The sequence below is a fragment of the Schistocerca piceifrons genome, chromosome 5 (assembly GCF_021461385.2).
Source record: "Schistocerca piceifrons isolate TAMUIC-IGC-003096 chromosome 5, iqSchPice1.1, whole genome shotgun sequence".
NCBI classification, from domain to species: domain Eukaryota; kingdom Metazoa; phylum Arthropoda; class Insecta; order Orthoptera; family Acrididae; genus Schistocerca; species Schistocerca piceifrons.
In genome coordinates this window covers 521,790,832-522,079,189 of record NC_060142.1, presented here as the reverse complement: position 1 = coordinate 522,079,189, position 288,358 = coordinate 521,790,832, and the positions used below count along the sequence as shown (strand labels likewise).

Sequence of the window (288,358 nt, the reverse complement as noted above, 5' to 3'; positions counted from 1 at the left end):
TGAAGACACGAAGAATAAAGATGTAGAATTTGTTGTTTTATACGTATGAGTGGTGTCTGTTCTGCCGAACACGTCCGCCAGACCAGACAGCACTCGCGATGATGCAGTTGGGGCACGCCTGTGCGACTGGAAGTCCTTCCTGTCTCTTCGCATCCTGTCCCCTTCCATTCCTTTCACCCTAGTCGTTCATGAACGTTTGTTTTATTTAAAAAACTTAAAGTTTTGTCATAAAAAAATTCGGGGGCAATAGTTTTCTGCACACCCTCATATATGGTTCAAATGGCTCTAAGCACTATGGGACTTAACATCTGAGGTCATCAGTCCCCTATACTTAGAGCTACTTAAACCTAGCTAACCGAAGGACATCACACACATCCATGCCCGAGGCAGGAATCGAACCTGCGACGGTAGCAGCAGCGTCGTTCCAAACTGAAGCGTCTTGAACCGCTCGGACCCTCATATATCGGTCACAGGTTGTTCATATTAATTCAAGAATCGATAAAATTAACTGACGAATAATTGATATTCAATCATTTTCCAAAATAATCTCAGGCCACCGATGACTTACCTAAACAATCGTCTCGTGGTGGCGGAGAAATTTTCCAGACTAGAGATTAATTATTGCTAATAATTTTCAAGATGTTGAAATTCTGCAGAGGCTTCAGAACCGTTACTGCGAATTTCAAGCCTTGGTTACTTCGAGGCGGAAGGTTAACAGACATGGGATCCTTCACACTAATGGGGCCATGGTGCCACTTCTGCCCTCCCCCCCCCCCCCTCCTCCAACCCACCACCAAATCCAGAACTGGGTGACCAGGCTAAGGTTAGTCATTACAAATTGTAACCGCCACATTTGTTAGGTTGGCTGTGGGGTTCACTTTCTGCCAGCGGACGATTGGTGTGGTTCGCGTCTGAATTGAAGAAACTGTCAAGAGATTCTTTTGCCACCCAAGGCGGTTGCAGTTCTCAATGGGAGCCACTTCGAGATAGCACAGCGTTTGTGTCGCCGCCATTTTCATGTCGTGTTTCCCGCACTTGGTAGCAGCCATGGGCCGAGAGTGAGCGATAGTTCTACGTTTACTCAGTAGAACGTTCATGGTAATTCCAGTTGTGATTTCCTAGTGATGCTTCCGCTAGCATCTCTATTGATAAGCATGACAGAGCTATACATGTTTGAATAAATTAGTTCGTGCTGCCCCAGCCTGGGCTTAATTCAGACGCAGATCTCTTGGTTATTAACGATTTCCAGCCTCTTTCGTGTTCCTGAGGGCCCGCTAAGCGACGCGACTCGCAGAGAAACAATAAGTAGACAAATACAAATAGCTGCTATTTTAAAAATATTTAGTGTTTCATTGTTTGGTTTGCGATAAGCCTATTTCAGCTGTCATTTTCTAGCTGCCTGCCAGTAAAACATAATTTCGTTAACATCTGCTTCTATTCTTATGTACAACTACTGACAATATTGGGTGATTACAGAACAGAACTTATGTCTAGCTGATTTTGAGGTCCATAAAACATTGTCTGGTGCTGTCACTGTGTACTGATTTGATTGTTATGTCTTATACGTGGCGTAGTTATATGATTGTGGCATACTTCATATATCGACAGTTAATGTTGTTGTAGACGAAAGTTTTTGGTGGCTATTGCCTCTTTGTTCCGTTTCTGTTGATATTAATTTTGCTTCAAAATGTTTCGGCTGTGTATGTTTATCCGTTATCTGTTTTTAAGGATGTCAATATAATTTTTAATATTGTGTATCTGCTTAAGATCAGTTTGTTCCTTTAACATGCTCTGAGGATATTTAAACGCGTGCATATAAATCTCTATTTCTTCCAAGACATTCATGGTCAGTCCCTTCGAAATTGTGAACAAGATTCGCATTGCTCGTTCTTTCTGGTCTAGTTTGTGGTTTTCTATTTTCATGTGACTGAAGAAAGGGGATGGATTTGTATCCTATTTCTGGTGTGTTCTCGGTATCTAATTCTGTTTGTCCTACACAAAATTTATCGCAATCTTGACATTTATATGTCCGAATTTGCGTGGACTTTAATTTTGTTTTCCCCGAGTGGATCTGTGTTTTTAGATACGTTGGTTCGGAAGGCTGATTTTACTCCTGTATTTTTCAGTAATGCATTTAATTTGTCGGATATGTTTTCTATGAATGTTCTACGAATGCATAAGATTTTCTGTTTCACTGGTGATCATTTTAGTAGCTCTATGTCCTTATGAATGTTACTGTGTGTTGGTTTGGTGTACTTTTTATAGATGAGTGATTATATTTGGGTTAAAAAGATGTTGCTATAGCGTCTGCAATGCTGCAATCTTAGGCCCCCATCCTATTGGGTATTAAAATAAATTAATTCGAATTCAGTAACGAAACAGATTAGGAAATTGCACACTAACGTTAGTAGATGAGAGTTTCTATTTGGTCAGCAAAAGAGATGACAACTGTCAAAGAAGAGAGTATATAAAAATCTGACTACCAATAGCAGGAAAATATCTTCGCCTAAACGAAATTAGTTAACATCAAAATTGAAGCGTTCGGAAGTCCTTTCTGAAGCCACCTGTGTGGAGTGTAGCCCCGTGCGGAAGTGAAACTTAGATTAAAAGCAGATGAGATAAGAAGAGGATAGATATTTTCGAAATGTGGTGCTACAGATAATATTCAAGATGATGTGGGTAGAACGCATAACTACTGAAGTAGTGAAGCGAACTGAGGAAAAAAAAAACTTTTGTGTTAGAACCTGACTAAAAGACACTTGCAGAGACATCAAGGAACTGTCATTCTGATAATGGAAGAAAGTGAGGAGAGCCGCGGTACAAATTGTGCGGGGAGGCCTGTTTCGAGTAGGGTAAGCACGTATAAATGGATGTACGACGCAGTGGTTATACACTGTTGAAGAGGCTTGCACACTATAGACTAGCGCGGTGAGCTCCATCAAACCAGTTTTCGAAATGAAGGCCACATCACCAACAACATTCGTTAGTTTTCTGTACCCTCATGTACTCCAGCTATAGTGTTCTCTACTAGCCTCAGTTATTTGTATAAATACTTGACGCATCCAGACCATCCCCAACACTTACTATGAACCTAGATGTATGAATTTTGACTCTGATACCTACATCAGACTCCAATAAGAATACAATAATTCCAATCCCAAAGAAAGTACGTGCTGTCAGATGTGAGAATTACCGAGCTATTAATTTAATAAGTCACAGTAGCAAAATACTAACACGAATTCGATACAGACGAATGGAAAAACAGATAGTGACCTCCGGGAGGATCAGTTTGGATTCGGCAGAAATGTTGGAACACTCGAGACAATACTGACCGCACGACTTACATTAGAAGAGAGATTAAGGAAAGACAGTAGTACGTTTATAGCATTTGTAGATTTAGAGGAAGCTTTTGACAAGTTGACCGAAATACTCTCATTCAAATTATGAAGGTGGCAGGGGTCAACTACAGGGAGTGAAAGGCTATTTGCAATTTGTACAGAAACCAGATGGCAGTTATAAGAGTCAAAGGGCACGAACGGGAGCAATGGTTGAGAAGGGAGTGAGACATGGTTGTAGTCTATCCCCGATGTTATTCAATCTGTATACTGAGCAAGCAGTAAAGGAAACAAGAGAAAATTTGGACTGGGAATTAAAATCCATGGAGAAGAAATAAAAACCTTGAGGTTTGCCGATGACATTGTAATTCTGTCATAGACAGCAAAGGACTTGGAAGAGCAGTTGAACGGAATGGACAGTGTCTTGAAAGGAAGATATAGATTTAACATCAACAAAAGCAAAGAAATGATAATGCTGATGCGATTAGACTAGGAAATGAGTTTTGCTATTTGGGCAGCAAAATAAGTGATGATGGTCGAAACAGAGAGGATATAAATTGTAGACTGGCAATGGGAAGGAAAGCGTTTCTGAAGAAGAGAAATTTGTTAACGTCGACTATAGACGTAAGAGTGAGATAGTCTTTTCTGAAAGTATTTGGATGGAGTGTAGAAGCGCATGGAAGTGAAACATGGACGATAAACAGTTAAGACAAGAAGAGTAGAGAAGCTCTGAAATGTGGTGCTACAGAAGAATGCTGAAGATTAGATGGGTAAATCACGTAACTAATGAGGAGGTACTGAATGGAATTGGGGAGAAGAGAAATTTGTGGCACCATTTGACTAGAAGAAGGGATCGATTGGTAGGACATGTTCTGAGGCATTAAGGGATCACCAATTTAATAATGGAAGGATGCGTGGAGGGTAAAAATCGTAGAGAGGTACCAAGAGATGAATACACTAAGCAGGTTCAGAAGGTTTGTAGGTTGCAGTAGTTACTCGGAGATGAAAGAGGCTTGCACAGGACGGTGTAGCATAGAAAGCTGCATCAAATATCAAAGCAGTCTTTGGACTGAAGAGCACAACAACAACCCACATCAGAATATTTTTTGTGGTTTGTATAGCTGTTAATGATGCAAATATTTACGGCATGTGATCAAAAGTATCCGGTCACCCCCAAAAACATACGGTTTTCATATTAGGTGCACTGTACTTCCACCTACTGCCACGTACTCAATATCAGCGACCTCGGTAGTCATTAGGCATCGTGAGAGAGCAGCATGGGGCGCTCCGCAGAACTCACGGACTTCTAAAGTGGTCAGATGACTTGGTGTAAATTGTGTCATACGTCTGTAAGCGAGATTTCCACACTCCTAGACATGCCTATTTCCGATGTGATACTTTAAGTGGTAACGTGACGGGACACGTACAGCACAAAAGCACACATGCCGACCCCGTCTGTTGACTGACAGAGATCGCCGACAGTTGAAGAGGGTCTTAATCTGTAATAGGCAGACTTCTATCCAGACTATCACACAGGAATTCCAAACTGCATCAGGATCCACTGCAAATACTATGACAGTTAGGCGGGAGTTGAGAAAACTAGGATTTCATGGTCGAGCGGCTGCTCATAAGCCACACTCACGCCAAACGACGCTTCGCTTATGCAAGGTGCGTAAACATTGGGCGATTGAACAGTGTAAAAACGTTGTGTGGAGTGACGAATCACGGTACACAAAGTGGCGATCCAGTGGCAGGTTGTGGGTATGGCGAATGCCCGGTGAACGTCATCTGCCAGCGCGTGTAGTGCCAACAGTAAAATTCGGAGGCGGTGGTGTTGTGGTGTGGTCGTTCTTTTCATGTAGGGGGGTTGCACTCCTTGTTTTGCGTGGCACTATTACAGCACAGGTCTACATTGATATTTTAAGCACTTTCTTGCTTTCTACTGTTGAAGAGAAATTCGGTGATGGCGATTGCATCTTTGAATAGAATCGAGCACCTGTTGATAATGCACGGCCTGTGGCAGAGTGGTTACATGACAATAACATCCCTGTAATGGACTGGCCTGCACAGAGTCCTGACCTGAATCCTACAGAACACCTTTGGGATGTTCTGGAACTCCGTCTTCGTGCCAAGCCTCACCGACCGACATCGACACCTCACCTCAGCGCAGCACTCAGTGAATAATGGGCTGCCATTCCCCAAGAAACCTTCCAGCACCTGACTGAACGTATGCCTGTGAGAGTGGAAGCTGTCATCAAGGCTAACGTGAGCCAACACTATATTGAATTCCAGCATTACCGATGGAGGGCACCATGAACTTGTAAGTCATTTTCAGCTAGGTGTCCGGTTACTTTTGATCACATAGTGTATTTATTTTTCTTATGTGTCACTAGACCCATTATATATTTTGTTTCAGCTAACTGAACTTAGTTGGTTACACTACTGCTTTACTATTTTTAACAGATCTGAAGATGGCAATTGTAATTGTGACTCGTCCAATTTGTGATCGAGACGGATCTTTACAAATAAAGTTACGAATAAAATTGTATGTGCATTTAATTGCTTCTCCGTATTGCTGCAAGTCATGTGCAGTACGGAGTTTACTTTCGATGTATTAATATTGCAACGCAACTGTGCAAGATTATATACCGGGTTTACTGACGAATTACCTATGACAGTATCATAGATCGTCAGCTCTTCGAGCAAAGTGCACAGGGGACGACCTTGGGAATAACTGGAGTGTACCGAGATTCTCTGAGTCCGGCTGGTTTTCGTCTAGTCACCCAGCAAGCTTTGTTGTCGCGGAGGAATGTGAAACAGGTACCGCCTACAAAAACATTAGCTGGGTCTGGCGGCCAATGCCGTCGCGGTAAAAAGCGATGGAGTGCGGACTGACTGTTGTCTTGCGTGTGGTCGGCACCTTGCCTTCTGAGTAGCTGTAGCTACAAGTACTCAGCTACAAATATTCTACAACACTGGCAGCTCGCTAGTTCTGAAAGCCAAAGAGTTCATAATCATATCATTATATTTTTTCCAGGTAACAATCATGTACCAGTGCCGAGGTTATGACGTACCGAATGTCCAAATGTGTGCATTTTTTAATTTAAAAAAGACAACGTGTTTCTGGAAGATATGTTCCACTGTTAAGTTCTTCAACTTACCATGCCATTAGGTTCAGTCAAAAGTAAGTTCGGGGGCTTAATACTTTTAGGAACATGATAATAAGATCTCGTCCTCCCGACACGAATTGCGTTTTTAAATTAAATAAATCACATATTTTGACAACTGGTGCATCATTATCACCGCATTGATATCGTGGTACAGCTCTACTATGGGTTTACAATAGATCGTCATATGTCCGTTTCTGTGCCCGTCGCTTACTGGTCCTGACTGCAGTATTTTCCTCTATAAGATCACAGTTTATAATTTTCGAAGACAATTTGCCGCTACACATCCTTACTGTAAGTTGTAAGAAATCTCATTTCCAATGTTCGAATGTGGAGCTCTCGCCATTTGTTTTTAAGTCGCTAAACTGCATTCATGTAACTGCGTGGAATCAGTAATGAATTTGGTATTTCAGTATAGTTCGTTTTTTTCCACAGTGCAGAATATGAAGTAGTTCATTACATTGGCTCTTTTTGAAGTACGTTTTTCCAACGAAAACCTTTTTTTCAGACATGCTTAACTCATATTATTATCAATACTTCCAGAAAGTTATATTCCATTTTCGGATAGCTTCGATTTTTAGTCGGTAGTATACCATCATCTGCGTGTAAGACAGATTACATCAACGCATGCCTTCTTTTCATGGTCTTTTTTATAATTCGTTTCCCTACTCAACCCAAGGTATAAAAAACTAAACTCCACCCGAACAGGCCATGAAGGCCCAACGGTACCGACCGGCCGCTCGGCAAACCGGATGGTCACCCATCCTAGTGCTAGCCCAGCCCGAAAGCGCTTAACTTCGGTGATCTGACGGGAGCCGGTGCTACCACTGCGGAGTATTAGGCTGTACCTATGTTCGCAGCACTTTTATTTTTTTTTATTTTTTTATTTTATTTATTTATTTATTTATTTATTAGCTATCCCATTTGCTATGGATTTATCTGTCGAAAGTCATTTTATATCATTTTATATTTGTAGTTCACTATTCCTGTTTGAGTTTACACATTGCCATATTCTCATTTGGAGGTAGTGAGTGAAGCAGTGCACACTGGAAAATGGAGTGCCAAATGGAGAAATCGAAAAATTTTTGACATATTCTTCTGTTTGAGTTCAATAGGGACGTGACAGCAGCGGAGGTAGCCAGAAACCTCGTATGAATTGTTTCCCCGAGCCGAGGTGTAGCCATCACTGATGACATTTATTGTCGACAAATAGATGTCTTGCGAACGCAATCCAAGGAAAATGATCAGGAAAACCGTGTGAAGTGATTCTACTCCGCGATAACTCCCGCATTTTGATAGAGTGACAAAAAAACATTATACTGGAGTTGAGTCGGTAAGTCATCCGCAGCCACCTCATTCACCTGTTCCTGCGCCCTCAGATTTTCAACTTTCCCGCTCTCTATCGAATAACCTTCAAGGAACTTCATTTCCGGATGAAAATGCGCTCACAACATACTTGACGGGTTCTTCGCCTCAATGCTACGCGATTTCTATCGTCATGGAACCGAAGTTATCCCAGCTCTGGCAGACTGTTGTAAATAGTGAAGGGGAATATATTACTGATAACTAAAGTCTGTTATGTTTTTATGGAAAAATGCTACGAATTATGTACCGCACAGAGTGAAATACCACAAAACTGAGTGATTCTGTGGCTCGTTTGACAGATAGTGTGAAGCTGCCTTTTGTATCTAAAGAGATCGTAGTAGCGTCACACAGAAAAACGTTCATTAGGCCGAGATAGATGGCACATTAGCCAGCCGGCCAGAGTGGCCGAGCGGTTCTAGGCGCTACAGTCTGGAACCGCGCGACCACTACGATTGCAGGTTCGAATCCTGCCTCGGGTATGGATGTGTGTGATGTCCTTAGGTTAGTTAGGTTTAAGTAGTTCTAAGTTCCAGCGGACTGATGACCTCAGCAGTTAAGTCCCATAGTACTCAGAGACGTTTGAACCACAGTAGCCAGAAAGAAAGCAAGAGTAGGAAGAATGATCAGAAACACCGTCTTACCGTAATAGGACGAGTAGGGTTCGGCGTCGCGTCAACGGTGTGGCCATTAGAGACAAAAAGACAAGGAATCTGAAGGAAATCGGTCGTGATTTGTTTTATGGAACCACTCCACTTTGGCAAGAACTAATTTAGGGAAACAGTGAAAGTTGTAAGTCATAATCCTTGAGCGAGGAATAATCGGAAATTAGAGGACAGTTACCTACTTAAAAAATGCACCCATGTCGCTCTCAGACCCAGAATTAGCCGGTCACATCACAGCGCTTGCAATGGATTATATTTCCAGAACCATACTGCGACTGCCAGTGAGGGGAGGGGGGGGGGGGGAGTTAACTGCATACATATCCAGATGACGAGATTATGCGCTGCTACCAGTATCCACATATACACAAGAGGAATACGGTATGTGCCTACAGCATACACGCTCTCCTTCTCATATTATCGTCGTGGTAACCGCATGAAACAATATTTGTTGTTCTATCACCGAGAGAGCCTGTTAAACTGCTGTTTGACCGAGTCTAAAGAGTTACCTTATACTTACAATTCAAACGTGATATGTGGTTCCTAAATTACTGGTATCTAACATTGTTCAGTTTATCTCTATGCGAGCTCTCTAATACTCAAGGGGTAATACCACTGTAACTGTCTTTAAAAAAATAAAAAAAAGAGTCTTCTTGACAACTTTTTTGGGTGGAAGGAGAGGCAATGGAGAAATACTACTTGGAGTAAGTATTGAGCATATATTTAAGTATATTAAAAACTTTTGTCGGAAAATATTAGGTCTACAACTTTGCTTCCGCCGTTTTGCAATAGACGGCAGTAGCGGCAAGTGCGGTTCATGTGGTTGGTCAAAGGTGTAATACAATAAGCTTAGGCATCTGTAAACATAATGCAATAAAAATATTAGGCGATATGTGATTGTATCATAAGGATATTCTCGATTAAGTACGTCAACTTACGTACCCATTTCTCTCTATTTGCGGGAAGTTTTAATTTTCTGCTTTAACATGAAGAATTCTGTGGACGTGACTCTTAAAATGCTGGGTAAGACCAATGGTGAGGGAACTATTAATGGAAGAACGGGCAGAGAATATTTTCAACGCCTTAAGAACGGTGATTTTCATGTCGAAAACTGGCATGGCAGTGGAAGACAGAACATTTTCGTAGCTACTGAAACAGACGTAAACAGTCACAGGACATCATTATCTAAAGCAATTGATGCGGTCGAGCCCAGCAATGAAACACAAACGGCCACAATATAGCGTAAGACACGTAAAGATAATTTTGCAGCAGGTCAAAATTGAATCGATTCATGGATCCCCACAAAAGAAGCCCAGTTCTTCCGCCACGTGATTCGTATGCTATCAGGAAAATGGGAGAATGTAGTGGCCAGCGATGGGCAATACTATGAATCATAATTTTTCTGTAAGTTTTTCACAGTAAAGCCCCGAACTTCGATAAAAAACGGCGGAAACAGAGTTGAGCCCTAGTATTACAAAATGGCGACACAGCAGCAATTGTCCCGAGGCATGTTGAATTTGAGACGATGCGTACGCACTAACTGGTGCCAATTTGAATCGAAAAACGAAAAAAATGTGATTACATTTCCACGCAATTTGGGTACATAAATCCTGAGAAATCAGTACTCAGAACAACCACCTCTGCCCGTAATAACTGCCTTGATTCGTCTGAGCATTGGGTCAAACAGAGCTTGGATGGCGTGTACAGGTACAGCTGCCCATGCAGCTTCAACACGATACCACAGTTCATCAAGAGTTATGACTGGCGTATTGTGACGAGCCAGTTGCTCGGCCACCATTGATCAGACGTTTTCAGTTGGTGAGAGATCTGGAGAATGTGCTGGCCAGGGTAGCAGTCGAACATTTTCTGTATCCATAAAGGCTCGTAGGGGACCTGCAATATGCGGTCGTGCATTATCCTGCTGAAATGTAGGGTTTCACAGGGATCCAATGAAGGGTAGAGTCACGGGTCGTAACACATCTGAAATGTAATGTCCACTACGGTATGTTGATGATTTTCACTTATGGACCGTCTGACAGCAACTGAATAAAACACAATTTTAGTGCCATACGCGTTTCGCCTTTATTTTCTGCATGGCATCATCAGTGGCAGGTTGCGTAGACAGTTTCTTACATATTACGCTCCTGTTGCATTTTTGGTCTTGTTCTTCTTCCTATGAGCGCCAATTTGCTGTTTTTTCTGCATTCCACAGCACTATGCACTGAACGCTTGTTTTAATGCAATTGCATGACAAATACACGCTCCCAATGTGCGTTCACCACGATGTCGCCAAACACGGATGTGACCATCATGATGCAGTAAGCAGAACCTGGATTCATCCGAGAAAATGACGTTTTGCCATTCGTACACCCAGGTTCGTCGTTGAGTACACCATCGCAGGGGCTCCAGTCTGTGATGAAGCGTCAAGGGTAACCGCAGCCATGGTCTCCGAGCTGATAGTCCATGCTGCCGCAAACGTCGTCGAACTGTTCGTGCAGATGGTTGTTGTCTTGCAAACGTCCCCATCTGATGACTCAGGGATCGAGACGTGGCTGCACGATCCGTTACAGCCATGCGGTTAAGATGCCTGTCATCTCGACTGCTAGTGATACGAGGCCATTGGGATACAGCACGGCGTTCCGTATTACCCTCCTGAACCCACCGGTTCCATATTCTACTAACAGTCATTGGATCTAGACCAACGCGAGCAGCAACGTCGCAATACGATAAACCGCAATCGCGATAGGCTCCAATCCGACCTTTATCAAAGTCGGAAACGTGATGGTACGCATTTCTCCTCCTTACACGAGGCATCACAATAACGGTTCACCAGGCAACGCCAGTCAACCGCTGTTTATGTTTGAGTAATCGGTTGGAAACTTTCCTCATGTCAGCATGTTGTGGGTGTCGCCACCGGTGCCAACCTTGTTGAATGCTCTGAAAAGCTAATCATTTGCATATCACAGCATCTTCTTCCCGTCGGTTAAATTTCGCGTCTATAGCACGTAATCTTCGTGGTGTAGCAATTTTAATGGTCGTTAGTGTATGTAATCTACTTGAGTCTAGCTAGTGAACCACGTAGGATATTTCAGAAATATTGATTTTTGTGTAACGGGCGAGTGTATGAATGAAGTCGTTCAAATTTCAGGAAACGAAGGATTTGTTCACGAATATTGTTTGAACTAAGTAATCTAAAATCACCTATGTGATTCACTTTGAAATGTTCTGCGAAAGTTTTGGTTAAGTTTTCATTAAAATGACTGAAAATTGAAAATGGTTGGCGTTACGCAGCATGTTGTTTTGAAGAATCATTTGCGAAAAAACGAGTTTGAAGTTTTAAAATGTGTTGTAGACATGAACAAATGAAGTTTCTACTTTTAAAAAAACTCTTACAATTAATCTGATATCCCAAAACTGGTCTGTGGTACTGTTGCCGCGGCGATCGAAATCACGTCCTCTAATTTATCATAGAACCAACGAAATATCGGTCATGGTAATTCCATGAACGCACAAAACTTTACAATTCTGTTTATCTCTACTGCAAAAAGGCTTCATTGCTAGGACTGTTCGACGGTTTATTTCACATGCGTTCCGTATAAACTTACTGCTTGGTATAGCAATTTCTGCACAGTTTTGACAATCAATAATTATTATGGAGCAGCCTAAGGCTCGAGGATTTTATTCTGGCAACATGACGCATGCATTACACTTTTTACATTTCGCGTTTTGAGAAATAACAGGGAAAACGGCAAGAAAATGTGTAATCCTATTGCTCAATCAGTAATTCACATCAAAATCCTGGTCACTGTCTTTCAAATTCTATGTAGAGGTACCGATTTCTTCCGACCTTCTCTCACTTCATATTTATTCTTTGGACGCTTTCATGAGATACTGCTTCTACGCCGTGTTGGATACAATGTTTTTCTGCAGTTTCTACCCGAGTATACTTTCTTACCACTCATTCTTGCTTGAAAAACAAAACTGCATATTGTAAGATAACAAATAATCTATCAAAAGTCAATATTGCACCTAAAAATCAAGATTGGAAGTGAAAGAATTGTCTTTTTCGAACACATACTGACGCTTGCTGACCAAGCTAACGTTATTATTGTTTTTAAATGCTTCTAACTATACCCAGACAATAGAGGGGATATCGAGATGGTGCAGGCAGACCTTTTCGGGTCATCCGAGGCGCTAGAGGGGAAGCTCATGGAAGGTCCAAAGCGTCTTTTAAGCCAACACAAAAATAATTTTTTGAAAATTCTACAGTGATGGTACCCTTAAGCAATGACAGACCACCTTTACACGCTTGCGCTTAGTCTCACTGGGAAATAAATCGACTTTTGATACAGAGCTGTGTGGATTCAGTTCCAGCAGCGTGCTGGAGCAGCCGACCTCGTCCGCAGTGAATCACTGCTGTTACTTGAGGCACTTATCCCGATGAAGACCGGAGTCCTTGAGCTGGACGCTGTACCCCGGAAGCTTGCCACCAGAGGCTGACGCTGGCTTTCCAGCTCGGCTTGGAAAGGCCTGGAGGGGAAGCGAGCTCGGCCGCTCGCGGTTACCGGGTTACGCGACTCTCCGTTCTTGCCTTCACTGCCGACACAATCGGATTGTTCTGGAGGCCTGTCACTGGCGAACGTAACACCGTTTTTATCAATCTCTGCTAACAGTATTCTCATAGGCATCTATTTGTAAATGTCTGAATTCTCCGTCTCTTCTGTTGGCTTAACATCAGCGTACCGCTTATTCCCAGCAGAGTTATACCTCACACTTGCTTCGAGTTATCTGTAAAGCTCACGAGACGGACTACTAGTCACCCTCTTAAAAGCGCTCACTGGCCGTTCTGGAGCGCTGCAGCTGGGGCGGAACTGGTAGCAGGCAGTGCTGAGATGGAATCAGCGCAGCGAGATGGACCGACGTGGACACTTGACAGAAGGGAAGAATGACGCTTGGACGTGACCGTGACCACGCCGCAAATGAAGTATAAAATATTCTGGATAATTGGTAGCATCGGTCGTAAATATTTATTTTAAAGATCTATTTCGGTCACTGTGTGACCACTCCAGTGTACAGTGACCGAAATCGACCTGTAAAATAAAGGGTTTCAGTATTTACGATCTATGCTGCCATTTATCCAAAATATATTGACAATAATACGGTCGTGGCACGCAAGTTCCCAGTGGAATTAGACATCAAGTAAATGAAGCTGCCTGATTTGTTGGTGTATGAAAGCGGTTTGTCCAACGCGTCTACAAGAACGTTATTATACAGGGTGTTTGAAAAAGAACTCCCTAGTTTTAAGTATAAATTTAATGCGAAAATTAATGAAAAATTACATCAGTGAGTACATATCATGAAAGCGAATACCTTCAAGTTTTGTTTAATGTTAGCAGACGTCAATGTGGGATCCATTTGTTGCCCTGCATATGTCGAGACGATGTTCCACTTCTCGCCACGTATTCACCAACATTTCAGGTGTAACTGTCTCAACCACCGCGACGATTCCTTCCCGTAAATGATTGATGTCGCTGATCATTTCACTGTACACAACATTTTTTATGTAGTCCCAAGAGGAAAAGTCCAGTGGGTTTACGTGTGGGCTTCGTGGTGGCCAAAGTATTGGGCCAGTCCTGCCTATCCACCTTCCTGGAAAGCGAGTGTCAAGATCCGCAAGCACATGCTACTGTAACGAGGTGGGGCGCCATCTTGTTGGACAAACACAAGCCCCTTTTCCGTCTCAGTAGCGTCCATTTGGGGAAAGACGTTTCTGATGCGAAGTACATATTGTTGCTGAGTTGCTCTGCATTGCACGGCATGGATCCCTCAACTGACTCGAGGGAACATAGGAAAAAACAGCACTAGGGCCATTTCTAGGCCAAGTACACCTGCCAACTGCAGGGGAGCCAAACTTGGAGAGTCGATGCATGAAACACCACAAACTAGAATAATGTATGTCACTTTGTACAGATTCTAGGAGACATTAAAACTAGGAAATTCTTTTTCAAACACATTGTATTATATTGTGAGACCAAAAATACTGCTGTGTTTGGTTACCAACACAACAACGCCTCTGGTATCACAACACAATACAGGGTGTTTGTCTTAGCTAGAGACAACTAAATATCACGAAAACGGCGCAACGTACAAAAAAAATGTTCTAGGTGTAAAGTTAATGTTAGCTAAGGAGACATCTGTCTGTGCCACAACTGGCCACCTCCTATGTGTTTTCAAATGGGAACCCCCTCCCCTCTACCCCCCCCCCCCACTCCCATTTTTCATCAGGTTACCTTCCATTCGGAAAGTGGGTGCACTCAGCGACTGTTATGTGACTTAAAAATTTTAGAGTGCAGCAATCAGTCATCCTTTTTAGATTTTATTACGCAAATCCAGATTTCGGCTAGTAGCTAGCCATTCTCAATGCACTATTTTCTATTGTCAATCCATGTAAGTCCCTGTTGTTCGGGCGTCAGTCACAGTTCTTATTGTAACTGAAGCCCGAACAACAGGGACTTACACGCATTGACAATAGAAAATAATGCATTGAGAATGGCTAGCTACTAGCCGAAATCTGGATTTGCGTAATAAAATCTGAAAAGGTCGACTGATTGCTGGACTCTATAATTTGTAACCTCCCATTTTTATTGCACATTCGAACTCCACTCCAAAAATACGTACGGCTTACCAAACCATTGTTTCCCATTAGTGGTAGATGACAATGCAATCGACAAATATCAAGCCTACCTGTTCTTAAAATCAAGAACCGACGCGCCTGATTCACATTTCATTTGCAATGTAAACGCAAATCTTTATGTTCTAACGGTAGACATTCATATTCAAACGTTACTTGAGTGTTGCAAATCTGAAAAGTACAAATAACACGGCTAGATGTTCGCGTTTCTGACAAATAAGCTACTTCTATGGTAACGTAGTTTTCTGTTCCCCACTGTGTTTATTCTTGTGAGTCCTCAGACCATCGGAATGCTTAACTTCGGTGCCCGCCCTCGAATTCGGCCATGAGGGTGACTGATTTCGGTGTGTATTGTCATCCAACCGCCGTAACTCTCAAGCTGGACGCTGCCGGCTGAATACAAACCACAAACACTCCATTAAAGTAAAATGTCCGTGTAATGATAGTGACAGGCGCACCTGCCATGAATCCTCGTCGAAATGAAGCACCCGAATGATGAGAAGCAAGGAGACTCAACGAAATCAAGCATCAAGTTCCCACTGGTGAGACGCTAGGGGACTCACCGAAATCAAGCACCCCAATGGTGAGAGGTCAGGGGATTCACTGAAATCAAGCATCCCAATGGTGAAAGGCAAGGAGACTAACTGAAATCAAGCTCCCCAAAGGTGACAGGCTAGGGGTCTTACTGAAATCAAGCACCCGAATCGTGAGAGGCAAGGGGACTCACTGAAGCAAGCACCCCAATGGTGAGAGGTTAGGGGCCTCACCAAAATCAAGCATCCAAATGGTGAGAGGCTAGGAGATGCAGCGAAACCAAACACCCAAATGGTGAGAGGCTAGGGGACTCACCGAAACCAAGCAACCCAGTGGTGAGAGACAAGGGTATTCGCCGATGTCAAGCACCCCGATGGGAACAGAAAACCATTACATCGGCTTCGTTATTTCTGGATAACACTATACGAAGTTTCTAACCAGACATTTAAAAGGCTAACCATGCTAACCACTATGTTCAAAACTTTAGTGCAACGTGTCTGCAAGGAATTATATACCATCGAAGCCTTGTGACACAGAGTAAGAATTGGGATCTTTAAAGAGTTCAGACCTAATGGGACCGGAGACACACTTGTCAGTGACAATCGATTTCGAAACCAACTGGAATTGCTGCTATCAGTGAATATCCGAATACATCCAGAAGAGTTTTCGAACGAAAACTATGTAGGGAATTGCTTGCAATGGGCGTTGCAAAAGGCCACTCATTGTTCGATGAAACACTTAAAGCTGCTGCACGTCTTCAGTGTGTCCAGCCACACAGAAACTGGACCGCCGCTGATTTGAGGCGTCTAGTGCGACGAGTCTCGGATATTCTTCGAATGCACCAATCGAAAAAATGGTTCAAATGGCTCTAAGCACTATGGGACTTAACATCTATGGTCATCAGTCCCCTAGAACTTATAACTACTTAACCCTAACTAACCTAAGGACATCACACAACACCCAGTCATCACGAGGCAGAGAAAATCCCTGACCCCGCCGGGAAACACCAATCGACCAATGCCAATGAGGCGTTTAACCCGAAACATGTGTATGGTATAGTTACGGTTGTAGGTGGTTCCCTGACGTTTTCGGAGTATTTTCCGTACCATGACTTAGACCTTCTCTTTCAGGATGTTTACTTCAACACTCTGTACGTCCAGAGATTCCAGTTTCTTCTACATCTTTATGAGGAATATGCTGAGGATAGTCCAAGATGGCAATAGACACGTTGACAGGGCTACACGTCTACATTCTTGGTTTGACGAACACTTTGGCATCGTATTGCACCTTGACTGACCCACTAAATCATGCGACCATAATGCCGTAGAAAATGTAGGCGAATATTTGGAAGAGCAGTTGAAACGTAACAGTAACATCCGCATTGTTTGGTAGTTCCACGACATTTAATCACCAATGGGTCAGTTCACCTGGATATGCTATATCTCGAGACATTTGTGCACCCTCTTCCTCACCGAACTGAGATCATTATCAAGCGTAGGGTGACATGGAGCCGTCGACAATATTTTATGGTGATTTTGGCCAAGTATATTCTCGTTTCTAGGTGAGCAAGGTTCTAGTTACTAGCAACACAAAATATCTGTGAATGATCTTATGGTGGCAGAATAACGTCTACACCAAATAAAGGAAGAATTTTATGCAGAGATGAAATCAATAGTTATCACTGTTCTGAGTAGCAAATTCGAAGTGGACGATATGTATAAAGCTGGAACAGACAGTGTGTGGTGTTTAGTAGTTAAAAGAAACGCCATCAGTTTTACTAGATTTTTGGGATGCAATGTGATGTAAGTCAGTACAAGTAGAACTAAGTTCTTACGCAAGAACACTGAAAAAAGTTGAGACACAAACGGCGAAGCTAAAGAAGAAAAACCCTCAAGGCAGAATTTATATAAGAAAGTGGAAGGGAACTCCAGTAAATACTAATCGAGTAAATACTGTCAAAGAAATTCCAAGACTAGAATACAGTAATCATTTGCCTGATAAGATTTTAATGTGCTTCTTTGCTAATAAATGAAAAGTATGACTCTTTTCTTATAGAGCAAGTACATTATGACGTTAGATCATTGTTAAGCTGAAGAATAACTGCCACCATGCGCAAGAATGACAGCAGTGATTTTTGTTAAAACTAGTACATCATGCAACCCTACTCCAGAGTCAGTCATGAAATAACAATGTTGTAAAATACAGTTTTAGCTAGTCAGTATTATTGATTTTCAGTTATTTTTAATATTAGTTTAACAGGACTTCCATTCAAATTTATAATGATTTTACCTCTCTCTGATCGTTACATTAACAAACTGACTGCCTAACTGAGACATTACTACTGAACAATTAAGATAATGTTCCAAAACAACAAAACTTCCACAAATTTTGAATTATATTCTTTGTTTGGCAGATTAAATATTCATTAACGACACTCGGTTCTATTACATAAGATATGGTGCAGGATAATAGCCCAGGTAACAATGACGGTAATGAACGATAAGATCAGCAGTTAGAACTTATAGCGTTATTATTCACCTTGCTCAATGAAATTCAGTGGTCATGGTTTACAAAAGCTCTAAGCTAATCTGGTGTAAAAAGTGTTACAGTTTATCAAAGCTGTTGGGGCTATGGTGCTCCCTTAACTCCACTCGCTACGAGAACACACTGATTAATTGAAGGCTATTTTCGAAACGGCTCTTGATGTTATATGGAGATTAATTCATGTGCACATATACGTCGCTCCCGCAATGTCTCGCAAAATATGATTAGACCTCACACGGACCAACTTCTCATCTTGTACGACATACACACGTCCATACCCAGAGGCGTTACTACCATCACAGTATAAAAACATCTAACATTCCTTAAAATTTCTATGACGACACTATCCAGGTTAATTATAATTTACAGAAAATTACAAATATTGTTAAATATCGTTTTACAGAAATCTATAAAAGCGAAAAACATGTTTTTTTGTTACTCACAAGTGAAATTTAGAAGTTATAGAATTTTTTTCTTATACAAAATTAGATAATGCTTAAGAAAAAAACTGAAAAATGTCTTATCTGTGTTTGAGTGGTACAACCTGACTGGATCTCGTATTGCAGCTGAGATAATAGTTACTTGATATATAAGAGGAAAGCGCTCACTTTTTCGCGATCAGGCTCAGCGGACCGCGCGCCGCTGCAAGTTTCGTACTGCATAGTTTTCTGTCCATCGCTGCCATCAGCCATCCTTCCACATCTCTTGCTGACTATTGCAGGTCCTGAGGGGGGCCACTAGGCCACCTCTTCCATCACCTCCCCAGGAGTCTCCTATCTGTGGGAATGAAATCCAGGAGCTTCTGTGGCCATGTGTACATCCCACTGTGAGCCGTTTGCTTCTGCTACATTGCCATATCGTTACAGTTCGTCTAACTCATAGTTGTGTCTGATCCTCCATTCATCGCGTTTCAGTTCAACGTCGGGCCAAAGACCTTCCGCAGCACTTTTCTCTCCAATATGAGAAGTTCATGAAAATCCTACTTTCCGATACTCCATGTCGCACAGCCCTAATTACTGTGTTTTACACCTAGCAAAATCTTGAACCGTCTCGAGAGACGTCTGGAACGAAGCTTTTGTGTTACACTGCACAAGGGTCGGCTTCCTATCTGGATCCCGGCGTTGACCTGTGCTAGTCTTTACGAGTTTTCCGTGAAAAGTGCTCCCAGAAACTCCCTTTTAGGACCAGTCACCCATCCGCAGTGACTGTGACTGCCCAGTATCTTGACATTGTCGACGATTGATAATGAGGTAATCAAATGGTTCAAATGGCTCTGAGCACTATGGGACTTAACATCTGAGGCCATCAGTCCCCTAGACTTAGAACTACTTAAACCTAAGGACATCACACGCATCCATGCCCGAGGCAGGATTCGAACCTGGGACCGTAGCAGCAGCGCGGTTCCAGACAATGAGGAAATCCATCTTGTCTTGGTTTACGAGTAGTCCAAATTTTCTGACAGCCATCTCCAGTGCCCTGGTCATTTGTTTCAGTTCCTCGTCAGAAACTTTGAGTAGGCAGATATCATCGGTGTGGCCTAGATATAATAGTTTCTTCCCTTCGACTTGGATCCCTTCGAAGTTATCTTTAAAAGTCTGACGTATGATTTTCTCAAGGGCAACGCTGAACAGGGTAGAAGATAAACTATCTTTTTGTCTGAGACCGGTCGCAATTTCAAAATCATCTGTTACTCACCGCGTGTGTCACTTCGACCGATCTTTACCAGACAGACGTGTTTCTGTGGCGTCCCGACTCATAACTGAACGTGCTCTTGCGGTGTATGCAATCGTAGGCCTTCTTGAAAGCAACAAATAAAATGTGCAGTTTTTCACTGTGTTCTGTCAGTTTTCCAGTGAGTTGGAGGAGAACAAAGATGGCACCAATTTCTGACCGCCCTGGCCGGAAACCTGCCTGGTCTTCGTCAGTTGCTCAATCTGCCAAAGGTTACAGTCTATATATGAGGCAGTTGGACAGTATCTTGTACCATACATTAAGTATAGCGATTCCTCGATAGTTGCCATTTTTCAGTTTGTCATCTTTCTTATGGATATGGCAGCTCAAAGTTTTTTCCTTCGCCTTCGGTTCACATTGTGTCAGCCAGAGTAGTCTTTCTGCAAGTTTCTCCCCCCTCCCTGTCCATCTCTGTCTGTATTGAGTGTTCATCTAGGCTCTTAATCTTTTTAAGTTATTTTATTTGCGTTTTTATCTCATTAATTGTGGGTGGAGGGTAGTCTGGATCAGCTGTGGTGAGAGTCTAATTGAACTTCACGTTCATCACAGAGAGAAGCTCGCCTTTCGGTGATTTCGCCATCATTCATCAGGATTTTATCACCCAAGTCTTTGATAAACTGCTGTCTGGCCTGGTACTGTGACGTCGATAGTTACGATGCCACAACGTAGGTGCACGCTCTCGTAAGTTGGCACTACGAAAGAAGACTATCTACACCGACCACAGCGCCCTCTGGCCGACGCTGTGGAGCTCAGGGAGTGCCGTCTTGATTTCTGACCATTTTCATCAAGAGCTAACGGCCTGGAAATATAGCTTCTACTACCGAGTGGGGTAGCTTGCTATTGACACTTTGTATTAGTTACGTTCAGTTAAAGTTTGAACAGCGACGAGTACTTATTAGTTTTGAGACTATACAGAACAGTCATCCTAACTTCACAGGATTGGACATGGACTACGGCTTCACACCTACGTGCTCATCCTAGCCAAAGTTATTTATGCATTTGATATTTACTTGTGTTTTTGACTCTATTAAAAGTGTTAAAGTTACATGCAGTACCGAAGTGCTTCGTCTCTCCTGCTTCTGTCGCTTCCTTCACTCTCGGCCTATATTACAGAAGCAGTTCACAGGAGCAGACCCAAGCACCGGGTACAAAAGGTATCCTTTGCTAAAACACTTCAACTTTTGGAACATTTCTCTGGTTTTGTTTCCTCTAATGTCTGCTTCCCCCTCAAGGAAGCACAGGATGAAAAAAACTGGTAAGATACGAAATGAGATGCCACCCCAACCAGTCGGGCAACATCCAACCCAACAAAGTGTATTAAACAAAGGGAACAGATTAACATATAATAATCCGCTTCCGTTGCGATGAGAATTTATTTATTAAGTGCACGACCTGTTTCGGAATATTACAGCTCCATCATCAGGAGCTAACAACGGTCAAGACAAGAGTGGAGAGGCACTTATAAACTCAATACAGCAGTTATGCAAAATTAGACAACCTGCAGATAGTTGCCATACTCACTTAATTAAAAATAATCGTACATGCATGGCGGGTGGGGCAGTCAGTATGCTAAGACAAGCTCACGCATTTCCATGCGTAAAGGATTTAAAACCGTAACGCATTCGGTAGCCAGAGACCGGGTAGGCAAGATGCCTTGTAAAGAGCAAATATAAACAGCAAGCCAGCAGCCAGCCGCGTACGTCACCGAGGACAGCAAGGAACTGTCTCGAGGGCCTAGACGGCCGCGACGGCGCCCACAGAGAGCGAATCAACCTAAAGGAACTAACCAGAACTGACGCTAAAAAATAATTAAGACTGACGGATACGTCGGTTTACAATACGTGAGTATTAAAAATATACATTAAAAACTGCCAGTAAAAGAAGGGGAGTGTGATAAAGCCAATACAAGGTACCTGATAAATATTACTTTATACAGAGGACTCTAAAATTACCCTTATAGTCTCCTAGGACTTGTGCAGGGGACTGATAAGAGGGTATTTTGAATTGGAACCCATGTCCAGAAACCTTTCGTTAGAATGTAAATGTCGAGTGACTAGGGCCTTCCGTCGGGTAGACCGTTCGCCGGGTGCAAGTCTTTAGATTTGACGCCACTTCGGCGACTTGCGCGTCGATGGGGATGAGATGATGAGGACAACACAACATCCAATCCGTGGGCGGAGAAAACCTCCTACGCAGCCGGGAATCGAACCCGGACCCCTAGGATTGACATTCTGTCGTGCTGACCACTCAGCTACTGGGGGCGGACACCGTTTTGGTGCTACAAACGTTTGAAAAAATCGACATAAAAGTTTTCTGGGTGTGGTACCGTGTCATAATGTAAAAAGCTACTGCTGCTGGAGAAGAAAAACCAGCGTTTCGGCCACTATTGCAGCGGCCTTGCAGTAGTTTTTTACATTATGACGCGGTACCACACCCAGAAAACTTTTATGTCGACTGACTCTGGCCGCAGAAGCCTAAGCAATTATATGTTTGAAAAAATGTTTGCTAGGCAGGTATGCAACAGGGTATCATGGTGGAGTGAAAGAAGAGGGGGGGGGGGGGGGCGGTGCTTACGTCTGATCGGCTGATGTCATTTGACGTCAGTCCTACCTTTCTGACCTCGTTCGACCCTCATTCACTTGTATGTGAGTGTCAAAGCAACATTGTTGAATACACGTTCGCAGAATATACCGACATAATCCTTTTGAATTGCGAACCTCACGGTAATAGCAGAGCACTCGTCGCCTTTATCAAGATAGTTATCCACAACGTCCAGCTCCATCGCATACTCTTTTCGCCACAATTACGCAACGGTTTCGATAAACCTTCACCGTCAGCAAGCGTGACTGGTATTCCAAGGAGACGCCCCACACCCGAAATGGAAGAGGCCGTACTGCATCACGTTAAATAGAACAACCACCATTCGTACGTACAAAGTTTGTACTGAATTTGGTGATCGCCACATCGAACCTTACTGGTAGAGGAACAGAATGCTAACTCTTCTTTGAAAAGGACGAAAACGATTTAACTGTAAACAGTAGTGTTTCTGAAACTGATTATGTTTCATTTTTGTTTCTTTGGTTCTTACTGAGTGGAATAGTAAAACAAGTGATGCACTGGAATACGGCTAAAAGATTACCAACATGTCTTCAAATGGTTGCAGCATGAAAACGGCCGGTCGAAGTGGCCGAGAGGTTCTAGGCGCTTCAGTTTGGAACCTCGCCACCACTACAGTCGCAGGTTCGAATCCTGCCACGGGCATGGATGTGTGTGATGTACGTAGGTTAGTTAGGTTTAAGTAGTTCTAAGTCCTAGGGGACTGATGACCTTAGATGTTAAGTCCCATAGTGCTCAGAGCCATTTGAACCATGAAAACGGCACCGGTACGTTTCCGGACATGGGTTCCAGTTCGAAATATTGTTTACTCAGTCCCCTCCGTAAGTCCTAGAAGTTTGTAAGCGGAATTTTAGAGCACCCTGCAGAAAACAAGTAAAAATCATAATTAGCCTGAATCTAAATATAAGAGAGACAGGATTAAAATAAAAAATTAGAAAAAAAGGTTGGATTGAAGAATAAACAAGATAGAAGTCGTGAATAAAGATACGGTACAGTACATAAAATACAGTAAGGGGGTACAAATATGACGAGCATAGTCATGATAAAGACTACATTGAGGCTATAATACACAGTATAAACTTATAAATAAAAAATCGCTACAATATATAAAAAGTAGTGTGAAGGAACATACGTACGAATCATAGCAGGATAAAGACCAGTGTAAGACATAGCGTATAGAGTATACAGCACGCAAATATATAAACATCAAATAATAGGTATACGATAAGTATATGACATTTATGATGCTAAACAGGATAACATTCTTGACATACCACCCACAAGTGTTGGTGTTTACTCAAGCTCAACTGACAGACTTCTACAGACACAAGTTTATAGTAAGCTGAGTGACGTCGAAAGGATTATTATTGTAGCTATCCCAATGTTTTCAGCTGCACAGAACTTCGTGCTTCTTGACGTCACGCTGGACAGGAGCTGCAGCGTCCAGCGACTTATGATCCCATAATGATGAACTCAAGCCATAATAATGATTAGTAACTTACATGATAATATTACTGGGAATTCCAGAGAGAAAACTTCCTTCAATGTTGTCGTTTCTTCCGGTTGGCTGCGCGCTGACTCAGAACTTTTACGTCGGAGACTGTAGCCGACGTCCTTGTCCTTGGAATAAAGTTCGCGGGCAAGCACCGAACCACAACGGTACGTAAGTGCTGCGACTTCGCAAAAAGAAACAGAAAAGGAAGAATTTGTTGTTGGGTGTGAACTCTGTGGGTATTTTTCCAAACTGATGGAGGTCGAATAAGTTCTTCAAGATTATGTTATCTGCCTTTCTCTCCACGGAAATAAAAATCAGTATTAGCTCTCCCCAGGGATACAATAATCACTATTGGTACAGAAAAATGGTTCAAATGGCTCTGAGCACTATGGGACTCAACTGCTGTGGTCATAAGTCCCTTAGAACTTAGAACTACTTAAACCTAACTAACCTAAGGACATCACACACATCCATGCCCGAGGCAGGATTCGAACCTGCGACCGTAGCGGTCGTGCGGTTCCAGACTGTAGCGCCTTTAACCGCTCGGCCACTCCGGCCGGCTATTGGTACAATAATCATGCTTTGAACGTCAATGTCGTTTCACGTAACAATAATATTTTTACTGTTTTCTTTTCATCCATGTTCCGAGGCTTTGTATTAGATTCTCGAGCCTAGCAAACTTTTTATGAATAATGGCGTGCTGGTCCATTGATCCAAATCCCAGTCTTTAGGAATGGAAGGGGTGGCTTGACTATGTTTAAAGACATCCCCTCTTCCTAGTTCTGACTATTTCGTCTTCATGTTCTTCTGACGCCCAGCTGTTGATAAAGGAATTCTAGCACAAGAGGAATACGATCTTGAGTGAATGATACGACATTTACGTCAATAATATGACAAATGGGGACTAAAGATGAGTCTAAGAAAAATCACATTACAGTTAGTGAATACTAACGCTAGTTTTGAAGTACACACCTATGGCGGAGCATTTACAATAAAGACAGAAAATTGTAGGGGCACATACAGGGCGTCTCTCGCAAGAGTCATCGGGAGAATTTACTCTGATGTTACTGTAGACATTTTCAATTTCCTTTCTGCAGTGTAGCTGCAGTGACCCCAGACAAACACTGCCCAGCACGTCTTTCACCCGACGCCCAATGTCGACTGAAATCACCGGTTTGTTTCCCGTTAAAAACAAAATGATCTTTAAAGCGCAATTTTTTGTGCCCATTCGATAGATAATTCCCAGGTTACTAATTTTATCGTTATGTATTGACGGGGACAGTAAATAGCGGAGAATAATCAGTACTCTAGCAGTGGCTGAGTAGCGCTGCTAGATGGCGGTAGCAGTCAGCGCAGCCCATGGGGTACCGTCGCTGCTGCAATACTGATTATTTTTCGTGTTTTACTGTCTCTGTCAATATATAACGATAAAATTAGTATCGCAGTAGACTGATTTGGGAATTCTCTATCGGAGTGTCACATAAAATACCGCTTTAAAGATAATTTTGCTTGTAAAAAGAAACAAACCGACGCTGTAGGTTGACACAGGGGGTTGCATGAAAGACGTGATTAGCAGTATTTGTTTGGCTGATACCATCTACACGTTGCGAAAACCTAATTGCAAATATCTGCCTAAACACAAGCGAAAACACGCCTGACGAGTCCTACGAGAGACACCCCTGTATAGACAAAAGTAGACTCGGTAATACAGAAGTAAAATACAGACGACAACAAATCGGAAAAGTGATAGGGTTCATGAATTCTTTTTGGTGGGACAAGAACATCTCCAACAACTGTGAGAAAAGAGTGGGTTAGCTAATGAGTGATGTGTCCTATACTATGGATCAGAGCTATGGATTTTAAAAGCTGATCTTACAAGAAGGCTGACAGCTGTGGGTAGGGATTATTTACGAAGAAGCGCCAGAATATTGAGAAACGAGGAAATTAATGAAGTAAGAACTAGAATGACAGATAGGTATGAAGTCAAATCATTAAACTGATATGGACATTTGTTGAGAATGCCAGGTCATAGCTGGTGAAAGAAATTTTTTGGATGAAAAACCACGTGGCAAAGGGAAACGCAGCAGACCACGACGTTCTTGGAAAGAACATAAAGGGAAAAACAGGGCGTCGCGGTTTACGCAACGAGGATGTCCTGCAGGGAGAGGCTTGACAGAAGACGGGACACAGCAAAATGTTGTCATTTGCTGATCTTTGCATTAATTAATCCCGTATAATAATAATTGCTAAAATAAAAATAATAATAATAAATAGTAATAATACCGTAGACGTTAAACGACGCTAATGAAGAGAGCTTCCTTGATTCTAAACACTATATTAACTATGAAGAAAAATAGTACCTTCAAATTAGTACCACACATGAATGTTGCCTATGAATAAGAGGCGCAGAATTAATTACTGACTTTTATTGATATTCAGCACGTATGATTGGCGATAACTGCTGCAGCCGTAATGTCCTGACCATAAAATATCGTGATTAATGCCTGGATTACATTTCAAGCGTTCAGTGTGCTGAGGACATTTTCCCACTGCTGACGGTGCTCCGTTTTGTCGGTGGGAAAGTTGAGCTCGGCGTCCCCACTTGTTCTATTCGCGATGAGCAGATGAGCCGACAATGTGTCGACACCGGGTTTCACTCTTTCCTTCTGTCTCATAATGATCTCAGTCAGTAGCAGCAGGATCAACAACGTAAACGCAACACGCGCATTTAGTCAAGAGACATTTTCAGTTACGACACCTGACGTGCAAAGCACCTAAGTGTTGTCCGCTAGCCGGCCGCTGGTGGCCTTGCGGTTCTAGGCGCTTCAGTCTGGAACCACGCGACCGCTACGGTCGCCGGTTCGAATCCTGCCTCGTGCATGGATGTGTGTGATGTCCTTAGGTTAGTTAGGTTTAAGTAGTTCTACGTTCTAGGGGACTGATGACCTGAGATGTTAAGTCCCATAGTGCTCAGAGCCATTTTCTTGTCCGCTAGAAAGAATGTACCACGGTGTGACCCAGATTCGTACTTTAAAAAATCGACGATGAATGTTCGGTAGTACTAGATGCAAACTGGAAGCCTTCTTTTTCTGGAACGCCTCGAGATTTATGAGACCTTTGGCTCTCCGATCTATCGCCGGCTCGGTAAGCGGATAAATTTTACCTCGTTATATTCAACTACATCAAATGTTGCGATGATTGATCCAATGATCCAGTCTCCACAACCCCCATTCGCAGTCTCAATTAGTTACGCTACATTCATCCACCACCACGGTGCGAGATGCACTCGTACTTTCACTTCGTTTACGCTATGTGTTTTCACTGAATCATGATCACCTAGCTACTAACGTGTAGATGCTCAATTTACCTTCTAATAATAACAGTGATACGATTATTTTTAGATGTACATAATAGTCCTGCACTTAAGTCAGCATGATTAGACTTAACTAAATTGGGGAACAGACGAAGTTGCCACAAATACCGGTGCACTAAGTCCCGTATGTTCTCAACAATTCAAGAAGACTATAACTTAGGAGCCTATAAAGATAACAGTCCACATTCTGTTCTGTGTATCATTTGTAGTCAGGACTGTCTGATGTGACCACGCTACAAGGATATCTGTACGAAATACTAGTTTATTTCTTTAAAGGTTCCACTAGCGCGTGATCTCACCATTCCCAACGTGCCCTGCGTCATACAACCGTCGCCAACGCTCTACACCATCGATATAGTCACCATATAAGATGGTTCCATAGACCCACATGGTTAACGTAAAACATTCAGGTGCTCGTACAAGGATTGGTGTATCAATTGCCACTCGAAAACACAACATGCCTCATCGCAGCATCTAGTGACACGAGTAAGAGGCCGGACAGGAATATGGAAACACGAAAAAACACAACATATTACCATCCCTCAAATTGTGTAGGAAAACCGCTGACATTCAAAATAGCTTACAGGCTTCCAGAAATGGATAAATACCGGTCCTGTGTGGTTTTCAAGGGAATCTTACACCATTCGTCCTGCAAAATAGTCACAAGTTTTAAGAAACGGCCGGCCGTGGTGGCCGAGCGGTTCTAGGCGCTACAGTCTGGAACCACGCGACCGCTACGGTCGCAGGTTCGAATCCTGCCTCGGGCATGGATGTGTGTGGAGTCCTTAGGTTAGTTAGGTTTAAGTAGTTCTAAGTTCTAGGGGACTGATGACCTAAGAAGTTAAGTCCCATAGTGCTCACTGCCATTTGAACCATTTTTTTAAGTAACGGTGATGGAGGTGGTTAGCGATTACGCACTCTTCTCTCCAAAGCAGACCTCAAAGGCAAAATAATATTGAGATCTGGTAACTGTGCTGGCCAGGGGAGATGTAACAATTCATCCTTGTGCTGACAAAGCCAGTCCTGGACGACTGGTTTTCGTGCTCCAGGTGGCCCTGTAATTCTCTGCTTTTGGTGCTGGCAGGGCTCGCGAGTGCGATATTCAGTTCCGCAGTGACTAATGCGGCTGTCGTATTCTTACTTCTTAACACAATCCTCTTCAGTGATCGTCTGTCACGATCGCTCAACATACACTTTAGTCCGCAGTGTGACTTTGCGGATATTTATTTTCCACTTACCCCGTATGTAGTATAAATCAATACCGTGCCTCTTGAAACCCCAAACACTTGGGCTGAGTTGCCTGTGGGAGCACCCACCATAGGAGCACCATCAATTTGCCCACGTTCGAATCCACTTAGCCCCGACATATAGCCGTCACATCTATACGTAACACCGTTCTGACCGCGACTGACACTCGCAATGTATTGTGGCCACTGCACAGGTGCTGTTCGTGGTCAGATAGAATAGCGTTACCTGCAGGCTTGGCTAGCATCTTCATTTTTGTTAAAGCAGGCATTTCTCGCACTGTTCCCATATTTTTGTCCAAGCCCTGTCCATAAACAACATAAATAATTTAAATTTTTGTCTGTATCAATAAAACCATTGTTACAGAAACAAATTAAAATAGTTCCAATCACTGGGTTCCGAGCCAGGTTTTTTGGAGGTTACCCTGGGATGTCAGATAAATGTCGGAACACCTGTGTCCCACTACCAGCTCGCCTGGACCACAGCTCTATAACGGAACAGATCTAAAACAAGCTGCTCTGATCCATGGAGTGGGAAATGAAAAGTGTAAAGAAAGACATTACTTCAAATGGCTCTGAGTGCCGGCCGGTGTGGCCGTGCGGTTAAAGGCGCTTCAGTCTGGAACCGCGTGACCGCTACGGTCGCAGGTTCGAATCCTGCCTCGGGTATGGCTGTGTGTGATGTCCTTAGGTTAGTTAGGTTTAATTAGTTCTAAGTTCTAGGCGACTGATGACCTCAGGAGTTAAGTCGCATAGTGCTCAGAGCCATTTTTTTGGCTCTGAGCACTATGGGACTTAACATCTATGGACATCAGTCCCCTAGATCTTAGAACTACTTAAACGTAACTAACCTAAGGACATCACTCAACACCCAGTCATCACGAAGTAGAGAAAATCCCTGACCCCGCCGGGAATCGAACCCGGGAACCCGGGCGTGGGAAACGAGAACGCTACCGCACGACCACGAGCTGCGGACAAGACATTACTTCTGTCCATTTGATATAACTGTTGCGCCATAAAACTCTTTTTTTCAAATGGGCGCAGATGAGATACAGTTTATAGAGGATACGGATCTGCTGCATTTTTTATATAATCGCTGTCGTAACTGATCTTTGATAATTATGATCTTGATTAATGCGCAGCTCGCAGGCAACCTTACCTTGCAGATCAATTGCTCATGTGAAGAAGTGGGGAGCTGGTGGGGAGAGGGGTAAGGTGCTTCTTAATTAATCATAAAAATTTTGAAGTGAATGAAATCAATTTTTTAATAATCTATTACAAATTAAATTTTAAATTAGACCCGAAACAAATAAATGTGGAACAGTTCTTTACATAACTGAGAGTACAAAATTTTAAAAACTGGCAAAAAGTAGCAAATGATGAAATTATCACATAAAATAGTGAAACTTTTTTCATTTTTTTTTCATTTTTTAAACTAGCGTGTAGTTAATAGTGAAACTAGTCACACCCAAAAAAAATTTTTATTAAATCAAACAAAATAGCAAATAGTGGTATTAATCTTTACAGTTCCACCACGTTACTCGGTCTTTAACAAGATTATTTACATGAGCAAACGGCTCCAGGAGGCAGTGACAAAGTGAGAAGCCCCAAAGAATTCACGAAATAAAACTACGACATAAAAATGAATTGTTACGCACATAGAAGAAGAAAATAACACATGTGCTTCGTGGCCCGAAGCTACAAATGAGCCTAACTCAGATTTAGCAAAACCAGATAAATGAAAGAGAATTCACTAATGTCTCCTCAAGTTTAGTCAACAGCGGTCACCATCAACGGCACGAAACCATCATTAAATAGAGTAACTCCTTCTAAATGACTCATTAACAGCTACGTGAAAACTCTATAAACAAGGGGTGAGAATAGACACACAGAAAAAATTTTCTTCATTTAACGAAGTTATAGGTATAACAACTAATTGACCGGAAGAATAATCACGTTTTAGCCTATAAGATAAACCAATATTAGAAAATAGTGCATGCATGCTACGTGCCACCTTTAAGCTTACCAACCAATCTCTAAGAGATGCAAACGACTGTTTTTCTCACCAGACGCGTTTCGCTTTATTGATGTAAAATGTCATCAGTGGCCAATCATTAAAGAGATTTATACCGAAAACAGTTCGTTAACAAATTATTGGCTTTTACTTACGGTAATTTCTGCTTGATTTTTCGCCTAGCACGTCTTTGGTTTCTTTCTTCAGCACACACTGATACTTGCGGTCTAATTTTTCCATGCCCTGAGGAACTATTACTTCAAAAAAGCGAAACGCGACTGGTGAGAAAAACAAGCATTTTCTTGTAGTTGTAACGGGAATAAAAATACCGTCAGGAAATGAATTTTAAAGGTTATACTTCCAATGGCAACACACTGCTGTCTGCGGCGTGTAATCAAATGAAGGCCATATTTCATTACCCTTTCCCTTACACAGGAGAAATGAGCTAAACGACGGCCTGAAATTCACACATTATAATTAGATAATTTATACATCAAATACAGATAACAGTTGGCGATAAATGGCTTAATGAATCATTGCGAAAGCTCATCAGAAGAAGACAGGTCACATGACCCGAGCAAACAGGTGAATCACACACCAAAAGAACTTAATCTTCGACCACGTGCCAATTAACTGTGAACAGCACATTGAATAACGTGTACTGACGCCTGTAATATGTTAACGCTCCCACCGAGCGGACTATATCGAAAGCAAACTTTTGTATCCCGCCTGGGAGGCGGCGTGTGGGTAAGGAACGGAAACAGGAAAAGGTACTAATCTCTCGGTACTGGAAATACGGTTTAAGCACCTTTACTAGTGGATAAACATATGCAAACATATTACATAACTTGCAAGGTGGTGCGAAGTTGAAGCGAAGTGTCCTGGCTGGCTGTACCTGTTCAAAATGGGGTGAAGCAGTCGCGGAGCTTGTAGACCTCGACAGCACCGGCTAGAGGGCGCTGTCGTCGGTGTCTCTCTTAGTGCCAACCTAGCAGAGCGGACCTACGTTGTGGCATCGTAGCTATCGATATCATACAAACGAAGTCACCAATATAGCCCACGCACAGCGCTGCCTTAATGGACTCAGTGACAGGATTTCCCAGCAATACTATGCAACGCTTCACGAGACGGGAATATCTGGTATTGGCCCCAGGAGCATAACTAAGGTATAAAGGCGTCTCCGGCTACGTAATCCACATATAATTCTATACAATTGTGGCCCGTTGACATGGCGCATTATTATCCATAAAACGTCCATCGTTATTTGGCAACATTTAGTCCATGAATTGCTGTAAATGGTCTCCAGGTAGCCGAACATAACCATTTTCACTCAACGATGGGTTCAGTCGTACGAGAGGACCCAGTCCATGCCATATAAACACAGCCCACACCATTATTGAACCACCACCAGCTTTCGCAGTGCCTTGTAGACAGAATTTGAAGCCATTTTGACTATTTTTCGACCGTGACTGTCTCAAGAAATATGTAAAGGTTTTTTTAGTTACAGCTACCAGTCACAAACATTGTCAACTATTGTATTACTGATTTATTTAGCTACATGTTTCGAGGGTTATACCTCATCTTCAGGCTAAATGGCACTACAAAAACAACTTTACAATAAGGTCATACTGATGTTACATACTCTTTTCGTAAAAGCTGTGGTCATGATGTGGAAGAAGAGAAAATTTAGTAAGAGGCGATGTCACTTTGGAATCAGGACTGATGTTTGCACGAAAATGTTTTGTAACGGTCACTCACTTGTTCTTCTGGCGTGGCAGTCTCGTTGTGATGCGGTGCGGTGTTTCCATTTCCGAGGCTCTCTTGGTCACTGTTCACAAATTGTCACTAACATAGCAGTAACTTGTAAACACGATCACAAACAGTTCTGTAGTGCAGTGAACAAGATGGCGGGCGAAATACAGCTGGTTTCGATTTGACTATCGATTTGTCGATCTATATAGTGTCAGATGTTTACATCTCAACCTACATCTATAATACGATGATAAAACGTGCAGAAGACATGTGCATTTTCTTTTTACTGCTTAGCCTTTGTGCATAAAACTGTCATAGATACTCTTCTGATGAATGATTAGGACTGTGTTTAAGGACTGTGAGGACAGCCGGCCGGAGTGGCCGTGCGGTTCTAGGCGCTACAATCTGGAGCCGAGCGAACGCTACGGTCGCAGGTTCGAATCCTGCCTCGGGCATGGATGTGTGTGATGTCCTTAGGTTAGTTAGGTTTAATTAGTTCTAAGTTCTAGGCGACTGATGACCTCAGAAGTTAAGTCGCATAGTGCTCAGAGCCATTTTTAGGACAACTTTTGCATTATTGACTAACAGTATATTACTAATTGTGTGCATCTCATCTATTTGATATTGTTAATATAAAAATGTTGTTAACAAAGTAGTCTTGGCCACTGCCCAAAAACTTTGTAAAATTTTTTGAGAGGGGTAGGGGGGCTATGTGTTATATCCCAGCCAGTAATGCCACCCGAGCCCGCTGCCAAAAGGTTGGCAGCATCAAAGTCCAGACGCCGTCCGCATAAGCAGCGCCAGCGAGACAGGAAATTGCCGCAAGTCTGCGCGCGCCACCGCTGGCTTCTGGTTTCTTAAGCGCTGGAGTCGCGAGCGCTAGGACAGTTCTGTATTCGCCGCTTAGTTGTATACTCGCCACCGAATTGTGTACTTGCTAGTCAGTTGTGTGTTCATCGCAGCAGAGTTGTTGTTTGTCGTCAGCCGACGCTGACCTAGCCGCTCCGACTCGAACTAGACAGATTTCTGTAGACACGGAGTTCACTACTGTGTTTCCGTATCTTCGTTAATAAAGATAAGTACCGACTTTTATTTAATCAGAGTGTTTGGGTTTTCATCTTTCTGTTCACTGTTCCAGCGGACCGGTCGGCCCGCTATTAAAAGTGTGGCGGTGACTTCGTAAGCCGTTTCTACAGTGAATTGTTTGTCGCTACGAACGCCGCCACAAAACTGGCGACGAGGGCTTCCGAACTCGTGTGCAGGGCTGGTTCAACTTGTTTCTGGTTATACTAATTATAGCGATAAAATTTTGGGGGCTGGTTTAATTTGTGTTCACTATGTCTGTCGAATTACAACAGTTGATCTTGTTACAGAGTCAGCAAATACAAAGTCTGGTGGACGCAATCGCCAAACAAGCGGCTAATCCTCCAACACAACAGGAACAAGCACAGGCAGCACCACCTTTCCGTGCTTTTGATGCATCAAGAGAAGAATGACGAGAATATTTCGCGCAGTTGCAGGCGCACATGACAGTCTAGAAAATCACGAGTACTGAGCGGCAGCTTTATTTAATTTCCACTGCAGGCGTGGAAGTCTATCGACTACTTTGTAAGTTGTTCCCGGAATCCAAGCCAGAAGCTTTAGACTATGACGTTGTTGTTAACAAGCTTGCTGAGTATTTCGAGTCGCGAGTTCATGTGGCAGCAGCCAGATTCAAGTTCTTCAGATTAAAGAAACTGCCACATCAATCTAATAAACAGTGGTTAACAGATTTACGGGGCCTCACCCGTCAGTGCCGATTTAATTGTGTGTGTGGAGCTTCCTACAGTGATGTCATGTTACGAGACGCTATTACTCAAAACATTGCAGATTCTCGTATTCGTGCTGCTATCTTAAAGTTGCCTGACCCGTCATTAGAGACTGTGATGAACATCATTGAAGCCCAAGATACTTTTGACTATGCTGAGTGTGAGTTAGATCAGCCATGTATTTCTCAAATTGCCTGTGCTAAGCAAGTTATGTCACGCCCGCGGCCCCACCGGCAGAGTCAGACTGTAAACACTAGCCGCCGCGTCATGTTAAACACATTCGTCAGCCGCGTGTGCAAAATGATAGAGTTAAGTCTTGCCCTAAGTGTGTTCTTGCTCATCCTCGTGAACGTTGCCCGTTAAGAAACGCGGTTTGTCACTTTTGTCAAAGGAAAGGACACATCCAGACGGTTTGTTTGCGTAAACGCAAGAACAATTCTAGTGCTGCCCAGCCCATGGATATTCATGTTCTTCAAAGCCAGCCCACCCAGAAGGTCGCGTTTAAAGACTCTTCCACGGTTCGTGTGGGTAATAAACTTGTTCGCAATAAGCCACCCACCCAGCCCTCTGCTATGCGACCCAAGCGTAATTCAAACGCTGTAAAAAGTAATGTACAGACTGCAAGTGAAGCGGGAGTTGTTGTTCCACCCGCCCAACCCACGAGTTGTCGTAAACAGCGAACACGCGCTAAACGCGCTGATTTTGTGTCTTCCGCCTCCACTGCACCGATCCAGAGACAGTGTAATAAACTATTTGTGAAGCTACGCATCCAGGATAAGACCTTCAATTTTCAATTAGACACTGGTGCGTCTGTGACTCTCATAAATAGTGCTACGTATGCGGCTATCGGCCGCCCTAAACTTTCAGCGGCAAAACATTCTTTGGCTACTTATAGTGGAGAACAAATTCCTGTGTTAAGTGTATGTAGCGTGCCAGCCACATTCCGTGGCAATACAAAAACAGTTTCATTCACAGTGCTCCGCGATACAGACAGTGTAAACATTTTCGGATTAGACTGTTTTGACTTGTTTGGCCTGTCTATCCAAGACAATGTGTTGCAAATTAATTCTGTTGTTGTTCCTCAAGACAGCATAACCGATTTGTGTAAACAATACAGTGACATATTTAAAGACGAACTAGGTTGTGCTGCGAACTTTGCCGCTCATATTACGTTAAAAGATAATGCTCAGCCTCGATTTTTTCGCGCTCGTCCAGTGCCTCACGCCCTCCGGGCACCTGTAGCAGATGAACTTCGTCGTTGGCAAAACAACGGTGTTATTCAACCCGTTTCAGCGAGCCAGTGGGCTTCTCCCTTAGTTATTATAAAGAAACCGTCTGGCAAGTTACGTTTGTGTGCTGATTTTAAGTCGACAGCTAATCCTCAGACTGTCATTGATTCTTTTCCTTTGCCTAGACCGGACGAGCTGATGGATAAGTTAGGGGAAGCTCGTTTCTTTTCCAAAATTGATCTCCGTGAAGCATATTTGCAATTGCCCCTCGACGAGCAATCACAACAGTATTTTGTCACAAACACGTCGTTGGGGTTGTTCCGTTTTCTGCGTTTGCCTTTTGGTTGTGCGTCAGCTCCAGCTGTTTTTCAGCGTTTTTTGTCACAACTTCTGGCTAATGTGCCATCGTGTTGCAACTATTTAGACGATATTGTTGTGTCCGGTCGGACGCCTGCTGAACATTTCCGTAATTTGGAGTGTTTGTTTACAGTGTTGTCTCAGGCAGGCCTACCTTGCAACATCGATAAATGTTCATTTTTCCTTACGGAGATGGAGTATCTGGGACATGTTATTAATGCTCAAGGCATTCATCCCTCCCAGTCACATTTAGCAGCTATTCGTGATTTGCCCGCCCCTCGCAATCTGCATGAATTGCAAGCAGTTCTTGGCAAATTGACATATTATATTAGGTTTATACCTAATGCATCACAGATTGCTGCACCGTTGCATCGTCTCCGCCGTCAGAATGTTCCGTTTGTGTGGTCAGCTGATTGCCAATCAGCCTTTCAGCAGCTTAAAGAGGCTTTATTGAATGATCGTTGTCTGGTCCATTACGACCCTAACAAGCCTCTGGTGTTAGCTTGTGATGCCTCTTCTTTCGGCCTCGGTGCTGTGTTGTCTCACCGAGACGGTAACACCGAACGTCCTATTGCGTTCGCATCTAAATTGCTAAACAAAGCTCAGTGTAATTATAGCCAATTGGACAAGGAAGCGTTGGCTATTGTGTTCGGTGTCACAAAATTCCATCACTACCTCTATGGTAGACCATTCTATTTAGTAACAGATCACAAGCCCCTGACGTCACTGTTTCATCCGTCTAAACCAGTTCCTCAGCGGACAGCTCAGAGACTACAACGTTGGGCTCTTTTGTTATCACAATACCAGTATGAGATACTGTATCGCCCTACAGCTCGCTCAGCATGCAAACGCTGACGCGCTTTCTAGATTGCCGATTGCTGCGGATGATGTCTTCGATTCCTCTGACGACTCTTGCCATCAGATTGACGCCGATGAGCATCAATCCCTCCGGGATTTTCCGATTGATTATCGTCAGGTGGCACGTGAGACAGCTACGGATCCTCATCTGAGTTTCCTGTTACGTTTTGTTCAACGTGGTTGGCCGTCCAAGGCAAAGGACATATCGGATCCTGTGGTTCGTCGCTATTATCCGCAACGTCATCTGTTGTCTGTTTCGCACGGAGTTTTGCTGTTACGCACCGAGAATGACCAGCTTCGTGTAGTGGTTCCCCAAGTGCTCCAATCCAAGGTCCTCGACTTGTTGCATCAAGGTCATTGGGGAGTGGTCCGCACCAAGCAGCTTGCCCGCCGTCATTGTACATGGATCGGCATTGATAAGCAGATTACGCAGATGTCTACAGATTGTTCGACGTGTGCCGAACACCAAGCTGCTCCGCCTCAACGCTATTTTGAGTGGGCACGCCCTGCCGGTCCCTGGCAGCGAAGTACATATTGATTTCGCTGGTCCATATTGGAATTCTCGTTGGCTCATCGTGATAGATGCATTTAGTAATTTTCCGTTTGTTGTGCCCATGCAGTCTACAACGTCTGCACAAACTATACAGGCGTTGACTTCAGTTTTTTGTATTGAGGGTCTTCCAGAAGTTTTAGTGTCTGACAATGGTCCACAATTTTCCTCTGCTGAATTTGAAAGTTTTTGTTCTGCCAACGGCATTCGCCATGTTCTTACTCCGCCGTTCCACCCTCAATCGAATGGTGCAGCGGAACGTTTTGTACGCACATTCAAGGATCATATGGACCGCCTTCGTGCTACGCACTCTCCTCAGCAGGCCCTCATCACGTTCCTGTCGTCGTACCGGACCACGCCACGCGACGGCCCTTCGCCTGCGGAGCTTCCCCACGGCCGTCGTCATCGCACCCTACGACGGTTGTTGCACCCCCCCGGATCGACCCGCCGCTTCTGAGCATCGCACGCGTTTTCAGCGCAACGACGCCGTTTTTTTCAGAGTTTATCACGGTCGCCGTCGTTGGGAACGTGGTACCGTGATAAGTGTCCAGGGTCCCAAGCGGTGGCTGTGCCGCCTGTCCTGCAGCCGCTTTCCTTGGGCACCCCCAAGGAGTCTGACACCGCAGCGCCTTGTCCGGCGCCCACTCAGCAGCCGTCGACGCAGCGTCAGGAGACGCTGCCTCTCTTCGTGGGTCCCGACGCCCCGTCGCGTCCAGTACCAGAAGCTGCGCCCGTGGTCACAGGCGTGCACCCTGACCTCGGTTTTCAGTCGGTGTTTCCCGAGGCCCCGCGCAGCCAATGCTGGGGTGCGGACCGGGGACTGCCACCGACAACAGTCTCCGCCCCGGTCTCTTCTGCTACGCCTGCGGCCAGACCCCTCCCCCGCCGTCGACGCTCGCCACGTCATTATTCAACGACGGTGCGGCGATTTGGGGGGGAGGAGTGTTATATCCTAGCCAGTAATGCCACCCGAGCCCGCTGCCAAAAGGTTGGCAGCATCAAAGTCCGGACGCCGTCCGCATAAGCAGCGCCAGCGAGACAGGAAATCGCCGCAAGTCTGCGCGCGCCACCGCTGGCTTCTGGTTTCTTAAGCGCTGGAGTCGCGAGCGCTAGGACAGTTCTGTATTCGCCGCTCAGTTGTATACTCGCCACCGAATTGTGTACTTGCTAGTCAGTTGTGTTTTCATCGCAGCAGAGTTGTTGTTTGTCGTCAGCCGACGCTGACCTAGCCGCTCCGACTCGAACTAGACAGATTTCTGTAGACACGGAGTTCACTACTGTGTTTCTGTATCTTCGTTAATAAAGATAAGTACCGACTTTTATTTAATCAGAGTGTTTGGGTTTTCATCTTTCTGTTCACTGTTCCAGCGGACCGGTCGGCCCGCTATTAAAAGTGTGGCGGTGACTTCGTAAGCCGTTTCTACAGTGAATTGTTTGTCGCTACGAACGCCGCCACAAAACTATGTATGTAGCCTGTTTATATGTTTGTATGTTGGCAGCGCATTAATACCACTGACAGCGCTGTGCGCTCTTTCTAAGAGACTCTGTGGCTGGTAGGACTCGCAGTTAGAAGTTAATAGTTAGCAGTGATAGTGCGAGCGTTCGTCATGGAGATTTAATTTTGGTTTCACATGGATTGTAAGATATGGTTAACGGAATTATTAACGTTTATATAAATTTTGGAAGTGGATGTCACGGACGACTATATAAATTTTGGAACTGGATGTCACATGATTGAGGTAAAATCTGCTAAATACATTGCTTTCTCTGTAACAAATCTTTCCTTTGCTAACCACATGTTTATCAGTAGTTTGAACCTACAGTAGTTACAGTAATCGTTTTATTTAGCTGGCTGTATACTACCTATTCAGTGCCATTCTTTTGTGTTAATTAATAGTCAGATTGCGTTATCCTTGTGTATTGTGGGTCATAAAATGAATAGATTAAGTTCGAGCTGTATTTTTCAGGGAAAATTCTATAGGTCAGTGTTCATACGATAAAGACAAAGCCGGCGGCGGTGGCCGTGCGGTTCTATGCACATCAGTCCGGAACCGCGTGACTGCTACGGTCGCAGGTTCTAATCCTGCCTCGGGCATGGATGTGTGTGATGTCCTTAGGTTAGTTCGGTTTAATTAGTTCTAAGTTCTAGGGACCTGATGACCTCAGATGTTGAGTCCCATAGTGCTCAGAGCCATTTGAACCATTTGATAAAGACAAGCAAAGTGACAGTGCGTCAGTTTCACTCAGCAGTTTAACAAGGTTCACTTGCATTCAGTTTTACTTAGCAGCTACAGAAAGAAATAAAGAAGTTCCAATACGACCTGGTGCGGATCCCAGACACTCTAACAGTACTCAAGAAGAAGTCGCACTACTATCCTACATGCGGTCTTCTTTATAGATGAACCACACGCTTCTAAAATTCTCCCATCTCCTTTGCAGATGAACTACACTTTCCTACAAAATTCCCAATAAACCGAACTCGAGCATTCGCCTTTATTATCACAATGCTCACATGCTCGTTCCATTCTATATCACTTTGCAACCTCACGCTCAGATATGAGGGTTGGAACTTTAATACTGGCAACTATTTATTTACAGCTCTTACAAAATAGATACGTGTTTTAAAGTTTTACTGACCTTCAAAGTAGTCACCAGCAGTTTGTATAACCCCTTGCCAGTGATGTGGAAGTCGTAGGATACTCTTAGCAGTGCCAGTTGTGTTGACAGTTCGAGCGGCGCGGTCTAGTGCCCGACGAATTTGTAGCAGTTCTGAATCGAATGCCGTTTAGTGTTTCCTTCAGTTTCGAAATGGAGTTGAACTCACGAGGGAGTGCAGTAGGTGGTATAGCACTTAGCAGCCCCATCAGTCAAACAAATCAGTAACAGCTTTCACTGCACATGCTTGAGCATTGTCCTGCAAAATGATGGTCAAGTCCTGCAGAAAGTGTCATCACTTCTGTCTCTTTGCTGTTCATTTTTGGAACACGACCAGCTTAGAGACAGAAGTGATGACACTTTCTGCAGGACTTGACCATCATTTTGCAGGAAAATGCTCAAGCATGTACAGTGAAAGCTGTTACTGATTGGCTTTCTTTCCAGCCCTGAACGCTGTCTACCTTAGCGATTCCATAATGCGTCTGACACTAGAGCTCCCGACATCTAGCAGACTCCTGCCCACCCATGTGTGCCTGCGCGGATCCTGATGAAGCAGTGGTGAGGCTAGACTTCCAGCCTCCCCATTGGCCCTCTCGCCATCCGCCACTCACCCTGCTGCGAGGGCAGATCCACCGCGTCGTGTACACTACGAGGTGCATCGGCAGAAGATCCCGTGGGCGAAACAAATACATGAACTATAAACAAATGCGACAAATGCAGTACTATTACTTAGTTAAAGAACAGTAATTATAGCTTTATCTTGGAACTCTTCCATTTAGTCCGTGTTTGCATAGAAAAACAACAGTATGGGAATTGTGAGTCCTCCTTGATGCAAAACACTTTTTGTTATTTATTTATTTACTTATTTATTCCCGAAATTAGTTTGAGCGACAAATATCGACATATTCAGTGGCTTCTCTAAACCTATAACACGCAAAAAATAACATACAAACACTGTAACACATTATTACATTTGCACTAGTTGTTTTTTGAATATAGTTTTCTATAGATACCTTCATACTACCTTACTTATTGTACGTTATAGCATGTTCTTAAGACTTGTCGCTGTTTGCGGTACATTCTCTGTGCTTTTCCTGTTGCCGTTTTTCTCGGCATACATCATGTCATCTGCGACTGTGTGAGCGGCTGTTAGTAAACAAAATACTAAAAAAATAGTTCAAATGGCTCTGAGCACTATGGGACTTAACTTCTGAGGCCATCAGTCCCCTAGAACTTAGAACTACTTAAACCTAACTAACCTAAGGACATCACACACGTCAATGCCCGAGGCAGAATTCGAACCTGCGACCGTAGCGGTCGCGCAGTTCCAGACTGTAGCGCCTAGAACCGCTCGGCTACCCCGACTGGCCAAAATACTAAAAGGTGAACTTAGCATGTCAGCAATATACACTTGGGGTTGTGGTGGTGTTGTGGAACACAGTTTTGGTGTGTACTGGGCTGTTACTTAGTTTGTCGTGTATTTACTCTCGTTGAACGGATTGCGGCTAAATTCATACACAGAAAAGCAAAACTTTAGCGCATTGTTTATGATCCAAAACATTACGCCATCTTGAAACTTTCTGGCAGATTAAAACTATGTACCGGACCGAGACTCGAACGTGGAACCTTTGCCTTTCGCGGGCAAGTGCTCTACCAACTGAGCTACCCAAGGACGATTCATGCCCTCTGCTCACAGCCTTAATTCCTCCAGTACCTCGTCTCCTACCTTCCAAACTTCACAGAAGCTCTCCTGCGAGCCATGCAAGACTAGAACTTCTGGAAGAAGGAATATTGCTGAGGCATGGCTTAGCCTGGGGGATGTTTCCAGAATCTTGCTGTTCGCGTGTGCCGCGAGAAACCTATCGCATGTTAGGACAATGCTATGAAAACTGACGACTTATATTCCTTATTTATGTCTCTGTGCGTGATGGGGAAGTGGTTCTCTTGGGCGTGTGTGCTTTCTTTCTGTGTTAGTTCTCTCAGAGCGGTAAAGAGTGTGTTGTTACAAAGCGTTGTGTTTTCGTTTATTACATTTTTTCCTCACACTATTGTCTTTTGTACGAAGTAATTTTCTTCTATTGCTAGTTGTCGGTATAGACTGTTGATGTCTAGATCGCTTTCTATATAGGTGGGGTTACGGTTTTTGTTCATTTAGGTGTTCTGCGTGGTCTGTATTCCTCGTTCGGAAATTTCTGCTTGTTTATCCCATGTATTGGGCCTGACAGGAGTTACATGTAGGTTGGTATATTCCAGTATTGTTTAATTTGTATGAGGTCCTTTTGTCTGGTGTTAGCCATTTTTGAACTGTATTGTCTCTTCTGAATGTTACTAGGATCCCTTGCTGGTATACACTAACATGCAATAATAAAATATCACACAGAACTGTAGACATTTTGAAAAAGATGTAGCGTGAAAACTCTTTTAATTTACTTTGTAATAGAAGTCTTCGTTTTTCAAGGTAAATTAATGATGGTAGGGTATTTTGCAAAATTTGATATTATTACAAAAGTTGATTATACAGTTTTCAAGAACGTTAATTACATTTCAACTTTTATATAAAACAAATTTTTTGTACATCACGGTTTCGGAGGCATTCTCTCTAATCCTGATACGCCATACGAAGGGACGGTGTTTTAACCCCTTAAAAATGAAACTGGACGAAAACAAAAAATATTGCATTTTTTACCTCTCTGTGTACCCGCCAGTTTATTTACATCTAGGAATGTTCCCTTGTTAGTAGTGCAGTTACGGCCGTGACGTAAAATTTCAGGTGGTACATTAGGTGACACGTTTGCGGAAAGAATGTTAGACGCAGAGAAAAAAAACCTAACACACTGAGATTGGTACATATTAAGGTGCCAATGACCAAATGATCACAATATGTACATTTATACCTCTAACTCTCTGCATACACTGTCAAAACGAAGCTCATTGCTTACTCAGATATAAGCAGCAGTCTGACTTCCAAAGATATAGCACTCACAAGTAGGTCTTCCAAGTACATCAGAAAGCCAGTTGCTACAATGAAATCTCTCATTAGTAACTTTCGCCAACCAAAACGATCTCAGCTACCTATGTTAAAATGAAACCCAAGTTCCTGCACAGTAATCGACTGCTAACTCAGACTAACGAGAAACGATTTGAGATTAAAAAAAAAAAGCCATTTGAGGGATTCGCAAGGATTAGTTTCGTGGCCACTACCATTCACATCGATGTTATGTCCACAGTTCCAAATATAAACGTGATACAGTTAGAAGAAATGGCATTTATAATTAGTGGCAAACTAGTTCCGAGTACTGCAAATATCATTTGTTTTCAAGCAAAGTTTAAATTCGCTGTATCTCCGGGTAAATAAAACAAAATGAGGATTGATACTGAGGAGAAGACACCTTTCTATTTCCGAGCAAGAAATCAGCACTATAGTAGGCACGAACTATACAAGGGCACAACATTCCATGGAGCAGAACAGTAGAACACCTTGGTGTAACAATGGATTAAAAATTGCTATTCAAAAACAATACAGACGACAAGAAAGGCTAATTTGTCCTATTGCGCCTGAGGTTACTTCCAGTGTCTGCAAACAGAGAGATAAAAACTTTCGACTATGTTGAGATTTTTGAAGGAAGAAATCAGTGCAGCAACTCATGGCATAGGGCTAGCATTAATCAGACAACAAGCTACAAGTACTGCAAAACCAGTTTTTATAGTCGATGTTGCAGGAGCCAAAGTTTGCTTTACTTCTTGGGGAAAGTAACAAGGAACTATATTGGGGCGCAAAACTTAAGGACGAAAGTAACTTTCGTATGATGTGTCACCGCCAGGTACCATACCTGTAGCTCTATGAAACTTGGACCATAAATACAAAGAGCTGCTACAAAACAGCACAGAAGGTAAATGAAAGAAAACGCAATAAGACGACAAGAAATGCCACTTTTCAAACTTAACAATGACATCGAAATCACCATGATTCGCGGCTGTACCCTGCAGATTACAAAAGCCGGAGCACGATTCTTAATAGAGGGTGTAATCACCTCGGTCGGCAAAGCATACTCTGCAACGTGCTCCCATATTGGCCACGAGATTGGTAAGGAGTTCCTGTGGTAGGGCCTTCCATTCTTCCACTAGTGCGCTTGACAACTGGTGGATGGTCATTGGTCCATGTGGGAGTGCTGCAATTCTTCACCACAAACCACACTTGACCAGTGAGTGTAGCGTGTTTGAAGGTTTGCAGGCCAGTACGTCGTACAACAATATACAAGGGTCACTCCAAAAGAAATGCACACTATTTATTTAAATCCATCTTTTATTCAACATGTTTGAAAGTTTTACAGTTTGTAGATACATCCTTTAGAAACAATATTTTCATTTCTTCACGTAATTTCCATCCCTCTCAACTGCCTTACGCCATCTTGGAACCAGCGCCTGTATACCCGCATGGTAAAATTCTGGACCAGCCTGTTGGAGCCACTGTTTGGCAGCGTGCACAAGGGAGTCATCATCTTCAAACCTTGTTCCACGAAGAGAGTCTTTCAGTTTCCCAAAGAGATGATAGTCACATGGAGTCAGGTCAGGACTGTAACGCGGGTGTTTCAGTGTTGTCCATCAGAGTTTTGTGATCGCTTCCACGTTTTTTTGACTGACATGTGGCCGTGCATTGTCGTGCAACAGCAAAACATCCTGATTTTGCCGATGTGGTCGAACACGACTCAGTCGAGCTTGAAGTTTGTTCATTGTCGTCACATATGTATCAGAATTTATGGTGGTTCCACTTGGTATGACGTCCACAAGAAAGAGTCCTTCGGAATCGAAAAACACTGTAACCATAACTTTTCCAGCAGAAGGTGTGGTTTTGAATTTTTTTTTCTTGGGTGAATTTGCATGATGCCACTCCATTGATTGCCTCTTCGTCTCTGGTGGAAAATGATGGAGCCATGTTTCATCACCTGTCACAGTTCGTCCAACAAATTCATCTCCACCATTCTCGTACTGTTCCAAAAGTTCGCTGCATACCATTTTTCTTGTTTCTTTTTGAGCCACTGTCAACATTCTGGGAACCCACCTGGCACAAACCTTTTTTAACGCCAACACTTTCAGTATTCTGCAAACACTTCCTTCCCCTATCCCAACGTAGCGTGACAATTCGCCCACTGCGATGCGCCTGTCAGCGGTCACCAATTCGTTAACTCTCTGCACATTGTCTGGAGTGTGTGCAGTACGAGGCCTGCCACTGCGAGGACAATCCTCAATACTGCCGTGCCCGCTTTCATCAAGTAACCTGCCTCCCCACCGACTAACTGTACTGCGATCGACAGCAGCATCTCCATACACCTTTTTCACCTCTTGTGGATGTTTCCCACTGTCTCGTTTTCACAGCACAGGAATTCTATGACAGCACGTTGCTTCTGACGAACGTCAGGTGTAGTAGCCATGTTGAAGACATGCTGTGACGGCGCCACTCCCGGGAACAGGTTGAACTAAGTTTGAAAACGAGCGGGAAGGATGTATCTACATACTGTAAAACTTTCACACATGCAGAATGGAAACTGTATTTTTGCAAAAATAGTGTGCGTTTCTTTTGGCGTGACCCTCGTAATTTCCCACAGTTTAACATCTGGACCATCAAAGCGATCATTTTCGACAATATTCGTGGGTGCATTACGTGTTCCCACCTGTCTCAACAAGAGGATACGTCCAGCATTGTCGAACATGATTGTCTTGGTGGTCCAGGTGTTAAGGTGTGAGGATGAATAGTGCTGCACGGTCGTACTGTCCTCCAAATTTTTCGTCACTGTACACTCACCGGTGAACGTTATTGTGAAACTGCAGTCCTTCCCCATGTGCGTCTTTTCAGGGGTGTAGTCAGTGCTGACTTCATTTCTCTGCGTGAGAATGTGCGACTGCATCGAAGAGCGCAGGTGGAGGAATTCCTAGAACGAGAGGGTATTTAACTTACTGGGGTGGACAAAAATATGGAAACACCACGTTAGCGTGCCTTGTACGGTCTGGCAAACCGTTAGCGTTCAAAACAGCTTCCAGTTGCCTCGCAGTGGATAAGTATAGGCCCTATATAGTTTGCAAGGGAATCACTAACCATTCTTTCTGAGAAGTAGTGGCAAGTTGAGGTAACGATGAGGGAGGTGGCTAGTGATCACACACCTTTCTCCCCAAAGTAGGCCATAAACGCTCTATAACTGGTGATTGTGTGACTGCAGTGGCCAGGTGAGATGCGACAATTCATCTTGGTGCCCACGAAACCAGTCTTAAATGCTGCGAGCTGTGTGAACCGGGGCCCTGTTGTTCTGGGCCACAGCATCACATTGCGGAACAAACATTATACCATGGGACGGGCTTGATCAGCCAAAATGGCCAAATAATCCTTGGCATTAACCCGACTTGCTAGATTACCCACGGGGCCCATGGAATATCACGATGTACGGTTGCAGGTTCGAATCCTGCCTCGGGTATGGATGTGTGTGATGTCCTTAGGTTAGTTAGGTTTAACTAGTTCTAAGTTCTAGGGGACTAATGACCTCAACAGTTGAGTCCCATAGTGCTCAGAGCCATTTGAGCCAATATCACGATGTGACTATCCAAATCACCACCGAACACACGCCATATTTCACTCAGGGGCGTATCCTCAGTCAGAACAATGATTCTATCTTGGACCTCTTCCATTTGGTCCGTATTTGCATAGAAAACAGTAATATCAGAAAATTGAGTTCGCCTTGATGCAAAAAACCTTGTTATTTGCTTATTTCTTTGTTCTCCCAAACTAGTTTCGGCGACAAATATCACCATCAGTGGGGTCTTTTTTAATCTAAAACATGCAGAAAATAGCATGGTTATACAAACACAGTAGCACGTTATTACATTTTTACTATTTGTTTTTTTAAATATAGTTTTGGCTCAAAATGGCTGTGAGCACTATGGGACTTAACATCTATGGTCATCAGTCCCCTAGAACTTAGAACTACTTAAACCTAACTAACCTACGGACATCACACACATCCATGCCCGAGACAGGATTCGAACCTGCGACCGTAGCCGTCACGCGGTTCCAGACTGAAGCGCCTAGAACAGCACGGTTCACAACGGCCGGCTAAATATAGTTTTCTATGGACACTTTTATACTACCTTATTTATTGTATGTTACAGCATGTTTTAAGCAATTATTGTCGCTGTCTGCAACATATTTTCAGTGCGCTTTTTGTCTGTGTTGCCGTTTTTTATTTAGCGAACATCACATCATCTGCAAACATGTGAGCGGCTGTTAGCAAACAAAATATTAAAAGGTGAACTTCGTATGTCATCAATATACTGTATACTGGGATTGTGGTAGTGTTGTGGAAAACCAGTTATTTGGTGTATACTGAGCTGTTACTTAGCGATTCTTGTACTCACGTTCGTTGGATGGTATGTGGCTGCTTTTATACATAGAAAAACAAAACTTTCGCACTCTGTTTCTGATCGAGAACATTACGCCATCTTGCTGTTTGCGTGTGCCGCGAGAGGTGTATCGCATGTGGCTAGAAAGGCTATGTAAAACTGAAGAGCGAATTACGACGACTTCTGTTCATTATTTATGTCTCTGTGTGTGATGGGGAAGTGGTTCTTTTGCGTGTTTGTGCTTTCTGTTCTGTGTCGTTGGTCAGTTCTCTCAGAGCGGTAAAGAGTGTGTTGTTACAAAGTGTTGTGTTATTGATTATTACATTTTTCCCTTCGACTGTAGCCTTTTGTATGTAGTAATTTTCTTCTATTGTTGTGTGTGTGTGTGTGTGTGTGGTTTGAGGTTTTCGGGCGCTAAACAGCGGATCATCAGCGCCCAAATGCATAGAAACAGGAACACACGCGGTGAAGGGACGAAGATGGACAGCGAACAAGGAGAACGGCTAAAAGACACAGGCTTGACGCAGTTCCAAATCCTCTTATGCAGAGGCAAAACAAGAGGAAAAGAAACGCACTGAAAAAGGAAAGGAAACACAAGGAAAAGAGAACAGAAATCGAAATGAAACAAGTAGGTAACCGTGACTGGCGGACCTCTTACCTAAAACCTGGGTGAGCCAGTCACCCAGCAGCACATTAAAATCCTCTCCCTAAAATCCGAGGCAACAAATTGGACAGGACACAAAACCGTAAGACCTTAACCGCAGTCGTTGCGTCGTCTTGCAAAATAGAGAGCAAATCCGGTGGCAAGGAAACCACCGCCCTCTGGTCAGAGAATAAAGGACAGTCAAGTAAAATGTGGCTGACAGTAATCTGGACGCCACAAGCACTGCAGATTGGGGGGTCCTCCCGCCTGAGTAAAAAACCATGCGTTAAGGGACTGTGCCCGATGCGGAGGCGAGTGAGGAGAACCTCATCCCGCCTGCATGACTGGTAGGACGTAAGCCATGGCTGCGTGGTGGCCTTGACCAAACGCAGCTTATTTTCACCGACTGCCAGCCACTCCTCTTCCCATTGTCACATAACACGAAAACGCAAAAGGGAGGTAACAGCATGGAGGGGGACGGTACATTCACCAATTGAGGGAGGGAACATGCATCTTTGGCAGCCGCATCCGCCAGTTCGTTTCCCCTAATACCCACGTGTCCCGGCACCCAGCAGAAGGAAACCTCCTTCCCCTGCCGTTGCAGGTGGAGTAAGGCATCATGGATGTTCTGGACGACCGTATCCGCTGGGTACAAGTGTTGCATGGTCTGAAGGGCACTCAGGGAGTCACAGCAGATGAGAAACTTAAGACTGGGAACACATCTCATCTGCTCCATTGCCCGCAAGATCGCAAACAATTCGGCATCAAAGATGGTAAACGCCGCAGGAAGCCGTAACTTGACGACTCGATCAGGGAAAACAACAGCACAACCAACAGAGCCCCCTGTTTAGAACCATCCGTAAATAATGGTACATGGTCGGGATGCTGGTTTAAAATATCGTAAAATAAGGAGGTAAAAGCAAACGCAGGAGTGCAGCTCCTCCGGTACTCTGACAAGTCTAAAAGGACGCTGGGCCTCTGGAGCAGCCAGGGAGGCAGGCGGGTAAAACCATGGAGTTGGGGTGCCACACGCTCCACACCAAGGCACTCAAGCAAATGCTTGGCACGAATCCCAAATGGTCTCGTTGCCCTTGGACGACTGGAAAAGAGACGTTCCATAGGCGGTCGGGCAACAGCAGGGTAGGCATGGGAGGTAGGACAGGCAAGGAATTGACACACCCGTCGCACCATGAGGAGTTTCCGCCGGATGGCGAGCGGCGGTTCCCCTGCCTCAGCACACAGGCTGGGGATGGGACTGGTACGGAAGGCACCAGTGGCGAGCCTGATACCCTCATGGTGTACTGCGTCAAGAATCTTCAGATACGAAGGCCTCGCTGACACATACACGGTGCATCCATAGTCAAGACGCGACCGGACGAAAGCCCTATAAAACTGCAGCAGACGCGCCCGATCTGCTCCCCGGGACCGATGGCTCAGACACTTCAAAATATTCAGCGCCTTCAGGGCCCGCACCTTGAGGTCTTTAAGGTGCGGCAACCACGACAACTTGGAATCAAATGTGAGGCCCAGCAACCTCACAGTGTCTCTAAATGGAAGAATGGTGTCCCTCAGACGCAATTCAGGGGAGGTAAAAGCACGTCGAGAACAATTAAAATGAACACACACACACATTTGTCTGCAGAAAAGGTAAAACCCGTCTTCGCAGTCCATGCCTATAATCGCTTTATCGTAAGCTGCAGCTGCCGACTAGCAGTGACAAGACTGGAGGAAGAACAGAAAACAGCAAAATCGTCCACAAACAAGGAGCACTGGGCAGGACTCCGGATAGTGGACGTGATACTGCTAATGGCGACAGCAAAGAGGGTGACACTTAAAACGCTTCCCTGAGGAACATCATTCTCCTGCACGTACAAATCAGATAGCACATTACCAACCCGATATCGAAAGAGGCGGCGGGAAAGAAAGGACCGAATGAAGATGGGGAGATGGCCACGAAAGCCCCACTGATGGAGGTGATTGAGGATAAGGCGGCGCCAAGTAGTGTCATACGCTTTATTGATGTCAAAGAATACACCTAGACAATGCTGGTTACGTAGGAAGGCCTGCTGGATGGCCCCCTCAAGCAGGGTGAAGTTGTCATAGTTGAACGACATCTCCGAAAGCCACACTGAGAGTGGCTAAGGAGCTGCCTGGTCTCGAGCAGCCAAACCAGGCGACGGTTGACCATGCGTTCCAATGTCTTCCCGACACAGCTCGTCAAAACAATACTCCGATAACTACTGGGATGCATTCGGTCCTTCCCCGGTTTGAGGAGGGGAATCAAAATCGCCTCCCACCACGAGTCAGGTTGGTTCAAATGGCTCTGAGCACTATGGGACTTAACATCTGTGGTCATCAGTCCCCTAGAACTTAGAACTACTTAAACCTAACTAACCTAAGGACATTACACACATCCATGCCCGAGGCAGGATTCGAACCTGCGACCGTAGCAGTCGCGTGGTTCCGGACTGCGCGCCTAGAACCGCTAGACCACCGCGGCCGGCACGAGTCAGGGTACGTGCCGGATGACCATATCATATTAAAACAGTTCAGGAGAACTTCCTTGGATGGCAGCAACAAGTGCTGCAGCATGCTGTACAGGATTTGATCATCACCTGGCGCAGTATCATGAGCCACAGACAGCGCCGAATTCAGTTCCCACATTGTGAAGGGGCAGTTGTAGGGTTCAGAATTTGGAAACCGGAAGTCCAAGTGATTCCTCTCGATGGCAGTGCGGTAGCGGCAGAAATCTGGATCACAGTTAATAGTGGCAGTAGATTCGGCAAAATACATGGCCAGTGTCTGGGTAATGTCTCTCGGCCCCGTGAGTAGACAACTGGGATGCAGCAATGCCGTGACAGGTAGTTGACTGCGTTTCCCGGAAATCCTCCTGATGGCTTCCCATACTTTCGTAGAACTAGTGGAGCGGGAGATGGAGTTCAAGAACGATTGCCATGACCGTCGTTTGCTCTCTTTAATCACTCGCCGCGCCTTGGCCCTTGCCACCCGAAAGGCCGCAAGATTGTCAGCTGAGGGACGGCACCTGAAGCGGCGCAGAGCTGCACGGCGGGCTCGGATGGCTGAGCGGCACTCAGTGGTCCACCAAGGGACAGGACGCCTCTTGGGATGACTTGAGGACCGTGGGATCGACAATTCAGCAGCATGGGAGATCACGGCTGTAACATGGTCGACCCATTCGTGGACGCTGGCACCGTGTTCCAAAACAGCTAAATGGCTGAAAAGTGTCCAGTCAGCTCTGCAGAAGTGCCACCTGGGTGGCACTGGTAATGCCACAGTCTCATCCAGGAGGCGAATCCAAAGGGGGAAGTGGTCACTAGAATGGAGGCAGCGGCAACCTCCCACAGAGCAGAATCCGCGAGTGCTGGAGAGCAAAAGGAAAGGTCAATAGCTGACGACGACCCAGAAGCAGTACAGAAATGAGTGGGAGCACCAGAGTTGAGGATGCACAGTTCTTCGGACGCCATGAGGCTTTCCAGAATGCGACCCCTGGGGCAAGTAGTCGTAGAGCCCCATAAGACATTATGAGCATTGAAGTCCCCCAGAAGGAGAAATGGGCGGGGGAGTTGGCTAATAAGATCTGTGAGAGCCTCAGAGTCTATTGCATCCTGAGGCGGTAAGTAAACGGAACAGATTGTGAGCCTCCGCCCCACAAGAAGGTCAACTGCAACTGCTTGCAAGTCCGTAACGAGAGGGAGCTCAGATGAGTGGTGCATGTCACGGACAAAAACCGCAACACCACCCTTTGCCCTTTCCTCCATCAGATCATCTTTTCGATACACGGTATAGCCCCGTAAAGAAGGAGCATCAGTGGCCCGAAAATGTGTCTCTTGGAGACATAAGCACAAGGGGCACTCTCGTACAAGGAGTTGTAATTCGGTTACATGCTTCCTGAACCCATTCAGGTTCCACTGTAATACGGGAGCCAGTGATCAGGGTGGCTGAATTTTCACCCTGCCTCTGTGCTTTGGAGGAGAGCCCGTACTGGCCGGAGATTTATTCCTGGGGCGAGAAGATCGCCCCCGGTCGACATCAATGTCCATCAGCTCCGATGGCGACCCAAGGGAGATGTCAGACAGTGCGATGGCATCGTCATCGGACTGACCCTGACTAGTCTCCTCAGGTGGCAAAACCTTCACCTTCGGCGTCTTCGTCTTGGGGGGCTTAGAATGCAGAACCTTGTCAACAGTTGGAGCTTTACTCGCCTGGGCAGAAGGTGCCATATGGGGAGGGGCAGGAAGTACCCCAATGTCAGCAACCACGACCTTGTCCGACGTTGTGGGGAGAGCTGCAGGTTGCAAAACAACCGCAGCAGCACAAGTGCACTGGCAAACGCAGGTATTAGTGCTGACACTAGCAACATCCGTTTGTGTAGCAACAGTGACCAACTGTACCGGTTTCTGCAGAGTGGAAGCGAAAGATGTTGTAAACACAGGAGGCTGCATGGCCGTAAAGAGCTTCTTGGCCTCACCATAGGGGATGCGCTTAGATGTTTTGATCTCCTGTATCTTCCGTTCATCGAGATAGATGGGCAAATGAATGCTGAGCCCCTAGGGGGTTTTATTGTTAGTTGTCGGTATAGACTGTTGCTGTTTCTCAGAATGTGTAGATCGTTTGCGATATTAGTAGGGTTATGGCTTTTGTTCATTAGATATTCTGCAAAAGTTGAATGTGTGCTGTCATTCTTTAGAGCTCTCATGTGATCTGTGTACATCGTTCGGAAATTTCTGAAAGCAGAAATAAGATAGTATAAAAGTGTCCATAGAAAACTATATTTAAAAAACCAATAGTGAAAATGTAATAACGTGCTACTGTGTTTGTATAACCATGCTATTTTCTGGAAGGTTTAGGTTAAAAAAAAAACACTGATGATGGTGATATTTGTCGCCGAAACTAGTTTGGGAGAATAAAGAAATAAAAAAATAACAAGGTGTTTTGCATCAAGGCGAACTCAATTTTCTGATAATACTGTACTCAGCCAGAAGTTGGAAAGGGTGTTAAACGAGACTCAACAGACGGAATGGCTTTCTTCCATTGCTTCGTAGTCCACACCACTTTTTCCGTTTGCATAACTGATGAGCTTTTCTTGCAGCTTCCTGCTTCTGGAGGTCCCTTGGTGTTGATTTGGTGCTGACATCGGTCCGCGAAAGTGGCGTTCAGTTCCACAGTGGCTTTTGCAGCTGCTGTCCTCTTATTTTGTGTCCCCATCCTCTTCAACGATCGTCCGTCACGATCGCTCACCACACATTTTCCTCCGCATTGTGACACAACGGATGATGTTTCTCCGCTTTCCCTGTATGCGTTATAAATCTTCGATACGATGTCTCTTGAAAACACCAAACACTTCGCCTGCCTTGGTTACGGAAGGATCCACAATGGAGCTCCATTAATTTGCCTGCTCCGACAAAACGTACTCACAACTGCACAGAACACTGTTCTGACGACGACTGATAGTTACAACGTATTAAGACCACTGCACAAATGCCGTTCGTGGTCACAGCAAGCAGGCTCGGCTAGCATCCGCATTTATGTTCAAGCAAGCACGTCTAGCCGTGTTCCCATATTTTTACCCAATCCTTATATATTCCATCGGGCATTAATGGGATGCGGTGCGGATACACATTGCAGCAGGCCCACATGCGCCAACGACCACCGATGGTGAAGCAACGGAACACTTTACGACAAGAACTTCTCATCATCTTGTATCCGGCAAGGAAGCACGTTGCAGAATATTCCTTGCCGTTCGCGGTGATCACACACCATATTAAGAAGCACGTCCCGCCTTTTGTAATCTGCAGGGGGCGACCACAAATCACGGTGATTTCGGTGTCATTACTGTATTGTCTTTGAGTAAAACTGTCACTGCGTATTTCTTTCAGTTAGTGTTTGCATTATGTCATCTGTACTATACTGTAGCAGGTCTTTCTATGTATGAACCAAGTTTCGTTGATATACACTACTGGCCATTAAAATTGTTACACCAAGAAGAAATGCAGATGATAAACGGGTATTCATTGGACATATATATTATACTAGAACTGACATATGATCACATTTTCACGCAATTTGGGTGTATAGTTACTGAGAAATCAGTACCCAGAACAACCACCGCTGGTCGTAATAACGGCCTTGATACGCCTGGGCATTGCGCCAAACAGAGCTTGGGTGGCGTGTACAGGTACAGCTGTCCATGCAGCTTCAACACGATACCACAGTTCATCAAGATTAGTGACTGGCGTATTGTGACGAGCCAGTTGCTCGGCCACCATTGACCAGACGTTTTCAGTTGGTGAGAGATCTGGAGAATGTGCTGTCCAGGGCTGCAGTCGAACATTTTCTGTATTCAGAAAGACCCGTACAGGACCTGCAACATGCGGTCGTGCATTAACCTGCTGAAATGTAGGGTTTCGCAAGGATCGAATGAAGGGTAGTGCCACGGGTCGTAACACATCTAAAATGTAACGTCCACTGTTCAAAGTGCCGTCAATGCGAACAAGAGGTGACCGAGACGTGTAACCAACGGCACCCTGTACAACCACGCCGGATGATACGCCAGTATGGAGATGACGAATTCACGCTTCCAATGTGCGTTCACCGCGATGTCGCCAAACACTGATGCGACCATCATGATGCTGTAAACAGAACCTGGATTCATCCGAAAAAATGACGTTTTGCCGTTCGTGCACCCAGATTCGTCGTTGAGTACACCTTCGCAGGAGCTCCTGTCTGTGATGCAGCGTCAAGAGTAACCGCAGCCATGGTCTCCGAGCTGATAGTCCATGCTGCTGGAAACGTCGTCGAACTGTTCGAGCAGATGGTTGTTGTATTGCAAACGTCCCCATTTGTTGACTCAGGGATCGAGATATGGCTGCACGATCCATTACAGCCATGCGGATAAGATACCTGTCATCTCGACTGCTAGTGATACGAGACCGTTGGGATCCAGCACGGCGTTCCGTATTACCCTCCTGAACCCACCGATTCCATATTCTGCCAACAGTCATTGGATCTCGACCAACGCGAGCAGTAATGTCGCGATACGATAAAGCGCAATCGCGATAGGCTACAATCCGACCTTTATCAAAGTCGGAAACGTGATAGTACACATTTCTTCTCCTTACACGAGGCATCACAACAACGTTTCACCAGGCAACGCCGGTCAACTGCTGTTTATGTTTGAGTAATCGGTTGGAAACTTTCCTCATGTCAGCACGTTGTAGATCATCAATCCCTTAGAACTTAGAACTACTTAAACCTAACTAACCTAAGGACATCATACACATCAATGCCCGAGGCATGATTCGAACCTGCTACCGTAGCGGTCGCGGGGTTCCAGACTGTAGTGCCTAGAACCGCTTGGCCATTTAATGGCCAGTAGTGTATGTTACTTGAGAGTGACATATCATGCGAAACTTACTTTTGTTCTTATGTTTTGTAGACCAGTGTGGTTTGGAAGTACAAGTACGAGTCGCTTTCAGCAGGCGAAGCAGCACTGCCTGTAGCGAAAACATTGATTATCGCAGAATCCACTTCACAAGCGAATAAGAGCTAAGTTACAATTCCATACTGTTACTATGAGTTTATTACTTAGCAGAATTTTTTGTGAAACATAGTTTGTTTGCGCCTTTTCACGTTTTTTTTTAAGATTTAAATGACCATGACTGTCGAAAATAAGTGGAAACTGAAAATGTATCATACAAAAAGACAAGTAAAATAACATGTATCACAGAGCCAAACTAACTACAATGTATTCACACTATCGTAAAGACAAGAATTCGCAAGTTTTCTTTATAAATTACGGTACCTAGCATGTCAGTTTTAAAAATTGTCTGACGGTTGCAAAAACATGATGCAACGTATCTGCCCAAGAAGCAAAAAAACAGTGTTCTCTGTCAGTAACGATATACGTTATCTTTGTCTTTTCCATGAACCATAAAACATATTTCTACTTCACGGAAATACCATGTACATAGTTTAGCAATCTCAGTATACCAGCATCAGATTTTTGTGGTGTTTACACAGAATCGAAATCTCGTCACCTCTCGTCTGTATTCCATGCGCATAAGATGTCGACTGTAAAGGTTTGCTTCGAACTACCGAGACCTGTTAAGCAGTGGTCTTCATCAACCGCGTTCACTGCGGAACAGAACAGCCTTCCGTCTCAAAACGGTAAGCATTTAAGTGACAGCTCGCGACACAGAGCAGTACACGACATCCTGCGATGAACCATTATCAAGATTTAGACCATGACATCAAGAAATTACTTGTAATCTGTTTCCTTCGGCTTCGATGCTAAATCGACGTTATTAATAGAATTGTGTGGTTTTCTTTTACTTTACGCAAGATATATTTAAGAGGTCATTATGATGGTTATATGAACTTACCTCTTGCATACTGAGAAACTTCTCACTGTTTTACTATTAAATTATGGCCTTAAGAAATGCTATTTTTGATGTAACGCTCGTAAATCCCCTAATGATGAAATAAGTCTAGCACTATCTGAACAATATTTTCTTCTAGTCTACGAAACACAAAGTACGAAGCCCTATATGTGAACGAGCATGCAGCATCAGAACACTGGAAGTGTTGCGGCAGGAATAAACGGTGGCTGTGTCTTCATCTTTTCGTTGATGATGAATCTTAATGTTTCCACTGTTGCTTTGCCTCTTTGTTTCGAGACCATGTTGATTATGAAGCTAAATGACTCCTCTGGACCGCCATGAAACAGCTCCAACATTTCTGAGTGTGTGAAATCTTATGGGGCTTAACTGCTAAAGTCATCAGTCCCTAAGCTTACACACTACTTAACCTACATCTACATACATACTCCGCAATCCACCATACGGTGCGTGGCGGAGGGTACCTCGTACCACAACTATTATCTTCTCTCCCTGTTCCACTCCCAAACAGAACGAGGGAAAAATGACTGCCTATATGCCTCTGTACGAGCCCTAATCTCTCTTAGCTTATCTTTGGGGTCTTTACGCGAAATATAGGTTGGTGGAAGTAAAATTGTACTGCAGTCAGCCTCAAATGCCGGTTCTCTAAATTTCCTTAGTAGTGATTCACGAAAAGAACGCCTCCTTTCCTCTAGAGACTCCCACCCGAGTTCCTGAAGCATTTCCGTAACACTCCGTGATGATCAAACCTACCAGTAACAAATCTAGCAGCCCGCCTTTGAATTGCTTCTATGTCCTCCCTCAATCCGACGTCATAGGGATCCCAAACGCTCGAGCAGTACTCAAGAATAGGTCGTATTAGTGTTTTATAAGCGGTCTCCTTTACAGATGAACCACATCTTCCCAAAATTCTACCTATAAACCGAAGACGACTATCCGCCTGCCCCACAACTGCCAGTACATGCTTGTCCCACTTCATATCGCTCTGCAATGTTACCCCCAAATATTTAATCGACGTGACTGTGTCAAGCGCTACACTACTAGTGGAATATTCAAACATTACGAGATTCTTTTTCCTATTCCTCTGGATTAATTTACATTTATCTATATTTTGAGTTAGCTGCCATTCTGTACACCAATCACAAATCCTGTCCAAGTCATCATGTATCCTCCTACAGTCACTCAACGACGACACCTTCCCGTACACCACAGCATCATCAGCAAACAACCGCACATTGCTATCCACCCTATCCAAAAGATCATTTCATCCTGATTTAGGTTTTCCGTGATTTCCCTAAATCGCTCCAGGCAAATGCCGGGATGGTTCCTTTCAAAGGGCACGGCCGACTTCCTTCCCCTTCCCTCCCTAATCCGATGAGACCGATGACCTCGCTGTCTGGTCTCCTTCCCCAAACCAACCAACCAACCAACCAAAAGATCATTTATGTAGATATAAAACAACAGCGGACCTACCACACTTCCCTGGGGCACTCCAGATGATACCCTCACCTCCGATGAACACTCACCATCGAGGACAACGTACTGGGTTCTACTACTTAAGAAGTCTTCGAGCCACTCACATATTTGGGAACCAATCCCATATGCTCGTACCTTAGTTAGGAGTCTGCAGTGGGGCACCGAGTCAAACGCTTTCCGGAACTCAAGGAATGTGGCATCCGTCTGATACCCTTCAACCATGGTTTACAAGATATCATGTGAAAAGAGGGCGAGTTGCGTTTCGCAGGAGCGATATTTTCTAAAACTGTGCTGATGCATGGACAGCAACTTCTCTGTCTCAAGGAAATTCATTATATTCGAGCTGAGAATATGTTCGAGAACCTAAATTATCCTAAGGACAAACACACACACCCATGCCCGAGGGAGGACTCGAATCTCCGCCGGCATCAGCCGTCCAACATTTCTGATTCTGCCTCGGTTCAATGGGCTTTTTGAGTAATTCGCGGTCACATGCCCCATGTCCAAAATTTTGCGCAAAATGTTTAAAACTTACCAGCGACTGGTCATCCATTTCTCTTGCGATACCCGATTCTTCACAGAGAGATAGTTAAAAATTCGTTCTCCGTCACTCAGGCTTGTCTGACCACAACGAAGAGCCTACGCCACCTGACAGCTGTTATACGATGGTACATCGTTACCTGTGGTGATAGAAATATTCAGTCGTATCATTAATGGTCTTTCTATCAACAACGACGTATGGTTAATCGAACTGATATTTAATATAATTACGATTTATGATTTCATATTAATATGATTTGTGCTGCTCGCGTTTAACTGCAAAGGTGTTGTTTTATTTGTTCCAGATGCGACGCAGTAAGAAATTAGCAGCGAGAGCAGTCTTCTCATCAGAGAGAGAGCAGTTAATACCAACAGATATATTCGCTATCAGTTCGGCGGCTAGGCGTATGAGAAGATGCCAAGAGCGTCGAGGTGTTGCTATGCTTACTTTTCTAACGATGAATTATGAAAGTAACACATAATTTGTATGGTAAAACTTGAAATCAGGAAATGTCAGGAGTTGTAATCCGATCTTATTACTGAAAGTCATTACGCGGTACGACGTTGTACTCATTGTGTTCCAATACAACTTTTGTGAAGTTGTCGGAATTAATTTTAAGTGTCGGTCCTCTGGTTTATCTTGAAAATTTTGTAAAGTGAATATTTCAAAAAGTGGTGCTGCGCAGCGTAATCTCATCTGCGGAAAATATATAATTAAAGACGAGATTCTTATTGACGCAAAAGAAAAAGTAAAAGTTTCTTTGGTTGATGAAAACTTACGCAAGTGCGCAGTAGGACTTCATTAATCTGATTTGTAATAACAGATCAGTGTAAAGTGATAACGGATAATGAAATGTTCCTTCTTTGGAACATTCTGAAAAGTTCAGTGAAGATAGTGAGAAAAATTTAAAGCCAATTTCCATTTCATTTGAAAGATGGATGTGATGTATTAGCGACTAATATCATTCAACTGCGCAGAAATCTTTGTGATCTCTAGTGAGAACAAATTACCCATATTATAAACCAAAAGTGCAAATGATTTAAATTGCATGATAATACAAACCCATATATCTCCAATAAGCGAAGAATGTTTCTAATTAATTAGTCAATGTTCATAAAAAAACTGACGATACGCGAAGTGAGTTTTAGTGAGCAAAGATATTGTGACTGGCCGAGTTGATCGATCGTAAAAATCCTGCAGTTAAGCGTGATCTCTGAGTTGGTATACCAACGAAAAAATAAACGAATCAGATAACGGTTGATTATTAAATTGGTTTTTGAAAATAACAATATTTACCTGGTACATTATAAACCTAATTCACGTATTCAGACCATGAAAGTGTCCAAAAAAATGTAATCACTGAATTATCTCCGGATGCATGTGAGATACGATCCTTGTAGAGATAGCTCGCGATCTGACGAAGAGTAGATACGTCGTCTTAGATACATACTGATGGCTGAAAATTGAAGGTATCCCACATTAAAAAGGTCGTACAACTGCATGCAGCACACTTCCACCAACCCAGTATGGATTATTGCTGCTATTTCCCTTCAAACAGGAATACGAGTGTGTAGCGGAGTGCGCGGTATTATGAAACCTCCTGTCAGATTAAAACAGTGTGTCTGACCAGGACCCAAAGCTGGGACCTCTGCATTTCGCTGGCAAATGCACTGCCGACTGAACTATTCACGTAAGACTCCCGACCCGCTCTAACAGCTTTACTTCCGCCAGTGCCTCATTTCCTACTATCCAAACTTCACAGAAATTCTCCTGCTTGCATTGGAAGAATAGCACTCCTGGAAGAAAGGATATAACGGAGACAAGGCTTAGTCACGGCCTGCAGAATCAAAGTTCATTCTAGAAACAATTTTCCCAACAAAAAGAATTATTGAAACTTCCTGGCAGATTAAAACTGTGTGCCGGACCGAGAATCGAACTCGGGACCTTAGCCTTTCGCGGGCAAGTGCTCTACCATCTGAGCTATCCAATCACGACTCACGACCCGTCCTCACAGCTTCAGTTCTGCCAGTACATAGTCTCCTACCTTCCTAACTTCGCAGAAGCTCTTGACTAGATTAGATCAGATTATTTTTTCGTTCCATAGATCCGTGCTGAGGAGATCCTCGGGGATGTGTAACAGATCAATACTTTTGTTTTTAAGCTGAAATAACAATACTAATAGTATGAATATATACAATACATCATTTGTTTCTATTAAAAAATTCGTCAATGGAGTAGAAGGAGTTGGCCATTAGTAAGTCTTTCAGGCTCCTTTTAAACTGATCTTTATTTGTAACTAAATTTTTTATGTTTGCTGGCAAATTATTGAAGATGAGTGTTCCTGAGCAGTGGACCCCTTTTTTTTTCTAAAGTAAGTGCTTTTAAGTCCTTGTGCAGATCATTTTTGTTCCCGGTATTGTATGTATGAACTGAGCCGTTTGTTGGAAAAAGAGATATATTATTTAGAACAAATTTCATTAAGGAGTAAATATACTGATAGGCAGTAGTTAGTATACCCAGTTCTTTGAAGAGGTTTCTACAGGACTTCCGTGAGTTTACTCCACAAATAATACGTATTACACGCTTTTGGACTCTGAAAACGTTTGTTTGACTTGAAGAGTTACCCCAAAATATTATACCATATGACATTATGGAATGAAAGGAGGCAAAGTATGCAAGCTTTTAATTTTTATGTCGCCTATGTCTGCTAACACTCGAATTGCAAATACAGATTTGTTAAGACGCTTCTGCAGTTCTGTGGTGTGCTCCCCCCAACTGAATTTATTATCAAGTTGTAATCCCAGGAATTTAAGACTGTCAACCTCTTCTATCTGCTCTTCTTCATACTTAATACATATGCTGGGTGAAAACCTCTTACAGGTTCTGAATTGCATATAGTGAGTCTTTTAGAAGTTTAATGTCAGTGAGTCGGCTTTAAATCATTTATTAATATCCATGAAAATATCATTAGCAGATCTTTCTAGAACTACACTCGACATACTATTTATTGCAATACTTGTGTCATCTGCAAACAAAACGAACTCTGCTTCTGGCAGTGTAACAGATGAGAGATCATTAATGTACACAAGAAAAAGCAATAGCACTAAGATGGATCCTTGTGGGACGCCACATGTAATTTCTTCCCATTCTGATGATGACTGATGACCTAATTCATTAGTCCCTTGCACTGACACCCTTTGTTTCCTGTTAGCGAGGTATGACTTGAACCATTTTGCAGCACTGTCTGTGACACCATAGAATTCTAATTTATTTTAAAGGGATGTTGTGGTACACACAATCAAATGCTTTGACAAATCACAGAAAATACCTGCTGCTTGTAATTTGTTATTTAAAGAATTAAGTACATTTTCACTGTAGGTGTAAATAGCCTTTTCGATATCAGAACCCTTCAGAAATCCAAACTGTGTCCTTGATAATATGTTATTTGTGGTCAGATGGTTGAGAAGCTGCCTGTACATTACTTTTTCTAAAATTTTTGAGAATGCTGGCAAAAGTGAAATAGGTCTGTAGTTTGATGGTATCTCTTTATCCCCTTTCTTGAATAGAGGGTTAACATCTGCATATTTTAGTCAGTCAGGAAATGTCCCAGTTATAATTGACTGTTTACGCAAGTAACTTAGAATTGTACTAAACTCACAAGAACATGCCTTAATTAACTTTGTTGATATTTCATTGTAACCACTAGAATGCTTTGTTTTTAAAGATTTTATTATGGAAGTTATTTCTTTCGGTGAAGTGAGTGGCGTATTCATGTACCTGAAGTTGTTTGTAAAGGCTAGTTTCAGATATTCAAGAGCATTATTTACTGATCCTGACAATCCCATTCCATCAGTAACGGATATAAAGTACTTGTTAAAAAGATTTGCCACACTATGCCCATCGGTTACTAATGTGTCATCTATCCTTAATGCTATTTGCTCCTGTTCCTTTCTGGTTCTACCAGTCTCCTCTTTCACTATATCCCATATTGTTTTTATTTTGTTCCCTGACATTGGTATTTTCTTCTCATAGTGCATTTGTTTAGATGTCTGAATTACTTTTTTTAATATTTTACAGTATTCCTTGTATTTAGCTAAATCATCAGCATTGGAGCTATCCTTGGTCGACAGATACATTTTCCTTTTTGTCTTACAGGAAATCTTTATTCCTTGAGTAATCCATGGTTTTATTATAGACTTCTGTTTAATTTGAGTAACTTTTAGAGGAAAACAGTTTTCATGCATGGTACTGACATTGTTTATGAATGTGGTATATTTTTCATTCATGTCATGAGCACTATAAACATCTTTCCAGTTCACATCTTTGAGCAGTTTTCTAAAAACTCAATTTTTGGTTGGTTGACTACTCTCCTGTACTCAGATTTAGCAGTCTTGATAATCTGCTTAGAATTTACATCTAAAACAAGGAGCTGCATGTCATGATCTGATAGTCCATTTATTACAGGTTTTATGATATGATTTTTTCCTTTGATTTGTCTATAAAAATGTTATCAATAGCTGTCCTTGAGGATTTAGTGATCGTAGTTGGAAAATTTACAGTGTAGTTAGATTGAAAGATAACATTACTAACTGCAGAAAATGTTTACTGGAAGATTGCATTAGAAAATCTGTATTAAAGCCACCAGCAATCAAAATTTATTTGCTTCTTCCTGTTAAATAACCCAAAGTTCTTCTGGATGCTTTATGAATAGATAACAATTTCCTGCAGGGGCTTGGTAAATAGTTACTATTATATAGGATCTGTTATGGAACTCTGCTTCTGTTGCACATGCTTCTAGATGCTGCTCCAAACAGAATTTATCAATGTCAATGTTCTTGAATTTATGGCAGTTTTTAATAAATCTGGCAACTCCTCCTCCATCCATATCTACTCTACAGAAGCAGGAAGCTAGCTTAAATCTTGAAATGTCTAACATATCTACACTAGTCGTCACTTGACGTTCAGAGAGGTAGATTATGTCAATTTGGTTAGATGAATTCATTTCATCAATACAAATGAGTAGTTCATCAACTTTATTTCTGAGTCCCGGAATGTTCTGGTGTACTAAAGATAACTGATACTGCATACTAATGGGATTATAACTGCTTTGGCGAAGATGAACTGGCAGTTTCTGATTACTTTCTGTTAAACATTATTTAAATGGAGGCTGTATGCTAAAATCTGAATCCTGTTCATCTGTTTTCTCAAACTGAGTGTGTCTGCCAATCTCTCTTAAAACTCGTTTTCTTTCCCCCTTCCCCATCCTAAAAAAGGCATCCCTCTGACACCTGTGACCACTGGTATTTTACATCTTGTGACAGTGTCCCCCTTAAGTTTTCTGCAATCAACCCAGACAGTTTTCCCTTCGCTTTCCTATTGAGGTGAAGGCCATGCCTAGTGTAGTCCCTCCTATCGATAGCATCCACAGGAATCAAACCAATATGGGAACCTTTCTCCGTCCTAAGTAGCCACTCCAACTCCAAGTTCACCCTCCTGATGGAAGAGTTCAAATGAGGCCTATCATGGCGTCTCAACACAGACACAAATCCCACACTCATATGCTTCGTTGCTGATGCTATCTTCACCAGGTCACTCTGTTTGGAATATTCAGACTCTCTGTCAATGCTATTTCCCGGACCACCAACTATAACCACAGCATCCTCCTTTGTGAAATACTTGCATAAAGAACCTACATCCTCTGTTACCTGACCCAGATCTGCACTAGGTTTGAAAACGTTTGTGACCTGGTACTCTGGACCTAGATTTTCCTGCAGTAGCTGGCCAACACCTCTACCATGGGAGCTACCTAACAACAGAACTTTCTTTCTCTTTACAAATTTCCCTACCTTTTTCAAGTCAATTAAAGATTGTTGTGCCCTTTCTACTGCTTCAGCTACGTGAGGCTCATCCGATTCTGACTGAGGCAACAGGTCAAATCTATTTTCAAGATTTATGACAAAGATTTCTGATGCTCTCCTTTACCTGTTCCCCCTATTACCTGTTGCCACTTCCCACCTCTGTTTACCCTTCTCCCTCTTTAACCTGTCCAGATCGTCCCTTGCCTTGTCTAAGTCAGCTTGAAAAGCTGCAATTTTCCCTTCCTGTTCCAGTATTTTCCTATCTCTACCGCAGATCCGACAATACCACTGGCGACCCTCATTTATGTCCTCATTTCCCACGCCACTACATTCGCCCCAATGAAAGAAACTACAGCACCCTTCACACCACACCCCGAACTAACGATCCTACGGCATGTCACACACTTCTCACTCATTGTAAAAACAGAAATAGTATAGACTGATTTAGGTACTGACTAGAACGTAAACAAACGACCCTATAAACTATTCAGGCAGATATAAATAAATTGACAGAGTACTGAATAAAAAACTGGTGATTATATATAAGTTTAAGTCACTGTTTACTTACGATACGCGCGCGTGAAATTAAGCCTAAAATCCGTGCTATGGGCGCGAGAAGGAAAATAAACTTCTTACCCCGTTTAATCTTCTTTAACACTTCCACTAATGTAACAACACTTATATTATATTTACACCAACTGGAAACGTTCACCTATAGGTTTAATTCACTGCTTACTTACGATTCGCCGGCCGCGGTGGCGGTGCGGTTCTAGGCGCTCCAGTCCGGAGCCGCGCTGCTGCTACGGTCGCAGGTTCGAATCCTGCCTCGGGCATGGATGTGTGTGATGTCTTTAGGTTAGTTAGGTTTAAGTAGTTCTAAGTTCTAGGGGACTGATGACCACAGCAGTTGAGTCCCATAGTGCTCAGAGCCATTTGAACCATTTGAACTTACGATTCGCGCGCGTGCAATTAGGCCTAGGATTCGTGCTACAGGCGCGAGAAGAAAAATTTATTTTATACTTCACTAACACTTCCACTAATTTAACAATACTTATAATATATTTATAAAATCTGTAAACGTTTAAAAACAGCTTAATAACAACGCTTTTTATAATTATTTATTGCAGCAAATACTCGAAGAGTCCGCCTCGGCGCAGTGTTGCCAACAAAACCTTCTGTGAACCTTGCAGAACTAGCACTCCTGGAAGAAAGGATATTGCGGAGACATAGCTTAGCCACAGCCTGGCGTAACTTGATTCGAGGTGATAATTAAACCTCTACATCTATCCTTCGTATTCTCTTTTCTTCTGTTCCGGTGCTATATCGGCGTATGTTACCGAAGAAAATTTGTTTTGTTACTTTACACTGGACGTACTGAACGCGACATAGAGTACATTAATACTTATCGTCAACTGTGTAACTCCTGTTGTAGGAATGGAGCTGCACACTACTTTACTGTGACGTTATGGCTCTTAGAAACGCTCTTCCTGGCGTCGTTCTCACACGTCGTATTTCCCCTAATTATCTCTTCCACTTACGTCTATTGGTGTCGAACAACCTTTTCTTGTAATTAGCGAAACACTTAAGTCACGTGGCTGTGTACCAGTAAGCAACCGATAATAAAACAAAAACGTGTGCCTCAGGTACTTGACGGCTACTCACTTATCACAACAAGAGCGATATATGAGACACACAATAAATAAATAAAAACAGGGAGTTAACATGAAACACGGTGAAGTAAACTGGCGTTTCCAACGCCCTGGCTGTCAGCAGTGGCTGGGCCACGGTCCAACAGCGCCTTCAAAAACTTGCTGCAGAAGGCAACTGCGTGACATACTTAACGAAGGAAATACAATTATGAATGAGTGTGGGATCACTGTGGATACACTGTTGTAGAAAAATTACAACACCAAGAAGGGGATAGGACTACCAGAAGCTGCATGTTCCTTCTGCGATACTGCACAAAGACTCGGCAGGAATGTAGCCACTATATATGACTGCTGGCAGCCGCAGTCACGAGAATGTACGGTCCCCAGAAGACCGTGCTCCAGACGGACACGTGCACCATCGAGAGAAAAGACCATCGTGTTCGGGGTTTGGCTCTGGCGCACCGTACTGTATCTGCAGCAGCAATATGAGCTCCAGTTGGCACCACAATGCCGCAACGAACTGTTATAAAGCGGTTGTTTCAAGGACAGCTGCGAGCCAGATGGCCAGTAGCGTGCATACCACTGATTCCAAACCACCATTTGCGACTTGAGTGATGTCAATCGAGAACACCTGGAGGGCAGGGTGGAGATCTGTTGTACGAGGCCTTTTTTTTTTTTTTTTTTTTTTTTTTTTTGTAAGTAAGGTCCGTTTTGTTGTAGACACTAGTAGTTCGCGCGCATACCGCAACGAGCGCGTGCGTCGTGTACCGGCATGCCTCAGGAACAACTGTGCTCTCTTTCAGCTCTGTAGCTAACCTGTACGGTTCTGCTCTGTGCTTTGAAAATGTTTAAGACTATATCAACTCGCCCGCCACGTGTGAGGTTTGCTCAGTGATACGGCTTTTGTCAGCGAGGCATCTGAATGCTGCAGAAATTCATCGACAGATTTGCGAAGTGTATGGTGATACTGTTATGAGTGAAAGCAAAGTGCGTAAGTGGGTACGAGGATTCAAAGATGGCCGTGACAACGTCCATGATGAGGACCGCTCCAGTCGCCCTTCTTTGATTACAGACGATTTGGTGGCTTCAGTTGAAGCGACGATTCGTGAGAACAGGCGCTTCACAATAACAGGTCTTTCAAACAAATTTCCTGACGTGTCGAGATCAGTGCTTTACAACATTGTTTCTGAACACCTAAGGTTTAGGAAACTGTGTTCCCATTGGGTCCTGAACCTCCTAACAGAGGACCACAAAAACCAAAGATTTGAGTGCGCGATGAAGTTCTTGACTCGTTATCACGAAGAAGGTGACTTCTTGAGTCAGATCGTAACCGGAGACGAAACATGGGTTTCACATATCACGCCCGAATCGAAGCAACAGAGCATGGAATGGAGACACACGCACTCGCCTGTAAAGATGAAGGCCAAACACACTCTGTCCCAGCGCAAAATCATGGCATCAATGTTTTGGGATAGGCAAGATGTTTTGTTGGTCGACTTCATGCAACGAGGAACCACTATCAATGCAGAAGCATACTGCCAAACACTGAGAAAGCTACGTAGAGCAATTCAAAACAAATGACGCAGCATGCTGACAAAGGGAATTGTCCTCCATGACAATGCAAGACCTCAGACTGCAGGTCAAACTCACGGTTTGTTGGACAGATTTGGCTGGGAAGTTTTAGACCACCCACCTTACAGTCCTGATCCTGCGCCGAGCGATTATCATCTGTTCCTCCACCTCAAACAACACCTCAGTGGCAACTGTTACAATGATGACGACGACGCGAAAACGGTAGTGAACTCTTGGTTATCGGAGCACGTGGGAAGTTTTTATGAAGAGGGTATTTTAAAATTGGTTGATAGGTATGATACGTGTTTGAACAAACTTGGATACTATGTCGCAAAATAGAGTGAAGTATGTACTTTCTGAAAATAAATTTACTTTTTTGAAACTACCTTTCGTTGTGTACTTATGTTCAAACTGAGCTTACTTAAAAAAGCCTCGTATTTTCTGATTCTGCCTCCGTGCCAGTGATGGCTGTGTGTTGGCCAGAAGGAGGCCAATTGAGGGCCTGCAACCAACCTGTTGGCTTCCTAGACCCACTGGACCTACACCTTGAGTTATGGTCTGGGATGCAATTTCGTTTGACAGCAGGAGCACTCCCCTGGTTATCCCACACACCCTGACTACAAATCTGTACATCAGTCTGGTGATTCGACCTGTTGTGCTTCCTATCATGAACAGCATTCCAGAAGGTGTTTTTGAACAGGAGAACGCTCGCCCACAACTGCTGTTGTAACTCAAAATGCTCTACAGTGTCGACATACTGCTTTGTTCTGCTCGGTCACCAGATCTGTCTCCAATCGAGCACATATGTGACACCATCGGACGACAACTCCAGCCTATCAACAAACAGGATTAACCGTCTCTTTACTGACTCATCAAGTGCAACAGACATGTAACTCAATCCCACAAACTGACATCCAGCACCTGCACAACACAATGCATGCACGATTGCATGGTTGCACTCAACATTCTGGCTGTTACACCACGTATTAATGTTAATTATTTTTTAGTGTTACGATTTTTTTCATCAGAGTATTTCTTTATTCATAACAAAGATCTGGCAACTGTCATCACCAAATCAAAACTTAGAAATTAAAAAGCAAATTTCACTGGCAGATTCAACAAAATGGTGTCAATTCAACGATTTTATCTGCAAAAGTAACAGTAATACGACTGAGTCGCAAAAGCAATGCAACATCACGGCAGATTAACCAAGTAAATCGCCAATATTACCCAATCAAAATCCAAATTGCTGCTGAGTATCTTAGTCTTTCATTCCCCCACTATACCGTCGCGAGGGACCTAGGCGCAGTGGGGTTACATGAGCCTCAACGGTACAAATAGTCGGACCACAGCTGCAGGCAAATTTATAGTGAAGTCAGACCAACACAGCGTTCCTGAAGAGGTCAGTAGTCTCTCCAGTAGTTGCAAAGATAAGAGCATGGATGGTTTGTCTGAGTTGGTCTTGTCACAGTTATTCCATTAGTTTGTCGATCCCTGTCACCTCTGGTTCGAAGACTAAATTGTCGCGCTGATGTTGAAAAAAAGAGCACCTGGAAGCATGTGCTTATGAGTTGTTCCTGCAGACCAGTTCTCTGGTAACTGTGAAAGTCTACAGACCCCTCTAGAAAACTTTTAGCTATTTATAAGAAATGTAGATGCATTATTTGAATAAACAGATAGTAGTTTGTGGAGATTTCAATGTAGCTTTCTTAAAACATACAGCAGGAGGAATGAACTGGGATCATTATTTGTGTATTTCAATCTAATTTCAGTAGTTAATTTTCCAACCATTGTGCAGAAAAATAGTAGGACCATGATTGATAACATTTAAAGACAGTGCTAAGGCAGAAACAATTAATCCTATCTGATCATTATGCACAATTAATAGAAATAAACAATAAAGCACCGTAAAGTCCTGAGGCAGGTTCGCAGAAAGCAGTGAGGCTTACTAATGAAAACTGGGTACAATGTCTTAAGAGTAGGCCTAAGTTAACAGAGTTATCTAGAAGATCCAGTAAAAAACAGGAAAACCATGAATAATTAAGGGAACTAAAATCTCATGAAAGAGGAGGAGGAAAAATAAGAAGCCACAAGAAGTCAAGATTCGGTATTACTTGCACACTACAAAAAATACTGTACTTTAAGGAAAATCTTTAAAAGTCTGGAAATGTGCACATCTTGACAGAAATTGATAATGTAGATAATAAGACTAAAACTATAAGGGATATTGTCAAATGGGAAACACAACCACCAGTCAATTTGCTGTATAAGGTACCATAACAGTTAAACTAAGTCAAAGTATTGTGACTGAAAAATCCCAAATTTTGAGTACTTTAACAATCACTTTCTAAATGCAACAACAAAAATAGGATTAAATGGTTCAGTTGAAGAAGCAAGAGAATACATTAAAAATGTTATTCCACAAAACTTTAAGCAACTATAAGTAGCACCAGTATCTTTCATTGAAATTAGTAGAATTATAAAAATTCGAAAAACCAAAATCTCATGTGCTAATGGTATTTCAAACAAGATACTGAAAATTTGTTCCAACTCAATAAGTAACGTCCTTTGTGATAACTGCAATGCATCAGTGGCACAGTGCATTTTTCTGGGCGTATTAAAATATTCTATCATTAATCTTCTTTATAAGAAAGGTGACAGGGAAGACTTAAATAATGATCGTCCAGTTTACTTATTGACATAACCTTTTTTGTCTAAATATTCGAAAAAGTAATGCAATCAAGAACAGTCTCATATTTAAATAGAAACAGTTTACTTATCATATCACAATTTGTATTCCAGAAACTTTGCTCAACTTGGAATGCTGTTTACCTGTATACATTAACCTACCAAATATTACAAGCCTTAAATAATAAAACATCGCCAGTTGGTATTATTGTGAACTTTCCAAGGCATTTGATTGTGTAGATCATGATACACTCCCAGAAAAAATTATGTTTTATGAAATTAATGGCTTTGCAAACAACTGATTTGGATAATACAATAACAAACAGGTTGCAAAAGATTGTGCTGAATAATTGAAACAAAGAAAGAGAGAAAATTTTAGTGACTGGGGAGAAATCACGAAAAATGAATAGGGCTCAATTTGGGTCCACTCCTACTCCTTATCTATGTGAATGATCTTCCGCTAACACTCAATAAGTAGAGCCGGTGCTTTTTGTAAACAGTATGTCGTTATAATAAATCCCATTAGAGAGAAAGCAACAGAAGGGGTTGTTAATGTTTTTAATAGAATTATTCAGTGGCTCTCTGAAAATTAGTTTCCATAAATTTTGAGAAAAAAAGTATATTCGGTTCTGTACAACAAAGAGTGTCATACCAACAATGGATGTAGCACATGGCCAAGAGTCAATAAACATTGTAGAAAGTCCCAAATTTTTGGATATACATATCGATGAAAACTTGAAGTGACGAAATTTGCGTATTCACACTCAATAATGTTTAAAAATTCCGTTCGTGTTTAAAATGATTACCCTGACCCAGGAAGTTAATCAAGAAGTGGATACACCTTTAAGACCCAAGCCGAAATTTTGTGCTTGAAAAGAATTTATGGCCCCTGCTGTGGATTCTAAAGTGGAGAATTGCATAGAATTAAATTTGATGTTAATAGAAGGTTTTAACAGGAGAAAGTTTTAAAAGAATGTATTAATTTATCCAATGAAAAACACATTAAACGGATATGACTGCGAAAGAACTTCAGCTGATAAAACAAAACGTGCCCTAGGTGAATTATACCAAGAAAACCTGCTGGTTTTCACGATTACGTGAAGGTAAACGACAACGTGCTCTTTAGACGCAACTGACATTCTGAAACTACACAGGAGCTTTTATTCCAGCGTATACAGTGGCTGTTTGCCTGACATTTAGACTGAGGACTGCATGCATCTTTTAAAGCAATGCTGGGCTTGAAGATAACATCTATGGTCTGAGCAAATGTGGACCAAGGGTTGTCCTATGATGCCGACGCTGCTAACAATGCTCACTGAAAATATTCAGCATGAGACATGCAGAAAGATGCCGTCATCCCTGTGTCACTGTGGTACAGGACGAACGTCATGCTTCCACCAGCATGAACTCTAGGCCCCAACCTGCTGCAAAGACGCATATCACACCTGTGCCTCCCTGTCTCTGGACGAACTCTTCCACACATCTCCGTCTCTATCCCACAACCAACTCTTTATTCTAGGTGAACAGCCTGCTTTTTTCTTCCCGCCAAACGGGACATTCATACCAGTCGTTGAATAAGGACACTCAGCCGGTCACTGGCGTGAATCTTTCTTACACAAAAATCCCGCCAAGAAAAATGTCACCTTAAAATGCCAATGACTTTTCGATTCGCCTTTTTTTCTCAAAAAAGCTACCACTTCTACCAAGTTTTCGTAACATCACGAACTTCTTTACCAGTCGCACATTTTCGCACACAGCTGCTAGCCTTGCTTTAAAAGTCCTCTCCAAACAAAAAAAAAACAAAAACAAAAAAACTGTGCCCAAGGCTAAGCTCTTATTTTTCTGAAACCTGTGTTTCCTTAGGGAAATGTAAGAGTGTCATCTGCTAAACGCAATCTCCAGAACATGGAAAAGTGCTGGCCTCCCACTGATGAAGTTGCTTCCCTGCTGGGCCCTACTCGACCGCAGCATTAAGGGCAGCTCATAAACGCACAATACGTCCAACTCTAATGGAGCTCACCCGGCAAGGCGACTTTCATGGGGCCAACGCCTGGGGCTGCCTACCTATGTGGACGCCAGAAGCCGCCTTTTCCGTTGCTTCGAACACTGATGTGCCTGTCCCAGACCCAGCATTATGCCCTTTTCTCACACACTCTCAAAAGTAAAAAGAAAATGAGACCTGTTCCATGCTAAATGTAGCTAAAGTTTGAAGCTAATTAGAAGTCAGTACTTACAGTCACTGCAGCCAGATAGCTTTCATAAACCTTATTACCATATTCGGGCTCCTCATTATCCTCTAAATAGAGTGTTATCGTCATATTAAATGAACATGGCTCGCCGCTTTTAGTAATGTCTCCCTAGTAATGTATTGGATATGACCCTCTTAACAGAGAGAGAGTGGCTGTTACAAGCAAAAATCTACTACCCGCAATGTGTCTGATTCTGAAAGAACGTCAAGTTTGTCTCAATGACAATCGACATCACTAACTGTCAATAGGAGAGAAAAAATAACACTGCCGACCACAACTTATAAATAATAACCAAGTGACTATCAGAAACTAACCTTTATTTAATATTGGCTCGAATGCTGAAGATAGATCCTTGATCAGTTTTTTTTACTGAATGTACAAACACAAATACATATTCTATTACCATCTGATCAACACATAATTATCTTTACCGTCGTCAGAGTCCAATTATTTTATAACATTGCGCCCATTCACACTATTACCTTACCAGAATATTTATATACACTGCTTGGCAGTTGCTAAGGAACAAAGGCATTGTTGGACAACAATAACCACACGCAATGATGGATGACATAAAACAAAGCACATACGAAACAGAGGTGGAGTTGTACAGATTTCATGACGTGGAAAAGCAGGGTAACAGATACAAATAACGTTCATGACTGACACAGGTCAGACTCTCATTAAGGAATGTGCCCCTTCGGGCACTATTACACGTTTGCGCCTGTTATTTATGCCTGCTACCAAACTGCTGAGGAATTCTTGGAAGATGTTCTACCGTTCCTCTTTCAATGCGTTCTTCAGTTCTTACACGGTTCGGGGAGGAAGTGTTCGTTGAGAAACAACTCTGTCAAGAACTTACCAAGCATCCTTTATTGGGTTTAAGTCCCAGGAGTACGCAGGCCATTCCATACGTTCAAGATCTTCACTTTCCAGTGAATCCAGCAGCTCAGCGATTCTGTGTAGGGACAATGTCGATTGTCGGGGATCTACCGCAACCCTCAACAAACAGACGTGATCCAGAACAATCTCGCTGCAATACCGCTGTGCTGTAACGCTACATCGCGCGAAGATATGCAGCGGCGTTTGCCCATTGTTCGTAATGCCTACCCACACCGAACCGCTATGCCATACAGATAGTGTTCACGAACATTCTGTGGTGTGTAACGTGGCCGAACACTAGCTGGTGCCGCCGGCCGCGGTGGCCGAGCGGTTCTAGGCGCTTCAGTCCAGAACCGAGCGACTGCTGCGGTCGCGGGTTCGAATCCTGCCTCGGGCATGGATGTGTATGATGTCCTTAGGTTAGTTAGGTTTAAGTAGTTCTAAGTTCTAGGGGACTGATGACCTCAGATGTTAAGTCCTATTCTGCTCAGACCCATTTGAACCAACTAACTGGTGCCCACAATCACTCTCCACAGTGAAGCGGGATTCGTCAAAGTACATCATTCTGGAACACTGTTGCTGACTCCAGATAAAATGTCTTTTTAATGAGTCATCAGTCTTCTCACCAAATACAATCTTCTCTGCTTTCAAGCCACATCAATTCGAACAAAATTCTCAAGCTTTCGATGGATATCTCCCCCATCGTCGTCAGCAATAAAACCACTGTCTGCCAGGACTGGCTTTTTTTTGTTTTTTTTTTGTTTTTTTGTTTGTTGTTACTTCAGTTCCCCACAATGCGATGCGGTCTGGCAACAGATAAAACCATCCCCGTTGTGGGGAATTTGTGGGGCGGCGGGTTGAATAATAATAATATTATTTTCATTAGTCATAAGTAATAGGAGGAAATTGGAATTGTTGTAGATACTGTTCGCTGTCTTTTACGAGAGCCTGGCAATTATTTCTGTGGTCAGCCAGAAAGAGATGGAGAACATACTGACCATAGTTCCCAGTCTGCAAATCCACATTCTTGTCCAGCCCACTGAAAGAAATGTTTCCCTTCTCTATTTGCTCAGCGCGATCAGGACTATGATTATAAATGAAGATTTGAGTTCTTATATCCTAAAAAGCACTATGAGCAGTTCAGAGGCGACCTCTACGGTGAGTTCCCACTAAATTGTCTTTCGTCCTGACTACTGATAATGAAAATAAATACTCGTCACAAAAGTGGAAAATAATTGTCACCACTTGCCACGCGAATTTGTTAACATTACGGGCGGCACACTAACAGTTACTTTGCGAAATCTAAGCGATCCAGGAAGGTATATAGTCCTCGAGAGTTCACTTTCTAGTACTACTGAAAATAAGCGTTTTGTAACAGCCTGTCTCTGACGTTATCCGAAACAGCGCGCTCTCCGGCGTTTGACTGACGCGGATCTTACGGTGGCTGCGTGCGAAGTGAAGCCTAGTCTTGCCTCTCGGGCTGTATTTATATACTCGTACGTGGCGCAGCGAGCGACCAAGGGAACACCTACTGTCATCCGCTCTATGCACACAGCAGTAATCTCTAAACGGCCGCTTTCTCGGACACATAATATTTAACAACTGTGTTATGAATTAATTTAGAATCTTCGTAATTTTAGCATTCATTTAGGTAAGTTGGTTAAAACCACAGAAAAAGTTTTAGGTCGCTTGCATTCAAATTCTGCCTTCTAGAATTTTTCGAACGGAACTGACAGTACAACATGACCTCTGAATTACAACTTTAAGAGACTTTGTATTGGTTGTTATTAACATCAAGGTCAAAAACTTGTTATAGCTGTATTACTTAGTAGGTTTCATCACGAGCTGTAACCAAAACTTTCAAGCATTAATATAACAGATACTTAATCTACTAAAAATAAGGACGTTTTTGTTCCAAATGTAGTTTTCATGACATAACTCGAAAACTGTTAGAGGTAGCGTAATGGAGTCACGTAGTTATTATTTTTCTGTTGAACAGAAGTGTCAAAATATTTTCACATTTCTAAGTCTAATATTTAGCGCCTTCAATTTTTCTTAAAAACGTGGATTCTGACCAAAATATTGCTTTAATCACGTTGAAACTTGTAGCAGTTAATTTTGACATACACCTTCACATTATGACCAATTTCTGGATTTCTAGCTTTATTATTTAGCGTCACCTATTATTTTTAAACGATGTATTTAGGTAAAATATTGTTCCAATCAATCTGATACTTATCAGTTTAAATATTATTGCACTAAAGCAAATGTTGACAAAATCTGGAAAAGCAACTTCAACTTTTAATTTCATTCTTAATTATGGTGCAATACTTTTGTGCTACGCACAGACGCGTCATGGTGACGTGGCGCTACTAGCAGTGAACTGGAGTAAGTCCCAGCACATTCGCTCGCCTCTGTATCTCTCGAACGATACAGCGCTTTTTTATTAAACCATGGAGATAGCCATCGAAACCTTGAGAATTTTATTCTAACTGACGAGGCTCAAAAACATAAAAAATCTTACTCAGGGTTGCTGCCGCGAAAGACTCCGAGGACATAGTCTTCTGACTGGTTTGACGTGGCCAGCTTGCAACCTACGTCCTCAATTATTTGCTGTACATATTTCAAACTCTGTTTTTCTCTACAGTTTTATCCTCTACGGCTCCTCTAGTACCATGGAAGTTATTCCATGATGTCTTAACAGATGTCCTACCATGCTGTCGCTTCTTCTTGTCAGTGTTTACCATAGATTCTTTTCCTCGCCGATTCTCCAGAGAACCTCCTCATTCCTTACTTTATCAGTCCACCTAATTGTCAGTATTCTTCTGTAACACCACATCTCAGATGCTTCGATTCTCTTTTTTTCTGGTTTTTCTACAGTCCACGTTTCACTACCATACAATGCATACTTGTATCCTACACAAAAGAACTCTTTCTCAATGCTGGCAAGGCTCCTGATCATACAAACCAGCCTGATTTAATCTCTTTGAAATGGTTCTGGAAGAGACATGTGTACCCCTAGCAGCTGCAGGGTCAGCAATGATCTGCCTAGGAGTGAGATGTCTATTACTTTTTTCTAGGAGGGCTACGTGTCAATCACCTTGTGATGTAGTGGTCAGTCTGTGACCGCCATCATACTTTTACATAGCATTTCCACCTTCAGTGGCCATTTATAATTGCGAGATAACACTATTGGACGCCCGTAGTACTGTGGCCACAGTAGTGACACTTTTACCAGCTTAGAGCAGACCAACTGCTCGTCCACGGTCGTAAGCAATCAAATGATGTGCCGGCCGCTGTGACCGAGCGGTTCTAGGCGCTTCAGTCTGGAACCGCGCGACCGCTACGGGCGCAGGTTCGAATCCTGCCTCGGGCATGGATGTGTGTGATGTCCTTTGATTAGTTAGGTTTAAGTAGTTCTAAGTTCTAGGGGACTGATGACCTCAGATTTTAAGTCCTATAGTGCTCAGAGCCATTTGAACCATCAAATGATGTCTTGCAGACATGCTGCCGTAACACAAGGAATGTCGCATTAAACGGTTCCAGAACAACCTTCGTACTGCAAGAACAGTCGAATGCACACAGAACGTTCGTACATAGGCTTCGCTGCAGTTAACACGTCCCACTCTCTACATTTCCATTAACTGTCATGGGTCGGGTGTTCCGTAGCAACTTTTGGTTGTTCCGTAGCAATCGGCAGTTGTTTCTTAGCGAGTGCCAGTTTTTCCTTAGGAACTGTTAAGCAGAGTAATTACTCAAAGATGTACAGAAGTGACATGAACTCTACTGATATCTGTTCAAACTACGATATGAATGCAGCTTTAGAAAAATAATATGACGCACTACAGATGTAACAATTCTCAAAATCAACAAGAGAAGCACGAGAAAAACGGTAAGGTAGTACACAATGATGCATAAAACAATTCCGATAGTCTGGAACCGAGTGACCGCTACGGTCGCAGGTTCGAATCCTGCCGCGGGCATGGATGTGTGTGATGTCCTTAGGTTAGTTAGGTTTAATTAGTTCTAAGTTCTAGGTGACTGATGACCTCAGAAGTTAAGTCGCATAGTGCTTAGAGCCATTTGAACAATTCAGATAACCTTGACACAAACACAAAACAGATACATGATTCCAGTGGTGTGCTTAAGACTATCTATGTTTTCAGTTACATTAAAAGTGTAAATTTCATGTTATAGGTGATTCTAATCATGACATAAAATAATGTATGTCTGAATTTATGAAAACAGTTTCTCTGTGAAAAACATGGCGCGTGTGCTATGCCTGACGTGAACATGGCAGCAAAGTATAATCTCTATATGCTACTGAATTCTTAAAAACGAGCATGTGTGTATTTGGTAACTCATAATTAATTTCAAAACAAGCGCAAGATATGCATTGTGCAAATGCAATACAGAACGTAGTACATGATAAACAACAAAACATAGTCATAGAATATAATGGTCCATCGTAATTACGTAAAAAATCACTGAATCTGAAGTGATATCACTTTGTGCTTTCACTAGGGCACTGAGGGATTCACCTTGACACACGAATGGAGTGGGAGTTCCATCGAAGCATAACATACGTTGGCAGGATCGTGAATCAGTTCATCGCATCTCCCTTGGTTGGGGCTCCCAGTGCAAGCGTGGTGCAGATGGTATATGTAGAAGCAGCAGTGGGCACCGAAAGAATCACTTTCCTGCTCACGCAGACGTGGTCTGGAGAGGGTTGTCGATGACAGTAGGTGCGACAGCACCTTTCCCAATGATGGTGGGGCTCATCTATTCTATCATGTCAACTCCCTGGCAACAAGCATGTGTGCCGGGAACTAGCAGTCTGTGGTCTTCCCAAGGTCAATCTGCTATTGGTAGTGCTAGCCATTTGTTGTCAACTCACTGTACCTTGACAGGGTGTTGCTAACTGAGTTGGGAAATGATAAGTCATGGAGAAGCTTGAACAGTCGGTCTGCTATCCATGGATTTCATTTGAAAATAGGTTCCCTGATCAGTAGTGAACGAGTCCGCAGATGGCATCTGCGTATTCTCAAACGGAGAACAAAATCTGATACTGGATAATGGTTATTTAGTACAACAGTGCGTTATGGTGCAGATTGACCAATACAGGTGTGGCCAAAAATTCGGCTCGCGTATCACGCACTGGCATGGGTGCCATAGAGCTCAGTCTGTCTGGCACGCTTCCCCTACTGCCATGCCACGCTGTCTGACCACGAAGAGGGAGAAGAGGGGGAAACTGCGAACATACAATGCAGTAGCGTTGTGCACGACTTGGTTCTATATTTCACATTTTTCAACAACATACACCAAAAAAAAATTGTCCGTATTAATTATTTTTGGCGCAGCTGAAGACAAATAATTTTTATCTGGTATAAACTGTCGGCATACAGATAGACGCAGAGAATTCCACAGATTTTCGCACTCAAGTTGCCACGTTATCGTGACTTACTTAGTTTCATAATAGAAAAAACGTCTTTCACAAACATATGTTAGCTGAAATACGCAGCACTTTTGCAAAATCTTTACGGAGACGAGGAAACTCTACGTGAACAAAGGAATGTAGACGTCCTGGATGTATTTAACGTTTAAGAGGTTTTTCAGTTACACCTACACATGCTCAGAGGCGCTTTAAGCTGAAACGGCAAACAGTCTCGAAAACAGCCCGAATACAAATGTAACATTGGCATTGTTCAGAAAAGTTTAGGAAATTATCCTTGTAATTCTTCCAAACCCACAATGCGTTCTTCAAACCACGTGTTTTCTTCAACGCCAGTGATCTTAGGGGACTGGACTGTGTATTAGAATGTGTTCCTTCTACAATGCGATTTACTCCTAAAATGCACCTCGTCAAACAAGGAATAAGTTATTTTCTCCTTGCAATGTCTTAATGTTGGCAGTGTGCAGTCAAGTCCATTTAGAACGCGAGGTACGCAATCCGTTCCGGATGTTCTAATTTCTTCCTGCTCTCCTTTTCCCTTCATAAATTCAACAACTGCTAGTTTTAAATCGAAAAACCATTCCAGGCATTCCCATTGACTTAACGGAACGTACTTTACAGGAATATAAGAAGTCTCCCTGCTCATCGTTCAGTTCCATCGAAAATGGCTGCAACGGACAGTGGAATAATTCGTACGACTACAGAAATTTCACCATTTGTACCATCAATTTCTTCACGTGTTTCATTCCTGCAAATTTAGCGCAAAGTACCTTTTGAGCTACAGAACAATGAATCCCATCTGTCTATCACTGAAACTTTTGGTCTTTCATTGTTAGCTAAATCTTTAAATTCTTTCTGCGTGGTACTGTCATAACGTTTCATAGTAAATATTCAGAACTAGTCGCTTACGCAAGCTGAGCGTTCACATCCTTCACTTCTGTCATTCCCATTCTCTTTAGAGGATTGAGACGATATATCGCTAGATTGCCTTTTTTTGTGCAAACAGCAGCTGGACTGGTGAATGTCCTTCATACCACGAACCAACAGGGAATGGTAAAAACCGCTGGAACGACGATTCCGCCAAAGTGAGAGACCTATGGAGACCGAAAACTGCAGCAACGCAGTGCTAACTGAAATTCGCGCTGTTCCGAGTACTTCTGAGAAGAACCGATTTGTAGGACTCCCCTTGATAGGTCAGTGGTGTCACTACACAAAGGAAGCACCTACTCGGGTAGCAGAGTACTTGTGGAGTGCACAGGAGGACTTTTTACGCTAGACGGTAGTTTCAGGTTCTCTCATAAAAAGTCACCATTCGATACGCAGCAAGGGAAATCAGATCGCGTTCAGAGTAAAGACACTTCAACTGTGAAAATTTTATTACCAAACCATCGAAGTATTCGTAATGAAGTCCCCAAATTTACTACCCTCCAGGAAAGTTCTCGCGCTCAAATCATTATTGGGATCGATAGCTGGCTAAAATTTGAGATGAAAGGCTCTGAAATACTTAGCAAGTCGTGGAACGTATATACGAAAGACAGATTAGAGGCGTCCGGAGCCGCGCTGCTGCTACGCTCGTAGGTTCGAATCCTGCCTAGAGCATGGATGTGTGTGTTGTCCTTAGATTAGTTAGGTTTAAGTAGTTCTAAGTCTAGGGGACTAATGACCTCAGATGTTAATCCCATATTACTTAGAGCGATTTGAACCATTTGAACAGATTAGAGGCCGTAGGAAGAGGAGTCTTCATTGCAGTTATTGTCTCTATTGAGGTCGAAGTTGAATATGATACTTAAGTTATCTTGTCGGGTATAACAGGTGTAGGTGAAACAAAGTTAATTGTTGGTTATTTTTACCGACCACTCGATTCCGCTGTAACGGGTCAATGGTCATTCAAAGATAGTCTACGGTCAATAGCGCGTAAATAATCAGACCATGCAATACTAGCTGGTGGCAACTTTAACCTACCGAGTGTAAACTAGGATGTCTATGGAGTCATTGCGGTGGGTACAACACAAAGTCTTGCGAAGTATTTCTGAATTCATCTTCTGAAAAGTGTCTTGAGCAGCTAGCCCGGCAGCCCAAACGCAATGGAGATATCTTACACCTGTACCTTCGAATAGGTCAGACCTTATTCACAGTGTCGTATAGAAACGAGGATTAGCGATCATGTTGTCATTATAGCAACTATGGTTACGAAAGTTAATAAATCAGTGAAGAAGGCAAGGAGAGTGTTTGTGCTACTTAAATAGAGCAGATAAGCAGTTATTGGCATTTCACTTAAAGAGCGAACTGACATCGCTTAGTTCCAGTAAGATGGACTTAGAAGAATTATGAGCAAAGTTTAAGCAGATTGTAAATCGTGGTCTAACAAGCGGATTAAGGATAGAAAACACCCATCATGGTTTAATAAAGAAATTCGGCGGTTCCTGAGGAAGCAGAGGCTGATGAACTCATGGGTCAAGGCAGAACACACAAATAAAGAAAAGCAAAAATTGGACGGCTGGAGTGGCCGTGCGGTTCTAGGCACTACAGCCTGGAGCCGAGCGACCGCTACGGTCCCAGGTTCGAATCCTGCCTCGGGCATGGATGTGTGTGATGTCCTTAGGTTAGTTAGGTTTAATTAGTTCTAAGTTCTAGGCGACTGATGACCTCAGAAGTTAAGTCGCATAGTGCTCAGAACATTTCGAACCATTTTTGAACAAGCAAAAATTAGCAGAGTTTTTGAAAAGATCTTTGCCTGAAGCACACAACAACTATGACGGTCATATCTTAGCAAACGATCTGGCAGAAGACCCGAGAAACTTCTGGTCACATGTAAAATCGCTAAGCGGATTTAAGGCTTCCATTCAGTTCCTTGTTGACCAGTCTGGTGTGGCAGTTGAAGATAGCAAAACGAAAGCCAAAGTTTTAAATTTCCCGTTCAAGAAATCGTTCACGCAGGAGAATCGCACAAAACTACCGTCCTTTTGACCATCGGTCAGATTCCCATACGGACAACATACTATTAAGCATCATTGGCGTAGAAAAACAGCTGAAAGATTTAGAAGCAAATATATCACCAGGTCCGGATGAAATCCCTACTCAGTTTTACAAGGAGTACTCTACGGCATCGGCCCTTAAATAGCTTGCATTTATCTCTCCCAGCACAAAGTTCCAAGCGACTGGACAAAAGCGCAGGTGACTCCAGTATATAAGAAAGGTAAAAGAACGGACCCGCAAAATTACAGACCAATATCCCTAACTTCTGTGTGATGCAGAATTCTTGAACATATTCTCAGCTCTAGTATAATAAACTTTCTTGAGGCTAATAAGCTTGTGTCCACGAATCAGTACGGTTTTAGAAAGCATCGCTCGTGAGAAACTGACCTTGCCATTTGCTCACATGATATACTGAGAAATATGGATGAAGATCAACAGGCAGATTCCATATTTCTAGATTTACGGAAACCATTTGGCACGGTACCCCATTTCAGGCTTTTAACGAAGGTACGAGCATATGGAACAATTTCACAGATATGTTAGTGGCTCCAAGACTTCTTAAGTAATAGAACCCAGTACGTTGTCCTCGGCGGCGAGTCCTCATCAGAGACAAGGGTATCATCAGGAGTGACTCAGGGAAGTGTGATAGGACCGATGTTGTTCTCTATATACATGGCGGACAGGGTGGGCAGCAGTCTGCGGTTGTTTTCCGTGGTGTACGATAAGGTGTCAAAATTGAGTTACACATGTCTCTATTACAGTGAGTGAATATAAGTTATATTTAAAGACAGACGCTTTTCTTTAAACAAGCTTAATAATATAGGGAGCAAGTTCAGCCACCTGGATTTCTGAACTTTCTCTAAACGAGAAGTTTTTGATGTTCAGATCATTGAAAGTATCTACACCTTACGAAGAGGCAGTGCTGCTCGAGCTGCAACCAACCAAGACATTTCTGCTGTCAGGTTTTTCACACATGGGTGAAGAAGATTTGAACTTGTTTACCAGTGGAAGTGTAAATCTATCTTTTAATGGGAAGGCCTGAGGAATGGGCACAGCTGTATTTGAAAAAAATATAACGATTACTCTTCTTGTATTATATAAATATGTATCTATGCATAAGCAAGTGGAAAAAGGCATGGTGGAGCTAATTCTAACATTGCCTCATCGTACATATCTACTACAGGCTTACGACCAAACAAGTGAACAGTAACAGGGATGTGATATGCATCACAGTCGTCAGTCATCTTCGTATCTATATATTCCACTAAACTGCATAGATAGTTCCACCCACAACATGGATACTGCACTATAACACTGGCACATTGTGCGTTTTCTTCTTCTATAACTACTTTAAAGTCATTATCAGGTGCCAGAGCAACATTTAGACGTTTAGAATCACAGAAAGTTGCATTACATGTGTTGGTGAATAACAATACTCTCAAGGGATTTGGCTGCAGTGGTTGTGCCACGGCATAGTCGAACGTCACCAGGATTGACAGGCTGTGAAGACATCCTGTGGGCTGTGACTGTGGGAACATCTGCGAGCACTCTTTCAGCACTGGATAAGGGGATCGTTGCTGCTGTTCTGCTCACCCTGCAGCATAGTCTAGCAACGCCATGTTAGGAAGACATCCCATTGTTTACAGCTTAAGTGGTCCCGCAGGGAACAGTTGTGTGCTCTCGTCGATCAGTGGATCATAGAATGTAACAATAATAGTAAGAAAAAAGTATAATACAATAATATTAATAATCAGAGATGGATTGACATAAAACCTAACGTTAGTCTTCTTGTTCAAAACTGATTGCTGGTTCTGCTGCCGACGCCGCTTCAATCTGGACAGCAAATAATGACGCATACACAATCACAGTATCATAAATAAAATGCCCAAAGGGTACGGAGCTGAACTTACACGCCGTTGGCTGCGAGGCGGGGGCGCTCGGGTTGGTGTTGCTTATACACTGAAGAGCCTAAGAAACCTGCCTAATATCGGGCAGGGCCGCCGCAAGCACGCAGAAGTGCCGCAACACGATGTGGCATGGACTCGACTAATATCTGACATAGTGCTAGAGGAAATTGACACCATGAATCCTGCACGGCTGTTCATAAATCCGTAACAGTACGAGGGGGTCGGGATCTCTTCCGAACAGCACATTGCAAGGCATCTCAGATATGCTTAATAATGTTCATGTCTGGGGAGTTTGGTGCCCAGCAGAAGTCTTTAAACTCAGAAGAGTGTTTCTGAAGCCACTTTGTAACAATTCTTGACGTGTAGGGTGTCGCATTGTCCTGCTGGAATTGCCCAAGTACATTAGAATGCAGAATGGACCTGAATGGATGCAGGTGATCAGACAGGATGCTTACGTATCTGTCACCTGTCAGAGCGGTATTTAGACGCATCACTGCTCTCATACCACTCCAACTGCACATTGCCCACAGCATTACAGAGCCTCCAGCAACATGAATGGTCCCCTGCTGACATGCAGTCTCCACGCGTTCATGAGGTTGTTTCCATACCCATACAAGTCCATCCGCTCGATACAATTTGAAACGAGACTCGTCCGAACAGGCAACATTTTTCCAATCATCAAGAATCCAATGCCTGCGTTGACGGGCCCAGGCGAGGAGTAAAACATTGTATCGTGCAGTCATCAAGGATTCACAAATGGCCCTTCGACTCCGAAACCCATATCGATGATGTTTCGTTGAATGGTTCGGAGGCTGACACTTGTTGATGGCTCAGGATTGAAATCTGCTGCAATTTGTGGAAGGCTTAATCGTTTAACGATTCTCTTCAGTCATCGTTGGTCCCGTTCTTGCAGGATCTTTTTCCAGCCACAGCGATGTCGGAGATCTGATATTTTACCGGATTCCTGATATTCACGGTACACGCGTGAAATGTTCGTACGGGAAAATCCCCACGTCATCGCTACCTCGGAGGTGCTGTGTCCCATCGCTCGTGCGCCGACTATAGCACCACGTTCAAACTTACTTAAATCTTGATAACCTGCAAGTGTAGCTACAGTAACTGACCTTCTTATTATTGACTTAAGCCCACTAAGGAGCGCTTATGACTAATTCTTCTTCGATTCTCTCTTCCGTTCCCAATATCTCTTGAGCCCTAATGTTAATTTTTCCTTCCTTTCCTGTGATCAAATAACTGCGCCGGACACTTTTTGTCTCATATAGAAGTTGCCGACCGCAGCGCCGTATTCTGCCTGTTTACATACATCTATATTTGAATATACATGCCTACATCAGTTTCTTTGGCACTTCAGTGTATGTTGACAACACAGATGCATATTGGATGCATTAGATGGAGGGCGGGGGGCCACATGTGGGCGGGACCCGTCCTCAAACCTCCCCTCCCCTCCACTCCTTGGTCGTGGCACGTGGTTCCCGGTATGGCCTTGGAGAAAAGGAAGTGCTGAGTCTGCTGTCAGCGAAATATAACATGCGCAACCGTCTCTTTAAAGTCAGTACCACCTTTAGACTGTTGTTTATTTACAGTGTTACGTTTACACTTGCACAATCATGATTTCGGCTTCAAAGTGCCATTATCAAATGTTCGAAGTGTTATAAATTGCCTAAGATGGCAGTACTGACTTTAAAGAAATATACAGGGTGTCCGAAAAGTCTTTCCCTGATTACATAAATTGATAACTCAGGGTAGAAGTAAGATACAAATATGAAACTGGTGTCTAATTGTTTACAAACTATCAAAATTTTTTTCACACAGCAGTAAACTTCCACATGAGCACCCTTGGTAGCACGTAGCACATCTAGGCGATATTCAATTTCCGTCCACACATTAGCCAACATCACTGGAGGGATCGATTCAACGACTGTGGTTATCCGTTGCCGCAGGGTTTCAAGATCTGGTACACGTGTTCGGTAGACCTCGTCCTTGACATAACTCCGTAAAAAGAAGTCTAATGGGGTTATGTCAGGAGAGCGTGGAGGCCAAACCGTTGGCCCATCACAACCAATCCATCGCCCAGGAAAGGTCATATCGAGATAGGCACGGACGTCCAAACCCCAATGAGGCGGTGCACCGTCTTGCTGAAACAAGACATCGGGGTGATACTGAAGCAGCTGAGGAACAGCATACAGTTGCAACATGTCCAGATACACTGCAGATGTGATGGTAGCCTCAGCGAAGAAGAATGGCCCGATAATTCGATCGTGCAATAACGCGCACCAAACATTCACTTTTGGACTGCCTCTGGTGCACTTCGTGACCTCGCCAGCGGGTTGGGGATCCCAAATGCGCACATTATGACGATTCACTACTCCACTGACAAAAAAGGTCGCTTCGTCGGAAAAGGCAATTCGTCTGAGATAACCATCATCGTCCTCAATGTGTGATAGCATTTCGACCGCAAAGTCATATCGATGTGTACTGTCATTGGGCAACAATGGAAGTGGAAGTTTACTGATGTGTGAAAAAAACTTTAATAGTTTGTAAACAATTAGACACCAGTTTCATATTTTTATCTTACTTCTAGCCTGAGTTATCAATTTATGTAATCAGGGAAAGAGTTTTCGAACACCCTGTATTATGACTGTGGCCCCGCGTTATGAAAAAATTATTAAATACGCAACTGTCACAGCTGTAACAGCATTGACATCCATTTGTTGTAGAATCTTAGACCATATTCTCAGCTCAAACATAATGAGGTATAACAGAACGACCTCTTTCATGTCAACCAGTATGGGTTTCGAAAACATAGATCACGTGAATCTCAACTCTCAGTTTTTTCACGTGGCATTTGAACACCATGGCTCAAGGCAGTATTTCTCTGATTTCCGAAAAGCAACGCATATTATCAAAATTACAATCATATGAGGAGTATCAGACGAAATATGTGATTGGATTGATGTTTTCTTGGTACGGAGGATGCACGAAGTTGTCTTGGATGGAGTCATCGACATATGTAGAATTAACTTTGGGTGTTCCCCAAAGAAGTGTGCTAGATTCCTTGCTGTTCATGTTGTATATTAATGATCTCGCGGACAATATTAATAGTATCCTTAGACTTTTCGCAGATGATGTAGTTATCTACAACGGAGTAGTGCAAATATTCAGGCAGGCCTTGATAAGATTTCAAACTGGTGCAATGACTGGCAGCTTGCTTTAAATGTTCAAAAATGTTAAATTGTGCACTTCACAAAACACAAACAAAAAACCGTAGTATCCTACGAATATAATGTTAGCGAGTCACAGTTGGTATCCGAAAACTTATACAAACACTTTGGTGTAGCACTTAGTAGGTACAATAAGTGGAACGACCACATAGGCTCAGTCTTGGGCAAAGCAACTTCGGTACTCTGGTAGAATATTAGGTAAATGCCGTCAGTCTACAAAGGAGATTGCTGACAAATTACTCGTGCGACCAATCCTAGAAGAGAATCTGGGATCCGTTCGAAATACGACTAACAGGGGATATTGAACGTATACAGAGAATGGCAAAGTCTACTAACAAAGTTTCTAGAACCAGTTGTAAACGATGACTCTCGGAATTTACTACAACCCCCTACATACCGCTTCCAATAGGGATAATGAGCACAAAACTAGATTAATTACAGCATGCACAGAGGCATTTAAACAATCATTTTTTCCCGAGGTCCATAGGTGAATGGAACGGAAGAAACCCCTAATAACCGGTGCAGCAGGATGCACTTCACAATGGTTCGCAGGGTATAGATGTACTCGTAGATGGTCATAAAATTTTAACTGTCTCCTTGAAATAATAGCGTTACTCCCTGGCGCTTTTGTAACTTTTATCATCTCCATACGGTATAAAAAGGGAACAGCTTCTTTCCACAAACTTTCGAGGTCACAGACCATCACCTTTCCAAATTCCTAACGCTTCTGTGCCCAGCATCTCGAAACGTTTCTTTCTTCAGTAACATATTCGTTATTATTTTTTGCTCATATTTTAGCTGTCAGGCATTAACATATGGAAAAGCATCGTTGTAGAGCTGGACACAAATGAATCCGTTACACAACTTTTGGATTCAAACTAAAAACCCATTCCGCTATTACAGTACCCAGTGCATTATTTGTAATAAAAAAGGTTCCGTATTTTCCGTATTTTGATCTTCCAGGGGGTGTTTTTGAAACTTAGATTTATTAAAACGTTATTTTAGCGCTATTCTGAACATTTTAAAAGCGTGAACACAATATTTGTTTTACATGGCTTCAACAGCAGCAGAAATTTTATCACATCGTATCTCAAAATCTGCGGTTCTGATTTATTCCGTCAGAGGTATCGGCACAAGTGAGTACCGTTACAAATCAAGCTCTGACATTATCTATACGTCGATTGTAGTTAAAGTTAGCACGGGCCCCTCCCTTGGGGTCATGACGGTGTGTTTTCTGCAAAAGTACAATGGTTGGTTTTGGGGAACCAGTCTAAATGTTTAAGTGACACATAGCAAGTGCACTTGGTCATTATAGTGGTAGAGTTAACAAGTGAACTGAAAGAAAAGCAAGAGAGTAGACTTTTAGTCTCAACATGTCACGTTTCAGCCATTCAGTACCAGGCTACAACTTCTTCGAAGATTGACATGTACGGCTGTACGTTCGCTTGACTTGTTGGCGATCCTGTGAACAAATTCACAAGCAGAACGAAAAGAAAAACTCGACATAAGCCAGCGACTAGGATCAGAAAAATTTTTAAAACTACAGGTGAAACTTTTTATGAAATGGTTTGTCTAAAAGTGAGAAATAAAATAGATTAGAGAAACATTTGACACGTCTTTGAATGACGCTCGAAATCATGTACAGCAAATGTCTCTCTGATATATTTTTTTCTTACTTTTAGATAAATCATTACACACAACATTTGTTTGCTTCTCTTCGATTTCTTTTTTATTCTCAAGTTTTGTTCAGAAATCATGAGATATTACTTAAGGATATATCTATCGGTAATCTATTATTACTGAGACTATGCAAATCAAGAGGAGGTTTCAATTTATGTTGTAATTTTGTATTTATTTTATTTTTTAAACATGAAAGAAGGAATGCCACAATTTCTAAGCCAATGTAACTTTTTGTGTACAAAATAGCTAGGTCCAGAGGAACTGCACTCTTTTATATTTCGCTTACAAAGCTAGGAAGCAGCTGTTCGTGAATTATTTCAATATTCCCTCAAGTAAATAATTAAGGGTTTTTAATTACCCTGATCAGTTCCAAGCAATTACAATTTTTGTTTTGTAAAAATCTATCTGATCTGATCAGTTTGATACACCATTTTCCACTCATCGTTTGGCTATGAAAATACGGACAAAAACTCATCGAGTAACTTTTAGGGAATCTTGTTTTCGCCCCACTCGACCATTTGACCAATAACAAAACAAGTGCGTACAGGTACAATAGCAAGGTCACATTTGGACTGTTAACGCCTCATTACTAGAGGGTACATACTAACAGACAAAATGTCCGTTGCTTTCTGGGCAGCACACAACCCACAGAACTCACGATGACCTTATCAACGTGAGATGTGACGGCCGAGCGTCTCGATCTGTGAACACACTGCCTTTATGCAGAGCTCTAGTGGCATGATAAAAGAACAGAAGTGCGAGAGATAGTGAACATGATGAAACAGGGGAAAAGAAAGTGACGTCACTGAAAAATGAATAGGGGAAGAAGCTTAGCTGGCAGAAGAGGCCTTGTTGAAAGTAATACAGCACCACATTTGGAATACGTACGTTTATCTATGATACTAAATCGCATCATAAATGCAAGTAGGCAACGCATCAGTTCAGATACTTAGTAGATAAAAATATATTTCCTTTCATACTGAACTGTAGGTGTTCTTGTACATTTTAATATCAGTTTATGCTTTGTTCATGCGTAATATTTATCAGTATGGCACATTTGAGCAAAAGATGTCGACTTGCTCCAGGAAGACTCTAACTTGTTTACAACACTTAATTTTACGAATTACACGTATATAAAGGTCTGGCTAATATAGTACCTAGTTTATTGGCTTATTATTTCGCACGACAGCGGATTGTACGAGTAAAGCATAAGTCAAATAATGCAGAATCATTTTTCTGAAAAGCGTGTCAAAATAAACCCCATGAGATTTTTGAAATCATACAACAGAATTATCACCTTTCTTAAACCAGTTTTAAAACAGTTCATCATGTTCTTCTCCAGAAACATGTAACTCGCGAAATAATAGGCTGTAGTGAGAACAGAAGCATTCTTTTCATTTATAGTGACATTATGGGACCGCCATGTTGTAACCGGGCAAGGAACGAAAAGTGAGGGTATTTCGACAGCACGCTTAGACAGTAGTAGTTCGACATGCAGTTTAGATAAGTTGTGTGTCCCTGCCGGTAAGGGCGGAGAATGTGCTGACGTCAGCATCAGCGCTTTCTTATCTGTGAACCACTTCTGGTACCCTTCTTGTAGAAACGCGTGACCTGTGCTTTCTTCGACCTTCTGGGCCAGTAATTGGGGTTCCACCGGACAGTGGCGCTTTGTTCAGTTTTAACGATTTCAGCTCTTTCTCAGCGCCACTGACACTAATATCTATTCACTCACGTTTTCAGTGGTACGAGAAATAAGTGGGGATGATACTACTGGGCTTTACTTTGTAAAGGAACATGTGGAAAAAGAGTCAAGCATACCTGTTTTTGTTTTGCTACTATCAACTTCAGTTCTATTCTCGACCATGGGTGAGTGAACACTAACTTTGGTGACACTAACAGCCTTTACATATGATCGGAAGTTCTTCGAGTTTTGTGACAAATGATTTGACAATATCCTATTACGGTACCCATTGAATATTTCACGCGTTGCCCTCTGGATTGTCAAACGCTTTACATTCGCCATCTCTGTATCTATACTCCTATGCTTTGTTTTATGCTTATTATGCAGTAATCTCTGTTTCTTTGAAAATTTATTTACAGTGACTTTATATCATGCAGCATCTCTCCCATTATGAACTGTCCTATTCGATACATATCTGTCCAGTGCAGGGTCAATTATTCTTTGGAACTTGAACCATAGTTCGCCTGCATGCTTCCGTCTTGAGCTGAAGTTTCAAGTCCATAATGAGGTATCACACTATTGTTTCTCTGTCTAGTTTGCGGAACATATAAATCTTTCTGCTTATTTTAGTTACCATTTGTCATTTGTACCGTGGCATTCATTGATGCTACAACTACTTCATGGTCACTGATACCAGTTTCGACGTGGACGTTCTCAAAGAGGCCATCTCTGTTTGTTGCCATTATATCTAATATATTTCCGTGATGACTGGGGTTCTGAACTGTCTGTTCTAGGTGTTTTTTTAGAGAAACCATTTAGTAACGTTTCACATACTGTCTTGTCACGCCCACCATTAACAAAACTGTAATCATCCCAGTCGATTGGTGGATGATTAAAGTCACCTCCAATAAACACAATCTCATTAGGGAACTTATCATCGTACACGGGAGCTTATAACGCAGCTGATTATTAGATTAGGCAAAGCTATTAGCATTACATGTATTTGTAGGCAGGACTGACTATGTAAAAGCACTTGCTTCCCTTCTAACAGCAAGTTATCCTAGATCGCTGGAGCAACGGTGGGTACTCAGCGACTGGAGAAAAGCGTAGGTCATTCAAGTTTTCAGGAATGGCCGTAGGAGAGATGCACGTAATTACAGGCCTATATCGTTGACGTCAATCTGATGTAGAATTATGGAATATGTTTTATGCTCAAGAATTATGGCGTTCAAGGAGAAGGAAAATCTCCTTTATAAAAATCAATATGGATTCCTCAAACAGACATCGTGTAAAACACAGCGCGCTCTGTATCTCCATGAGATCCATAGCACTGTAGACAACGGCGCTCAGGTTGATGCTGTATTCCTTGACTTCAGGAAGGCATTTGAGACTGTCCCACACTGCCGGTTAATGAAATAAGTACGAGCTTATCGAGTATCCGAGCAATTTGTGACTGGATCTAGAATTTCCGTGCAGACAGAACTCTGCACGTCGCTCTAACGGAACAAAATCGACGAATGTAAAGGGAATTTCCTGCGGAAGGAAGAGAAGATTAACGTCCCGTCAACAAAGGTGTCATTAGAGACGAGCACAAGCTCAGATTAGGGAATGATGGTGAAGGAAAGCGGCCGTGCTCTTTCGAAGGAACCAGCCCCGTATTCGCTTTAAGCGATTTAGGAAAATCATGGAAAGCCTAATACAGGATGGCTGAATGTGGATTTGTACCGTCGTCCTCCCCGAATGCGAGTCCAGCGTACTAATCACTGCGCTACCCCGAGGAAGTGTGATAGGACCGTTACTGTTTACAATGTTTGTAAATGGTCTAGTAGAGAGCGTCAAAAGCTCTTTAAGACTGAAACTTCCTGGCAGATTAAAACTGTGTGCCCGACCGAGACTCGAACTCGGAACCTTTGCCTTTCTTTAAGACTGTTCGCGGATGATATGGTTCCCGATACAAAGGTAGCAACGCCGGAAGCCGGCACTAATTTGCACGGAATCATATAACTCTCTTAGAAAATAGCTTTCGGAGATCGTTATTTGAAATATTCCTCCATGATATTGACAAGGGGAAGATTGAGTCAGTAATAAAATCACTAAAGACTATGGATCTGTTCTTTTAGAAACAGTAAATAGCCAGTCAGTTGAAAAATGGAAGGTTCATTAAACCCTTTTACCATTGGCCGTTTACTGTTCCTACCAGATACCTACGATTGATGCTCCAGCCACATACAAAATTTTAAAACTGAGGACTCTCATGGATATGATGGGGTATGTATCAGAATACTGAAGTACTGTTCTGCACATGTTAGCCCATTACTTAGCCGTATCTGTAACATTTCTTTGGGAACGATCAGTTTCCTGACCGATTAAACGGATCAGTAATGAAGACAGTTTTAGACCTACGTCCATGCCATCGGTGTTTGCTAAGGTTATTGAAAATGCTGTATGTACAAGAGTAATTGATCATTTAGTTCAAATAATTTGCTGTCAAATGTACTGTCTGGTTTTAGAAGTGGTCTGAAACTGAAAATACTATATTCTCTTTTCTCTGTGAGGCTCTGGACGGATTAAATAAAACTATATATGAAAGCCCTTTGGGTCTGGCCGTGAGTCGTGCACGGATAGCCAAATGGTAAGGCGACCATTCGCGGTAACTGGGAAATCAGGGTTCGAGTCCTGGACCGGAACAGATTTCCGCTGTCATCATTGCATTATACAGTTGATGGCAGTCCATATTCGCAGTTGCGAATACATTTCATGAATTAAATGTAAGGTTGCGAACGCTAGTCGTCTTCTGTTATTTAACTAAGGCGTCTTCGTTTATCACAAAATATTATTCCAGAACTTGGACTATTATGGAATAAGAGGAGCAATTCACAATTGGTTCACTTCTTACTTTAAGAACAGACAGCAGAAGGTCATTCTCCGCAGTACTGAAAATACCTACGATGTGCAGTCCCAATGGTGCACAATTAAGTGTGGGGTGCCCCAAGGTTCGGTGTTGGGGCCGCTACTGTTTCTTATTTATATAAATGATATGACTTTATTATCACATGTGATTCTAATATATTTCTGTTTGCTGATGACACCAGCTTGGTAGCGAAGGATGTTGTGTCCAATATTGACGCAGTATCACATAATCCAGTTCAAGACATAATTTTATGGCTTATTGAAAATAAAATGGTGCTATATCACAGTAAGACTCAGTTTTTTACACTTTCTAACATGCACTTCTACAAAAATTGAAATGTTGATTATACAGAGTGGTATATGATTAGTGCAATTGAACAGTTCCAATTCCTAGACGTTCAGATAGGTAACAAGATGTCATGGAAAGCCCATGTTCAGGATCTTGCTTTATTTACCATTAGAACATTATCTAAATACGTGGTAATTCCGCACCAAAAGTAGTGTGGTTTGTTTATTTTCACTCGCTTATGACGTATGGTACATTTTTTGGGGTAACTCTCACGATTGAAAAAGGGTATCTTTGGCTCAGAAACGGATAGTTCGGGCAATAAGTGGTGTAAATTTGCGAATCTCTTGTCGATCCCTGTTAAGTAGCCTGGGAATTCTGACATTGGCCTCTCAGTACATACCGTGTGGTTCTAGGCGCTACAGTCTGGAGCCGGTCGCAGGTTCGAATCCTGCCTCGAGCATGGATGTGTGTGATGTCTTTAGGTTAGTTAGGTTTAATTAGTTCTAAGTTCTAGGTGACTGATGACCTCAGAAGTTCAATCGCATAGTGCTCAGAGCCATTTGAACCATTTGAACCTCAGTACATATTTCCTTCAATATCGTTTGTTGTTGATATTCTCAAGAGTTGGCAACTTTCACTCAGTTAATTCTAGGCAGAAATCCAATCTGCATTTGGAACGCACCTCCTTGAGTCTTAAACAAAGGGCGTGCGGTATTTTGCTGCATCCATTTTCAGTAAGCTACCACAAGAATTCAAAAATCTTGGGAAGTCCAAACTGAAGAGTTTCCTAATGGTTCTCTCTTTCTATTCCGTCGAGGAACTCCTGGAATGATTAAAAACTTGATCTACTTACTTTGTTGATTATATTTACTTAAACCAATAGCTTCTTGTCTTTATAGGATTCAGGTACGTTTCATTTTATCTGTTAATACTCTCCTGTTACAATTTCACGTACTAACTCGTTCCATTACCATGGAGATCTGCTCCTCAGTTTGGCCCTACGGAACACGGTATACAAAATAAAAATAAAAAAAGAAGGTCCAATTAAGAGCGGCGCGTTTTGTCACGTGATCGGTTAGTCGGCGCGAGGGCGTTAAAGAGATACTCAACTAACTCCAGTGGCAGACGCTACAAGAGAGGCGTTGGGCGTCACGGAGAGGTTTTCTGTTGAAATTTCGAGAAAGTACTTTCCGGGAAGAATCGGACGACATATTACTTTCTCCCACATACATCTTACGAAATGACCACGACTTGAAAATTCTAGAAATTAGAGCTAATACAGAGGTTTACAGACAAGTCTTTCTTCCCACGCACCATTCACGACTGGAACGGGTTGCAGAGGAACAGTTAGTGTACGGTAAGTACTCTCCGCCACAAATCGTTAAGTGACTTGCGTAGAGTGATGTAGATGCAGATGTAGATTGTAACAGATCAACGTTTAGTTCGTAAGCCCGTACATGTCGACAAGGAGTGGAGAGTGGCTGACACCTGGGTGATGTCGGTAGGGTGCCGCACGGCGCGGCGCGGCGCAGCGCAGCGGGACGAGTCCTTGCTCCTGTCCCCCTCCTCCTCCTCCCCCTCCTCCTCCACCTCCACCTCCTCCTCCTCCGCCACCCACACCTGCCGATGGCGGCGAGTATAAAAGGCTACACTGCGAGCCCCGCGGCGGAAGTGCCGCCGCAGACCGACTGTCCACTCCCGACGCGACAACGACGACGGTAAGTCTGATCTACAAGATATCTACGCACAGCTGTCCTTCAGACGTACCCGATATTCTGTCTACGCTGGGCCCAGTATATGTTGGAACTAGTCCGTATATCCACCTGTCTCTACAGGTACAAGACTGCATCACATTATACTTCCCAGATGGTTCAGACGCTACAACTGGACTAGACTTAGTGGATCCTCTTTCAGTAGATGAAATTTTATGAAGCCAATGCAGTTTAGATATGAGTTCATTGGGGAAAAAATAAGTCACCCAGGCGCGTAACACAATGACAACAGTATTCATTCGCTACGTGTTGGACATGAGTGGATGTATCAGACACCGATGCCGAACAACTGCCGTCGCTAGAGATCGTCCAGGTTACACGGATGCTGTCCGTGACGATAGATAGTTCCACTTGGAACTAGAAATTGTCTATAGTATTTCAAATCCGCGAATTTTACAGGTACACAATTTTCCTTTCTCCTGGTCATTCCTCTTACCAAGCATTCACTCTTTTCGTCCGTTGAGCACGAACTGCCATTTGGAACACATCAGCTCGAACAGCCAAACCTATAGTCCTAACAGGACGATATAATCTTTCTGATTCAAAGTTTTTGTCGCGTAAACCGTATCAAATTATTAGAAAATCCTAGGTCCTCTTCCAATTTGCGCCTCCCCTTGATCGCTGTTCGCCCTGAATACTCCGTTAGGTCTATAAACAGTCCTAATCGGGTGCGTCGTAGAAGAGTGTACGATAACGACCTTGGCTACGGAAGCAGAGCCGTCCAGATTGTTCATCTGTAAGCGAATACTGCTTTGTACTGAAGGGATTTATCACGCACAATCTAGGACTCGTTTCAGCGGTCGCCATCTGTCATGATCGTCCATTAGACAAAGTTCTCATGTAAATTCCTTGTTGACCATCATATTCCCCACTACTTATCAAATCATTTGTTTCTGCAGGTAGACACACCCGTGAAATTAGCCACTTCTACTGCAGGATAATCTGTAAAACGTCCGAGAATGTTCATCCTTACTTCTCTTCACGTCAATATTGCGCCATTTGTTACACACCGCGGTGTACCTTAGTGGACATTCTGAACACTAATCTAATCTTCTGCAACAGTTTCCCACAACCTCTCTCCGTTCATTATATGCAGACTCTTGTGCGTACTGATAATTTCGATATATTAGGTATATAATTTTTTGTATAGTGATCTGCAAAAAGGAGTTTTAGAATATTGCAGAAGTCCATTATGACATAAGGTGTTCATGCATAGCTCAAGCAATGCAGATGTATACAACCCCACTGTAACAACACAGCAATCAAAGCTCATTACTAAACTTATCAGGATCACCATGTAGTAGCTCATGTATACATCAGCCGAGAGTTACACTGCGCCGGCCGGTGTGGCCGTGCGGTTCTAGGCGCTTCAGTCTGGAACCGCGTGACCGCTACGGTCGCAGGTTCGAATCCTGCCTCGGGCATGAATGTGTGTGATGTCCTTAGGTTAGTTAGGTTTAGGTAGTTCTAAGTTCTAGGGGACTGATGACCACAGATGTTAAGTCCCATAGTGCTCAGAGCCATTTGAACCAAGTTACACTGCAAGAAACAACTTTCTCCTGTATTGCAAAGGTACTTTGAAATCTGCCGTCTCCACAGTCGGGGGAATGGTATCGATACTTCGCAAGCTTGTGTCCATTGGAAAGTGTATAGGTGTGAATACTATTTTGCTGTTGAATGGCACCAAGCGCACTGCAACAAAAAGACAGAACACATGTTCACGAACATCACTAACATGTCACTGTGCTGACTGATTGTCTTAAACAAACACAGAAGACAAAAATGGTGCCATAAAAGAACACAGCATACAGCTGCATCGTTGCGTTGTTGTCATCAATTCGAAAATCTCATGCAGCCTTAATACACTTGCTGAAACGGAAGTTCAAGATTTAATTTCCTGTCAATGATGAGATCATTAGAAGCGGACAACAAATTGGAACAGGACGAAGAATGAACAGAAGGTCGGTTGCATTCTTTTCACAGGAACCATTCCAGCACTCGCTTTAATCGACTTAGGAAAACCACAGAAGATCTTAACCTGAAATGGTCAGATGAGAGCTGAATTTGCCCCTCCGGAATACGAGTCCCGTCTCTCAATCAATGCCCCACCTAGCTCGGTCACTTCCTTAACTGAAAGTCATAATAAACAATATGGAGCCATTATTGACTCACTGTAGGCTACTGCTGATGTGCCAAAATGTTGTGGTTCCGTTTGGTTTTTGTCTGGTGGGCAACGTAACGACTTTTCTTTTTAATCTTCCAAACTCTTCAAAGGCCTCCAGTCAGCAGTAACACCCTGAAAATTTAGTGTCTAATCACGATAGTATTTTCTAACAGTAAGTGTTCTCACAGGAAAATTGACTTATTTGCGGAATCTGTAAGCCACGTGTATGCATCCTTTTGTAAAAGCAGTGTGTAAGAGTGGTGAATTCACGGTCTTCAAGTAGCCTGAGTATGACAGCACACTTGCTTCCATGGAACACACAGGAGAATCTTCCCACGAGCGATGTACTGTAAGTCGGAGCGGTGCTTATCACATCTGCCATAACAGATAAACACCAAAGGCGTCTGTAAGTAAAGGTTCATTTACAGTGTCCAAGTCTATAGAATTTATCTCATTTATCTCCAAAAGCCCCTTCCCTTTGACGGGTGGCGCAGTTGTTACCTCATTGAATTAGAGGAGTACAATTTTAATTTTCGTGGCCCTACCCAGATTTAATTTTCCGCTGTTCCCTTGTTTTGTTGATGATCGCTGCTATGGTATCTTCAACAAGATGGCAGCCGATCTATTTTCTCTCGATTGCCCATCGATGCTGGTGCATTATTCCTCACGAACTTGGAGGTGTCGACGTCGGGTAGAACAGTTAACATTCTTTCCTTCTTTTATCTTCCATTGCTAAATGTAGACCATATCCATAGACGATCTCTTCCACTGAGTTGAAAACAGGCCCTTAGATTTAAAAGCTGAAAACAGGTGTGACAGGAAACACCGCTGAGGAACTCGAAGGCACTGTTTCATTTGACTGTTTGTTTTGCTGCTTCCACCGAGACTGTTTGTTTTGCTGCTTCCACCGACTTGCGACAATCTTTTCGAACGGCATGTCATTTACGTCTCTGAGTTGGGTTTGCAACCGTATAAAGCACATTTCTGATTTGTTTACTATTCCCGGGTCGTGGTTTGAGCAATGGTAGGTCACTTTTGCGATTAGTGACAGAGCGTACGTAATCATTGTGTCTGTCATTTTGCCTCATTTCTGCTTGCACAAATGGTGTTTCTTCGTGTAACTTTATACGAGTTCTGCAGAAAGTGTTTCCACGGTCTTGTAACAGATGTTTATGGGGGAATCTCGTCTACATATGAAGGGCTTATTTCAATAGTGGTACAAGTCCATTACCTCCACTTTTCTGTCTATAATGCTTCTGAAATTAATGATCCAAATAAACAGAATGAAAGATTCATCCCTAGCAAGAAGCCATATGCTTGAATGTTTCTGGTATCTCAACTGCAGATTTTTCAGCGTTCATTTAACTTTAGCACTCTGTATCTCACAATGAACAAAAAATGGACTTCTACCACTATTGAGATAAGCCCTTCCTATGTCTACCTTCTATGTCATCTTAGTAGACTTCAATAAAGCTATGATTATGTAAACTGAAGGTGATGATGATGATGAGGTCCCATACTCCAAGGAGCGTAGGGGACGATGCGGGAGACTCGCACGGCTGTACTACGCAAAGTCCTAGTGGAGGTGGTTTGCCATTGCCTTCCTCCGACCGTAATGGGGATGAATGATGATGATGAAAACGACACAACAATACACAGTCATCACGAGGCAAGAAAAATCCCTGACCACGCCGAGAATCGAACCCGGGACCCCGTGCGCGGGAAGCGAGAACGTTACTGCAAGACCACGAGCTGCGGACAGACTGAAGGTGGCGTGGGGAAAGAGGAAAGGAAAGGAACTAATGATATGAGCTGCATCGGGACTTTATGCGGAATCAGCGGCGACGATTGAAAATGTGTACCTGACGGGGACTCGAAACAGGGATTTCTTGATTACTAGGCAGTTGTGATAAACACTGCTGCACGCGGACAGTGCTAGTCACAACTGCGCGCACTATCTCGCTACACTCCTCAGTCAACTCACATTCCCACCTACCATCTATCACCACCTATCCGCAATCCCCGTCCATGTCTTCCAAAGTCGCTAATTTTAAATTTGCGCTAGAGGTAGAAAGTAGATGTGTACATGCACAGAAGGTTGAGTATTCGTTGCCGATCAAGGCGAATTGATTACATGAATTTGTGGTGTCTGCTCTTTCGGACATGCCGTAAAGAAGTAACACCACATACACACACACACACATACACACACACACACACACACAAACACACACAATGCATTCACGTATAACTGATTCGCCTCGATGGGCAATGAATTCACAACCTTCAATTCTGGGGCACATTTACGTTCAATCTCCAGTGCGAGTCTAAAATTAGCAAGCATGGGGGACATGGAGAGGTACTGTGGGTAGAGGCGAGAGGTCAGAATGTGAGTCGCCTGGAAGCGTGTTGAGATACTCCGCGCCTTTGGCAAACAGTCTGTCCTGGAGGTTCAGGGTTCAATTACCGGTCCGGCGCACATTTTCACTCGTAGCCGCTGATTCCGCATAAAATGCCAATGCAGAGCTAATGTCATTAGTTCCTTCCCTTTCATTTCCTTTCCTTCTCCCTCCTATACGTATCACAGCTGCCGAGTCCAAGTGGTGTATGTTCTTTCGGAGATCCCCAGAAGAACAGATACCACGAATTCATACACTCCTGGAAATTGAAATAAGAACACCGTGAATTCATTGTCCCAGGAAGGGGAAACTTTATTGACACATTCCTGGGGTCAGATACATCACATGATCACACTGACAGAACCACAGGCACATAGACACAGGCAACAGAGCATGCACAATGTCGGCACTAGTACAGTGTATATCCACCTTTCGCAGCAATGCAGGCTGCTATTCTCCCATGGAGACGATCGTAGAGATGCTGGATGTAGTCCTGTGGAACGGCTTGCCATGCCATTTCCAGCTGGCGCCTCAGTTGGACCAGCGTTCGTGCTGGACGTGCAGACCGCGTGAGACGACGCTTCATCCAGTCCCAAACATGCTCAATGGGGGACAGATCCGGAGATCTTGCTGGCCAGGGTAGTTGACTTACACCTTCTAGAGCACGTTGGGTGGCACGGGATACATGCGGACGTGCATTGTCCTGTTGGAACAGCAAGTTCCCTTGCCGGTCTAGGAATGGTAGAACGATGGGTTCGATGACGGTTTGGATGTACCGTGCACTATTCAGTGTCCTCTCGACGATCACCAGTGGTGTACGGCCAGTGTAGGAGATCGCTCCCCACACCATGATGCCGGGTGTTGGCCCTGTGTGCCTCGGTCGTATGCAGTCCTGATTGTGGCGCTCACCTGCACGGCGCCAAACACGCATACGACCATCATTGGCACCAAGGCAGAAGCGACTCTCATCGCTGAAGACGACACGTCTCCATTCGTCCCTCCATTCACGCCTGTCGCGACACCACTGGAGGCGGGCTGCACGATGTTGGGGCGTGAGCGGAAGACGGCCTAACGGTGTGCGGGACCGTAGCCCAGCTTCATGGAGACGGTTGCGAATGGTCCTCGCCGATACCCCAGGAGCAACAGTGTCCCTAATTTGCTGGGAAGTGGCGGTGCGGTCCCCTACGGCACTGCGTAGGATCCTACGGTCTTGGCGTGCATCCGTGCGTCGCTGCGGTCCGGTCCCAGGTCGACGGGCACGTGCACCTTCCGCCGACCACTGGCGACAACATCGATGTACTGTGGAGACCTCACGCCCCACGTGTTGAGCAATTCGGCGGTACGTCCACCCGGCCTCCCGCATGCCCACTATACGCCCTCGCTCAAAGTCCGTCAACTGCACATACGGTTCACGTCCACGCTGTCGCGGCATGCTACCAGTGTTAAAGACTGCGATGGAGCTCCGTATGCCACGACAAACTGGCTGACACTGACGGCGGCGGTGCACAAATGCTGCGCAGCTAGCGCCATTCGACGGCCAACACCGCAGTTCCTGGTGTGTCCGCTGTGCCGTGCGTGTGATCATTGCTTGTACAGCCCTCTCGCAGTGTCCGGAGCAAGTATGGTGGGTCTGACACACCGGTGTCAATGTGTTCTTTTCTCCATTTCCAGGAGTGTATATAACAGCTATGATTATTGTTTCCTTGAAATATTGTGGTACGTTGTCACTGAACAGGATCAAAGAAGTGAACAAGCCACTGTCAATCATATTCTGACAGCATTTTCTAGATAGCATCTGTTATGGACTCTTAAACTTCATAACCTTGCGTGCTGCCTACTACGCGAGTAAGGAGCGCTGTCTAGGATGCCCTGAATGTTCGGAAAACCTCACGATTGATGGTGTTTAGCTTCTTTAAATTTTCTTTCCCAGTTCTTGAGTAATTTTCTACCTACTACTTGACCTAGGGCCAGTTCTGAATCAAGCAAATGTAAGCAATGTATTCCTTTCTTGCCTTCCTTAAACCGACGCCTCCATATGTTTGGTGTCAGACTTCCGTGTGACCATTAAGCAACTTTTTTGAGAATTTTCAGTCACTGAACTTTAGGTAAATCTTCTAAAACCATCACTCCACATCTTAGGAGACTACCTTTAGACTTTGGAGGAGTACGTAGGTATTATCTAAAGATAAATGACGGTAAAAAGTCTCATAAGACTTTTTAGAACTTTCAGGGAATCTGGGAAGCAGTGATCATAGCAGATTCCGGTATAGTCAACGGAACATGTCTTACTCATTGTGGTAGTAGCAGCGTGGTTTAAGGCGACTTGTCACGGCTCGCGCGGCTGCCCCCGTCGGAGGTTCGAGTCCTCCCTCGGGCATGGGTGTATGTGTTCTCCTTAACGTAAGATAGTTTAAGTTAGATTAAGTAGTGTGTAAGCTTAGGGACCCATGAACTCAGCAGTTTGGTCTTATAGAACTTACCACAAATTTCCAATTTACTCATTGTAGGAATCATTGCGAAGCATATAGAATACTTTACAGCAAAATAAAGGATTCATCGAGGTCGGTGAATAAAGTGATCCCACTACATTTGCCGCAATTTCATCATGACTGCTCAATGGTCTTGTTAATATTTTTGAACCAAGAAATTTTTCATACGATTGTCATAACGGGATAATCTGTTTGACCACATTGGCAGCCTCCTTCCCTGAAGTTCCTGACTGGCGTTTAGTGGAGCATCGTCTCGAACTTGGGATGGCTATTTCCTCTTATGAAGTGTTTATGTTTCCTGGAAGAATTCATCCTCTACGGCTGTTGCTTCCTAGTTTCAGCTAAATATTTGCCATCGCACCCTGAGAACTAAGCGTATAGAAAGGAACTGTTACACAAGCGGGTATTCTCTTTGAGATGCAATGGTTCTAAGATTTGGGTCAAAACCGGACACATTGGATAGGAAACAGAAAATCGGACCAGTCTAGCTAAAGCACAACGTGACTGAGAATCTGTGACAGTGCGGGGAAAAAACTAAAGTACTGTCTTCTCCCTCCTATTAAACACGACTTCCATATTATAACACAAGACACAGTCTTAGTGTGTATCCATAGAGACTGCTGTCTAATATGAACACTCGTTGTGGATGATTGGATTATCCTGGTGCTACCTGATTACATGTAATACGCTATTCAAAAATGGTTCAAATGGCTCTGAGAACTATGGGACTTAACATCTCAGGTCATCAGTCCCCTAGAACTTAGAACTACTTAAACCTAACTAACCTAAGGACATCACACACATCCATGCCCGAGGCAGGATTCGAACCTGCGATCGTAGCGGTCGCGCGGTTCCAGACTCAAGCGCCTAGAACCGCTCGGCCACCAAGGCCGACAATGGTTCAAATGGTTCAAATGGCTCTGAGCACTATGCGACATAACTTCTGAGGTCATTAGTCGCCTAGAACTTAGAACTAATTAAACCTAACTAACGTAAAGACATCACACACATCCATGCCCGAGGCAGGATTCGAACCTGCGACCGTAGCGGTCGCTCTGCTCCAGACTGTAGCGCCTAGAACCGCACGGCCACTCCGGCCGGCAATACGCTATTTACTGATAGCGTGTGCCACGAGTTCTGTAGCGGTTGCCTGTTCGTTTTGCTTCCCTCACAAACCAAAACGGGAATCTCTAACTGTGCTGTGCGATTAGTTCGCCGTCTCACACGCTGACCGTCTGTCACTGGCTTCAACAACACTCTTGTGGTAAGTGCCTCGGGACGACGAAAAATATCTTCGAAAGGGCGAAGAAATGAATAATATGAGAATGAACCACTGACGACCAGGTCATAAGAGATCGAGCATAGGATCAGAGGGTTAAGGGTGGGAAGAATATCGGTCGTGCATTTTCAAACCAATGACTGCAGTATTGGACTTCTGTAATTTAGGCAAATCATGGGAAATCTAAATCAGTTAAGATAGGGAGGGGGCCTGGTACTGGCTCCTCCTGAATGAAGAGTCCAGCGAGTGAACCACTGCACCACTACGCTCAGTAATATCTTCCATTTCGGTTGGCGTCTGTTTGAAACTTTTTCTCGTAGTTTTTCATTCTCGGAGAAGTGGTTGTTAGCAATCGTACTGAAAGCTAAAGAGGTGTTACTGTGTGTTCCATTGCTCTTCCCTTTACTTCAGATCGCGTTGCTAGATGTTTCCGACATATGGTTTTCTATCTCGAAGCATCCATTTGAAGCCAATACACTGTCCGCCTCGTTTTGACTTAATAAAATGGCTCTGAGCACTATGGGACTTAACAGCTGTCGTCATCAGTCCCCTAGAACTGAGAACTACTTAAACCTAACTAACCCAAGGACATCACACACATCCATGCCCGAGGCAGGATTCGAACCTGCGACCGTAGCAGTCGCGCGGTTCCGGACTGCGCGCCTAGAACCGCGAGACCACCGCGGCCGGCGACTTAATATGTTGTGGCTATGTGGCATATATAAAACCCATACCTGTTTATAAAATTTTATACAAAATGTTCGGGAAAATATTTTAAAATATTTGGCTATTCTGTTTACATATTTTATAAAGCTCTCTACTTGACAAGTCAAAACCGGCAGAAGACGAAAGTTGGAGCAGACATCGCACGTGAATCAGGACTGTTCAATGTGTTACATCTGATTCATCTGAGGTTTGAGTTTACAGAAGATGTCTACGCCCTGCTGGCCGAACAAGAGACAAGGAACATTAGTTACATTGTAATTGACTTTTTTATCCCTGAGTGCGTCCTGACTATTACTCTAAGGTTGCAGTATCTAACATAACAAATCTATTCCTGTCACTACATTGTTTACATTGGTATGAAGTTAAATATGTTTCTGAAGTAGATTCCATTTTCTAGTTTACATCTGATTCAGTTTCTTCTCTCTTTAAAGAAGCTGATATTGAAAATGAGACTAATTTCACTAAAGCAGACACAAACAACGCCAGAAACAAGATAAACATTGTAAATTCACATTCGTACTTATCTTTACACTAAACTGAAACTAAGACCTCTTTCTCTCAAAATTAACACCTGCCTCGTTTTGTTTATATACAGTGGAAAACGAGTGAGATGTAAGATGAAAGTCTACATCGTATTCCTTGAAGACAGAAAACACAAACCTGATGTGGGATAACATTATCACCGGAAAACGGGACACTGTTAATATCGTTTGTACAGCATAAGAAATTATTTTACTGTGTACATTGTTCATGAAATTTTATGGCAGGGAAAAACGTAGCCAGACATTCCGTAGAAGGTGCATATAAAGTTAAGGTTCTATTTCCTGACCAGGTATTTCACCAGGTCTCACACCACTTGGTTTCCTGTGGAGCCATGTGAAATGTCTTGTGTATAAGACATCTGTGGCAATGTCATGGCCACAATTCTCACTGTCTGTGAAATTATGCCAACACCGGGATTATTTCAAGCGGTACGACACCACTGGAAATTATTGAACCTACCCGTACCACTCGCCCAGTTTGATGCAGCAAACTGAGGACATAGACCACTGATCAAAATTAAATAAATGTAAAAATATCCTTGACAAATCTTTCGATCTAATCTAGACCATGGACTACGCTACAGATTAGAGTGACAAAAGAATTAAGATTTCATATTTACCTTTGTTAACTTCACCAACCTAAACTGTACCTCAGGCTATATTACTAATCAGTCTGTTACTGTACCCAACACACATACTATATATATATATATATGCACTAAAGAGCCAAAACAACTGGTAAACCTGCCTAATATCGTGTAGGGTCCCCATGAGCACGCATAAGTGCCACAACAGGACGTGTCATGGACTCGATTAATGTCTGAAGTAGTGCTGGAGGGAACTGACACCATGAATCCTGCAAGGCTGTCTATAAATCCGTAAGAGTACCAGGGGATGGAGATCTCTTCTGAACAGCTCCTTGCAAGACATCTCAGATATTCTCAATAATTTTCACGTCTAGGGAGTTTCGTGGCCAGTGGATGTGCTTAACACAGAAGAGTGTTCCTGGAGCCATTCTGTAGCAATTCTGGGCTTGTGGGGTGTCGCGCTATCCTGCTCTAACTGCCCAAGTCTGTCGGAATGCACAATGGAAATGAATGGATGCAGGTGATCAGACAGCATACTTACCTACTTGCCCCCTGTCAGAGTCGTATATAGACGTATCAGGGGTCCCACACCCCACACCATTATAGAGCCTCCACCAGTTTGGTCAGTTCTCTGCTGACATGCAGGGTCCATGGATTCAGCCGGCCAGAGTGACCGAGCGGTTCTAGGCGCTACAGTCTGGAACCGCGCGACCGCTACGGTCGCAGGTTCGAATCCTGCCTCGGGCATGGATGTGTGTGATGTCCTTAGGTTAGTTAGGTTTAAGTAGTTCTAAGTTCTAGGGGACTGATGACCTCAGAAGTTAAGTCCCATAGTGCTCAGAGCCATTTGAACCATTTTGAATCCATGGATTCATGAGATTGTCTCGACACCAGTAAACGTCCATTCGCTCGATACAATTTGAAGTGAGACTCGTCCGACAAGGCAGCATGTTTCCAGTTATCAACAATCTAATGTCTGTGTTGATGGGCCCAGGCGAGGAGTAAAGCTTTGCAGTCTTCAAGGTTACACTAGTATGCCTTCGGCTCGGAAAGCCCATATCTATGATGTTTCGTTGAATGGTTCACATGCTGACACTCGTTGATGACCCAGCACAGAAATCTGCAGCAATATGCGGAAGGGTTGCATTTCTGTCGCGTTGAACGATTCCCTTCAATCATCGTTGGTCCTGCTCTTGCGGGATCTGTTTCCGGCCGCAGCGATTTGGAGATTTGATGTTTTACGGGATTCCTGATATTCACAGTACACTCGTAAATGGTCTTACGGGAAAATCCCCACTTCATTGCTATCTCGAAGATGCTGTGTCTCATCGCTCGTGCGCCGACTATATCACCACGTTCAAACTCACTTAAATTTTGATAACCTGCTATTGCACCAGCAGTAACCAGTCTAACAACTGCGCCAGACACTTCCGCACATATGACGCTATCAGAAGGTTGAACTCAACAAAAGCACTTCGCGCGACCACGTCACACCTACATAAAAGATGGGGAACTCCATTTTCATCGGTTTTTTGTGTACAGCACCTTGTGCAAGTCGTTTAGGTAGGAAACATTATTACATAAATGTACCTACCTGGGGGAAGTAGTCTGCTGGAAGCTGGCGACTTCCCAGCCAGCCACTGTGCAGGTTGGTTCAAATGGCTCTGAGCACTATGGGACTTAACTTCTGAGGTCATCAGTCTCCTAGTACTTAGAACTACTTAAACCTAACTAACCTTAGGACATCACACACATCCATTCCGGAAGCAGGATTCGAACCTGCGACCGTAGCGGTCGCGCGATACCAGACTGTAGCGCCTAGAACCGCTCGGCCACCACGGCCGGCCGCTGTGCAGGACTTGAGGGAAATGTGACGTTGACGGTGTTGCCGGCAGCAATCTGCTCGTAATCTTCTGCACTGTCTCCTTATTCATGTCTCATGGCAGATCTACCGATACTAGATGAGGAATAGTATTGTTTGAACTACTGTCGTTCAGCCACCTTAACAGGCTTACTAGTTATAATCCAACAAGAAGAAAACACGATCTGGAACAACTGTTCTTGCCTATAGGTACCGGATTCTTGGATCCCTGGAATCTGCGTCGATCACTTATTTCAGTTAACTTATTATTACGTTTTCTATTTTACAATTAATTAGTTATGAAATTAGAGAATTGATTACAGGCTTTCTCATTCTAATTGCTGACATATGCTACCCGATCTCTTCTGCCTCATTTCAGTAAATTCATCTGTCTAGAATTAGAACAATGTACCTGCCATCTCGTCAGTCACTTAAGTGGTGGGAGGATACATCCTTAAGGTGACTGCTGTTACACTTTTTTCTTAACGGTAGGACTACAAAGTATGAAAGACACAATTATTACCTTTCCCTTTTGAGTTTGCGTGCTTCTTTCTCTGACACAGTCATTTTTGCTCGTTGAAGGCCTTTGTCCTTATTCTATATCTTCTTTAGCTTTGCTATATCGTGAATATCCTCACTATGTTTTACGACAGGATTCGCCAGTTTGTAGGTGTGGTCTGCTATAACCTGTATACTCTCAGACGGACTGGAGTAAAGCAGACAAAATTTCGCAATTCTTTTTTGCCAGAAGGTCAGACTTATTTCACGTTAGTACCTTTTCACCTATATTGAATGTGGTAGGCTCGTGGCTTCTGTCAGGGTTTCTTTTCCGTTTTCCTTCCTTTCTCGGCTACTCTTCCGCCATTTGTGGCTTATCCTTCCACAGATGGGGAGTTTTTCTCCGAAAATTAGGCGCTTACTCAATTTTATTTATTAATGATTCAGATGTTTGTAATATCTCATGTGTCGATGGGAGCATTAAGCAATAAAATATCTTCTCGAATGTTGCAGAAAAGCCACCGAGATCCAACGTTTCCCGAGCAATGAAATCTCCCTACCTTCCCTATTTCTCTGAGGTCTCTAACGAGCGGATTCTGAAATCTGTGTTTTCTTCCCCTTGTTGCCCCCTCGTCATTACAGGCGTCGACCGGTAATTCATTATCCCAACTTCGTCTATTCTGCTACATCTATTTCTTCTTACTGAATCCTAGCCTCTTAAATCCCCTTACTTGGTATTCAGATTAGTTTCTCTGTTAGTGTCCGACCAGCAAATTCTTTCCCGATTCCATGGTTGTCTCGATACGCTAGTATTTCTGTCCCATTTGGCGGAGTGGCTCTTTCAGATAGGAATTCATACGAATCCACCAAAAATTCTATAATTTCCTGTATAGTCTGTAATCTTACCCTTAAGAGTTCTTTCCTAACAATTGGGAATTCTTCTTATTAGCTGGTTAAAAAATAGTTCCTAACTGCTATCAAGTAATATTCTACCACAGCCGACTGTCAATGGCTAAAAGTCGAACAAAACATCGATTTTGTTTTTCTGTTAGTATCGTTGTTCCAAACCACTCAAAATTTTGTACATGTCTGAAAACTTTCCCCATGAGGAATTTTTATTATTCCGTTGCATCAACGTCATGGCATCAGCAATGCTTGGAATCTAACAGTCATCTGATTCTCTACTCAATCAATTTCCCAATTTCCTGGCTCTCTCATTACAAGGTTAGTTTACGTTGAAGAACCTTAGTTTACAGGTTCTGTGGACGTCGTTGACAACTGCACCCAGACGTTACGTTGTTGGCTCCCGCAGCACACTGACTCTGAGAAGAAGATATTATATTTACAGTACTGTTGTCTCTATCAAAAATGATTTCCGTTAATTCCAGATTAGAGGCACCTCGCCCTGTTATTTAAAGTCTGGAACAGCGCGCCCGCTACGGTCGCAGGTTCGAATCCTGCCTCGGGCATGAATGTGTGTGATGTCCTTAGATTAGTCAGGTTTAAGTAGTTCTAAGTTCTAGGGGACTGATGACCTCAGAAGTTAATTCCCATAGTGCACAGAGCCACTTTTGTTATTTAAAATCTGTACACAATCTTATCCACCTTAAAAATTAAATATCCGGAAATATCTGTTCTGTAGCAGTAAAGACTTATGCTCTTTTTGGCGCATTGGTAAGCGTCACAGGCTCGGATGGAAGCGACACTTACTGCCTGTTCGCGTCAGTGATGCGTTTGGCTACTAGTGTTAGGTCCGCCCTGCTCACGTGTTACAGCCGAAATAGTGAGGAGTAGTGGAAATTAACACCACACGCAATCCCTGAAACCCAACCTAAGAAGTGGCAAATACGTTTCGTTGGGGCGTTTAAGACTAACAAATCATCCTCGATCACTATGGCACAGTTTTATTAACTCCGACCCTCTTCAGAACTAAATGCAATTTTCTGGGAACTTTGACTTGGTTCCTCCAATTTCAGAGAATATATTTCGTTTACTAACGTTCAGTTCGTATCGTAATTTATTGTATCACCTTAAATAATTAACATGTTGGGATACATCATAAATACAGCTGTTTGGATACATGAATAAAAAGGGAATAAATGGTGTTTACTTTCCACCCCGAAAACATTTTTAATGTCTTCGTTTATCCGCCTATTGAGTTAATCTCGCTGTCACAGCCATACCTTCACCTTCGAGTATACACGCCGTCTGCGTTTATTTATCTCAGGCTAGCCTTTTCCCATCTGGAAATTAGTGTCCGGTAAAACTAGGGCTAAAACATCGTGCATGGACTGCGACGAGATATATGGGAATTCTGTGGTTTAGCAATTTATTCAATAACGTACATAAACAGCAAAGAAAAAAACTAATCATGAAAAGTATGGTACAGTTGAATAACCTGACGCATAAATTTATTCATTTTCCTCCCGCTTGATTCTGTAACCCTCGCGAATCAATTTTATTCAGATCTTACGCTGTCCGACATCATACCAACTTAGTAATGGAGAGAAGTGCCGCCAGAGTACAGAATTCCTCCCGAAGTGAGACAAGGACCTACGTGTTGCTGAAGTGCGCCATGTGGTTGATCTGTTATCCCTCTCGCTCACGTCATTAACTGTTTTAACATATAACTATAAATATACAGTGTAGCGCCGTCCTACAAATCTCTGCTCCAAGACTCATCCACGCGCATTAAAAACGCGACAGGTTGCAGAAACATGCTGCAGTGCACTGGAAAGTTGCACCACCATCCCGTCTCAAATGAGTCATGTCCATAAGCGAGACACTAAATGAGGCAACATCACCCACAACTGACTTAGCAATACTTCATGTTACTTCGACTACGAAGAAACGTTAATAAAAGGAAAACGACCTGCGGCCGCTTGCGCATACTTTCCTTATGGTACAGCAGCCTGAAGAGATCTGTAGATTGCAAGAACTCTAATGTATACTCGGAGTGAAGCACGCTCAGTGCAGCGGGCGTTTTTTTTATTCTGTACCCTCACGATTTTCTGAGGATTTCATTTTTCAAGCGAAAGGACACGTTCCAGAAGCTCCAGCCGAGATCTATTTGTCTACTTTTCAATCCATCCCTGGAGTTTTTCACCCTCTCCTTTCTTATAAACATCATCAATGTAAACACAGCACAACTCTGTACATTGATTGTATTAACTTACACGTAACTGTGAAACATTCACCCAAGAGGAGTCAGTTAATAAAAGCTTTGTACCAGGCTGTGACCGAGCGAGGTGGCGCAGTGGTTAGCACACTGGACTCTCATTCGGAAGGACGACGGTTCAATCCAGCGTCCGGCCATCCTGATTTAGGTTTTCCGTGATTTCCCTAAATCGCTCCAGGCAAATTCCGGGATGGTTCTTTTGAAAGGGCACGACCGACTTCCTTCCCCGTCCTTCCCTAATCCGATGAGACCGATGACCTCGCTGCTTGGTCTCTTCCCCCAAACAATCCCCCCCCCCCCCCCACCCAGGCTGTGAGCCACGATAACGCATTCGCAATCAATGAGATAGCTTCACACCGTCATGTCATACAACTCCTGAAAGCAGCAGTGTCTACGCATATGTAGTGGAACAATCATGTACGCTCACTTGCAGTGAAAGCAAATGGCAATCTCTGATTCACTGTTGCTGACATTTTATCTGGCGCTCATTCATGGACACCCTAACACATAACTCCCTCGCATACGCTTACCTTATTGGACGTAGTTTCATACAATGCTACTGATCCGTAGTTTAGTTTAATTGTGATACTGAGGTTTCAATAAACTCGCCCGGATACCGAGAACGTTAACGCGCCGTTCCCTGGATTCGGGGAGGAGAACCTGCCCCGGATCGATTAACTACGAAGGCTGGTGAACCGGCCAGCCTGGATGTGGTTTCCCACATCCAGCTAGGTGAATACCAGGCTGTTACCCACGTCCCGCATCAGATACATAGTACGCAAGGTCTAGGAAACATTACCACACTTGAACACAGATTTACTCGAGACGCAGACAGATGCGGTACACAAGATTTCGTCGCAGGTGGAAGAGATGGCGTCAGAAAGCGTATCCGACCACCAACTGCCGCTAACATTGCCTCAACCCATGTGGCAAATGCCAACTCTATAAGAAGGAACGGGGAATGCCAAAGGAGGAGAGGAAGACTGAAGTTTGAATAACGAACAAAATCCTTGCGAAATATGTGTATATTACCATGAAGCAGCAACAACGTGTATCCGATGCTGTCCAATTAGGCTGTCATCAGTGTTGCCAGTACTACAGCAATCGAAAATGCAATGACCTCTAAAGTGATATACAGCTGTACTGTCACTGTCCATCGTTCTGCTGTTATTATCTCGATATTCTGTCTGTAAGTGCTCACCCAGAGCCGAGGAACCCTCTTTTGTAATGGTGGCGTGTCACGTCACTGTTATGGCATCAGCAAAACCATACGTCAAAATTACAACATGTTCTTCAATCCAAAATGTCTTTTATAAAATTTAGAATTACACTCTAAGACAAAAAAACATAAGTTTTCTTTAATTTACGTGTGTGGTCACAAATTTTTTGTTAACAGTTTACTGGTTTCAGTCTATAATGGCCATCACCAGATCTGCAGCAAAAAATGAGAAAAAACATAAATACACTGGCAGACTGTCTACAGCATAAAAACAATAAATGGACCATAATGAAAAGAACTACTGACAAATATATGTATCTGTGCGCTTTAAGTGTGAAGAGGCATACCTGTTTTATAGAAACAAAGTCCTAATGTACTGCAGCCATAGTGGCAGCGTCAAATGTTTAATTGCAAAATCAGCACCAGCATCGTCAAATATATATAAATAACATCATATGCACGAGTCATGTTGTCAGTAGTACTACTGTTCAAAACAAGCTGCCGTACAGTAGCCACAAGGTATTTGTGTTGTTAAGTTCACCAGGTGTCGCTAATGTCGGCATACAGTAGTTTTCAATAGCTGATTCAACAGCGTAAAATAAAGGGGGATACAATAGTTGAAGTCTGTAGGGAGCTTATAACGGATAAAGTGAGAAAAAGCGATGAAATAGAACACGACAAAAGTCAGATTGTTAAAAAGAGGAAGAGTTAAGAGACAGTAGTTGACATATGCTCTAGTGCCAATATTCTAGATAATGAAATAAGTAATAAATACTTTTGATAGTGCACAGGATAATAATAAAGACCATAAAACAAATCGCTAAAGAAGCCACAATGAAAGAAAACGTAGTGCTGCACATAATCAGCGCCCTCTGTTATTGCTAACGCCAAAATTCCGCATAGGCGAGAAGTGGCTGGAGGAACGTGACCGCCAGAGGGCCCCTCTGATACACCATAAAGGAATTATCTGAACGGGACGGAAATCGGTAGATGTGATGTACATGTACGGACAAACAAATGATCACCACTTCAGAAAAATTCGACGGTTTATTCAAGAGGAGCTTCACAAACTTGTCAAGTCAACAGCACTTGGTCCACCTCTGGCCCTTATGCAAGCTTGGCATTCACTGACAGAGTTGTTGGATGTCCTTGCGAGACACATCGTGCCAATTCCTGTCCAACTGGTGCGTTTGATTGTCAAGATCCCGAAACAGTTAAGTGGCCTTACTCCAAACGTTCCCCGTTGGGGAGAGACCCGTCAAGCTGCTGACCAAGGCAGGGTTTGGCAAGCATGATGCCGTACAGTAGAAACTCTCCCCGTGTACGAACGGGCATTATCTTGCTGAAATGTAAGCCCAGGATGGCTTGCCTCGAAGGGCAACAAAACAAGACGCGCCGCTGGGCTGTAAGGGTGTCGCAGATGACAAACAAAGGGGTCCTACTATGAAAAGAAATAGCATCCCAGACCGTGTCCCCTGGTAGTCGGGCCGTATGGCGGGTGACGGTCAGGTTGGTATCCCACCACTGTTCAGGTCGTCTCCAGACATGTCTTCGGCTTGGAATCTCCTTTACTGGAATAGAATTGTCTTCAGTAATGAGACCCGCTTCTAACTGAGCTCCGATGACGATCGAAGACGTGTCTGTAGACTCCGCGGACAGCGGCAGGTTAATCTAACAGTCGCCCGCATACGGCCCGATAGCCAGGAGTGATGGTCGGGAGCGCCATTTATTTTCACCGCTGGAATTCTTTGGTTCTCATCTGCGGCACCTTTACATCGACATCTACATCTGCGTAGATACTCCACAGCCCACCGTACATGCGCGTGGCGGAGGGTACCTCGTACCACGACTAGTCATTTTTTTTCCTGTCCCACTCGCAAATAGAACGAGGGGAAAATGACTGCCTGTATATCTCCGTATGGGCTCTGATTTCTCTCATTTTATCTTTGTGATCCTTATGCACAATGTATGTTGCAGGAAGTAGAATCGTTCTGCAGTCAGCATCTAATGCCGGTTCTATAAATTTTCTCAATATTTTTCCTCCAAATGAATGTCCCTTCCCTCCAGGAACGCTTGTGTGTTGTTCGAACCCACCAGTAACATATCTAGCAGCCCGTCCCTGAATATCTTCGATGTCTTCCTCTAACCCGACCTGGTACGGATCCCAAACACTCGAGCAGTACTCAAGAATAGGTCGTGCTAGCTTCCTGTATGAGGTCTCCATTACAGATAAATCACACTTTGCTAGAATTTTCCCAATAAACCGAAGTCGAACATTCACCTTCCCTACCTCAGTCCTCACATGTCCGTTTCATTCCATCTCCGTGCACCACAGCTGTACGTCGACGATATTCTACGCAGCAGTTTTTTTGCCCTCCATAGCAAGTCAACCTGGGCTTATATTCCAGCAAAATAATGCCCGCCCGCACAGAACGAGAATTTCCACTGCTTGTCATCGTGCTTGCCAAACCATACCTAGGTCATCTATTCCCAACTGAGAACGTTTGGAGCGTTATGGGCAGGACCCTTCAAACATCTCGGTATTTTGACTATCAAACGCGCGAGTTGGACAGAATTTGGCACGATATCCCTCAGGAAGACATCCAACAACTCTGTCAGTTAATGATAACCCGAGTAACTGCTTGCATAAGGAAAGAAGGAGGACCAACGCGTTATTGAGTTAATCAGTTTGTGAAGCTCTTTCCCTCGAATAAATCGTCAACTTTTTCTGAAATAGTAATGATTTGTTTGTCTGTACACCTACATCACATCTAAAGATTTCCGTCCCGCTGCAATTATTCCTTCGGGGTGCGTCGTTTCTTTCTTTTTCATCTTGGAATGAATCCCGAATGTGAATTATACAGAAGATCCAGTGCATCAAAATAAAAGTCTGTGCCCCTCACAGACTGCTGGTTCAGTTCACAAACAAATCGTGCTTATGATTTCTTGCCTGAACCGGATTGACGATAGGATAATAGGCGTAAAAACAGACAAAAACAAAAATCTGAAACTGGCTTTTGTTAAGGTGTATTTAGAAAGTTATCTGTGTTTTAATTAATTATTGTTTATTAAATCGCAGCCTTTCCGATTATCGATTTTTCTGGATCTAGGCAATTAGTCCTTGTTTTTCGACTAAGTTACCTCAGTAATTTCAAAATGCTCTTTAAAGAAAGTGATGAAAAGTAAGTTGAGCGTAGCTCTTGTATCAGAGTTGGTGGGATTAATTCACGGAATTTATCGCGCAGAAAAACTTTCATGTCACTGGGAAGTACTCTAGTTCTGACTTTCAATAAATGTTAGTAATAAGATCTAAAAACAAACCCGAAAGCGAAAACTTGAATTGCTCCATGAGAGCTGATAAACACTAGTAAAAAGACTAATACGAAAACAGCAGGATAATTTCTAGTAATTTTACGTTGTAACTGAAAGTGTCTGTTGCGTTACATCAGCGGCAACTTTCATTATATGTTCATATACACTACTGACCATTAATATTGCTACACCACGAAGATGACGTGCTACAGACGCGAAATTTAACCGACAGGAAGAACATGCTGTGATATGCAAATGATTAGCTTTTCAGAGCATTCACACAAGGTTGACGCCGGTGGCGACACCTACAACGTGCTGACATGAGGGAAGTTTCCAACCAATCTCTCACACACAAACAGCAGTTGACCGGCGTTGCCTGGTGAAACGTTGTTGTGATGCCTCGTGTAAGGAGGAGAAATGCGTACCATCACGTTTCCGACTTTGATAAAAGTCGGATTGTAGCCTATCGACATTGCTGCTTGATATGGAATCTGTGGGTTCAGGAGGGTAATACGGAACGCCGTGCTGGATCCCAACGGCCTCATATCACTAGCAGTCGATATGACAGGCATCTTATCCGCATGGCTGTAACGGATCGTGGAGCCACGTCTAGATCCCTGAGTCAACAGATGGGGACGTTTGCTGGACAACAACCATCTGCACGAACAGTTCGACGACGATTGTGGGAAAACGGACTATCAGCTCGGAGACCATGGCTGCGGTTACCCTTGACGCTGCATCACAGACAGGAGCGCCTGCGATGGTGTACTCAACGACGAACCTGGGAGCACGAATGGCAAAACGTCATTTTTTCGGATGAATCCAGGTTCTGTTTACAGCATCATGTTGGTCGCATCCGTGTGAACCGAGTAACAAATTCATCAAGGACGTGCTAGCCGTTCCAGAGCTGCCCAAGTCGACTATTGGTGCTGTGATTGTGAAGTGGGAAAGTGAAGAAACAGCCAAGGCGAAAACAAGACCAAGCAGATGTCATGTACTGACGCACAGGAGGGACGTTGAGCATTGCGGAAGGTAGCTACCAAGATCGCATGAAATTAGCAGAAGGAATTCCAAAGTGCTACCATCACAATGACTGTGCGCAAGGGGGTAAAAATTATCAGATACAATAGTCAGTAGAGCAGCTCCTTATAAGCCACTCATTTCAGCAGGCAGTGCTAAGTGACGTGGTGTACAGAGCCCCCCGCCACCTTACCGTGGATGACGGGAAACATTAATTTTTTATTTTTTTTTTTTTAGTCGTATGGCTAGGGGCCCCCGTCGGGCAGGCCGTTCGCCGGATGCCGGTCTTTCAGTTTGACGTCACTTCGGCGACCTGCAGTCGATGAGGATGATGGGATGATGGTGAGGACAGCACAACATCCAGTTCCTGGGTGGAGAAAATTCCCTGACCCAGCCGGGAATCGAACCCGGGCTCAGAGGATTGACAATCCGTCACGCTGACCATTCAGCTACCGGGGACGGAGAACGGGAATCCACTGACTTGGAGTGATGAAGCTCGATATACCCTGCGGCAGTCCGATGTAAGGGTTTGGCTTTAGCGATTGCCTGGAGAGTATGACCGCCATGATGTGCAGTGCGCACAGCAAAGCATGGAGGAGATTGTGTTATGGTATGGGGATGGTTTTCGTGCATAGAGTATGGTCCCGTTACTGCGCTTAAGAAAACGCTAAATGCCGAAGGATACAAACACATTTTAAAGCATTATGCACTGCGTACAGTAGAGAAACAGTTCAGAGATTATAACTGATAATAGCAAAATTACATTGCACCTTGTCATAAAGCAGTATTTTGTGAGGTCATAGTTTGTGGACAATAACATTCCTAAAATGGACCGGCCTGTTATAGTCTCGACCTGAACCAATCCAGTACCTTCGGGATACATTAGAAAGTCGACTTTTCTCCGGACCCCAGCGTCCAACATCATTAACTTCTCTGATTTCGGCTCTTCAGCAAGAATGGCTACCATTCCTCCACAGGCACTCCGACACCTCATTGGATTGTTGGTTGGTTGATTTGAGGAAGGGGACTAAACAGCGAGGTCATCTGTCCCATTGGATTAGGGAAGGATGGGGAAGGAAGTAAGCTCTGCCGTTTCAAAGGAATCTCCCTGCATTTGCCTGAAGTGATGTAGGGAAATCACAGAGAACGTGAATCAGGATGGCTGGACGCGGGTTTGAACCGTCGTCCTCACGAATGCGAGTCCACTGTGCTAACACCACCTGATTGGAAGCGTCCCCAGTATCACTCTAGCCATCCCATTAATGTTCAGTAACAAGTGTCCGGATACTTTTCATCACAGAGCATATGTAGATCGAGCGCTTTTAATCCATCATACATTAAAAAATAGAAGTGGATAATTCAGCGGAATTATATCACAGTGTATGAAATCTACGTCAGGTCAGACCAGTAGGGATTACCGCAAAAGGATAATGCGAGTGGTCACAGGATTATTTGAAACACGGGAGAGGGTAATTAAATAGTAAAAGAAATTAGCATATAGTTATTCTATCTATATCTCGCAAAAAACGATTCGTTCAAACGAATTACAGCTGGTCAAGGTTCTCGAGAAATAATTTTTCGCATTGTAGGACGTGAGGGGATGATTCTGGTTTATGTGGGAAAATATTCACCTGTAAGTATTAGTCAACATGCACATGAAATACATACTCCGAAGAAAAGAATGTGACCAGGGTTGGTGAAGCAACAACTACACGCCGATCATGAATAGCATGTGCAAACACCAGAGTTTACATCTGTCAGTGGCTTACGCAGCTCAGCATTGCAGTCTAGGACTTCCTACAAACTGTACCGTGTACGTGCGAGACCGCTTTCAGCTGCGATGGATTTTCAACTGCCTCAATAGCCATGACTGATAAAAATCCATACGCCACGGTCATCACACATCACCAGCAGTGATCCGCTACTAACCTGTAAGCTTTAATTACGCAAACTCATCTATACGACCTTATTTGCTGTCGACCCATTTAAATGGTGGACGGCACATAGAACGATTTATGGTGATGCGCGAGAGGTGATAACGTAGTTACTGCAGACTGTATGTTTCGTTTTCGTAAGAAGGTAGGGTTTCAACGCAACGGTACACCATCCTATTTCAGTACATGCGTACTTACATATGTGAGAATCTGAACAACAGGCACCATCATGATTGAATTAGAATTTTCCACAGCCAGCGTGATCGCCATATCAGGCTCCTATGATTGTTTTCTATAGGTTTACATGACGTCGTTGGTACATGAAACCCCTGGAGAAAATGTAGAGGAACAAGTTGGTAGATTTTAACCAGCTTATCTGATTGTGCGGAAGACAACAAGGATGTTTCAGAGAGTGGCAAAATTTTAAGCACCGTTGCAATGCGATACTGGCTGGTCAGATCGATGTGAACTGAAGTTGTTGTTATATGATGTGTGGTGTTCACATCAAAGAAACGAAATTTCTGACTGTTAGTTTCGTACCTCACAGTACTCAGTTTAGTACTGTGTGCCGCATGTACAACTTTGACCCTAAAGCTTTGTGACATCCATAAATAACTCAGTAATTTTTTTCTTGCGTCGTGTGAGACGCAGCAGCAGCAGGACCGCCTCTTGGTTTCCTTTCGTTCTGTTTCTTCTGCCGTCTGACCGCCTGAGCCGTTAACGTGGATTCGCCACGGGACAGAAGCAAGCTAGGAGTCTGACCAAGTTCAAGGGCGGTGCGGTGTGATGGCGCAACAGCGGCTGACGTCGCTTACCGCTCCACTGGCTTGCCTGCCATTCTGCTGAGGAACCTTCACAAAACTCCGAGACCTCTCGCCACAGCCAGCTCGCTGCTCAGCACTTACGCTAACCACTGTCCAGAATCATCTTCGTAATTAGTACTGCGGCCCACCTATATTTAAAACTATTTCTTTGACAGTGGGATGTCTGAAGGATCGTAATAACAAAGTGTTCTGGTGGAGTACAAATTGTAATTCAGCGGCAGAACAAAGAAGCACAAGGTGTACGGAAAGGGAAAACATATGAGGTGCGATTCCTTGAGAGCTAGAATGCAGTGCGGAATCCGGGAAGGAGAAGCATCAACAATATCAGAAAGTCGTTTCAAAATTATTCGTGCTCTGTATTAACTTTTCAGAGTAACCACTAAAGACGAAATCAGCTGTAGCAGTGTGCGGAGAGACCCAAAAATGGACATAAGAGGGTCTTTCTATAAGTAATGCAATGCATTTTTTCCTCGGCCGGTATAGGTTGAAAAAATGCGGAATTTATCGCGGGACGTCATGTAATATTCCCAGTTCAGCCTCCATACATTCATGAAGTTCCGATAGGTGGTGGGGCTATACGTAGCCTTCAAAATGCCACGTGTAATGGAGGTGCGTTCCAAACAGGGAGCTGTCATTGAGTTTCTATTGATGGAAAACCAGAGCATCGCAGATTTTCATAGGCGCTTGCAGGATGTCTACGGAAACCTGGCAGTGAACAAAAGCACAGTGAGTCGTTGGGCGAGGCGTCTGTCACCATCACAACAACGTCGCGCAAGCCTGTCCGATCCACTGCGCGCCGGCCGGCCTCACACTTCTGTGACTCCTTCAATGATGGAATGTTGGGACGTGCGGACACTCTCATTCGAGATGAAACCCGTATCAGAGTCAAAAATCTCGCTGCACAAGTGGACCTCTGTGTTGGCAGTGCTGACAAACGTGTCCACCATTTGCGGTACTCAAAGATGTGTGCTGCAGGGTTCCTCGCCGCCTAATAGAAGACCATTTAGAGCAACGGATGACCATCTGCGCGGAATTACTTGCACGTTACGAGGTTGATAGAGACAATTTTTGTCGAACACAATCACAGATAATGAAAGATGGGTTCATCACTTCGAAATGGAGACAAAACGGCAATCCATCAAGTGGTGCCACACCACTTCTCCTCCGAAGAAAGAATTCAAAGCCGCACCCTAGCCGGTAACGTCATCGCGACGGCCTTCTGGGACTCTCAAGGGGTTATTCTGTTTAATGTCCTCCTTCACGATGCGTCGATCAACTCTGAAGCGTATTGTGCTACCCTGAGAACACTGTAGAAATGACTTCTGCGTGTTCGTCGCCACTTCTATCCGTTTGGCTCAATAAAGGCCACACTTTGCGGGAAGCAGTACGTGGATGATGGAGAGGTGACTGATGCAACAAGATGTTTGCTCCAACGTCGACAAATAGAGTGGTACCATGCAAGCACACAGGCCCTCCCGGTTAAGTGGCAAAAGGCATTCGCAGTGAACGGGTTTTGCAGCCAGGAGAGTGGGGAATAATAGGGTTATTCGAATTCTGAAAGAACCAATCTTCTTTCATAACGTAGTGAACGACCCTCGTACTTTCCAGCATAAACTGTGTAAATATCGTTATAATGCGTTTAGTAGCTGAAAGATATGGAAAGGCATTAGATGTGATGTAAATAGCGAGACGGCCGGCCGAGGTAGCCGAGCGGTTCTAGGCGCTACAGTCTGGAACCGCGTGCCCGCTACGGTCGCAGGTTCGAATCCTGCCTCGGGCATGGATGTGTGTGATGTCCTTAGGTTAGTTAGGTTTAAGTAGGGGAATGATGACCTGAGAAGTTAAGTCCCATAGCGCTCAGAGCCATTTGAACTATTTTGAATAGCGAGACGTTCCTCCGTAAGCCCTTAAAAATTGCAGCACCACTTCGAGACATGAACTTTACGAGGTTTTGGAATCATTCTGGAGAGATAGTGATCCACGCATGATGCACTGCTACCCACAATTGTCCATACGTAGTTGTTGTCGGGTTCGTGAGCGTACACACGAATTGACGTCATCCCATAACTGCTCGACTCTATTATGATCGGGTAATCTCAGGGACCACGTCACGGCCTTGAATTCACTGGAGCATTCATCAAGCCAACTCCGCGCAAAGAAAGAGGGGTGACATGTCATAGAGTCCAGCTGAAACGTGACGTCCCCATCAGAGTTATTGTAATGACGGAAACGACCTGCAATAGCTCCATGAGGCATACGCCAAACAAACTCGCGTCCATCTCTTCTATAGATATGAAACAGGAATTCATCGGTGACTGCAACATGCGTCCACCGTTCTATGGTCCACTGATCGTGTTCTCGGACCCATACCAGTAGTTGCAATCGGCCTCGATGTGTCAATAAAGGGACATGAGTGGGTCTGAACTTCTAAAACCTAAGCAGTGTCTTTGTCTCAGAGCATTTCTGACAGAAATAGGTTCCTGATGTCCCACATTCAAAATGACGTTGATCTGACTGACACTAGACCTTCGATCAACCCATGGACCTCTGCAGATGTAACGTGATGTCCGTTCGCCATAGATTTGTAGTCGTCATGTGTAGGGGTTTATGAGTGTAGAAATATTGTCTCTGTGATACTGAAGTTCCATCGCAGACATTGTTGAACATGGCAACCAGAATTATTGTGCAATATCCGACACGCTACGACCCGTGCGACTTGCAATGATTATCATCCGATTTTCAAAGTCGGTTACCTCGTACCTTGCTGCCATGTTCATTACACAGACTTCTCATATCTCGTTCCACTCTATTTGAAAAACATAACCGCATCATTCGGACGTCATACACGGAATACTTTCAAGAGGGGCAATTCTCTCCGTGATGACGGCACAGTTATATCCGCCATTACTATGTAATTTAGTTCCAGAATAAAGCGGCACAGGAAAGACGGAAACGGAAAGGTGGTGTTACTTCTTGACAGCTATAAAGCAGTGTGGAATCTTGGACGGAAAACCATCACCGGTCTCAGTAGTGTCTTCAAAATTGTTGGTACTCTACACTAATGTATTAGGGTATTAACGAAAGATGCAGCTGCTCATTATATTGTAATATTGTAAGGAATATACTTCTGTGAAGTATGGCAAGAAACGCATATGCGTTCCAGTATAAGCCATGTAAACATCGCAACAGTAAACTAATATATGCAGAGGAAGACGGATGCTACTTATCTTCGACTCCCAAGTTACTATAAGGCTCACAAATAAATAATTTCATTGACCAACATTTTGCAAAGTCTTCTCTGCCCCTGCCACACAGCCTGCTTCAGTTTCTTTCGCCAAATTCTTCCTTTTAACTGATTTTTTACGTTATACAACACTCCAGGGTTTCCCAGAGATAGATGACCAACGTCCTGGAAGATCTTTAGCAGCTCTTCGTCCTACGCACTACGCTTCAAGACTGTTACTAAGACAACCTTGAATCTCTTGCTGCTTTACACAAATCCATTCCGTTCTTGAGAACGACATGTTTACGATCTTGTCTCGTCGAATAAGCTGTTTGTTTTAATGGCACTCTGCCTATAACTAACAAGCTACCTTTACTTCGCTTCTATTTTTGGCTTCCGCTTACTTCAGAGAATAAAGTGAAAACTGGGAAGGAAATTAAATACTTTTCTCAACATTCATGTCATACTAAAAGCACTGCGAAACAATCATATATGTTTTATATGCTATTGTTCTTAATGTGATTACCAGGAACTCCATCCCATAACCGACAGTTCTTAAGAAATGTGCCGACTGCAGTTATTTCCCTTCCAACTTGTTCTTTATTTCACAGACTGTGCCTGTCGCTAAGCGTGCTCTTACCTCTGGACACATCTTCAGCATGCCGTAGGAAACTGTATATTTCTACCCATTCAGCCGTTTTTACAATGTACAAGGAATAGCATAATTTTTTTTACACATTCGCCATGTTTACCGTAATTTTCTGAAATCGATGGCTTCTCTATAGTTATCTTTGTGGAGTCTAGACCGTATTTCCGATAGTTTTTTAATGCGTAAGACATATAAAATTTATCGTCTTCCAGTTTTATTGCGTTTCCATAGCTGTATCTCTTTAAATCAAAACGGCAACGATTTCTCAATAATCTCTTTCTAATACTCCTCCAATTAAATTTCTTGTAGAACTAAATGACGTTCTCCATTTTCTGAAGTGTCATCTTAGCAGCTTTTTTTAGTGCCTTCGTATTTGTATCATAATTTAGGTTTCCATTCTGTCAATTTTGCTGACAACGGCCTCCTCTCCTGTTTTGAGACAGGCCAAGAAAGATGGCGCTGTGGCTAAAACACTGGATTCGCTGTTATGAGGACGTGGATTCAGCTCCCTGTTCAGTTTGATTTTACGTGTTTTCCGTGGATCGATCATTGCAAATACACCCATGATTCGTTTGTAAACGGCAAGTCTGATTTCCTTCCCCGTACCTGCCCAGCCTGAGCTTGTGCTTCGTCTGAGATGACCTCGTCGTCGACAACACATCACAACCTAATCTTCCGTCCGTCCTGCGGGTCCTTTACAGGAAGAAGGCTTGTAGTAGTGAAGTTAGGTGGGTGGGTGGGAGGAGCTGGAATGGGGAGAGGTGAGGAGGGAGGGGACCTTTTTTTCCAATTTAACTTCATGAAAAGATTGAGAAGGTACCGCTGAACCGCATGATGAAAAGAAGACCATGAATCGACACTGTAGATGTTTGGAGTCAGCACGATTCAGTTTTGGTGTAGTCTCGAACTTAGTTATTTTTGTTGAGTATTGTGTTTGGTGTGGATAAGGATATATTTGCCTATCACTATAGGATCAGTTAGTCTGAGAATGAGAAGTCACTGGAAAAACATACCCAGACCAGTCAGTATGATGCACTGCCATATTCAAAATGTCGTAGTGGCCCATTATTGTTAGAGGGCCCGCAGAACCTACACGTAAAACGAGTTTCTAACCCCCTTTCAGCAGTGCGGAGAGAAACATCGACAGAAACAATAACAGACTTTCCAAACAAACACGGGCTTACTTCGCCAGACAACATGTGACAGTGTTCCACCAATCGGAACTCATATGTTTGATGTAGCACTCCGCCGACTGGCTTTATAAGCACACCTGGACCGGCAGTGTTCACCAACCCCTAAGAACAGCTCCGGCCAGTAGTTATGCCCTAGCACTGTATTCATTCGCCGTAGCATTGCAGTAGCACGTTGTATTTTGTATTGTGTAGAGTAAATATTGATCAGTGTTTTTCTTCCAATTTCTTGTTTCCTTGTTTGGTTTGTCACCACAAGAGTTGTGGATTTTCTTGTTGTTCTCGCGTTTAAAACTTAGTTTATGCCAAGATGGCGTTTTATTTTTTTTCTTTAATTGTAATGAAACGTGTTCAGATTGACTGTTAGTTCTTTTTCCTGCAGACCGCAGGACGCAACACAAAACACAGCCTCACGTGGCACTTAACATCCATCTATTGAAGTACGGCATAGACCATGCTAAAGTGCACCCAAGATACCACCTTTGTCATCACTGTCCATCCGCTCCAGGATAACCAGCTCATGGTTCTACCTGTTCGTATTAGTTTGTGAATAATAGAAATCGTTAAGGATGTGCCTCTGAAAACTGTCATTACTATATTTAAGGCAACAGAAATATGATGGTAAAGGGTTTTAGCATTGTACTCGCTCCTCACATAATTCTAAGGGGAAAACAAAGAAGTAGAAGAAGACGAATTAACATCTCCTTGACGAAACACAAATTGAGATATGTAAGCATGGGGGAAGGAATCGACCAGGCTCTTATAGAACGACCAACCCTTGAATTCGAGTGCAACGACTGAAGGACCTCAAATTAACTCTAGGAAGGACAATCGTAAGGAAATGTTTTTTTCTGTCCTACTCTGTTTTAAGTAGAACACAGGGTATATCACCCGCACTGATGGTAACTCAGACTGGTGGAACTGAGAGTGGTGTTCACGAAGTTAACGGATAACCAAACCAAGTCCTGAGTGTATCAAGTCGTCTGAAGCGTATACAACAGCCCAGGGAGCGGTTCAAATCACAAATGTAAATCTGTCAAGGTCATTTCTCTACTATTCAATGGCGTGTAAGTAACGGCTTCAGAGAACAGAGAGCTTCAGAGACCAACTGGGGTGAGCGGGGCCGCGGTACTCAGCACTCGTCATAGGACGGCTCCACCTGACGTGCTTGCCGCGGCTGCGGCGCCTCATAAGGGTGCAAGCTGCGGCCGCCGTGTGTAACATGAGTATCTCTGATCTTCCCCCTGTCGATTCTCGGGTTTCGTGGGGAATCTGAACCACCGTTGGATATTACAGATGTGAATTCACCTTGCGAGGTGCCGGAATAGAGAAGTGTGTGTGTAACACTTGGATTCAACTGAATTTGCGTGAGAGCTGCTCATACACTGAAACCCCTCTCCCCCTACCCCCCTTTTAACTACCACCTTAACTTACGCACAATGGAGAAACGAAAGCATTAATGAAATGACCCTGTAGATGAGTAGCAAAAAGGTTTGCACTCACGCTAAAATTTAATAAAGTTACTAATCAATTTCTATGCTCAATAGTTATAAAAATGGGCAGGAAATGAAATTTATCAACTGACTGCTAAATGATCAACAAATCAAGTCTCAACAACATTTATTTTATCTAATAAACCAGCAAATATGTGATTCATTGAACAATGCTTTAGTAGCGCAAGGGTAAAAAATAATGGTGTAGAGAATAAATAGTTGGCAGCTTTTTTAAAGGGGTACCTGTTCTGAAATACTGAATACAGTAATCTGTTATGAACAATGCTTTAGTAGCGCAAGGGTACAAAATAATGGTGTAGAGAATAAATAGTTGGCAGCTTTTTTAAAGGGGTACCTGTTCTGAAATACTGAATACAGTAATCTGTTATGAGTGGGTTGTTTAAGAGAGATAATTCTGAACCCCAACTGTGCGACACAATATCGATAGCAAATGAGAACGCTGAAAACTCCACATGCAAAATCATGAATACTGTAGCGCCAAAGCGATAGCATACGCTGCTGAGGGCGTTAGAGAACAATTACAGGTCCCTATTTCGCCGATGCTGGGAAATCAGATGGTGTAGCCACTGACCTCTGAACTGCGGGGCTCTCCAATGATTGATGACGGAAGATAAAACCGATGATATTAATTCTGAAAAGAATCTAAAGTTCTGTCCTGGTCACTGAGACAGTCTTACTCCTAAGTCTGCGCAAAAGTACCTCCAGAGTAGAGGAGACTCCCCTATCTAATGCACAGTGCACCAACTACAAAAACCAGTGCTCCGAATGTTTTCAGTCGTAGGGCCCTGTTGTCTGGGGAAGCTATAATTTGTCTTCCACGAACCTCAGTAATTCCAATGTGCCGGTACTTCCATGACCCTCCAGCAGGAGGGTATTTAGGCCTTTATAAAACCTTAGAGAAGGTCAAGGAGCAGCTGACCTGGCCGACACTTTATAAAGATGTTAGAGGTTTAGTGAAATAATGCAGAGATTGTAAGAAGGGAAAAACCAAGTAACTCCCTAGCGATGGGATTGCTGCAGTCGGAGCGGAAAGAGCATCCGTTCGACAAACTGTTTGCTGATTATGTGTGCCCTCTTCCCCGGACGAAAAAGAGCAATTCGTATATTCTCGTAGTGGTAGACGCCTTCTCCAGGTTCGTTTGGTTGATTCCTAGCCGGAGTGTAATCGATATTATTGCCATCTCTCTTCTTACTAATATGCAACAGTTACCCGAGTAACTGTTGCATTTCGGTCCCTCTTAAACCAGTAAAGTGCAGCTCTTTAACGTATTGTTATGTCTATAGAACAGGTCCCCATCACAACGCAAAGTGCCTCTAATGATGTGGTGTTATAGGCTCCATTCTCAAGAGTACACTACGTTGACCTCGTCTTGCAATTGTCTTGTTAGTCTGTGTGTTCAGTCTGCGAGCCTACGCACTTGCGGCGATGCATGCGATAGATTCATATATCGCAATGTGGTAGGTCCCTATCTCTTAATAGGTAATTTGTACTTAGTTGTGTTGAGCCTTTCTAGTTTGCGCATAATTTTGGAGGCTTTATCAATTGTCATTTTCATATGATAGTTAAAAGTATGTTTTTCATCTAGATGCAGTCCTAGATAACGTGTGGCTTGCTCCCTCTGTATGCTTGTATTGTCTAATTTTAGAACTGGATTCCTCTGTAGTGTCGCTCTGAGCAGTAAATATACAGTTTTGTTGGGAGCGATTTTTAATTTATTTTCTTTGCATCAATTGTTAATTTTGTGAAGAAGTTGCGTGCCTTTTGTCTCTAGTGCTGCTCTCTAGTTGTCTGACACCACTACGAGTAGGTCATCTGCGTACGCCACCACACCTCTTACCCCATCGTCACCATCCAGCGTGTTCGGCAAGGGCTCGATTGTGATATCCCAGAATATTGGTCCGCAGATCGAGCCCTGTGGACATCCCTTCGTTATTTTCTTGACAACCACTCGTGTACCAGCCCTCCACTCCGCCACTCTGCCTCTGCAGTATTCGAGGAGGCTATTGTAGAGGTAAGCTGATAGCCTCATTTCCCTTAACCTGGCGAAGAGGGACGGCTACCACAGGTTGTCAAAAGTCCTGGCTATGTCGATAAGTTTGGCGGGCAAGTATTTGTCATTGGTACTAAAACGTGTGGTGTGGGATAGTGAATCTCAGCTCATAGGCCCATGTTTCATAGACGGAATACTGAACACTCAAAAGTATCGCAACCTCCTATCAGACCACCTTCCACGTATGCTAGAAGACGTTCCTCTGCAGATTATAAGATACTTGTGGTTCCAACGTCATGGCTGTCCAGCTCATAGGCAACGAAGTACTGCAGCATGTCGCGACGAATAGTTTCCAAATCGTTGGATTGGACGCTGAGAATCTGTAACTTGGTCGTCCCGTTCGCCGGATTTGACGCCTGTAGACGTTTTTCTGTGATGAAAACTGAAAGGCGCTTTCTAGAAGAACATATCAAATACATCCGATGATATGCAACGACGTATTACTACAGCCTGCTCAGACATCTCCGCTAAAATGCTAGCATATGTGCAACAGTCGTTCCGTACCAGACTGGAAGTGGGTATTGACGCTTCCGGTGGTCAGTTTGTACACAACCTGTGATTGCCAGTTGTCTCGTTACTGGTCAGAAGCCATAAAACTAGTGCATGCACTTGTGTTGTTCTTTAATGTGTGCTTCTACAGGTATTGTACAAGTGTCGATGTGGGAACTTTTCAAAGTACGATACCTCGTGAACAACTCGCACTAGAATCCTGCTACAAACACCATTGGCATTCAAATTTACCCTACTTTTTAGTTTGTTAATTTCAATAGACATTGTGCCATTTAAAAAAGTATAACTTTGCACAAAAAATAATCTTTCTAAGTATTATTACAATCTGTTGATTGGCTAACAATACGAGCCCCTGACTACCAATCCATTCTGTGAAAACAACTCAACAATAAAACTTACCATTTCCGCAATATTTGCTATATATATAGTCTGTTAAGACACCTAGCTTTTTCACCTCAAATCGCTTTTGACCCTTTAAAGACATTATTTGGCAATGGGCATAGGATCATCGTGTTTGGATCGTGGATCAAGGCAAATGTGTCCTGTGTGGATACGCCGTAATCAAGGCGAACGGCTACTCGTAACACGAACCACGCCACAGACGCAGAACAGGGGAGGTAATATTATGCTGTGGGGGACCATTGGCAGTAAACGAAGACTCCATGACACTTGTGAAGTACGTGATCATTATTGCGGATCACCTGCATCCCTTCACGCTTTGTGTCTTCTCAAATGGTGATGGCACCTTCCAACAGGATAACTGTCCGTGTCAGAAGGCCAGAATTCCGCTACAGTTGTTTGAGGAGCGTGACAGTGAAGTCACGTTGATGTCTTGGTCACCAAATTTACGTGATCAGAACCCGGTTGAACACATCTGGGACGCTAATGGGCATCTGAATCGCGCTCGCAAACCACTGGCAAGTAATTTACAGGAATTGTGAGACATGTGCGCAGACTTCTGGTGCCACATACCTCGAGAAACTTGATAAGGACTTGACAGACGCATGCCATGCGGAATCGAAGCTATGTTGCATTCCATAGGTGATCAACACGCTTTTAAGAAACTTTTCATAAAGCTTGAGTCATAAAATCCTGTCTGGACAGTCTAGCGGTACTGGCTAAATTATAACCGATCATTTATGTTGATGTTTGTATTTTAACTTTCAAATTATTGTATGGTATTGTTCTTTTCAAGAGATATGGTACTGATTTTACGTAACAAAGGCGACTACCTGAGTAACATCTACTCGCCTTTTTTACGTAAAATTACTTGTACATTGCATGTGAAGAGCAATAATATGGAACAATTTACTAGTCAAAACTTTACAATCAATCAACAGAATATTAGCTTGTAATTTAGCAAGTGCTGGTCCCACTTCCGGATTAGGCATGGGAAAAACATACAGTTAACGGTGTTTTTTTTTATTGTTTGGTCTCGGTTGCAGCAGGTGTTTTTTTTACTAATAACCGAGTAAAAAAACGCAATATCAGCCTTCCATAGCAGTAATACTAAAATCTTTTATTTTTAAATAAACCTTTTGTTAAAAAAGGAGTAGTTTTTATTCGTAAAATTTGCAGTGGTTTGAAATATTGCGTTATTATAGAAAATGGGAAAAGCGATCAGTGATATTTTAATAACAATGCGAATTGGGACAGTATTGCTGAGACAATAATGTCCCTGTTGCCGTGTGTCATGGCATAAGGAACATGTGTACGTGAGGCGTGCAGGACTAGCCCATATCTGATCTACACGTTAGTTTCTCGCTGTCGCCGCTCATCATAGGTTGTATAAGAGAGTGGTACCAACCCTAGAGTAGAAATACTTTTACAAAGTGAAGTAGCTGTAAAGTGCAACGTTTCATTTGCTTTTAGAGATTGCAGATTTGTCCACCATTTCTCTGAAGTAATAGGACAGGCAGGATCTTACAGTAACGGTAAAAAACTAATAGCTTAACAATTCATTCATAGTATACACTAATCAGCCAACGTTTGACCACCTGCCTAATAGGCGATATGTCCACTTTTTTCACAGTGGTGACCAATCGGCAATGAGGGAATTGACAACACTTCTACATACACAAGTCACGTAATTCGCGTAAATTTTGATTGGAGGGGGGGAGGGGGGGGGCGATGAGTTCTGACGCCACGTTGAATCACACCCCAAGTGGATTTGATCAGGTTCAGATCTGACGAGTTGGGAGGTCAGCACATTTATTGGAGCTGTGTTCCTCGAACCACTCCATCACATGCCTGGCCTTGTGACATGGTATATTATCTTGTTGAAAAGTGCCACTGCCGTTGGGAAACATGATCGTCATGAAGGGGTGTACGTAGTCTGCAACCAGTGTACGATACTCCTTGGCCGTTATAGTACCTTGCAAGAGCTCCACTGGACTCTTGGATGCCCACATGAATGTTCCCCAGAGCATAATGGAGCCGCCGCCAGGTGGTCGCTGTCCCGCAGTACAGGTGTCATGGAGCTGTTTACCTGAAAGACGATCGATTCGCTCTCTCCCATCGGCATGATGGAGAAGGATTCATCAGATCATGCGACGCTCTGCCACTGCGCCAACGTCCAGTGGTGATGGTCACGTGCGCATTTCAGCCGTAATTGCCGATGTCGTGGTGTTAACATTGTCGCATGCATGGGTTGTCAGCTGCAGATGCCCATCGTTAGGAGTGTTCAGACACACTTGTACTGCGCCCAGCATTAATGTCTGATATCAGTTAAGCCACTGTTCGCCGCCTGTCCTGTTTAACCAGTCTGCGCAGCCTACGGCGTCCGACATATGTGACGAGGGGTGGCCGCCCAAGGCGTCTGAAGCGTGGTTTCATCCCGGTTTCACCGCCCGTTGAAAATACTCACCACAGCATTCCTCGAACACCAGACAAGTTGTGCAGTTTCCGAAATCCTCGTGCCGATCCTCCCGGCCATCACAATCCGCCCTCGATCAAACTCAGATAGATCGCGCGCCTTCCCCATTCTACACACGGGCAGCACGCTCACTGATACTGCATGCGCAGTGCGTGCATCTGACGAGCAGACCTTCCTGCCTAGGTGACGCTGCTATCGCTTGGACAGGTTTATATCGATAGTAGGTCGGTGATCATAATGTTTTAGCTGATCAGTGTACAATAAAAATAGAATGTATCAGATTTGATACCTGTGTCTACATAATGTGCATTTATCTGCTTGGAGCCCTTGAAAACGGACAAATTAACACGAAAACAGAGTTATTCAACCTTTGTTTTCACCCTTTAGCACTGACTATTCGTAATATACAAATAGAGGTACGATCCTTGTTTACAACACGATTTTTGGCAGAGTTTCAAAACATTAGAATCACTAGGAAATCAGTGATGGTCTTTTGTAGTATTCAACCATTTACCACTTTCCGAGAAAAGCGGCGAATGATGGACGGACTAAGTTTTCTTTTATCTGCCCATTTAAATTAATATTTTGATTCTATGTGTCTTGAAACTGAGAAAGTCAAATTTTTCAATCTTTGTTCGATTTCTAGGTTTATATCGGGAAATAATAGAAAGAAAAAATCGAAAATCGGTTATTCCAGAAACCTGTTATTTTGAGCGGTTTCAACAGTCAAGTTAAATTGGAGGAAAAATAACGATATAACCGAAAACCTGTTGTTTCGGTGATAACCGCGATCCCTAGTCCGGATCCAGACGAAGGATGCAAATTATTGCTTCTTTTCATCGCGACGAATCTCGTGACCTACGCGCGGTCGCTGACACGCGTTCGCGGCGAGTACAACGGTGCTTGCTTCTGCGGACGATTCCGTACCACGCTATGCCACAACGTGCGGCTATCGCTACCCTTGACAGGATTAACCAGGCCGTCCCAGTTTCCCTGGTCTATCCTTCTCCAATTGAGCAGCTGCCTCAAATGCTTTCGGCGAGACGGTAAACTCTACTTTCCATTACTTTCCTTCCTCCTCTTTCCAGCAACCTCCCCAAGCGCCGTAGAAACTCCGTAACAGGTGTCTCCGCTTTACTCGACCCGCCGTGCTTATACTAGTCTCAGCAAAGCGCGCCTGGCGGGTGATTTGATAGCATTGGGTAAATCAGGACGAGGAAAGCCACTACGGCCACATTAGCTGCAGTGCCCAAAGCGCGCAGCAAACAGTTATGCGAACGTGCGTGCCACTTCCGGGCCGAATGGAAGAGGCGACGCAAAGCGCGCGCACTGCGAGTTCGCCGCCGGACTGTGGAATGGCTTGACGGAGCGCGCCTCTCGTGTTGCAGACGCTGGGCCAGCCATGGACGCCGAGCAGTTCAGAGAGTTCGCCAAAGCCACCGTCGACTACGTCGCCGACTACTTGGAGAACATCCGGGACAGGTAAGTCGTCCGCTCCGTGCTCTCTTTTCCTACATCTACATCTACGTGATTTCTCTGCTATTCACAATAAAGTGCCTGGCAGAGGGTTCAATGAACCACCTTCAAGCTGTGTCTCTACCGTTCCACTCTCGAACGGCACGCGGGAAAAACGAGCACTTCAATTTTTCTGTGCGAGCCCTGATTTCTCTTATTTTATCGTGATGATCATTTCTCCCTATGTAGGTGGGTGCCAACAGAATGTTTTCGCAATCGGAGGAGAAAACTGCTGATTGAAATTTCATGAGAAGATCCCGTCGCAACGAAAAATGCCTTTGTTTTAATGATTGCCACTCCAATTCACATATCATGTCTGTGACACTATCTCCCCTGTTTCGCGATGATACAAAACGAGCTGCCCTGATTTGTACTTTTTCGATGTCATCCGTCAGTCCCACCTGATGGCTTGGCTCTGAGCACTATGGGACTTAACATCTATGGTCATCAGTCCCCCAGAACTTAGAACTACTTAAACCTAACTAACCTAAGGACAGCACACAACACCCAGTCATCACGAGGCAGAGAAAATCCCTGACCCCGCCGGGAATCGAACCCGGGAACCCGGGCGTGGGAAGCGAGAACCCTACCACACGACCACGAGCTGCGGACCCCACCTGATGCAGATCCCACACCGCACAGCAATCTCCAGAATAGGGCGGACAAGCGTGGTGTAAGCAGTCCCTTTAGTAGACCTGAAACACCTTCTAAGCCAATGAATCGCAGTCTTTGGTTTGCTCTACCCACAATATTATCTATGTGATCGTTCCAATGTAGGTAACTGTAATCCCTAAGTAGTTAGCTGAATTTAAAGCCTTCAGTTTTGTGTGCCTTATCACGTAATCGAAATTTAACCGATTTCTTTTAGTACTCAAGTGAATAACTTCACACTTTTCTTTATTCAGGGTCAATTGTCACTTTTCGCACCATACAGATATCTTATCTAAATCATTTTGCAAGTCGTTTTGATCATCTGATGACTTTACAAGACGGTAAATGACAGCATCATCTACAAACAATCTAAGACGGCTACTCATATTGTCTCCTACGTCGTTAATATAGATCAGGAACAATAGATGGCCTGCAACACTTCCTTGGGGAACGTCGGATATTACTTCTGTTTTACTCGATGACTTTCCGTCTGTTACTACTAGCACTGCAGAACTGACGTTCTTGACAAACCTTCACGGATTGTCCCAGATTCTTACCAAGTAGTAGGTGAAGAAGATTCGGAGAAGAGCATTGTGTTCCGCCAAGTGCTGGTTGGCAGACACTACAAGACAGGCATTGTGCAACACGGAGAGGTATACTGTTAAAAATTCCAGAACGTTCATTGTAACAAGAGTCAAGCTAGGTATTATTACCATCTCTCGTATATTCTCCACTAAATAACCACGGCGGTAGAGTAAAAGGTATACGAAGACTTGGTTAAGTGGTGGTCTCCACGCTATTTGCAAACGGAACAGAAAAGGAGCGAAAAATTATAGTGTCCTCCGCTACACACCGTAACGTAACTTGCATAAAATAGAGGTAGACGTAAATGATAATAGTGTTTTAATCAAAAGAGTTGATGGTATTTCTCCTCATTCGTGACAGCATTCTAACGAAATGTAATGACCAAGGTGGTGATTTCATTATGTGCTAAACATTTCAGTGAATGGTATATCTATCGCTACTTTAACTAGATTTGGCAGAAGTCTACATTTTAGCTCGAGAAGAAAGCTTTCGTAGGCACCATATGTGGAAATATTATTGGCCTTCGAGCACTACCTAAAGAGCACTGTCCTATCTCCATAGGATAACTACGCATCAACAGGGAGTGCAAAGACGATCACTTAGATCATTTCACACAAACGAGTACAATATCGTACCAGCAAATCTAATTTTAATGTAAACAACCAAATAACTCAAATATATATATATATAATGAGGCAGTGGCGAGTAACACAGTAAAATCTTCAGCTCCCTGTATCAAATACCTCAAAAAGTCTTTTACGTATACGTCTGGAAGTCTGTCGATAGCGTTCCCTTCCATGCTGTACTTCAGTAATTTTGGTCATGATTCGTGGGTGTTAGGTCTTTCATTAGTCAAGTTACTGTCGACGAACCTCTACAGCGGCTCTAGGCGCTTCAGTCCTGAACCACGCTGCCGCTACAGTCGCATGTTCGAATCCTGCCTTGGGCATGGTTGTGTGTGATGTCCTTAGGTTTAAATAGTTCTAAGTCTAGGGGACTAATGACCTCAGATGTTAAGTCCCATAGTGCTCAGAGCCATTTTGAACCTCTATAGTTGCTCCTTGTATTGGTAACGGAATCGTTTGATGAAAGACAGTCAAAATTACAAACAGAATCCGATGTTGATCAAACAAATTACTGTGCAACAAAAGCCCTGGTGGATGGCTTTTCGTCCGATTTTAACATAGCGGGTGTTGCGCCTAGATCGCAGGAATTAAAGACCTGTGTCAACGTATTAACTTATCTGACACTTTCTCTGCGTGATGCATGCAACGAGAAATGATACTCTTCCTAAGTATTTAGAAGCTAACTCATTACAGTTTTATTCATTTCGTGTCACAAGTGAAGACTTCCAAATTTAGAATTCTTACAACTCGTCTTAAAAAACTGAGGCACTCCTGCAAAAAGACTTAATATTAGTCGGTCTGTTCCTCTGTTGTAATGTTGTTTAGCCTAAACATTTTTTTTCATTTTTCTGAATGATCCATCATCTAACTTTTTGTACTGTACTGTACCATTATGCCTACCCTTTTGAAAGTGTGATTTCAAACAACACATGGAGAGTGTTATGTGTATTCTGGTGTGTGATAGAGCCTTGACAGGCACGTGGAACGCCACAACAACTTGCTGTTCATTACTTTTCTTTTAGACTGAAAAAAGTTCTTACACACTCCCATAATGAGCAGTTGCGTCCTTCATTATCCTTATTGCGAATATGTGCAGATGCGTTGAACAGTAGGCCAGATACAACCATCCTTAACTGTGATTGATACGAAAAGGCATATAACGTCTTTGGAAGTAATGAGAGGTCCGAACACAAAATTGTCTCGACTAAGGATTGAAATTTTCTAAGAAGATAATAAACAGGACAATCTGGATGAATACATGTACATCACTAATATTATTAATATATCTCGTAACGCTTGCGATATAATTTATTGAAAACTATGCGTCAAGAAACAAAAAATCCAACAATTAAAAGCTAATAAATATGTAATGCAAAAAGACATATTGGCCTGTTCAAGGGATGGACAACACAAGGTTTCTTAAAGTCAAATTGAATAACAAATGAAATAAAAAATGAAGCACAGAAAGACGAAAAATCAGATGTAAAGATGATTTGAAGTGATGGAACTGGCTCCATACGTGATCCATGATGTAGAAGAAGAAAAATGGAACGTTTCCCACATATTATTTTTGTGACGGTCGAAGGAAGAAGGGCGGAGAGCATAGTTGTGGTCGTGGCATCGTCGATAGTGGTATCACTGGAAATATAAGACTATCATAGCTAACTAGGATTCGGGAAGGAATAACATTACTGAGAATGCTAATAACCATGTGGACCAATGAATAAAGCCTATGTGTTCAAGTACATCATGGAAAACGAAGTGTCAGAAGGATGGGCAGCGAACAGAACTTGGGTACACGTGCGTCATCCTAACAATTGTGGTTACCATTTGTTAAAATCTATTCTTCACGTCCATAAAGAAAAATCGTTATCGGTTCTGAATTGTAACTTCGAAATGGTTGTGTCGCTCTACAATTTCCAACTTACTTGAGCAGAATTTAATTTTCATTCTAGTCTAAATAAGAACAGCTGCTAATTCAGTTTAGCTACACTTGGCTTCTCTGGCTGTTAATGATCCGACTAAAGAAAGAAGCTAGATGACAGAGAGACAGTGAAAAAAAATTGGAGATACTTTTTGGTAATCGATGTCCGATTACGAACAGAACTGCAGTTTCGTGGAAGAGAACAAGAACACAAAAATTCTGTCATTTATCATTCTTCTTTCTCACATTCGTGTGTTGAACACAGTCCGGTAGACGCTAACTCTCCTTTTTAAACAAGTTTAAAGTAAAACTTCCTGGCAGATTAAAACTGTCTGTCGGACCGAGACTCGAACTCGGGACCTTTGCTTTCGCGAGCAAGTGCTCTGCCAACTTTTTTTTTAACTCATTTTGTTCGTTATTGGTCGTTGCAATTGTTCGGGGTGGACGGCACCTGACACCTGTTGAAGTTCATTATTGATCCATTAGCTCAGTTTTTTTATTACAAAGGGCAGCTAACCCTCTGACCGAACACGCTGAGCTACCGTGCCGACACCAACTGAGCTACCCAAGCACGACTCATGCCCCGTCCTCACAGCTTTACTTCTGACAGTATCTCGTCTCCCACCTTCCAAACTTTGCAGAAGCTCTCCTGCGAACCCTGCAGAACTAGCACTCCTGAAAGAAAGGATATTGCGGAGACATGGCTTAGCCACAGCCTGGGAGATGTTTCCAGAATGAGATTTTCACTCTGCAGCGGAGCGTGCGCTGATATAAAACTTCCTGGCAGATTAAAACTGTGTGCTGGACCGAGACTCGAACTCGGGACATTTGCCTTCCGCGGGCAAGTGCTCTACTAACTGAGCTACCCAGGCACGACTCATGCCCCCTCCTCATAGCTTTACTTCTGACAGTATCTCGTCTCCCACCTTCCAGACTTTACAGAAGCTCTCTTGCGAAACTTGCAGAACTAGCACTCCTGAAAGAAAGGATATTGCGGAGACATGGCTTAGCCACAGCCTGGGGGATGTTTCCAGAATGAGATTTTCACTCTGCAGCGGAGCGTGCGCTGATATGAAACTTCCTGGCAGATTAAAACTGTGTGCTGGACCGAGACTCGACCTCGGGACCTTTGCCTATCACGGGCAAGTGCAGATTAAAACTGTGTGCCAGGAAGTTTCATATCAGCGCACACTCCGCTGCAGAGTGAAAATTTCATTCAAGTTTAAAGTAAGTTTAAGTAGATCTTGAGTTCTTTACTGATAGTGATCTAGCACAGGTAGTACCATTTTGTGAGATTTGATAAAAAATTTCACTGTTGGACCACCTGGTTGTTATAGATTTTATCATCAATACTTTGATAATTTCAACTTTGTACTTTCTTTTCCAGAACCAAACAAGACCACTTTACCTGCGAGTGACAGTAATACAGTACATAATTTATTGTCGAGCATAATCACACTGATTTCAGAACGAAATTACCGATTTCCTTCCGTCATCGTCTATTATTAACAATTTGGTTTCGGCAGTGGTGGATGCTGTTGGGTTGTTTGGGGGAGGAGACCAGACAGCGAGGTCATCGGTCTCATCGGATTAGAGAAGGACGGGGAAGGAAGTCGGCCGTGCCCTTTCAAAGCAACCATCCCGGCGTTTGCCTGGAGCGATTTAGGGAAATCACGGAAAACCAAAATCAGGATGGCCGGACGCGGGATTGAACCGTCGTCCTCCCAAATGTGCAGTGATGGAAATGAACTACGGCAACCGTTCAGTGTTCTCAATTTCTGAACGAACTCTTTTACTATTTCAGCATTACTGAATCGCTGCCCTCCAAACGCATCTTCAGACAATCCAAAAAAAAATTCCTTTTGGGGATTTTTAATCTGGTCTGCAAGCAAGGTCACAAACACTTCTGCAACGGATTCCGCCTAATCGAGAGTTCTTAATGTACCAGTAAAAGTGAAGAAACGAGTGTTGGAGAACCATTGCGATGTCGAATGCCGAGACAAGCGTGTTATGCCAAAAGAGAGAAAGAGAGAGAGAAAGTAGTAATATGCGCGTTTCAGCATTCTTTATCCTTGTGCACCAAGCCAGTAACAGAACATCAATAGCTGCACCAAGACATCGCTTATTTCTTTTTCGTATTTTTTGTAATAGATGCAGCTTCAAATTTTCCAGTCATTTCTCTTGCTGGTGGAACCAGGTTACTCTAAAAGCCAAATACGTAGTAAAAACTAATATCTGCTCTCCTTCTAAAGATACAACTGTCTCTGGCAAATATACTGACGAAAGCATTTTATCCCTTGATGCGAAGAAAAGTAGCCGACAGTGCGCAGCATTTCCTGTAATCGAAAACATCATTGATGACTATACATTTTTGTAAAGAAGTTTTTTAACTGTGAGACTTCGATAACAGCGGTCACATTACTAACGTCAAAAAATGAGTAGATATCCCGTTCTATGGTATTTCAAATAGTCAAAGGAAAAGGGAAGGAAGGAAGGTTAGGATTTAACGCCACGTCGCCAGTGACATAATTAAAGATGGGCCGCAGGCTCGAAATATGTAAGGATGGGGAAGGAAATGGGGCGATAGCACGAGCACACCTCTCAGTCATTCACTGCGCTATTGACGATACTTGTGTGTCACAGAACGGCCTTGAGCGAAGCACCTCTTCTGCATACTCCCACGAGTATACATTCAAGGCCGTTCCTCGATCCGTTTGTTATACGAGACACTACATGAAATTCCTGTTTACATTGATCCATCGTTACGTTTACCTTTGATACACTGGTATTTGATTTAGTGATGAGTAAAAATGTGACTTCCTTACACAGTTTACTGAGGCATTCTGCGACGAGATCGAAGAAACAGCTCATGTTAACTCCGGCACGCCTGAAGGTGTGCCGTAAACACTCTGTAGATTTTGAGTGTCACTAGATGACTAAGTCAGATAGATTCTGTACAAAAGTACTATGGATTTTCTGCATGCATTTCATTGGTATCTCACAACCGTTTACATTACATATTTGAAATAAGGTTGGCTTAAAGTTTCGAAGAGATTAATGCAAGGCATTACGCTTTTTAGTGACAAGTGTCACAACTCAGATGATGTTATTTTTTCGTTACTGACAAAGAAGGAATCGCCACAACAAAGTTTGTTTTTTTTTTTTTTTTTTTTTTTTTTTTTTTTTTTTTTTTTTTTTTTTTCAGCCTTTGATCGTAGTACTGAGCGTCTATTCCAATAAATTTCCCTGCTGCGATATTGCTAAAATGAAAGTGACCCTCAATAAATGCATTTGGAGCTATAATATGCTGTAGATCAGAGATTTGTACTTAGCCATACCTTTTTATTTTTTCTCTTTATGGCGCACAAGCGGACACTAATATTTTACGCTCGCACACACACACACACACACACACACACACAAACGTGTGCGCACGTGTACACACACATCTGGAATTTTTTTCACATCAAAGAAATCTTTACGAGCACGTACTGAAATATTTTCAGGAATTAATTTCTTTCCTTCCTGTTTTCCGGTACAATTTTTTTTTAATTTTCCTTCATCCGTAAGAAAACTAAAATACTGATCACACGTAAAAATTCTCTAGAACATGAGAAGTATTGCTACACCTTCGTATTGTGGCTACTTTAAAATAAACATGACTTTGAAATCTGTATAATACAGGAGAAATAACTCAAACTGTCATACATAAATCTTATATGCAGACGAAAATAGCTCGTAATGGGCATTTATTCATGGGGCAGTAGTAGGACACTATGAAACTAAAAAATTATCTAGAACTTGTCTTGTAAATACATGGCGATAAAGGCTCATACATTAGCCCTACGATACCCTAAATTACACTGTGTCTCGATGGTTTTCAACATGTAAAGCTCCTCATACCACCAGAATTACTATAATTACACTTTTGTGGTACTTACCTAAAAGATCGCGTAGAAACCCCGATTGATGATGATGACGATGATGTTTGGTTTGTGGGGCGCTCAACTGCGCGGTTATCAGCGCCCGTACAAATGCCCAACCTTTGCTCAGTCCAAACTCACCACTTACAGGAATGATGATGAAATGATGAGTACAACACAAACACCCAGTCATCTCGAGACTGGTGAAAATCCATGACACCGCCGGGAATCGAACCCGGGACCCCGTGCTAGGCAAGTGAGAACGCGACCCAGATTGATGTTGGTGACATGTTAATAGAGTACTTCATGCTCAGGACCTAGATTAGCAATCTACAGCTGACTCCACAGATATTCTTGCTCAATGAAAGCATCACAGAAAGTTCAGCTTTGTGAACTGAATTCTTGTGAGTATCTTTATCTCAATGTATACAGCTCGCTAAGAAGAATTACACACCGTAGTAGATGAACATTACTTAATGGTAAATGTTCCTGTCAGCCGACCAATAGAGCGTCAAATTAGATTCACGTTTCAAAATTGTCAAATACATATAGTACCGTACTTTTTTAGTTTGACTCATCCCTAAACACACAAATCTTGAATGGCATTCGAAAATCCGTTAGTTTCTACAGTTCGTCGTTTGCTTCTGTAACTGTCACGTGACGACTAAGTGGCATGCATTGATATAATTCTATGAACCTACCACCTTCAACACTTAAAAGATATGGTGCAAATGGCTCTGAGCACTATGGGACTCAACTGCTGAGGTCATTAGTCCCCTAGAACTTAGAACTAGTTAAACCTAACTAACCTAAGGACATCACAAACATCCATGCCCGAGGCAGGATTCGAACCTGCGACCGTAGCGGTCTTGCGGTTCCAGACTGCAGCGCCTTTAACCGCACGGCCACTTCGGCCGGCTTTAAAAGATATCTATCAATTGTTTCTAGCTGGAAGCTCTTCACTCCCTTAAACCTAAATTTTCATGCATTAAAATTTGATTCTAATGTAATATAATGTAACAGACGCTTTGGCTTACAGCATAAAATTGTTCATCACGTTGTTCAAGGTTTCGCCTAAAGTTGTAAACTTTTATTGGTACCTTTCGTTCGAGATTAGATTGTACGTTTTGTGTTTAAAAATGTCCACGAATTAATTCCACTACAACTGATGGGAAAGTACTGTATTGCTTGACATTCGAATCTGTTTATAAACAGCCAATTTAAGAAAATTAAACTATCTCACTCGAAGTAGATGGTCCAAATGCCTCGATTGAGACAGCTTGCTTTTCACAATGGACAGTATTGTAATGATTAGTATTAATGAATGAAAACATCTGTATGATAAATCTATTACTTTTCACGTACATTACCTGGAAAATAGTTTGATATGCAGGAGTGTGACATTTTATTCAGTTTTCTTTCTAGTAATATTATGGTAACTTTTGTTTCTTTGGGTTTCCAGCTCGTAAAGTTACAGGGCACTCTGTTGAATCAGTGTATGATAAGCGTGATTTGCATGCGGCACTCTGTGAGGAATTTCTATTTCTGTTACGGTTCAACCAAAGAGAAAATTAACAAAATATGAGCCGGCCGGAGTGGCCGTGCGGTTCTAGGCGCTACAGTCTGGAGCCGAGCGACCGCTACGGTCGCAGGTTCGAATCCTGCCTCGGGCATGGATGTGTGTGATGTCCTTAGGTTAGTTAGGTTTAATTAGTTCTAAGTCCTAGGCGACAGATGACCTCAGAAGTTAAGTCGCGTAGTGCTCAGAGCCATTTGAACCATAGCTAACAAAATATGAAACCCATGGAGGTAATAAAAGAGGTTAGGTGGCATTACGTCACAAACTTGAAGCCGGTGTCCGCTATCTTAACTAGCTCAAAACATTAGGTTCACCGCATTGATACCCCCATAGCACACCTCGGTGACACTTCCTTGTGACTTCATTCTGAGTCGTATTGCTAGAGCAAATACACTCAAGAACAGAAAAACGTTCGAAATTGCCTTCCTGACATTATGTTTTTCATGTAAGCTCTATAATTTTTAGTATTTATAACAGTTATTGAGCGCACACGACAGAAATAATGAACAAGAAGCACTTCTAAAAGTACTCTGTTAATGTTTTAGGCTACTTAAAATGGCGCCCACTCTGGCTCTGAAACAACGTACAGCATAAGTCTGCAGTGCCATCTTTCTTCTTTTTTTTTCTTTTTTTTTCACCTCCATGATAAAACCGAACAAGAGGTTATGCTGTCAATATGAGGTACAGGTACAGCTCGCTTCATGGAGCCCCAGCGATCGATCACTTCGTAGATCGCTTACGTGTGGGTAAATGCAGCTAATGGTCGTTGATCGTATAGAAATCCCAGGGAATCTGGTGGAAATGAGTGTTTGACGTCATTGGCCACGAGGCCCCTTACGGGGTAGGTCCGGCCGCCTTGGTGCTGGTCTTATTACATTCGACACCACATTGGGCGACCTGCGCGCCGGATGGGGATGAAGTGATGATTAAGACAACACAACACCCAGTCTCTGAGCGGAGAAAATCCCCCATCCAGCCGGTAATCGAACCCGGGCCCGTAGGACGGCAATCCGTCACGCTTATCACTCAGCTATCGGGGCGGACAGGGAATCTGATAAATCGCACACTCGATTCGTGCATGTAATGCCACTGCCTGGCTGATTAGCAATGTGTGGCAATATGGGTGCGACTCCGTTGTCTAGTTATTAAGCGTGTTTGGGTTATTTTGTTTCGTTTCGCATTGAGTAAGAACTTTATTTCACAATCTATAGTTGTAGAGGGATCACGAATCGTTCTGACAATTGAAGTTGTAGGCGGAGTTACCGTTTATGTAATGAAGTAGTCAAAGATACACCCCCTAGTTTTGCAGTGATAAGCATTTTGAAGCTTGTGCTGTAGAAGTAAAATGCGGGAAGTTCATACTAATAGGCTCCATCTGACGATTTTGAATTATTAGTGTAAGAATTACACATGTTCCTTCTTAAACGTTGTGGCTTCTAAACTGAATGATGAGCTGTAATATTAATCGGACATCTTAATTTAAATGTTCAGGTAAAATCTGTTACGCAACTACACTTAAGTCTCTCGTCACTTCCATATAATCTAAGTCTTCCTCAGACAAGTTACAGCAAGACTTATGGTAATTAGCAGTGCTGCTATTGACACCATTTCTATAGAAACATCGAAATTGCAAAACAAATTACTTGTAGTTTAAGTATAACTAAGTCTCATGAATGTAAAAGGAATTGAGGACTAATAAACGAAAAACGAACTGTATTAGCACACTGGAAGATGTACACAACCCACTTGGAGTCAGTGAAAAATGTAACATATTCTGAAAGGTAACCTACAGTTCCTGAGAGAAGCGTTTCAAAACAAGTTTAATAAATTTAAGTTCCCTTTTTTTTAATTTCTTGTTTGTAAGTGTTCGTGGGGATAGAGCAACTGCAACTGCAGCTAAGCGTAGCAGTTCATTTTCCAAAGCAGGTATTCACAACATAGTGGCGTTCGTAATACTTCGCAAATCGCTCTTGTGTGGCGAGGTAGAGATGAACGACCGATGTCAGCGAAATCTCATGCGACGGATCGCTCGTCTGACGTTATGCGCCATTATTTAAGAAAAAGCTGCCTTAGTTGGAGGGAGTTTGAAATGAATGTGTCAGTTAGAGTGTTGTTATAGCCAAGCCGCTATCAAGTATAAACAGTTGAGGCGTATATAGAGTGGATTCTAATCAAGCAATATTTCTGAGGTTATGTTACGCTATAAATTGTAGCAGTAGTCAGAAATATAATACGGAAACATAACTTTTCCTTAATGTTGAGAGGTAAGTAAATAATGTTGTGAGTAGCAAACTCTTATTTTAGGATAGTTAGTTACACGTTTCGGGCGTAATAGATAAGTTTGACATTTCCATTCACTCGTAACGCCTTCTGAGCTTCTGTTGGTAATGAGATTAGTAAAACTGTAACTAACTTTTCATGATATTGCCACTATATAAACGTCTGGAAGTTTCCCGAATGTAAATAACAATGTCAGTCGACAGCTTTTTCAGTGCTTGGATTCGTGCTGCAGTTTCTCGCTATAAGTATTTATTTATTTGTGGTTACCTACTAAAAAAGGAAATGCATTGCTTCTTTTGCAAGTGATTATTATGGCCATTATTCTTAAAATTGACAGATAATAAAAAATCCATTTAAGCAAGGAAACTTTTTGGACTGCATTACATTGTCTGCATGTAAATGAAGAGCACAGCGTACAAAAATTTTTGGTGTGATATGCATGATTTGTGTTTTTTAATTCGTAGAGTAATTATTTATATGCCTTATTGATAAGAGAAGGGAGCGTGCGAAGAAAGATTCGCAGTAGCTATAGAATAATGTTTTTGTATTCTACTTTGAGGCGTACTAGTTTATGAATGTAGATATGAAAGAAACAGTAGGGAATTCAGTGCTATTCTTGTTTTATACTCCTAAAAAAGCCTTATATTATATTCAAACGAAAATTGATGAACAGATGCTCTGTAAAAGTACTGCAGAAGCCGAATCACTGTGCTCTGTGGATAGCAGTGATGTAGGTGAATCGAGTGCAGCAGTAAGACGCTGATGACTAAGAAAGTAAAATTCATGCCTAGTGCTGAATGTGTTGAAGTGAGTCTGAAATCCGCAAAGAAATTCGCAAGACGAACTATAATCGGCGCAAAGCATCAGGACATACGTGGCGTATACGCGAATATACTTGTAATCACTTCCTTCTAAGCCGGTTACAGTTCATTTCCAGAATTACAGGAATTTCGATGATACGGATAAGACGTGGCTACTGTAAATATTGTTCTCAGCTTATATTATTACGTGTTGTTGTCATCAGGAAGACAGAATAGTAATTTAATTACATTTGCATAACAGTATTGGAAAAAATCACCGCCCCGTTTAGTAAGGCAGAAGCATCATTAAACGCAGGAAATTTTCGATCTATACCATGCCTTTCTTCTATTGACCTATGCTACCTTTGGAACACTAGCATCGCTGCAGTTGTCGAATTTTTCTGCCCTTCAGAGTTGTTTAAATTCCACGTTTTGTATCAGTGTCCTCGTAAGATTTTGATTTACACGAAACAATTGCGAAAAGTTTTTAATTTAATTTACTCACTGACAACATAACATCATGAGAATATAATGGATTTCGAAAGAAACTCTGAATCTACAACTGCAGAAGAAATAGCGACCCTATAGATGTATAAAGATAATTTCGAAAGCTGCGGAGTTGCTGACATGTACTAATTTACACTGGAGGATGCTCGAATCCTTTCCATCCAAAGTGGATGGCAATGTTATTTTCTTGGGCGTGGGTTCAAATAAAGTTACGCCACAGACTATTTTATTGTTGTTGTTATTATTACTTTGATCCCCTCAGCCAGCATACCTTTAGTGTATTCCCAGCAAAATGTAATCTTACGAGGTTGCGTGGAATCGACTATGCAAACATGAAATTGTTGGGTACCTATGCCGCCGCCCCACTTTTACAAGATAGTTGAAGAACATGCCATCGTCGTGATTATCTGCAGTACAGAAATACTTATAGAAAGATTATTTCATGAACAGCATTCAGATCGTTGGCAAACATGTGACCGCTTGAGAATTGTATGTAGGGTATTTACTAAAATATGTGCTTTTTTTCTAAGACTCGAACCTTTATTATTTTCATTACTTACCTGCCTTTTTTACACATGCACAGAGTGTCTCTCGCCCCATTTCTGAACTGAGATCAAAGTACTTTTTTTTGTATGCTGAGCAGCACGCGTGAATTCATGCTCCGACTAGGGTTGATAGGATTAATTTTTAATCCTATCTTGATATTTGAGTAGAAAGATAATACACTTTGACCACATCGATGGTATCCCAAACTCGAAGTCATACACCTATCCAAAATTTTCTCTAACGGAAATGGACGACATACGTGTGTAAGAAAGATACACTCACCTTCTTAGGAAATTAAAGTTGATCACAGAAACGGCCACCAAGAACGTCGGCTTCTTATGTGTAGCTGATAAAGGAAGTGTAGCGATTTTCAAAAATATTTTCCAGAGCAGTTTATGTTTAGGCCATCCTGTAAAACTCGAGCATCAACAGTACTAATATGCGCCCATTGAAAGATTCATAGTGTAACCAACATTACAGTAAACATGTATTTTCAAACAGTAGCAAATTTTCTGTTGCGCTTATAACGGTAGATGAAATATCGGTTACACACAGCAATAATTACAGGACAGGCGAAAGATCAAACATGTTTTTTGGTGACACGGCGTTCAGTTTAGCCAGAATTTGTGTTCAGACGTTATGCATAAAGAAATTTCACGTATCTAAAATTAATTCTCAATTATGCATTACGCAGAGATCACAGAGCGCCAGTGTGCGTACTTTCTCATTTCCACAGACAACTGGGGAATATTGTTCCGACTTTTTTAGGCAACTCCTCTAAAAACTACACGCCACCGGAACCGGCCATAAAGGCCCAACAGTACCGACCGGGCGCCGTGTCCTCCTCAGCCCATAGGCGTCACTGAATGCGGATATAGAGGAGTATATCATCCGCACACCGCTCTCCCGGTCTTATATAATTTACGAGACCGTAGCCGCTACTTCTCAGTCAAGTAGCTCTTCAAACTGCCTCACAAAGACTGACTGCAGCCCCCTTACCAACAGCGCTCGGTAGACCGGATGGTCACCCATCCAAGTGCTAACCCAGCCTGACAGCGCTTAACTTCGCACCTACCATTGCGGGAAGGCCGTTCGCTAGGAAAATCTTCGCCTTCGTGAAATAGTTCCGCACTGCGCAATACAACTGAAGGATCACTTTCAGTGGTTGACTACATCATGTGTCCTACGCTTTGAATATCTGCTGTCTTTGGCCGGCGAGATCACGTGACATTAGCTAGGATTACCTAGGAAAAGTACATCGCAATCCAGATTGCAGTGCTTCAGAAGCTACCGTACTGTATTTGTTAGAATGTGCAGTGTACACGTTGCCGCGCATCAAAGATCTTCCCAAAACGTGTTTTTTTTTTTTTTTGCTGGATTTCGTTTCGTAAAGTGCCGAGAAGTTCTACGCCAGTATATAAAACCTTTACCATTCACAGAACTGATAAGTTGTATATCCCCATGGGAATTATATTGTCACTTAAACGGAAAAAATGTACTCGCACCCGGGGCATATTGTATTTTCATCCGGGAAAAAGTGTATTTTTAACAGAGAAATTCGGAAAAAATCCGTGAATTTTTATTCTTGTCCATAGAACACACCCTATATGAGTCAAACATACCTGTGACCATTCATACCGCTCTTATTTGTACACATTCAGTATTCCTTGATAGCCCTATTTGATACATGTCCCACACATGCGAGTACTGTACGTTACGTTTGTCCTCTAACCCTGGGCTATATTTTACGACAACAGCTGTTTACAAACGTATATTACAATCCTAATAAAGCATTCTAGCAAACACGTGAGAGTGTAATCCTTTTTTATTTCATTTTTATATAGAATGGAGGGCATTTGTTTCTGGACATAAGTTCCTGTTCAATATCACGCTATTCAGCCCACACTACAAGTCCTCAAAGTGTGCAATGGGAATTTAGAAATGCCCTGAGTGCATAAGTTAATTTACGCAGAGGAAAATAAATGGACCACCATGACGTTCGAACGGTTCATTCCAAGATTCAAAAAATTGTTCAAATAGCTCGGAGCACTATGAGACTTAACTTCTGAGGTCATCAGTCCCCTAGAACTTAGAACTACTTAAACCTAACTAACCTAAGGACATCACACACATCCATGCCGGAGGCAGGATTGGAACCTGCGACCGTAGCGGCCAGTCGGCTCCAGACTGTAGCGCCTAGAACCGCACGGCCACTCCGGCCGGCTTCCAAGATTCAAACTGCTTGTTAACCCTTTAACTGCTCTGGACGTGTTAACGTGCGCGCCTCTGTGCCTGTCCCTGTGTGCTCTGAAAATTCGTAACCACCGTTGATTATCGCCTATCAAAACCTATTATACAGGGTGGGCGAGAAGTACCCGTAACCCCCCCCCCCCCTATTCCATCCACTCCCCACGCTAGTACAGAATGCTAATTAACTTGTTTCGTTTTAGCATCAGTACTTACTTACGTATTAAATGTAGGTATGTTACCTATCATGATGAAAACACATTTCCTTACGCCTCCATGTTCTTTTTGATACATTTCTAAGCATGTCCAGTGTTATAGTGCGAAACACATCCTCAACAGCATTGCGCAGTTCCTCGGTCGTAGCATGGCGACGTGCAGTTACATGTGCCTTGATGACTCCCAGTAGTGAGTTGTTATATGTGGTAAGGGCAGGACTTCTTGGTGGCAATTTCAGGGGAGCTGGTATTGCTGATGAAGTGTCACCTATCCACCGGCCTGGAAAGTGTTCTTTTAGGCACTCGCTCACGGCAAGAGAGTAGTGAGCAGGCGCTCCGTCTTCCTGCACCCATATCCGTTCTGTGAGGTCCCTTCCCCCTCAAGCTGAGGTATTAACTATGTTTGCAATACGTGTAAATAATTTTCGCCATTCACAGTCCCTTCAAAAAGTGCGGTTCAGGCAGACGTTGTGATGTCACCGCTGCCCACATCATTACGTGAAGCGGGTTCCTTTCTAACTCGACTGTGCAATGAGGATTCTTTTGGCCCAAACGGCAATATTTGTAGCATGTGAACTGCTATAAATGCGACATTCATCTGAAAACACAGTGTTGGCACGGTTCACTCCACGTAGAGGTTGAGTTAATAAATCACGTCATGCTCAAACACGCTCATTCCAGACTGTATCCGACAATTCGTTGACGAACTTCGGTCGAAAAGGTCTGACCTTCAGGTCTTTTTACACGAGATCTCGCATTATCGTCCTCGGTTTAGCGAGTCCTGAAGCAAGGTTACGTATCGACTTCATGGGAGAAGGTTCAAATAGAAGCAGAGGTTCCGGCATATGGATCTTCTCGTGTCTTCTTCCTTCCACTCCGCGGCCTAGACAGTGCCAAAAACAAAAGCACGTCTTTCAAATCCAGAAGTGTTCCCTTTCGCAGCGGAGTCTTATTTAGCATCTCCTGGAATGCTCATTAGCTATGGGCGCTCACATGCGCCGTCGATACAAATTAAAACTCGACTGCAGACTGCAAAAACATGTAAACATGAGTGATACTAAACAGGGGTTACAAGGGTACAGGGACTTTTCGCCCACCCTGTACATTTTTTTTCTGTGGTCTAAACTTTTGGTTTAAAGAAACCACTCCAAACAAGCTGCCAACTGAGCTTCTCTAAAACGTTATAAAAAGTAAGGCCATCAGTGTACCGAAGGTAAATTTCAACACCATAGTACTTTACTAGGTATACTCCTATTGGAGATGCTTCGACATTTGAACTGAAATCCCTAATCAGTTAAGTGAAGAAGTACACAAGCGGGCGAGAGAGGAAAGAGGAATCATTCTAGCGATGATACGAGCCACAATTGGGGAAATCCACTGCCAGAAACAACTTTAACGAATGGCAGGTTGTTATGGCCCGTAGCCTGGAAATGTATGTCGAAAATGGTGAAGTTGGTCGAGTGTTCACGTGGTACTGTCGTGACCAACTGTGGAAAGTGGTTGACGGACAGTGAAACCACGAGTAGGCTGACAGGGTGTTGGACGTCACCTCATCACCGAAGGTTGGAGGCTTGTCCGCCCCATACAGCAAGATAAACGGTTGTCTGTGGCAGACCTGAAAACAGAGTACGTTGCTGACGCTGGCACAAGAGTTTTGGTGTACATTATTCAGCACACATTGTTGAACAAGGGGCCCCACAGCACATGACCTCTACAGTACGTGTTCCCATGTTGACATGACATCCTCTGTTGCGACTGCAATGGGCACGAGATCTTAGCGATTAGATCGTGGTTCAGTGGAAAGCTAGCTCCTGGCCTGATGAATCAGCGTTTCTTGTCACACCAGGTTGATGGTGATGTCCGGATACGCTGTCATCCAGACAGAAGGATGCTCGAAACGTTCAACGCTACTTGGAATCAGGTGGTCGGGAGCAGTATTATGCTGTGGGGACGTTCGTGTGCGGTTCCGCCGGACCTGTGGTAGTAATCGGAGGAACGGACGCTGTCGTGGACTCCGTGAACATCCCGTCATGCTTGGTGTCTACCTCGAAAGCGATGGCATCTTCCCTCGGTACAAGTGTCCGTGTCAAAAGGCCAGAATCGTGCTAAAGTAGTCTGAGGAGCGTGGTTGAGAACTCAGGTTGATGTCTTAGCCACTAAACGCGCCTGATCTGAAGCTGATAAAACATGTCCCTTGGGCACCAGCTCTACCAACACCGACTCAAAGGAAGGCCTCGGCGCTTGTTGGTGACGTCACGTCAGCTAGGTACGGCGAACGCCAGATCTGTTGCAGGCAGAAATGCCTGGGCGTGCTTATCACTATAAATCTCTTATTTTTGGACAAAATGTTTGGTATTGTTTTGGATTCTGCAGTTTTATCTAGATGAAAGATTTTATTACTATCCTAAAGCTACAAATATAGATCATAGTTCCGTATTACTGAATCCTGTCGAAACAAACGTAGATCAATATGAGAAGATGCTTTGCCCCATTGCAAGCTTAGGAAATTTTACATTCAAGTAACTATATTTACTTGATCCATTTTGCTATCGAAACTTACCCCATCCCCCTTACAATTAACTCGTTTCTTTTATTTATTTATTTATTTTCGTTTGACATCGTCACTGGAAATGTGAACTAATTTACATGTGTAAATGTCTAGCTGTTGCCAGTCATTAGATTACAGTCGTTTTCAACAAAAGGAATTCTAAACAGGAAACAAAATAGCTTCATATATCGAAAATACTGCTGAGCTTAAACTTTTTTAAACATGCACATTAGAAAAGATAAATATTCCCCTCTTGCAACTGAAAGGAGAAACTTTATAAGATAAAAAATTTTATTTGATGAAACAATTATCTCTCTTTTGCCTCTTCTTCTGTCCCCAACCCCTCCCCCAACGTGTACAATCGCAAGATATTTCATTAACATTCAGTGCTCCTCACCCCATAGTCAACCAAGATACCTAAAGAAGAGCACCAACATGTTCACAGTTTCGTGTAAAAGCAACCCAGTACAAACGTAACTTCCTCAGATTTACAAATAAGGTAAAGAAGCACGAATTCTGTTGCTGCTTGGCCATGAAGTTGTTTTTGTATGTCAATCCTTAAAACAGGTGGAAATTTAAGTTCAGGAGTACACTATTTGTTAAGAAGTGTAATGAATTGCACAATTAATTGATTGCAGAAATCTCTCAGAACAATGTGTGTTCGTCAACTACCGCCAATAGTTTCACATTTTCCTGTGTCAGAGAGGGAGACACCACCATTATGAGTATGCCTGCAACAGACCTGGTGTTCGCCGTGCCTAGCTGACGTGACGTCACGAACAAGCGCCGAGGCCTTCCTTTTGAGTCGGTGTTGGCTCTACACATCGTGAGCGTGTGGGTGCTATTCTGTCTTTCTGCGCAACGGATTAATCTGAGATGTACCCTTTACCCTGTGGCTCCTGCAAGATGCAATTTCCACCCCCACACTACTACAGAAGTCAGAAAGACACTCCTAACGTTCTAAAGAGAAATGCCTGAAAAACTTTCAGCAATAAATATCTTCTGGAGTCGTCCGCTGTAAGAAAATGCCACAAAAATTCACAAAATTTCTTACGTAACTTGTGGGATACTTGGGTACTGGAGTAGTGCTAGTTAGTGTAAGAAAAACATGAAACTAACGAAAATTATTATTTATTTTCCAAAGTGCTGAGAAATCACAATGGCACTTTTAGTTATGAACTGAACAAGTTATTTCCTGGTTCTTTTCGGAATGTGAAGTTACCTCTTAAGCATAGGATTCGCTAATGAAATTTCTATACAAAGTTTAAGATTGTTATTGACTTGGCAGAGTGGCTGAGAGCCGCATCTACTCAACTTGAATAATCATCCTTTAGAATGTTGCTGTCGCGTGTGAAATGCAGTGAAGTGTACTGTTGTGGGGGAAATAAGGGGCTCGCAAGAGCTGTAGCACACAGTACTGTAAGCTGTGATGACTGCTGTCTGCGCCGCTTGCTGCTGACAAGATAACTCTCGTTCTATCTGGATTGACCTTCGCCAATCAAACTCTCCCTACGCCTTGATGAAGTCAGGGACTGCTTTTCGCCCCTAGTCTAACTATTGGCGTGGTACACCGGTCAGATAACCAGTCCACCGACATGCCACTCAAAAATTTACTCGCAGGCGTTTAACTATAACTCTGTCCGTCCACACCGCACAATAACTGTGGCGGCCAACACAGTGAACAACGCTTAATCGCAAGGACTCAATATAGAGTCGCACTCAGATTTGCTCTCGACAGAGGTGCTCTCCCAGAGAAGTACTGAGAAGAGACTTGTTCCTCATTCTTTGAGTATACGTACGAGTGCACACGCTCTTGTTACGTGTTCTCGCTCAAAGAGCGACAACAGAACGGCCCCTCTCCACGCCAGATGTGAAGGGGTATATCTTTCGGTCTCTTCCATTGCTCCTTCAGCTCAAGGCGTCAGGAATATCGTCTGCCAATTAGCATTGCTCTTCTAAAACGGGAGAAAGACGTTTCGTTTAAGGCGACCAATCCGGAAATCTGTAGCATCGGCGTTTGGCGTTTGCTGTCTCCCTGTGAAAACCTCTGAAACTGCGTGCTGTTTGTAAAGAATGCGTAGGCTGGGCGCTCCCACACAATGTAGCGGAATTTGCTTTTAAGCCAAACACGGAGTTGATCTTCCTTTCACTCGGACAAACGCTGTCTGCTCTACGGGCTGTCGCCGGCTGATGTGGTTGACTCGTCCTCTGAAGGGACCAGCCCCCCGGCGTGCAGTTTGCCTCTCCCGAACAAAAAGTCCCTGTGACTGTCGTGTTTTGAATGTGTGTGTGTACGCCAGCCTCGAGTATTTCAATCGCAGTGCGCACTTGCGATTTACTAGTTATTTGCATATCGTTTACATGAATTCATACAACATTGACTTTATCTTATCGAGTTTGGGTTCGAATGAAGCGTCTTGATGAGCGGAATATGATTGCGAGGGCGGAACATGTAAGCAATGAACGTCAGGAGACCACGATGTCTTACAACATACAAGCCATTGGCCCATAGTGTACGTGAACTGAGTGACCTGTGCATTGACATCAGGTGTCACTTACCTCCTGAAGCCTATCAAGGACTCGCCGAATCCATGCCACGCAGCGATACCCCACTGTACTGTTTCAGAGTAAGACCAACGCAATGTTAAACAGGTGGTCATAAGCCTTTTGGCTCCTCAGTTTATTATCAGTTGGTTCTTCTGTCACTCATGAGCAGCTGGAAATCTAATAGCGTATAGCTCCGCCCTTCACCCTAATGACAGTGGAGATGTTGCATAATGTGGAATATAGGAGACGACGAACGCATTGGGGAGCCATCCTAATCCATCATGGCCATTTAACAGTCGCCCACGAGACACAGAAATTGATCAGAACTAGGTCCAAAGCGTGCATATTTCGCTCAATAGCGTTGTAGAAATACTCAATAGGACTCCGGTTTGGCAACTAGAAAGAGCCATGCAGCGTTCCACAAACTATTCTAATACATTCAGGGAGCGATGAAACTGGTTATTGTCTTGTTGAACATATAGGACTGCTATACCGAAACTACGGATGGACGTGATTGGAGAGCAAGTTCCAGAAATGACACATTTCTTCAAAAACAATAATTACAATGAAGTCATCACGATTTATGATGGTCCACTGGACTTCACCAATGGTGATACATGGTTCTTAATATGGTGTGTTACCGTGGACAGCAGTGCATGCTCTGCAACGTGCCCTGTGCTGGCTGCAAAGTTGGTAAAGAGTTTTAGTGGTAGAAGGTTCCATTCCTCCACCAGCTTGGTCGGCAACTTCTGGATGGTTGCTGGCGCGTGTGGACATGCTGCAATACATCTCCCCACCGCACCTCACACGAGCTCGATGGGATTTAAGTCGGGGAACAAGCAGGCCAGTTCATTTGCTGAATATCCTCTCGTTTATGGAGCTTCTCCACCTGTGCTGATCGATGTGGTCGTGCATTGTCATCCATAAAAATGAAATCAGGGCCCAAAGCACTCCCGAAAAGCCGCATCTGGGGAAGAAGTAGAGTGCGACGATAACACTGATCGGTGAATATACTGCGTTCAAAGATTTGGAGGTTAGTACGCCCATGCATTATGTCTCCTACAATAAGACCTGGACCACCAAAATGATCATAAGCGACAACGTTCCTGGATGCAGTACGTGTTCCCACGTCTCATTATATGAGATTATGTCCAGTCTCAGTACTTAGTCTGAATCAGCTCTCATCTGAGAAGAGAAAGCGATCCCACTACGCAGTAGTCCTCTCCCTATATCTTGGCCCCATTGCAAATAGAGCCACCGACATACGAGTGTCAATGGTACACAGCGTAGGCCCCTACACGTCGTCGAGTAAAGGGCCCAACCTCTACACAGTCATCATCCTACTGTGGAACGTGCCTTGCAGTCCTGATAAATGTAGTTGCAGTCCCACCCATTGTTTAATGTGAGTCCCTTCTTGCCTGTTGCACAATGTATAGTCATCTGCTTCCCTAGTTGATAGTGGTCGACCATTTCCTCTCCTTCAGACAGCAGTGCCTGTGGTTCGGAATGCTCACTATATACCGGGTGATCAAAAAGTCAGTATAAATTTGAAAACTTAATAAACCACGGAATAATGTAGATAGAGAGGTAAAAATTGACACACATGCTTGGAATGACATGGGGTTTTATTAGGACCAAAACAAAAAACAAAAAAAAACAAAGTTCACAAAATGTCCGACAGATGGTGCTGAACAGCAAAACGTTAGTGACTGCGCATGGCAATCGTGTATAAAAGGAACTGTAATGTGAGAGAGAATCAGATGCGCCAGCAGTCGCAGCGTGTTGCGTTACCTGTTAAGTCGCTTTTAGTGAAGCTGTATTATCAGAATGGGGAATGTGCTAGTTCAGCATTACGATCCTATCGCCATAGGAAGGGGATTCGAACGGGTAAAGCAGTGACGAGAATGATTTCGAAGTTCGAAGCCACGGGTTGTTTAGACGATAGACCCCGTAGTGGCCGACCGAGCACAAGGCGTAATGCTGCTAAGACACTTCAGGAAGAAATGGAGACTGTAGCGGGTTCGTCTATGCACGGGGAAGTCAGCGCTCGTGCAGTCGCACGTCGCACCGGCATTCCATACACTACGGTTTGGTTGGCACTGTGGCGTACCCTCCGATGCTATCCGTACAAAATCCATCAGCATCATTAACTGTTACCTGGCGATTTAGCGAAGCGGACGGCATTTGCGGTGTGGGCGTTTCAAAAGATGGCGAAAGATGACGATCGGTTGAGTAACGTGTTGTGGACCGACGACGCTCATTTCACGCTCCGAGGGTCTGTCAACGCCCACAACTACAGAATTTGGGCTACCGAAAATCCTAGAACTGTGGTGGAAACTCCACTGCACGACGAGAAAGTCACGGTATGGTTGGATTTACCACATCTATCGTTATCGGGCCTTTTTTCTTCGAGGAAATGCATGATTCTGGTTTTGTAACTGCTACCGTGACGGGTGATATGTTACAGAATCGCATCATCCCCAGCCTGGCTGATAAACACCTGCTGGAACATACGATGTTTATGCAGGATGGCGCTCCACCCCACATTGCTAGACGCGTGAAAGATCTCGTGCGTGCGTCGTTTGGTGATGATCGTGTGCTCAGCCCCACTTTCGTCGTGCTTGGCCTCCCAGGTCCCCAGATCAGGCCGTGCGATTATTGGCTTTGGGGTTACCTGAAGTTGTAAGTGTATCGTGATCGACCGACATCACTAGGGATGCTGAAAGACAACAACCGACGCCAATGCCTCACCGTAACTCCGGACATGCTTTACAGTGCTGTTCACAACATTATTCCTCGACTACAGCTATTGTTGAGGAATGATGGTGCACATATTGACCATTTCCTGTAAAGAACATCATCTTTGCTTTGTCTTACTTTGTTATGCTAATTATTGCTATTCTGATCAGATGAAGCGCCATCTGTCGGACAGTTTTTGAACTTTTGTATTTTTTTAGTTCTTATAAAACCCCATGTCATTCCAAGCATGTGTGTCAATTTGTACCTCTCTATCTACATTATTTCGTGATTTATTCAGTTTTCAGACTTATACCGACTTTTTGATCATCCGGTACATGTAACAATGTTGTGAGCAATGTCAAACTCCTGGGCTATATTCGTCAAACTTCGACCTTTTTCCAGTTTCCCTATGATTCTTCCACATGTGAAGTCATCTAAACGTTGTCTCCGAGCCATGTTACAATGAATACAACCGTCGCAGTGCACCGTAACTGCTAGCTAATTGACACACACTGTCTTTTCCAGTGAATATCTTATGTTACTCTATCCTTCTCATCCCTATGTTTTGCAAAGCAGTTAATACTTATCAAATGTCGTACACTAGTGACAACTTGTAGGTATAACATGTTATTGTCGACACCTTTTCAAGATCTCTAGGCATTCATTTTATTCGGTGTGAAATTTTAAAATGATTTTTAAAAATTTAAATGTTGTAAACTTATTAGCTTGCAGTCATATTATTTTTGTGTAATTTATCCTCTAGTCACAAATGCGTCACATCTATATCATAAAATACGCTAATTGCAAACTTTTTAATGCAATGATATACATTTTCTCCACTTACTTATGTAGGTTCCTCTAAATTTGGTTTAAATATGTCACTGTATATGAATAGCACATAAAAAGCTAGTTAAATGCCCACCACGAGATTAGTCTTTATACTATACATGATGCATCACACTTATATTCAGTGACAACGTGGTTTTCTCAGTGCTTGGTGTCAGTTGCTGCTTCTGTTTTATGATACGACAACATTATATTTTACATGTTTTAATTTTGACGTCATCTGCATACTTTCACTTGTAACTTTTAAACTTGCAAATTTGTTTCCAGAAATAACTGCGGAGGCAACTGATCACAGTTATTTGGTAATTTATGGTAAGTTCCTATGGGACCAAACTGCTGAGGTCGTCGGTCCCTAGGCTTACACACTACTTAATCTAACTTTACGTATGCTAAGAACAACACACACACCCAAGCCCAACGGAGGACTCGAACCTCCGACGGGTGGAAACGGGCGAACCGTGGCAAAGTGCAATCAACCGAACGGTACCCCGCGCGGCTACAGTTATTTCTAGAAACCCTTATTCAGCACAGTAGTCATCCATAATGGATAAATGTTTTACGAATTTGTCTTGTTGATCTCATGACAGGCGATAACGCCCAACACTGGTGATTTCTTACTGAAATTGTACTTAATTATATCAGTAAATAAAGAAGTTTTAAACTAAGACTTCCAGTTCCTTACGTTTCTCTACCTCAAAAGAAACCTGTAAAGTATGCATTCGGCAGACTTGTCAGACATCTTAAGACGATCTACGCCAGTGTTTCGATGTATCTGAAAAGCAACCTTCGTCAATAGTTTCCAGGATGTTTACAAAAAGTACCAAAAGTCTACTGTGAAGTCAAATAATTTCTTTTGTCTAAAAGTTGCGACCCCTGTGGTTTGTGATGCCACTCACCTAATACTTGGACATACGTCAGACGTCTGGGAACTGCCGCATACAATGCGGAAGTACAAGCTACATCCAGGGCCGGTGTAAGATTCTCCTCTGTATTTCAAATAGTGGCAATTCACACAAGCAGTCAATGGATTGTCATCGAACGTCACATCACGCCAAGATTTCTCGTGAAGAACGTTTCGACGGGCCATAGCGAGCCTAATTGTCGAGAAACTTTGCATTAAGTACACAGTGTAAACTAATACGAAAGTATTCCCCACTGACTGCTATCGCGAAAAGATCTTAATGTGTACTGGAAGACAATACTAAGTTAAAAGATTTTATTTTATTCACTGAAGGAATACGTTGGGAAAAAAAGAGAAAAAAAACGATACATATCTTGTTCAGTGTGCTGTATTTACGATTTTTCAGTGGAATAGCGAAAATAAAAACCGGAAGTAAAGCTGATGCGTCATGCAGAAGTTTAAAATAAGATTCGTAATAAATTAAAGACGAAAATTAGGTTGCAGAAATATTTATAAACTCAGTTCAAGCACACTAAAACGGTCCATCTAGACACAACGAAGGCGAACCATCAACTTCTGTCGAGGTGATATTGAACGCCTAAATGTTGAATTTATATTCGTAATTTTATTTGTATCTTGTTTAACAGGTAAAAAAACTGTTGTTTAGAAATTCCGAAATATTTATAGAACGATGACACCTCCTCTTCCAGCTCCTTGTAAAGAGTGTGAAACTCTCCTTCACAGTCTCTATCTTTTAACAATTTTCAAACCCAGACTCTTTTTGCCCTCTGTTCCTCATCACCAAGTGCAACATCAATCACTGCAAACCGCTTTAAGCTAAATTTCGGCATTTTATGACGATCTACCAAGTCTTTGATGCACGCTGTAATATCCAAATCTTGCACCGCTAATGCTATGTACTAATTGTATACACATCTCCAAATCTGCCGCGCGGGATTAGCCGAGCGGTCTAGGGCGCTGCAGTCATGGGCTGTGCTTCTAACCCCGGCGGAGGTTCGAGTCCTCCCTCGGGCATGGGTGTGTGTGTTTGTCCTTAGGATAATTTAGGTTAAGTAGTGTGTAAGCTTAGGGACTGATGACCTTAGCACACAAATTATCTCCCAATCTCACGCCTGAGTACTGTGTAACAGACTAGCAGGGGTTTATATTTATTTCACTAATTTGGAATTTACAGGACAATACCATAAGACAGACAGCTAACTTTGAATGTCTAACATTATTTGACTTACATATCCTTGATAATACAGCAACAGTAGACTTGCATTTTTAAAATTTCAAACCGGATGATATGCCTCACTATACATCACAATTTAAACTTTAATTTGTACCCATGAAGTCTATATTTAGCATCATTTGTGCATTGTAGTGAGACTGTGCACAGTAGCAAACCACCGCACTGCATTGATATTCGCTTTCCTCTCCTCAGTTCAGTCGCTGGCACATTGTTCAAACTGTGAAGCATACGACTTGTGATTCATCGTATACAAATCAGTTTGCTTTGCTTAGAACAGCTCCCTTCGTTATTCTGAAGTTGAGACACTTCGCTGACGTCGTCTATCAACGAGTTTACGATCCTGTCAGCTACGGTACTGTACGATGCAACAACATTTCAGTAACTCTCCTGTTTATATTCCGTAGTTACGCTTTTGTTCTTGTATATGTGTATTCTGACAAGCCCGGAACGCACACCAACACAGCTTTAGTTTGCTTTGTTGTGCATTTTAATTCAATCTAATAATACATCTTCAAGGGAATATTAAAGTGTGTTTTGAAATCTGAAGTCACTGCAAACAATTTTCCTTTCAATAAAATCGATTTTAATGTTTTCCTATACTCAACAAAAAGAAAGCCCGAAAAAAGCCAAATGATTGTGAAAAAAGCTTTACTTCCGGACCCCACCTTAATTACTCACTTGCCAGCTAAATGGGATTAAAATGTAGACAGAGTTAGCTTTAAAAAAGATGATTTAGCGACACTGGTCGCTTGGACCCCCCCTTTTTTTAATTGGCTCTAGCTACATCATTTAAAGTAAGCCTACACTAGCTTAGTACCGGTATTTGCCTCGTCTCTACACCGATGATAACAAAGCGCTGGAAACTGTTGAACGAACATTGCTTTCCTTCGTAAACGAGGAAACGGCCATTTCTCGCAACGATAAAATCTTATAGTGAGTTTTTGAGTAGGTAAGGAATGCTAGCTGTTAAGTACACTTTTTTTCCTTTTTTATAGCTCCTCTAAAGACTTGACTTCCATTCTGACGTAACACACGTCAAGGTCACTATTTCTAGAAAACAAATTGCAAAGTAGGAAGTCACCGTTATAGACGCTGTTATGCCACAATTGCTTCCATTGTCTGCTCCGTCACAAGGACGAATGCACTTTCTTCAAAAAACAAAAAAAAAAATCGTCACCGGTAACCCTCATGCTGAAGTTGGAACCGCAATTCGTTCTTTTCGCGACTGCTTTACTTCCGAATTCCAGTGTTAACTGCTCTAATATTATGCCCACCGTCACGCTCACTTTAGGTAACAGTGCTTCAGCAAAGGCTTGCGTTAAATAAAACAGCATCGAACGAAATACACTCGCATTTCGGAGGACTGCAATTTAGATTCCCGTCCGACAACGCAGACAAGGTCGGATAGTACGCTCATAAGATAGTTTATAGGGGGGAGGGGGGTTAGACTTTGACGGCGTCCCGCGCAAGAAGTGGGCGCCTCAGAAGTCACACCGACAGGGTCACGTGCGTTGAACTGCTGCGGGCGGTGCAGCGTCGCTGGAGATCAAGACAGCTACGTCAGCGGATGAGGTGGCCACGATGGCAATCAGACCGGAGGCATTGGAGCGCGGTTCGGCGAAGGAGCACGCCGCTTTTAATCGGTCACGGTGGTTGCAGGGCCGCACGTACAGAGTCTTCACGCAGCTATACAACTCACACGATGCCAGATCTTTGTGTACAAACACTGGCGGCGAGGAATAAGCGCGAGGCAGGGGTTGTTGAAGGCGGGCGAAGGGTGCACGCACTCGTTCTACAAGGGCCGGAAGGTCAATTGCGTCAGTCGGGGGTGCATCCTCGACGAATTCAGCTGGCCTGAGTAGGGTTTCTCCATATAAGACCTCCATATAAGCATTCAGATCCTCCTTGTGGGTGGAATGGATGCCAAGTAAGACCTAAGGAAGTGCCTCAGACCAAAGCCCACTGTGGCACATGAGAGCAGCTTTTAGAGTTTGGTGCCATCACTCAACCAGGCTGTTTGCCTGCGGGTGAAAGGCCATAGTGTGAAATTTGGCAACTCCGCACAGCTCACACAGTGGAATGAAAAGCGTGGACTCAAATTGTCATCCCTGATCCGTAGTATGTGAAAGGGGCAGCCAAATCTCGATACCCATACTGATATGAAAGTGCGAACTATGGTCTCTGCCACTATGTCGACAAGAGGAATCACCTCAACCCAACGGGTTGTACGCCTGACCATAGACAGTATGTATTTGTACCCCTCAGAAGGGGGGAGAGGGCAACCATGTCAATGAGCACGTGCCGAAGGTGGACCTTGGGAACGTTGAACTGTCCTAAAGAAGGCTGCGCATGTCTTCCCACTTTACTATGTTGGCGAGGGACATATGCGTGGGTCCAGGAGCGGCAATCATGCTGCACGTTGGGCCAGATGAAACTTTCAGTGACTAGTCTCGTTGTTGCCCGCATTCTGGGGTGGGCCTGGTTGTGTAAAGTGTCAAAGATCCCGTGCCAGAGAGTGGACGGCACCAAGGGGCGGGGGCAGCCCGTAGAAACGTTGCAGAGGACTGGGGTCACCGACCCATGCAGGACAACAGGTTTAATAGCGAGTGATGACTCGTTGTCTGAAACCAATCACTGTGTATCCGCGTCTTCAGTCTGGAGTCAAGCGAGGTCATCTAAGTTCAAGGGTGAGGAGAGCACTGAGATAGATAGTCAACTACAACATTTTCTGCACCACGGATGTAACAAGTGTACGAGGAATGATGACAAATAAAGTCCATGTGCTGGAAGCGTCGCGGCAGTAGGTTCTTCGCCGGGTTGCGTATTACATCAACGAGAGGTTTGTGGTCCGTTTAGATAGTGAAAGGACGCCCCTCCAGGTTGCTCCGGAAGTGTTTGACTGCCTCATAAACCGCAAGAAGTTTGCAGTCGAAAGCCAACCACTTACACTGACTCCTGGTTAGCTTTTTTTTAAAGAAACAGAGTGGCTGAGTGGAGTCGGTAGTGTGCTGTTGTAAGACAGCACCAACAGCTGACTCGCTAGTCTCAGTCGTAATAGAAATATGGGCCTCAGGGATGGGTGGGCGAGAGTGATTGCTTCCAGGATTGCAGTTTTTCAGATTATCAAATGCATCGAGCATGGGCTTAGTACAGTCCAACGTTACTTCCCCATGGTATCTTTGCCAGAGAGGGTATCGATAAGGGCTCATTGGATGGAAGCAGCCGGAGGGATATGGTGTTGATAAAAGTTTACCACACCCATAAACCGACGAAGTTGAGCATAATCCTCAACAAGAGGCAGTGCAAAAATGGTTTCGACACAAGAATCCGTTGGTCAGAGGCTGTCAGCTGAGACCATATGGCCAAGGAATGTAACTGATGTAGAATAGAGTTAAGATTTGTTGTGGTTGATCACCACACTGTTGGCCGCGAGCACCGAATGCACTGCATCAAGGTAAAACTGGTGCTCCTTGGCAGACGATGAAAAAATCAGTATGTCATCCGAATAAGCAAAAGGCAGAGGTAGCAAAATGGAATCAATGAACCGTTGCCATGCCTGCGCAGCATTTTTGAAGCCATAAGACATGTAACAGTATTCAGATAGGCCTAACGGTGTGATGATGGCCGTCTTCAGAATATCCAGTGCATGCATGGGAATTTGGTGATATGCCTTCGAACAATCTAAGACAGAGAAGGACTTCGAGCCATGCAGTATTTGTGTGACATTCTGGATTTGAGTAATGAGATAGGAATCAATGATTGTCCAAGCATTAAGGGACCTGTAGTCACCGCACATGCATAACAAGCTATCCTTCTTAGGAATAAGGTCGATACGTTAAGACCAGTTGCTGTCCGATGGTCGGAGCACGCTGGAAGCCAATAAATCCTGAACAGTTTCTGTCGCTTGCACAAGTTTGGAAACGTTAAGACGTCTAGCTTTATAACGTACAGGTGGGCAGTCCATGATGTGGACTCTATGACAACTGCCATTGCTGATGACCAATACTTGCGAAGGGAGGCAGGCAGGTGGGGCGAGAGGGGGGCATGAGTGGTTCACTGACCTTGCTGGGCCAGAATGGAGTGGGCGGGACGTCGGCAGCAAATGACGATGGAGGGCATGGCGCAGCAGCGCCGTGATGTGAGAAACCCCGCAAAGCAAGAACATGAGCATCTTGTGGGTTCACCTACGACGGAGTAGAACCAGCAGCAGGAGGAGCAACACAGGAGCAATGCTGTGTGAAGATGCAGCAGAAGCAAATGACGGTTCCAAATGATGCAGCTCTGCTGAGAGACTGCAAATCATACTCCATGCATGAACCAATTCAGCAGAGACTGTGGCAATGTGGGTGCGTAATGCCTTGTAATGTGTGCAGAGCTTGTCGATCTGTGTAGGCACGTCTGATAAATCAGAGTGTCGTACAGTAATACCCTCGAGCAGAGATGCTCATGTGGGAAGTGTAGCCATGCAGAGAGTGGAGTTGTGCCGAACTTGTTTGAGCACGGAATGGTAGAACCAGATGCATGGCAGAGCGTTGCGGCCTGCAGGTCTGGCGAAAGTTTGTAATGGTGTAGGAAGTCATACCCAATCACAGGTTCATCCATGTTGGCAACGTCGAAATCCGATGAAAGATGGCGACTGGTGACAGGTGAAGCGACATCTTGATGGAGCCACGGACCGCGATAGGAGAGTGATTTGCAGCAATCAAAGTGAGGTTAGCAGGAGAAATCATTTTGCTCATGTGCTTGGCCAGGATAATGCTGACGTCGGCGCTGGTTTCGATGAGAAAGTGAGTGCCCGATGACAAGTTCGTGATGTAGAGGTGTCGCACCACTGGAGCAAGTGGTGCAGCATCAGACAGTAGTACCATGGACCATCATGGTGGGACGTGGTACCTAAACGTGCCCGCTAGAATCATTTGGGTATGCACAAGGCACGCGGCAGTTGTGAGCGGCGTCCCCATAAGTGGCATGGTACCATCATAGTGGGTAAGCCTGGAGGCGAGGCAGTGTGGAGTGGCTGGGCGACGCAGCTGACTGCGTCATTGCATGAGACCACTTGGGCTGCTGTTCAGGCTGGGTCAGCCGCTGTCGGGAGGTAGCAGGCAGTACCTCCTGTAGGCCGCCAGGTGGCAGTTCCTGACAAGCTGCTGAGCTGCTGAGGTGTGCACGCTGGCCCCTGCCAGCAGGGCGCAGAACCGAAGGTGCAGGCATGCCAACTGAAGGCGATGGTGGTGTCATACAGGTGGTGTCGGTGATGAATGATTGCATAGGCCAGATCGGCCATGCGTAGGCGAACCTTGAGAGTGTGAGCTATGTGAGATAGCAGGTGAAGGTGTAGATCAGACAGAAGTTTGACCATCCACAAGGTCCACAGCATGGCGTCTGGTAGTGCTTGATCATCAATTAATGCACCAACGTGCCGCCAAAGCTGTGAAGGTGTGTGGTCATCGAGGTACTCGTCGTGAATGATGTGGTGGATAGCAGCTGCTGGTGGGCGAGAAAGGCATTCGATGAGCAATGTTTCCGCCGTTAAATACTTGGGCAAGGTGAGTGGTGAGAGGAGAAGATCACTGATGAGGTGAGGATGAGCTTCATCCAAAATCCCTTGGGTATTATTCAGTAGATGATCCACCAATGCGAACCAAGTCTTAGGGTTGTCCTTTTGCAATGCAGGAAGCCCACAACATCGGGAGTGCAGTAGCAGGTGAACGTGATGCGGATGTAACGGCCGGTGCCATTGCAACAGCAGGCAGAAGGCAGTCACAGTGCAGCCACGGGGGCCTGATCCAGATACTGGCACAGGTGGAATGGCCAATGCCATTACAAAAGCAGGTGGATGGCAATCATGCTGTGACCACAGAGTGATGGTCGCAGAAACCAGCATGGTCGAGGCAACCAGTGTCGCCAAGACGGCATGCGGGGGCTGTGCTATGACGTCACGCATATAAGAATGTGTGACCCCATGCACACGAACTTTCGAATAACAGTTCTCTATTTTCTTTGGCACATCAGACCAAACCGAAGTGAACTGCTTAGCTGAGGGGTGAACCACAAAGCCCATCACTCAATTATCACTCACAATGTCATTAAGTGGCATGCACTGTCCATACAGCAGCTGCAGCTGCGTAGTTGCCCTTGACAGTGCCCATGTTGGGCTGGTTACAGTTAAGTAGCTGCCGTGCCGGCATGGCTGGGCCCGGGTAATTGTTCACTTTTCACCAAATGCACATTAGGTACACTAGTAAATACGCAAGCACAATTAATAGGGTGCAAGGCACTAACACAAAAGTACACTGGTAGATCCATTGTTCCAAAGACAATGTGGACCAGCACACGAAATCTGTTAATTATGAAACAAAGCACAAAATAATTCCTGAACATATGACGACAATGTCGGGGTCACCACTGTGGATATTATGTGTCGTAGATTGGTAATAACATGCTTTACCTGTCGAATGAACATTTATTTAAGCACAGAACAAAGCGAATACAACATGGCTGTACAAATGTAGTGCACTGAGAACACTTAGACATAGTAAGTCAAAGATCCTCAGGTCCAAAGGTATGGCACTTTACGCCAGAGGTGCCACATACTAATCTTCCTTCCTTTTACAGACTCTCTTATTAACACCACTGAACTGCGTTCAGCATTCATCCATGGAATTTAATAGGCAACTGGACTACCGTCGTAGGGTTTTAACATGAAACATTCACTACAAAAACACTTGCAACCTTTAAAAATTGACACATTTATTGTCTGACTGAAGAGTCATACTGTTATTGAGGGCTATATCCAAAGAGATTAACTCTGGAATGTGCTGAACCTTGCTGATGTGCTTCTTCTTCCATTCCTCTCCAGAGTAGTTCAGAATATTAATATCTTAAGATCTAGTAACAGGAATCCATTTTTCCATCACCATTATGAACAGATAAAGCTTCAGGAAATTCGGATCAATGGAAGCACCCAATTCCACACATCTGCCTTGACATGTGACGTAATGGTGTTGTACTGTGTGGTGTCACAACTTCATGGTGTCTCTGAGTTGGTTGTGTTTGTAGATGGCATACATAGCCTCAGGAAATTTGGATCAATGGAAGCACCCGATTCCATTCATCTGCCTTGACCTGTGATATAATGATGTTGTGCTGTGTGGTGTCACAACTTTGTGGTGTCTCTGATTTGATTGTGTTTCTAGATGTCATGTTGCTGTATTTTATGGTGCCCTCTGGTGGTGCATGTGGACATGCTGAGTTTAATGAGTCCAGCGCCTCTCTCCTTTCTCTTACAGTAGGACCTTATTAGTAACATTAGTCATTACTTTCTGTCAACTTATATATATTCACATTAAGCTTTCTAAACCTGCTGTGAAACTCTTGATGAACTCCCTCTGCCTTTTTCGCACACTGTTTAATTGCTCACGGTAATATCTACAACTATTCGTCCTCATATAATGCAGTAACAAGTCTGCCCTCGAAACTTCAAATGTTCAAGCATTCCATAACTCCCCATGATATATTATGTATGTTTTCACATCTCCTACCAAACGTAACTTGACCATATTTGATAACTGCCCCTCCAACCAACATCCAAGCTACATGGCTGTTAACAGTTTGTCTATAAACACATCCTCCCCTTCCTTACTTGAAAAAGGAGAAACTACTGCTAGTATTTAGGATGACGATTGATGCACTGGATGAGGATCTGTCCTCCCTTAATGCAACTAACTGCTTATGCAAGTCCATGGTGTCCACCCGTATTTGTGCCACTTAATTCAGCAAGGTCTGACCTACCATAACAGTGGTAACCCCTCAATGCAAAACCTGTTTGTACAACAAAAGAAAAAATACAATAAATGAGCACTTATTACCAGTATCACTGTTACACTTTTTGTTACAGACACTTGTAATCCTTATGCCTGAGTGCCAACCACACACATTTCTACATTCTCTGCATAATGCATACATCTAAAACAAATTACTGCTGATGATTGGGCACATGGAGCATTGTGCTCCAAGTTAAAGTGACCACACCTAGCTGGCTGCAAACTGGATGGTGGTTAGAGTGCGCTCTAAATTCACTCAAATGACTGGCTGAGTACACCTTCATCAGTCAAAACTTTCATATAATTCTCAAATCCAAGTGATTAGACATCATCAACCAGTGTCATGGAAAAAGGTCAAAAAACAGGTTGCTTCCTCACACCATATTGAAATAGTGCTGCTGATCACTGTCCCACAATATTACTCATTGTTACTGGCTTTCTTCTGACATCAAAAGTAATGGTGTCAGGGATGCAGACTCCACTAAATGCCAGGATAGCCATTAGTCCCCCAGAATGGCTTGCACAGGATGGTAGTTTGGATTCTATGAGTGCCACTGTGAGCACGGAATCAGAAAAACAAGATCAACAGTAACATTCCTCATCCTGCAAGTAATTTGTACATACATTAATGGCGGCATCACTGTGGCACGCACAGTCATTGAAAGCAGCAGTAGCCACCTCAGAATAACATAAAGTGGTGTGCTCAGTTCTTGCCAGTGTGAGAGCACCAGCAGGAGTGCTGCCTCAGCAGAATTGCAGTGGCTGGTCCAGCCTTGCAAATGCAAAGTCATTGTCAGGCATCCACCAGGCAACAGTATTTATGCTAGATGGCCACTGCTTCCAGCTGTCTAATAGGTGCGCGGGCCCACTGGTGCTGAAGATGTGATCCCTTGGAGATACCCAGAGTGCTGGATGAAGATAATCTATAGGAGTGCTCTTTTTGGTGGCATCAGTTCAAGACACTGAACCATCAGGTCTAGTAGCAGCTTGTAGACCAGTGGTTGGCTGTTGACACTGCTGGACATAGCTGAAGACATAGCTGAAGCTGCTTTGTCTATATGGGACTGACAGTTCTATGGAGAATGACATGGCACTGGCTGTAGTCCAAGACAGGAGACTGAGAGGCACTCAGCAGAGAGCATTTGTATTTGCTCTGTTGAACTCTGTTGTGAGGGGTGCTACCTCCAGTGAAGTAGATGAGTGTGGTAGTGCAGTGTTGTATTGTGCCACGGCAGATGGTGACACAGCCCACTACTGTAACAGACTGGGGCCTAGCACCATGCTGCAACAGTAAGATTCTAGCACCCAACAGCAGGATTTAACAACCAGCTCGCTTGCATGCCTTGTCAGGGCAGACATTACCACAAGAAAAAGAACAAGGCTATTCTGTTCCTCAGTATCATCACTCCACTGTAATGGTACGTAGGGCTATACTACCTATCCTAAAGCAGATATACTCAGTGTTGTTTTAGGTAATTGTGGATTCCATTAAGGTTGTAATGAGGTGGTAAAAGTGATAGGAGTGGAGAATCCTTTTTTGAGTGGTCCCAGGCAGATTTCAATATCCTCATGTCTAGTGCTTGAAGTCCCACATGTCAGGATATTTTGTACAGGCGTCATTGAATGCTTGTGAGTAATGTTCAGCTGCATGTTTTTTCTTTGACTTGTGTCACACATTGGAGAGACAATTACTCTGAATTACTAGCTCCCATGCAGTCTCCTTAAATTCTGGTGTGATACACATATTGCTTTGATTATCAATATGATACTTATGCATACTAACTTAATGTGCAGACACAGCTCCTCAACAATATAGTCTGTTTTTACCGGGAAAGTTAGATACTTACTTTCTAGCCAACCAACCTCTTCCCTAGCCTATAATTTCATTCAAAGTATGCGAATGTGTCACCAGAAGGAGTACAATGACAGAGCTTGTGCAGTGAAAGTAAGGCAGGTGAGTTTTGCAGGTTGCAGCATCACTGAACCCATTGACTCTCTAAACCAAACAAGTGGGTATGAGTTGGAGCTTGATTGTGTCTGCTTGTAGCTCAGCTAGCTACCACTGGTGAGAGTTCTTTTTCATAGATATGTTGTATTTTGTACTTTTCACCTAACTGATGGAAACCATTGCAAAATCAGGAGATAGGTGAATAAGTTACATCAGCATCTTCAATAATGTGGGCACTGCAGAGCTGTTAATTTATTTAACAACTACACTAGAAATAATGTCAGAAAGATGTGGCACCTAACATTGAATGTGCTATAGTTGCATGAAATGTAGAGGATAATGCAACAAGAGAAGTCAGATATCCAATTTTTTGTGCCTTTAGTTTTGGTGACCTATCAAGTTGCTTGTTTTTGTCTCTCTCGTTCAGAATCTGCTGCCAGATAACACAACTCAACATCTGCATTCTCTGTCCTACTACAACTATTAACGCTCTCCAGTGATCCCCTACAAGTGATCAACATCATTCCTCTGGATGAGCAGGTGTTGAGGTGAAATATTGATCAAGATTAGAGGAGACGTCCTGTCAACGAGAGGTCATTAGAGACACGTGAAATTCTGTAAAGTTGCAGTTACACCATCTAACACAATATCTGAGAGCTATAGCAGCAATAAAAAAAATATTTTTGGTAACACTGAAACTGGAGACATCATTAGTGTTTTATGATGAAAGTTGGCTGATTGATGTAGTAAAAAATTGTAAAACTGCCACAACAAGATAATGTTTCAAGAAATTTATTATAATAGTCAAAATATTCTTATCTTACATTTTATTAACTTTGTAAATTGATCATAGTCATAGTGGAAATACATCATTTCTGAACAAATAGTAGTGGTTGGTAGGGCCATAGATTGTAAAAATGATTACAACAAACACTTTTTGTCTAAAAAAAATTGGCAATAATCAGTTAACAGTTTTCAGAACTACAATGCTTGACATGTGGTTCTCATCCCAAATATTTTAATCAAGTGATATATTAAATACTAATGCCATTGTCAATAAATGTTAACCCAAAATTTGTTTGCAGGCCTGTGTTACCTGATGTTACACCTGGTTTCATGAGTAAGCTGCTACCATCTGAGGCACCATATGAACCAGACACATGGCAAGATGTCATACATGATGTAGAGCATGTCATTATGCCTGGAGTAAGTCAGTCAATTGACTAGCATTCAATAATTCTTATGTCTCATATACTAATCCTCTGGGATGTTGCATGTAGATGGCAACTACTTTTATCCTAAAATATTTCTGAGTAATATGACATTTAGCTCTGATGGATATCAATGCTGCATAAATTGCAAGAACCTAAAATCATTAAAATTATTTGTTTATATGTAGCTGATAATTTAATATTTGTAAAAGTTTACATTCAGTGCATTTGCATCTATAATAAAATTAGCTTATAATTTTTTTTCCACAAATGTTCTGGGTGGACTTGCTGGTAGTTTGTATCTATTACATGTTCTAAGTGTTGTATCTATTACATGTTCTAACTTCCCCCCATGAACCATGGACCTTGCCGTTGGTGGGGAGGCTTGCGTGCTTCAGCGATACAGATAGCCGTACCGTAGGTGCAACCACAATGGAGGGGTATCTGTTGAGAGGCCAGACAAACGTGTGGTTCCTGAAGAGGGGCAGCAGCCTTTTCAGTAGTTGCAAGAGCAACAGTCTGGATGATTGACTGATGTGGCCTTGTAAGAATAACCAAAACGGCCTTGCTGTGCTGGTACTGCGAACGCCTGAAAGCAAGGGGAAACTACAGCCGTAATTTTTCCCGAGGGCATGCAGCTTTACTGTATGATTACATGATGATGGCGTCCTCTTGGGTAAAATATTCCGGAGGTAAAATAGTCCCCCATTCGGATCTCCGGGCGGGGACTACTCAAGAGGATGTCGTTATCAGGAGAAAGAAAACTGGCATTCTACGGATCGGAGCATGGAATGTCAGATCCCTTAATCGGACAGGTAGGTTAGAAAATTTAAAAAGGGAAATGGATAGGTTGAAGTTAGATATAGTGGGAATTAGTGAAGTTCGGTGGCAGGAGGAACAAGACTTCTGGTCAGGTGACTACAGGGTTATAAACACAAAATCAAATAAGGGGTAGGTTTAATAATGAATAGGAAAATAGGAATGCGGGTAAGCTACTACAAACAGCATAGTGAAACCATTATTGTGGCCAAGATAGATACGAAGCCCACACCTACTACAGTAGTACAAGTTTATATGCCAACTAGCTCTGCAGATGACGAAGAAATTGAAGAAATGTATGATGAAATAAAAGAAATTATTCAGATTGTGAAGGGAGACGAAAATTTAATAGTCATGGGTGACTGGAATTCGAGTGTAGGAAAAGGGAGAGAAGGAAACATAGTAGGTGAATATGGATTGGGGGACAGAAATGAAAGAGGAAGCCGCCTGGTAGAATTTTGCACAGAGCACAACATAATCATAACTAACACTTGGTTTGAGAATCATGAAAGAAGGTTATATACATGGAAGAACCCTGGAGATACTAAAAGGTATCAGATAGATTATATAATGGTAAGACAGAGATTTAGGAACCAGGTTTTAAATTGTAAGACATTTCCAGGGGCAGATGTGGATTCTGACCACAATCTATTGGTTATGACCTGTAGATTAAAACTGAAGAAACTGCAAAAAGGTGGGAATTTAGGGAGATGGGACCTGGATAAACTAAAAGAACCAGAGGTTGTACAGAGATTCAGGGAGAGCATAAGGGAGCAATTGACAGGAATGGGGGAAATAAATACAGTAGAAGAAGAATGGGTAGCTTTGAGGGATGAAGTAGTGAAGGCAGCAGAGGATTAAGTAGGTAAAAAGACGAGGGCTAGTAGAAATCCTTGGGTAACAGAAGAAATATTGAATTTAATTGATGAAAGGAGAAAATATAAAAATGCAGTAAGTGAAACAGGCAAAAAGGAATACAAACGTCTCAAAAATGAGATCGACAGGAAGTGCAAAATGGCTAAGCAGGGATGGCTAGAGGACAAATGTAAGGATGTAGAGGCCTATCTCACTAGGGGTAAGATAGATACCGCCTACAGGAAAATTAAAGAGACCTTTGGAGATAAGAGAACGACTTGTATGAATATCAAGAGCTCAGATGGAAACCCAGTTCTAAGCAAAGAAGGGAAAGCAGAAAGGTGGAAGGAGTATATAGAGGGTCTACACAAGGGCGATGTACTTGAGGACAATATTATGGAAATGGAAGAGGATGTAGATGAAGATGAAATGGGAGATATGATACTGCGTGAAGAGTTTGACAGAGCACTGAAAGACCTGAGTCGAAACAAGGCCCCCGGAGTAGACAATATTCCATTGGAACTACTGACGGCAGTGGGAGAGCCAGTCCTGACAAAACTCTACCATCTGGTGAGCAAGGTGTATGAAACAGGCGAAATACCCTCAGACTTCAAGAAGAATATAATAATTCCAATCCCAAAGAAAGCAGGTGTTGACAGATGTGAAAATTACCGAACTATCAGCTTAATAAGTCACAGCTGCAAAATACTAACAGGAATTCTTTACAGACGAATGGAAAAACTAGTAGAAGCCAACCTCAGGGAAGATCAGTTTGGATTCCGTAGAAACACTGGAACACGTGAGGCAATACTGACCTTACGATTTATCTTAGAAGAAAGATTAAGGAAAGGCAAACCTACGTTTCTAGCATTTGTAGACTTAGAGAAAGCTTTTGACAATGTTGACTGGAATACTCTCTTTCAAATTCTAAAGGTGGCAGGGGTAAAATACAGGGAGCGAAAGGCTATTTACAATTTGTACAGAAACCAGATGGCAGTTATAAGAGTCGATGGACATGAAAGGGAAGCAGTGGTTGAGAAGGGAGTAAGACAGGGTTGTAGCCTCTCCCCGATGTTGTTCAATCTGTATATTGAGCAAGCAGTAAAGGAAACAAAAGAAAAATTCGGAGTAGGTATTAAAATTCATGGAGAAGAAATAAAAACTTTGAGGTTCGCCGATGACATTGTAATTCTGTCAGAGACAGCAAAGGACTTGGAAGAGCAGTTGAATGGAATGGACAGTGTCTTGAAAGGAGGATATAAGATGAACATCAACAAAAGCAAAACAAGGATAATGGAATGTAGTCTAATCAAGTCGGGTGATGTTGAGGGTATTAGATTAGGAAATGAGACACTTAAAGTAGTAAGGGAGTTTTGCTATTTGGGGAGCAAAATAACTGATGATGGTCGAAGTAGAGAGGATATAAAATGTAGGCTGGCAATGGCAAGGAAAGCGTTTCTGAAGAAGAGGAATTTGTTAACATCCAGTATTGATTTAAGTGTCAGGAAGTCATTTCTGAAAGTTTTTGTATGGAGTGTAGCCATGTATGGAAGTGAAACATGGACGATAAATAGTTTGGACAAGAAGAGAATAGAAGCTTTCGAAATGTGGTGCTACAGAAGAATGCTGAAGATTAGATGGGTAGATCACATAACTAATGAGGAAGTATTGAATAGGATTGGGGAGAAGAGAAGTTTGTGGCACAACTTGACCAGAAGAAGGGATCGGTTGGTAGGACGTGTTCTGAGGCATCAAGGGATCACCAATTTAGTATTGGAGGGCAGCGTGGAGGGTAAAAATCGTAGAGGGAGACCAAGAGATGAATACACTAAGCAGATTCAGAAGGATGTAGGTTGCAGTAGGTACTGGGAGATGAAAAAGCTTGCACAGGATAGAGTAGCATGGAGAGCTGCATCAAACCAGTCTCAGGACTGAAGACCACGACAACAACAACATGTTCTAACTTTCTTCATATATAAATCATTGAATGACTGGAATTTAAAATAATCTGCCCTACTAATGTTGTCATCAGGGAGTCTAAGTCTATTTGCTTAACTAGGTTTATTCATTTCATGCTAAATAATGCTCATTATTTCCTCTGCTTTGTTTCTTCTTGATAGTAAGTGGTTTTTTCTGTTTTGATAACAAAGTGAAAGAGTTTGCAATATTAAATAAAGTTCTCTCTTCATGGCACAAGATAATTTGATCCCAAATTTTAGTCACCTTCTGTCTCAGCTTTCACTGTAACTGTAACTGACTGGATTTATAATGTTGTAAGAATATTTTCAAGAAAGACTCAATTTTTTCAACTACTGTGTACCAGTTGTTAACATCTTCTCATTGTCTGTTGAGCAACATCCATCTCTGTAAGATGCCTGAGACAGAATTTATGATCTTCACTTGATTGTAAGGAAACATCATTTTGCTGTTGTGCGATGTCCTTGTATTATAGTTGGCCTGTTACAATTGGGACAAACCATAGCTGGTCATCAGTAACTGTAGATGCCCTCAATTAGTACTGTGCAAGATGCGATCAATAATAAAAACAACATATATAATCCTTCGTAGTTATTTGTACCAAGTCATAATTAATACTCTCTCTCTAATTGCTCGATGAAGTTGAAAAAAGTTCCTGTTAGTGCCTGCACACTGTTAGAATTGCTGCTTTGTTTCTTTCCAGGTATATTACTGAAGCACAGTACCAGAGAACTATTCAATGCAGTACTCATTTAGGTCTATGACCTGGAACTTAATTCCATTTTTTGAGCATACAGACACTCTCCCTGTCCCCACATTGTGCTTCAGGTGGAAAAGCTTTCAAAAACCTTCCATCTAACATAAAGCAAGAAGTTTATAATCTCTATCAATTTGAACAAACATTTTTTTTAAAAAATCATCTCATTTGTCATTCCTTCTACAAATTACTGACTGTTACTACAGCTACAGCTAAATATTTCGTTTAAAAATACAAATGCATTTGAGTTAATATCAGGATAACAATCAAATATCAATTGCAACTATTTAATATATCTGCAGGAGGAGCACTTCTTTTCCAAAGGAGTGGTCCTCCTGATAATTTTCTATGTTATATTTAGCTCTCACAAACAATATAGTGATAGCTTGCTCTTACTACACTGTGTCCAAATGTTACTTCTCTTTGGTTAATGTTTATGTAGACTCATTCAATGGAGCTGAAGGTTCTCACTTATGGGCTCTACAGGAAATGATTAATAAATGAATAAGGCAAGCCATGTAGTAAGCTTTCCATGGTCACATTACTCTGAAGAAGGGCAATTCCTCAGGAGACAGTGGTTTTCACACTTGGATGTAACTGTACTTCTACCTCCTTCAGTTGTGTCATACACAGAACATCACATTAGCAAGGCATACCACTAAACTTGGACAAACCTGTGGTTTACAAAGAACACTCCTTAGTATCTTCATTCAAAACATGACACATTAAAAAACATGATCATCTTCTAAAAGCAATATGGTGAAATGAAAGAGCAGATGCAATATTGATGGGAACTGAATGGACACATTACAGATGGTCAAAGCTTCTACCATTTTATAGTAGCACAAGTAGCTGAGGAAGGGAGAAGGTTTAGGGTTCAACATTGTACATATGAACAGTTCATTAGATACAGAACTCAAGCTTCAACTGGATAAATCTTGGAAAGGGAAGCACCAAAGTTCTTCTCCAAGAAACCATCCCAGCATTTCTTAATTATTTTTCGAAAATCACTTCTGTTTTGCTTGGTTGTGCTGAAACAATCTGCTGCATTTCCAAGGATATAAGGTGCTTCATGAAAGTCTGATATTTGTTTCATGCCACCTTCATGGTGTTGCAATTTTAATGACGAAAGTTTCCCTATGGTCAAAGGATGTATGTTACTGTGTTACTGCATCTCCATGATAGGCTGTAATGCATTTCAAAAGTTTTTATCTTCTATCTGTTATCTGAAACCTTCAATGGCAGTTTCAGTGTGGACATACATTCCTTTTTTATATTGTATAATGTCTTTGATGTGTTCCATTGTCATTATTATTTCTGTAAAGATCATTGAAAGCCTAAAATTGTATTATTTTAGCACAATTTAATATTGTTGTACATCTGTGTGTGTTTGTACTTACAGGTTACACATTGGCAGTCTCCAAGTTTCCATGCATTTTATCCAACAGCAGTTTCCTACCCTGCAATTGTGGGAGAAATTCTGAGCGCTGCAATTTCTGGTGTTGGATTTAGCTGGGTAATAGATTTGTCGTGTTATTTGTCCATGTTTGTCATACTTATAGACACAGAAAGCTACATGTGAAATATAATGCCAGTTTGTACATCTAACAAAAAGTTGTAGGCTATACATAAATAGAATGTGTTTAAAATCTGTTAATGTTACATTGTGATTTTGCAGATTGCAAATCCAGCTAGCACTGAACTTGAGGTAATAGTCATAGACTGGCTAGGAAAAATGTTGGGTTTGCCATCAGAATTTCTACCATCATCTGATGGGCCAGGAGGTGGTGTCATACAGGTAGTAAATTGTTGCCTCTTTCTACATTAGATTATATTACTTACAATAATGACAGATTACGATTCCAATGAAACTATGGTTTATGAGAAAAGTTTCTTTAAATAACATGTAACTTAATTTTCATTATATAACCAACATCAATCAGTCACACAGTGTAAAATTGGCTCCTACTACCATATTTTCTAGATACAATCCAAAGCAATAACATACACTATGTGATCAAAAGTATCCGGACCCCCCCCCAAAAACATACATTTTTCATATTAGGTGCATTGTGCATTGTGCTGCCACCTACTGCCAGGTACCGTATTTACTCGAATCTAAGCCGCACTTTTTTTCCGGTTTTTTTTAATCCAAAAAACCGCCTGCGGCTTAGAATCGAGTGCAAAGCAAGTGGAAGTTCTGAAAAATGTTGGTGGGTGCCGCCACAACTAACTTATGCCGTCGAATATATGTAGCGCTACACAGACATGCTTTGTAGCACAAAGATAAATACTGGCACCAAATCCTCTGCGTCAGTAAATAAAAATTAAAAAAAAAGGTGGAAGACGAGCTTTTTTTCTTCGCCCCGAGTTTCGACCACTGCATTTTCATACATTATCCAATGAAGTAAATACAAATTCCGTATTGGTCATCGGTCATCTTCGAATGTAGCAGCATTTCAATGTACTACGAAAATCCGACTGGCAAGATTGTTTGGGATGTTTGTCAATATGGCCAACTCTAGGTTCTGAATTTTTTCCTACCTGTGAGAAGAGATGGTTGCTAATAGGAACTTCTTTGAATTGTGAATCACATGCAGTATTCTCTTCACCATAAGAATAATACGAAAATAAACATTTTGCCACGTATTGTTATGTGTTTGCTGCTATCTCATTTAAATCCTGTCTGCCTAATAAACTACGAAACTAGAGTGAGACAACAGCAAACGCGGAAGAATATACATATCATGTCATGTTTATATTCGTATTATTCTTATGCCTAATAGTGATACAGTCAGAAATGAAGCACAGCAATTGACTAGATTTTTAAATCTAAGATGTCTCTAATTTTTGTGCAGAATGCAATGTACTAAAGAGGCGCCTGCAAAGATTTTCAAACGGAGAAAAATTTTCGCTAAACTCTCGTTCAGAACACATTCTATCATACGCAGTGTATTATTTGGTTCTTGTTGATCATTATCAAAGAAAGCAGCAGTGTAAGTAACAACAAATTGCAGTCTCTTGCCATTGTTTCGCTAATGAGACGATTCCTCTCTTTCTTTCTTTTTTTTAATTGTGAGCGGTGGTAGTGCGCGCAAAAGCAAGCCATACCGCGAGCCGCGACTGGCCGTAAACACGCACTATCAGAAAGCAACAAACAATGCATGACACAGTACAGTAATGCATTTTCAGCTTAGAGTGACGTAAACACCTATAACAAAGAAAACGGCGCTTATCAGATCAAAGAAAAGTAAGCTGTCAATTCAAACCAGACGAAGCAAGTGAAAAAGGAAGGGTACCCGTACAAATACGGACGGAGCACCTGACGCATAGCAATGGCTACCTGGTAAAGCTTAACTGCTAAGGTTACGACCTGAACCAAACTACTGTAGCTGTATCGTCATTCATTCGACGTAAATTGTGTCTCATATTTCAATGGACCAACTTTGTTTCAGTTTGGAGATGCGGCCTAAAACTTTTCTCTCCCTTTGAATTTCGAGTCTCAAATTTCAGGTGCGGCTTAGATTCGGGAAAAATTTTTTTCCTTGATTTTGAGTCTCATTTTTCAGGTGCGGCTTCGATTCGAGTAAATACGGTATCAGCAACCTCAGTAGTCATTAGACATTATGAGAGAGCAGAATGGGGTGCTCCGCAGAACTCACAGACTTCGAACGTGGTCAGGGGATAGGGTGTCACATGTGTCATATGTCTGTACAGGAGATTTCCACACTCCTAAACATCCCTAGGTCCACTGTTCCTGATGTGATAGTGAGTGGAAACATGAAGGGACATGTACAGCACAAAAGCATACAGGCCAACCCTGTACATTGACTGACAGAAACTAGTGACAGTTGAAGATGGTCATAATGTGTAATTGGCAGACATCTATCCAGACCAACACACAGGAATTCCATACTGCATCAGGATCCACTGCAAGTACTATGACAGTTAGGTGGGAAGTGAGAAAACTAGGATTTCATGGTCGAGCAGTTGCTCATAAGCCACACATCACACCAGTAAATGCTAAACAATGCCTCGACTGGTGTAAGGAGCATAAACATTGGACGATTGAACAGTGGAAAAATATTCTCTGCAGTGATGAATCACGGAACACAATGTGGTGATCTGATGGCAGGGTGTGGACATGGTGAATGCCCAGTGAATGTCATCTGCCAGTGTGTGTAGTGCCAACAGTAAAATTTGGAGGTGGTGGTGCTATGGTGTGGTCATATTTTTCATGGAGGGGGCTTGCACCCCTTGCTGTTTTGCATAGCACTATCACAGCACAGGCCTACACTGATGTTCTGAGCTCTTTCTTGCTTCCCACTGTTGAAGAGCAATTCAGGCATGGCGATTGCATCTTTCAACGCAATCAAGCACCTGTTCATAATGCACGGTCTATGGCAGAGTAGTTACATTACAATAACATCCCTGTAATGGACTGTCCTGCACAGAGCCCTGGCCTGAGCCCTATAGAAAACCTTTGGGATGTTTTGGAATGCTGACTTCATGCCAGGCCTCATTGACTGACATCGATACCTTTCCTCAGTGCAGCACTCTGTGAAGAATGGTCTGCCATTCCCCAAAATACCTTCCAGCACCTGATTGAACATATGCCTGTGAGAGTGTAAACTGTCATAAAGGCTATGGGTGGGCCAACACCATACTGAATTCCAACATTACCAATGGAGGGTGCCACAGACTTGTAAGTCATTTTCAGCCAGGTGTCCAGATACTTTTGATCACATAGTGTACCTCTTGGACACATAATCTGTATGAGTTATGTCTCGTAAGATCCGAAGTATATCAAAGTGTCATGTGCACACTCCGAGAAAATTATTGCTTTTAATTCAGATGTCAGATTTCATAGAACTATTGTTAGAGGTAATCACTGAATAATATGAAGCTCTCATAATGTATGAAGTACCTACATTCATACATTTCTCTCTTTTATTTATCTATTCTCTATCCTTTCTCGTCCCTCACTCTTTATCTGCCATTTTTGCTGCTATGTCCCTTGTGGTTTTTTTCCCTTTGCCTACACATTGTTCATTTCTCCTTCAATTTGCCAAATGATGGGTTTAAAAACATCCTCCTTGTCTTTGCACATCTCTGCATATGTTCATATTGAACCATATCACACACACTATATTGTTACTCATTGCCCCTCTTTTTCTGTTCTTGTTTACATTGTAGTAAGGACAGTCATGACTGCTACATATAAACAGCGATAAATTTAAGGATTAATTCAGTTTTCCAACAATTTTGTGTATGTGCTACATCATACTTTTGAAAGCTTTAAGAGAATTTGTGACATGAGCTACAATAATATTTATGCACAGTATTTACTCATTACCTGTGATTTATTATATGAAATTAAAGATTAGTGCTTTTATGATGTTGTTGTTTCATCTAGGATTTAGCGTTATAGTTCAATTACAGTGGGGAAATGGCATCTGAACAACGTACTGAATGATTTCAGTATCAACTCCCATACCAAAAAATTGTATGAGAGGTGATAGTTCTGTTCAATAGTTAGCACAATCTTGAAACAAAAACATCAATTTCTATTAATAATAACATAAAGTATCCAATAATCAACATGTAGAATATTGCAGTGAATTTTATAATTTTGTAGTAGGACCACTCCTTCAAAAGCACACTGTGACAAATGTCAGGAACTGAAAGTCCTAAAACAGTCATGACAATGACTGAAAAATAATAGATTCTGCAATAAGATCATAATACCATGTACTCTGGTTGTAGCATTAATATGAGTTACAGACTAATTACGTATCAGCCTTGCGTAGACTTGAGCTCACTTTAGGCCCTGGAATAAGTCTCAAAAGTGCTGCTTGGAATAAAACGTGTGATGAGTATTTTATACAGTCCTTAATATTGTCTAACCAAATTTTTTTGTGCTTCACAAAAGTAAACAATTATATGCTTGTATACCAATATATATCAATAATATCATATTCTAGGGTTCTGCGAGTGAGACTACACTCATTGGTCTGCTGGTGGCAAGAGAGACTGCAGTGCGTAAAGCTAAAGCCCTCAACCCACACTTAAATGAAGCTGAATTAAGAGGAAAATTCGTTGCTTACAGCTCTAGTAAGCCCCTTCTTCTCATAATTACTTTAATAAGTTGACATTATATAATTATTAAGCTACAGCTACATATTAAACTTACTTTCAATTATTTTAATTTCATTTTATTTAAACTGTTTTGCTTTAATTCAGCACATGACATGCCTGTATGTGTGTGAACAAAGAACACCATGCAATAATTAAATACAATTGGGGTATCTTTTATGACTTTTCATCTCTGGCTTTCATTACTCTGAGTAGAAGCTAATTTCCTAGTTCACTAAGGCAAATGCCAGGATGGTTCCTTAATCAAGGCCACGGCCGACCACCTGACCTGTCCCCATAGGCTGTCTGTCCTATCCTCATAAAGCACGTTATGTATGCTGTGTGTTATATATTCTGACCTATTGATTTGCATTGTATTATCATGACAAATCCTATATCATTCTGATAGGAACCTAGGATGGCTAAAGACAAATAAAAAATAAAAATTAGCATTGTTGTAGAGTAGGTCCCAAGTTCTTCCATCTACTTACATGGAACATATAGCCCTTCATTAGTTGTTGTTTATTCTCTTCCATGTTTCTGCTTCATATTTTAATAAAATTTTGCATCTACTTAAATGGAATATACAGGGTGTTACAAAAAGGTCGGCCAAACTTTCAGGAAACATTCCTCACACACAAAGAAAGAAAATATGTTATGTGGACATGTGTCTGGAAATGCTTACTTTCCATGTTAGAGATCATTTTATTACTTCTCTTCAAATCACATTAATCATGGAATGGAAACACACAGCAACAGAATGTACCAGTGTGACCTCAAACACTGTGTTACAGGAAATGTTCAAAATGTCCTCCATTAGCGAGGACACATGCATCCACCCTCCATTGCATGGAATCCCTGATGCACTGATGCAGCCCTGGAGAATGGCGTATTGTCTAACAGCCGTCCACAATACGAGACAAAGAGTCTCTACATTTGGTACCGGGGTTGCGTAGACAAGAGCTTTCAAATGCCCCCATAAATGAAAGTCAAGAGGGTTGAGGTCAGGAGAGCATGGAGGCCATGGAACTGGTCTGCCTCTACCAATCCATCAGTCACCGGATCTGTTGTTGAGAAGCGTATGAACACTTTGACTGAAATGTGCAGGAGCTCCATCGTGCATGAACCACATGTAGTGTTGTACTTGTAAAGGCACATGTTCTAGCAGCACAGGTAGAGTATCCTGTATGAAATCATGATAATGTGCTCCATTGAGCGTAGGTAGAAGAACATGGGGCCCAATCAAGACATCACCAACAATGCCTGCCCAAACATTCACAGAAAATCTGTGTTGATAATGTGATGCACAATTGCGTGCGGATTCTCGTCAACCCACACATGTTGATTATGAAAATTTACAATTTGATCATGTTGGAATGAAGCCTCATCCTTAAAGAGAACATTTGCACTGAAATGAGGATTGACACATTGTTGGATGAACCATTCGCAGAAGTGTACCCGTGGAGGCCAATCAGCTGCTGATAGTGCCTGAACACGCTGTACATGGTACGAAAACAACTGGTTCTCCCGTAGCACTCTCCATACAGTGACATGGTCAATGTTACCTTGTACAGCAGCAACTTCTCTGATGCTGACATTATGGTTATCATCAACTGCACAAAGAATTGCCTCATCCATTGCAGGTGTCCTCGTCGTTCTAGGTCTTCCCCAGTCACGAGTCATAGGCTGGAATGTTCCGTGCTCCCTAAGACGCTGATCAATTGCTTCAAACGTCTTCCTGTTGGGACACCTTCGTTCTGGAAATCTGTCTCGATAGAAACATACCTATGGCTATTCCCCAAGATACCTTCCAGCACCTGATTGAACATATGCCTGCGAGAGTGGAAGCCGTCATCAAGGCTAAGGGTGGGCCAACACCATACTGAATTCCAGCATTACCGATAGAGGGTGCCACAAACTTGTAAGCCATTTTCAGCCAGGTGTCCAGATACTTTTGATGACATAGTGTATATTAAAGAGCTTAAAATTACCTCTAACTATTTCTGATGATGTGAGCATATTGAGCCAGGCCCAGGATTAAACTGTACAAGAAATGGCCAAAGTAACCTCTGAACAATTATATACATATTTTTTAAGCATTTAATGTCATGACACTCAGATACACACCTGAATTACACAGTTACACAGTCTTGAAGAGTAGATTTCAAAGGCACACAGTATGACCACTTCTACAAAAATATTTGCTCTTCAGTGGCTGCTTCTTCAGCTCCATTTTATAGCTGGTTGCTAAGATTAAAACATTACTGGGTATACATAGTCTCTTTTCCGGTTGTCTCCATGAAAGACATGCCTATCAGTGATGGCAGCCATGGCTACCTGAGTGAATCTATTGCATATTTCATTTCATTTTCCGTTGGTCCTTTAACCATTTGCTGTCTAAGGTAGAAAATATGATATTAGACAAGTCATTGTGATTTACAATACACATTTTTAAATCATGGAGGAATACTTACATTGATTTAGGCTTAATATAATCACAATTAAAAATTCATCTTTCATGCATGATATTTAACATATGTGATTCAATCAGTTATTTTTTACCTATAACTCTTGATTAACACTTCATTTTTCTTTTTTTTAATATTTGGTAATAAATTGTTATATTTCAAGATATTCACATACACTATAACAACACTTTTGCTGCATATAGTTATTGACAGCAGTTTTAAATTTTGAAATGTCTTTTATTGTTTTAATGTTATTAGGTAGTTTATTGTATAGTCTGTTTCCTGTTTGCAGTGGTCCATTCTGTTTTAGTGTTGTGTATGCTTATTGAACATGTCTATCTTGATTTCTCCTTGTATTATACAGATGGATACTCTGGTTAGTTCATACAAGATTGTTGCAATTTTCTAAGATTTTCCTAACAAATATTATTACCTGTAAAATATGTAGACATGGTAGCAGAAGGATGTGAAGTTTCTTAAATAAGGGCTTTGCTAGCAGATGTGTTTCCCCAAAAGATTATGCCACATCACAGTAAGGATTCCTCCTGGGCAAAGTATACCTTTTTTGGTGTCTCTTTTAGTGTGCTAGCAGAAAGTATAACAAAATGTATTCAATTTATTTCTAGTATATTTTGCACGCTGGACTCATCTTAGATTTTCTTGGATCCATATTCCAAGAAATTTAATAGGGCTTGCATTTTCAAGTGTTCTGATAATAAACTCTATGTCTACTGAGAGTGGACATTCATTTATCACTGTGTGTAAGTGCATTGTAACTGTCTTTTTTCTGTGTTTATTACTAAATTGCTTCCAGAAAATCGGTCTGTAGTGTGGGTGGTACACTTTTTAATCTTGTGAAGTAATTATTCTCTGGTCCTTCCTTTCGTTATCACATTTGTGTCATTAGCAAATTTTATGTAATTATGGCGTGGACTGATCAATTCCAAGTCATTTACAAAGATTAGATACGGAAATGGTCCTAGAATGGAGGCTTGTGGTACACCTTACTTAATATTCCGCTTTTCTGAGCAGTAGGACTTTGTCTTGTTCTCTTTTTGGACAGCAAGCTCAACCAATTGCTCTCTATTTTGTAGATATGATTTTATCCATTTATACGCTGGGGCCCTAATACCTACAGACTCAAATTTCTTAAGCAAGATGTTGTGACTGATGACACTGAATGCTTTAGAGAGGTCTAGAAATATGGCTGGTTTATGCTCTTGGCTGTCTATTGCATTTAAGGCTTCGTTTAGGATTGCAGAACTAGCAGTCTCAGTAGATTTATATTTTCAGAATCCGTGTTGTGTATTTGAGAAGTAATTATTTTTTCTATAAAATCGATTAGTCTTTTATAATAGATTTTTCAATTATTTTGAAAAAAACCAGATAGTAGTGAAATAGGCCTCTAGTTTGATACTTCTGTTTGTATCCCTTTCTTGAACAAATGTTTTACTTTGGTATCTTCAATTTTTCTGGGAACACCCCTTCTGATGGAAAACAGTTAACAGATGTGAACAAGTTTATTTGTAGTCCTTATAATTTTTCCTACCATTAACAATGTTTCATTCGGATTGGTTGCAAAATACTCTGTGAGTTTAATATCCAATTTATTAGGGAGTATTGGACCAAAAGACATACTTTTAATGCTTCCAGAATGACATTTTCACTCTGCAGTGGAGTGTGCACTGATATGAAACTTCCTGGCAGCTTAAAACTGTGTGCCAGATCAAGACTCGAACTTGAGACCTTTGCCTTTCGCGGGCAAGTGCTGAACCATCTGAGCTACCCAAGCACAACTAACGACCCATCCTCACAGCTTCACTTCTGCCAGTATCTTGTCTCATACCTTCCAGACTGCTCTTTGCAGGAGAACTTCTGTGAAGTTTGGAAGATAAGAGATGAGACACTGGCAGAAGTAAAGCTGTGAGGATGGGTCGTGAGTTGTGCTTGGGTAGCTCAGATGATAGCCGGCACGGTAGCTCAGCGTGTTCGGTCAGAGGGTTAGCAGCCTCTCTGTAATAAAAATATTGAGCTCATCGATCAACAATGAACTTAAACGGATGTCTTATGATGTCCGCCCCAAGCAGATGCAATGAACAAAAGCGAACAAAATGAGATTTAAAAAAATAAATAAATAAATAAATTTTAAAAAAATGGCAGAGCAATTGCCCGCAAAAGGCAAAGGTCCCGAGTTCGAGTCTCAGTCTGGCACATAGTTTTAATCTGCCAGGAAGTTTCATATTTTTAATGGTTGATAACTAAAACTTTATCCACATTTGGAATGTCACTGTGTGAAGTAATCCAAAACAAAATTGAATGATCAATAAGTCAGAATATTCTTTTTTAAGTACAACATTAAAATTCCCATATAAAAACTTCCAAGAAATTCTATGAAATCATTTAATCCCCTTTCCATCTGTCTCATAATGCTTAAAATATACAGTCAAACAGGATAATTTCAGACAGTTTGCATAGGTTATGTAAAAATGCATTGTTTGTTGAAAAAGTGATGGGGTCTATGTTTAGAAAATAAAATATCATAGAAACAGGAAGTCTATGCGTACCTGTACTTGCATGAGACAGAGAAATAAAGTGTCCAAATCACTTCATGGAATAGGCTTATTTCAGAAACACTTGATTTTTTTAAATCTCTAGATGAAGTTATAAAGTATATGAAAGGAATTCAGACATAAATTGACCTTTCTTTAAATTCTACATTCTTCCTATTTGATTTTAGTGACTTTTAACATATTTTAAGAATATTCATCATTATGAATAAGTAATAAGGGTTGAGATAATGAATTTTATATATTAAGTGTCAATTCTTATTTTCTAACAAATTAAATTGGAAATTTTTAAAGTTCTAAATTGAAATAATAAAAACAAAACAAAGAAATTCTACCAAATGTTGAAGCTCAGTATTTTTACTCAGCACTCAAAATTAAGTTGCAAACATTTCAGGCACTGATCATAAATTTATAATGGCCTATGATTCTAAAGCACATCTCTAAAAATAAACAACCCTCACTTCTCAACTGTTGTAGGAAGTACTTGTGAAACTTGTTCTTTTTTATTGGGGGTGTATCAGGGACATAAGGAAACACAAATACATTTCTGTTGGTTTTGTGTGGTAAGCACTATCACTTGTTTTAACACTGTTTTTGTTTTCCTGGATGTCAGGGCCCATAACTGCTTTCGCAGGAGGAATTTTTAGTTTTTAGCAGTGAGACTACCAGGTTTATTTGGAGTATAGTGAATTTCTTGGAATACTTCTCCAAAACTGGAAGCCCATACCTCTACGTTGGTTTGCTGTCTTTCCTCATTATCAAGCAATTTCTGTGACACATGATGTGGATCAAATGGGATTTAGCCTGTGGTGCAAATTCCACTCTTTATGTTTACAGTAGAGTTTGCTGAAATCTTAGTCAGTGTCAGCTTAAGAAGAGATGGAAAAGCATCCTTGGAAATGGTCCTGCAAGAGTATTTCTTCCATTCAGTTAATATGTCTCAGCAGATTGTTTTCATTGGTCAAAAAAGCTTACATACGGTGGTAGAGGAGGTGGCTGTTGTTAGGGAGGAGGACAATTAATGAAATATTGTGCCACTCACACTCTTCAATAATGTTTAGAGACACAGGACTGGATAATTTGTCCCCAATCATCACAGTTGGTTGATTGTGCTTCTTCAAATTGGGCAAAATGACTGTAAAGTAGTGATCTTCAAATACCAGTAGATCAAATCATCCGCTCTTATTCCTATTAACATGAGTTCCCTGTGGACCTCCTTCTTGCCAAATGTACCACAAATGCTCGATTTATAAGGGACATATGGAGGAAGCAGTTTACTATTAGCACTTGCTGCTGTTGTTATCAAAACACTAGATTTCAATGAATCCATCACTTTTTAGCATGCTTACTCCCTCATTTTATAATTATCTGCTGCTTGCCTGGTTCATCTGATGTGTGGGTTTTGTCATAGCTGATTAAGTTTCCAGTGTTGGATTTATATTGGAGGAATACATTTTAACTGTTGCTTCATTCACTTCCCCATGAACTCTTTTAATACTTGCATTCAGGTGAACAGCGAGATCTTCTGAATGCTGCTTGAACAATAAATGCACCCATTCTTCTCCAGGTAAATTGTTAGAAAGTTTTGTCTTTTTTCGGCCAGGCTTATCAAAGCAGCCTTTTGCTAAATATCTAATATCCAATTTAGTGAGAAGATATTCCCCAGAGTGTAGCCCTCAAGATACCTTGCTTCAGCATTTCCTCATTTTCCTTATTAGTACTGGTTTTCCTCCAAATGTTTTTGGATGTATTTCCCACATTTTATTTTGTAAGGTTGATCTAGGTATACCATACAAATCACATGCTTTTCCATCTAATAATTTGCGTCATTGAATATCATGACAGCTTTGTCTAAAAGTTACAAGTCATAATTGCACTGTGATTCGACATCTTTCATTTTTTATAAATTCCAGGCATTGTCCGAAATCACCCCACACAGTACACATTTTTGTAAAAACTGTCATTATTTTATAACTTTACATGAAAAACTGAAGAATATGTACAGCTACTGCCCCAATGCTCTAGGCTATTGATCTCATTGACAACTGCAGTTATAACGTCTACATCTACATCTACATAGATACTCAGCACGCCATCATGCAGTGTGTGGCAGAGGGATCCTGTACTAGTACTGGTCATTTCCTTTTCTGTTCCACTCACAAATAGAGCAAGGGAAAAACAACTGTCTATATGCCTCCATAAGAGTGTTAATTGCTCATATCTTATCTTTGTGGTCCTTATGTGCAGTGTATATTGGCAGCAGTAGAATCATTCAGCAGTCAGCTTCAAAAGCCAGTTCTTTAAATTTTCTCAATGGTGTTCCTTGAAAAGAATGTCACCTTCCCTCCAGGAATTCCCATTTGAGCTCCCAAAGCATCTCCATAACACTTATGTGTAGCTCAAACCTACTGGTAACAAATCTAGCAGCCTGCCTCTGATTTGCTTTGATGTCTTTCTTTAATTCAACTTGGTACAGATCCCAAACAATCAAGCACTACTATAGAATAGGTCACACTAGTGTCCTGTAACTGGTCTGCTTTACAGATGCACCACACTTTCCTGAAATTATCCCGACAAGCTAAAGTCAACAAATCACATTATCTACCATAGGCCTCACTTGTAGTTCAATTCCATATTGCTTTGCAGTGTCAAGCCCAGATATGACTGTGTCAAGCAGGACACTACTAATGCTACATCTGAACGTTACAGATTAGCTTTTCCTACTCATCTTCATTGACCTACATTTTTCCACATTTAGAGCTAACTGCTATTCATCATACCAACTAGAAATTTTAGTAATTTCTGAGAACATTTTGCCTGAGTACAGTGGTTTTTTTGTTACTTAAAAATGGACATGAACAGTCAAAACTGCAATAAATGTTTGGTCTGCCTTAGACCATCTTCAGACCTCACATATTGATGGTAGGTGATGGTGGCTGTGAAAGAGGCAGGCACTATGACTCCACAAATGTTAGCTGCAAAGCCAAACCATTTTTGTACACTGAAGAGCCAAAGGAACTGATACAACTGTCTAATACTGTGTAGGGCCCACTCGAGCTTGCAGAAGTGTCACAGCACAACATGGCATGGACTCAACTAATGTCTGAAGTAGTGCTGCAGGGAACTGACACCATGAATCCTGCAGCGCTGTCCATAAATCCATAAGAATACGAGAGGGTGCAGATCTCTTCTGAACAGCACATTGCAAGGCATCAGAGATATGCTTAACAATGTTCATGTCTGGGGCGTTTGGTGGCCAGCGGAAGTGTTTAAACTCATAAAAGTGTACCTGGAGCCACTCTGTAATAATTCTGGATGTGTGGGGTGTCACATTGTCCTGCTGGAATTGCCCAAGACCATCAGAATGCACAATGAACATGAATGGACGCAAGTGAGCAGACAGGATGCTTACATATGAGTCACCTGTCAGAGTCAATCTAGACATATCATGGGTCCCATCATCACTCTAACTTCACATACCTCACACCATTACAGAGCCTCTGCCAGCTTGAACAGCCCCCTGCTGACATGTGGGCTCCATGGATTCAAGGGGTTGTTTCCATACCCATGAACATCTATCTACTTGATACAATTTGAAATGAGACTCATACAACCAGGCAACATGTTTCCAGTCATCAACAGTTCAATATCAGTGTTGACAGGCCCAGGCGAGGTGTAAAGCTCTGTGTCGTGCAGTCATCAAGGGTACACAAGTGGGCCTTTGGCTCCAAAAGCCCATATCAATGATGTTTTGTTGAATAGTTCACACACTGTCACTTGTTGAAGGTCCAGCATAGAAATCTGCTGAAATTTGCAGAAGAGTTGCACTTCTGTCACATTGAGTGATTCTCTTCAGTTGATGTTGGTTTCATTCTTGCAGGATCTTTTTCCAGCTGCAGCAATGTCGAGGATTTGGTGTTTTACCAGATTCCTGGTATTCATGGTACACTTGTGAAATGGTCATACTGGAAAATTCCCATTCCTTGCTACCTCAGAGATGCTGTGTCCCATTGCTCATGTGCTGACTGCAACACTATGTTCAAACTCACTTAAAGCTGGATAACCTGCCATTGTAGCAGCAGTAGCTAAACTAACAACTGCACCACACACTTGTTGTCTTATAAAGGCACTGACGACCCCAGCGCCGTTTACATATTTCTGTATTTGAATATGCATGCCTATACCAGTTTCTTTGGCACTTCAGTGTATCTAGAGAACAACAGCGGTCCTATCACACTTCACTGGTGCACTCATGACAATAACGTTGTCTCTGATCAACACTTGCCGACGAGGGCAACATTCTTGGTTCTATAACTTAAAAAGTATTCAAGCCCTCTCATATCTGTGAAGCTATTCTATATGCTCATGCCTTCATCAACAGCCTGCAATGGGGCACTGTGTCAAACGCTTTCTGTAAATCTAGAGATATGGAATCTGCCTGTTGCCATTCAGCCATAGTTGGCAGTATATCATGTGAGAAAAGGGCAAGCTGAGTTTCATACAAGTGATGCTTTCTAAAGCCCTGCTGATTCATGGACATAAGCTTTTCAGTCTTAAGAAAATTTATTGTATTCAAACTGAGGATATGTTCAAGGATTCTGCAACAAACCAAAGTTAGGCATATTGGTCTGTAATTTTGCAGGTCCGTTCTTTTAACCATCTTATATTCAGGAGTCATCTGTGCCTTTTTCCAGTCACCTGGGTCTTTGTATTGAGTGAGAGATTCATGCTAAATGCAGTCTAGCTAAGGGGCCAGTGCCATAGAATAATCATTGTAAGACCGAGCTGGGATTCCATCCAGACCTGGTGACTTATTTGTTTCAACTCTTTCAGTTGTTTCTCTGTGCAAGCAATGCTTATTACTATGTTGTTCATATGGGGATATATCAATGGTCAAATGATGGTATGTTTGTATGAGTGACCTGCGTGAATGATTTCTTGAACATCAAATTTAAGATTTCATCTTTCTTTTTGCTGTCTTCAACTGCCACACCAGACTCATCAACAAGCGACTGGATAGAAGTCTTAGACCCAAACCAGAATTTTCTTGGGTTCTCTGCCAGATCCTTTGCTAAGGTGTGATGATAGTTGTTGTATGCTTCACACATAGATCTTTTCACAGATGCACAAATCTCTACTAACCTTTGCTTGTCATCAATTTTCTGTTCCCTTTTGAACTGAGAGTGCAAACGCCTCTGCTTTCTCAGAATTTTCTGGATTTTGTTACTAAATCATAGTGGTTCTTTTCTATCTTTAATCCACTTACTAGGCACATAACTCTCAAAACCATTATTCACAATGTGCTTAAACTTTGCCCACAATTCCTCTACGTCCATCTTACTGGAACCCAGTAATGTCAATTCTCTTTTATCTGCTGTCTCTAGCAGAAGCACTCTCCTAGTCTTCTTCACTGATTTACCAACTTTCGTAACCACTGTTGCTGTAGGGACAACATGCTCACTGATCCACTTTTTTATACTGACATTATCAATAAGATCCAGCCTATTTGTAGCTACAACATCTGAGATATTTCCATTGTGTGTAGGCTGCCAAACTAGCAGCTAAAGACAGTTTTCAGAAAATGCATTCACACAATTATCTGTCTGTACCATCTGCAATGAATCCATAGCCATTCCAGTCTGCACTTGCTCGCCTCCAACTACTGACATGTGATCTGAGAAAAAAATTTGGAAATTTGTGGTAAGGTCTTATGGGACCTAACTGCAGAGGTCATTGGTCCCTAAGGTTACACACTATTTAACCTAACTTAAACTAACAACAACACACACACCCATGCCCGAGGGAGGACTCGAACCTCCAACAGGGGGAACCACGTGGGTCATGACGAGGCACCTAAGACCACGCGGCTAACCCATTAAAACTGTTAATGTTGAGGGCAAGTTTGATTCATATGCTGTCCAATTGCCTGCATTTAAGCATTATAATACTAAGCATGACATTGTATTTTTCAGTAACAAGTATCAAAATGTTATTATTAACAAGGTGAAGATGTATATATATCATATAAATGTTAGGCTTGAGGACTAACATTGGATAACAGTGCTAACAAGAAGTTTTTTGAGGGACAAGGTAATATGGAAAAAGTTAAATTGTGAGTCAGTAATAAACTAGAGCTTTTTAGCTGTGAAGGCTTCAATTCTACCAGAGTTCCTTAGAAGAGGTATACTGGTAAAAATGCATATCGGTTTGTTGCATATAGTAAGCCAGAGAAATCAGTGCCTTAGGATAAAGTAACAGCTACCCCATGTGGTTGTGATCTAGGTATTTAAGCACTACTGACAGTAAATTTTCTTTGAATGATTCTAGAACTATCACAGCAGAATAAGGTGGCCCTTAAAAACATCCAGCAATTAACTTGTTTTCACCTGCGCTTGTTGCACACAACCAGATAATTTCACTGTCATGCGCAGCTTCAACGTCAGTAGAGACAATTTTGTTGTCAGCTACAATGAAAGCTGCCCCTTCTATGGTGTCTGATCTGTCTTTATGGTATGTGTTCCATAACTTTCTAAGAATCTCATAGCTTACCACTTTCGTTTTCTGCCAAGTCTCGGCTCCAACAATAATTTCAGAACAAGAAATTCTCTGGATGGCAGTAAATTCAGGAACTTCGTTACAAATACCTCAACAAGTTACTGATAAAATTTTGACAGTTGAACTGTCTATACTCTGAACATAGTCTGACTTCCCTTTCTGCGTAATGACTGGTGAGTGTTCATGAGAGGATCTCAAAGTACTGCCTAGCCTAAAATCCCACATGTACACACCACAAGTACTCTACTACCCAAGAAGTTGCTTTTTTTATATAGTGTACTCATGACCTATCCAGGGGAATTGTACAAATCCCCATTCGATAAAGCGGGTCTAGAAATCTGCAGTCAAGACTGTCACAGAGTTGATGAAGCCTTTGGTTGAGACCCTTCATTTGGCTCCAAACCAGAGGACTCAGATTAATTCTGGGAAAAATGCTGCAAATTTCAAGCTCTGCTTGTACCTCACACACAAGGCCAGCAGCCTTCACCACCTCTGCCAGCCACCTGTATGAACTGAGGGTGGCCTCAGGACCCAAGCAACAGAAGTCATCAATGCCAATGTAAACCCAACTTGCAGATGATTGCACCCAGCATGCTCGATATCTGCAAGCAAGGCAACCTCCACATCTCAGATGAGAGCCCCAGCAGACATACCCAAGCACATTGGCTTTCTTTCCAGCCCTTAACTCTATCTGTCTAAGAGTCTTCATAAAATGCCTGACTGCTAGTAGACCCATTTCCCCATGTGCCTGCTCACACCATGCTGAAGTAGCAGCCACATGTCCATTCACAGGATGAATGGGTGAGGCCAGGCAGTCAGTCCCTACATTGACCCTCCACCTTGAGCATCAGGAACGAGTTACACCTGCAGCTCACCCTGCTGTGAGGGTGGATCCACCACTTTTGGTACACAAAGAGGTGCTTCAGCTGCAGAGCCCATGGGTGAAACACGTGACACCTGAAGTGTTCCACATGATGCACCAGATTCTCCACCTCAGTTGCACCCCAAGACAGCAGCCTGAAGGTGACTGACCATAGCCAAAAGCACATTCAGCTGTTTGCGAACTACGGCCAGCTCTTCCTGCATCTGCACTCAGCATGCATACATCCTACCTATCCTACATGTACACATTCTACCCATACTGGTCACAGCAGTGCAAGAGTTTCCACTTGATCATACTGTGTGAACTTTCAACAGGAGACTATCCATCAGATATTCACCTAGGTAAATATTTGACCCAAAATAAATGTCATGGTGCATGGAAAATACAGTCTCACACTTAAAATAATTTGGTAAATGGGAGTGATATTTAGTGATCATTCGTAGCTATGCAGCAGGAAAGAGAAAAAAAATCATACTGTCCAAAATCCTCCTAGTGTCCAAAATTACCCTGTTTGACAATACCCTCTTGGAGGCTTGTACACAGTTAGGTCTACTAGTTACTTTGTTCTTTAACTGATAATGTGTCACAGTTTCCAGAGTGCTGTTTGGCTATATTGGGTACTCTGTGATCTTACACTTTGACAGAGTATTACACATATCTCACAAGAAAAAGAAATTGTAAATATAATTGTAGACAGGAAAATAAAATGGTCGATTAGGAAATAAGTATTTTTCCTGTGCATTTTTAACATGTAAAATACAAAAACTTCCTTTATATAAAAAGAATCTACCAATTCTGTTTAGCATTTCATGTGACAGTGTTTTCATTGTATAGATATATTGCCACTAACAGAAGCATTTAATGAAAATTATGTTAAAAACCACTAAATTTACAACATTTTCTGGAAATTATCCTAAATGAGGACATATAAGTATTTCTAAGGGAAATTCACACTTGATTGAATAAATCTATGTTTCAATGTGTATTGCAGATCAGAGTAATTCATCAGTGGAAAAAGCTGGCCTCCTGGCAGCTGTTCCAATGAAGTTACTTCCATCAGACAACAAATGTCGAATGCGAGGAAACACACTTTTGAAACAAATACGTGAAGATCGTGCTAATGGTCTCATCCCAATATATGTGAGTATTCTGAAAATTTGGGTTAAGTGTGAGTAACAAAATGATTAAAAATAAGAACTTTTAACCAACAAAAGGGGCCACTCACTTGTGTGAATGCTTAAGTCTCCTCGAGTATTTGAGGGAGGGAAGGCACGGAAAGGTATGAAATTTGAGCTCTAGCATGATTTTGTCATTTGGCTACTATACCCATCAAATAGTAATATGCAAATTACATCACAAATAGGAAGTACTAGCACACCTGGAAATCTTAAGATTAAGATTAGACATGAAATCAGATCAATGCAATAACTATACTCTTTCAACCATTCATCATGTTTCAAATATCACATCAGGATCAAACTGAACAAGTAAAGCTATACATTAACAAAGGGTAGTGCTTATATAAAGGGAACTAAGTCTGTAAGCTGCATTATCACTTTGGAGATCAAGCCTGAGTGTATCTCACACCACAACTTTGTGTTAAAAAGACAACACTGCAGCGTAGATATGGTCATGATTTCCATGATGCGCAAGCCACCTGTCACTTGAGAACCAGACCTGTTTCATATGAGAACAATATATGGACATCTTGTGACCTGGATCTCAACTGGTTCTGCCTTATGTTGTCAATTTCTAGAATTATTTAAACATACACATTAGAAAACAGTTGCTGTCATGAATGGCTGAGCTAGAATGATTGCATTGGTGTAATTTCATGTCTGTACTTGTTAGGTTTCACAGTTTGTTATAATTCTGCTACAAATATGTCATGCTTCTTAAGTGAGCAAGAAATTTAGGAAACTCAAGGGGAAGAAATTGCTCAGTGACTCACTTCACACTGGCCGGTGTGGCCGAGCACTTCTAGGAGCTTCAGTCTGAGACCGCACGACACTATGGTCGCAGGTTCGAATCCTGCCACAGGCATGGATGTGTGTGATGTCCTTAGGTTAGTTAGGCTTAAGTAGTTCTAAGTTCTAGGGGACTGATGACCTCAGATGTGAAGCCCTTTAGTGCTCACAGCCATGTGAACCATTTGAACTCACTTCACACTCTTTTCTTGGGAGGATTATTATACTACTATTTGTCAAAATTAACTTAAAATTGGTTACCTATCAAAGAAGTAAATTAAATATGAAAAGTAAATCTTGATTCTTGGCCTTCTTAGTATATATTACTCTTGAAAATACATCAATTGCATTTGTAATGCCAAAACTTTAAATAAAAGTGCAAATGGCTGATTTCCTAGGTCTAATATTCTTCTAAGTGGCTGGTCTCCAAAGTGTTAACAACATGCTATCACTACATTGCTCTACAGTTTTTGTTATTGAACAAACTAAATTTGATGTACTTAAAAAAACAGCAAAGCTGCTTCCTTCCTCATGTTAAATGACTGCTGTTTGTCTTCTGCTGATATTTGTATGATCACATTTTTTATCATAGAACAACAGATGTGTCATAAGAAAGGAGGCCTGTTTACAATGAACATTCCTGCTTGTCATGTACCAGTGGCTAATATGGAACTCCATTGCCTAAGAATTTAGATAATCAGATAATGTTTAATAGTTGTAGTAGTAGTAGTAGTAGTAGCATTTAATATTTTTTTGTTCTTTTGAATTTGTAGAGATCCCCAATTTCTGGCTTTGTGTTATAGGAAATTGTTGAACATTTTTACAGAAGATTTAATCACCCAAGGTTCCAGGAAAAATATTTTTGTGTCTTGTATAGTAGTTGTGCAAATTATATAACAATAACGAAAATTCCTGGCTGGAGCAGAACATAAAATAAGGGGGAAAGGCAACCCCTCACCTATAGCAGATCAATGTGTGGAACAGAGAAACATGTAACAGAAAATAGTATTCACACTAGCTAACACTAACTCTTTATCCAGCAGAAGGACACACACACACACACACACACACACACACACACACACACACACACACACATAACCACACAGACACCCAAACGTATACGGCTGCACTTTCCTTTCGTTGACCATGGGAGTGTGTGTTGTGCTGTTTTCTATTATATGTTTCTGTTCTATGCACATCAGTCCGCTGTAGGTGAATGGATGCCTTTCCCTTATTTTACATAGCTGTGCAAAATACAAATTTTTCAGATTTTTTTATTATTGGCAATGAGTTCATTAATACATGAGTTTTCTGTGATATTTGCATTGGATAGTCAATATCAGTTAAGAGGCTACTGCTACATTTGTAGTTATCTATTTTGCACAAAACTTTTTTCTCTTTTTCCCAATACATAAGCTGTATCAAAGAATAGTCAGTCAAGTGGCTAATAAACCATGCTACATATAATGTGGCTAGTGTGTACATTCAGGAGGTAAAAAAGAAGACACACTACAAGTCAAAAAGCCATACTACCTAGCTCTTCACTCTCTCTCTCTCTCTCTCTCTTTAAGCATCACTATAGGGGCCAACAACCGTATTGATCACAATTATTAAACTTCTGTATCAGCTTATTAAAATTGTCTATTACTCCAAAACAAACTGTAATAGTCTCGGCAAACATTCATATAAACCAAAATCAAAGTTAAGTTTGAGTTTTAATAAAGTTCAAGCACCACTTACCCACTAAGCATGTGCTTAGTAATTATGAGAGTAAACAAAGTTCTATTGAGCCCGGCAGTTGTGGAGACTACACATTCACAAGTTAAACACTATACACACAGATTTAAACAGATCCCGGAAACTGTTCATGGTGTTTGTATCTCACGGGTAGAGGCAAGTCAGATAGCAGCGCCTGAAGAAGAGGGGACCTTATATTTGTCCACCACAGAAATGTATGTGAGTGGCCAGTGATATTGGCAGTGCTCTCTCCAAAGCACATGTATCAGTACATCCATACCTTTCATTTGCACATCCAGTGGGGTTTCTGATCCCTCAACACTTAAACCTGCCTGGCCAATTCATGGAAGAACAATGCATCGGAAGTGACTGGGAGTTGGGCAGTGTCATGCTGGAAGGCTCCTGAAAAGAGTCCAAGGCTGTTGGTGTCAATGGTGCTGGATCCATAGAGTGTTGTGCAGCCCCATAGAATTCTGGGATGGAGGTGTCCTTCAAGGATGTGGCAGCTCTGGTGAGTCAACCATTGATGAAGTCAAACTGATGTCCTTGGACATGTCCCTCTGTTCACAAGAAGGGAATACCAGCTGGCCACTCGCTGTTACCCTAAAGTGGAGAGGGCTGTGATGTAGTTGTAATAGTGGACTCACCATTGATGGAGGCTGTTGACCAATGTGCCACAACTGGAGTTGGTTGTAGCACTAGAGCAGCCTCTATAAAGAACCACTAGCTTTTGCTAAAATCAGTGATAAAATTTTGTGCTGATAACAGAGTTTATATTTATCTAATGAATTAATATATCTTGTAATTCTTGATTGTTGTTTTTATTTTTTTTTTTAAATGTGCATGATAAATTGTCATCTTCTTTACACGTCTACCCAAAGCCATTGGATGATCAGCACATTAATTAGTGTAATCTTGAGAGTTGATTGCAGTAATGAGTAATTGTGACTTAAATTGTGTTTCAATTGAATGTGTTATATAATGGCAATGGCCTTGCAGAATTATTAACAGAAGTTCCGTCAGATCACCTAAGTTAATTGCTGTCAGGATTGGCTAGCACTTGGTTGGGTGACTGTCCAGGTCTGCCAAGTACTATTAGCAAGCAAGGTGTACTCAGCCCTTGTGAGTCTAATTGAGGAGCTACTTGACAGAAGTAGTGACTCCAGCCATGAAAACTGACAATGGCTGAGAGAGCCAAACCAAACAGTAATAGTACTTGGTGAACATATGAACCAAAATAGAAATTAATATGAGACAGTTCCTGTTTGAGTTTGAATACTACCAGTATGTAGCCACTAAGCACACATTTGGCAAGTATGAGATTAAGCAAAGTTCCATTAAACCTGGTGGTGTTGGAAACAAAACATTCACAAATGGAAACACTGTGCACACAGTTCTGGTAAATTTTCATGGTGTTCAGATCTCATGGGTAGAGGCAAGTTGTACAACAGTGACTGAGGAAGAGACCACTACCAGCCTTATATCTGCCCACTGAAGAAATTCATGTGAGTTGCCAGTGATATTAGCAGTCATCCCACAACAGACCCCCTCACCAGACATGGGCAACATTACACATATCGACACATCCATATCTTTCATTTGCATGCACAGCAGGGTTATTAAATTTTTGAGGCTACTTGTTCCTTTGTAGAGGAGAAGAGAGGAATATGTTGAGGAAGTTTGAATTTCATAGGTTGAAACTTTTCAAGTTGTAATTTGCACAAACAAATATGTATTTCCCTATGTTAACAAGTTTATCTTACACAAGAAGGTTATTTTCAGCTGCTGTGGTTTTTCTTGTCTCCTGATGTTGTTGTAAGTTCAATGTTTCCTATGGTTTTGTAGACTGTTGTGCAGGTATGACGATACCTCCTGTACGACAATTTTACCAGACATCTTTCCTGATTTGTTGTCTGTATTTGCAGGTTGTAGCAACCTTTGGAACAACAGGAACTTGTGCCTTTGACCCAGCTGATGAACTTGGACCCATATGCAATGAAGAAGGCATATGGCTTCACATAGATGCTGCATATGCAGGTATAGTGGATGCCATCCTTTTATCTTCCATAACATGAAGTTTTTATATTTTCGCACTTTTTGTGTATAGTCATTTAATAACCAGTCATCAAGCAATTTCACTTGTGAATCCACTGGTGAGCCAAACCTTTATGACTGTTGCCTACCACAAGATTGAATACCACCTGTTAGCATTGCAAGTAAGTGATGCCATAAGAAAAGTTGATAAGCAGAGCAAATAAAATAGGCAGTCATCCTAGTGATGATATGGGCTGCAAGTGGGGAAATCTACTGTTATGAATAACTTTGAAAGGGATCATATTGTTGTTACCCAGCACCCAGGATGAGCATCTTGGAAATGATGAAGTTGATCAGCTGGTCACACCCCACTGTTGTGAACATCTACGGACAGTGAATGAAGGATGGTGAAACCAGGAGTAGGCCACAAGATGTTAGACAAGCAGGTCTCATCTTGGGATGTGTAGGTTGGAGGCTTGCCCAACTCTGCAAAGCAGCATAGGGAATTTTCTGTGGCAGAATGATGTTGGTGCAGGCACAAGTGCTTCAGAGCCCACAGTGTACATTGTTTAACGTCGGACTTCACAGCAAATGACCACTCATATCTTATGATTGCAGTGGGAATGGGGCATTGAGATCTGACTGTGATGAATGGGGCCTTGTTGTCTTGACAGATGAATTAAGTTTCTTGTTACACCAGGTCAATAGTCGTATCCAGATAAGCCATCATCCAGACAAATGGCTGCTCAAAATATGCACTGCTCATCAGGTGCAGACTGGTGGAGGCAGTTTTATGCTACAGGGTACATTCGTGTGGACTTCTGTGGGAACTGTGGTAGTAATCAAAGGCACCGCAGCAATTATGGACTATGTGAACATTATTGTGAGCCACCTGCATCCCTTCATGATTGGTGTCTTCCCTGATGGAAATGCAATCTTCTGGCATGATAACTGTCCATGTCAAAGGACCTCAATCATGCTGCAGTGGTTGAGACGTGTGATAGTGAAGCCATGTTGATGTCTTGCCCATCCAAATTTGCCTGACCTGAAACCAATTGAACACGTCTGTGATGCTGTTGGACACTGGGTCAACACCCGCAAATCACTAGTTCATAAGTTACAGGATCACATGACCTGTGTGTGTGCATCTGGTACCACATACAGGTACCTCTGGAAACCTTTCAAGGATATTTTGAGTCCATGCCACACACATTTGATGCTGTATTGTATTCAAAAGGTGGACCAGCACGCTATTGATCAGGTGATCTTAATTTTTTGACTCATCTGTGTAAAGTATCAAGAAAAAGTACAGTGGTCAACAGCTTTGTTAGGTTGCTATGTGTGATGTAAATGAGAATGAGCAGCAGTAAGTAATATCATTAGCAATTTCCTGTCTGATGACATTCAAGAAAGATGCAACAGAGTAATTACTGTCTATATGTCTCTATACCTTATTTTATTTCCATGATCCTTATAAAAGATAAACAGTGAAAGAAGCAGAATTGTTACTCAATCTTCCTTGAATACTGATCCCCTCAGTCTATCTAACCAGGTGTCAAAAGAGCAGTGTCACCCTTCTTACAAAATACCCATTTAAATTCCATGAAGATCCCTGTTACACTTCTATGTGAGCTGTACTGACATGTTTTGTGTGTACTGTCAAACCTACTTGGTAAGCACTCTTAACGATGGAGCAAGACACAAGAATATGTTGTGTGATTGTCTCATGTAGGGTTTCCTTTAAGGGTGCCTCACACTTTCCCAGAATACTCCAACATCTCTCCAGGATCTTACTATAAAAATTATAGTAGATGTCATGGATATCCCTTCTTAGGGATGCCATTAGATTTATTCTGTCAGCTTGTTGCAATCTTGTTTGTTGTGTGAATGTAGTAACCTCCATTTTTGCAACGGTCTCCAAATGGTAGCATTAAGGCCAGGTTGGTCTTCACAGTCATTTATTTCTTTGCTTGGTTTGTGTTTATGTGGAGTGCAGTTTATCATGACTTTGGGCTTTAACCACAGCCTGTACTTGTCTGATATGAACTATGTGTTCTCATTTAATCTTTTAAGTAGGTTATTTGTGAGTGTCTATGAGCTCTACCAGAGAAAAACATTTTCCTAGCTTTCTTGGCAATCTGTTTGCTCTCTATGATTATCATCCCTGTGTACACATCATGTTTGCTAATTCTCTACTTGTAATGACACTATCAAAAATATTGAGACTGTTTATAGTTAGTAAATCTGAACCATTCATTTGAATGTGGGCTGTCAAACTTGCTCAGGGAAACTGTATGACAGTGTGTACAGCATTGCCTCATAGACTGTTTGTCTCTTCTACCAGTTATATAATCATAATTTAAAGTTGCCACCTACTACCAACTATTGTGTCTGAATTTGGTTGCCAAAAGAAGCATTTGCAGTCAGATTCATTTTGGATCTCACTAGACTTAATGTTTGTACTTTCTTCAGCAATTGATTTATCTTTCTGGTGCATGATCAATGCAATATCCAAAGTTTTCCTACTTTCTCATTTAAGAGTTAACTGAGTTCCTAATGTGATATGCAGGTGACTAATTTCTTTGGTAGACAAGTGGGGGATTTGTTCTAGGGATCTTGCAGTTTTGTCTACTCTGAAAAAACTAACATCTATACTGAGGCCCCACAAATGAGCAGTCTTCATCATTTTCATCACTCCCCATAAAGAATCATGAATAGCATCAGTTCACTGTAACAGACATAGTTGATGATAACATGAACCATGCTCCACAAATGACTGCACATGTTGCTTTCTATTGCTCTTGAAAAAGACTTCTCTACCTTCTCACACCCAAAATGCTCATTCAATTTGTTCTCCTTACATGACACCATTTACTGGAATAGGGACTATTGCAAACCTAATATTCAATCTGCTTGCAAGTAGCAGCCTCTTCTTGTTCTTCTGTGGCTTCTTGGACTTTGACTAAGGAAGGACCACTGCTCTAGTAGCAGGAGAGATAAGGTCAACTGGCTCTTCCATTACCAGTAGTACTGAATGCCCAGACCTATTCTTTGGAAGTATGGGATCAGTCATTTATCCATTAACCACATATAACTCTATCCATGAACCAGTCCCAGAGTTTGCAAACAGCTAACCAGTCATCATGAGGTGACTAGTTGACGTTGGATTAGGGTTCTCTGTAGACCACACAAGCTATGGGAAAACTGGTAAGTTCTCTGATACACTTGCAGTTGTAGGAGACCATCCTGCTGCTACACCATTAACAAAATTAACAGTGGCTATATGAAATGATCATTGGTGTTGATGGCCAGCAGTCCCCACTTGGGGAAGTTCAACTGACAAGTTAGAAGTCTTCTCATTTGACGTCACATTAGATAACTTGTTACCGGTGATGATGAGAACAACACAACACCCAATCCATGTGGGGACAAAATCCTGACCCAGCCAGGAACTGGACCCAGACCCACTACTTGGCAGTCAGATGTGCTGGCCACTCAGCCCAGGGGGTGGACCAACAGCAGTTGCTGACAGTTTCCAACTGTTTGAACCATGGCTTTAAGAATGTCATGTGGGCTTCACATGACTGATGCTTCAGAAGTCCATGCTGCATCAAGATCCCATGAAGGCCACATTCCATTGCCATATCTACTCATGAAAGCTACCCATAAGACTAGCTCTTGCCAGGGCAAAAAGGAGTAAAAAAAGATGAGGTTGAACTGGCCTCTTATCGGTAAAGAGAACAGTGTTGACTTACAGTTGCCAAAGTTTCTATGTGTCTTTAGACCCTAGCCTTTTCCATTTCTTGATTAACTTCAATATACACTGAACAAAATAGATTATAGGCATGTTTCTTGTCCAACACACTATTAGATATTTAATTTCCCTATGAGCTTATCACTGTCATATTAAAATTGCATTGTTTCTGCGAGACCTATGACATGCTTTCATATTCACTCTCTAATTATTCCACAGGTTATAGTGGATTACTTTATGAAAATCTTATTTATAGACAATAGATGCTGTATTTAATAACATTTCATATTCCTGTAATTTTTGTGAGATCTGTTGCAGAGTGAAAATTGCATCAGCTCATGGAAGATATTTTGCTCCTATTCAGACATACCCCAGCTGTTAATTTATCCTAGTATATACAAAAACTGCAGCAGTTCATGGAAGATATTTTCCTATTCAGTCTTAGCTCAGCTATTAACTCACCACAGTATATACATTTAAAGCTGTGAATCATTGAGCATACTATCTCCAAGAAAGCCACACTGAGAAAGTATAATAGGTTGATAACAACCTTCAGAATACTAATGCAAAGTTCCAGTTATAGCCGGGGCCAGAATTCATGCACTCCCATCTTTGTGATGCACAGCATGTGAGGCAGACTATGTGGCATATTGCTCCTCAGATTTACTGGAAGACCTGGATTAATGATCTACACTACCAAACTATTAAATCATTCTAAATGAGGGTTAAAATAGTCACTACTCCTATTGTCCAAATAAAAGTCTTGTAAGAGTCTACTTCCTGGAAAGATTCCAGATGTGAACACTATACTGAAAAAATAGCAGCACAAACAGTCACTACACCACCTTCAGTTGGCATTTAATGACTCCAGCTGTTACCTAATTACTTGCACTGATTATATCTACAAGCACAAAACAGGATAACAGTTCAAAGTCAATAAACAGCTAATAACAAAATAACTGCACCCTTCAAGTTTCTGCAGAACAAATAAAATTTATTGCCCTCAGCTATATCTCACAAAGGCCAACTCAAAAGAATAACAGTTCAGGCTAGCAAATGGCACCAAGCTCTGATATAAAATGGATTTTCCTATTGATCATTTGCATTCTCAGTAAACTGCACCATTCACCTAGAAAAATATAACATTAAGCAGATTTCCACCCTCATACACGCGAAAATACTTGCAAACTGTTTCAAGATTTCCATATTTGCTGTATATCTTTCCTGATGATGAAGGATCACTCATTCCCAGTCTGCAACTCGCGGTCTAGTGGCTAGCATTGCTGCCTCTGGATCACAGGTTCCCAGGTTCAATTCCCAGCCGGGTTGGGGATTTCTCTGCACGGGGATTGGGTGTTTATGTTGTCCTCATCATTTCATCATCATCATCATTTGTGACTGTGGGTAGGCTGTACTGAGTAAAAACAAATTGGGACTTTGGGTGGGCGCTGATTACTGTGCAGTTGAGTGCCCCACAAACCAAACATCATTGTCACTCATCCCCAGCTTGATATGGTCATACTCTTAAAAACATCACCTTTGTCCCACAGAGCCCACTCCTTGCCTGCTTCAAACATGAGTGATGTTGGCCCCCTGATCTTGTGAGCACCCAACCATTTCAAAAGTTTATTACTATCAGGTGTTAGAAAACATCTGTGAATATGGCAGTGAAGCCAGCATAGTAGACCCTTATCAAAACCCATTTAGAAGGTTTTTGGAAAGACCAACTCATCATCTCCATGCTGAACAAAGTCATCATCTCCCAGATATCAGAAACCAGCTCCGAAATCCACAATTGCCAATAGAGTGAGCCAGGGCTGCAGCTAACTGGTTTGGTTAGCCGTCAAGGTGGGTGGTGGTGATGGCAGGTTGAGGTCAGGATATTGGGAAACCACCATCCCAGGCCAAGAGTGAGCAGTTGTGTGGTGAGTGGGAGCCTGCAAGAAGCCTGATGAGATTTCAATAACCAGTAGTGACAAACCAACAGTGTACATCATTGACTGTGATGTTGCTCATGACAGCCAGAGCTTGCAGTGTGTCAGTAGCACACAGCCATTGAAGTAGGTGCTCACCAGGACATGGCTCATTGCTACAGGCCAGTGGCAGTGATGGAATCAGAGGCATCAGCACCAGCAAAATTGCAAGGCCACTGACCTCGCAGACCCTGCACGCCACATCACCCACACAACCCGGTGGCAACTAGCAGCCTCAGAAGTAGGTGGATGGGGCATGTATGATCTCCATGTAGATCAAGCATGGAAGAGGTAGGTACCATCAGCTGACACCTTCCACACAAATGGTGCAGGCAGCAGATAGTTTACCTGCAGAACTGGGAGTAAACTACATGCCACTGCAGACCCACCAGTTGCAGAGTTCCAAGTGCATAGAATTGGGCTCTACATGAACACAATGCTGTCACTAGCAGCATCTAAATCCATAGATCCACAGAACATGTAGGTATGGACACAATGACTGCAGACCATTTTTAGCAGACTGATGGATGCCAGCAGACTGAGATATATTCTAACTGAAAATTAAGAATATTTGTAAGGCCCTGAACCATGCTCATTTTGCTAGAGCACTGAAGTCATAACAGAACTACAGCTTGGATATGAGGTACTCATTCCATTCATGCCACAGTTGCTCCTTCTTCCTGCTGTGTTGGTACTTCAGTGCTTCTAGACCTGGCAGCACGGCAGCTCTCAGCACATTGACATGCAGTACTGCATAACTTGCTTAGTTGACTTGACTCACTTCCATGGCCTGTTTTGTTAACCAAGGGAGATATCTTAATTTTCCTATCTGCAGAAAGTACATCTTTTTATAGCACATCAGCATCTATCTCTAAGGCACTGTGGATAACAATTAATTGGTTTAAAAGGATGTTTTATAATACACAAAATCAGAATTTAGAATGCAAAAATATTCAGTTCAATTAAATATCTCTGTCTCTCTTGCAAGTTTACAGCTTGAGGTGCCTCATTTATTGGCTTACCTCATAGCTAGCAGTCCTAATTAGAATTTTAAGGGAATAGAATGGCTGGCCAGTACTTATCTTCTAGGAGCCTGAATTCCAAGTACTGTTTATACATTAATTTAAAAGCAGAAAAAATTATTCATAGTTTTTGGAACTGTTAGTTCCTAACTCAGGAAGGAGAGGTGAAGAGGTTTTCCAAAGTGAATTCATCTTGTGATACAATAAACCTAATTCCAGAACTTACAAAACCTATTTTATTATTTCATTTTATTTTCCTTTGGTCCTGATAGCAATGGAGTTTCAAGGATATGGAATGAGTCAGTATTTTTAAAATGTTAACAATACAGCAGCACACAATTTGGTTAATTCATGACAAAACTCATTGTAACAACATGGGACACTAGAAGAAATGTCGGCCAGGGTGGCCGAGCGGTTCTAGGCGCTACAGTCTGGAACTGCCCAACCGCTACGGTCGCAGGTTCGAATCCTGCCTCGGGCATGGATGTGTGTGATGTCCTTAGGTTAGTTAGGTTTAAGTAGTTCTAAGTTCTAGGAGACTGATGACCTCAGATGTTAAGTCCCATAGTGCTCAGAGCCACTAGAAGAAATAAAAACATATTACATACATGAGAATTAGCACTTATATGTACACATTTGGATTAACAATATCAAAGTACTTGAGCAACAATATAACATTACAAAAACAAATAGTTTCATTTATGCATACATTGCATGGCTAACCCAGTTGTATAATAAAAACTTGCTCCTATGTACTAAAAAAATCAGTGTATTAGGTATTCCTTCAGTTTGCTCTTGAACTCTTGTGTTTCAGGTGCAAGACTTTTGAGGACACTGGATAAAGCATTGTAAATTTTGATGCCTGTATAATTTACTCCTTTCTCTACAAGAGTATAGTTTGACTGATTACTATGAAAGTCCTCTTTTGACCTTGTGTTGTTACCATGATATTCACTATTGATTTTGAAGAGAGAGTGGCTTTAATTCGTGAAACATACAAGGGAGTATATGTACTGAGATATCATTGCAAATACCTGTAGTTTCCCAAACAGATTCCTGCATGAGTGCCTTGGTTGCACACCACTCATGATATGTATAGCTCTCTTCTGAGCAATAAAAACCTTTTTGGCAAGGGCTAGTTGCCCCAAAAGATGATTCCATAAGCCAAAAGCGCATAGAAATACCTGAAATAAGCAGCTCTTATGGCCACCTTATGTGTAGTTGATGCAATTATGCATGAGGCGAATGTTGCAGACTGTAGCCTTTTTTTTTTTTTTTAGATCTCGGATATGGTTGGACCAATTTAGCTTGCAGTCTATGTACACACCAAGGAAATTCCACTTCTGTCAGTAATTATTACCCTTTGTTTCCTATCTGTAAGGTAGGATTTAATCCATGTTCTCATTATTCCACTTAATACATAGTAGTCGGCTTTATTTAGCAGAATTTTGTGGTTGACACAATCAAAAGCTTTAGATAAGCAAATTTTCTGATAAGAGATTCAAAAATTTGATTGGTGAAAGAGAAAATAGCATCATAAATTCTTGAAAAGTGGTTTCACACAGGCATGTTTTAATCTAAGGAGGACAATACCTTGTTTTAGGGATTCATTAAAAATGTGACACAAGACTATATTTATATAGCCATGACAGTGCCTGAGTATCTTAGTTGAAATATTATCAACCAACCAAGAGTTTTTTGACTTCATCTCTCTGATTGTCTTATTGGTCTCACTAATTATTATGGGGGTTATCTGCATCTGGCCAACTCTGGCAGTGTTAGCTTTATGCAGAAGGGCTATCGCATCATCCACTGAGCCTTCACAGCCAATTTCTTCTGCAGCTGTTAAAAAATGTTTATTGAAGATATTAGCAACTTCCTCAATATTTTTTTACAATATTTCCATCCTGAATTAATTCTATATCAGTCATGTACTCTGCTTTTTTACCACTCTCCCTTTTTATAACTTACCAGATGGTTTTTGATTTGTTGTTTGACTTATCAACTTCAGATGTTATTTACATAGTTTTGGAATTTTTATTACTCTTTTTAAAATATTACAGTACAATCTATAGTCCTTCTTTTTGATGGGATGGGATCATTAGATAACCTTAGGGACTCATATAAATTTCTTTTTGTTCTACAGGAAATTCTGATCCTTTTAGTAATCCAGGGTTTTGGTTTTGCAGCCTGAGGATTGTTTCTCAAGATTATTTTTGGGAATACAGCTTCGAATAATGACACAAACTCATTAGAGAACAGATTAAATTTTTCATAAATATTCCTCTCCATAAATACAGGAGTCCAGTCAATCTGCTGTTAAGAGAAAGTTGAAGATTTCTAAGTTATCGTTACTGACAGTACTGACAGTTTTAAAGGAGTACATAGGTTTACAATAGAGTTTGACATCATTTACTGTAAGCAGTTGACCATCAAGATCTGACAGACCACTGAGAATTTGACTTACAATAATACTGCTACTTCTGTATCTGTCTAGAAATATATTACCAATTAGGCTCTTACAAGTACTTGTAACTCTAGTGGGAATGTTAACTATTGAAATTAGGTTCAATGATTCCATCAGGTGTTCTAGTTCTCATCTGCTGTAATTTGTAGTTAAGAAGTTGTGTTTTGAATGTATTTGTTTCAGAAGTTGTTCCATGTGGTTTATAAAGATACATATTTTCCTTTCAGGGGCCCTGTAAACTGCCAAAATTATAACTGACTTATTATTTGTAGTAATTTCAGTCCCACAGGCTACAAAATGAGAATCTACACTGTAAGTACTTATGTCTAGGGATTTATAGTTTACATTTGTTTTAACATAGACTGCAGTCCCTCCTTTCCCCTTTATGGATCTACTAGCTGGCTGCTAATGAGTATCCATCAATTTGAGGCATTTCAGTTCCACTTGTCACTTGTGTTCTATAAGACCTATTACTTGTGCATAGTTTTCAGATTCAGCGTCAATAGAGTTGAGATATAGAAGCTCCAGTTTGTTTCTGAGACCATTGATGTTTTGGTTGAACACACAAAGTTTACTGCTACTGGTAGTTCTTGATTTGTAGCTTCACTTTGATAGCTTAGCATCTCACCATAAACTCAGACTGTTTGGTAAATTATTACACCTTGGATTATGACCAGTCTTAACATTTAGCCTAAAATGCCTTAGAAACAGATTGCTGATGTTCGTCTAATGATATTGACCACGTGATTATCTCTTGAGGCTTATTTTCCTATTTCACTCAGCACTTTATTCACTGCAAGTCATTTTCCCAGGCCATTCTGATGCAGTCCATGAGTCATGTGAAATCGGTGGCCAATATTGTTTACATTCACTATAGTAATGTTTTTGAGGTATTTAGCAGTCATGTGAAATCAGTGGCCAATATTGTTTACATTCACTATAGTAATGTTTTTGAGGTATTTAGCAATTGATTCATATTGCTCATCAGCTGCAATTACTTCATGATTCACACCTGACCATTGTGGTAAATCATGATGCTGCAGGATGTTGAGAACAACAACATTAGTATGAGTTAAGTGACTCAAACATTCCTTTAGTTCCTACCAGGCATTTGATGTTTCGTTTTTAAAGATATTGTTTGATCCTCCATTCAGCAAATGTAATCATTTGTAGATAACTTACCAACTTCTACCAAATTTGCATGCTTCCTCAATTCAGTTAAACCTGCACCTGGTTTGATGAATCCCATAGCAGCAATCATTGTAGAAGCCTCATTTAGTATGTGAGAGGCAATTCCATGCCCATAGCTGTCGGCAATAACCATCAGTTTTCTTCTTGATTTTTCTTCCTTGGAGCTTTGAGATTGTGGGTGATGGTGTTGGAGAGTAGCTGCGTGTTGATCATACTGATTATCTTCAGAGCTGTTATTCACCTTAGCACCACTTATTTGAATGTCTGTCATACACCAATTAAGTGGCTTCACCCATAAATTGTGATAAAATGGTTTTGTCACTGCAAACACTATAATCCTTAGAACTGTTTTTCACTTGTAAGACTGGTGAGCACTAATCTGCAATGTTCATATCAGAAGTCTCGGAGAGATCTGGACTGCTATTGTTGAGTCTGCATAATTCATTCTTCCACACTTGAAAGTAATATACATTATTCTCTAGTGAAGGGTCTAGTTTGCCACATCGATAATGTAATGTGCTTTTGTAGCACACACATATGTTTGTCTTTTTGGAACATTGTTTGCAAAGATTCACATAAACATTTTCGTTTTCATTCGATTTACTTTGGTTCTTACTGTTATTGAGTTCTTCCGATGCACTAAATGCTTCATGCTGTATTACTTTTTGTTTTAAGTGCAATAAAAAAGCACTTCATCTGTTACTTTTTTATACACCCAGTTCTATCACAAAGGTCATTTAAAACAGTTCACTGAATTCGTTGAAACACACAATAAATGATGTATAGTTCATAGGAGTTTCTAATCCTGTGAACCTTTCTTGGGCTAGAAATGAAAACAATTGTCAGTAGCACAACTTAAATTATTGTGATGGAAGCCACTCATAGACAAAGTGAAAAGGTCTCACAGTATCCTGAATCAGAAGTTAATATGGTAGATGCATGTCCCAGCTCTCATATTCCAGCGGCCAAGTTGTAACATGAACCATCCAGCAAATAACTGCTGTAGTGCACGGTTGTCGTCAACACTTCTGTTGCCCATGGAAATGAATGTATTCATTTGTGGGCAGAAGTGAAAGTGGATAGGTGCCTACATGGCTATAGTTTGGCTGAATGTCAGGCTCAAATTACCTGCCAGCCTGAGATGCTGTGCTATTCTCAGTTGACAGCAACCCCACTGGACACAGATGTAGTGCAGCTTGTTGATAGGTTGATAGTAAGGTGTCAGTCACCAATATCTCTGGCGGAATTACAAGAGTTGCAATGCTTTTTTTAAGTTTAGTGAAAGCAAATTTTTCTTCATTTGCCTATTAACCTAGTATGTCTTGATGTTCTCAATTAATTCTCACAATGAATAGCTCTCTGTTCAACACTGTCTTCCTTCATTCAGTGTGGATGACTGTTGATTGGAAGACTGTTAATGGACTTTTCCATTTCAGATGTCATAGGAAAGTACATGGATGCCATGGAATCTTATATAAGCTGCACATAGACTTCATGAAGTAATCTTTTTCCAGAGGGTGGCAGGAAAATGAGAAATGAAGACCATTAAAATATAGTGATGTTTTAGTACAGATAGAAACTGACAGGCACACAAACAAATTTACTGTGGATATGGTGTTATGTTACAGTGTAAGACAGATGTTGCAAAATCAGCTGGCATGTGTTATTGTTACAAAAATGAAAATTATGTCTGTCTCTTCCTCAATCAAAAATTCATCACTGTTGCCTCGTCCTTTGTGAAATTGGCCTTTGGGGCTGTTCTACCATATAATTTCATTTCTACCATGAGCTTCCCAAACTTATTTAGTCTTGTAATCCATATGAGAATTTGGATTTGTTTGGTTTGGTATACAGTCACTGTTCATTTGAAGAATGTTAATTAAAAATAAAAAAAATAGAAGCTATTAAGAATTTTCCTACCTAAATTTAATTGGTCCAGAAATATCAGTTATGAATTATGCATGAAAAGTGTGTATAATTTAACTGATTATATTCACCTTGGATCATTTTACTTCTTCAACTCTATTGATCTCTGCTGTATCAATAAAGTCAGAGAGGTAAAGCACAATGTCATTCAGCATTATATCAGTTATCTATAGGTAAATGACCAGAATATAGCTTTTAGGCATTGTAGCTTCAGTGCTTAAAGGGAATTTCCAATTCTTGTAGTGTAACAGATCCTGAAACAAAAGAGAATCAGAAAGATCAATTTAGTTATTTTTAATGTTCAGAATAACTTTTCTCCATGAAGATGCACCCAGACTGTGAATTTGTTCTCAGGCATTGGTTGAATAAGTTGCTTCTTCTAAGTAATCATAAATTTCCCTGACTACTGTCAAGCAGTTGGAAGCCGCTATGAATGGTTGTGTTGGGGGAACTACTGAAAGTCAGTGCCAGATATATTAAAGGTACCCAGAGTGCTATCCTCTCCATGAAATACATGAACTATTACTACTTTGAATTGTGAGTCAGTGACAGGTTGGACGGTCTGACACAGGTGAGGTAGGGACCTGGGAGGGTGCACAGTATTGCATCCACATCCCTTACCAACAAGTTCAAAGTGCTGCCTACCACTGAAACTAAAACACAGCCAGTGTGACACATTTCACTTGTTGGCAAGCCTACAAGTAACAACAAAGTTAGTCCAGATACTCAAGGATAACACAGGAACCAAAATTGAGGGCAATGATGCAAAAGCAGAAATGCTGATCGCTGTTTCACGACTATGACCCTAGTTTGATTCTCACACTACTGCAAACATTAGTAATAGAGATATTATTTCCAGTGATATTGAGAAACAGCTGAAACTGTTGCAATTAAAAATGTATCCAAGACCAGGTGGAATCTCTGTCATATTGTATGCATAATTTGCAACAGAATTAGCACCACTTTTAATCATAATGTACTGTAGATCCCTCAGAGAAGATACTGTACCAGTGGTTCAAAGAGAGCACAGGTCACACCCATTTACGAGAAGGGTAGAAGAAGTGTTCCACATAAACATCATCCAATTTCATTGACATCCATTTGCTATAGAATCTGAGAACATATTCTGAGCTCAAACATATTGAGATATCATGAAAAGAATGACCTCCTCCATGTCAACCAGCATGGACTTCTGAAGCATCAGTTGTGTGAAACCCACTTGACATCCTGAAAGCCATGGTTCAGGTCAGTCAGGTGGTTAAAGTATTTCTTGACTATCAAAAAGCATTTAATTCTGTACAACCACAATGGTTATAACAAAAGTAAGATCATATCAAACAAAATTTGTGACAGGATTGAAAGTGTTTCCAAGTATGATACAGCGTGTTATCACAGATGGAGAGCCATCAATAAATTTCAGATATAACTTCAGATATTACCTAATGAACTGTTTCAGTTCCTTTTCTGTTCACTTTGTACATAAATAGTATTATTAGAATTTTTGCAGATGATACTCTCATCTACAGAAAAATACTATCTGAACAAAGCTACACAAATGTCCAGTCATATCTGATAAGATTTCAAAATGGTACAAAAATTGGCAACTTGCTTTAAATGTTCATAAATACAAAATTGTACACTTATTTGCACATAAAAGCAGTGAGTAGCAATTTGAAATAGGTCATTCAGACAGATTCCTGAGTGTAACAACTTGGTAGGATACGAAATGGAATGTTCATATGGGCTGAACAGTTGGTAAAGCAGGTGACAGATTTCGTTTCATTGGTTAATACAGTTAAAATTCAACTGATCTGCAAAAGAGACTGCTTATGAAACACTCATGTGTCTAATCATAGTGTGACAACTCCTTCCATTGCCTCCACTTGTGGCAGTAGATGACAGGCTTTGCAGACCAAAAACCAGCAATCAGCAAAGTGCCTGCCAGCCAAGGCACCACGCATCCTCCGAACACCTTTGCTGGTTACTTCCACCAGATGTAGAGCTAGACGTCCATGCTTTCTGGACCCCATGCAGCTCAAATCATCACTTGAGCGGTCTCTTCTTCCATTTCGATGAGGCAATATCTCCCAGCCATGGTCTCGGCAGCTCATACCGTGCAACATCACATGGCTCATATTGTCATGTGCCACACTTCACTGGAGTATGCACAATCAACAGGATTCTTATCCCATGTGCAGTGACAGTGTTTTGTCATGGTTTGTTTAACAAGAGATGTGCTACTGCGTTTTCCGTGCCACTTTCCCAAGTCACACTCCCTTGAGGTGCTTCCATTGACTGTGGTTGTACAAAATCTGATGCTGGACGCTGGGTTTGTTCCCCCAGTATCAGCACCTGGACTACTGCATGAAATGTGGTGTAAATAATGAAGTGAAGTGCAGTGTGCACCAAGAGTACTAGGGGGGGTTTATTACCATTCCATCCCCATCCATTTTGGCACCACTTTACTGCCAAATGTGCCACTGAAGTGGGTTTTCCCATGCCACCAGATGATGCTGTTCAAAGGCTGTAAGCCATTCATAGTCTGGCCTGTCCAGAGACTCCACCACAAGTGAAGGCCCTCCTTGATTAAGAGGTAGTAACTCGTTAAATTTTACTGTAGTTGTTGGCTCTTAGCAATAATATCTCCGAACCAGCTTGCATGACTCTCCAGCACACCTCAATATTTACTGTTATCTTATTTTAATTTGTGCATGGTTATAGACATGTATACCCCTTAGAAGCATAGAAGGGAACCTAAATCATTGTTTCAGTAGAACTCTGCTCAAGTTTGTGTGACCTTTACCAGTTTGGTCTAACAGAAGATATTGAACTTATACAAAGAAGGACAGCTTGAGGGGTCACAGGTTTGCTTGGCTAATGGGAATGTATTATAGAGATGCTGAAAAATATGAATTGACAGACTCCTGAGAATAGCTGGCAACTATCCTACAAAAGCCTACTTACAGTGTTTCAAGGATCATTATTAAGTGCAGACTTTAGGCATGTGCTTCGGCCCCACACATATTAATCTCATAGGGACTGCAAAGACAGAATTAGACTAATTAGCCCACAGTTCCCACAGGGGCATTTCAACAGTCATTCTTCCCACACTCCAAGAAGTGAAGGGAATGGGAAGAAAATCTTATAGTTTGTACAGGGGAAACATCCTATGCTGTCCTACCCAAGAGCCACCCCACCCATTCCATCACCTACCCAACCTACACAACATCCTAGTCCTTGCCTACATTACTCCCACTCCAAACTCCACATCACAGGGATCATATCCCTGAGGAAGACCCGGATGCAAGACATGTCCAGTCGACCCACCCAGCACCTAATACTCCAGTCCTGTCACAGGCTTAGCCTACCTCATCAGAGGCTGGGCCACCTGTGAAAGCAGCCATGTCACATCACATACCAATGTTTCTTCAGTCACTGCACAGCTTTTTATGTCAGTATGACAACCTACCAACTGTCCACTAGATTGAATGGCCACTGCCAAACTGTGGCCAGAATGAAATAGACCACCCGGTGATACAACATGCACCTGAGCCCAACATATTCAATTTCAGTGGCTGCTTCATGACCTGGGCCATTTGGATCCTTCCCTCCACCAACAGCTTTTTTGATTTATGCATCAGAGATCTATCCTAGCAACACATCCTTCATTCCTGGAACCATCCTGGCCTCAGTCTCCGTTGACTCTCCTCAAGCCCTCCACCCAACAGCTTCCCCTCCCTCTGTGCTATCATTTCACCTCTCCATGTCATCTTCAACATATGAAACTCCTCACGGACTCCCATACATCACATGCTTAGCCCAGGCACCCACAACTCCTCCCCCTCACATCCATAGCCATCAAACCAGGTGTCTGCCTCCAAGCCACTAGCTACCCACCCCAATGTCAGTACTTACCCTCCCCCCCCCCCCCCCCCCCGTGACTCTCTCCCTCTATCCACCCCACCCCACCCAATACAATCCCAACTCAATCCTGCACTCCTGGCACTGTGCATCCAATTGGCATTATGTTAGGGCATAGGCAGGTGTGTGCATGTGTGTTATTGTGTGTTTTGTGTGTGTATTTGTACTTTATCTTGAGAAAGTGTTTACTCCAAAAGCTAGCAGATTTTCTGTCTTTTTGTGCATGCCTATCCATGACTCAATGCTTCCACTCCTAAAGTATTCAAATTGTTCCAGAACTTTCTTTCTACAACCATTTCTGTTTTTTTTTTTTCTTTACAGGTGCTGCCCTAGTTTGTCCTGAGTTCAGGCATTTAATGTCAGGAATTCACTATGCAGATTCTTTCAACTTCAACCCACATAAATGGATGCTTACTAACTTTGACTGTTCTGCTATGTGGTATGTACTAATATATGAAAAAGAAAATCACAAAGTAGCAACAGTAATTTGTGTAGTGAAAGCTGAGCACTGAAACAAAATTATTTTGAGTTTATCTTTTCAGTCTCATGTAAATTTTTTACCAAACTAAATGTTCTCAGATGTAAGTCTATTGAAAATATTTTAGATTTTATGTTGGATTCTTGCTTGTTTCTGATAGTCTAAGTGCACAGATATGCACATTTCCACCATCATCATCATCATCATCACCACCACCGTCACCACCACCTTTCCTCACCTCCTGTATGTGCATCCTTCACTATGCTTTGTCCAGCCACAGTTCCCATCCAATATTATATGCTATCAAACAATGGAAAATACAAGATGGAATGTAACAATATTTGAAAAGGAAAGTTGCCACTCACCATATAGCAGAGATGCTGAGTGACAGATAGGCATAACAAACACATCTCACACCAAATATGTGAGTTACATTTGCATGTGTGTGTGTGTGTGTGTGTGTGTGTGTGTGTGTGTGTGTGTGTGTGTGTGAGAGAGAGAGAGAGAGAGAGAGAGAGAGAGAGAGAGAGAGAGAGAAAGTGTCTGTGAATATTTTATGCTAGTTGCATTTCTATTTTTGAAGTAACTGAAGATCTACTTCTCCCTGTCTTCTGAAGATCTTCCATTATAGCTGTTTCCATAAACTTTTTGATCAAAGTAAACTGCAGATGGGGGTCACTTGACAAGCCATGTTCTGCTAATGACCCTGTCACTATAACTGTCTTTTTTAAGCAGGATTCCTTACAATTATAGCTGGTTTCTTTTATATTCATTTTTGCTTCATTTACTTTTGGCTTTGCAAATGAAAATGAGGAACTATATTTTTGTTGCCTGGAGACAATTCTTCGCAAGTCCAATGACTGTCATAGCCTCCATTCATTCATTCAGTCACTCACGCTGTAGATTCCACCAAGAAGAAGTTCAGGGACGTGGAATGAGTCAATGTATACATTAAAGAAGAGCAAGCAAATCATAGAAATGTAATCTGCTCACTGTGTTAACAATAAACTTTCACCATCGTACTTACTGCTATCTGTGCTTTTGCAAGCTAAATTTAACCTATTAAATTACAGATAATCTGCTGTTTTCTCAGTTATGTTACATAGTTGCTCTTCAATTGACAGTTTAATATTAGCAGTGATATTTTCAAAGTAGATAGGTATTTTGATTTGCAAATATAGAGATCTGTTCACTATAAACTGCTAATTGTCATGAAGCTTTACAATAAATTTTGCTGTTTCACAGCTAGCTGTTACAATTTTCAGTCACTGAATCTACAGCCCTATGTAAATTTATTGGCGTTTGACAGCAAGCTGGCTGGACTGCTCCCATCAGCATCACACTGATAGGAGCCTGGTGGCATCAGCTCCAACTGTGTGGGCACTCAGTGCCCAAGCATTGAGTCTGGCCCTAATTAAAATTAAGAAGAGATTTGTGACGTAATTCCAAATACTATAAAGGTCTACACCTTATGTGAATTCCTCAGTACTTCCTTATTTTTTAAGCGAGGTAGAGACGTCAAACTTCATACTTTTCACAAGTGAAATATTGACAAAATTGCAATAACACCATTTTCCAAAGCTTATACCCAACAAATACAATACAACAGGTAAGCTTAGAAAGATCAATTTCAGAGTCAGATATTTTGGTAATCAACAAAAAGAACCACAGTTTAATAGTTTCAAGATGTGTTATGATACATTTGAAGCTATTTCTCAGACAAGGAAATTTCCTCCTTTTCCCTATTTAAAATTAAGAATAGATTTTTGACATGCCTAGAGACACCATAGAGATCCACAATGCACACATTTTAGAGTTTTTACATGATTACTTTTGAGTCTTTAAAGTGATTTCCTATCGACATGGAGAGCAAAGCAGTTTATTAGCTGCCTACTGTGTAATACTTGTCATGTGTCACAACTTCAGATGTTAAACATTACTTGCTAGCTGACTTAAATGAGTCTATTAACATTCAGACAAATTGTTATAAGGTGTCGATAATGAGGTATGATTTTAACTTTTTTTTGGATTGGAGTCCTTGTCCCTTGCTTTATTTTAGGTAGGAACTTATTGAAACATTTGAACTGGAGTACATAACACCATTCTGAATCCTAAACAAAGAGGGGGCAAAGTCTATACTAAAATCACTTTTGTTTCTTGTGTTGAGATTGCCTAGATCACAATCAAACTGAAATCTGTTTTTATTGTGAGCAACTAAACTATTAAGGAAAAATGCATTGAGAAATGAATAAGAATTCCAAGATCCTAAAAAAGACCTCCAATTCATCAGTCAATGTAATTACAAAATGTTGAATAGGCTAGTATTGGAAACCTGTGAACAATAGAATTTGGAAGACTTTTGTATTCCATTGGCTGCCTATTGGTATAGGGTGTCATCCAAAGATACAACACTATCTAAATGCTGTATGTTGTTCACAATCTTGATCTCTTCATTTTTGGATATTAAATGGTCAGTTGGAAAATTTCTGTTTAACAAAAAACCTAATGTATTGGTTTTGCTGATTTGAGAACTACACTGTCTGACAAAAAAGTGGGCCACTGCTTGGAAGGGGAGGAGGAAACAAAATGAAAATTCACAGGTTGAGAGGATATGTGATATTATTTCAGTGATTACACAATCAAGTCAAATTTACAAAGAACTTAGCAGTATGGGCCCAAGCATCAGTATGATGTTGCACTCGCTCTTGCCTGAATGCATACATACTGATTTGTTCCAAAATGATGTCATAAAGCCATTGTATTCTTTTCTAAGGCAAACTGGCCTATATCTTTTGTAACTACTCATGAATGTACTGGATACTGACACTGGGATGGAGCTGATATCCAAGCTGATCCCATATATGTTCAGCCTCATTTTTTAAATAAGCTGGTTCACAAATTTTGTAAGCCGTTTACCAAGGTCTTAATCACACCTCTTTTTTGTCTGGTGTTGTGGTTAGAATATTTAGGAAGGTAACAGTCAGTATGTGTGGCTTTCCTATGGTTCAACAGCCAGTCCCCTCACTTGATAACAGACATGACCAAAAAAATTCAGTCTGTCATTATTCCCCGTCTACATAGTAAACTGGATTTTTGAATTAATAGTGCTAATATATATCAGACAGACATTCAACTCTTCTGCACTTGTGTGTCATACCATGAAAGTATCATCAACATAGTAGTAGTATTTTACATAATAGAAGCATTTTACATAGTAGTAGTATTTTACTGGCAGTCTGGCAGTCTGGCAGTGTTCAAAAGTCTCCATAAACAAACTGGTCACAGCCAGACTAAGAGAACTACCCATAACTATCCTGTCAGTCTGTTGATAAAATTCATTATTGTATTGAAAACAGCTTGTGGTGAGGCAGTGTCTGAATAACTCCACTATATTTGCTGGAAAAATATCCAGTTTGCATAATACCGCATCATTCATTGCAATCATGGTAAAATGTTGAGCAATTATGGTGTAGAAACTATCTTCAGACCCATCAGGAAGATAAAAGAATGTTTAAGATCAGATATATGACATCCTTTGACTACACTGAGTGTATATAAAATTCCTTGTAGTTGTGGATTGCTTTATATTTGTACCATGAAAAGGACTTAACACCCATCTGGTTTAGCACAGGAAGAATTGCCGCATGGGACATATTGATAAATTGGCCGTAGCAGAATTTGTTTGCCAAGAGTGTGATCATGAAATAAAATTCAGTAAGATGAGTGTCGTATCAAACATTGCATTACCATGCACACATGTGTAGAGAGGAGACTGAGATTCATAAACACCAGAAGAAATTTAATAGAAAAGAGGATGTTGAATTAGATAAAATTTGGATGTCAATATTGCATCATAAAAATGACAATACACTATTTCCTGTTGAGAATGTTAGCATTATCAGAGATAATCTCATAGCTGTCATCATGTGATGGATTGTGGTGCCCTCTACACTGTCTACATATTCGGCACTTCCTCGAGTTCTAGTTGCTGTTCACTGCTTTACCTCTGAAGATGTCTTCCGCAGTCAGAGATGAAGCACTGGGGGAAAGTTTTGTGCATTGAACATGGCTTATCAGCCCAGAAGTTTTAAGTGAAGTCTTAGTGTAGTACTGCTCCAGTCACAATCTGCACCAGTATTAACTGGTGCAGACAGGACAGGGTAGGCACGAAACATTGCCTCTTTGAGGCTGGCTTATAATTGGATGAAAGTGTTGCTCATTTCTGGCCTCTATTCTAATAACTATGCTCTTGGTATTCTTACCAGCAAGCATGTCCATTAATAGTGTGTGAGTGGCAGCTGTTACCAGCAAATGACAGTGGTAACAGTTTATCGTCTAAGTAGCTTTCAGTCCATTGGCTTTGGCAGACTACAAAATGTGGCTATCTTTTCAGGCAAAGGTCAGATCCCATCAACATAGGAGACTTTATGGCCTAGGAAAGTTATCTTGCTTTAATGCATGATGCACTTATCTTCTTTTAATACCACTTGTAGCAAGCTGGGTATACTGGGAGATTAGTGGTTGGTGGTGACAGGTCATGTGGCCAAGGGCGAACACTGTTAACAGTTACAAAGAGCTTTTATTGATGTCTGTATGTGATATAGTGTGGCAGGCATGCCTCTCCCCATGGCCCCTGGCTAGTACTGTTGAACAGGCAGTGGCTTCCGCATATAGCTGCTGACCTGGCATCCTGCGTTGCCTTTGGAGACCACAGATGTTGACATTAGTGACACTATGTACTGGGCTGCAATGGTGTGCCCCTTGGGTAACAGCCCCTCTGCTTTGCATGTGGTGGTGGAAGTCACATGAATGAGTTAGTGCTGGTGTCACTTGCAGCACAGTCTTGAACCCATGGCTGCAACTGACAGTGCCCTGTCCTCTTGGTGCCCAGTGCAGCTCTGATGTTGTGGCTGTACTGCTGGCTTCAGGTGACAACAAATGATTCCTGCCTCAAAGTCTAGATGTGCTTATATGCCTCCAGTACCCATTTGTTTCGCTAAAACTTTGTGTCTAGTTGTGTTGCCATAATTAAGAGACTTGCCCTAGTGTGGTGACACTAACCCGCTTGCAACACAATTTACCGCTGAGCTCAGCTGTCTTTGCTTTGCATGTCTGTTACTGTGACCCACATGCCCCCACACTGGCAGCTGCCAACCCACAACTGATAATGGCAGCTTCCACTGTGCTTCTTCTTACTTCTGCTGGAGGCTTGGTAATTTTTTGTCTAAAGACTGGGCAGCAGGCCTACACTTCACCCCTTCACAGAGGACAGCCACTCCCTTGGATCTTATCCCAGTGCAGTTCTCTATAGTAATTACTTCTACTCTTAATCCATAAAACTAAATGGGCTACTCTTAATTTTCTACACAAATTACTGTATTAATCCCTTGCTCTGTGCATTTATTGTTCATCTCTCCCTTGAGGTATCAAGTCTATGGGACCCCTGGATCAGGCCTCCACAAGGCTTTCCATTTCATATACATAAGAGCTAGGCAGAGCAAAATCAGGCCCACCATAGCACTCAGAATTGCAACACTTAGGGTCATGCACACCTACCATTCCAATACTGTTCCAAATGGTACAATAATTGCTCTGCAGTTATCGTCCCCTGACAGGCTATGTCATCCAGCTTAATAAATGGTACATGCTAGGTCCCCAGATGTAATTAAGAAAAGTAAGATTTTTGATTGGACAACATCTCTAAAAGTTTGTCTGACCAATACAGCTGTGGCTGTGTCACATTTAGTAAACTCACTCTTGTCATAGTAGCTAGTAAACGAAACAATGTCATGCCCCCATGAGTTTCCTTTGCTCATACAAACTAGCAACCACCACTACATCATTGTACAGTGAGTATATCTAATGTAAACCTGCCTTCTGAAAATATGGTTCCAGTTTGAGCACATCCTTTTGTCAAGAATGTCCTCTCATTTACTCATGCAGAGCTGCACGGTGCATGTACTCCTGCTCATCACAATCTAATGAGTCAAGCATTTGGTGACTACATATGGTAACCACCCCACTCTAGCATTGCTGGAGCTCATCCTCAGTCACCATCACATGTTGCTCACCATCTTCTCCTATGGTAGCACCCATTCCTCTCCTACTTGCGCAAAATTCCCAACTTCTGCTAACTTCACTGGCTAAGTGTGCACTGTGTATCACCTGAAAACTACATGCTTTCCTACTACCAGTACCTTCACTGATACATAATCACATGCTCTCCATTGCTACATTCACTGTAGCACCATGGTAGTAGAAAGACAAGTTTTAGCTGCTCATCTCCATCACTAGCTGTGATTCTGCTGGCAATTCCAATTGCATCTTCCTAAACCCTGTCAAATACTGTTCACATGAAAGCAAAATGGAGCTTAACTGTACATGTAGTACTTGATGGATAGCTTCCCGCAAACTCATTAACTCCACTTTTGCATCCCAGGTACTATCCCCCAGTGACTGCAATAGCCTCATCTCTATTACTTTTGCATCTAGTACTTGCATTTGAGCTTTTATTGCTTCCAAATCTTGGTTCAGAGCACTAGCTGGCATAATCCACAGACTCCATAGTCAGTTGCTGGAGCCTGCATGTATTGTTTAACATGCCACTTTCCATGTTCGCAATCTGCATGGAATGTCACCCCAGAGCTATTTTATTTGCCTCCACCAACCCCTTCGTGACCACTGCCATTTTGTTCAACTTACTTGCATCACCTTTGTCTGCTGTCCCGAAGATGGCCTTTAATATACTACCTGAAGCATCTATCCATCCCCTTTTCACTGTCCTGGATTTGTGCAGAACAACTCTGATCACGTCCTGCATCTGCTGCTTTAACTGTACATTTGTCCCACGAAAATTCCAGTGCTCCTTTGGTGCAGTGCCTGTTGGCATTATAGTACTTGCACAATCCACCAGACAGTGTTTGCCTCTCTCCCCACCTGTACACTACTATCCTCTTCTCCTCCTCACCTCCTCTAGATTGCTACTTGCATCCCACATGATGTTGCATTCTGGCCCGATATCCTGGACTTGGTGGCCATGTGTGCGTGAGGGGTGTGTGTGTTTGTGTGTGTGTGTGTGTGTGTGTGTGTGTGTGTGTGTGAATGTTGTGTTTGTGTATCTCTTTACTGATGATGTCTGAGGCTGAAAGTTGTATGTGAGTGTCTTTTAATCATGCCTGTCTGCAACTTGATGTGTCTTCTTTACGGTAAGCAGAAATCTAACATTTCCTACATTGTTGATATTCCTGCCTGGATTTTCCGCTGTTTTGTATAGTACACATTCCTCTGGCAGGTAAACATTTACAACAGACAGAATCGAGAATGTCTTCCCATTAAGTTCCACTATACATCACCTAAGGTCAATCATAGCATGATGTCGAGGCAGAAAGTCTAACCCCATGACCATGATGTAATCCTCATTTATGTGAGACATCGCTTGCACACATTGCTTAAACTTGATTGCTTCAAAAGAAAAATTCGTCACAATTGGCTCCAATGGCTGTAATATGTTGGTACATGTGTTCGTAGTGCTTCTCCATAACTTTAATAAACACAACTAATACACATAAAAGAGAATTTATTCACAGGGTGCATATATGAACAATGAAAAAAAAAACGGGTTTTTCCCGGATTTCCCAGTTAAAAATACTTTTTTTCCTGGGTGAAAATACACTTTTTTCCATTTTTAAGTGACAGTAAACTTTCCCTCAGAGCTGTAAAACTTATCAATCCTTTGAATGGTTAAGGTTTTGTACACCAGTATAGAACTCATAGGCGCTTTAGAAAATGAACACCCCCCTCCAAAAAAAACATGGATCTTGGAAAGATTCGATATGTAGCAACATATACACTCCATATTTTTGTATCACGAAAGTATATATTCGACTTCCATCAAACAAAGCATGTTAGTTCCTGAAGCATTGAAATAAGATTGTGATGCACTTTTGTAAGCCATGCATAGCTCATCTCGCATGATCTCACCAGATTCAGAGCATAGGACATGCAATGTATTCAGCCAATAGCAACATCACTGTTAAGAAGCACAAACACCAAATTGTAGAAGTTAATGGTTTAAATTAATATACATGTTGTAGCTACAAGAAGAGCTAAGCTTTCACATATAATGTAAGTCTTTTTTGCAAGTGTTACTCTTTAAGATAATCATGCAAATGTGCCAGTAAAATTTTAAATAATGACATAAATATCTGGTATTCTGGGATCGAGATTCTTGTAAGTGGCTGGCCTTCAAAGTGTTAAGCTTTAAATGAGAGTCAAATGCTCTGTGATTTAAGGAATTCAAAGGACATTCTCACATGTAACACAATCCATCTTGCATAAAATGAAATTTACTTTGACAGTAACAATTTTCAATTTGCAATTTGAAATACTTTCCCATGACCTGTTAGAATTCATTTCAGCAACTGCCAGAGAACACCAGAAGAAAGGTGTTACTGCATGTGTGCAACTAAGAGGACACAGGAAGCCTGTATTTTCATACATATATAGTATTAAGAGATCTTTCATAGCATTAAGAGATCTTTCATAGCATTAAGAGATCTTACATTACATCATAAACAAAACAGGACATCAGATGGTACTCTGAGAACATAGGAATTTCATAAATCATACTAAAACACATAATTCATTTTGAAGTGCACATTCGTATGTCCAGATTCAGGAAGCTGTAGGCCCCAACCTGATATTATGCTTTACAGTGTGCTTTTTGGGGTACAAATTTTCTTAGAGTACCAATTCCGTATTATCTCTTGTTTGGTTCTTTATTATGGCATAATGCCTACATGCCGAATGATGAAAATGTGCATTTGAAATTCAGCAAATAGTTGAAACTATCCAATGGTGGGGAATGAAACACTTTGTTTCAAATAAATTAACTGCCTCTGTGGGAAAGATTAATAAAAGGCAAATTTCTTTAGCAGATCGAGAAAAATAACTTTTTTGTTCTGCAAGGTGATTAATGCTTGACTGGAAGAAATGTAAAAATAAAATAAAGTCAGATAACTGAAACTAATAACATATTTTAGCGTTCCATATTTTAATTCATTTGATTTTATTTTTAATTCAGTTGATTCAGACTGCTCTGCACATTTGTGAATCGGACAGCTTGGGTGCGCCATAAAAAATTTTCTGGGTAAGATCTGGCTGCTTGTTGCTACTGCTGATACAGTTAACAGCCACACTCCAAGTAGCAGGAGAAGGTACTGCTCAGACACAACTCAACTGCATATGTGCATGAACCCACTGGCAACTGTTGAAATGAACCTAATGTGAACAGTTGGGACGTCACACTCATCAGAAGCAATTTGTTGTTATGAAGAATTGCATAGTCTTCGTCATAAAGCCTTTGACAAACAGTATTGTTCTGTAGTGGTGGAATACAGTAAAATTCTTTGTCGGAGTAGCAGTTCTTACCAGTCAAATTTACAAAAATTTAACTGAAAACTAAAACAATGATAAATTCCTGAAATTCTAAAAAATTCCCATATTTTCCCCAGTTTTCTCCCTGATGGAAAAGTTCCTGGTTTTGTCCCAGATATTCCAGTTGTCCCAGGGTGTACACATCCTGATTCATGAACAACATATTCTCCTTCACTATCTACAACAGTCTGCCAACACTGGGGTAACTTTTCAATTCCATGGCTGAAGTAATCATGTGATTTTGAGGCAAAGAACTAATCAAGAGTGCCTTTTCAACTGGAAAGGAAGTTCCTTGAAGGCTGTTCAATAGAGCAAAAAAGGTGAACAAGGTGGCTGCAGAATGGTGTCCCAGCCCAACTCCTTTATAGTTTTTTCTGTCAGTCTAGCAGAATGCAGTCAGGCATTATTGTGGAGTGGCATGACTTCATGCAGTCTTCCTGATTGTTGTTCTTGGATTGCACCAGTAAGATGTCTCAGTTGTTGTCAAATAAATGTCAACAGTGGTGGTTAGACCTTGGGGAAGCAATTCATAGTACACCACACTGTTGCAGCTTCACCAGATGCATGACATTATCTTTTGTGAGTGCATACAGATCTTTGTACAGAGAGTTGCTGCTTTGTTTGGGCTCAACCATTCCTTTAATTTCCCCATTTCTCATCATCATTAATGATACAAGAAAGAAATGGTTAGTGTTGTCCAAGAGCCCATTGATGAAGAGCAAGCAGAGACGCACATATGGCTACCGGCTGATTTTTGTGATTTTGGCTTAGTGCATGTGGTATGCATACACTCAATTTTTGAACCTTCCCCATTGCTTGAAAATGTTGTATGATACATATCACAGTTCAACACATCTACCTGTTATTTAGTACAGTGACATGGATCATTGAGAATTAATGCTTTTAAACAATCTTCATCAAACCCCAAAGGTCTTCCTCAATATGGAGCAAACATTCAGACAGGCTGAAAGGTGTAATCACTGCTCTCTTTGCCATGTCAGTACATGCCACTGGGATCTAGTTGTAAGCTTTTTAATAATCCAACACAGAAAACTTTTGTGCCTGCCATAGCATAGGTGAAATAAAACGATTGTATGGCATTGATGACCAGGGCTCCCCACCTGGGGAAGTTTGGGCACCAAGTTGCAAGTCTTTTCAGCTGATGCCATATTGGATGACTTGCATGTTGATGAAGAAACAATGATAAGGACAACACAACATCCAGTCCTCAAGTGGAGAAAATCTCCACCTGATAGGTAATCGAACCCAGCTCTGGTGAATGGCAGTCAGGCTCACTGATCACTCAATTAAGGAAGTGGACAGAGCATAGGTAAATTCTTGGATATTAGGTATTGAGTACTTATCTGGGACTCTTTGTGTGTTCAGTCTAGGGTAATCAGGGCAGATGTGCTGTCTGCCATTCTTTTTGCACATCAGATGTAATCAGGATGCCCATGGACTGTCTGACCTTTGTATAACACAAGCATGGAAAGTCCCTTCAAATATAATCGTAGTCTATTCCATGGAAACATGATGAAACTGGTGGATCTGGAATAATGTGTCTATAACCCATGGTATTGTGCTTAACACTGCTTGGCTGCACCGACCCTTACGTCTTGGACTGTTTACTCACATTATTGATTACCCTTATTATGTTTTCCACATAAAAGCTCCCTGAATTCCCTATAGTCTCTCACTTTGTGTTCTGCTTATAATGCATGTATTTGTTAAGTCTACTGTCAGTTCAAAGTGTGATAGGAAATCAGCACCTAATATCAGTTGCATAATGTCTGCCACCGTGAAACGCCAAATATTGAGTAGAAAAGCCAATTTCTACCATCAGCTCTTTGCACCAGTACATGCCGATGCTAGAGTTGTTCACAGCTAGGAACTGTAAGGGCTCATGCATCATCATCTTAACTGAAACCTATAATGGAAAGGGTGCTGACCTCTGAGCTGAAATCTCAGCCTAAAAACCCTAAGCCTGAAATCTTGTTGACCACATGCAGCCAATATGATGCTGTGACTTGTTGGAATAGCAGTAAGCATGCCACCATAGGCCTTACCTTCACCATGTGTCCATCTGCATGCAGCTGTGATATGACTCTTCTTATGTCAGTGGCACCATTTGTGAGTGGTGCAATCTGTGGTGTCTAATTTGGACTGTCCTTGTCATTTGGGCACCTCCAAAGTGTTGTGCACTTTGTAGCTCACAGGCCAAACTGTCTGTCAAACCAGTAGAAGTTATTGGCACTGGCTAGACCTTGACTGATGTCTAATGGCTGTACGTTCGATGTATGCCATGACCACATCCTCTCATCAAAGTCCCATAATTGCATGGCAATCTTTCCAGCCACGGTCTATATCTCTCAGAGTTCATCAGTAGTGTTCAGTGACTGTTGATAAGATCTAGCAGCACAATTTGTCATTAGATCCTCCAAGAACTCCAGTGCATGTTTGTCACTTTCTGTTATCACACTTGTAGTTGTCGCTGCAACGGATGCCACAATAGTCGACTCCATTGTGGCACATGCTCTATCAGATACTTGCAGTAGCTGCTCCAACAGTTGTCCCTCATTGTTGTTGTTTTAGTCTTCAGTCCAGAGACTGGTTTGATGCAGCTCTCCATGTTACTCAATCCTGTGCAAGCCTCTTCATCTCTGAATAACTACTGCAACCTACATCCTTTGAATCCCCTTAGCGTATTCATCTCTTGGGCTCCTTCTATGATTTTTACCCTCCACACTTTTCTGCAATACTAACTTACCAATTTCTTGATGCCTCAGAATGTGTCCTACCAATTGATCGCTTCTGTTAGTTAAGTTGTCCCATAAATTTCTCTTCTACCCAATTCTATTTAATACCTCCTCATTAGTTACATGATCTACCCATCTAATCTTCAGCATTCTGCTGTGGCACCACATTTCAAAAGCTTCTATTCTCTTCTTACCAAAATTATTTATTGTCCATGTTTCACTTCCATACACGGCTACACTCCATACAAATACTTTCAGAAAAGACTTTTCTGACACTTAAATCTATACTCAGAGTTAACAAATTTTTCCTCTTCAGAAACACTTTTCTTGCCATTGCCAGTCTACATTTTGTATCCTCTCTACTCCAACCATCATCAGATGTTTGCACCCCAAATAGCAAAACTCATCTACTACCAGTACTTTAAGTGTCTTGTTTCATAGTATAACTCCCTTAGCATCCCCTGATTTTATTCAACTACATTTCATTGTTCTTATTTTTCTTTTGTTGATGTTCATCTTATGGTTTCCTTTCAAGACACTGTCCATTCCATTCAGCTGCTTTTCCAGGTCCTTTGCTGTCTCTGACAGTATACAATGTCATTGGCAAACCTCAGAGTTTTTATTTCTTCTCCATGGGTTTTAATTCCTACTCTAAATTTTTCTTCTGTCTCCTCAACTGCTTGCTCAATACACACATTGAATAACATCAAGGGCAGGCTACAACCCTGTCTCACTCTGTTCCCAACCATTGCTTCCCTTTCATGCCCCTCAATTCTTATAATTGCCATCTGGTTTCTGTACAAATTATAACTAGCCTTTTACTCCTTGTATTTTACCCCTGCCACCTTCAGAATTTCAAAGAAAGTATTCCAGAAAACATTGTCAAAAGCTTTCTCTAAGTCTACAAATGCTATAAGCATAGGTTCGCCTTTTCTTAACCTATCTTCTAGGATAAGTCGTAGGGTCAGTATTGCCTCACATATTCCACCATTTCTATGGAATCCAAACTGATCTTCCCCAAGGTCAGCTTCTACCAGTTTTTCCATTCATCTGTAAAGAATTCATGTTAGTATTTTGCAACCATGACTTATTAAACAGATAGTTAGATAATTTTCATACCTGTCAACATCTGCTTTTTTTGGATTGGAGTTATTATATTCTTCTTGAAGTCTGATGGTATTTTGCCTGTCTCAACATCTTCCTCATCAGATGGAAGAATTTTGTCATGGTTGGCTTTCCCAAGGCTATGAGTAGTTCAAATGGAATATTGTCTACTCCCAGGGCCTTGTTTCGGCTTAGATCTTTCAGTGCTCTGTCATATTCTTCATGCAGTATCATATCTCCAATTTCATCTTCATCTATGTCCTCTTCCAATTCCATAATATTGTCCTCAATTACATTGCCCTTGCATAGACCCTGTAAATACTCCTTCCACCTTTCTACTTTCCCTTCTTTGATTAGGACTGGTTTTCCATCTGAGCTCCTGTTATTCATACATGTGGTTCACTTTTCTCCAAAAGTCTCTTTAATTTTCCTGTAGGCAGTATCTATCCCACCCCTAGTGATATATGCTTCTACATCCTTACATTTGTCCTCTAGCTATCCCTGCTTAACCATCATCACTCTCTGGTTCAGTATAAGATCACAAACCATATGTCCAGTTGTTTGGGTATGAACAGTGGTACTCGCAATTGTAGATTCAGTTCAGGTATGCACTCATGGCACAACTGCAATTGTTGCAGCTTGTAATCTTGTTGTGTCCATCTTGCTGTCATCCCTCAGTGTCAAATGTTCTGAAGCTTCAATCTCTTGTTGCAACTACCAGATTGCATCACAAATGGTTTACAAAAAACTGTTTGCACCTTCCATTTTCAATAAATGTAATGTGAAAGTTGTAATTTTGAATTAAACCATGCTTGGTTTTAGGGTCACAAATTATGTAGGTCAGACATGAAACACACATATATTTCAAAACATTTATTTTTCTCAATCACAGTCAGAATCAACAGCTCTACATCAGCAAAGAATGAAGGTCTTACTCCAAAATCCACTATGTTTGCAGTGAATAAACAGTGTCCTTCATTGGTCAGTCTCTCATTCCCACAATCTGAAAAGCGATGGCTTTCAGAGATCTGACAAAAGATGTGAGACAACTGGCTAGTGATGAATACAAATGTTCTTTTCAGTTTAAGGAAAAGAGCTGAAGATAGAAAATTGATCAGTCAAAATAGAGTCAATAGCTTAACATGAATGACCGCATACAGCCTAATGTTATAACATTCACCAAATTCAAAATCAGACTGCTATTATTAAATACTCTGAAAGTAACAAACTAAGTGGAAGAGGTGGATGACTTCATGGAATGAAGACAGCTTCTGAATTATGAGCTCTGAAAGTAACAAACTAAGTGGACGAGGTGGTTGACTTCGTGGAATGAAGACAGCTTCTGATTTATGAGCTGAATGAAACAAAAACTAGGAATATACATCTCAGATTAGACTATAGATTGTATTTGTCTGGACATGAATTAGATTCAGAGAGTTGAATGAAACTTAACTAAATAAAAATTTAGACAATTACAAATTGTTTTGTTGGTACATTAATTCACATATTGTGTTTCATGTTTCCAATCACAAACAGCCATCTTCACAGATGTCGAAAAAATGAAACAATAGTAAAATTTTTCTTGTACTGGGGCAAATGTAAAATGTGAATCAAAAATACATCATACAAGTAGAATGCTGAAAATAGGAAAAGGCCAATTTTGTGAATAACATGGTAGAGCATAAAGATGTGAAAATCTAATTGTAATGGGTGCTTTTAGTGCACAGGTTTGCTCACAGCAAAAAAGGTATCAACGTATCAAATAGGAAGCAAAAATAAAGAAAGAGAAAATTCACTAGATCTATGTACAAGAAATAAGCCAATAATGAACAAAGTCTATTCTGTGCAAGCCTCTTCATCTTCAAATAACTACTGCAACCAACATACATTTGAACATGCTTACTGTACTCATCTTTTGGTCTCCTTCTATGGTATTTATCACCACCACCCCTCCCCCCTTCACACATCCACTCTCTCACTCTCTCTCTCTCCAATACTAAATTGAAGATTGCTTCATGTCTCAGAATCTGTCCTATCAACTGATTCCTTCTTTTAGTAAAGATATGACACGAAGTATTTTTCTGCTCAGTTCTGTTCAGTACCTCCTCATTAGTTAGACAAACTACCAATCCAATCTTCAGCAGTCTTATGTAGTATCAAATTTCAAAAGCATCTATTCTCTTCTTGTCCATGATTCTTTTCCTTACAAACTACACTCCAGACAAATGTCTTCAGAAAAAGACTTCGTAACACTCAAACTTTATTCTTTACTAACAAATTTCTCTTCATCACAAACACTTCTCTTGCTGTTGCCAGTCTATGTTTTATATCCTTTTCACTTTAGCTTTCACCAGTTACTTTACTGCCCAGATAGTAAAACTCATCTACTACTTTTAGTGTCTCATTTCCTAATATAATTCCCTCAGCATCAAGTGATTTAATTTGACTACATCCCATTACTCTTATTTTGCTTTTGTTGATGGTCATGTTAATCCTCTTTTAAAGATACTGTTTATTCTGTTCAGCTGCTCTTCCAGGTCCTTTGCTGTCTGTGAAAGTATTACAATGTCATTGGCAAACCTCAAAGTTTTTATTTCTTCTCTTTGACCTTTAATTCCTTTTCCAAATTTTTCTTTGATTTCCTTGACTGCATAATCAGTGTACAGATTGAATAACATTGGTGATAGGCTACAACTCTGTCTCACTCCCTTCTCAACCGCTGCTTCTCTTTAATGCTCCTCCACTCTTATAATTGACAACTGGTTGCATAAGTTGTAAATAACATTTTCCTCTCTGTGTTTTACCCCTTCTACCTCCAGAATTTCAAAGGGTGTATTCCAGATGACATTGTGAAAATCTTTCTCTAAGTCTGCAAATGCTGTAAATGTAGGTTTGCCTTTTCTCAATCTATCTTCCAAGAGAAGTCATAGGATCAGTATTGCATCATGTGTTCCTACATTTTTCTGGGCTGCAGACTAATCTTCCCTGAGTTCAATTTCTACCAGTTTTTCCTTTCTTCTGTATCAGCATTTTGCAACAATGACTTATTAAACTAATAGTTTGGTAATATTCACACCTGAAATTGTATTTATTACATCCTGCATTAATTGTGAGAGTATTCTGTCTGTCTCATACATCTTGCACAACAGGCACAATAGTTTTGTCATGACTGGCTCTCACAAAGATATTAGTAGTTCTGTAGGAATGCCATCTATTCTAGGGACCTTGTTTCAGCTTAGGTCTTTCAGTGCTCTGTCCAGTGCTCTGTCCAACCTCATCCTCATCTGCATCCTCTTCACTTTCTATAATATTGCCTTCATTTCCCTTATACAGCCCCTCAATATATACTTCTGCCACCTTTGAACTTTTGCTCCTTTGTTTAGTACCAGTTTTCCATCTGAGCTCTTGACATTCATAAAGTTGCTTTTCTTTTCTCCAAAGGCCTCTTTAATTTTCCTATAGGCAGTATCAATCTTTCCCCTGGTCACCTTCCAGGAATTCCTACCTTCCGACCCGGCCTCACAATCCTTCCCCAGGTCCCTCCCTAAGAACAACAACCTTTCAGCGAAAGAAAGGACTGCCCTACACAACCTAAAAATGGATTCTGACCTGATCATCCTCCCAGCAGACAAAGGTTCCACCACTGTTGTGATGAACTTGAGTGACAATCTGGCAGAGGGCCTCTGACAGTTGTCCTGCACCTCCACCAACAAGTTCTGCCAAGGTGAGCCCATCCCAGAAGTCCAACACAACCTCCAGTCCCTTTGCTGAACCTCTCCCTGAATCCATTTTCCTGCTCACACCAACAGCTCGCACACCCACCTTCTGCATGCTCCCCAAAAATCCACAATCCTAACAATAATGAGTGCCCCATTGCGGATGGTCACAGTGTTCCCACCAAAAGAATCTCAGCTCTTGTTAACCTACATCTGCAACCAATTGTTCAAAACCTCACCTCCCACATTAGATACCAACCATTTCCTGCACTGGCTCTCCAGCATCCCCACATCCTTACCTCATGAGTCCCTACTTGTCACTGCAGATGCAACCTCCTTGTGCACCAACATACCTCATGCCCATGGCCTTGCCACAGTTGAACACTACCTCTCCCAATGACCCTTCAGATTTCAGACCCACAACTTCATTCCTCGTACACCTAACCAACTACATCCTAACCCATAACTACTTCACCTTTGAAGAGAAGGTATACAAACAGATTCGTATCACAGCCATGTGCATCTGAATGGTATCCTCCAATGCCAATGTCTTCATGGGCCAGCTAGAGGTAACATTCCTAGCTTCCCAAAATCCCTAAACCCTGTTGTGGTTCAGGTTTATTGATGACATCTTTATAATCTGGACCCAAGGCCAGGACACCTTATCCTCATTCTTCCAGAATCTCAACACCTTCTCTCTCATCCACTTCATCTGGTCCTCATCCACTCATTGTGCCATCTTCCTAGGCACTGCCCCTTCCTCTCTGGTGGCTCTGTCCACATCTCAGTCCAAATCAAACCCACCAATCACCAATAGTACCTGCACCTCCCATACAGCCTGGTCACCCATGGCAGACGCATCTGCAGTGATGAGAATTCTCTCGATCGGTATGCTGAAGGTCTCACATAGGCCTTTGCTGACAGGCAATACTCCATAGACTGAATACACAAACAGATCCCCTGTGTCATATCTCCACATGCACCTGATCCTCACATTAATCCCAAGAACCAATCACAAAGACGCGCCCCCCTTGTCACCAAATACCACTCGGGACTGGAACAACTGAATCATGTCCTTCATCAGGGATCTGAGTATCCTTCATCATGCCCTGAAATAAGGGTCATCCTACTGAAGATACTTCCATCCCCTCCCAAAACGGTGTTCTGCCACCCACCCTACCTCCACAACATCCTAGTCCATCCCTATGCCATTCCCACCTCCAATCCCCTACCACAGGAATCATACCCTTGTGGAAGACCCAGATGTGAGACTTGCCCTATCCATCCACCCAACATCTCCTACATGAGTCCCATCACAGGTTTATCCTACACCATCAGATGCCGGGTCACCTGTGAAAGCAGCCATGTTATACACCGGCTCTGTTGCAACCACTGCACAGCATTTTACGTTGGTATGACAACCAACCAGCTGTTGACCAGAATGAATGTCCACCACCAAACTGTTGCCAGAAACAAGGTGGATCACTCAGTGCAACAACAAGCAGCAGAGCATAACATGCGAGATTTCAATGGCTGCTTCACATCTGGATCTTTCCCACCACCACCAGCTTTTCTGAGCTGCACAGATGGGAGCTGACCTTACAGCATATTGCTCACTCCAGTAACCACCCTGGCCTAAACTTAACCTGTGGTATCCTTTTCCTTGAACATATATGTTGCATACTGTCAGCATGGAGCAGGAAATCACCAGCTCAGATACTTCTTCTGACAGCCACAAGTGGCTGCTTATTCAAGGGTGGTGTCCGAAGTTCATTCATAAAAATAAAGAAACTTTGATGTTAATTGTTGAGGTAAACATTGGTCAAATGATAAAATGGAAGAGGAATTTTTGTCTGAATATTATCTGTACTTTCTGCAGGCGATGTGTCTGTATGAATTGATAATTCACCCTGTTTAAAAAATTTATCCTTCATTCACAAATCCTATGAGACAGTGTGCAAGTAAATTTCTGTTATTAAGTCTATCAGAGTTCGGTATATCACAGAAAATTTGGCTTTCCATCTACAAGAGAACATGGCAGTCACATTTCAATGTTGCCTTCACTTTCTAGCATCTGACTTTTTTTCTTTTGTTATTTCAAGGTTGAAGGATGCAACAGAACTTAGCAAGAGTTTCTGTGTAGAGCGCATTTACCTTGAACACAAGATGCAGGGGAAAAAACCTGATTATAGAGTAAGTATCACACTGTATGATTAGCAATGAAAACTTTCTGAATATTAATTACTATGTAAACTTAATAACATTCACAGCAGCAGCTTAATTATCCCTAGATACTTTTTAATGGTGATATTGCATATATGGTTTAACAATAAAGTAGCAGTTCCTATGTTAGAAGTGTACCTATAGGGCATTTGATCAGACACACAGCTATATATATTCAGGTAATTACTTTTTGTGTAAAATGCTCTTTTTATTTGCACAATCAAGGAAACACCAATTATCATCAAAAGAACAGATACGAGTCTGCAAAAAGTGCTCAAAATTTATGAAATATTGATTAGGTTTGTGATACAGTTTATTTCTCATTACCTCAATTTTTTCTGGCATACAATCATTCACAACATAACCAGATACACCTGTGTCATTATTACATTAATGTAGAATCATAAAAGCTAGGAGAATGGCTAAATACACAAAAATTAGTGTTCAGTCCAAAGACCTAAAGGTTAGCGAATATTTTTTTATTTATTTATTTTTGATGTATATTTCTAAATCTGTAAGTGCTTGTAGAAACAAGAATGTGAATGAGGCATTAATTTACATTCAGTTTTTTTATCTTTCAAACAAAGGTAAGAATGGAAATAACTACTATTTACAAAATATAATTAAGTAAATAATTTTGGATTACTAGAGACCACGCACCAAATAGGACAAGTGATGAGTCGTCAAAAGGCACAGAGAAAAGACAAAGAAGAAAACTTGGTGCTTTTGGATAAATCCTTTAACAAACTAGAGGACACACACACACACACACACACACACACACACACACACACATACACACAAGTTTAGAGAAATAACAGAAAACCTAAATCAGATCGCCGAATGCAGGTTTCAAGCACCGCACTTCTGACTGCTAGTCCAATGTGCTAAACTTTGCACCACCTTCCTCAGTCTCACACACATGCTCGAACACCTGTGCAGCTACATTGGGGAGCTAAACACAGAATGCAGGGATTTCAGTTCAGCAGGTGGACTGCGGAGAGGGGCTGTCATTGTATGTATGTGCAGAGGGAGAAAGAGATGAGAAGCAGGAGGAGGGGTTGAGGAGGGATAGCTGGCAGCTTACAAGGAGGCAGTCAGCATGTGGGATAAGAATTCAAGAGTGGGAGGCAGCAGATGTATGGGATAGGTATGTGACATGTGGGCACCAGAGCCAGTAAGATCATGCAGTGGATGATGATGATGTGAAGCTGTGGACTGGGAAGGTTCAAAGGGCATAGGAGTAGAATATTGTTGCATGGAGGGTGTGGATGCAGTGGATTAGCAGATACTAAGTTCAGAAAGATTATAGAAGCAAAGGATGTATCAGAAGGGTGACACCCATGTGTGTAGTTCAAAAAAGGTGGTTCTGGAGAGGGGGAGGGGAGGTAGGACCCAGATGGCAAGGGTTGTGAACCAGCCACTGAACTCAAACATGTTGTGCTCGGTAGTATGTTCTGCCACTGGGTGGTCAACTCTGCTCTTGGCCACAGTTTGCCAGTGGCCATTCATTCTGATGGACAGATGGTGCACATGTCTATATAAAATGCTGTGCAGGTATTGCAGGAGAGCTGGAATATGACAGCTGATTTCATAGATGACTTTGCTTTTGGTGGGGTGGGATAAGCCTGTGACAAGACTGGGGTTGGATGTACTGGGTGGGTGAACTGGGCAGGTCTTGCAACTGGATTGTCCACAGTTATATGACCAATGTGGCAAGGTTTCAGGAGTGGGAGTAGCATAGGGATGGACCAGTATATTGTCTAGGTTGGTCGGGTGGCAGAGTACCACTTTAGGAAGGGTAGGGAGGTTTTAGCTTAAATAGCAGCTATCTGATCACTTACATTTCTCTGTGGGAAGTGAAATTTACAAATAAGTCATTTTTGGTATTTAGCTTCTAATTAAATATTACCAGTTTTAAGTGTAGTATTTTTATTATGTAGCCAAACATACCGCAAATTACTAATCTGAACTTGTATCATGTGATACAGCTAGTGGCATCACACATTTCATTTATTAAATTTAGGCTAATGCCTGATTCTTTACATAGTCCCCAGGTACATACACACCTCTCCCATGTTTAAAAATATGCATTAGTGGGGAATCTATTTGCTTCAAAAACAGACTATGAAATGTTCTGAAGGTCCCTTGTATGCTGTTACAATAGATAAACAAGAATTATTAACATGCAGTTCTATAGCACTATTTAAAAAAAAAAAAAAAAAAAAAAAAACAACAACAACCTGGTATATCAATTGCACACCATATGATGCTGTACTTGGGGTAGACAGCAATATCTTTCATTAGTTTTTCTACAAAATGAAGTTTGTGAGTCACAGTTATTTATCACTAGTTTTACTGTACCACAAGTAACATGCTGTTCACTGAAACATAGAATATGGCCATAATCTGTATCTTCTTGACCATGTACATTCACTATCAGCTTGCTGAATTACAGATCTCTGATGCTTCAGTGAAATATGGTCTGATTTTAATTGTTAGAAGCCATAACACAGTTGACAGGTAATTTTGGAGGGGCTGCTGTATTACATTTTCTCATAATCTTTTTGTCCAAGGTGACCTGTGCGCATGCACAAAAGGAGTGGTTAAAAAATTACTTCACTGTTTCTTTCTTTCCACTAGCCATCTGTCCAAGGTAGTCTTTGTATTCACACCTTTTCATTGTGTTTTCTTGAGTTTTGATGAACCATTAGCTCAAACCTGTAGACTGTTTAAAGCACATAGTTTCCCAAATTTCTTATTATCTTACAAGTTAAGATTATTGAGTGGCTTTCCACACCAATTAAGATAAAATCCTTGACTGGTGTGAAGTTCTCTGTTAAATTTGTGTACTCCAATCATGTAGGCCTAATTATTTGGAAAACTGTTACCGATTTCTGCATAATTCTTATTTGTAGTTTTTATTGCCTTATTAACACACCAGGATTGAATTCGGTCATACCTGTGGGGATTGTTGAGAACAATTATGTTGATATTATTCAGTTAGTGTAAAGCTGTTCTTAAGTAATTAACAGCTCTCAAACCTTCATTGTGTGAAACATAATTTGAACTGCCACAATATACTTGTCTTTCATAGTCTTATGGAAAATGTCACTTACTGTACATAACATTTAATCCCTGTGAGCACCAGGTTTCATAGAACCTAAGCACTTACATTATTATTGGTGTCCTGCTAATTTCTTCAGTTATACTTCAAAGGTGTCTGTCACCCAGCAAAATTACCTTGTTTTTTTCTGCTGTTTCAGAAGCGTTTATTACATTTCATGACCTCTTCAATCCTCTTCAGTATTGAATTCCTCTTGTTTTTGTTTCCAAATGATGCCTGGTATAGATCCATGGTTCTTGTAGTAGGTGTATTCATTATGTTAAGTTCAATATGATGCTTACTTTGAACTCTTGATACAGCTACTTGTTGTACTATGCCAGTGAATGAATTTGATGACACAGTTAATGTTTCATCTGCACTAGAATTTACCATATGTGAAGCACTTTGGGGTGTGATGAAATTTTTTTGGATATCTTTGAGCACATCAGTCACAACTGTTCTGGCACACACACTTTCAGTATACTTCACAGATTTTTTTGTATATTAGCTAACACTTATTATTCTTCCAGTAGAGTGAGGACAAATTTCTGCAGTGATTTGATAGTTTTGATGTGCTTAACCAAGTTCAGATGTATGTCACATGTTACACACACCCCTTTTTGTATGGTTGGTTTTTCACTAAAGTTCTTTTGCATTGCACAAAGCACAGAATTTTGTAGATCTCTACAGTTGTGTTTCTTTTTACCTTTATCACCTGACACATGATGAAATTTTGGAGGAACTTCACAGGAATTCTTATAAAAATCACCTCAAAAGCAACTGAGTAACTCTTGAATGGTGTACCACAACACTGGCTCTAAAAATACATTAGGTAATAGTACTAATAGTTTACAATCATACAAGAGGCTATGTTTTATGTTTCATTAGACTGCAAGTGACAATATTAATTAGGTTATGTAGAGACTCACTGTTTGTAGAGATTTTAATGTTAGGGTATGTACAGAGTTGTTTTTGTTCAGCCTGAAAGTCGTTCTTCATGATTGGATTTACTGACACATTGTGTTAACGAATGAATGCTCTATATTGTTTCACACAGTAAATCTCCGAAGGAGAATTGAAGTTGTAATGGAATGGATAATGACTAAGTATTTCTAAATCCAAATACTTGCAGTGATTCATACATAAAACTGATGATACTTTGCTTATTTGGCCATAATTGTCCAATATTTAAAACAAAAGCTTCCAACAATAAACAGGCTAAGCTCCACTTTGTAACACCATACCCAGAGTCTGTTACAGTCCTCTGGCCTGGAGTAGAGTGGAAGCTCTAAACCAGAGTCTCAGATGATTCTTGACTGTTACTGGCTGCAGAATTGTAGGGCCCCTCAAAAGATCAGGGCAAGTAATACATACAGGAAGCAGCTACTAGGATAGTGGATTACACTTTCTTGGCAAAACTGGAGATATATCAGCCACATTATTCTCAGAGCATGTTTTTTCTCACAGATTGGAAATAGGGAACGTTAATGAACCATGGATCCCCCCCATGAACCATGGACCTTGCCGTTGGTGGGGAGGCTTGCGTGCCTCAGCGATACAGATAGCCGTACCGTAGGTGCAACCACAACGGAGGGATATCTGTTGAGAGGCCAGACAAATGTGTGGTTCCTGAAGAGGGGCAGCAGCCTTTTCAGTAGTTGCAAGGGCAACAGTCTGGATAATTCACTGATCTGGCCTTGTAACAATAACCAAAACGGCCTTGCTGTGCTGGTACTGTGAACGGCTGAAAGCAAGGGGAAACTACAGCCGTAATTTTTCCCGAGGGCATGCAGCTTTACTGTATGATTACATGATGATGGCATCCTCTTGGGTAAAATATTCCGGAGGTAAAATAGTCCCCCATTCGGATCTCCGGGCGGGGACTACTCAGGAGGATGTCGTTATCAGGAGAAAGAAAACTGGCGTTCTACGGATCGGAGCGTGGAATGTCAGATCCCTTAATCGGGCAGGTAGGTTAGAAAATTTAAAAAGGGAAATGGATAGGTTAAAGTTAGACATAGTGGGAATTAGTGAAGTTCGGTGGCAGGAGGAACAAGACTTCTGGTCAGGTGACTACAGGGTTATAAACACAAAATCAAATAGGGGTAATGCAGGAGTAGGTTTAATAATGAATAGGAAAATAGGAATCCAGGTAAGCTACTACAAACAGCATAGTGAACGCATTATTGTGGCCAAGATAGATACGAAGCCCACACCTACTACAGTAGTACAAGTTTATATGCCAACTAGCTCTGCAGATGACAAAGAAATTGAAGAAATGTATGATGAAATAAAAGAAATTATTCAGATTGTGAAGGGAGACGAAAATTTAATAGTCATGGGTGACTGGAATTCGAGTGTAGGAAAAGGGAGAGAAGGAAACAGTAGGTGAATATGGATTGGGGGACAGAAATGAAAGAGGAAGCCGCCTGGTAGAATTTTGCACAGAGCACAACATAATCATAACTAACACTTGGTTTAAGAATCATGAAAGAAGGTTGTATACATGGAAGAACCCTGGAGATACTAAAAGGTATCAGATAGATTATATAATGGTAAGACAGAGATTTAGGAACCAGGTATTAAATTGTAAGACATTTCCAGGGGCAGATGTGGACTCTGACCACAATCTATTGGTTATGACCTGTAGATTAAAACTGAAGAAACTGCAAAAAGGTTGGAATTTAAGGAGATGGGACCTGGATAAACTAAAAGAACCAGAGGTTGTACAGAGATTCAGGGAGAGCATAAGGGAACAATTGACAGGAATGGGGGAAATAAATACAGTAGAAGAAGAATGGGTAGCTTTGAGGGATGAAGTAGTGAAGGCAGCAGACGATCAAGTAGGTAAAAAGATGAGGGCTAGTAGAAATCCTTGGGTAACAGAATAAATATTGAATTTAATTGATGAAAGGAGAAAATATAAAAATGCAGTAAGTGAGAGAGGCAAAAAGGAATACAAACGTCTCAAAAATGAGATCGACAGGAAGTGCAAAATGGCTAAGCAGGGATGGCTAGAGGACAAATGTAAGGATGTAGAGGCCTATCTCACTAGGGGTAAGATAGATACCGCCTACAGGAAAATTAAAGAGACCTTTGGAGATAAGAGAACGACTTGTATGAATATCAAGAGCTCAGATGGAAGCCCAGTTCTAAGCAAAGAAGGGAAAGCAGAAAGGTGGAAGGAGTATATAGAGGGTCTATACAAGGGCGATGTACTTGAGGAGAATATTATGGAAATGGAAGAGGATGTAGATGAAGATGAAATGGGAGATACGATACTGCGTGAAGAGTTTGACAGAGCACTGAAAGACCTGAGTCGAAACAAGGCCCCCGGAGTAGACAATATTCCATTGGAACTACTGACGGCCTTGGGAGAGCCAGTCCTGACAAAACTCTACCATCTGGTGAGCAAGGTGTATGAAACAGGTGAAATACCCTCAGACTTCAAGAAGAATATAATAATTCCAATCCCAAAGAAAGCAGGTGTTGACAGATGTGAAAATTACCGAACTATCAGTTTAATAAGTCACAGCTGCAAAATACTAACACGAATTCTTTACAGACGAATGGAAAAACTAGTAGAAGCCAACCTCAGGGAAGATCAGCTTGGATTCCGTAGAAACACTCAACACGTGAGGCAATACTGACCTTACGACTTATCTTAGAAGAAAGATTAAGGAAAGGCAAACCTACGTTTCTAGCATTTGTAGACTTAGAGAAAGCTTTTGACAATGTTGACTGGAATACTCTCTTTCAAATTCTAAAGGTGGCAGGGGTAAAATACAGGGAGCGAAAGGCTATTTACAATTTGTACAGAAACCAGATGGCAGTTATAAGAGTCGAGGGACATGAAAGGGAAGCAGTGGTTGGGAAGGGAGTAAGACAGGGTTGCAGCCTGTCCCCGATGTTGTTCAATCTGTATATTGGGCAAGCAGTAAAGGAAACAAAAGAAAAATTCAGAGTAGGTATTAATATTCATGGAGAAGAAATAAAAACTTTGAGGTTCGCCGATGACATTGTAATTCTGTCAGAGACAGCAAAGGACTTGGAAGAGCAGTTGAATGGAATGGACAGTGTCTTGAAAGGAGGATATAAGATGAACATCAACAAAAGCATAACAAGGATAATGGAATGTAGTCTAATTAAGTCGGGTGATGCTGAGGGAATTAGATTAGGAAATGAGGCACTTAAAGTAGTAAAGGAGTTTTGCTATTTGGGGAGCAAAATAACTGATGATGGTCGAAGTAGAGAGGATATAAAACGTAGGCTAGCAATGGCAAGGAAAGCGTTTCTGAAGAAGAGGAATTTGTTAACATCCAGTATTGATTTAAGTGTCAGGAAGTCATTTCTGAAAGTATTCGTATGGAGTGTAGCCATGTATGGAAGTGAAACATGGACGATAAATAGTTTGGACAAGAAGAGAATAGAAGCTTTCGAAATGTGGTGCTACAGAAGAATGCTGAAGATTAGATGGGTAGATCACATAACTAATGAGGAAGTATTGAATAGGATTGGGGAGAAGTTTGTGGCACAACTTGACCAGAAGAAGGGATCGGTTGGTAGGACGTGTTGTGAGGCATCAAGGGATCACCAATTTAGTATTGGAGGGCAGCGTGGAGGGTAAAAATCATAGGGGGGGACCAAGAGATGAATACACTAAGCAGATTCAGAAGGATGTAGGTTGCAGTAGGTACTGGGAGATGAAAAAGCTTGCACAGGATAGAGTAGCATGGGGAGCTGCATCAAACCAGTCTCAGGACTGAAGACCACAACAACAACACAACAACAATATGATCTTAGTAAACTGTAGGAACAATCATGGTAAGGTCCCAGAATTAGTGTTGTTCATTAAAGATAATAATGCCCAGTAGTATTAGGAACAGAGAGTTAGTTGAAACTGAAAGTGAATAGCAATGAAATCCAAAAAAATACGGATTGAAATACATATCATCAGGATACGTTAGACAACAGTGGTGCTGGTGTATTTATTGCAGTAAAAAATTCCGTAATATCTAGTGAGGTTATTATGAATCTCAAATGTAAAATAATCTGAGTAAATTAAGTATCAAGGTGTGGGTCAAATGTGATAAGCAGATGCATTTATAGACTGACTGCATCAGAAGTTGTAGCTGCAGAGTGCTTAAAAAAAAAAAATTTGTAGAATTTTGTGAACAAGTTCCATGGCCATGATATTGTAATATGGGGTGACTTCAATTTGTCAACTATAGAATGGGAGAGTCATGCAATCAGAACTGTTGCCAGAGACCCGGATTCTTGTGACATTATTCAGAATGTCTTGTCCAAAACTTGCTTCGATCAGATAGTTGGAGAACCAACTAGTGAGGGTAGCATATTAGATCTCCTAGCAACAATTAGACCTGAACTTTTTGGATCAGTTAGCATGGAGGGGGTCATCAGTCACCATCATGCTGTGATAGCATCAATGACTGAGAAAAGTGGGAAAATATTGTTGTTTGGCAAGAGTGACAGGATACAAATCACAGAGTATCTGAGTAATCAACATCAAATATTCAGTGCTGAAGGCAGTGTGGAAGACAAATGGATAAATTTCAAAAGCGTCATTCAATATGCCTTTGGCAAATAGTTCTGAGCAAGGTTCAAGCAATGGGGAAGGCCCACTGTGGTTTAGTAGCCATGTTAGGAAGTTGCAACAAATGGAAAGAGAGCTTCATCACAGATTTAAGAGAACTCAAAATCTAGCTGGCAAACAAAAGCTTAATGAATTGAAACTGAGCATAAGGTGAGCAATGAGAGAAGCATTTAATAACTTGGAAAGTAAAATTTTGCCAACCACTCCAATTGAAAACCCCAAGAAACTATGGTCTAGTGGCTAGCTTTGCTGCCTCGGGATCACGGGGTCCTGGGTTCAATTCCCAGCCAGGTTGGGGATTTTCTCTGCCCAGGGACTGGGTGTTTGTGTTGTCTTCATCATTTCATCATCGTTTGTGACAGTGGATAGATTGGACAGTGTAACAAACTGATCTGAGTAAAAATTGGGACTTTGTATGGGTGCTGATGACTGTCCAGTTGAGCATTCCACAAGCCAAACATCATCCCAAGAAGCTAAGGTCTTAGATAAAATCAGTAATCAGGTATAAATCATCCATTCAGTCACTCTGTGATCAAACCAGAACTAAAACAGAAGCTGACAGAGAGAAGGCTGATATACTGAATTCAGTCTTCTAAAACTCTCTCCCTCAAAAATCATCATACACTCCCTCACATGAATGTCGAAATGGCAGTAGTAATAGGATAGAAAAGCAGCTACAATCACTTAGCAGTGGAAAGGAATCTGGACTAGATGAGATACTTGAAAGATTCTACAGAGATTATGTGAAAGAACTCTCTTCTCTTCTGGCAGAAGCTTATCGCAGGTTGCTAGAGCAACAAAGGGAACCTAATGACTGGAAAAAGCGCAGGTCAGTCTCGTTTTAAAGAATGGTTGTAGAACTGATGCACATAATTAGAGGCCTATATTTCTGATGTCAGTCCGTTGTAGAATTATGGAACATGTTCTGTCGTCACATATTATGACATTTTTGGAGAACAAAAATCTATAAAAATCAACGTGGATTCTGCAAACAGAGATACTGGGAAACTCAGAACACTCTGTTCATCCATGAGATCCAGAGTGCTGTAGACGTGAGTGTTCAGCTTAATGCTGTGTTTCCTGACTTTGGGAAGGTGTTTCAGATAGTTCCATAATGTCATTTAATGATATAAATATAAGCTTACTGAGTATTGGAACAGATTTGATACTGGATTCAAGTCTTGTTTGCAGATAGAACTCAATATGCCACTCTTAGCAGAACAAAACTGACAAATGTAAAAGTAATTTTAGGAGTACTCTAAGAAACTGTGACAATACCATTATTGTTTATCGTATACATAATTCAACCACAAAAGAAATGGCTTGTTTGACTGATTCTGGAGTACAACTAATCAGCCTGGGGCCTTTACCAGGTTGAATTAATAGAAGAGACAGAGAAGATCCAAAAGAGAGTGGCACATTTCAACATGGGATCACTCAGCTGACGCTAGAGCATTATGGAGATGTTCCACAAACTCCAGTGTCAGGTGATACAAAAGAGGCATTATGCATCACAGAAATGTTTACTATTGAAATTCCAAGAGAGTACATTCTGGAGAGAGTTAGACAACATATTACTTCCTCCTACATACAACTTGGGAAATAACCACAATGAGAAGATGTGAGAAATTAGAGCTATATGGAGGCTTACTAACAGTAATTTTTCTCACATGCCTTTTGCTAATGGAACAGGGAAGAGGAAATCAGATTAGTGACAGCAGAATTACTCTCCACCAGACACCATCAGGTGAATGTGGAGTACAGATGTAGATGTAGATGTAGATCTATATAACTAAGTCATAACCATGGGATGTAATCTTAATGTTTAAACAGAACTCACAGGAAAAACACTGTAAAGATGTTTATGAGGCAAATTGAGTAATGGTAAAGGTAACACATGCTTAAACATATTCAAACAGTAATTATAATCTTACTTTCCCCCAAAATGAATGAGATAAAATTAACCAGAAGCAGAATTTGGGATAAATAACACACAAAATTAAAACATCTTCAGTAAAAAAAGAGAAATCTCCAGCAAATTCAAGGAATAGACTGTAATCAAGAGTAGAAACACCATATCACTAGAGTTGTAAAATCATCTAGTGCATTAAAAATGACAAAAAATGATAACACCAAAGACTGTAGCAAAATAAACCAATTTTTAGTCTTATTAAACAAGAATTAAATTAAGGAAGTTATGTGAATGAAATTTTATTCCCAGGAAACAGCTGTGACAAAAATAACATCACATTGAAATTATTTGCTAAAAACTTTGAGGAATATTTCTTAACAGTTGACTTACTAATGATTAGATTAGGTGTACTTTTTGTTCCACTTGATCCACAGTGAGGAGACCCTGGGGGATTTGGAACATGTCAGTAGACAAGAATAGACAAAAAATATTTACAAATATTTCCACAGAAACCAGATGAAATTGCCATTGTGCATGTGGAGTCAGTAAAAAAAATCTTAAGCATATTTACATTTAAAAATCCTTTTAAATGTAAATATGCTTAAGATTTTGTCACCAAACATGTTTAGTACACTTAGGTGCTTATGATAATTCTTAGGCAGTTGCAGCCAAACATCATAATTTAAAAAAAAATAAAAAACATCTTACCAAATTATATTTACAACAGTAAGCACTGTTTATGTCACTAACAACCGTTAGCTTTAAGAATACTGCCCTTAAAGACTTTACAAAAATTACCATGTCACTAAAAAGTAGTTATTTTTCTCGCTGTGATGTTGGTCACAGCAAAGTATTAACATCTAATGCTGACTTGATAGGACCGTCCTTGAGCTATTCTTGCAATCAGCTGATCAGACATCCCAATATGTTCAGATGTAGTATGACAATAAAGAGCATAGGGTGTGATAGTTAAGAAATTGAAGACTTTATTGCCAGGCAGAAGTCGGTGAAGCAAGGCAGATATCAGAACTGCTACAGAACACAAATCTTTGTTTCCCCTTGTCCTAACAACAGATGAGTCTAGTTATATGCATTTTCATATGTGTCTGTTACTGGAATTAAAAATTTGACCTCCTGAAGGTAATTGATGACCAGAAATTATATCTAGTGCATTTTTTATCTATATAATTAAGCAGCATAATCAAACCATGGAAAATTCAGGCTGGACTAACAACAATATTATGAAAAGGATAGATTGCTATTCACCATATAAAGGAGATGTTGAGTTGCAGACAGGCACATCAAAAAGACAGCTAAAAATATGAGCTTTTAGCCAAAAGGGCTTCTTCTAATGTGTAAATCACACACGCATTCTTGCTAGTGCAACATACACATAACACATGATCACTGAGTATGGCCACCAAGGCAATTGTGCTTAATTGGAGAAGCAGTCTGGGTGATGGGGATAAGGAGGAACCAGGGGTGGGGAGGGGAAGAGATAGCAAGATAGGGGTGGGGGAATGTGTAATGCTGCTTGTGGAAGCATGCAGGAATGTGGGGGAACAAGATAGCACTGCTAGGTGCATTAAGGAGTCTTAGGGGGAAGAGGGGGGGGGGACAGAAAAGGAGTAGAGGAGGGGGGAGAGGGAGAGGGAGAGGGAGTAGTGGGTGTGTTGGTGGAATAGTGTACCTGTGTACCTATGAAGTGCTGGAGTCAGAGCAGTGAAGGGGATATGTGAGAGGAGGACAGGGACTAGCACAAGATGAGGCCAGGGGATTATAGGACTGTAGCATCTATTGCATGGAGGTTCCCACCTAAACAACTCAGAAAAGCTGGTGTTGGTAGGACGGATGCAGATGACGCTGGCTGTGAAGCAGTCATTGAAGTGACATAAGTCATGTTTGGAAGCGTGTTCAGCAACTGGGTGGTCCAGCTGTCTCTTGGCCACAGTTTGTTGATGGCCATTTATGCAAACAGACAGCTTGTTGGTTGTCATGCCCATGTAAAATGTGCCACAGTGGTTACAGTTCAGTTTGTAGATCATATGATACTTTCATGAGTAGCCCTACCTTTGATGGGGTAGGTGACCTGCCTGGAGTAGATGGTGGTAGGAGGTAGTATGGGACAAGTCTTACATCTGTAAAGGAATATGAGTGATGAGGCAAGGGGCTGGGAGCAGGGTTGCAGTAGGGATGGGGCAAGGATATTGTGTAGGTTCAGTGGAATACCATTGTGGGATGGATGGAGAGGATAGTAGGTGGGATATTCCTCATTTCAGGGCACGATGAGAGGTAGACAAAACTCTGGTGGAGAATGTGCTCCAGTTGTTCTAGTTCTGGGCGGTCCTGAGTCATGAGGGGAGTGCTCCTTTGTGGCCAGATGGTGGAAATGTGGGAGGTGACTGGAGATACAAGACATAGGAGATCTGTTGCTGTACAAGGCTGGGAGAGTAATTTTGGTCTGTGAAAGCCTTAGTGAGACCATTGGTATATTTGGGAATGCTCATGACTACAGATGCAATGGGCATGATTGGCTGGGCTGTATGTAACTTGCTATGGAATGGATGGCAGCTGTCAAAGTGGAAGTATTGCTGGTGGTTGGTAGGTTTGATATGAATATAGGTAGGCATTTTTTGAGGTGGAGGTCAACATCAAGTAAAGTAGTGTGTTGGGTTGAGCAGGACCAGATGAAACGAATGGGGGAAAAGGTGTTTTTTGTGTTGAGGTTATGGAGGAATGTGGATAGGGTGTCCTCACCTTACTCCAGTAACAAAGATATCATCAGTGAATCTGAACCATGTGAAGGACTTGGGATTCTGTGTAATTAGGAAGGCTTCCTCTAGAAGGCCCATGAATGGGATGGTGTCATGTGGATATCCATTGCTATACCATGGGTTAGACTTTATGTGATGCATTCAAAGATGAAGTAATTGTGGCTGAGGATATGGTAGGTCATGCTGACCAGGTAGGAAAGTTATTGGTCTGTGATAAGTCACGCATTGGGAAAGGTGGTATTCAGTAGTATCAAGACCGTGAGCATTAGGGATGTTAGTGTAGAGGGAGGTGACATCATTAATGACATGCAGGGTACTGTTGGTAATGGAACAGGTTGGTGTCTTTTATGTAGGAGGGTATATTATGTACAATACACTGAAGATGTTAGTCCATAAGAGCAGAGTCTCTCAGTGGGGGCACTGTAACTGTCCACATTGGAGCATCCTGGGTGGTTGGATTTAGGGGCTTTCCAAAGCATGTAGAAAGTAGGAGTGTGGGGAGTGTTAAGGTGAGGAGAGAGATAGACTCAGTGAGAGGTTCTGGGACTGGGCTAAGGATTTGAGGAGAGATGGGAGATCCTGTTGTATTTCTGGAATTTGTCACTATTACAGGGTTTGTAGGTGAATGAATCTGACAGCTAGCAGATTCCTTCCACTAGGTAATCTCTGCAGTTCAAAAACACATTGAAGGAGCATTTGTCAGCAGGTAGAATTATACAGTCAGGACCACTCTTTAGGTGGTGGATTGCAGTTCTTTCTGCAGATGTAAGGTTAGCTTCCATGTTGAGGAACTTAGGGAATGATGGTGAGGCAAGACTTGAGGTTAAGAAATCATGGAATGTTAATAGGGGTGGGAGTGAAGTGTTTACTCTCTATCTGTAAAATTTTTGTGCTTTTCAGTCCCTAATTCCTGCATCCCATTTCTCACACTGAAACTGCTGCCCTCCAGGAACCAGAGCAGCATGCACAATGCCACCTCAAAATATTTGTTGGACTACTACTACCTGCCTCCAAACCTCCCCCATGTCCCCTCATAGCCAACAAACCCTGCCTTACAGACCTACTACATTTACCACATACTCAGAAACTCCCTCTCACCACCACACACAATCCAGAAATCAAACACAGTCATTAATATTTCCTCCAAAAGTTTTAGTCCCACAGAAGGAGCAGTCCTTCCCCAAGGCCTTACCTTTTACCCCACTCCCAAATTCAATCATGCTGGACTTGTTAATGACCTTCTCTGCTTCTCCTGCTCCCTACAGTGGAAAAGCTTTTTCACCATCAACCCTACCAATCAAACTCAACTCAAAGCCGATGATGAACTCTGCCTGGCTCAGTTCACTCCTCCATAAACTTTGTCTCACCATAATTCCTGAAATCCCTCAACATAGAAGCTAACCTTTCATCTACAGAAAGAACCACAATCCACCACCCAAAAACTGATTCCTATCTTATAATCCTACCTGCTGACAAAGGCTCCACCACTGTGGGTTTGAACTGCTGATATTTCCTGGGGAAAGGACTCTGCCAGCTGTCATATTCATCCATCTATGTACACTGCCACAGTGACGCCCCTCCAGTCTCCCTTCAAATCCTTAGGCCAATACCAGGAAAGACTTTCCCTTCTCATCCCATCTGGTAAGTTCTCCGACCCTGGGTTCTTGGTGACTTTTCCAAACTCTTCCCATTTCATAAACCTCAACAGTCATTTTCCTTCATCCCTCTTCCTTTCCCTTCAATCATCCTTCCAGAAAAAGGAGCCACTGGCTCCAGAAGCTTACAAATCTAAATATCTTTATATGTATAATCACCTGCTACCACTCAGTGAGTAAATTCTTTATCAATCCAATTACATTGTATTTCAAAATTGGATTATTTTAGTTGATATTCTCTGCTATTCATATTCTCAGCCATTAATTTCCATTACTTTGTTATCAGTGTTTGCTATGACAGTAACATTTCATCATTGCCTTTGCCCTGAAGAGGAATGCCATGCTACTCCTGGTTGGTGAAAACAAAATAAGAATTAACATTGGTGCCCCAAGGGGAGAAGCGATGAATGATAATCACTATGTCATGACACACCTGGATCAGATTGGATAACAGAACTACCCAGTCAAGCCCCACTAACATCCCACAATTTACATTAGTAACGATTGTAACCAAAAGGTTACCATTGATCAATGCTCGGCCACAAATGGCAAGTACAGCAATGGGAGCAAGTGCAGAAGCTGACTTACCATTTCTGGTGTCTTCCATATTGTTGCTCAGAATAAGCTTTGCTATGTGACCTTTGTTTGTCTATGCCTCTCTGATTGTCCCAGTCCACAGCAAACTTTCAATGCACTATTATAAAATTGCACAACATATGCCTAAATGACTGCACACACTCTGGTCATGTTTGGGAAAAACACAGAACTTATTTATGAGCTTTGGGCTAGCAGCACTGATGCCCATCCATCCCATTTGCCACCAGAACTCCACATCCCTAACAATGCCATTCCTGCCATCCTTCCCTCTTTCAATCCTGCTATGACATGAACCACCATCTTTTTCATAAAATTGAACGTGCTTAATTTTAACTAACTCCCATTGACTCTCTAGCACTTCAGTTGCGGAAATATGATTTTATCTCATTTTTGTTGATGCATCCTGCTTTACCATAATTATTTAACAACAGAACTACCTTTCCTTTGCTAGAGGGTGCTGGTAGGACCAGCCCATCTTTCTCAAAGTGGAGTCCATCTACAGGTACAGTGCTTCAGTTTTTGTTCACCTTTACCATGGCTGTATTCCTCCATCTCCTGGCTCATGCATGTTCACTGCAACCCCACACCAACAGTCAACTCAGTTCACTTCAGAAGCCCTTGGCACTGCCACACCACAACCCATGCTGACTAGCCTCATATGAAGCTGAATTCTGATTCACCCCTCTTAAATTAAACTCACTGTTAGTTTTTCAGTGCTCTTACAGCAACCATGTTTGCTTCTACAATAATTGATTACTATTACTTACAGTCACCGCACATTAAAAGCTGTGCTAAGCTGGAATGTGGGAGTTCATGGACATCACATTACCACATTTCATACCCACCTCCATTGGTAAACAATGCCAATATAATCCTTGCATACTACTTCAATAACTCTCCTGCAAGGAATACTCTCCTCCAGCTGTCTCTTCTTTCTTTCCCCTTTTTCATACATCTTAACATCCTTAGTCACGACTGAACTTCATACGACTGTTTAAATTATTTTTCTAAGATCACAAATTTTTTTCTAAAGTGACAGGTTTTCCTCAGACTGATATCTTATCTTATGATTATCTTCTTCTTCATTCTTAATTTACTAGGCACATGTAATGTTGATATTACATATTCTACAGTGTCCTCCCACTGCAATTTCCACCTTTTCAATACTACCTTTTTCTACTGGCATACTTTATCCTTACATACTTGTTGTGTCTGCTTTTAGTTCCTCATGATTTTCTGTTTTCCTTAATTCTACTCAGTTTAATTTACTTACTACATTTATATGAGTAGCTTAACATATCACTGTTGCTTGTGGTGTCACTGTCCGTGACACACCTGCCACATTACCTGAATGCTCCACATTTTCCACTCTCTGCCTTATACACTGATACAGAGAATTAATTTATTTACCATGTGTTTTCTTTTATTCACTATCACAATAATATGTCTTGTTACTGATCTCTGCTTCTGTTTCATGTCATACTTCAGCAGTGCTTTCCTTGTGTTATCTGATTGTCATCTCATTTACCAGAAAGATCACACTCATTATTACTCTTTGAGTACTCTTTTCCTCAATAATTTGTTCCTTTATCTTCCTTGTGTTCATGCAAGTCACTTCACGACACTCAACTTGGCTCATTGTGGAAGCCTTTGGCACTGCCATCCCACAACCCATGCTGGATTTCCTCATATCAAGCTGAATTCTGATTCACCCCACTTAAATTAAACTTGTTTTAACTTGATTTTCATTGCTCATATAGCAACTATGTTTGGTTCTACAGTAATTGATTACTCTTATTTACTGGCACTACATATCAAAAGTCACACTAGCTAGATAATGGGCATTCATGCTTATCAAATTGCCACATTTCATGCCGTGTTTTCCCATGATTCTCCCTGAAAATTCTGTCTCCTGTGAGAAGATGGAGGAAGCCACATAAGTCTGGTCACATCAAATTGCTATCATAATACTTCCTACACACAGTAGTTAACAGTAGAGCTGCCAGAATTTTTGAGCCCCCTAAACTCCACTATAGGAACAAAAATGTTCCGTCTTTAGTCAATGCATTTACAACTTGTTCATAGACTTTTTATTTCAGGGAATGAGTTTTTCTCTAACAAATAATCATTCTAATGGTCTGTTATTTTGTTTTAATGCTAAACACCAACTACAGTCAAACTAGGCACTTAACAACTTTTTTAATACTTTCATGCAACAAAATAAAAACTGAATACCTTCTAAAACCTTCCACAGGAGCATTTTCCATAGTGACTCAATGAAAATAATATTTTATGTATGAAAAATAATGTGATCAGTTGACTACATTTATTTTTTGACCATTTAATTCTTTTGATTTAGGACCAAAAACTGTAGTGTTCATGTAGTTAGCAAAGAAAAATTATTTGTGTATTAATTCCAATGAACAGAATACAAAACAATTTCTAGAGATGTAAGTTGTACTACGTGGCTCAGGCTGAAGGTCAGTCACCGACAATTGCACTGGGATGTTCTTACATGGACAGAGTCTTTGAGGCTATGGTTGGTGGTGATAGTAGGTTGCTCAGGGATGGATAAAGTCTGAAGTCTGTAAGAACATAGGTGGTGATGAGCACAGGGTGCTCGAGAATGTATAAAGTCTGAAGTAAGTGAGACCATAGGCAGCAGTGAATGAATGGTACTCAAGGATAGATAGACCATGGACACTCTGGCAATGGTAGCACTGTTTTGCATCAATGCCTCTGGAAATGAGGTTGGCACCACATAGTACCATGGTGGCTGCTGGAGGTTTGGTTGAAAACAACCCAGCATTTTGTGTTGATGACTGACTGTTTTTGTTTGATCTGGAAAAGTAGTGCCATTAACAGACCAGAGCTTTGGCAATCCATGGCACACAACTGTATTGTTGGTGGCTCTGTTACAGATAGTAGCCTGGGGATATAGCATCCCTCCCCGAAGGCAGAGATGGTGAAGGCATCTCAGAGATGGTGTTATAGCTAACGGGAGGAGGCACCCCAGGGTTAGGCAAACAGCCCTAGGATGGGTGCTTGCTTGGTACAGGCCTGAACCCAGGGGGTGTTGGCCAGAGGCAGACAGCCTGGATCAGCTGTAAGATATGCATTTGGCTCAGATGAAAACTGATAGGAGGAAATGTGAAGACGAAAGAGTTGTCATCATCCTGAATACTTAACTAGCCACTGTACCTGGTGACAGATGTGAAGTTGTCATCTTGGAAGTTGATCTGGCTGCTGAAAGTAACAACAGAGGTGTAACCCATGTAGCCAATCTTTGTGTCAAAATTTCCAGGAATGCATAATGTGAGGGCCAGGGAAGTCTTGCTTATGGCCTGAGGAGGATGTCCAGATAGGCAACAACTGCAGCCCTGCACAATACAAGAGGCCCATGTGGTGGTACATGGCACTGGCTTGAAGGGTTTTGGAGAGGCAACCAAGCAGGGGTGGCACAGAGTGTGGATTGTTGGGAAGTGTGTTGTGTCTTATGATATTTCCTGTTGGGAAATAGTACAGAAACATTAGGCAACTGGCCCTTCCAAGAGAAAGGACAATGGGCTTGTATGAGGCTAGCAGAATTGCTGTGGCTGGCGGAGCAAAGGGACTGGTGCTGACTGCATTGGTGCTTGTGGCACTGGTGGTGGTGGTGGTGCTGGTGGTGGTACTGGAAGGGCCAGTGTCAGATACACCAGTGATGGATGTGCCTATGGTGGAGGTTCCAGTGACAAAGGTGCCAGTGTATTTGTAAGGATTAGGGATAGACAGGGGACCAAGGAGTAGCATGGAGGAATATACTGGCTGCAGCAGCATGAACAGTGTCACAGCAGACTATGAGTTGGTCCTGTAAATGAACGTAGGACAGGATAGCAACGTCTGCACCAGGGTTGAGGATCTGAAGAATGCTATAGGTAGGAGCACCTAAGTAGTCAAGGAGAAAAGTTCATTATGAGTGCCACTATGAATAGGAGAGGCTCTTGTGCACTATCCTAACCGCGCTTTGATTCCATCTCTTCATTGAATCTCTGAGGTAGCCATAGTAAAGTCATCACCACAGGGGCAAAGGCACTGTCTGGGTGAGTAAACTTAGAAGTTTGGAGTCATGTTGAAGGCCCTGTAAGCAAAGCACGAGCTGTGCTGGTGCTGCATTTGGAAGCTGTGCTGTCATAATGCAAGGGAACAGTGCACATAGAGAGTACACGCATATCGGCAACTCTACAAGCTCCAACCTGATCAGAATAACTGGAATGAATTGTAGCACCAGCAATTTGACATTATAGTTCATTCATTCATCACAAGGAAATAATAGACAGTAAATCTGCATGCTGCATCAACAATAAAATATCACTGTACAGTTTAATGCTATTCATACTTATCACAGTGAAATTGAATCCCATAAATTAGAAAGAAAGCTGCTGCTCTGAAAAATGCAGCTACCTTCTCATTTATGTTATGTAGCTGCTTTTTATCTGATATTTGTAGCTATTTACTTGATTACAATGGTATTTTTAGAGAAAATATTTACCTTCATCTGTAAATACTGAGACCTATTTGCATTACATTACTATTTGTCATACAGAAGTACAATGAACGTGCTCTGTGTCATGCTACTATAACAACAAAACACTATACGTTCACATTAACTGCTTGGTATGTTTTTCGGTTACTTCTTATCTGATGGCTATGATTTTCTCCACAGAAATAAATGTAAATACATTGAGGTTACAAATTTCAATATTGATCAATACTGACAAGTGACTGGACAGTAGCTACTTCATGGCAGTAACCTGTCCATATTTTCTTTTCGGCACAGTTGTAAAATGTAGAGACCATTCTGGTTTCATAGTTATGAAGACATGCCAATTATAATTTGCAATGTCTGCAAGAAATGCATAGGCTTTTTCATGCAGTAGAGCATGTCCATGACTGACATGTCAGCACGCAATATGATCAGTAGGTATAGCATCCTGCTTGTTTCTATGTGGTCAAAACAACATTAAGATGTAAGAGTTTAAATGGCATAGTTGAGGAATATCATTTACTTTACAAAGCAGCTGTACACATTTTTGGTGTTTATTCTTTAGAGAAAGAAGAGATTTTTTTCAATGTGTATGTCCTAACAACCTTTAAGAACTCATATATGAGAAATTTGATATGTACTTATGAAATTGTTCTCAAATAGACAAAAGTGTTTTATAGGCAAACTATATCAGTTTTGTGTCTGAGAAAATCTGTAAATGGTTTATACATCCTTAGACAGTTCTAAAACACACACACACACACACACACACACACACACACACACACACACACACACACACACACATGTGTGCTCACACAAATGCAACTCACACTTGCACGACTGCAGTCTCTGGCAACGGAAGCCACACTGCAAGCAACAGCACCAGTGCATGATAGGAGTGGTGACTGGGTGTGGGAAGGAAGCGGCTGGAGCAGGGTGGGCAAGCAATAGTAAGGTACGAGTGGCGGACAGTGAAGTGCTGCTGGGGAGTGCACATGGACAGGGTGAGAAGAGGGCAGGGCAGCTCTGTGCAGTTGGGAGGTTAGATGGCAGGCAGAGGAGAGGTGGGGAAGGGGGATGTGTTGTGGAAAAGGAGAGAAGTTAAAATACTGGGTGTGATGATGGAATGAGGACTGTGTAGTAGTGGAATGGGAACAGGGAAGGGAATGGATGAGTGAGGACAAAGACTAACAAAGGTTGAGGCTAGGAGGGTTATGGGAACATAGGGAAAGTTCCCACCTGTGCCATTTGGAAAAGCTTGTGTAGGCGGAAAGGGTCCAAATGGCACAGGCTGTGAAGCAATCATTGAAATGAAGGATGTCATGTTTGGCAGCATGCTCAGCAACAGGGTGGTCCACTTGTTTCTTGGCCACAGTCTGTCAGTGGCCATTCATGCAGACAGACAGCTTGTTGGTTGTCATGCCCACATAGAATGCAGAACTGTGGTTGCAGCTTAGCTTGTGCCTTTGATGAGATAGGTGATGTTTGTGACAGGACTGGATTAGGGGGTTGTGGGAGAATGTATGGGACAGGTCTTGCATCTAAGTCTATTACAGGGATATGAGTCATCAAGTAAGGAGTTGGGAGTGGGGTTGTGTAGGGATGGATGAGTATATTGTGTAGTCCAGGCCATGAGACTTTGGGAGGTGGTGGGAGACTGGAAAGATAAAACACAGGAAATTTGTTTTTGTACAAGGTTGGGGGGATAATTACGGTCTGTGAAGGCTTCAGTGAGACCATCAGTACATTTCAAAAGGGACCACTCGTCACTGCAGATGTGATGACCACGAGTGGCTAGGCTGTGTGGAAGGAACTTCTTGGTAGGAACAGGTGGCAGCTGTTGAAGAGGAGGTATTGCTGGTGGTTAGTGGGTTTGATATGGACAGAGGTACTGATGTAGCCATTTTTTAGGTGAGGTGGCACAAACCGGGGAGAAGTTGTTGAGGTTCTGGAGGAATGGGCATAGGGTCTCCCCACCCTTGATCCAGATTGCAAAGATGTCATCATTGAATCTGAACCAGGTGAGGGGTTTAGGATTATGAGTGTTTAGGAAGCATTCCTCTAAGTGGTTGGCATAGTATGGTGTCATGTACGTGCCCATAGCTATATCCCTGATTTGTTTGTCAGTAATGCTTTCTAAGGAACAGTAATTGTGGGTGAGGATATAACTGGTCATGGCCAAGAAATAAGTGAACTACCCTGTTGTTGAGCACGCTGCCAAACATGACAGCCTTCATCTCAATGAATGCTTCACAGCTTGTGCCAGATGGATCCTCCCGCCAACACCAGCTTTTCTGAATTGCGCAGCTGGGAACTTTCCCTGCAACCTTCATTAGTCATTATCCTCACCCATCCAGCCCCTTCCCTGTTCCATTCCAGCACTACACAGCTCTCATTTCACCATCGCACCCAGTCTTTTTACTTCTCTCCTTTTCCGCTACCCCACTCACCCTCTCCAACTCTCCCCTACCTGTTGTCTAACTTCCCGACAGCACACAGCTGCCCTACCGACCCCCCACCTGGTCCCTGCACTCACCCCAGCAGCACTTCACTATCCGTCACCCCTACCCTACTATCCCTCCCCTTCTCCACCCCAGCCTCCTCCTTACCCTCACCCAGTCACCACTAACAACATCCACTGGTGCAGCTGCTCGCAGTGTGGCTTCAGTTGCCAGAGACTGCAGTCGTGAGTGTGCGGGTTGCATTTGCATGAGAGAGAGAGAGAGAGAGAGAGAGAGAGAGAGAGATAGAGAGAGAGAGAGAGAGAGAGAGAGAGAGAGAGAGAGTACTAAACATAATTCAAATGGTTCAAATGGCTCTGAGCACTATGGGACTCAACATCTGAGGTCATCAGTCCCCTAGAACTTAGAACTACTTAAACCTAACTAACCTAAGGACATCACACACATCCATGCCCGAGGCAGGATTCGAACCTGCGACTGTTGCAGTCACGCAGTTCCGGACTGAAGTGCCTAGAACCGCACGGCCACCGCGGCCGGCCTAAACATAATTACTTCTGAGAAAGCACAAAATTGAAAAGGCTAACAAGCCTTTATATGAGTGATTCAATATGCTTTTAGTGTATAAAGCTGATTTTATTCTCAACTGTATTTCGTTGTTCAGGTTTCCATGCAATTGATTTTGGTATCACTTGATGGTGTCCTTACACGCCTGTCAGAGATAACAATTATTGACAACATTGCAGAACTACTGGTATAGTCTGTACAATTTTAATAAAGATCAGTCCCAATCTCAGTAGCTTATTTAGTTTTGATTCCAGTAAGTGGTTTCAGTCGATAGAAAATCTTCAGATCAGAGGCTCCAAATGACATGAGGAGCCACTTCACAGAGGTTTTACATAATACCTGTTGGTACCTGTTGCATTTGCTCCATATTGCCTACTGGTACCTGTCGCACTGTTCAGATGCAACATACACATAAAAGATGGTTGTAATTGACAAGCTTTGGAAGCCAGTGGCTCCTTCTTCAGGCAGAAGGGTTGAAGGGGAAGGAGGAGGAGTGAAGGAAAAGGTCTGGAGAAGTATAGGAAAAGGGATAGATTTCAGGAAAGTCACCCACAACTGCAGGTCAGGAGAGACTTACCGTATGGGATGAGAAAAAAAATCTCCCCCGATCTGTGGTTCTGGGTGACTTTCCTGAAATCTACCCCTTTCCCTAGACCTCTCCAGTCCTCTTCCTTCACCACTTTTGCTTCCCCTTCAATCCTTCTGCCTGAAGAAGGAGCCACTAGCTTCAAAAGCTTGCCAATTACACTAGTCTTTTATGTGTGTTTTCTGCTGCCACTTGGTAAGTTGATTTTTTATCTATCTAATTAAATAATGTTGTCAATAATTGATTGTTTTCGCTGTAATATTATGAAAAAGATAGATTTCTACTCACTGTAGCTATGACATGCTGAGTTCCAGATAGACACAATGAAAAGATTGTTACACATTGAGTTTTTGTACGAAGCCACCTTCCGAAATGAAAACACACTCGATCACACAAGTTGGTATACCTCACATACACACACATGATGGCTATCTCTGGCCAGAATGCAACTGTGTTGCATCAAAGGGAAGCAGCGATCTGGCATGGGGTAGGGAGGCAGGAAAGAGCAGGTTATGGATGGCAGGAGAGAAGTCAGCACTACCTGGAGGAGAGTGCAGGAACTAGATGATGGTAGGATAAGACTGCCAGGCATAGCATTGGATGGCTGTGAGGGAGGAAGGGGAGTGGGGATAGGGAACAGAAAAGGAGAGAGGCAGAGAAGGGTAAAAGGCCAGTGGATGCATTGGCAGAGAGTGGTGCACAATGAGGGTGAGGGGATAGGACAGGTGGGGTAGAAACTGTTGGGTAGTGGGTATGGGGAGGTTACCACAGTTTGAGACTGCGATAATTTAAGAAGTGGAGAATATGTTGTAAGAATAATTCCCATCTGTATAATTTAGGAAAGCTGGTGGTGGAGAAGAGCATCCAGATGGCTCAGGTTGCAAACCAGATATTGAAATAAAACATGTTATATTCAGCTGGGTTGGGGATTCACAAGATTTTTTTTGGAGGTTGAGTGAGCGATGGAACACCACTTTAGGGGTGGTAGGAAGGATATTGGGTAGGATGTTCCTCATTCCAGGACGTGATGATAGATAATTGAAGCCCTGATTAAGAATGTGATTCACTTGATCCAATCCTGGATGATACTGGCTGATAAAGGGAGCCCTGCTTTGTAACTGTTTCTTGAGGGTGGTGGGAGGCTGGGTGTGTGTGTGTGTGTGGGTACATGTTACAGAAAATCATAAGGCCTGGAGGATATTTGTGAATGGAGCTATCAGAGAGGAGGGAGTCAATGTCCATGTAGGTAGCATACCGGATTGAGGTGGACCAGGTAAAATGGCTGAGAGAGAAGGTGTTGAGGTTATGAAGGTATAAGGATAGGGTGTCTTTGTCCTGAGCCCAGATCATGAAGATATTATCAATGAACCTGAACTATATCATGGGGTTGATGTTTTGGGAGGCTAGGAAGGTTCCCTCTAGATGGCCCGTAAACAAGTTCCTATAGGAGGGTGCCATGTGGATGCCTAAGGCTATGCCATATATTTGTTTGCTTCCCTTCCCTTCAAAGGAGAGGTTGTTGGTTGTTAGGATAAAGTTAGTAAGTTGTATGAGGAATGAGGTATTGGGTTTGGAGTCTGAAGGCTGTTGTGGAAAGATACTATTCAATAGCGGCTAGACCATAGGTGTGATGGATGTTGGTGTATAGGAAAGTGGTGTCAACAGTGATGAGTAGGGATCCAAGGGATAAAGGGGTGGGGATGGCAGCTAGTCAGTGAAGGAAGTGGTAACTTTGATGTTGGAGGCTAGATCCTGATTAAGGGGTTGAAGGTGTTGGTCAGTGAGAGCCAAAATTCTTTCAGTCAGAGCACAACAAACAGCTACAATAGTGTGTACAGGATTTCTGGGTTTTTTGATTTTGGGGAGCTTGAAGATGGTGGGTGTGCAAAGTGTCACAGGTCACAGGGGTGAGGGGAGAAATGGATTCAGGGGAGAGGTTCTGGGAAGGACCGAAGGCTCTAAGCAGGGGTTGGAGATTATGTTGGGCTTCTGTTATCAGATCATTCTGGCACAGATTATATGTGTAGGAGTCAGACAATTGGCAGAGGCCTTCCACCAGACAGTCGCCCTACTTTATAATGAAAGTGTTGGAACTGTGTTTGCAGATAGGACAGTTAGTCAGGATATGTTTTGAGCCTGTGTGGCTGTCGTTTCTTCTACTGAAGAGTTAGTGTTCCTAGAAAAGGACCTGAGAAAGGATGGTGATCAATGAGTGGTTAAAAGGGAGATGGAGTGGGGTGGGAGGTATGAATGCAGGTGGATAATGTTGTGAACTGGGAGAGGCAGGGTACAATGTTAAGATTATGTTAGCTTTGGTTGGAGGGTTGATTGCAAAGAAGTGTTTCCATTGCAGGGATTGGGAGAAGAAGTGTAGGTCTTTGAAAAGTCCAACATTGTTAAATTTGGGTGTAGTGCTGAAGACCTGTGAATTGAATTGAAAATTCTGAGGGGCTCAGATTTTTGTTGGAAAGGTTGCTAACAGTGTTCTGGGATTGGTTTGGCCCTGGATTTAGGGAGTGTTAGAGGATGTGGTAAGTTGAAAAAGTCAGCTAGGCAGGATGTGGTTGCTATGAATGGTTGATGTGGAGGAACACTTTTGGGTAGGATAGGTGCTGTATAGTGGTGCCTCAAGGCATCAGGTGAATGTCATCAAGCTACATACTGCAACTTATGGAGGTGGTGTCTGGAATGCTCTTCTAGGTGCTGGAGGCCAAGGGATTCAATTTCAGAGGTATGATGTATGTAATATGGATTGCATAGTAGCAATAGGGGACAGAGGTGGTTCTGGATTGCCTGTGCCATGGAAATGTGTTTTGCAGTACCATGTTTGTGAGGAATAGGGACTTGTGGTATCTGGAAAGATGAAGGTAATTGTGAATGGTGGGGTAGGATCTAGAAAAAATATTTTTTATGGTAAGGCTGTTGGAGGGATGCCGTGGTTTAGGCATCCTTTAAGGCACAGTATGTGGGACTGAGTTTTAACCAGGAAAAGTGGTACTTCCCTGAACTGGTGCAGAAAGATGGAGCAGAGTCCATAGTGACCCAGAAGGCTTTGGGGAAGTTGGAAATGATGTAGAAAATGGGCAGATGAAGGCATTATGTGGTTGTGAGGGTAACTGGATAACAGAAAAAGATGTATAAAGTGCATACATATATGTAAATATATGCACAAATACTTAAAAATATGCACAGATATATACAAACTGCAGAAATACATAGAAATACAGAAAAATACATTTAAAAATGTGGGGAAAAAGGTTGAAACTCACAATGTATAGGAGTATGCGTGTGTTTGGATAAGGGAAGAGAGAGGAGGATTGATTAGGTCAATGCTCACAAGTTCGTGTGGCACAGGTAGGTGTGTGAAATAATGGGTGAAAATATGTAAGGATGTGGAAAGGAATGTGATCAATAGGAATAATTATAATTATTGGCAGTAATAATTTGCGGCATGAGATACTGCACCAATAATCCATCTGGTCATGTGTCTGTGTGTTGTGTGTGAATGAGGCCAGTGATACTGTGTGGCTCAGATGTCAGAGTGTATACAGTTTGGAAAGTGATGATAAAACGTAGGAAATAAGACAAAGAACAGACACTGAGTAAAGTACTACTTTAGAGAATAGTTACAGAGGAAAACATCGTAGGGTTGTGGGATGGAAGAAAAACTTTTATGCAAAATCAAACAATAGAAAGTGCAGGTTGGAATATCAACAGTGTTATGAAAAGGATAGATTGCTATGTGCTACAAATGTGATGTGATGAGTTGCAGACACACAGAATGAAAGACTATTACACAATGAGCTTTCAGTCAAAGCCTTTGACTGAAAAGGAAAAAAACAAAAACACACTTACACAGTCACACAAGCAAGTACATCTCACACATTCATGATGATTATCACCAGCCAATCCAGCCAGAATGAAATTGTGTTGTGTCATATGGAAGCAGAAGTCTGGAAAGGGGTGGGAATAGGGAGGAATAGTAGGATTCAGGTGGAGGGAGAAAAGTCAGTCCTGCCTGGTGGAGTGTGCAGGGACTAAATGGTGGCAGGACATGGCTGCCCAGTGGAATGCCTGGAGGCTATTGGGGAAGGAGATTGGGTAAAGGGCAGGGAGGGGGAAGTGGAAAAGGAGAGCAGCAGAGAAGGTGAAAAATAGTGGTGGGCATGGTGGTAGAAAGTGGTGCAAAATGAGCGTAAGGGAACACGAAGGGAGGAGATGATTAGAGATGATAGGACTATCATTATGAATCACAGTGACTACCTGGCAGAAGGCATCTGCCAATTGTCTGTGTCCTTCACTTATAAACTCTGCCAGAGTGATCTCGTCGAAGAAGTCCAACATAACACTCAGTCCCTTCTCAAAGGCTTAGGCCCTTTCCAGAAACTCTGCCCTGAATCCATTTACCTCTTCATTCCCCCCTGCACACCCACTTTCTACATCCTCCACAGAATCCACAAACCCAACAATTCTTGACGTCCTATTGTAGCTGGTTATTGTGCTCCAACTGAAAGAATTTTGGCCCCCTGTGACCATCACCTCCATCCCATTATCCAGAATCTAGCCTCCCATGTCAAAGATAGTACTTCCTTCACTGACTATTTACCATCCCCACCCCTTTACATCCTGGATCCCTATTCATCACTGTTGACACCGCTTTCCTATACACCAACATCCCTCACACCTATGGTCTTGCTACTGTTGAATAGCACCTTTCCCAACAGCCTTCAGACTCCAAACCTAATACCTCATTCCTCATACAACTTACTAACTTTGTCGTAACAACCAGCAACCTCTACTTTGAAGGAAAGTTTGCAAACAAAAACAAGGCACCACCATAGGTATCGCTGTGGCACCCTCCTATACGAACTTGTTCATGGGCCACTAGAGGAAACCTTTCTGGCCTCCCAAGGCCCCAACCCCATGATCTGGCTTAGGTTCATTGATAATATGTTCATGATCTGAACTTGGGGCCAAAACATACTATCCTTATACCTTCCACCTCCCTCTGGTATGCCACCTTCCTGGATATTGACCTCCTCCTCTCTGATGGCTCCATCCACAACTTTGTCCATATTAAAACCACTAACCCGCAACAGTATCTGCATTTTGACACCAAAAAATCCCCCCCCCCCCCCCCCCATGCTTGCTTTCAATGGCTGCTTCACAACTCGGGCTATCTGGATCCTCCCCTCCACCAGCTTTCCTGCATAGGACAGATCACTCTTTCCTGTACCACACAATTTTTGCTCTGTAAATTCTACCAGCCTCAGCTTACAGTAATGTACTGTCCCCACACCCTCCGCCTGACAGATTCCCCTTCCTCTGTCCTATCATCTAGTCCTAATTCAATCCTCTAATCCTCATTGTGCACCACTCTCTGCCAATGCAACCACCCACCTTTACCCTTTTTTTGCTTCTTTTTTCCATTCCCCATTTCCTCTTGCCCCTTCCCCTACTGCTTCCTGGCATTGTGACTGGCAGCTTAGTCATGCCACCATCTAGTCCCTGTATGCTATGCCATGCTGTGCTGATTTGTCTCTCCCCCCTTTTCCCCCACCCCCATACCCTGCTATTCCTACCCATTCCCCACTCACTCCAGATTGTTCCTTTTGCTTTATGTTATAAAGTTGCATTCTGGCTGGAGCAGCTGGAGATAATTGTCATATGTATGTGAGGTGTGCTTGCTAGTGTTAGTGTGCATGTGTTTTCCTTTCTGAAGAAAGCTTTGGCCAAAACCTCAATGTGTAACAGTCTTTTCATTGTGCCTGTCTGCATCTCAATGTGATATTTTATGGTCGTAAGTAAGTTACCCATTTACTTAATATTGTTGGTATTCCAATCTGGACTTTCCACTGTTTTATGATAACCTGTGATAGACTCTCTGCACAATAAACTTTCACAAAAGTGTATCATACTATCATGGAATCAACCTCCAGAAACATGTATCAGTATGTCAGAAGGTCTTCTGCACTGAATCAGGCAGCATAAATATGATCATATTGTGCAAAATTTTATAGATTTGATGTTGTGAAGGTGATTGAATCTAGTGAGACAACCTATACAACAAACATATAACTGTGAATCATTACTTTTACCTTGAAATAATTTAATAAAATTGTTTTGAGTGTAGAGCAAGAACTGATTGCAACCACCATCAGAACATTATCAGTGCAGACTCTTTTCCACATTTATAGATAACTGACAAAATGCTATTGGATCAGTACATTAAATTGTATATAAAGATACACTGAGGCCAGATTGAGATCCACAGGAAGAATCCAAATAAAATGTAATTCATTCATACAAGAAGTGGCTTAATGCAACCCTCAATCAACTGACTCTTGAATATTGCTCAGCATTGTGGGACTCTCACTGGGTAGAACTGATAAAGAATATCCAAAGATAAGTGATGCCTTTCTTCACATGTTCATTGGGAAAGTATAAGAGCATCATGAAGATGTCCATCAAACTCCCCTGGCAGACATTACAAGAGAGGCACCATGGTTAAAGTACATTCCAATAATAGTTAGACAACATACTACTTCCTCTCGAGTACATCATGTCAAATAACTGTGGCAGCAGAATCAGAGATATTCACTTTCAAATGGAGGCTTACCAATAGTAGTTCTTCCAGGTCACCATTCACTGTTGAAAGAGTGAAGGAAATAAATTAAATGATAATAATAAAAGGCATCTTGTCATGGTCCATGCGGCTCCCCCCGTCAGATGTTTTGAGTCCTCCCTCAAGCATGGGTGTGTGTGTTGTCCATAGCTTAAGTTAGTTTAAGTTAGATAAAGTAGTGTGTAAGCTTAGGGACTGATGATCTAAGCAGTTTGGTCCCATAATATCTTACCACAAATTCCCAACTTCTCGCAGTTCACAGGGTATTGACATAGATGTGGAAGATGGCCATCTTACTATAAAGTGTTTACATGGTTGCCTTAACTTTGTGTGGCTCCACACTGAATCTAGATATATCGCTCATGAACTATGAACCCTAGCACAGAACTGTGAGAAAATTCTGAGTAAAAAATTATTAATTCACTCACATAACAAGTGAAAATGCATTTTAAGGCCAAAAAACAGTTGACAAAAAGTTTTGACCAAGCATAATACCGTTATGATATCTCACTCTGTACTGCTTAATTTTCTTCTGTTTTGGAAATCTTCAAGGAAACCACCTTCTTGTGTGCCTTATAATGTGTCAAATCCAATTATACAATACAGCAAACATCATCATAATGGGAGCTATGATATGTAGATGGTGAGGACCTATTCAGTTTTAATCTTTTTGAGCAGAAAATGGAATTATGTCAAAACATAAACCACCACAAAAAGTTATTAAATGATAATAGCTAAATTATAGTGGACATGGGACAGCTTGCTAGTTTTAAAAGGATCTCATATTTGTAGAGCACAAGGTGACTCACTTTGAATTTGAGGGTCATAGATCAGTGTAAATAAGGCATGCCTAGAAATGAACTGTGGTGTTCAGATCAACCCTTGAATTAATAATCACTTTAAATCATTTAAATAATTGTTAATCACTTCCTTTGCTTGTAGACATTCCCTTGTAAACTCATATGCCGAACAATACTGTACCATGTCATGCCACAAATACTGTATTGCATAAGACTGTCTTTCCTTGTAGTGTTTACTTTGAAGTATATGTTTCAGCATTGGCAGATTCCCCTTGGACGACGGTTCCGTGCACTGAAGTTGTGGTTTGTTCTACGCCTGTATGGAATTCGTGGGATTCAGGACATAATCCGAAAACATTTGCAGCTGGCCAAATATTTTGAAACACTTGTCAGAGCAGATCCTCGCTTTGAGATTCCCTGCGACCAAAGTATGGGTGTTGTGTGTTTCCGTTTGAAGGTTTGTTTTTGTTATTGAACAAAAAATGAAATTAATTATACTTAAGTTAAATGTTGAAATTAATAATTTTCATATGTAGTTTAGTTTTTGAGCCAATTGTAAAACTGAGTTGAGCCTGAATGTTTATAAAGGATCAGGAAAATGAGGTGAGATTTATCATGCACATTAAGAATTTTTCTATTCGTGGAGGTACATGAGAAACTGAAATACATCAAATGCAACCATATTGGCTAGCCTTAGCAAAGCCTGAATAAATGTTATCACACACATCTGGAGGAATGTTGTGGTAAGCCAAAAACTGCTGAGAAATTTGGCACACCTACATTTACTTATTATGCTTACATATGCATACAGTGTATTATATATATTTTTAAACTATTGAGGAAGTATTTGCTATGCACTGCATAGATGAGGCATTGAGGAGCATACAGGCACATTTTAAAGTAGGCTGAAGAATATTATTCAGCTTAACAGATGAAGTTCTTCATTAGATGGAGAAATACATACACATGTTTTCATACATGCACAATTCACACAATAGTAGCAACTGTCAACTCCAGGTGCTGCGGTCTCATTGTGATGAGTAGCAGTCTTGACTGGATTGGATTGTGGACATTACATTGCATAACAAAATTAAAGGACCACCTTTTTGTAACCCTGTCATTCTCTCCCATTGTGATGCAGAAGTTTGAAATTTAGGTCAAAGGTGCTTACAATCTTCTTCTGTAATGATACAAAAGTGTGATGCTCTGCCGGCCGCAGTGGCCTCATGGTTCTAGGCACTCAGTCTCAGTTCGAATCCTGCCTCGGGCATGAATGTGTGTGATGTCCTTAGGTTTAAGTAGTTCTAAGTTCTAGGGGACTGATGACCTCATATGTTAAGTCCCATAGTGCTCAGAGCCATTTGAACCATTTGTGATGCTCTGTGTTGTTACCCTCAGGTTTGGTGACACTTCAAACAGTAAGGCATCAACATTTGTAAAAAAGAAAAACAAAAAGAGCCAGAGCTCATATGACCATGTGAGATGTAAGTTGGGCTAACAACATTACATTGACAACAGATTTCATCATGATTCTGCCCAGTGCCACTGTGGATGTGTCACACCATGAAAAGATCATCACACCTCCCCTTACCCACATTGCTACCTCTGAGGAAAACATTTTGGAAGAAACATCACTGGGCAGAATAGAGACAAAAACGTCTCAGGGTATATCATAAATGGTATGAATGAAACCATCCTTTCCCTTAGAGTATTCATTTTCACACATTCTGCAGGCAAAAATGACAAGTTTGCAGTGTGATGTGCAGTAGGATCATGTTCTTGACAACCTCTGACACTGCTGACACCTACTGGATGATTCAGCCCCTCTCTAAGGACATCACTGGTCTAAAATGCCATTAATCATGACCACACCCCTTTGGAATGTAGCATGGCTGCAATTTTTGCTCTGATGTACAAGGTGGAATGTGACCCGAAGCAGAAAAGTGTGTTTAAGCTTTGTCATTCTTCCTTTTTTCTGCCCTCATGTACCATGTACATGAGAGGGGGGATGCTGCTACATTGATACATGCTTGAATAAGATGGCAAAAAGTCCCTCTAAGACCCTCCAGTTTGACAATACCCTCAGTGCCACCTATGCACCTTTGTTGGGCACTTTAAAAAGTCTCTGTACAGGGACAACCAAGCCTTACTCACCAGTAAGATAATCAACCCTCTTGACACTAACACCTGCTGGCCCCATGCAAAATCTGTGAGTGTCACCCCGAAGGGTTGCCTATTCCACTGGTAGGTAGGGATCAGTGGATGGGTGTCTCTGTATGGAGACTCCTTTAAAGTGCCCAACAATGGTGCACAGATGGCACCAAGGTTGTTGCTGAACTGTGGAGTCTTAGAGGGACCCTTTGCCATTTTATTCATGTGTCTGTGTCAATGGTACATTCCGCATGCACATGCTGCAGGTGCAAAAAAGGGGGGCATGAAAAAGCATAAAAACAATCTTCTGCTTTGGATCACATTCATATTTCTTTGAATGGTTTTGAACACTTTCTTGTGGTTTGCACCATGTGTACCAGACCAAAAATTGTGGTCATGCTCCACTCCAAAGCAGTGAGATCACATTCAACATGGTTGCAGCCCTTTGATTTCCTTAGTTAGCTAGTTAGTTACATTTTCTGTTGATCAATGTCCAATCTTACAGTAACTGTTATGATGTGGAATGTGTCCACAAAGCTTCAGACCAGTGCAGTTATGGGAACCAAAAAATATGCTACAGGCAGAGTTAGAGAAGGTTGAAACATCTAAGGAGTATCAGCATGTTGAAGGTTGTCAAGGACATTGTCCTGTTGCATTTTGCAATACAGACTGTAATTTTCAGCTGCAAAATGTGTGAAAATGAATGCCCCAAGGGAAGGGGTGGTTTCTTTCATGCCCTTTATTACATGCCCTGCAGCCTTTTCATGTCAATTCTAAGCAGCAATGTGTCCAAAATGTTCCTCTCATCTGTCCATAAGAAAGCTGCACAATTTCAATGCTGAGCATCACTATTCTGACCTCCATCCTGGAGGCTTCAACAGATGGGGTCAGATGTGGGTAGGGGGACTGGTGACAATGTATGAGTGCTGGCCTCTTTTTTTTTAAAAAAAGAAAAAAAGAAAAAACCACATGCCACTGTGCTGTTTGAAGGATTGCCAAGTCCAAGGGTGATTTCGCAGGGTGCCACACTTTTGCACTATTACAGAGGAAGCTTGTAAACACCTTCGAGCCAAACCTCAAACTTCTGTATTGAAACTGGAGAGGAGGATGGGGTTTCAAAAAACTGGCCCTTTAATTTTTTTGCACACTGTAGAAGAGACATGGAGTAGACTGGGGGAGGTATAGAAGGGCAGGAGATGATGCTGTAGTGCTGCCTTTGGGAGTGTGCAGACATGTGCCAGGGAGAAGTTGGTGGCCTCCTAGGTGCAGCATTTGGAGAAGCTGAGGAAGGGAAATGACTATGCAGTCAAGCATGTGGGACAGAAAGCATGTGTGAGGCTGGAATGGCGTCAGGGATCAGAATAGAGGCATGTGAGAGACACGGAGTAGCAAAGGTTGAGACCAGTGCAGTTATAGGAACAAAAAGTATGCTGCAGGTGAGTTCCCACTTGCACAGTTCAAAAAAGCGGGTTTTGGTTGAAAGAATCCAGGTGGTATGGATTTTGCATTGATCTTCATTCATTAATCCCTGCTCCCTACCTGCCCCTTCCATACTTCCATTGCAGCCTAACAAACGCCTCCTGTCCCCCAGCTCATCTATAAAGTCCTTCACTTTCTCTGCTTGTCTTCTCTCCTTTCCTTCCCCCCCCCCAGTGCCCCTCTCTAGCAAATATGCTGCTCCTAGGAATGTATCATTCTGTCTCTGTACATTCCCAAAGGCAACACTACAGTATCTTCCCCTACCCTTCCATTTCTCTCCCTGTCCACCTAATATTTCAATATTTCTTCTGCATGGCAACTACCCACTCCAGTGGAGATCACTGCTAACCACAATGGGGCCACAGTGCTCATTTATATGTGCATGAGTTGTGCTAGTCAGCAAGCACTCTACCAACTGAGCTACCTAAGCACGACTCACAACCTGTCTTCACAGCTTTACTTCCACCAGGGTTCCATTTCAGCACACACTTTGCTGCAGAGTGAGTATCTCATTCTGGAAAGATCCCCAGGCTGTGGCTAAGCCATGTCTCCACAATCCTTCTGTGAAGTTTGGAAGGTAGAAGATGAGGTACAGGTGGAAACAAAGTTATAAGGATGGGTCGTGATTCATATTTGGGTAGCTCACTTGGTAGAGCACTTGCCATGAATGGCAAAGGTCCTGAGTTTGAGTCTCAGTCTGGCACACAGTTTTGATCTGCCAGGTAGTTACATTCACAATGTGCTGCAATACCTGAAAGTTTCTGTTAGCTGAATAACATAGCAACTTACATCCAGATTCAAACAATTCCATGTAAATATCTACAAAATTATGCTACAGTTTTATGAGTCTGAAGGACTTAATACAGCATAATGTTTTGTGTGAAGAGTACTGGTCATGCTGCTTTGTCCCAGAGATCAAGCAAAGACATAATGACAGGTGACATTCAAGAAAATCCATACAGCTCTTTTGCTCTAGAAAAGTAATACTTGTGCTTCTTTGAGAGCAGCAAGCTGTTAAACAGCAAATCATATTTTTATCAAAATAACAAGATTAAAATGTATGATTCCATGAATGTGGATGCACTGTTGCAGAAAACTAATAGAAGGCAACACATTAACCAATTAATAATAAAAAATATTTTGCTCTGAATGTCTACTACATCTGGCATTTTTACTCAATGGAGCACCAACTGATTATCATAGACTTGGATTCTTGGTGGAGGAATCAGGTGGCAGGAAGTTACAGAAGGATGTTAAAGCAAAAGAGGTGGTTTACACATGGTAACTCAGTCTGAATTCTTTTTTTCTGTCAGTGGAATCAAAACATTAATAAAATGTTGACAAACTTGCATTGATCTCAATAAAGTCTGTGTTGAAAAGTGATAACATGTTTTCTTCTGTAATAAAAAGTTGTTAAGGTTATTTAATGACTTTGTATATAGACATCGTTTTCTTGTAAAATTACTTTGTTTTGTTTCAAAATTATATTATTTAATGAAAATTTGTTTCTACAGGGTCCTGATGAGCTGACCAGAGACTTAGTCGCACAGCTTACAGCACGAAGGAACATTTACTTGATTGCAGCAACTGTCAATGAACAGATTGCAGCACGATTTGTTGTATGTAGTATTGTGACAGAAGAGAAGGACATTGTAAAATCATGGCAGGAAATTTTGTATGTTGCAAATAAGATACTGGACTCCAATGCTGATGATATGAGTGTTAAAATTGTAGAAAAGGTTTAAAATATATTTGAAACATATGTGGGTCATGTATTTTACAACAGACTGTATACTATGAAACATGTATAACATTTTTAGCTTTAATGCAACTGTGTGTTTCATATACTGCACCATCACAAAAAATAAAATAAAATAAAATAAAATAAAAAATAACAAATGCATAAAAGGCCTCATACAGAAAGTATTGTAAGATGTCACATACTGTTAATATATAAATCATTGATGAGAAGAATTTTTTACACAAAATATTTTCTTGATTAAACACTGCTACAATCTGTTTCTCTCTCTCTCTCTCTCTCTCTCTCTCTCTCGGAATGGGCTATGCTGATTTGTTATGACCCTATCAAGCATCTTCAACAAACTCCCATTACACATACTATATGACTGATGACCTTGCTGTTTGGTCCCTTTAACCTCAAACAAATCACATACTATAAGAAACTGAGGGCCACTATAAATTCAAACAAAAATTAACTTACCTGCTTTTAACTTAATAGCATATACAGTCCAGAAGCACTCAATGAATAAAGGGATGCTGATCACTGGCAAGACAATGGCAGATTTTAGGGAATGCTAAGAAAAGGATTACTGTGGTGAAGTTTTCAGTGAGTGCAATACTACCTCTAAATTTTAAAACATTTGTTTAATTAATTATTTTTACTATTTCTCCAAAAAATTAACTTAATGCAGCACTAGGTAACCATTATGGAAACACTGGATCACCACAGGTAATCACAAAAAGCTCATTCATGAAATAGCCAGAATGAGTAATGACCCACAAATACTTTCATATCATAAATATTGCTGAAACATATGAATATAAGTTGTGTAAATTCCAAGAACATGCTCATAGCTGTCCATTTGAAAACTGACAGCTAAGACAATAAAATGAAATCAGCACTGAATATTTTAGAAAAGACAAGAAAGAGGCCATGAAAGATGACACTGTTGCTGTTAAATGGAATTAGAGTCTTATACCGGACAGTTCATGTGGAGCAAGTATTACAAATAACTTAAAAATTAGCAAGAAAAATTGTGTAAGCAGTTGCAAGGTGACAGGAAATGTGAATATCAAAAATGCAATACAGATGTGATACAATGAAATTAAAATTTCTCTCATCCTCATGTAAAACGAAGAAAATCACAAGATGCTCAGAGACAAGAGTTTATATGAGGCTGCTGATACTGCTAAGCTATTAAAATGTTCTGGTCTTATAATGTGTAATGTTCTTAGTTACATGAATAATACATAATTAATTCAGGATATTTTTCCAAATATATGTTATTGTATGCTTCTATAAAATAAAGGGGGAGAGGTACAAATAAGTATCAGACAGTCTATTTTCTGACATCACTTTCCAAAATCTTTGAGAGAATAGTGTACCAGAGAATTGACCCCCAGTTGCACCAATATGACAAGCTTACCCTGTCACACTTTGAGTTCCAAAAGAAACACTTTTGTGGAACAGATGTTTGTACATTCACTGAGATTATAGAAAAATATTAAATGATGAAAAATATTACTAATTGTGTTCTTCTAGAATTTGCAGAAGGTATTTAATTGTGTAATACATCAAACTTTATTTTACATTTTATGGAATAAACAGTTCAGAACACAAACATTTTACTCATATTCAAGTGTATTGTATCACCCCAATCAAAAGACATACTTTGTTATTGTTCCACAATTTTTGCCACTTTGACTGCAATAAACTGATTTCACTGATGTTCATCCTTGGCATGCCGTTGTAGAAGGTGTCACAAATTCAGTTTAGTAATAAAATCCATGCAGCTTGTATGTTTATATTTATATATACCAGCATACAAGGTGACTTCAAGGTTTTCCTTTGTCTGAGACTCCATGTGCCAGATAAATCTGATTCAAAATTCTAGATTATAATATTTTATTGCTTATGTAATTTTTGCTTAATCTTTCATCATTTTTGTGTGTGTGTGTGTGTGTGTGTGTGTGTGTGTGTGTGTGTGTGTGTGTGTGTGTGTGTAAAAAAACAGAGGAACACATGGACAGAAAGTGAACAAGGAGAACGGCTAAAAGACACAGACTCGACGCAGTTCCAAATCCTCACATACAGAGGCAAAACAAGAGGAGAAGAAACACACTAAAAAAGGAAGGGAAACACAAGGAGGACAGAAACCGAAGGGAAACAAGGAGGTATTCGTGACTGGTGAACCTCTTACCTAAAACCTGGGTGAGCCAGTCACCCAGCAGCACATTAAAACCCTCTCCCTAAAATCCGAGGCAACAAACTGGACAGGACACAATACCGTAAGACCTTAACCACAGTTGTTGCATCGTCTTGCAAAATAGAAGGCAAATCTGGTGGCAAAGAAACCACTGCCCTCTGGTCAGAGAATAAAAGACAGTCAAGTAAAATGTGGCGGACAGTAATCTGGACGCCACAAGCACTGCAGATTGGGGGGTCCTCCCGCCGGAGTAAAAAACCATGTGTTAAGGGACTGTGCCCGGTGCGGAGGTGGGTGAGGAGAACCTCATCCCGCCTGCATGACTGGTAGGATGTACACCATGGCCGTGTGGTGGCCTTGACCAGACGCAGCTTATTGTCACCGATTGCCAGCCACTCCTCTTCCCATTGACGCATAACACGAAAACGCAGGAGGGAGGTAACAGCATGGAGGAGGACGGCACATTCAACAACGTGAGGGAGGGAACATGCATCTTTGGCAGCCACATCCGCCAGTTCGTTTCCCCTAATACCCACATGCCCCAGCACCCAGCAGAAACAAACCTCCTTCCCCTGCCGTTGCAGGTGGAGTAGGGCATCATGGATGTTCTGGACAACCGTATCCGCTGGGTACAAGTGTTGCATGGTCTGAAGGGCACTCAGGGAGTCACAACAGATGAGGAACTTAAGACTGGAAACACATCTCATCTGCTCCAATGCCCGCAAGATCGCAAACAATTCGACATAAAAGATGGTAAACATCGCAGGAAGCCGTAACTTGACGACTCGATCAGGGAAAACAACAGCACAACCAACAGAGTCCCCCTGTTTAGAGCCATCCATAAATACTGGTACATGGTCGGGATGCTGGTGTAAAATATCGGAAAATAAGGAGGTAAAAACAAATGCAGGAGTGCAGCTCCTCCAGTACTCCGACAAGTCTAAAAGGACGCTGGGCCTCTGGAGCAACCAGGAAGGCAGGCGGGTAAAACCTTGTCATTGGGGGGCCACATGCTCCACACCAAGGGACTCAAGCAAATGCTTGGCACGAATCCCAAATGGTCTCGTTGCCCTGGAACGACTGAAAAAGAGACGTTCCATAGGCGGTCGGGCAACAGTAGGATACGCAGGGGAGGTAGGACAGGCAAGGAATTGACACACCCATCGCACCATGAGGAGTTTCCGCCAGATGGCGAGGGGCGGTTCTCCTGCCTCAGCACACAGGCTGGGTATGGGACTGGTACAGAAGGCACCAGTGGCCAGCCTGATATCCTCATGGTGTACTGCATCAAGAATCTTCAGATACGAAGGCCTTGCTGACCCATACTCAGTGCAACCATAGTCAAGACACGATCGGACGAAAGCCCTATAAAACTGCAGCAGACGCGCCTGATCTGCTCCCCAGGACCGATGTCTCAGACACTTCAAAATATTCAGTGCCTTCAGGGCTCGCACCTTTAGGTCTTTAAGGTGAGGCAACCACGACAACTTGGAATCAAAAGTGAGGCCCAGGAACCTCACAGTGTCTCTAAAAGGAAGAACGGTGTCCCTCAGACGCAATTCAGGGGAGGTAAAAAGACGTCGAGAACGATTAAAATGAACACACACACATTTGTCTGCAGAAAAGGTAAAACCCGTCTTTGCAGTCCATGCCTCTAAGCACTTTATCGTAAGCTGTAACTGCCGACTAGCAGTGACAAGACTAGAGGAAGAACAGAAAACAGCAAAATCGTCCACAAACAAGGAGCACTGGGCAGGATTCCAGATAGCGGACGTGATACTGTTAATGGCAATGGCAAAGAGGGTGACACGTAAAACGCTTCCCTGAGGAACACCATTCTCCTGCACATACAAATCAGATAGCACATTACCAATCCAATATCAGAAGAGGCGGTGGGAAAGAAAGGACCAAATGAAGATGGGGAGACAGCCACAAAAGCCCCACTCATGGAGTTGATTGAGGATAAGGCTGCGCCAAGTAGTGTCATACGCCTTATTAATGTCAAAGAATACACCTAGACAATGCTGGTTACGTAGGAAGGCCTGCTGGATGGCCGCCTCAAGCAGGGTCAAGTTGTCTATAGTGGAACGACATCTCCGAAAGCCACACTGAGAGGGCTAAGGACCTGCCTGGTCTCGAGCAGCCAAACCAGGCGACGGTTGACCATGCGTTCCAACGTCTTCCCGACACAGCTCGTCAAAGCAATACTTTGATAACTACTGGCATGCGATCGGTCCTTCCCCGGTTTGAGGAGGGGAATCAAAATCACCGGATAACCATATCATATTAAAACAATTCAGGAGAACTTTCTTGGATGGCAGCAACAAGTGGTGCAGCATGCTGTACCGGATTTGATCATGACCAGGCGCAGTATCATGAGCCACAGTCAGCGCCGAATCCAGTTCCCACATTGTGAAGGGGCAGTTGTAGGGTTCAGAATTTGGAGTCTGGAAGTCCAAGTGACCCCTCTAGATGGCAGTGCGGTAGCGGCAGAAATCTAGATCACAGTTAATTGTGGCGATATATTCCGCAAAATGCATGGCCAGTGTCTGGGCAATGTCTCTCAGCGCCGTGAGGAGACATCCTTGATGCAGCAATGCCATGACAGGTAGTTGGCTGAGTTTCCCAGAAATCCTCCTGATGGCTTCCCATACTTTCGTGGAACTAGTGGAATGGGAGATGGAGTTCAAGAACGATTGCCATGACCATTGTTTGCTCTCTTTAATCACTCGCCGTGCTTTGGTCCTTGCCACCCGAAAGGCCGCTAGAGTGTCAGCTGTGGGACGGCACTTGAAGCGGCGCAGAGCTGCACAGCGGGCTCGGATGGCTGAGCAGCACTAAGTGGTCCACCAAGGGACAGGATGCCTCTTGGGATGACCGGATGACGGTGGGATTGACAATTCAGCAGCATGGGAGATCACGGCTGTAACATGGTCTACCCATTCGTGAATGCTGGCACCGTGTTCCAAAACAGCCAGTTGGCTGAAAAGTGTCCAATCAGCTCTGCAGAGGTGCCACCGGGGCGGTACTGGTAATGCCACAGCCTCATCCAGGAGGCGATTCCAAAGGGGTAAGTGGTCACTAGAATGGAGGTCAGCAGCAACCTCCCACAGAGCAGAATCCGCGAGTGCTGGAGATCAAAAGGAAAGGTCAATAGCCGATGACGACCCGGAACCAGTACAGAAATGAGTGGGAGCACAAGAGCTGAGGATGCACAGTTCTTCAGACGTCATGAGGCTTTCCAGAATGCGACCCCTGGGGCAAGTAGTCGGAGAGCCCCATAGGACATTATGAGCATTGAAGTCCCCCAAAAAGAAGAAATGGGCGGGGGAGTTGGCTAATAAGATCTGTGAGAGCCTCTGAGTCTATCGCATCCTGAGCTGGTAAGTAAACTGAACAGACTGTGAGCCTCTGACCCACAAGAAGGTCAACTCCAACTGCTTGCAAGTCTGTAACGATGTAACAAGAGGGAGCTCAGATGAGGGGTGCATGTCACGGACAAAAACCGCGCCACCACCCTTTGCCCTTTCCCCCGTCAGATCATCTTTTCGATATACAGTATAGCCCCATAAAGAAGGAGCATCAATGGCCCGAAAATGTGTCTCTTGGAGACGTAAGCACAAAGGGCACTCTCGTACAAGGAGTTGTAATTCGGCCACTTGCGTCCTGAACCCATTCAGGTTCCACTGTAATATGGGAGCCAGTGATCAGGGTGGCTGAACTTTCACCCTGCCTCTGTGCTTTGGAGGAGAGCCTGAACTGGCCAGAAATTTATTCCTGGGGCGAGAAGATCGCCCCTGGTCGACATCAATGTCCATCAGCTCCGATGACGACCCACGGGAGATGTCAGACAGTACGATGGCCTCGTCATCGGACCGACCCTGACTAGTCTCCTGAGGTGGCAAAACCTTCACCTTCAGCGTCTTTGTCTTGGGGGGCTTTAAATGCAGAGCCTTGTCAACAGCTGGAGCTGTACTCGCCTGGGCAGAAGGCGCCATATGGGGAGAGGCAGGAAGTACCCCAATGTCAGCAACCACGGCCTTGTCTGATGTTGCAGGGAGAGCTGCAGGTTGCAAAACAACCACAGCAGCACAAGTGCACTGTCAAACGCAGGTATTAGTGCTAACACTAGCAACCTCTGTTCGCGTAGCAACAGTGGCCATTTGTACCGTTTTTTTCAGAGCGCAAGCGAAAGACGTTGTAAACACAGGAGGTTGCATGGCCTTAAAGAGCTTCTTGGCCTCACCATAGGGGATACGCTTAGATGTTTTAATCTCCTGTATCTTCTGTTCTTCAAGATAGATGGGGCAGACCCAGCTCCAGACAGGGTGACTCCCAGAGCAATTCATGCACTTCACAGGTGATGAACAAACGGCTCCTTCATGGGCAGGCTGACCACATTTACCACAAGTGGCTATCCCATTGCACCCCAACGTAGTATGCCCAAAGTGCTGATATTTAAAACATGCATTGGGTTAGGGAAATATGGCCGTACTGGCAAACGTAAGAACCCCACTTTAACATGCTCTGGGAGTCTCGGGCAACTGAACGTGAGAATAAACGAGTCGGATTTGACGAGGTCCCCATCAACTCGTTTCATAATATGCTGCACGTCAACAATACCTTCGTCAGTCCACTCAGATTTTAACTCATCTGTGGGTATATCCACCAAGTCCCTACACGTCACAACACCCTTACTATAATTCAAAGTGGAGTGGAGCTCGGTCTTGATAGCGTACTCACCAAGACAGGTTGCATTATGAAGAGAAGTGACTTGACGGGAACCAGAAGTCTCAATTAATAGAGTCCCATTGCGCAGTCACTTCACAGATTTCAGTGTTCCTGCAATTCCCTCAAGATCCTTGTGGATGTAAAAGGGAGAAACCCTCTCCAAGCTACCCTCCTTCCGTTTAATAATCAAAAACACATTCTGATTATCAGCATGTGTTCTGTTACGACAGTCTGATAAATCTCTAGCAACACTAGGTGCTGGAGGACTCGTAGCACGAAGTCGCTTTTTCGATGGGGTGTGTTTTCCTACCAGTGGCCCACCCAATCCACTGGTAGGGGGAAATGTAGAGGTCAAAGGCCCATTGCGGTCCCACGAGCAGCTAGGGAACTAAAGGTCCGCTCAGACAGAGCCCCGCGTGCCTGAGTAAGCCTTATACAACTGGGGTGCGGCAGGTGCCCCAGAGGTTGCCCGCTTGCAACTGTTCCACCCCAACAGCCATGCATCTTATAGGCATGGAGCACACCGTAAGATTGAGGGGTTTTTATAGAGGTTGACCTGCCTCGCAATCCAGGCAATCAAGCCAAGATTACCATTCCCCGCAGCACACAACATTCCACTGCCGTGCCATACGGTGGTCGCTGAAGCATGTCCGGGGGTTACGGTGACAGGAGACTGGCGGCGCTGACCAGTCCCCAGCTCAGGACCCCGGGGTCGCCAAGCCTGTACTCAGCAAATGAATGCTGAGCCCCTGGGGGCAAGCAATGGAAAGTCCAGTTTGGAATGTCAACAATATTCTGAAAAGAATAGACTGCTACTCACTGTAAAAGATGACACATTGAAAAGCACGATGAAAAGACTGTTATGCACTGAGTTTTTGGCAAAGGCCTTCGTCAGAAAACAAGAAGAAAAAAAAAAAAAAAAAAATGCGCGCGCGCGCGCACACACACACACACACACACACACACACACACACACACATATATTCACACTAGAAAGCATACGACATGCATGCATGACTGCTATCTCCAGCTGCTGTGGCCAGAATGCAACTGTCATGTAGAACGAAATCAGTAGCCCAGAATGGAGTGGGAAAGGAGAAGAACAGCAGGCTGGGAGTGGGCAGAGGTGGGGAAGTAGAGAGTGCTGTCTCACGGCACTTGCAGGAACTAGATGACAGTAGGACATGGCTGTGAGGCACAGTGTTTGGAGGCTGTGTGGGAGGGTGGAATGGCAATGGTAACGTGAGCAGAAAAAGAGAGGAGCAGAAGAGGGGAAGAGATCGGTGGGTATGTCGGCAGACAGCAAAGCACAATGAGGGTGAGTGGACATGAATTAGGAGGAGGTAATAGAACAGATGGAATGGAAACTGTTGGGTGGAGGATGTGGGGACAGTAGGTTACCATAGGTTGTGGCTGGAATAATTTTGGAAGTGGAAAATGTGTTGCAAGGATAACTCCAATCCGCTGAAATGTGGCCAAGGGCAAAGTGGACCACACTGTGGCATCTTCAATCAGCTTTTATGAACTGTGGACATGGTAATTCTCTGTACACCACCTTCTCTGGTCCTGAAATAATCCCAGCCTCAACATATAGTAACCTACTGTGACCACATGCTTCACCTAACAGTTTTCTCCCCATCTGTGCAACACTTCATCCTAATCCATGTTCCCCTCACCCTCATTGGGTGCTGCTCTCTGCTATGCACCCATTGATTTTTTTTCTCTTCGCTGCTCCTCTCCTTTTCAGCTCCCTGTTACCCACTCACAGTCTCACAACGATGCATCTGGCAGCCATGTCGGGCTTCCATCTGGCCCCTGCATGCTCTGCCAGACAGCACTCTTCTTTCTGCCTCACCTGTATGTTGCCATCACCCCCCTACCTGCCTGCTTTGCCCCACTCTGGATTGCTGCTTTCATTGTCACACATGCACGAGGCATGCCTACTTGTGTGAATGTGTGTGTGTTTTGCTTTCTAAAGAAGGCCTTGGCCACAAGCTCAGTGTGTAACAGTCTTTTCAATGTGCCTGACAATCCGTCATCTTTGCAGTCTGTACTTTTAAGGAACTCATGGCAACTGTATCCTCAAAAACAACTGTTCCTTAATTACACCGTGTACTTGCATGATAAGAGGCATATTTTTGAGAATTTTTGTGCAGTTATGAGTATTGTGAAAACTGTATTCCATAGAAAACTGTGAGCTACAGTTATGTATTCTGTAAATTTTGGGAGTAACATCTTGTCAGCAAATCTCTTTCCCACTGCCAGTACTGTTCTTAGCTACAGGATGTGTTAGTTACTGTTCATTAGCACTGATGGCTGCCAAGTGACTGGAAGGTGTGTTGAGAATGGGTGTAGTGAGCAAAATGTCTAGAGTCATGTACCAGGGTTACCAAAAGCATCGTCTCCAGTGGATTCTGACACTTCTACAGAAAATACAAGTTCCATCACTGATAATGCAGTTGTCTGTGAGTGTCCTGTCAGTGGTAGGTCCACAGGTCCTGTCCAGAGGAGGCTGGGACCAAGATAAACTAAGTGTATAACACCCATCCCCATAACCACAAGTCTGAGGTGCTGTTTTCCACTAGAACTGAAAATGAGTAAGTAAGACTTGCTTAACTTGTTGAGAAGCCTACTGTGACCTGGGTCAAGGGACAAGCAAGCACAAAATGGTAGGGGGTCTGTTAAATCAGCATTTCAGAGTTACAGTAAATAATGGTACCCCTTAGGGAAACAGCTTTAAAGGATGGGGAGAATGACCTTTGCACTCTTCATGTATGCTTGGAGGTCTCATTCAACCTGTTGTTCAGTCTGTTCAGGTAGCCACTGAGAGAGCAAGATGCAATGAAATATAGACTGTGCTCCACATTTTGAACAAGTGATGCCTCTTGTCAGGGATCAAAGTCATACTTCAACCTTCCAGTGACTGGCAGATAGGGTTGAGATGACCAGCCTTGTTCATAATATCAATGGACCTCAGAACAGTAGCATCGACCCCAGAACCTATCAGGGCCCATTGGCTCTGAATCCTGTAGATGTCTTGCACATCATGACTTAAGTTTCTGTGGGAAGTTAAATTATGACTCCCTGTAATTATACTATAAGGTTTGAGTTTTGGAGGCTGCAACAGAGGCTGCTACATAGGTGGCTCACTGTACATTAATTACACATCAGTTTTTTTTTTTTTTTTTTTTAAAAAAAAAAAAAGCTTAGGCAACTCTCCAGCCATTCAAGATGATAAAGCTGAACAGCTAAAATCCTAGTGATCAAACACTAAAGCATTGTGCACGCGCGCGCCCACACACACACACACACACACACACACACACACACACACATACACACAGAGAGAGAGAGAGAGAGTCTCTGGCTGCTGAGTCCACACTGTGAGCAGTTGTGCATGATGGAAGACACAACCAGATGGTGGGGGTAAGGAGGAGGCTAGGGTGGGGAGGGGGAGGACACACACACACACACACACACACACACACACACACACACACACACAGAGTCTCTGGCTGCTGAGTCCACACTGTGAGCAGTTGTGCATGATGGAAGACACCACCAGATGGTGGGGGTAAGGAGGAGGCTAGGGTGGGGAGGGGGAGGGATAGCAGGGTAGAGGTGTGGGAGAGAAAGTGCTGCTTGTGAGAGCATAATGGGACAAGGTGGAGAGAGTATAGGGCAGCTAGGTGCAGTCGGGAGGGCAATGGAGGGTTAGTGGAAAAGGAGAGGGGTAAAAATACTGTAGGTGCATTGGTGGAATAGAAAACTGTTTAGTGCTGGAATGAGCACAGTGAAGGGGCAAGAAAGTAAGGACAAAAGACTAATGAAAGTTGAGACCAGGAGGATTACAGGGATGTAGGATATATTGCATGAAGAGTTCCCACACGTGTATTTCAGAAAAGCTAGTATTTGTGGAAAGGATCCACATGGCACAGACTGTGAAGCAGTCACTGAAACGTAGAATTTTGGGCTGGCCAACGTGCTCAGCAATGAGGTGGTCCAGTTGTTTCTTGGCCACAGTTTGTTGGTGGGCATTCATGTGGACAGACAGCTTGTTGGTTGTCATGCCTACATAGTATGCAGCAGAATGGCTGCAGTCTAACTTGTAGATCATATGACTGGTTTCACAGGTAGCCCTGCCTTTCATGGGACAGGTGATACTTGTGACCGAACTAGAGTAGGTGATGATGGGATGATGTGTGGGATAGGTCTTGCATCTAGGTCTATTACGGGGATATGAGCCATAAGGCAAGGGGTTGGGAGCAGGAGTTATGTAGAGATGGATGGGGATATTGTGTAGGTTCAGTGGGCAGCAGAATACCACTCTGGGAGGGGTGGGAAGGATAGCAGTTAGAACATTCCTCATTTTGGAGCACGAAAAGAGGTAGTCAAAACTTTGACGGAGAATGTGATTCAGTTGATCCAGTCCTGGGTGGTACTGAGTCAAGAGGGGAATGGTCCTCTGTGATCAGATGGTGGGACTTTGGGAGGTGGTGGGTGACTGGAGAAATAAGGCATGGGAGATCTGTTTTTGTACAAGGTTGGGAGGGTAATTATAGTCTGTGAGGGCCTCTGTGAGACCCTGAGTATATTTCAAGAAGGACTGCTCTTCTCTACAGATGTGATGGCCATGGCTGGCTAGGCTGAATGGAAGGGACTTCTTGGTATGGAATAGGTGGCAGCAGTTGAAGTAGAGGTTTTGAGGATGTTCGATACATGTGGTACGGACAGAGGTACTGATGCAACCATCTCTGAGGTGGAGGTCAACATCTAGGAAGGTGGTTTTTTGGGTTAAGTAGGAGCAGGTGAACTGAATGGGGTAGAAGGTGATGTTCTGGAGGAATGTGGATAGGGTGTCCTCACCCTCGATCCAGATTGTGAAGATGTCATCAGTGAATCTGAACCAAATGAGGGGTTTGAGATTCTGGGTGTTAAGGAAGAATTCCTGTAGATGGCCCATGAATGGGTTAGCATTGAATGGTGCCATTCAAGTGCCCATAGCTGTACACCAAATTTGTTTGTAGGTAATGCCTTCAAAGAAAAAATAATGGTGCGTGAGGATATTGTTGGTCAGGGTGATTAGGAAGGATGTTGTAGGTTTGGAGCCCATCAGCCACTGAAAAAGGCAGTGTTCGATAGCAGTAAGACCATGGGCATTAGGGATGTTAGTGTAAAGAGAGGTGACATCAATAATGAGGAGCAGAGCACCATGTGGTAAAGGAACAGGAGTTGTGGAGAGTCAGTGGAGGAAATGATATCTTTTATATAGGAGGGTAAGGTGTGGGTAATAGACTGAAGGTGTTGGTCTATGAAAGCAGAGCCCCCCCACCACTACCCTGGTATCCCTTCCTCTTCGCACCCCAGTGCCACCACCCAGTTGCATCTCCCATTACTTGCGGCTGCTTGCAGTGTGGCCACAGCAGCCAGAGACTGCAGTCACGTGTGTGTGAACTGCATTTGCATGAGTATCTGTGTGTATGTTCTAGCTCTGACAAAGACATTGTTGGCTGAAAGCTCATTTTCTGACAGTCTTTTTGTTGTGCTTATCTGCAACTCAGCATCTCCGCTATATGGTGAGTAGCAACTATCCTTTTTGTAATATTGTCACATTCCATCCTGAGTTGTCCATTGTTGAAAGGGTAGGATAATGGAAAATGGTTGTGGTGTATTCATCCCAGTAGATAAGACCTCAAATCCAACAAAATAGAAATGGAAGCTGCAGGTGAAATTGTTTGGGCAAGGCTCAGTAGTGGGCATAAATTAGTGACTGGGTCTTTCTCTCGACCAGCAGACTCCCTCTCCCCTACCCGATATAACTGAAGACATTGATATATTTTTCCTAATCATATTGCCATCACTGGAGAAGGCTTTCATCATCCAATAATTGGGTGGCATAATTTCAGTTTTGTAAGTGGTGAGCATGACAAGTCACTCTTTAAAGCAGTTCAGATGCATTCACTGAAATTTACATACAACAGATAGTTCAGGGTCCCACATAATGGAATGTATTAGACCATATGACAACAAGTAGCTTTGACTTCTTTGAAGATCTACTAAAACTAATATCAGTCACTTTGAGACTAAAGTACAAACAAGAAGATTTCCATGTCTGTTAAGTTGGATAAAAATGTGTTCATGTCTCATCCAGGCTCTTCCATGGTATACAACCACTGTAAAGAAACAGCAGTCTCTGCGTGATAGGTGTAAAACAAAGCATGAGATTACATGTAGATGGAATCGGTATGAAACTCATTTGGCTGTCAACATGGCAGTGTGTAAAGCCTTCAGTGACTATCGCAGCAGAAAGATCTCTCACAAGACCTAAAGAAGTTTCAGTCATAGGTAAACACTCTTAGCTGCAACAGAGTTAATGTCCACACACTCATTGATCACACAGGAATTGAAACTGAGCAAAAGTAAAATTGCTAAGTTCCATTTTCAAATTTTGCTTTACTAAGGAAGTATACGTGTAGTGCTATGGTTTACTGCACCCATTTCTGACCATGAGAAACAGTTACCATTAAACCAGGCTCCAGGGCTTAATGGGATTCCTTTCAGAGTTTGCAGCTGAATTATATTTCAATTATAATAACTTTGTGGTTGACGTTTCATTGAGTCAAGTAGTAGAGCTTGGACAATGGCCAATCACAGCTGTTTCTTGGGCTCCATGTGCTTGCTATGTTGCCTGTTCTTCTGGCACAAGCATAGCCTTGCTGACTGATTTAGGTTCCACAGGGTGGAGGCAGACCAGGTGAGGCAGGCTGCATGAGATACATTTTTTTTCGTGCATCTGGCTGTCGATCACATGAACACATAGTATGTTGTGTACCTGCTGGCAACTCCACTCCCCACCACAGTCATCTATCACTCATATTATCATTTTAGTTGAAACACAGCTCCCATTTAACCATCATATACCACAGGTTCCTTCAACAAAAGACTGAAAAAACTTGTAAAAAGGCATAGGCACATTGTAGTGATCCTTGGCATTCATGGAAGGGCAAGTATCACATAAATCAAAAATAGAATTCAGAGTAATGATGTGCATGATTGCAATTAGTTTGTAAACACTGGGCCACATACTGTGGGAAAGTATAACTCAACAGGTGCAGAGTGTACCTATGAGAGAGCATTTGTAATCTCCGTGGAGCAACAAGGAACGAAGAAGGAGCTCTGGTACCATGGAAGACATCTGGCACCAAGGAAAATGAATATGATGTATATAAGCAATTGTTGTTATATACTATTCACAGACACGTTGATGAGAGGTCTTTGAGAGAGTAAAATTAGTTGATTTTGGGAGTAGTAACTTCCCACGTGATGTGCAACCATTTATGAAAGTTTGTGACAAAATACATAGTTAATTGGAACCAATCTACACTTTATTTAACTAGAGAAGCAGTGTTTCCTTTTATAGCCACTGCACTTACAGAAATCTGCAAAGAAGAAAGAAGTTTGTTGCTGAGGAAGAACAGGACCCAGCATAGCTGTACCCTGAGCTAAATCACAAGAGATGCAATGTTGAATCTCTACACCAATTTAACAAAGGAGAGTTAAGCCGATGGTGGTGTAGTTGCATGGAGTAATAGGTGTAGAACAGACATTGCTCAAGCAGTCAAAACATCACCACACAAGCCAGATACAACAGTCATCAGCCATTAACAAACACTCCACGTGGTGACCATATGATTATAAGTGAAATGTGGCAGATAAAAACAGATTGAAAGGTAGAAATTCCATAATAAATCAGCAAACCAAAGAAGTGTTGCCAATGGAAACAGGGATCATAAAAAACAACATTGATGCACATAGGCCAAGAACATTTGCCTAAACTGATGAAACACGCAGCCTTAGGTGATCCGCGAAGAGCCAGCACCCAGCTAGCGACATCCGGCCAGCATGCAGCCGTCAACAAATGATCCTTTACCGGTGCACAGTCTACACCCCCATGACATCAGCATGCAGTCTAAACCACTGCATTATCACCATGCATTCATCAGTGACTAGACCATCATCAGCACGCAATATGACTACTGTGAGCTACACCAGAATTTCAGTTCAAAATTGTTTTCATGGGTATAGTGCAGTGATTCAGTAATATTTGTATGTTTTTTATGCCAGTGATAACAAGGAAAATGTCAACAGAGGTTAATATGGAAATATTATTACAAAAACTGGAAGACATACAGAGATAGTCAAATGAAAAGCTTCCACAATCAAAAGAATAATCTAATGGAAAATTTTCAAAGCTCAATAATAGATTCATACCAGTAACAAACAGTCATGGTAAATTTCAAGAGGGTATTAATGATAAGTTTGTGCAACTATGTCAAGACTTAGGAAGCCAGATTAAAGACACGCATGAGCAAGTAATGGAAAACCACAAGAAACTGTGACAAGAATTAGAAACTCAGATTTAAGACACTCATGAAGCATTAGAGGCACATTTAGGATAGAAGCTAGATCAAAGATTCAATGTGTTAAGAGAAGGAATACACACTGAAGTCTTGAAACAATGTGATATAGTTCAGGAAGAGATACATGAACATATTAAAGATTTGCATATGGACATACATAATTTACATAACTTTGGAGAAACAGAATGTAAGTTGGTAAAAGATCAGATATCAGATGTGCAAACACGCATAGAAATTTTAGAACAGAGAAGTGACAATGGTGATTCTGTATATTCACATGAGATACATTCAGTTTTGGAGGAAAAAATATGAGCATTGTTAGATTAGAAATTTCAGGAGACTTCACACATTTTAGGAAATGGGCAGCTTTCCAGGTTGGAAATCACTAACAACACCAATGAGTTTAAAAGCCTATGGGATGAACTGGCAAAAATGAGAAAGGATTAACAGGAAGTCAAGCTAACAGTAAATCTTTTGATGCAAAAACACTATTAGAGCAATTGCAGCTGGAAAGCAGAATGAACTTCTATAAGCATTTTCCAAAGTTTAAACCAGATGGGGAAGTACATCCAATGTACTTCCTGTGAGTGTTTTCCAGGTCATTACCACAAAAGTGGGAAGACTCTAGAAAGATAGATTTAGTTTTGAGTTATTTGCAATGGGAGTTTTGGAGGGAGGAAAATAGACCGCAGAACTCGTAGCGGAAAAGTGGGAGAAAGCTGGAGTTTCATGGTGGATGCAGCCTCAAGATGAGATGAAGTGAAAGGGGAGAAGCACTGAAGTACTCAATAAAGTAGTAGAAAAGGAGGGTGAGGTACTTCAGATTGGGAGTTATGGGTAAGTAATCCCCAAAGAAGGGAACTTATGCCATGTTCAGGCTGACCCATGGATGCGTGGACCTTAACCACTCTATGGGTAAGTTATCTCCAGAGAAGGAAGCTTATGCCAGATTCAGATGGACATCCCAACCAATTTAGAGGAAAGGAGAAGTACATCACACCAACTGGGCCTACGAAATAAGAGGCAAAGAATATAGAATCCCCTGAAAGATAGCCTTCAACAGGGGAGAAATACTTAAGGGTAAAATTCGTGAAGAAAAGGAATAAGGGCCCTGCCTATGGGGGGGAACCTCCTCCAAACTTGAGAGGAAATTGAGAAAGTAAATTTAGCTAACTCTGTA

At 42.1% G+C, this 288,358-nt stretch overlaps 1 protein-coding gene across 1 annotated transcript; it reads left to right on the top strand.

The window, feature by feature from the left end:
* Positions 1-95,131: 95,131 nt before the first annotated feature.
* LOC124798438 (aromatic-L-amino-acid decarboxylase-like) lies at positions 95,132-273,382 on the top strand. Its single transcript, XM_047261855.1, has 12 exons — positions 95,132-95,190; positions 132,677-132,770; positions 170,379-170,499; positions 176,315-176,428; positions 176,591-176,710; positions 180,897-181,026; positions 194,512-194,660; positions 199,153-199,264; positions 215,837-215,954; positions 235,107-235,197; positions 266,707-266,907; positions 271,595-273,382. The coding sequence occupies exons 2-12, from the start codon at positions 132,691-132,693 to the stop codon at positions 271,823-271,825; spliced, it is 1,467 nt and encodes a 488-aa protein (XP_047117811.1). The 5' UTR covers positions 95,132-95,190; positions 132,677-132,690; the 3' UTR covers positions 271,826-273,382.
* The last annotated feature ends 14,976 nt before the right edge of the window (positions 273,383-288,358 follow it).

Excerpts from the sequence above, each read along its gene's own strand:
- LOC124798438 (XM_047261855.1), top strand. The coding sequence starts at position 132,691 with ATGGACGCCGAGCAGTTCAGAGAGTTCGCCAAAGCCACCGTCGACTAC. Across the intron at positions 132,771-170,378 it reads TTGGAGAACATCCGGGACAG|GCCTGTGTTACCTGATGTTA; the intron begins GTAAGTCGTCCG and ends ATTTGTTTGCAG. Across the intron at positions 215,955-235,106 it reads TTTGACTGTTCTGCTATGTG|GTTGAAGGATGCAACAGAAC; the intron begins GTATGTACTAAT and ends TGTTATTTCAAG.